This window comes from Argiope bruennichi, chromosome X2 (genome assembly GCF_947563725.1).
Source record: "Argiope bruennichi chromosome X2, qqArgBrue1.1, whole genome shotgun sequence".
NCBI classification, from domain to species: Eukaryota; Metazoa; Arthropoda; class Arachnida; order Araneae; family Araneidae; genus Argiope; species Argiope bruennichi.
Genome location: NC_079163.1, coordinates 124775696 through 125015595, shown reverse-complemented (window position 1 = coordinate 125015595; position 239900 = coordinate 124775696). Strand labels below are relative to the sequence as shown.

At 29.6% G+C, this 239900-nt stretch overlaps 4 protein-coding genes across 11 annotated transcripts; 1 reads left to right on the top strand and 3 right to left on the bottom strand.

Annotated features, from left to right (window-relative positions):
* Positions 1 to 14064: 14064 nt before the first annotated feature.
* LOC129961050 (uncharacterized) lies at positions 14065 to 53099 on the bottom strand. 3 transcript variants are annotated; one of them, XM_056074851.1, is made up of 7 exons: positions 53003 to 53083; positions 49007 to 49101; positions 31755 to 32037; positions 25115 to 25225; positions 21557 to 21616; positions 17143 to 17352; positions 14065 to 14484 (listed from the first exon to the last, which is right to left on the bottom strand). In XM_056074851.1, the coding sequence occupies exons 3-7, from the start codon at positions 32026 to 32028 to the stop codon at positions 14270 to 14272; spliced, it is 870 nt and encodes a 289-aa protein (XP_055930826.1). In that variant the 5' UTR covers positions 32029 to 32037; positions 49007 to 49101; positions 53003 to 53083; the 3' UTR covers positions 14065 to 14269. The 3 variants fall into 3 exon arrangements, with proteins under 3 accessions (XP_055930826.1, XP_055930827.1, XP_055930828.1); XM_056074852.1 differs by lacking the exon at positions 49007 to 49101 and having other exon boundaries at positions 53003 to 53099; XM_056074853.1 differs by lacking the exons at positions 49007 to 49101; positions 53003 to 53083 and adding an exon at positions 36775 to 36794.
* A 7346-nt stretch (positions 53100 to 60445) lies between these two features.
* Positions 60446 to 118078, bottom strand: LOC129960600 (glucose-6-phosphate 1-dehydrogenase-like). The gene is made up of 11 exons (XM_056074105.1): positions 117782 to 118078; positions 90193 to 90230; positions 84333 to 84441; positions 82573 to 82790; positions 81575 to 81733; positions 79537 to 79662; positions 75748 to 75841; positions 71339 to 71555; positions 70361 to 70572; positions 63118 to 63287; positions 60446 to 62314 (listed from the first exon to the last, which is right to left on the bottom strand). The coding sequence occupies exons 1-11, from the start codon at positions 117893 to 117895 to the stop codon at positions 62224 to 62226; spliced, it is 1548 nt and encodes a 515-aa protein (XP_055930080.1). The 5' UTR covers positions 117896 to 118078; the 3' UTR covers positions 60446 to 62223.
* Positions 118079 to 125327: 7249 nt separating this feature from the next.
* LOC129959630 (magnesium transporter NIPA2-like) lies at positions 125328 to 165313 on the top strand. The gene is made up of 6 exons (XM_056072503.1): positions 125328 to 125526; positions 137843 to 138030; positions 139772 to 139828; positions 142652 to 142742; positions 156423 to 156583; positions 161913 to 165313. Exons 2-6 carry the CDS (start codon positions 137874 to 137876, stop codon positions 162614 to 162616), a joined length of 1170 nt encoding a protein of 389 aa, XP_055928478.1. The 5' UTR covers positions 125328 to 125526; positions 137843 to 137873; the 3' UTR covers positions 162617 to 165313.
* A 1105-nt stretch (positions 165314 to 166418) lies between these two features.
* Positions 166419 to 235545, bottom strand: LOC129959629 (transcription factor AP-4-like). 6 transcript variants are annotated; one of them, XM_056072499.1, is made up of 6 exons: positions 221021 to 222741; positions 219751 to 219834; positions 203325 to 203490; positions 188723 to 188900; positions 175620 to 175852; positions 166420 to 172556 (listed from the first exon to the last, which is right to left on the bottom strand). In XM_056072499.1, exons 3-6 carry the CDS (start codon positions 203397 to 203399, stop codon positions 171978 to 171980), a joined length of 1065 nt encoding a protein of 354 aa, XP_055928474.1. In that variant the 5' UTR covers positions 203400 to 203490; positions 219751 to 219834; positions 221021 to 222741; the 3' UTR covers positions 166420 to 171977. The 6 variants fall into 6 exon arrangements, 5 of the variants coding, with proteins under 5 accessions (XP_055928472.1, XP_055928474.1, XP_055928476.1 ...); XM_056072497.1 differs by lacking the exons at positions 219751 to 219834; positions 221021 to 222741 and adding an exon at positions 235022 to 235345 and having other exon boundaries at positions 166419 to 172556; XM_056072501.1 differs by lacking the exons at positions 219751 to 219834; positions 221021 to 222741 and adding an exon at positions 235414 to 235545.
* Between the last annotated feature and the right edge of the window lie 4355 nt (positions 235546 to 239900).

The following is a 239900-nucleotide window of genomic DNA, read 5'->3' as shown; positions in this document are numbered from 1 at the left end:
AAACTTGCTAAGTAAAGCATCTTGATTTAGAATTTTCTGAAGTGAATAATAATATTTGTGCGTTTATTCCATTGCTTTCATTAATATTTCATTTTTAAATAAAAAGATGTTTATTGTGGATGAATTTAATAGCTTTGAGAGGCCACTTGGACTATCACTCCTCTGTCCAAGCTCTAGTTAATTTAGTATAAGGATGGTCAATTCACTCTTGGTGGAATTTGTTCTCAAATTTTAGCCCGTCCCTTTCAGTTCCAATATAGATGCATGCGCGCGTGTGTATGTGTGTGTGTGCGTGTGTGTGTGTGCGTATGTGTGTGTGTGTGTGCGTGCGTTTGTGTGATTTCTGCAGCGTTCATTTCGTCTAGTATGTGTTTTTACTTTTTTCATATGTTTTTAAGCATTATTTCTTCTTTACTATTTACTTACTTCTATAGGGAGATATAGATAGATAGAAAATTTTCAACATTTTTGAAAACTGGCAAAAGATTCTACAAAATTCACACAATGAAAAAAAATTTATTTCTATAAAGGATTCTATGATTTCTATAAAGAGTTGTAAAATATTTTAAGAATATATTTTTTATTTATTCGAAAATGCATCTGTGAAAAATTTAGAAATTAGAAATCCAACAGCCTTTTTCGCTGAAGCTGTTCTTTGATAAGCTATTTTATACTTCAAAACACATTTCAGTAAGAAACTTTTTCGAAAACATGCCATATCACAAAACATAAACTAAAAATAAGTTGCAAATGACAGGAAATCAATTATTAATACAGGTTTCATTAGAATTTTTTGCCTATAAAACATTTTAACTTCAAAAATCTGAATGCTAAACTTGTGAATGAAATTAATTCGTCGAATACCTATAGAAAATAAATTCTTTTAAAGACACCGCTAGAAATAAATGGTCCTCTTTCTTGGATATTAGATCATACAGCTTCTGCCTGTTTTACTATTGAATTTTATCATTTCTGAGAGCTTCCATTATCCTTAGGGAATATTCCCTAACCTACCCCACATTTCCTATGTCCGATTAGTTCTCTCCAATCTTACTCCTTTTTTTTTTTTTTTTTTTTTTTCAGACGCATCCGTTATCGTAATGGTGCGCCATTCATTATTTATTATACGCCAACCTTTGTTCTTCCGATTAACTGATTTTTTAAAAAAAGTTTTCGTCTTGGTTTGTTTGTCTATTTTCTTTTTCTTTTGTTAGTACGAACTGGCCGAATAAAAAGTTGTGTGGAGTTTTAATATATTGAAGATCGTATTCTATTGTTATCTGCAATACGTTAAAGTTTTGCATAGTTTAATTACAGATGTTAAACTACAAACATTAAAATGATGCTTCCCTTTATTTGTTGAAAGCCACAACTCATAAATGTTGATTATACATATTTCTAAAGGGGTAAATTATCAAATGATTTTTTTGTCAAAAAATAGATTTCAAAACCAGAGTTCAAAACCAGGTCGTTTTTACATTTTTTCTGTTATTGATTTTCAGAAAAAAAACCTTGTATTAACGAACATTATTTTAAGTTATCGTATGCTTAAAAACTTTAAAACTTTCAGCAAATGCATTAATAAGTTTCTTTGTCGTTTTTTTTTAAAAAGAAATGTGATTCGTTTTTGATACCCTTTTAATGATGTCTATTTGTTTCATGTTTGTAAAAAAGGAATTTTGTAATTAAATCTCCCTTCCTGATTTGCTACAATTTTGAAATTTTGTACATTTGAGTATTCATTCATTTAAGTAATGGAATTTAAAAAAAATAATTCAAGGAAAATGCATTTATTTAATATTTTCAGAATTTGTTCATCAGTTGTTCGATTCATTTACGATTCCGTACATGTGGCGTCACCTGATAGTAAATTTCAGAGAGAAAAAAAGTGAAGCGAAGGACATTCCTTCACCAGCGGCGGGCAAGTTAACACCACTATTATTGGATTCTATGGAGACACAAGATTCCATAATACTTAAAATGAAAGACTAAATAGTAGGAAATCATTCAAAGCAACAAACGCACTTTTTAGTACACTGATAAAAGTATACTAAAAAGTACAAATGTACTAAAAGTGAAAATTTCAAAAGAATATTTTTATTAATTGTATTGTGTTTTAGATTTATAGTTTTTTAATCCTCCCTAAAATGATTTACTTTATCTATAACTTTCAACGGTCTAAGTTTTCTCAAGTGTAGTAAGCTCATAACTTAGCATTGATATTTTTACAATTAGTAATAAATGTTAGCATAATTTTAATTTAACTTCGAAAATTCCTTTTTCAGTTTATAAAAATTCAGTTTGAATAAACAATTTTCTCGTATTCTAGTATCAGTAGAGACAAAATATTTTTATCTAAAAAAAGTATTATAAATTTTTTAAGGGGCACCGAAATGAACATGCGACTATGATTCTAGTGGTGTCATTCCAAATAGTAAAACTTCTCTAGTATATGTCTTTGTATATCAGAAGAAATATGCAGTAAATCAATCAGTGACAGTGTGTTGTTGAGTGGAACAGAAATGAGGAAGCAAGTAATTTCGAGTAATTTCCCTTCAATTACTAAGCAGGCTTCAGAATTTTTCTCTGCAGAAAATGTTTGTGGAGGATGTGGACTCAAAGGTTGTGGTTGTGACTTATCGGCGTTATTTTACATGTTTAAATATTTTATATAGGAAGAAATCTGGTATAAAGCCATCAGTGACAGTGTCCCATTGAGAGAAACGGAAGCGATGAAACCAGTCACTTCGAGCTATGGATTCCCCCAAACAGGCTCAGAGAGCAATAACCGAATTTTTATCAAAAGATAGTATTAATGGAACGCCTTAGAGGGAACGAACCGTACGGGGCTGAGTGTATGTCACGAAAAACGTTTTTAAATGTTACAGTGGTTTTTATACTGGTTATTAAGCACGTCTTACGTAGTATGCCAGAAAAAATAAAATATAAAACAATTAGTGATAGTGTTTCATTCATTAAGTGAAAGCGAAGTGATGAAACAGGTAGTATTGGGACAGATGCGTACGGGTCATAAAAGGCCAATAAATCATGCCTAGCTCTTTGAAAAAAAGGGAATAGGGAGTGATTAGTCCAGGTTTGCTAAAACGTATGTTATCTGTTGGCAAGAGTATTTGGCGAGAAAATGTATTGGTATTTTAACTAAATTTTGATGCTTAAGTACAAGGAAAAAACTTTTGTCTCTATGTGTATATGCTGGCTCTGTACACACTCGGCCGTCTGCCTATAAAATTTAGCAGATATATACTTTGGAGGGTAGGAAAGTGATCTACGCAAAAGTCATACAACCCTTTTTAAGTTAAGAAATATATATATAAAAAAAAGAGAAAAAAGAAAGTTCGTTCTCTAAAAAAAACCTATTTTAGAGTTAACAGCTCCATCTGAAAGTTTATTTGCAAACTCTTTCGAACAAACAAATTAGATTCACGTAATTTTCTAGCGTAGATTTAGTATAGCAACTATACGTGAGTTTTCTATGTGCAATAAAATTTTCTCTGCATTGTAGAAAGCTTATAAAATCAATAAAAGGTTATTCAAAAGCAATGAACTTTCTGTCAAATATTGTAAAATTAGAATTAATTAAGCCTTTTTTTTTCAAATATGTTTTCTTTAATGTTCAAATATGTTTAAAATACGTGATTGTTAGGAACAAACTTTTAAAAGTCTTAAATGTATATCTTAGTGAAAATAATATTTTATATACAAAAGTGAAAATATTTATATACAAATTAAAATGATTTCTCTAGAATATATTATGAAAATTAAAACTCGCTGATATACCATATGTTTCATGAACTATCAACATTAAATAAAAGGTTATTCTATGTTAAAAGAAATACATTAAATACTAAATAACCTTTAGCTATTACACGTGTTACAAATTGGGTTTATTTTGCTTTTCTTCATTTCGTATCCCTTATCTTCAAATTGTTTTTTTGTTGTTGTTGTTTTATTATTTGCATTAGGAGAAAAAGGGAAGCATTTCTTTGCATAAATGATATTTAATATTAGCCATGTATAAATTTCATAATAAATGAATGCTGAACAATGGTAAGAATATTTTTATGCTTTAACTATTTAGAACATTTCATGTGAGAAGCTATTTTGGTAATAATTTTTAAATATAAAAGTGATCTAAGAAATAATTTAAATTATTTTTTTGTGGATAGTAGCATTAAAGAATCAATGCTCAGTTAAATATTCCTTCAAATCCAATACAAAATCACCAAACTTTTAGCCTATGTTGAGAAAAAAATTATAAATTCTACATAAATATTATAATGCAATTTTTTTTATTTAGCAATATATTAATAGGAAATTATTCATTTCATTTTAATAATACGATTACAAATTTCTATAATGGAAATATACTGAAGATTTCATCACAGTTTCATGTATTATGAATGAAAGTAAATTACAGAAATCGAAGTGAATGTTCACTTATATAGATACGAAGAAATAAAACATCTCTTTAAAAACTTCTTTAATGTTACAGCAAGAGTTTCTCCTGCAATGCAATAACAGAAGTCTGACTTTATTTCTTTTAATAAAGAAACTAATGTTCTAAATTCATTTGCTCTTGAAATCTCATATTGATTTCTGAAAACTATGGGCTCATTGTGAGATAACCAGACTTTTTCCATAGCAAAATATCTGCAACTTGTGCATTGTTTTCACGAAAAAAAATCGCTTAAGAACATCCGAATCAATGGGCACATCGAAACACGCCCTTGAAGCCATTTCTATTAAATATAATTAAATTCCCAAGAGATTTGAATCTACTATACAGGAGCTGTAATGTCAACAGTTCAAAAAATTATTTAAGTAATTTTAATCAAGGCGGGGGGGGGCAAGATTTTTAAATAGGTAAAGTTGGCAATGGTCAAGGAGCTCCTCAGCTCTTGATAATTTTTAGCAGTTGTAGAAAGGTATTTAGTTTTATACTTTCATTTAATGACAGAGGGCCCTCCAGTCAAATTTTATTCAAGTCATAATCAAGTATAGATTAAATTAATTTTGGAACTTTATTCAAGTAATATTCCTAGTTACCATTTGCAAGTTATTCGTTATGCTATTTTATAATTCTAAAAAATTTGGAGCTTTACAGTTTTAAAAAATGTATTCCCTCCTTTTACAATATTGTTTAGAGTGTTATAGAAAGTTGTCTTTTATTTTCGATATTTTGCTTAAAATTAATTTTACGTTTTGACTGTGTACTTTTTTTATTTGCACAATATTGAAATGGACTTTTTAGAAAGGGACTTGCGACTTCAATTTTCAAAATTTACTACTTAAAATTGCTGAATAAAAATTAAATTAAAATCAATAAAAAATTTGGAGGGAAAAAGGGATTTCGAGGTTTGCATTATTTCAGAGACCCTGGAAAGTTTAAAACAGCCATTAATTCTTCGGAAATTAGAAATAATTACATTGTTTAAAATATGGAAAAAAAGCATAGCTAAACAGTAAGCATTTCAATAAAGGTGTAGATGTATATTGTTGAAGAGTGTATTACCAGAACTTCATTCAACACTATTTTTAATGACTTTTTGTACATATAAGAACGTTCTTTAATAAAATTAAAGTTTCCGAAGAACATATATTACACATATTAATGTAAAAATCATTTTTCTTAATTCTGTTTTTATTTTTTAACAGTAGATTTGGATTATGGTTTAATAAATAGTGCGACTAGAAGAAAATTAAATTTGAATTCAGCTAATACCTCCTACAAATTTTCGCAGATAGAAATGATCAGTTAGCAAAATATTAATATACTTCTGATTTAGTAAGCTGCTTATTTTAAGCACCGTACAGTATACAAAATGCAAAGTCATATAATGAACAAATAATTTATCTTTATCAGATAAATTATTTTTAATTAATTTTAATTATTTATAAATTATTTTACAGATTTTTTTTAAAATGTAACAACATGTAAATTAAATCAACGATGATAAACAGAAAAGTTTATATTTGTAATGACGTTCTACTCTGGAAACTGATTTTTTTAAAAACTGATATAGCATGGAAACTTAACATTCGTAGTTGGAAGCTTTTCTTACTACTTACGGCATTTCAAAAATTGCTTTTGCAACTTTTCCCTCCTAACAAATCATTCCTATACCACTCACCTCATTTAACTGTACTTTAAATTTAAGAAACAACTTTTTTTTAAGTGCTTATATTTAAATAACATATATTTTAATGTTCGAACTTATTGAATTAAATAAACGAATCAAGAAGAAATAAAGCAAAAACTAATGAAACGCAAACTCTTTCGTTTAATGCAAAACATTATATTTATGTAAAGTAATGCATTTATATCTAAAATCTAGAAAAAATGATTATTATTTCTTAGTGGATACACTATTTATATGAGAAGAAATATCATTCTTCAATGATTTTTATCATACATTTTTCAATAAATACATTGAAAAGCAATTCATCTTTCATAAAAAGCAAAGCGGAAATTATTAATGTAGTATTAAAATGCATGAAACTGTTTTAATGAACGTGTCGTTAAGTATTCGAAATTCTGTCAAACATCATGCAAACTCTTTCCAAATATGACACTGGATTCCCCCGAATAGGCCCAGAGCGCAATATTCGAAATTTAATTTTGTTGGCAGAAAGTATTTTTAAAACATCATTGGTGGAATTGCATTATAAAGGATTGGGCTTATACAATGAAGTGTAGTTTTCAAATGATGCAGGGATATTTAAGTTAATGATTAAATGAGTTAACCTATTCGGGACATCTCATCCATACTCACATCTCTATCATAAAAATCACAGCACCATCTGGAAAAGGCACTGCGTGACATAAACTCAATCTTATCATTATTCTTCTTGCGAATAACGGTAAATGTGCTTCTAATTAGACATGCAATGACACTTGTGATTCACTTTCGAAGATTTGTTTAACCCAAACTTGAAATATTTTTAACTTAACTGAGTCATCCCTAATCCAATACATTTATATTTTCTAATTGTTTTTCAGAAGAAGTAAAAATTCCTTTTCCTGATGACTTGTATAATTTCATAAAGTTTGAAACAAATGTATGAAATGCAAAAATTTCTACAATATTCGATTTATATAAGAAAAATCATAAAAAATACATTGATCTGATGCTTTTGTTATGTTTAGAATTACCTTATTTATATTGAAATATTTCCACACATTAATAGACCCGTCTTCCCTAACATGAACACCAGTGAAGTCCGATGTTCAGGTCGGTCCGTGTAGGTCTTTATGATGTCTTACATTTCCGCTCATTGCACAACAAAATGATTTTTTGACTGCGCATCAACAAATGTGTCCTTGAAATGCGCACAATTGAGTTTTCATTTCACTTATCTGTATTACACGTGTTTCAGACTCTCTGTACTTTCTGACAACTTCTCACAATCTTATCTGGGAGACAAATGAATATCAATGTATGATAACCTGTTTACGATCACAAGGTCAGCTAATAAATGTTGAAAAACTTGATTTAATAACAGAGATGTAATTGAATTGCTGTTCGATGAAATGCAGTATCGATTTCTTTTATATCACAGTATTGTGGAACCTGATTGTAATCGATATTGTTGGCTCAAACCTTACCAATTACCTTGAACTAACAGGCTTTGAGAAAAAGTAAAGTAGAATCAATCCGCAACAGACGTATTACAATCCTTGCTATAATAATTGTTTCTGTGCGTAAATCGTCCTTAATCCTGTAATATTATAAAAATTAATAATGCGATGATTTAATAAATTCTTCTTACATTTTTACAGAAAACGTCTGGCAAGCTTCAGAAAAAAAAAAGAAAGAAAAAAACAGGCGCATATAATTTTTTAATGAAAAATGAGGGCAGGTGGTTTTTTGATAAAGTCTCGTCTTCAACTTCTGTACCAAGAATAAATAGTTTTTATTTAAGCTCTGAAAAAATGATGCCCAGTTTTGAATATTTCTTAAGATTCTGGTGAGAGAACGCGTAATTTTAAAAAAATTTCAGATGGCAAAAGCTTACTTTAGTTGTCTAATTAAGTTAAATTAAGGGCATTAGTTCTTCGTCTTAATGTAAAAAAAAAAAATCGTTAAATAACGTATATATTATAATTTCAGTAAATTTCAGATGTATTTTGGTTTGTCCATTGCTTTCGAAGAAAAGTTGTAAAACCCAAACATTTCACATTTAAAAGAACCTACTATAAAGGCACCATTTTGTATTAACATAATTGCGGAAATAATGGTAAAATATTTGCGTATATCCCGATGCAAATCTTTCCAAAATCGTTAGCGATCATCTTTGAGTATCGCTGAGGGATTAATTTAATGATATAAATTCTGAATAGCATGTAATTATCGATAATGGAACCCCGTTGTGTGTAAATTAGTGACCGATTACTATAATCCGAAATAACACTATTTTAATCCTATTAAGACAAATATAGATATTAATTAAGCCCTAATACCTTGATACAGAAATGTTGACAGGAATTTTTAATCAACTTAGAAATTGTTTTTTGAAATTATTTAGATAGAACAGATAGTAAAATGGTCTTATAGAATTTATAACCGTTCAAAAAGATGGAAATGTCGAATTTAAGTGTCAATATACAGGATAATTTAAAAATATTTCAATTTTACTAAGGATACAATAATAGGAAGAAAAATCTGAAGGAAGTTGGGTTTGATTATATTATAATTGCTTATGAGACAATACTTGGTCACGTGGGCAATATTCAAGCTGTAGTTCATTTCATATTATGTGATCTAAGTGTTCCGTTCAAATCGTTGATCGTTCAAATCGTTGAATGGACTAGTCAATGGAGTAGTCAAAAAGCTTTAAGACAGATGTTTCGGCATATTACCAAGAAAGTGGTATAAAAGAAGTAATCTCGGATGGTCTTATGCAAAATCATATATTTCGAACATTTTACGCATTTAAATTTATTTTCTTATTACCTCTAGATACTGCATATGCGTCCCATAGTCTAATAACAATAAAAAAAGTTGAAAGTACACGGAAAATGCATTGGCATTGGTGAGTATGAACATGCTACAAAATGACAATGTCGGCCTAAATGGACATTCATATAGTCGTTGTTAATGTAACCAAGGACAATCACAACGGGCATTTATTACATCTATACTTATAATAAAGCTCAATGTGTGTGTGTGTGTGTGTGTGTGTGTGTGTGTGTGTGTGTGTGTGTGTGTGTGTGTGTGTGTGTGTGTGTGTGTGTTGGCGCTCTACAGGCCAGACCGTTTGACACACAGCTACCAAATTTGGTACATGTATACCTTGGAGGTTGGGAATGTGCACCTGGGGTTTCTTTTTTCGAATTTTTAATTAGAATTTTAATTATTAATTAAAAACTAACTTTCCCGCCAAAAAAATCTTCCATTTTCCCCACCGCCAACTTTTCCGCCAAAACAAATCTTCCATTTCCCCCACCGCCAAATTAGTAAGGCTTCAGTTGTTGTTTTTTCTCCCAACAGTAATGAGGCTAGGGTTAATATTTTTCGGCGGATTGTTTTAAACGATTCTGTTTATTTTCTTAATGTTTTATGCATTTAAAATTAAACATTGTTAATTAATCCATGTTTCAGATTCATTCTGAAGTACTTTTGAATTAAAATAACACAGAATAAAGGAAATTAAAAATGTAATCTGCATAGCGTTACCCCAACTGGCGTAGAAAAATTTACGCATTTGCGTTAACGTAACTGGGTTAAGAAAATCCACGCATGCGCATTGTTCTGAATGTTGGCATGACAACCAACGGACGAATTAAATTATTTTTAGGTTAGTTGCATGCTTTTGTAAGTAAAATGTATTTATGTTAGATATATATTTTTTGTATATGCTTATAGTTTTAAGTACATCGTTTTTTAAGTAGTTTTTTTTAAACCTGTTTCCGACCGATTATTTTAAATGATTCATTTTATTTTCTTAGTGTTTGATGCATTTAAAATGAAACATTGTTAATGAATCGATCTGTTTATGATGAATCTGAGAAATTTTTGTTGACAAATTCTTGAGATATTACATAAATTAAGAAAGATATTCTTTAGTGACCATAAAGTTTAAACGCTCAGTGACTCTATTATCAGTAATTATATTATTAAAAAAATGCTTTGTTTCAGTAAAAAATATTATTATATTAATTGAAGATAAATTCTTTCCACTTTAATTTAAAGCATAAATTCTACCGTTTTCAACCGTTTATTTTAAACGATTCGTTTTATTTTCTTAGTGTTTGATGCATTTAAATTTAAACATTGTTAATTAATCGATCTGCTCATAATGAATCTAAGAAAATTTTGTTGACCAACTCTTGAGATATTACATAAATTTAAAAAGATATTCTTTAGTGCCCATAAAGTTTAAACGCTGAGTGACTCTATTTTCAGTAATCAGATTATAAAAAAATGCTTTGTTCCAGTAAAAAATATTATTATATTAATTGAAGATAAATTCTTTCCACTTTAATTTAAAGCATAAATTCTACGGGTGCTAACAGAAAATGAGAGAGATACATATTACGTTATGACTGAAGGCCTTTATAATATTATGAATGAATTATATGATAATCAAAATTTGAAGTTTTAAAATATTTTGATGAAGAAGCTATTAAAGTAGAAATTGCATAAAATATTTAATTATTAAAATTTTAACGAACATTAAGATTGGCGAACCGGCTGGTCGCCAAAGGCGGCTAGTATGAAAATAAAACTTAAAATTTCCTATTCCATTGCGTTTAATTTTTTTTCCTTTCTATTATTGTTCATAAAGAAGTTTTAGTCAATTTGAATTTTTTCAGTCATTTTGAATTACTTTATACCTTTATTCAAATTAAAGGAATCTGTTAATCGCCTTTAAAATGTTGTAATTTATTAGTTGAATCTTCGTTTATTTTATTTCAGAAGTGGGTGAATTTTATATCATAGTATAAAGAATAATCTCCAAAAAAATTGGTTGATTTATTTGATTGAATTGACTAAACATCCAGTTTTGAAGACAGGTAGGGGTTATTTAGGGGTGGGCTTCCTAATTCTGAAGATTATCAGGGACAAGGATGATACTTAAGCCCGCACTTCACAAACCTGAAAAACCGCGTAAATTCATTGGACATGATAATTATATAGAAAGACTTTCTCAATAATATTTTTATTTAAATTGTACTATTGAGAAGCATTCCCCTATTTTTTTTAATTTAATAACAAACAGAACATACAAATTTATAGAAATTTATAAACTAACTATTTTGAAACCAAAACATTTTGTCTTTGAAAATTGTTTTTGGGTATTTTTATTATGTTTGTTCATCAAGCAATATAAATTATTTTTAGCATGATGAATGTGTTTATGTAACACAAGTTATTTTTAGCATGATGAGTGTATTTATGTAACATAAATTAGTTTTAGCATGACGAATGATTTTATGAATTCGAGTTATACATTTATACAAAATCATAAAAAAAACTAAATGTTCGAGAAAGAAATTTTTCTCTTAGAAAACTGATTTTATCTACTGTTATTTGCCTGATTTGTTTATCCTATAACAGAAATACATTTAATAAATATTTTTTCTGTATTTTATCCATCTATCTTTTAAACAATTTTTGAAGCGTAAAGGTCAACACAATGTATAGAAAATTGAATTACAGTTAATGGGTTTATTTATAAGAAAAATTAATTGTACTATGAACAAATTGTTCATAGTCTGTAGTTTCTTCTGAAAAATTGTTAAAAATGAACAAAAACAAGACGCCTGTTCCTAAAAAAAATCAGTTAAAATATCAAGATAAAAATATAGAACATTATGTTTTTGTTTTTTTTTTATGGATTTAAGCTGTAAAAAAATAACAACATAGGCTTACATTGAAAATTGAAGGTGACGCAGTTTTCTAAAGCATTAAAAGCTTTTTGTTGACATTTTTTTTTTATTTCAATACTTCCCCGGCCTTTTCCTGCCATCTGCCGTATGGAAAAAAACTATCTTCAATAAAGATTGCTTTAAAAAAAACACTTAGGAATATAAAATAATCTTCGAAAAATCATATGCGTTGACACTTAATCAATGTTACGATTTTTACTGGTTGAACACTTTTTTCCTGGTGAGTAAGGATAAAGTGATGCAACATTTTTTTATTGTGAATTTTTTAAATCATTTATTCGATAATCTTAAATGAACCAGTCGGAATAGTTGCTCATAACAGGGATCCTGAATTTTAGGTTTAAATTTACGGAATATAATATCTTTTAAAATAATTTATTCAAGTAGCGAAGCACAAACATCATAACTTCCAACATTTTTTTTAAACTCTATGTTTACTCATATTATTTGATGATTTTCTTTACCTTCTTTTTTGTAGTTTTCACTTTTTTGTATACGATGTATAAAGAAAATATTGCAATCGTCAAAAAAAAATGCAAACTCGAGATTTGGATGAATCTCCACGTTTCAGATTTCCTTGAGCTCGAAAAACACATTTTTAGTATTATGTCTGTCTGTCTGTTTGTTTGTAAACACAATTATCTCGAAAATGTTTTGAGTAGGTCGGATGAAATTTGACATATGTATTTGAAACTTAATTTGTAGATTTGTAACATATTTTGAAGAAAGAAAAAAGAAGTAATCACTCAGAAGAAGTCTGTCTGTCTGGCTGTCCGCATACAAAAGAATTTGATATTAAAGCAATAACTATAACTTCAAACAGTACTATACATATAAAATTAATCTTAATCAGACTTAAACCAATGAAATTCTGTATGTGATCCTGTGGCTACAACTGTCATTCGGCTTTCAGTCGGTTGGTAAAAAGGCGTCCAAAATACATATTCGCCTGACAGATTCTGTAAAAATGTTCGATTCAAGTCAACTATCTCTATTTCATAACTAATGTTCGCCAATGCCATGCAAGGCATTTGCATCCTTACCCAAAGTCCACAATTTTATACGGGGGAGAGGGATAAGACCTTTGTTGGTGAGTATGCGAGAACGTTTCGAAGAGACCACTCCCTCTGGTTTGTCATGAAATAGTCTTACCAGACCTCCTAGATGAGATGGCACATTCCCGATTTTCGACTGTTTCTCCCAGATGGATAAAATGTCTCGGATATGTTTCATTTTTAAACACTTTTGTTTCAGTTGACTTGTTCCATGTTTGTAGAGGCAGAACTTTGTTACTCATTTTTTTCACTTGCCGAAATGAGAGTCATTTGAAATTTTATACAATTATGAAATCTCGATGGCAATGGACTATCATAATATTTTCAGAACTTAACTGTCTGTTAATAATTTATTAAATTAAATACAGATTTCGTATTAGGGACGCCACCTGGTAAAGAGTGGGAAAAATAGATCTCATGATTATGAAGTTGAAGGTAATTAAAATAAAAATGTTTCAGCTGTATAATAGTATTAAAAAGTGCGTTTTCGAAATGGGATTTTACTTAGAAGTAAATATTTCATATTCAAAGAAATATATTTATTTAAACAAACTCTCACTTTCAATAATTATTATGCATATAATATAATTACTTTAATTTGACTAATGTGTGCAAGTTAAGTAGAAGGGGAAAATAACAAAAGTAATAAAAAAATATTGTTTCAGCTTTTTTATTACTTCTGCTTTTTTTTAAGTAATGAAATATTCATTGTTTCTGTTTTTTAAACCTTTTTTTTTTCTTTTCATTTTTACCGCATTCGAACACTAAGCTCTCCCCCCCCAATAGCCTCCCGGATTGAAATTGAAGAAATTTAGCTATTTTATATAAAATCACGTGTTTCCCTTTTTGACTTATAAACCTCTAAAAGTCTTACTTTTTAACCCTTATCTTCAACGCAAAACATTAAACAACATTCAAGCATTCAAGTTTTCGTAAAGCTGTCGAATACATTATCCGAATAATTTGTTGAGATTTCTTGAGTTCCCTTTGTCGCTTCAAAAAAGCAAACGTGTTTTACTTAATGGCTTCTTACAAACAAATAACATTTATCGAATCATTTGACTTCTAGAATTCGAATGCAAGAACAATTGAAAATCTTCTTATAAAAACATTTTTATTCTTAAAAAAATTAAAATTTGTTTATGGCACAAAAGCAAATGATATACATCTGAAAAAGTAATATAAATTTTTATGGCGCAGAAACTTGATAAGATATTTTCCGTTCATATTTTGACTTGATGAGTCGCTTTCTAAGAAAAAGTTTCTAATGCATTTTTTAAATCTTCCTTGTGTTTGTATCTTATGCAATCGATTCAGTTTCTCTGTTTCTGTTCTTTGGAGAAACCATGACACAAACAATGCAACTCAAAGCGATGACAGCAAGAAGAGCAAGTATCATGAAAGAGAAGTTGAGAATCCAGAATGCGAAAAGGTATAGTGTTTGGTTACAGTACTCATTCCTCTCGGTATCTCGGTACTCAACCTCGTTGTACACACCATACACCCAAATGCAACCTAAAAAAATATTGAATTTCAAATTAAAAATTTTAGGCTTCCATAGAGAGAATAAAATGAAATAAAAGTTCTCTAGCTTGCTACCGAAATTCAGTTTCAAATGGTTTTTCATTTTGCTATTTATAACCTCATTTTAATTTGTATTATCGCTTGTATTTCATTTTGCTATGTATTATCTCATTTTACCATGTACTGTTATCCCTCTTGAGCAGTACGGAAAATAGGAAGATGAGAAATGAACTCTTTACTTTGCCTTCTTTAAGCAATCTTTTAATGATGGAAATTAATGTTTTTACATCGAGACATTTTGTGTAGAAAATAAATTTCAAAAGCAGAAATAATGAATCAAAAAAGAAATATAATAAAAAACAGCTGAAGTGCATTAATAAAAATTATCATGAAAAATAAAAAACAATAAAATGAATGCAAGGAGGTTATTTTTTTTAAAAAATAAGGCTACCACGTACTAAAAAGATGTCAAAGTAAACTTATTAAAAAGCATGGCAGAAATAATCACTGCACTTTTTTTTAGGATTATTCACTACATACACAAAAATTAGCTCAGAAAGTCACCAGCATTTAATCGAAACTGGCGACTAGTTATTTAAAAAAATATTCGCTTTGATTATAATCAAATGATTTTCTTTTAAATTTGATTTAATTGTGTTTAATTAATTAAATTTTGGAACAAAGATGAAATGGTAATATTCTTTTAACTCGGGAAGAGAGTAACAAGGAAAAAAAAAGGTTCAAGAAGCTATATTATAAAGCATTTAGTTATGAAAGAAAAAATATTTTTAAAATTTATATAATTGTGAGTTTAACTGACAAGGATACTGATGAACGAAATCGGTACAAAAAAAAAGTTTATATTTCACCTAAAAATAACGAAAGAAAAAAAATAGAAAACCGAATAAAAGGCGATATAAAAACAGGTGTTTGTATAATTTAATTTCTGCACATGCACTTAAGAGTTTTCCTACAAATAGAAAATATCCCAGAAGACTCCTCTTATGCGTTTGAAAAGCAAGATGAATTTTTACATTTAATTAAACAAGTAATTCCGTCAATTATTGTTACTTGATTCATCGTTGCGTTTAATAAAACAGATAATTCCTTAGATTATTTCTACAAGATTCATCGTTGCGTTTAATAAAACAGATAATTCCTTAGATTATTTCTACAAGATTCATCGTTGCGTTTAATAAAACAGATAATTCCTTAGATTATTTCTACAAGATTCATCGTTGCGTTTAATAAAACAGATAATTCCTTAGATTAATTTCTACAAGATTCATTTTTAAATTTTTTAATAAAACCGGTTTTTCTTTAGACTATCAGTTATTTGATAATCAGATTATATTGAATGACAGTGCATTCAAGAACATTCGACAGAATATCCGCTGAAGAGTGACTGAACTTCTTCCCTTCGGATATCCTGAAAAATATCAGTTTTGCAATTCTTTATATAATGTAATGTAAATAAGCCTATATATATATATATATATATATATATATATATATATATATATATATATATATATATATATATTGAAAAGGTGGAAACTGGTACAGTAGTCTGTCTGTACGAAAACTTGAATGCAGAAGTCTGCATTAACATTTTTCAGCAAAAACTGTCTCTGTATGTAATAGAATCAGTGAAGATTTTTTCCAAGTGATTTTAAACAGATATTTAAAAGAAATAAATTATTTTCTTACAATGTTCATTGTTACTTTTTAACGGGTACCCATTTTTTATATTCACAAATTCCTTTCACAATGATACAGGCTGAAACAACAAAAATATAATTTCCGAGTGGCACAATTTGTACAGAGAAAAAAAAGCGATAAGAGATACGTCAGTCTACATCGCGACACAAGAACAAAAGAAATAGAAATTTTTTTCCTTCAGTGATTTTACTATGAGATTTTGATTGGAATTTCTTTTACACGTGTTGACTTAAAGAAAAAAATCGCGGTGTCTGTAAAGTGATGCTGTAAGCATTTGTGATTTTTATCCTTTCACTCAGATACTGAAGTCATCGGTTTTAAAGAGTATATTATATATATATATATATATATATATATATATATATATATATATATATATATATATATATATATATATATATATAACCTAATTTTGACAGGCTCGTGACTAAAATCAAGAGACTTTTGGTATAAACACACGGAGGAATTTGGAATTTGCACACGAGGACGGACGAAAGGCGAAACACGTCTGTTCGCATCAGAACAAAAGAGAAAAAAAAACGAGATTTTTCTTTTTAGAGATTTTACGAAGAGAATCTGATTAGGATTTCTTTGAAACGTGTCGACTCAGGAAAGGAAATCTTGGGTACTTAAAAGAATGCGAAAATGTGAGGGATTTTTATCCCTTCGTTCTGAACATGAGCTTTCCCGACTCGACCATTTTTTAGAAGCCATGTTAGCAATAATTAAATAAAGAAATGGGAATTGGATGATAAAATAAGAAAAAGAATTGAAATAAAATAACATAGGTTTATTTAAGATGAAAATTAGGAAATGAATTAGAATTTAAATTAAATTAAGAAATATCATAGGATGTGTTCCGAGGATGTGTAAGGAAATCACAACCTCAAGGTCAGAAGTACTATATAACAAAAAAAATTATCATACCTAGCACAAACCATATAGTGAGGAAAAGCTGTATAACGCAATCAACTATTTTACAATAATTTCGGTATTCCTTTATTCGCCCTAAGGAATCTTTAGGCACATATTTCGTCCAAATTGCAATGAAATGCTGAATGGTTCCCAAAACACCAGACACTATCAAATACAATGGAATGTTGGGTTGGATTTTGCAGTCATCGATGTAGATGCAACCTATAAATATGAGAAACATTTAAGTATGTGCTTCATATAGACAAATAACAAACATTACAGAGTGTGGCAAAAAAAAATCGAACAAAGTTATTACATCATATTGGTGCTAGTGACGAATATATTTAGGTGAATTAAAGTGAAATAGAAATTAGAATGAAAAACAAAAATTAAAGAATTATTTTATATGCCTACGCTCATGAGAAAAATAAAAATTATGAAAATCCGAAAGTCTACTAGGTATTCTAGGTGTTAATACAATATTTAATACTTGTTCTAACTCAGGAAAAGCATATACTCCACTTATATTAATAAACGATATTACAGAACTATTGACACAACTCTAGACATGAGATTATATCTACCGTCATTTAAACTCAATTTCATAACATTTCAACACCAAGAAACAATTCAAGGATTGCATGAGAATCGTCTTCCATTTAAATAGTTCATTATCACGACGAATAATTGTTAGCTTTCATCTTAAGTCAATGTGAAATTATTTCAGAGCTGTTTTTACTTGTAAGGATGTGGAACTAGTATTATTGAAAGTTAAAATAAAATATAAAGATCAAGTCAAAAATATACACTAAAAAATATTATTATGCTCACCTAAGCTTTGAACGTTATTGACAAAAATTTCTTTGCGTGAAGGGAGGGCGGAAAGAGGGGAGTAGAAATAAAAAGAATAATCAAAGGATACGGGAGGAAATAAAAATTGGGTTTTTGGTTTGGTTTTGTGGTGCTTTATGGCGCAAAAGCCATATCTGGCCATACTGCGCCAGATAAAAATTGGGAATCGCCACTGAAAGGAAATGATATTAGCACAAGAATATCAATCGCGCTCGTGTCCTTTTCGAACAGTGAGGAGGCAAATGCTAAAAGACATTTCCTCGCATATGCATAATTCAGTTGTTGCTGTTCAGTTGGAATTGCGATCTGTATTAATTAAGAATTATTCATAAGTGCTAAGAATGCAACAGATATTAATAATGGAATCAATTCATGAGGCAAAATAGTTGCAAGACGTGTTTAATTAGGCAACTGTTTCGCTGTACGACACAACGTGCATCTATCTGTCATTAAAATTTTATGCTGTTTACATTTTACATAACTTTTCTGAGTTGACAAAAATGCATTACTGAAAGACATTTTGGCTATAATAATGTGGAAAAGAAAGATTACTTTTTTATACGAAAGAGTTATTCAAATTTTCACGTACTAAAATTATTAAACCCATGAGCATAAAAAGGATATTTTAAACCTGCATGATATTGAGCATTTTGTTCCTGTAAGTATTAAATATCTTTGAACATATCCGTGCACATAAATAATAAATAGCATGTAAGAAATTAATTGTAATCTAATTACAAATTTTAACAAAATAAACAAAACATAAATTCAAAATGGAAATACTATTTTGTTTTGACATTCTCTAATAATATTAAATAACAAGCCTTTTTCGAATTGTTCAAAAAATCAATTAAATAAATTTAAAGATCTAACAAAATAAAACGAAAAATCGTGTAATAAAAGATTTAATGTAAGACCTAAAATTATGCTAACAAATAGTTATGATGCAAAAAAATTATTTTGAACAATCCAAGCAAGCATTGTGGCTTCCTGATATAAAGGGAGGCACTTCAAACATGATGAAGAGAAGTCACGTGAGAAGTAAGCAAGTTTTTGTTTTCTTTGAGGGTGCATCAATAATGATTGGTTGTATTTATTGGCCACATCCCGACAATTCATACCTCCTACGGGACGGTTCAGCGCATGTGCCGGTGAAAGCTGCTTTGTAAATGACCTTAATACACATAATAATATTCGCGGCGGCCAATCATTCAGATGTATCAGATGGCCAAGGGAACTGGAAGGCTCGTTTCATTAGAATTGCCTTGATTCATTTTGGTAAACATAGAATTTTCCAATCAGCTTTTCATTCATTTCCTAATGTGGTAGCATTTTCAAATTTTTAAAAGTAAGCATTGTCGATGACAGTAAATTATTCCTATATTTTTAGGAACAGTTTATCGGTTAATTTAACCAAATTTTGACTCCATACCGGCAGAAAATTTGAAAGGAAACTGTTTTCAAGCTTCCATATTGTTTATAATAATGTGTCAAATTAAAAAGTAGTAAATAATTAAAATAAAAAATTTACTTTTTAATGCATTTCTAAAAGCTGCTTTTATTAAATTTATTACCAAATTTGAAATTTATTTTAGCATTTTTACTTTGTTCTTTTTCCCATTACCTCAGTAGATGACACCTTTTCATGATTAATGGTTTCTTTCTTTCCATTGACATAAAAGCAGATTTTCTAATTCTAACTATCCTGCATATAAGAGATCAACATCATAAAAATAAAAGCTTTTCAAGTATTTATGTTAATCAAAATAAAAAGTACTGAAAATTGCTTTGCCGATAACTTGAATTTATACAACCAAGAACTGCTACAAAGACTCCGCAAAATGTCGATTTCAATAAGTTATTGCTCGTAAAATCATCTATGCCTTTTAAAATTTAATTTATCTTGGGATAATATTAATTTCAGAAAGTATGGAACTATATGAACGGACTAAAATCACAGTGGTGTTAATCACTTTAAAAACGAAAGGTTAAGTTTAAATTGTAACCAATGCACAAACTGGATTCATTTCAAATCCTATGTTAAATTTGGATACAAGAGACCACTAAAGTAATAATTTTATAACATTTCCGAATACGGCACTTTAATTTCTGGAAAATGAAACTTATGTTAAATGTGACTTACTCCATTGTAAATTTAATCCTTCAATATAAGCATTTTGCAATTTAGTTAAACAAGAATAGATCAAATTCCTTGCAAATTATTTTACTAAACTTAATTTTTTTAAGATAATAGTTGAATAACTCATAATAGTTAACTTAAAATCGCATATCTATAACATCAATACAATCATTAAGATTTTATCTGCCAACATTTGAGCTTGAATTAAACTATCGCTTTAGATAAATTTTAAGATAATTCTTACACAGAGAAAGAGTGATTCCATTGACATTTCTATTTCTAAATCATAGTTTTTTTTCTGTATAGACTGAAATGAAAATGTCTGCATAATCTAATTTACATGTTGTTTCACAAGGTGCTATATTTACACTTTCTTATTTCTCATGTCCTGTTGTTTCCAACATTAAACTGATGTGGCAAATTTGATGTGTATTATGTGATGATGGCTAAAAGCATGTTAATTATATTGAAGCATGCTGATAAAAAATAACGAATAGAAAGTTCAAACATTTAGTATACTGATGAAGATATACTAAATATCTTAGTGTATAAGTTTAAAGATTCTAAAAAAATGGATAAAATAAAAAATAAAAAGCAAAAGCTCGTCACTAAATTGCCAAATAGTAAGAAAATATAAACAAAATTTTCATTCCTTAGTTTTTAACAATGGGGGGGGGGGGGTAAATACGCCATTGAATATTTCATAAAACAGTAGAAAATATTGTGACAAATTATTCACAATATTATTTTAAATATCAAAATTAGGGAGGGGGGGATTTAACGGCAGATAAATTTAATATCAATAAAAAGTTGCTTTTTTGCATTTTAAAAAAGTGAAAAACCATTTTTGTGCCATAACGTTTTCAAAATCGATTGTCTAATTCTTATTAATTTCTTATTTCTTATTAATTAAAATTGTAGTTAAAATTTCCAAAAAAAAAATGTTCCAAGGTTCAAACATTTTCCTTCTCAAAAATACGTTTGTGCAAATTTCGGTACTTGATGGTCTAGCGGTCTGCTCTATAGAGCGCCAATAGACACACATGTGCATACTTTTTTATTAGCAGTAGAAATATATAGAGATCTTGGCAATATTCTTTATTATCTAAAAAAATTGAACAGCGAGAAGAACAGTACTAGTTTAAAATACTCAATTCGATATAATCAAGTCTTGAGTCTAAGCAGATACTAGGTAGATGTTCTATATTTATTATAATTTAAAACATGCTTGGATGTAAAGCAGGAGAACATATTGTGGTAAGTAAAATGAAGGAAGGTTTGCATAGTGCTGATCTTATCATCAATGTTCAGATTATCATCAATGTTAGCTGATTTGTAAAGAGAAAAGAAAACGACGGAATTTGAACTTGTTCTGTTCCTTTTTTAATAATTCAATTAAATAAGGGAATTGCAATGAAAGTTATTATTCTTTACCTATTATCAGCAGAGCAAGCGAGATAAAAGGAAAGCCACCAACACAGAACATCCATCCTACTGTGAAAATAAAACACAAAATTAATTATAATTGCACTATCCATTATATTGATTATATCAATGCTGCTCTAAAGTATTAATACAATTCTAAAATATAAATATAAATGTTGCAAATATCAATTAATTGTCTAACATCTGCTACAACCAACCTATATAATTATAAACGAATTTCTGCTATGAAAGAAAAGTTATTTACCACTCGACTTAAAGTGACATCTAGATTTGCATATTTGAAATAATAATAAGTTACATAGTTGAATTTTATAGTGCAATTTCATTTAATTTTTTTAATAAATATATAAGAAAAATAATACCATCAATTGAATTTTTAATTGTGTATAAATAATAAAATTTGATGGCATTCTTGATATTTTCGGCTTAGTATGTATAGAATAAACTATTTCAGTAAGCTTTGAATTTTTTAAATTCTTTTTCACCAATAAGTCTTTTTCTTCTTTTTCATATTTTGAGTTAAGACATTAAATAAGCAAATTGTTTATTATTATTGCAATTGCTAATTATTCTACTTATACCGGGAGTTTAAGGTTTTGCTTCTGTCTTTTTGAAGAGGATGAATTCTATGAACTAGAGCTGCTCTATAAAAGCACTTAATCCATCAATTAAGCACTTTTAAACTTTATAACTTAAGTGCTTCATAACTTTGGCTGCCCTGTTTGTCTTTTTTCTCCACATATAAAGATGGACAAATACAAATTTGAAAAGTTCCTTGCGTATTTTAACATAAGTATGTGATGTAAAGAAATTCATTTGTGCAGTAGAAATTTTTCTAGAGAAGCTACAATCATTGATGAGTATGGAATAATTTAGAAGTATAATTATAAAAGAAAGAGGCAGTTGGAAAAGCTTTTCAAAAAACTAAGCTAATAAACTAAAATATGTATTTCCCTTCAGTTGAAAAGTGAAACGAAAGAATTATTAAATGAGCGTTCAGGACAAAATTAAGATAATTACATTTTGAGAGACTTGGGGGGAAAAAAAGGGCTGAGTGCCTCAGAAGTAAAAGTAAGATTGCTTTTATTTATAAATTTAATACTATGAAGAAGAAGATTTATTTTTAAAAGAGAGGAAAAGTTGAACTGATTACATGTGGGCTTGTTGAAATTGATGAAAATAAACGTTTTCATTTCCCTAAATGGCAAAAGAAAGTTTGAAAAGACTTATTGACTTTCTTTAACAATATTTTATAATTTGAACTTGGCGTCTAAAAAATTTATTTATGTAGTTTAGCAACAATTTATTACTGGAACTAACATCAAAGAAAGTCATTTAATTAGTTCAGAAATAGTTAATGAATTGAAACTGTAGCCAATCAAAATCACATTATGATTTGGAATTTACTTTTAAAAAAAGAGTAACTTAATTAGTAGGTGCAATGTGTAACACAAGATCAATGAGTTTATTTTCGTATATTTTTACACATTTCAAATTAATAAATTCCTTGATTGGTTTGAGCATCTCATTTCCGATTTTGGGAAGGAAAAACAGCAAATCGGGCAGCTGCATTGAGCGGGGTAAATAGCTTATTTCATTAAATTTTGACTTCATTTCATTATTTTGCATATACATTTTTTTGAACCTATGAATGTCGATCTATTCAAAAATTTAAATCATTCATTGAAATTATTTATAATTATTTTCATAATGTTTTATAAATACTTTCAAAAACCACCAGTTTATGAAAGAAAACGCTAAGTCTTTATTTTAAATCATAAGAAACCATTATTAATAAGTTAATTAGCTTTTAGTAAAAAAATTGAAACAGTGAGCCTAATATTACTTTAGTACTGCTTATTCCAAGTTAATTGTGCGAGAAATCGTATAGCTCAAATAGATTGAACATAAAATGCTATAACGCCCGAATATTTAAACATATGTATGCATAAAAGCGAATCCCAATTGAATTAGTAATCCGAATTAAAGTTAATTAGTAATCCGATTAAAAGTTATCTTTTATTAAATATTTTGCCTTACTTTTGTTTTTGTTTTTCCAAATATTCTCGCAAAAAATTGTGATCTAAAGAAATGCATTCGTTAAACTATGGATCAATACATTGTAAATATATATGTTGTTGATAACACAACTACATGCATTACAAACTGGTTGATTCCCAAACAAATACAGTAAAATAAATATTAATTACATTTTGCAGCTAGTGAAAAAATTTTGACATTCATAAAGCATGAATCCATTCCGTATACTTCATGAAACTCCTCATGTTTCTGGTATCAATCTAGAAACGAGTAGGAGACATCTTACAGGAAATGATTGCTTCACAGTTGAAATCCGTATAGACATTACTTTGATTTAGTCTCACAGTTTGAGTTGTCTTGTATATATGCAGAAGTCCTCGAATGTGGAGTCATAATTAGAATGAGAATTCGAGGCACGGGAAGTACACTTAAACAACGGATATTACTACAGTCGAATTGGTTAAAACAGGGAACTAATAGCTCTGCAAATAGCTTTGGTCACATTCTCAAGAATTTGCATCAACTTTAATTTTATATTCAGTTATAAACATGCTTTTTCATTACACCATGGTAAACCATTGATTTGTTTCATACATGAGAATTTCTTATTTTTTAAAAATGGAATTGTTTAGCTTGAATTTTCAATAACTTTACGACTTGCTAAAGAAATGACATTTTGTCCAATTGTACGATCTCAAAGGAATTAAAATATTTTATTGTCGTCATAGCTTGATTATCGGTTAATCGTTTCATTTTTATTATATTTTTATTTCATGTCAGAGATATCATTTATTGGAGAATTTGAGAAAAAAACTGATTTTGAAATTTCATATTTATAATTATAAATTAAGAAATATATTGAAGACTTAAAAGTAAAAAATAAGAAAATTATAAAGTTTTTAGTATCATGATTTAATATATGTTGAAAAGGATAATTTGTTAATAAAAATAGATAAACCAAAACCAAAACTATAAAAACGTGAGATTATGAAAACTATAATATAAACAATGAGTGAACATAAGATAGAAAATTTCTCAGCATTATTAAAAAACTAAAACTATATTTCACATGTAATTCAAATTCTAATTAAAGTATTTTAATGAACATTTCATGCTTTTACGACTTTGTTTTGATCTATGTTTTTTTCGATTTCAAATTTTTTGTTGTTGTTGTTGTTGTTGTTTATTACTTTTCAAATTCATTAATGAAATATTTTTTAAACTTTTTTGCTTTTATTATTTTGCTGCAGTTCCTATTTATTAAACAAAAAAATTAAATTCTGACTCAGAGATGGATTTTATACTCATATTATGGTTATGAAATAAATCCATCTTTAGCAGGAAGAATGCAATGTCATAAATTCAACTGCATTCCCCTCATATTAAATGTGAAGAAAACAATATTCACTAAATGTGCTCTTAACTGATAATACTCTAATGGTAAAATGAAATATTAGCACGCAAGAGCCTTTATTATATTGTATGAAAGAATGGATGCAAACTCACAGGTCGAAAATATAATCAAGACAGCCTTGAAAAAAAACTCGCAGACATTGGACGAACTCGACCACGCAATTTTCAATCTGGTGAGGGGAAATAGATACATGGACGGTTTATCTGTAAGAAACGAAGTTTCAGTTGATGACAAATATTCTGAAGTGACAAAAATAAAATAGATATCATAGTTGATAAAGATCTTTTAAATAACAAGAATAATACAGATGTCACAAACAATAAAGATTAAGTAATAAGAATAATACAGATATCGCAAATAATAAAGATTTTTAAGTAGTAAGAATGAAATAGGTGTCACACTGAATAAATATTTATATGTAACGAGAATAAAATAGAAATCATAAAGTGTAAAAACCATAATATTATTTCATTAAATTTTTCTTTTATGTAAATTTATTCTTTAACTTTTTCCCGCCCGACAATGTTGAATGGCATCACCGGAGTTATCTGCTTTTAATAATCAAAAAATGACATCATTTACACTCAAATTTCACTTACCTATTCATGGACAGCAACAGGCCTGGAAAAAAATTAATATTAAATAACTAGCCTAATTGAAATTAATAATTATAAACATGAAGTGTTTCCAAATTATATTTGTCAATATTATATCTTTTCTATCAACAAATAATGACTTGGAGAGGATTAATAGCTCATATTATACCATAAATCTTTGATATACTATTATCGATGCATTATCAAAGTAATTTCTTCTCAATATCAAACAAAAATAACTCATTAAATAATAAAGATTTTTAAGTAGTAAGAATGAAATAGGTGTCACACTGAATAAATATTTATATGTAACGAGAATAAAATAGAAATCATAAAGTGTAAAAACCATAATATTATTTCATTAAATTTTTCTTTTATGTAAATTTATTCTTTAACACGTTCCCGCCCGACAATGTTGAATGGCATCACCGGAGTTATCTGCTTTTAATAATCAAAAAATGACATCATTTACACTCAAATTTCACTTACCTATTCATGGACAGCAACAGGCCTGGAAAAAAATTAATATTAAATAACTAGCCTAATTGAAATTAATAATTATAAACATGAAGTGTTTCCAAATTATATTTGTCAATATTATATCTTTTCTATCAACAAATAATGACTTGGAGAGGATTAATAGCTCATATTATACCATAAATCTTTGATATACTATTATCGATGCATTATCAAAGTAATTTCTTCTCAATATCAAACAAAAATAACTCATTAAATCAACTGGCATTAAGTGAACGAAAGCAAATAAAGCAATTAATCTTAAGGTTAATTTTGAATCTAGATAAAATACTTTTAAATCCTCAATTGTCCCCCTCGATAAAAATACAGAAATGCAATGAAAACGTTTCTTTCCCTCTGAATAGTTCTTAAACGTGCATAATAGACTTCTTTTAACACTTATCTGATACATTTATATAAATGGTAGGCTTAAATAAATTATTATGAGTAAATATGAAACCAATCTGCCATTTTAATGATTTCTGTTTTATCTATACAACTTAATTTCACAATAAAGTCTTAGTTTATATAAAACTTTTCAGAAAAAAAATAGTAAAGAATGGAGAGAATTCTCCTCTAAATGCAAAACCATCAATATGTTTCATCAGAAAACAAGTACATTTTTTTATTTAAATTTTTAAAAAAATGGTTTGTGTCAAAATTTTTAGTAACAATAATCAACAGTTGATTCCATAAGAAAGAAGAGAAAAAAACTTTTTCACCTTTTCAAAGACAAGTTCTTTTTCAGGGATAAAAAGATGTAATTTTTTTATTTCATCATACTATTTTTTTAAATCAACAGCAAATAATTCAGTGAGGTAGAAAAATTCAATTTATTCATCTGGATTCTGACCCAACGGATTTCCTTTTCTTCAAGTAAAATAATTTTAATTGAATTTAACGAAGCGAGCAATACTGGCATAAAATTCTCAATTCCAAAAAAAAAATCGAGTTTTACGCTTGAATTAGTATTGTTCTTTTATTCTCATTTAAATTTAAAATATCTCTGGAATTAATGAAAAGAGGCTAGTAGAGTACTGAATTCAATATTTAAATGTACATTTATTGAACCGAATCATAAAAATTTCGCAATTTGCACTAGTGTTGCTCTTTTTCTAGCCAATTCTATTTAAAGAAAAACTAAAGGCACACATATATCCGTGACGAGTTATAGTGATTTTCATCAGTTATTTTCCAGTGAAATTTATCCCCAAAAATAAATGAAATTTCAAATAAAAAACAATAAAAATTGTTTAAATCAAAATTTGGAGAAAAAAAACTATCCTATTTCTTATAGTTTAATAAATTTTTATTATTAGAGAATAAACACTCTCTTAATATTTTCAAGAAAACTGTGTTTTACTAAATAGATAAGAGTTCTGTTAATGAAGGAAATATTTTCAAAAATAGAAAATGATTAATTTCACATATATAATGACCTAATAATTGAAACTAAAAGCTCTGTAAGTTTTGAAAATACACAACAAAAATACTAAATATTTTTTTGCAATAAACATACAAGTTTATTGCAAATTTAAGAGTTATCCAAAAATTATGTATTCTTCAGAGCAACAAAAAAAATGAATCAAAATTGAAAACAAGAAATAGAACCATTTTATTGAATTAATATGAAGCAACAAAGAGAGAGAGAGAGAGAGAGTCCAGACAGCTCAACCGGAGACAAAACAGACAGCTTAATGTGTTTTTCATGTTAATCGCAGAGGCGTTTTCTAATTCTTTTAGCAGAGCAACCCCTGAATTGTAGAAAATATTTATATTTTGGAAAAGTATTACCACAGTTCAGCTGCTTTGTGAAGTAAGCAGATTTTGTGCAGACATTCTCTTAAATGAAATACAACTGCAGAAGTCTATTCAATTAAGAATTTCTCCAAATTCTCTTTTCTTCTCTATTATTTCTTTATAAATAAAATAAGCAGATGTTCCGGGTTGGTTGAGAGGGTCCCAGCTTGAAAAATCTCCAGGAATTTTCTTGATCCGAATATAATATTCCAGGTTGTCCTTTTTTCAATTTTAATCAAATAAGCCAGATTAAAAAATGACAAGATTTCATTAGCAAGATTAATTTCATTTACAAACAGAAGAAAAATAAGATTTCATTAGCTTCTGAAGAATTTTCCAAACTACCCTTACATATGGAATATGATTACCTTAAATGAGATCTCTGTATATTTTGAAATAAAGGACTGGGTGTGTTTTTTTTCTAGATTTTAAAAATATTAAAATTCTTTTTATAATTTACATGAAACTCATGCATTTTATCTAAAATATGTTTCCTCATTGAACAAAACATGCAGAGATGAAAAAATTTACCTAGATGTGAAAACAGTAAAGACATTATTAACAAGATAGATATGTTTAAAGTTCTCCTGAATTCTAAAATTTCTTTTTGATGAGAAAAGATGCCATGAAACGAATTCATAGCTAAAAAAAATTCACTCTAAACATTATCAATCAGTGAATCTGTCGGAAAATAGTAATGAAATATATATTAATTATATTTATTGAACTCTTCCTGAATTTTTGATAATTTTTTCTAATTTAATTTTATATTGCTTATATTTTGTTTCCCATTTTTTGGTGAAAAAATTTTTTGTTGAAATTCCTCCAACTTTCTCTCCCCTCTCCTATACTCAGTCCAGTATTTAAAGCATTCCTGGTTGAAATTTAGAATAACTGGTAATTCTGGTTATCCTAGTTTTTTTTTTTTTTTTTTTTTTTTTCGAAACACTAAAATGGGTAGATTTTCAGCGTTTTTTATTTATTTTAGCTTATTTTGTATCGTTTTATTTCAAGTTTGTAATGACAGAATTTTGTAATCGATATTTTGTTCATTTTCTGATATGTTCTGAAATTTTCTGCAATTTTGCTTCCCGATGACAATACACTATTTAAATGTTTTCATAAATGAACAGTCAACTAAATAATTTCAATTAAATTCTGATTCCACGTGAGAAACGGCATCTGTTTGTAAATTTTATGGAAACTAGATCACAAAATTGTATAATAACTTTAATAATGAATTATAAAATTTATGAAGTCTAAAAAGTAGGAAATAATTAAAATGTAAATTTAAACACACACTGATTATTATACTATAAAAAAGAAAAAATTTTAAAAATGGAGGTCAAAACATAAATCATCGTCGCCGCGTTATAGATTTTTATATTAGTGGGCCAGAAGCATGGCTTTTTCATGAGCTTTATATATAATATAAATACTTCTTAATATTTTACAAATGGTACAATTAAAAGACATATATAAATCTTGCCTTTAGTAAACTTCCATAGAGTATGAATCAAAGCTCTTATTTTATTGAAAAAGTTCGATGAATCCTGTCATTTCCAGCTTCTTTTATCTCAAGAGCAGGAAATTTTGCATGGGGAAAAAGTCAACACCCAAACTATGAAATGACAGTCTTTCAAAATATTTCAGTAGTTATTAAATCTCATTATAAGAGTATTAGGTATCTCTGTCATCTGTTATTACATTTGTCAGAATGTATAGTTAATATATCCAGATTCCTCCTCATTTGATAAGTAACTTTTACAATTTGGCATAATTTAAAATCCTTTAAGTATAATAATTTTGTTCGTTTCTCTTATACACATAATGCTTAGCAAGTTTGTATGCATTCAGAAAGTTACTAAAAAAGGAATGGATAAGACTTATTAATCAATTATGTCCTAATTGCTCAGCCATTATGAAAATTTGTGATTTAATTACATTCGTATAATTGGGTATTTCGAGCGTACTGTCGATAAAGAGAGACCGTTGAAAAAAACACTTAGGAAAAGACCACTCCTCAGGAAATGACACAAAATGTATTGTTGGTTTTTATTTTTCTACTGTGTTGAGTTAAAAATTACGTATATCGAAAGAAAATGTAAGAAATTAATTACATAAAATGAAATACCTCTTAAAAATTGATTTAAAAAGTTTATTTTTCATTATGAATCCATTCTACTGTGAACATAATTATAAATCATGCATCATCTTCTGTGTTTCGTGCAATTCATGGTGCCCATATAAAAGAGCATTAAAGAAGAAAAAAACTTCAATGCCTACTTTTCATGTATAATAATTTCAGCAGAATCTTCTATTTATTTATTTTTTCATAAAATTTTGAATTCGTAAAGAGACTTTGTGGACTCCCTATACATACTTCATTATCTAAAGATAAGAATGTATATGAATATAATTTATAATTTAAAAATGAAGAAATAAACTTTAATATGAAAGAAGTTGATGGTTAATTTAAAATGAAATATGTATATTTCCCGTTATATAAAGAGAGAAGTATTATAGAAAGTTATGCATAAAAGAAAGATGAATATGAATTGCAAATAATGCATGATCTTTTATTGCTGCTTACTATGTTCTTTCACTGTAAATAGAAGAAATTGCTTCGGTACGAATTTCAAGTTTTGTTCATTTGATTCGAAACATCTGCCTATCCTGTATGACCTTCATGAATAAAACATGATTCCATTCCATTTACTTTTCCAACTTATTTTCTTTCTATTTCTTTTAAACTTGCTTAGCTTATTTCAGATCAGCAGCACTTTTATAAACAGCTTAGAAAGAGTAAGAGCAAAATTGAGCCTCTCAACTGGCTTTACTGAAAGAGCAATGAAAGAGATAGAGAACTGTTTCAAAATCATTTTAGCTTTTTATTTTTCATTCCGAAAGTCTGAGATGAAATTTTTTCTTTATCGATTTTCCTTTTTCTTTCTCACCTTTTCATATTGAATGCTCATTTTGAATAAACATTTTTTTAAATTACATTTCCATATATTTATACACTGGGATCATGAGAGATATAATTCCTGAAGCTATATATTCCAATTGCTTTAAAATCAAATATGAAGCAAAGTAAAGCATTATTTTTACATATTATTTAATTTATTTATATATATCACCTTTATTTTAATACTGCCTTCTGTACGAAAATCTTCTTGTGAGTTGAAAATTCATTTCAAATTTTTCATGGCAAATATTTTATCAAAAATTGTAGAATTATAACAGTACTTTAAGAAGAGTCTTTAGAAAAGTGTTTAGTGTAATTTAAAATTTTTATAGTGTTAAGCGCTTTATTTGTATGCATTTTGCGCAAATGTATAAAGATAGCAATTTTCGCTTATGTGTCTAGTAATAATCTTCTTTAGCGAGATATAATCATAGGAATATTATAGATACATTTATCTCTTGTATTTAAACTGTGTAATAATTATTAAATGCATTTAGTTTAACATGCCGGGTAAAGATTAAGTACAATTTAATTCCCAAAAATCACAATATAGATAGGATGGCAATAAAAAACAGTCATTCTTCCAAATTTGTATGATATGAAACGCCACTGTTATATCCAAACGACTAAAACCGCATATAGCAAAACGTACTAAATATTGATATAACAAGCTACAAGTGACATACAATATATTGTGTGACAGCATTCAATAATTGCTTATCACATACAACAATTTGAAATCAAATGTAACTGACCTATTGTTTCAATAAAATGTCTTGGGAAATAACATTTTGATGCAGCAAAGACCATATATCATAAGAAATTAAAAAATACTTGTAGAGAAATATTTACTTTTGGACTTCTCTTTGGCCTCGTCACCTTTCTTCTTACGCAGTGGTAAAGTGGCTGTGTCATCTCCTTCTGTCTGGATATCTAATTGTATTGATTCTTTATCTTTTTTCAGGAGATTATCGTCAACCTTCTCCTTTTCAGAGTCCTCCTTTGATTCTTTGTTTTCCTCGTCAGGTTCCTCCCTGGAATCATCATTTTCCTCCTCTCTGGAATCTTCGTTCTCTTCTTTTCTATAATCCTCCGGTGCTGTTGGTGAAGATTGCTGGTCTTCCATCTCGAATCACTGAAGAACAAAGAAAAAGAAATTAAGCCTTATGCAGTTATTTTCATTTTGAAGACGAGATAACAGAATTTTGCTTGGAAAAGATCTTTTTCCGATCGAGATATTTTTTTTCTATATTGGCAGCAACTCAAACTTTTAATTCAGACAGTAAAAATATAAGTGAACACTAAAAAGTCCTGAAGTTTTATATTGTTCGTTTATTTGTCATATTCAAGTATTCATTCTATTTTAAAACACAAATGAATAAAAAAAAATGATAAGATGTGTTGCGGAAATCAGTATACTTGTGCGTAGGTATGTACACTAAATTTAACGATGAGAACACTTGTCAATGACTGCATGCAAATTATTGTTTCATCTTAAAAATGTTTGTTATCAGAGCCAATTTCAATTAATATTTCTTAAAGAAATATTTTATTCCCTTGGTCTGCGAATTTATTTAACCTTCTATTAGATGACGCATCATATTTAGAACATTTATTGTAAATGGCATCAATATAATCCACTATGTAAAGAACACTAGAGAACACTTGGGATATTTAAAACCTGTTAGAATGAGTTGAATTTTTGAACTTTTAAATTAATTTTTTTTTAAATAAACCGCCGATTTTAATAACAAAAACTGTAGTTCGATGCATTTAGGTGATGACATTTTAGGTGAAGGTGTTAAAATTGATAATAGTTAAATAGACTGGTTTATTTTGTAGGTTCCGCAGTATACTTGTTAAGAAAGCGTTTTATCAGATCTATTTTAATACATATTTTTACGGGATTTATTTGCTGTTAAATATTACACGATGAAGTTAGAAAAGCACATAGTGATCGTGAACTGTGGTCAGTCCACCGTCAAATTAAACATGATATATCAGTAATCGTATTGCGGTGTTCGTAGGGTTTTATAATGAGACTTCGATCCTCCCTTATCAGACAATAGCGGCTTCCAAACCCATTGTCACCGAAAATTCTCTGTACATGCAAACCTGGGACATTAACTATGTCATCGAGGATGAAAGAATCTCCTATGCCCTTCATTAATCTACTGGGTTAAGACTCAAGAATATAATCAGAAAAAGAAGGTTATGGATGTTATCTTTTGAATTTGTTCTTAAACAGCATTCTTCAAAAACTGGTGCATAGACATGTACTTTAGCAATGAATTTCTCACTGCTATTAGACTGGCTGCTACGGGATTCTCTTGATTTCTTCTAAACGGAATACAAATATTTTCTTTGATTCCTTCAAGAACGCAATCTACTCCCATATATTGGAATTAAAAGTAGAAATCTAAGTCAGGTCTACCTTGTTGCTTCAAGGTCGCTTTGATCACGGACTTTACTATCATTATGAGTTCTTGACTAATAGACATGGATAGATACACTAGACCAAGAACTGCTACCAGGAAAATGTTGAGTGAAATTGGTGTATTTGTGACTCAGGTTTCGTGCTTATTCTCTGACAAAGATTCTAAATTACAAAATTCATCTCAAAATAACCCCCAAATAGCTTCAAATTGGGTCTAAATGTAATTAAGCTCACTAATTCTCATGTTTATGCAAAAATCATTTTTTTCGTTACAAAGTAATTATTCTTGTATTCCAAAAGGTTAACTAATTTGGTGTTGCATTAAAACTATGTTTTTCATCGTCTCTAACTTCACAAAATTTAAATGAAAATGTGATATCATTAGCGGCGATTAAATATGCCCTAAGTGTAGTAACCGACTCCATCAGATGGAAAAATGAATTACGCTGAATTATGATGTAAATCCCGTTTGATTATTGTCTCATTTGCCAGGTGAGATAGCTCAGTTAATTAAAATCTTTAATTAAGACATTTTTCCTTCCTTCATTGCAAGTGCACGTTTTAAAAATTAAGATCCAAAGTTAATTATTTTATTTAGTTCAAGATTTAAAATTACTTGCTGAGCATTAGAAATGAAATGTATGGGTGTTCCTTAAAAATTGTTTCACCTAGGAATTAATACGCTTTTGCACGTTGATTTTACATGGCAAGAATAATTAACTATTCAAGCTATAAATTATTAGAGTAGTTAACCCTTTAAAAGACCATTTTTTTCTGGTAATGGTATACATTAATATATTGTGGGATTGAGATTTATAAAAGGAGAGTGAGGTTTATGAAAGGAGATTTATGTGACATTTATGAAAGGATATTTATGTGAGATTTATAAAAGGATAGTTATTTAGCTTTATTTTTAATGGTTAAAATTAATTAAATTTGTTAATTAGTTTTATTTATCAACAAATCAAGACACTTCGTTACGGTTTGAAAGCAGAAACTGAAGTATGTAATTTTTGATTCATTGAAAAATTTGACGAGAACTAACTGATGGCATATTACTAACTCAAAATAATAATTTTTAATTAATTTATTAATGATTAATGTAAGTAATTATTAATTAATTGATCAATATGAATGTTAAAACTGCATTATATAGTCAAAGTTGTATATTAAAATTTTATAGAAAAAGTTAAACTGCGTTTTCTTTTTTGAGAGGTTTTTAATTTTCTATTTTTTAAAAGTTTATAAAAAATGAAATAAAAGAAAGATATATAAAAGAAAAAATTAATATCATCTTTAACAAAACATAAACTTTTTCGAAACATTCACGTTTTTTGCTACTAGTAAAACAACACTTGCTTATATTAATTATGAAATAAAACTCCATTGTATAAGAACTGTGGATACTCAACTTTTCAAAAAGCTTGTTTTGATTTGGTTTAGTTATATTAACGTCCCATTTGAAAGTAAATTAAGGCTATTTTGGAGCTGATCTCATAATTTTAAATCGCGCTTAGATGACAGGGACGTAGTCACCTGAGCTGGCATCTGCTCTCCAAACTTCCACACCGCAGCGTTTTGACACACGACGTTAAATTTAGCTTTTACTAAGCCCTCATTTTGTCATCATGGGCACTGTTTAGATTCTCTAAAACTTTAACTTAATAGTTTCCGATAAAACACGAAAGGAAATCAGAATGTAGTCAATTACCGATGAAACTGGTAAAACATGGCCTTTTTGCATTAAATAATATAATAACCTCTATCAGTGAAGAATTCCCCACTTTTCCCATTTTCGGAGGCTTCACGCTTTCTAATAAAACACGAAAGAAAATAAGAATGCAACCAATCAATGGTAATACGAGGAAAAACAAATTTTTACTTTAACTGTACTGTAAAACTGTTTTTGTTAGTCTGAACTGAACATTTTCATTCTTCATCTTTACCCTAAGAGTAAGAATTGTAATCGTCTATCTGTGGATATGATAACTTAAAACTGAAAAAGGTCGACAAAAGAAACTTGATATGTGATCTTTGCACCAAACTTTAGGCATCTATCAAAATTTGAATTAAGATTTGACGAGAGGAAATCATTTGGTTTGCCTATCCTTGGACATTTGTGCACACAATAGCTCAACTCTGCTGGGAACTAGATGGATGAAATTTGGTATGGGTCTCTTTAATCTTTTGGGTCTTCAATATCAAATTGAAGACCCAAAAGATTAAAAGTACGAGATTCCAAATTCATACTTGATGTGCTTTGTTACACGAAGATGCTAAGCACTAAACGTGCCATATTTTAGAACTACAACAGGTACCATTTAATGTGATCACTTCGAGACTTAAGAATACCGATAAGATTAATAGATTGATAAAAAAAATAACCGAATTTAGTTCAATCAACTATATTTTTATCATATCAAGGAGTAAAAACTCTTATCTCCGAACTTTCTATAATTATTTTTTTTAAAAATACCAAAAATATTTATTAATCTTTGCTTATCGACAGACACTGCTTAACGGTTCACTTATAATTTTTTTATAATTGTACAGAATTTTTTAATTTTTTGAACGATGTTGCAAGCTGGATTTCAAAATATCAAATCCTTGACTCATTCCGGCATTCGTTGGAGAGTTTTCTGTAATACATTCGACCCATCGAAATCATCAATGTTTATTATTTGATCTTGCTCTCAAAATGCTCGTGATTTTTCAACTGCTCTGCAACATTGTGTAAATGATATGCTTATTAAGAACTTTATTCGTGTTTTTAAAACTAAATCAGTTTTTTTTAAATCTATTTTGCTATTGTTATTTAGTCATTTACGACTGTATTATGATTGTTCAACAGATTTCAAACCAGATCTAGCAGCTTAACTGTCCGTTTAAACCAATCTAGACCGCTTTAATCCAGACAAAAGAATTTGAATCCCACCCAATAAAGAAGATGGCTCCAAAATTACAAGTAGAGCAAGAAATTTCACGAATGTCAATCGTTAACGCTGGATGTAAATGAAGAATCGGTAAATTCTCTACTTCAAAACTGATATCATTAAACGGAATAGTTATCAGACTAAGTAAATATATTTGTGTGTCTTTGAATACATCGGTTCGGGACCAGAGGATTTTGTTAATATATAGCGAATGATATCATTGTCCGCAATCACATTAAGCGGCGTCCAGTGTATACCAGAAAGTTGAGAGAACAACATTTCCATTGGTTAGGTAACATAAATACGTAAAATAAAAATGAAATTCCCATGTCCCTGCTAAACACTTATACAAACGTCTACACTTATATATACGTCTCACGGATATAAATATCTAAAAATTTTGATGTAATGAATTTTTTCTCAATTAATTTTTTTTAAAATTAAGGTAACCAGAATTGATAACCCAAGTCACCTAAAGATCATTACCGGCCTTGGTACTGACCTCTTCCTTAGGAAGTAAGCTTCATCACCAATAATAGAACAAACATAACGCCATCCTATTACTATATTTCCAGAAGAATCTGGAGCATTCCTTGATTCGATTACCTTTCATTTACATATCCGTGGGCTCTTCTACAGAAAGAATAAATAAAAGTAAAGGTGGAATTTAAAAAATGGTTTTAAACAAAATTTATACCTGTAAATTACTTTCCTATTCCTATTAAATTCCCATTAAACTAATTTCCTATTCCTTTTAACTTCTAATTGTATTAGATATTTTTTAATTCAATATTTTTTTTCTTTTTGTTTTGTGAAGACCTCCCTTCAAAATTTTATATTTTGAAAATATGTATAAGTATATTCATGTCTAAAAATTGTTGCGCTTTGAAATTTCGTATAAACTTCTTCCATTTTTCAAAACTTTTCCTGCTTTGAAATTTGGCATAAAGATTTTCATTTTTCAAAGATTTCTGTTTAAGAATTCTTTAAAAACTTCTTCATTTACTTCCATTATATATTATAAGGTTTCAGAATATAAGTTTATCTAAACAACAATTCACTTGTTTTAATAGCGAATAGTTAACTGCAAAAACACAAAATGTATTTAAAAAATCGAATTAAAACCTTCAGTATTCTTGCAATGTTTTCCAGATTATCTTTGGTTCAACAGTTGGGATCAATAAATCAAGGAAGGTACAAAACAACAAAAAATCCATTTTGGCGGTTTCGAAATTCATAAATCTCTTAAAAAAATAAACGCCGCGCTTTCAAACTCCGGCACTTATAACTACCCACGATATTGCTTCGGTTGGTTGGTTGGTTGGTTGGTTGGTTTGGGTTTTTTGGCACAAGGGCCATTCTTGGCCATACTGCGCCATGCGTATGGTGAAAAGTAGAGCCCTGTTGATGATTGGAATTTAGTATAAAATTAAGTATGCTTATGTGTAAACTAATATAAAATAGCTAAAACAGATTAAGCGAAATATGACATTTTTTTAAAATAATAAAAATAGAAATTGTTGAAGTCAAATACATGGTAAAAGGTGTATAGCAATTAAAAATTTAAAAATATTTGGATGATAATTCTCTCCCAGCAATTCTGGGAGAGTAGCATTTGATAGATGAAAAAAATGGTGGCGATGAGATTCAAAAGCTGGGCATTCAATCAAAATATGACCAACTGTCAATTCGGTGTGACATGAGGAGCACACAGGTGCCCTTTCTCCGAAAAGCAAGTGTTTGTGTGTAATCCGAGTATGTCCAATACGTAGGCGAGACAATTTTACATCAGCCCTACGCATCGGTAAAACGGGCCATGTGTCAATAACAGGTTTAACAGAATGCAATTTATTCTGTGTCTGCATATTCCATGTCTCTTGCCACAGAGTAAAAATCCCATTGGTAATAGATTTCTTTACATCACTGTATGGTATTTTGTGATGTAAGAGAAAAGACGCAGTTTTTGCAGCATGATCTGCCTGCTCATTGCCAGCAATTCCCATATGACTGGGAATCCAGGAAAATAAAATATTAAAACCTCTATTTTGAAGAGTTTTTAAAAGTCCCAAGATTTCTATTACAACTGGATGTGTATGAGGATTAAATTGAGAGAGGATTTCCAGAGAACTCATGCTATCTGTATATATACAAAACTGTCTCTCAGATGAGGATGATATATTCATCAGAGCATGAGAAATTGCCACTAATTCGGCTGACAAAACTGAAAAGGATGTATTGAGACGGAAACTGTTTATGTCGGAATCAAAAACAATTCCGCAACCAACATGCTCGGCTGACTTTGAACCGTCAGTGAAGACAGGCACAAAAGAAGGATACTGACTGCGATGAGCACAAAAAATTTGTTGAAAAATCACTGGAGCAGTTGTATCTTTTATGAAACCGCTAAAAGGATTTAAAAAGGAAAATTTGGGAATATCCCAAGGTGGAAAAGTTTGGAAATCAACAGTCTGGATTTCAGGAAACTGCAAATCCAAATTTTGAAGTGTGCTTTTCACTCTCTCAGAAAAGGGACAAACGTAAGAGGGACGAGCATTATAAATTCTGCGGAGAGTAGCAGGAAGAGTTGTATTTGCCACAGGATGTTGTGGAAAAGACAGCGTTCGAAAATGATACTGCATGGAAAGTTTTTTCCTTCGCAGCTCCAAAGGCAACTGATGACAAATGACATAAAGACTCTCCACTGGCGATGTGCGGAAAGCTCCCGAACAAATCTGCAGAGCAGAGTGATGCACGGTATCTAGTCGACGCAGAACAGTAGATCTGGCTGAGCCATATACGAAACACCCGTAGTCAATCCGAGATAGAATGACAGCCTGGTATATACGAAGTAAAGAGGTACGATCGGCACCCCAGGAAGTGCGAGAAAGTACCTTGAGGATATTGAGTGATCTCTCACACTTCTTCCGAAGGTATAAAATATGCGGAAGGAAAGTGAGCTTTTTATCAAAATATACACCCAAAAACCGCACTTCATCAACAACTGGAATCAGGCCATTACGTATATAGATTGAAGGATCAGGGTGAAGGTTTCGTTTTCTGCAAAAATGCATACATTTACTCTTTTCGGCAGAAAGAGTGTGTCCATTTTTCTCGCACCACTTGTTCAATTTATTAACTGCATTTTGCAGTTGAAGTTCAATTAAACGCATATCACTACCCTCACAAGAGATATGCAGATCGTCAACGTATAAATTTCCCTGCACAGATGGTGGTAAATGATTAAGTATGTCACTAAAATGGATGATAAAAAGCGTAACACTGAGGACGCTCCCTTGTGGAACACCCTCCTCTTGAATAAAATAATTGGAGTAAAAATTGCCGACACGAACTCGGAAAGTTCGAGAAGTTAAAAAATTTCGAATAAAAATTGGAAGATTTCCCCTAAAACCCAAGTTAAAAAGTTTCTGAAGAATTCCATATCGCCATGTACGGTCATACGCCTTTTCTATATCAAAGAAAATGGAGACAAGATGGTTTCTACGTACAAAAGCATTGCGGATGTAGGTTTCCAGTTGGACGATATTATCAATTGGGGAGCGCCCCTTACGGAAACCACTCTGCAAGAGCGGAATACATGTCACTTTCTCCAATTCAAAGATTAAACGGGCGTTGACCATACGTTCAAGTGTCTTGCAAAGAACACTCGTTAAAGCGATAGGCCTGTAGTGCAGAGGATTTTCTGGGTCCTTTCCCGGTTTCAGGAAAGGATATTGCTTCGGAAAACCCAGAGATACGGCGAATTTTTTGGCAGTCATTCATAGCTGGCAGACGATTTTTCAATTCCTTGCTTAGAATTTTGAAACTTCTTAGAAGCTTCAATACCTTGTGACTAAACATTAAGGGGGAGCAGTTTTTATCGCAGAAAAGAGCGTGATTAATAAAGATTGATAATGATTCTGAATCATCTATTTTTACTCGATCACTGAGGCAGAAATTGGAAAGAATATCGATAGGTATTCTTTTTACTTTCTCGTGTACGAAGTATACAAAGAAAAAGTATTGTAATCATCAAAAAATTTGAACTCGAGATTTTGATAAATGTACGCTCTCTGAGTTTAAAGAACTCATTACTGGCATTATGTCTGGCTGTCTGTGAACATGTTCATTCAAAAACGCTTTAAGCTAGGCAGATGAAATTCAGTATATCTATTTACACCATGTTGTAGATTTCTCTAAAATTCTGAACAAAATCTTTCAGAGAAAAACTCTCTATGCGACTGTCTGAATATAAGTTAACACGATAATTACAAAATAAAGAAAACTAGATGGATAAAATGTGATACATAGATTTAACAACCGAAAAGTAGACACCTTTCAAGTTTAGAACCATATCCTTCAAAGAATTCATCATTTGTCGGTCTGTACTTTCACAAGCATGTAAACGTGATAACTCAAAAACACACTCACTTGAATAGGTATCATTTGGTATGTCATTTGATGACTAGAGTTGTTTTCTGTGTCAAATTTTGGTTTCAATAGGTCGGAAGGAAGGCGTCCAAAATACACATTCGGTATTCTGGCGTTATGTATTAACCGCGTCCGAACGATTCATTGCCTAAAGAAACGTCAACGATTTTAAGCTAATAGACTGTTTTATAATTATTATTCGTCAATGGAATGCGGTTAATATGCAAGAACATTTATTAGAAACGGAGCGAGAAAGTTTTGATGAGACCATTCCCGTTAGCTGCAGACAAAAATTGAATGGTATTCAGTAAGTCTGGAGTGAATTTCTTGTAGTAAGCAGAATCTTTTTTTTATAGCAAGGTAAGTGTAAAATCTATCAAAAATGAATGTCAAATGTTGCTTTTAATGAACGATAAAGGCCTGTGTAATATAGATTGTTGCTCATTTCTAAAAGAATTTACAGAATCTACATTTTTATACAGTCTTAGTACATTATCAGTCATATTACATACTTAGTACATATCAGTCATTATCAGTCATATTACATACTTAGTACATATCAGTCATTATCAGTCATATTACATACTTAGTACTTGTCAGTCATTATCAGTCATATCAATCAATTTCCACACATCTACGATTAAAACTGACCGCGTTGTAAAACTTTGAACTTAATATTTTAGGCCAATAAACAAACGCCTCAAGGAAGCGGAGGATTTTTTATAGAAAATCATGTTTGAAGCATTCGTTGAAATACTTCAAAAATTGTTTAAAACATTGATATTCAATGCTTCAAGTTTTGATCACAGAAGAGCGGAATGTTCTTTTTTTATTTCCTTTATAAATGGTAATATCTCAAAAAATTTTGCTAAATTTGACTAATAAAAATTTAGATATCTTAATTTTTTCAAAATATTATTTATTGACTTAAATAGCACAAAAAATAAATCTTCAATCAAATAAACCATTTTCCCAACTGGAACTATATGTCTGTGACTAATGGTTTGGAAATTAGCTACTGGAGCACGATTTGAATAGATACCCGATATATTCAGCTTGGGACAGATTGGAAATGGGTGCAATCCGCTTTTTTCATAGTAACAGATACATGAGAAATAATATACTAGTAACATTTATCCATTTTTTTTATTTGAGAAAAGTAATAAAAATAAAGATTATTATTTCTTTTTGATTAATTGAAAATTATTTTACATTTTTAAATTGAAAATAAAATTAAAACCAATAACTAAACATGCACTTATATCGATGCTCTAAAAAGCAGAGTTCTAAAATTTTATTTTAATTATTTTATACCTGTTAGGTTTTCATTTATAATTCATTAATAAACCTCTTAATCAGTTTTTCTTCAACTCCCTTACCAGGATTCGTATGGATTTAAAATTTAATTATATTAATCGTAATTAATATAATTAAACTTAATAATTAATATTTTAGAACTTTAGAATTAAGTTCTAAAATATTAAATAAATCCTCGAGACACACAGATGTACCAGCACATTAGAAAGTGAGTGAAAAAGATTGATTATAAAATTCCATAGTTACAATACCACAAGTTAAATAAACATTTACAAAAATGATTTCATTTTAAGATTCGGAACGATAATGGTAGAAAATATAAAAGAAATTGCTAGCTCAACGCAACCCGGACACATATAAGAAAGGTTTCAGCTATGCAGGTTATTTATAGTTAAAAATGCTATTCGGTTCGAAGTTTCAGAAGTTCAATATATCTTCAGTTTTGAGTGCCTGTCATAGTATTCAGTATTCCACGTAAGCAAGTTACATGCTATTCTTTATAAGCATAGTATATGTTGTTCTTCATATGCACGTTACGTGTTTCTATCAAAAATTCTAAAAGTACATAAAGAAAGTTTTGATTATCTCTCTACTATCAGCACTTATGTGTTATTACTTCAGAAGGAAGTTTTATTTCTATATATTAAACAATTCTATTTAGATCTTAATACTTGTAATATAAAATTACCACACCAAACTGAATCGATACATAAGTGTTAACTTGGATTACATTTTGAAACATGTTTCTTAATGACATGTCAAGCTTCTCCTATGTTGGCTTTAAAACTAGAATTTCACAAATAGCTAAGACTAAAACACATTTTTAAAAAACTAAATAGAAAAAAATTACTTTTAAGACTCTCATACCCCACAATACGAGCTATTCAGTGATCTGAGAAGTGGGAGCATTAAACATTATTCTGGTAGAATTATGTAATTATTAGATTCAGGAATTATTTTAAGACTGCAAAACATTACAAAAAAATTTACCGGAGATTCGAACCTGAAGACAAAAAAAAAATCGTAAAATGATGATATTTTTAATTCGATCATTGATCTTTCTCTCATTTTTAAAATTTGCCCTTAATTATATAGTAGCAACAATATGCACATAAAAAATGAATTTAATATCATCGCACTGCGTGTGATTATAAATCCAATAATTAAAACAATGGAACTATTATTGTAAAATATATTTAATTAATCTCATAAAATTATTAAAACCATCGAAAAATTTTATGGAAATATAACTGATATCATTGAAAAGCTTATTTTAGGAATTTTAAAGTGATGTAAAAATACTATGCGCCGACATTGTTGAAGAAAAAAGTTAAAATTTCGATTCATTTTTAATCAAAAATCGAATAATTAAAATTTGTAAAAACTCTCTAAACTAAATGGTATGTTATTTAAGCATTTTAAATTATTTTCCATCATACCTGACGCTATTTACAAATAGTATGTCAGCCTATATTTAAAATTATATTAACCAAACATTCAATAGTTATCATGGATCTTCAACTAGGATAAAAAGATATGAAATACTGAAACATATTTCAGATTAATTATGCATGTAAAGGGGGCTTTGTAACAAAGATAAGTGCTTTTCAAGAATAAGTACCTTTCATTAACTACGCCATTGAAGACTGGTAACGACCTGGAATCAATTCCCAAGGAAAAGCATTAAAAGCATAAAAAGGCATCAACATTGATGCCATAAAAGCTTTTGTTGTTTGATACGGGAAGGACATCTTTTTTATCTCTTGAAAACGCAAGGATCAAAGCTTTTATATTCTTTATGATGCGAGCAAGAAATCCTATTTTTATACATTTGATTTAAATGAAAAAAAATATCTAAAAATTCACATTCATTAGCATATTACTAGTTATTTCTATTAGATTATATAAATAGATAATTATGAATAAATTTTTATTTCTCTAAAATTGGAATATTTTAGTTATTACTATTTATCTTCATTTATTTTTATTATTTTTGTATCAGTTTTGATATGAAATCCTTCATCTGAATTTTATATTTCAATTTTATTTATGTAGCATTTGTTTCAAAAGCGGGAAGAACAGCGTCACTTGTGGTGGAAATGTGCCGAGTAATTTAGTTAAAGCTGCTACGCAAAGATGTGCCCGTTCCCCAAATGAGGTAATCGTGTCATATTTGGCTTCGGTGTCACATATTTATGTTTTGAAAATACATAAGCAAATGAAATTAATGAGTCCATGGAACTTTCCTAGTAAAGGGTTAAAAAATTAAAATTAAATTTTTTTTAATGCGTTATCTTAAAATATCATCGACCAATAATGTTAATTCTATAGTCTGAAACATACGTCATACGTCGGTCATTTTATTTTTCTCTAACATATTTACGTTTACTACGGCTTAGGAATTGGAGGGTTTCAGGTTCGAGACCCGCTTCCACCGAAGAACCGTCATGTAAGTGGGTCTTGTGCACGCCAAATCCGTCGGGACCTAAGGTCCCTCCTGGTGCGGTATGGAAGCGTGGAGAGAGGCCTTTCAGTTCGGGTGTCGTCCTTGTCATCTGACCGCGGTTCGAAATTGCGAGATCCGTCCCAAAATAGCCCTACGGTTGTTTTAAAATGGGGCGTTAATATAACTAAACTACTTTCTGATTGCAGTCTGTCTTCAAAAAGTGATATTATAGATTTAAGCAGAACAGCTGATCAGGACCTCAACTGTAAACCTGTCATTTATTATCGTTCCGCTTCACGCCAGTGTTATCGCAAGCTCCACACTATTCCATTTTTATAGTCCATCTATTTAGGCCGGTTATTCATAAAAGTAGCATGCCTTTAGGATGCTGATTCATTAAATATTAAAGAGCAATAGCCAGCGAAATTCGAGAAAATGGCCCTCAAACTTTCAGCATAGCTTATATACTAATAATGTATCACCACAGCAGATCGTATGTACGGTATAGTCGGTAAGGCGCTGGCATAGCATTCAGGAGACCCGAGTTCGGTCCTGGGCTGTTATATTTTGTTTTGTTTTTATTTGTTTCTTTCTAAATTATTTCAAATTAATTTAACAATTTCCAAACAGTTTTGATTAATATGTTTTCATTTTTATGCAAAAATAAATATTTATTCTCCTAATTCTCGTATTATAATTTAGTTTTTAGAAAAAAAATAATTAAAAATAGGAATGCGGTTTTTTTTAATATTCAAGATTACTTAAATTAAATTAACAATTTAAAGATGGTTTCAATTAATATAATACTCATTCGTGTAAGGAAAAATAAATGTATTCTCTCTTAATATCTAAGTTAGAACTTATTTTTAAAAATAAAATATGCTCTTTCATACGGTTCTTGAATTATACTCATAATTTAATCTTTAAGTGTTAAAGTAATTATAAATATAATTTTAACGATAAAAATATTTTTAAAAATTATTTTTATCTTAAAAGTTTAAAATTTTTAAATTTTAATAATGACGAATTATTTGATATAACTAATGAAGCTGTATTTATATCGGTAATTAAAGAGAGCAGCTGAAAGTAATAAAATTATATCGCAAACATTCTCAGTATTAATAATCGAGAAGAAAAAGTAGAAAGTAGGTATTAATTACGGAATGCATAGACAGATAGATGATTCAAAATTTTTAAAACATTTTACGGTATTCTTCGTACTCTGCCCGATTTTCTGAAGAAGGACAAATAATTTTGAAGATGAATGAAATTTGTTTTCCAATCGATTCCTTTAAGGTTTCTTTTGTGGACAATCATTATTTATCAATTATGCAAGATTTCAAAATATATCTATTTTGTTTACCATGTTTTTTATGATAATTACCATTCTGGTTCTTGTATGTAATAGAAAATTAATGAAATATTTTTATGAGGTCAGTAATAATAATTAATATTTATCATCATATAAGTTATGTTTGAAATTATTTTTCTGCTTAAAAATAAAATTATGATTCAAGTATTAGGTGAATGAACACTTATTTTTGTGAGAGATTAATTTTAAGAACATTTATTTTTTATTGATAAAAGGATTACATATTAATTGAAACTGTCTGCAATTTTATTTGAATATTTTTTTAGAAAAACACGTTTATTCTTTAACATTTTTAAATAAAATTATAATTCAGGTATTAACAGAAAATAAATTTATTTTTCCATTCAAAAATGAGAATTATATTAATCGAAATAACCTTTAAATTGTTAATTTGATGTAAGTAATTTTAATATTTAAAGAAACGCATTCATATGTTTAATTATTTTTCTTTTAAAAATTAAATTATAATGCGTGTGTTCTTATGAAAATATAAATTACAGCAGAGATATACTTTCGGAAAATTTGCATTAGGGTTAGGTGAAAGAAAATTTAAGCGCCTGAGCAAAAAAAAAAAAAAAAAAAACCGTTAAAGGAAGGAAAAAAACTGCTGAATTATTTGCAGGAGAAAAAGAATGAATAGTTTTAAGTAATGAAATAAAGACCAAATTGCATTGAATATTCTCTTGTACAAATTATAGACCTTCTTACTTTTATACATTGTGTTTCAAAAGATAATTTGAAAAATTTACGTTCTTGTCTGTCAAACAAAGACAGATAAGTTTTACATTAGGAGTTTTACACAATAGAAAAAACATAGGTTCTGCAGCACCATGACCAACACCCAGAGTAATGGAGTTGACAGCATCATTAACATGACTTTATAAGTAAAAAGAAATATTAATACGCATATGAAGGGAAAAAATTCATGATTCTATCATAGAAGCTAAAATTCCTTCTGTCTTCTACAACTCGGACTTCATAACCTTGTCGCATAGATTGTCGGGCCTTCTAAAATTCTGCATGTAATTTGTAGAACAAATTTCGCAAGTTTATTATATTTGTGACGACATTTCTGCTCGATTTGATAGGTGTATCGTATGTCCTCTGGAATGTATTACCACTGGAAAAATCCATGATACGTTAAGTCAAAAGATCGTGAAGACCACCCGGTTCTGCTCATTCATGATGAGAATAGCTCTTATTGAGGTAACCAAAAATACTATTGATGAAATTTGCAGATATCCAGCCTCGCTGAAACCACGTGTTGCGTAAATCTCCTTCTGGCAGTCGCAGGTCGCATTTCTGGAAGCAACTTCCCATGTAAAAGTTCTCCCTCTTTATCTGACAAACGAGTGAGAAAAGAATGTAAACGACATTTTCCGTCATCCCCCATAGAATATTAACTGAACAGTTCGGAACAATGATCAGCAAAGTGAAATTTAAAAAAAATCATTTCTTGTTGTAAATATTTAAAAATCAAATTTTAATTCGTCATAAAATCAAATTGTTTGACAAAATATCTGAATTCAGGGTCATGACTCAAAAATTCTTTTGATGTAACTTCGGTTTCAGCCACGAAAAATAGCAGTTGAATGTGCAACTCTTAATAATATCCGAAAATATTCGAGGAATTTAATTTCTAAACGATAATACAAGAATTCTTGTCAAGGATCATGGGATAAAAATGTTTAAAGTTAGATATTATTACTGATAAGAGATTGTCTTTGATATTAAAACTGTTGATTTATGACACTGTATGCTGTTTATTGCGATATGTGAATATTAGTTTTTCCAGCGCTTGGAACTATAAAAAATGGTATTTAAATGAATCTTCGGAACCCTCTTTATTGAATTTCAGTAAAAATTACAAATGAATTAAGAAGAAATGATACGCTTGTATTAATTATTCTGTCAGAGAAAACTGAAAACTTCTTGATAAAATTACTAAGCTTATTATCTTAATTAAAGAATTAGCGTCAAATTTCGCTGTCATCGGGCCCAAATTGATCAGTCTGGAAAACTTTGAAGTTAATTAATTAGGAAAATAAATATTTTCAGTTGTTGATTGTTTACGAAAATTGATAATAAAAAACACATAAAGAGAGAAAGTTTGATGAAAAATGAGTTTATATATTGAATGTACAAATTAATTTTGCCCTAATTTCATTCATACATAAACATCCAGAAGATATTATTCGTTAATTTTTAATGGAAGATTTAACATTAATACCCAGAAGATATTTTTCGTTAATTTTTAATGGAAGATTTAACATTAATACCCAGAAGATATTTTTCTTTAATTTTTAATGGAGAATAGGAATTAAAGAAACAAAAAAAAATGGGTGGAAATCCCCACATTCAAAGTAACTGGGTGTGACAAAAGTTTAAACACAACAATCAATTTAATACGTTGACAGCCACAATACAAAATACTGTATGGATGTGCTAGGCCACGGAAAATAGCTGACTCATTTTACATACAAGTACGTGAAATATATGGGATTCATACGGCCCGAACAAATGCATCGTTTGTGAGACACTTGTTTCGCATGGCGATTACTGTGATACAATAAAACTTTAAATATTTTTCCAATATCACGTTATATGTATTTAAAACAGCAACTTTATAACCATGAAAAACATAACTCTCTTTTAAACTTTATTTCTTGCCCTCAGTTTTTAGAATATAGTGAAAAGTATCGTGTCAAAAGTTTTAGTAGGAAAATACAGGATAACCATTATATAAATTTCCTTTTGGTGTGTGTGGGGGGGGAGGTTATGCAGGTAAAATTATCGAACGGAATGAAACCAAATTTCATATGCAGACTGTGTGCAGAAAGAAAGAAGAATTCCACAAAAGAAAAAAAACATGACAGTCTAAGTATAAAATTTGATTTAGTACATTCGCTTTAGTTGGAGCTACAACGCTTCTCAATTTCTACGTGAAAAAGTATCCAACAATCGAAGGACGCCTTCGGTTTCCCAAAAAACAAATGGATTCAGTCATCTAACGTTTAGATGATAAAACAGCATTTTATTAACGTCTATAGTGTTACATCATTTATTAACGTGATAGAAAAAAAAATGATAGAATTAAACTTTCAAATATGTTATTATTGTATACAGTCCTCTGATTTTTAAATTTCAAGGCATATCATAATTATTACTCACATTTCTCTGAGATAACACTGTTTTATTAAAGACAGATGGTCAATATTGACTTCCTTCCTACTTATTCTTCCTTTGATGAAACTCCGTTGGAATGCCTGAATGTAAATATTTTGATTTAAAACCTTTGTGGATAAGAAATGAACTGATTAGAAAATATCCAATTTTATAATATTTTAAATCAAACAGGAATTTTCTGTTTACTTCGAAACTTTAGTTTCATCTTAATAAAAGTAATATCAAATGAATATTAAACTATAATAAGTAAATATAAAAAATTCATATTTCAGTAACTAAATAATAGACAAATCAGAAATAATTAAAAAATATTCATTTCTCTAATTTTCATAAAACTAATTAAACTATTCATTTCTCCCTTGATCACCTTTTGATCGTAATTCATTTTTCTGTGTTATTTTTGTACACTCTTCTATGCGTGAAATTGTAACTTTAAATAGCACTAGTTTCACAGTGATGTACTAGTACTACACAGCACTAGCTCACTAGATCTACATGACACTGGGCACGAAAAACGAATTGAGACTCATGATTCATATTTGACAAATGCTTTGATTGTATCATATACTTTTGAACACTCGTCAGAAAATATAATAATTTGTGGATAAAATGCTTACTTAATGACAAAAGCATCATAACATCTTCTGAAAATGAGATACTTATCTTACTTTTCAAGTATGTTCTGTAGTTTTTCATGTAATAGGCGTATCGAAAATTGAAAAAAATTAATAATAAATCTCTGTCAAATTCCAAAATTTTCTATTTTTTAATATTTATCATTTAAAAATATATATTTTTATAGCATATGTTATAGTATCAAATTTGACAATGTAGAATTGGAATACGTTTTTAGATAGAGATATGAATCAACTAATCCAGATAAAAATAATTGTACCATTTAAATTCCGAAAATAGAGAAATAATTCTTACTTTAAAATGATTCATTTTTTTAACAATTCGTCATTGGTTTCCACGATTATAATCATAATTGTAACGACAGTAACCATGGAACCATGTATAATAAGTATAAAAACTTTTTTTCTTTCTACAAAAAAAAAAAATGATGGAATTTTTACGATATTATGCAAAAAGATCCATAGGTTGGATTTTAATAAATACTATGAAATAGTGAAAAAAATTTTTAAAAATGTTTCTTTTTAACCTTTGCAAAGCCTCTTAAAGAATCCATGAAATTTTATGATTGTATCAAAATATTTTGAAAGAATTACTATTCTTTATTCATTTAACATTAAATAATAAATCAAGCATGAATCTTGCTAAAATTTTAGTTATAAGATTGAGAATTTAGCAGAATTGATTCTTATCAAAATAATTTTGTAACCACTTCGGAATTCCAGGATTTAGGACGAGGTCTATATTCGCTTCCGATAAAACTTGAGAGGAATTATCATTTTTAAAGCTTTATCATTTACTTCAGAGATACTTCTAGTCAAAGTCTTGCTATTTCTGTGCAAAATTGTTTCAGTATATCCGCTCTCGATTTTCTGAAATATTTTGATCTTGCTCTCGACTTAAATTGTTTTCTGTATTCAAACTTATGTGTGGTTTATAATTCACACATGGCTTGCCTTATTGGACAAGAATATTAAAATTATCTTTTCAGTAAGAAAAATCTCACACAAAAGAAATTAATAGATATATATGTGCCTCGCACATGTAAACTTATTTCAACGGATACATTTTTGAAAATCCGTTTATTTCACGGTTCTTTAACAATTATAATTATTTCTCAGACTGTTGTCATTGCTTCCACCTAAACCACAGAAGTATATTAAAAGCCTTTATTCATAAAAAAGAGTCAAAGGCTTGAAGCTTTTATAAATAACTGATTAATAAATTTGTTTCAAGTGCGAATTCGAAAAATCAAATCAAGAAAACATTAAAATCAACATGAATGTGAAATTAATATATTTGTGGGTATTTTGCCTTTTTGAAAGAATTAAATCAGTTATGTTTTGTTTAAATATAGTAATTTCCAATTTTGAAACACCACGGGTCTGTTGAACGAATTTTGAATCTCGGTCAGATGAGGGCACTTCCTCCGATACCTATTCTCCAATCTTCTGGGACACACCAACAGAAAGTTGTTTGGTTTCGAATGATTTAACGTGCGCAGCCCCAGATACATAATGGATTTATGTGGAAACGAATCTCGAATCTACCGATCTCAAAGCCAAACTTTCACAACAGTTTTAGACGAGAGGTTGCAGAATTAAATGAAAAGTGAAGCTGAATTCTAATCTTCTGAATCATTCATCTCCGATGTTCTAACCTCGAACAGAAAATCATAAACCTTTCTTTTAATAGCAAATCCCGAATTGTTTTAATGTTACAAATATTCAATTGGCATTGTTTTCAATAAAATTACGATTCAATTGAGAAATCTGTAATTAAAATGTTCAAGTAGGCATAAAAATAAAATTTCGCTTAGCAACTGCCTGAAATTAATTTTATAGGAAGTGCAAATTTTACCAACATAATAAATACAAGGATAATTGTATAAGTGCCCAATCAATACATTCATTTAGAGATTCATTTTCTTTACCAAAAATAATTTTTTAGGGTAATTGTATGAGTACCCAATCAATATATTTATTTAGATTCATTTTTATTTGGTGAAAATATTTTTTTAGATAGTTGCATGATTGCTCCATCAATACATTCATGTACAGATAATGAGGAACTAGAATTCATTTGGCGCTTACATAAGATAGACAGCGCTCGCATTTCTTTTATCTTGTTTATTTGCAAACTAAAGCATCAATAAATACTTAACTTTTTCCTTAACTAAACGAACTATATTACGTTTTCTAAAAAAAAAGATCATTCAAAGTAGTTTAGAAAAGGAAGGTTGATTGAAAAAAAATGGGAATAAACTATTTTACTTTCAAACAGAATTTTTTCCTATCAGGCTAAAAATGATTTGATCTAGGATTCACTTGATTTCGACACAACACTTATGGAATTAAACTGGATTCGAATATGAAATATGAGTATTCGTTGAAATTGTTTTTCTCATTTCACTTTTTAATTACATGTTTCTAAACATCAGTGTAAATACCATAAATCATTAGGTAGGAAATTTCGAATACTAGATATACAGTTTTTATGTATTTTACTTTCTGTTAAAATTCTTTTTCGTACATTGAATAAATTTTTCACTGATAATAATTAGACTGCTATTTTTATTCTGGAAAAGGAAATTAACTTTTTCAATATAAACACATGATATATATATTCATAACACAAAGTATTCATATATAAAGCTTAACACATAAGGTAAGGTTCATGACATAAAATATACGTATATAAAGTTTATCACATAAGGTATATATTCAGAATTCAATTGAATGCTATCCTTTTTAGCATAAGATATATTAGAATATCTCCACTATGTTCTATATTCTGAATATCGTACAATATTGTGAAGATTACAAAACAATATTGTTCAGCATCTTGCGTTATTTGGATAACCATCTTCCTTTACATTTATAACTGATATTATAAAAATAGTACTCAGTACATATTGTAGAAATCGCGAAAAAATTGAAGTGATTAGAATGAAAACAGCACTCCATACCAATCACTCATAATTACATATAAATTTGGGACCAGTTACAAAATAGGCAACTTTTTCAATCTTCGGTAATTAAGAATGACATATTCGAAATTACCTCTCATATCACTTTATATTTTAAAAGTCGGCGATGATATTTTGCAAGAAATAGGCGAAGTATAAAGAAAATTACACATTTTATCTGACTCGAATCACTCAATAAAGATTGAACACGAGCTCGAGTCACTCATAATAAAGATTGAACACGAACTCCAGTCACTCATTATAAGACTCAAGCTCGAGCTCAAGCCAAAACTGGGTGAGGAAGAGCTTCTTCGAACCAAGCAGATATGTCTGCCCTAAGCCTTTAAAAAGATTAACTTCTGTAAGAGATTTGTACTCACCGTGCAGCAGCTTCGTCTTCTGAAGAGCGCCTGAAACCGTTATCTTTCCCAGAAGCTGATACCTTTGCGTATCGAGAGGTTTCAAAGGTCACTTATCACAGGTAATATTTCCATAAGTAGTGCTCGCATACTTCAACATCAGCAAAATCCCGGTGCTCTTTGAGACTCCAGCTCAGCTATGTCTCATTCAAAGATATTATCTGCCCTCTAGCTATGAGGAACCCTACTTAATAATATTTCAAAGATGCGCTAAGTTTTATAAAATATTTAAATAAGGGATAAATTTGTTGTACAAGTGTGTATTAACGGTTTGTGCATCTTTAATTAATTATAATAATGGAGTTTAATCATAAATATGTTAGAACTACTTAAAAATAAATAAAATGAGAGAAAAGTCTGGTAACTTAATTCGGTAGAATAAAATCTATTAATAATGGTCCAATGAAATATTTTAGCATACAGGCCCATATCTACTACCGGAGCGCAGAATAGGGAGCTATGAGTGTGGAATTTCGATTTTTCTATTCATATCTATTTTTTCTATTGAAAATTTTGTTTTCAAAATTGAAAAATTAGACTTTTTAAATGATAATTATATTTCCACTCTGCATCCGAGAATTTATTTATCAAATTACAAATAAGATAGATTTCTAATTAAATAAAAAATGTAAAAATCCAAAAAATTAATTTTGATAAAATAATTACTGAGTTTGTTTCCTTGACAGATATAATTAAACTTCGTCGCTTAAATAATATATATATATATATATATATATATATATATATCATATTCTTTTTGACTTAACATAATGCAACAAGAATTAAAATAGCATTAATAGCACGCATTAAAGAATTTTTTTTAAAAATGTATTCCATTTAAGAGCACAAAGCTACTTTAAGTGTTCAGAAAATGATAAATTAAAGCTAAAAAAGTAATTACTTTTGTAAGAAACAATATATAAGTGGTCCCATTGTCATCTGTTATCCAGGGACCCCAAGATCTCTAGTTACAGGCCCAATATCTTAAGCATATATTTGGAAAATTCAAGATTTATTGACATTTGGAATTCGAATTCTATTAAAAATTTAATGTGTGCGCTAAGAAATAAAATAGAAGATATAAAAAAAAACACAAACCAATTACTGACGCCAGAATAATAAAAGATAATACAAAAATAAAATATTATTTATGTAATAGTAAATGTATCATATTAGCATAACAGATATTTTAATTTCAATTATTCCAAAATTCGCTGCGATCAAAATTTTTTAAGGAATTTGGATGCCAAGTACTAGGAGATAAAAAATCGCTCTGGATAATACATTTTAAAATTTTTCAGGAGATTTTATAAATACAAATCGACTCAACCAAATTTCGCTTAAAATATTTTTATCAACTAACTTGAACAGAAAGTTTTTCAATATTTTATTTATATATATACATATTCAATTTCCTGCATCAAGGATTGGCAAATACGCTTAAGATGGTGCAAAAAATAATACAATCTCACTTATTTAAAATTCCTAAACTCACTGAAATGAGACATGATCGAAATTGATGTGTAAGTTCGATTGCCGACAACTAGGAGGCACACAATCGCTGCGTTGAATGCTACTTTTTAAAATTTCAAGGATCTTTTTATATCAGTAAGTCAATTACCTATAATTTTCCTTCTCAAATTATATTTGATATTTTTGTATAAACTGCAACGTCTCATTTAGATTTTATAACCATTTTATAAAGTTTTTGTATTGTGATGTAACATTTTCTATCCAGCTTTTCCTTTTACAATAAAATTTTTCCCAAGTAAAAGGGAACTATTATACTGTTGCATTCAGGAATAAACTGCCATGAAACGAAAAGAGGATTTTATAAAATATTGCTGACAAATGAAAACTTTCTTTCTTTCTCGTATACGAAAGATACAAAGAAAAGGCATTATAATGGACCAAAAAAAAAAAAAAATTGGCCATGAGATTTTGAGGAATCTTTACTTTTAAATCTCCCTTAGGCCAAAAAAACCATTTTTGAATTTAGTTCTTATTTCAACAAAATAACTCTAAAACGTAAAAGACTAGAAATTTCTTATATGTTGTTTTATCATAAGGATCGTGAATTTGTTTTCGATTAAATCCGTCAAAGAATTTGCCTTCTGCCATTCTATCTGTTTTTGTGCCTATAAGCGAAAATACAAAAAATACATATAACATATATCATCTTTAATATAGTATATGATTTTACATCGGAGCTGTAGATATAGATCGATCGAATTTTACACTAACTAATTTGCTTGCCTGTATTATTATAATTAATAATATAATTATAATTAGCCCACGATGTACTATAATTTAAAAAGCACAACAAGTTAAAATAAATGAAATCTGAAATGTGTTTTTGTAGATAGATTAACTTTCGGACCTAACTGGTCAACGGGAAGAAGTATAAATTTATATTTGGTTATATTCACTCTACTACGAAACTAAACACAAAACAGATCATATTGCTTAAGTATACGAAAAAATTAGCGCTTCATGTAAACAACAATTCACTTCGTTTTGAAGTCTTTTTGTCTCATTTTCATAATTTGCATATAAATGTAGATTAAAAATGATTCGTTATTTTAAGCATGAAATAAAGTAGCAGTGGTTAGAGGATAAATTAAAAAGGTTAAAGTAATTCGCGAATAGTTTCTTTTCTCTGCAGGAGTACATTATAATTCTCTGGAGCTATTTTTTAAATCTATGTTTAATTTAGCCGTGATATGAATGAATTGTGTATGTTTAAATTTAGGTTTGTTATATTAATTAAAAAACATTTTTCTTCATCTGTGTGGTGTAATAGGACTGATTTTATAAAGATTAGTAGTTATATTAAATGATACAAAAATGAAATAATCAGTAGAAACAATAACTATTATTTAGTGAACAAAAATTAATTTTAAAACTTTTTCAGTTATCAAATTTATGTCCTTGATCATTTCAATGATATTTTGCCCATTTTTAATAAAAACAAAACTTTGCATTTTGTACTGATGTGCCAAAGTTATGTATGATAACTATAAAACTATCCCCCCCCCGCCAAAAAAAAACAAAACAGCATGAGCAGAAATTTTGCATCTTTTAACAGGTAAGTAAAACTTGAAGAACAAAATTATCTCAATCATTTTAAATAAGTAACATTTAATGAAGAAATAATAAAAAAATTCACTAAACATTTCCGCAAAATAAAAAGAATCGATCAAAATAAAAAAGATCGATCAGTGATTGAATGAAGAGAAGCTCTGCTACATTAATTATTATGAACTGGCACAATCATATCTGAAATGAGTTGCATTCCCTTAGTTGAGTAATCTAACTAACTAGAAAATAAAAAACTATTGTCTTTCTACCCGTACTTAATTGAAATTTTGATAAACTGTTTGAACCCATTTGGATGTTTCCGATTTCAAACCTTTTTTCACCCAGCTTGGAGAAATAAACAAATATCTGCGACGTTCTTAAATAGGAGCCACAGTCTAGTGCCAATTCAAAAAACACATTCTAGCATTTCATATTTGTAACTTTTTTTCAACAAAATCATACTTCCAAAAAAATCAATTCTTTTAAAAATAACTCCAAACATAAAATGAAAGAATCAAAGCAGTGCCTTACATCGTAAAACGAGTATGGAAGAGAAATAGGATCTACTATGTCCAATTTCTCTCCAAATACTTAAATAATGAAATTCAATCTGTGGAATACTAACAAGCAAAAATTATTAAAAAGTGTTGTCAAAAAAAAAGGTATCATTTTTTTTTTTTTTTTTTTTTGTCAAACCATATTCTTCGAAGTATTCTCATCCGATTGCAATGCACTTCTGCAAACGTTTTTTCCAATCATCATAGCATACACTTTTGTGAAACCCCTTCAGAGTCCGTAGAGATCAGATTAATGGACTCAAAATGATGGCCATGAAGAAGTAATTTCAACTGTGGAGATAAGAAAAAGCCACACGGTGCCATATGATGTGAATACGGAGAATGTAGAATCGCATTTCATAATTATTTTTTTTTTGCCAAAATTTCACAAATAATTAATGGCATTGTGAAAAAACATTAACATGGGGCTAAACGCCTAACACATTATTCCACCATTTTTGACATCTTCCATATCAGAACTAGTTCAATAATGCCAATAATTGTTAAGCGACGATCACTAAACGCCAATTTTCTGTTCTGATCGACATTCTGATGAGTAGATGAATTGGGTGGTCTTCCAGAGGGTGATTTATCCATGACAGATTCTCTACTTTCTATACGTGTTTTATTCCACTCACTACTGTTTTTGATAAGCATTTGTCTTTAAAAGTTTTTCGCGACATTTCAAATATTTTTGACGAGAAAATTGCTTTGTGCTATAAATTGAAATTATAAGAAATAACGAAAAATGAAATTGATTCCTGGCTGTTATCAGACGTTTATAGAAGTCGCAAATTTCATATTGTCGTTTGATAAAAGTTTGTAAACGATATGTACTTACGGATGCATTTAAAATGAAGCATTTTGGATACTTTTTGATCACAGGAATAAATCTTAATTCATCTAAGAATGCCACATAATTCTATCATACTGTTCTCTAAATTTATATTTTCAACTTCGTCGTAGATGGCCTGTCTTGTGAAAATGAGTTAACAAAATTTAAACAAGGAACATTTCATATGCAAATTAGATTCTTTGAATTTTGTGTAAACATTTTCACGAAAAGCTCTGTTTTCTGCAAACCAATCTCATTTGAGTCATTTATTTTGATTTAAAATAAAGCTTTGTGAAAGCTATATTTTTTTGCTGGGAATCTTCTTATAATTTATACCATATTTTTTTCAGCACCTTCTAAATTAAAACGACTTTTTTATTAAATAGTAGGGTTTTTTTTATTCAAAAACGTTCATATTAATAATTCATAAATACAAAAAAGGGGCAAATCACAAATATTGATGCCCTTCAAGAAGTATATTTAACAATTTCATTGTCATCAAAATTTTTTAATCACAATCATTACTGGATTTTAATGCAATCGTCTATTAAATGCATTTGGTATATTAATAAGCTTACTTCTCTCAGAAGAAAAGCTTATGGCAGCATTAATTTATTTTTAAATGTAATATAATATAATTTCGCAGTCAATACTTTTTTTTCACTGTAATATTTTTAACAAGTCACCCACAGAGAATCATATTGCCGAAATCTTCCCTCCGCCTAAAAAAAATCAATTTTCGATTTAAGATCACTCAATTGCATTTAAATTAACCCTTTTCACGTGCAAAAGAGGTAAAAGGATATATCGGCTCCTTCCCTCCAGAGAGAGACGTACGCTGTATGAAAAAAAAAAAAAATTGACATTTGAAACTATTTTTTAGAAATGACGAATTTCAGACGTTTGACTCTATGGTTCTCAATAGCCGATATATTACGTAACCTTCTCTTTAAGATGAAAAAGAGTGTCGGAAAGCATCTTCAGTCTTTGTAACAAGAACCGCTTTCGTGGAGATAGGTTTACTTTTGAAATGCTGGCACTTCGTTTCTATTCTGACAGTTCGGTTTGAAACTTCTCTGAGAAACTATTGGAAATCGATCTTTGAATTTTGAACGTAGAGTTAGTTACATGAGGGGAAAAAAAATACCCATACTAACATATTTTTAGAACAAGAACTCTTCGTGTATCTATCTCTGTATAAATGTCAGGTAAAGAAAAAAAATCTGATTTCTTTTCTATGCATATTATAATCTGATATAGTTTTATATCCTTTCTAACAATATATCTGTTCACATCCAGCATTTTAAATTCATTTTGCTCAAAATCAATGCGTCTTTTAACTCTAAATAGATTTTTCTTTTCTCATAAATCCCAAAATAATAATATTTTTCATTTTGGAAAAAATAATAATATGCCATGAGCACCGTTTACTCCCGCAACGCCTCTGATAACAATTGTGGATGAAAAACCATATTTTGCTCCGGGCACTACTTACCCTTTCTACGCTACTGGATCTGACATCATCTGCTCGTAAGTGGAACTACCGAAAATTCTGCGTCATTAGAGCTCATGTATTCTCAGTGGACTTAAAATAAAACAGGTGAAAAGTTAAAATCGAATCAAAATTAATTTAAACATTAAACAGCTGTGCTTGAATAAGTTTGTATCACAGTTTTAATATCTATCATATAAATAACTATAGATTTAGATGTAGAAGCAAATAAAATAAATTGATAGAATGAATCTACTAAATCAAAACTTTGAAATGCGGGACAGAAAGATATATTCAAAAGCAAATACACATGTAATATTAAGTCACAGAACTTGATCAGTAAAGATTTTCTAAGAATATTCGTTTCTACCATTATTACACAAATAGTAATTTAACATCCCCTAATTGGAAAAATCCTTTATTGCAAGAATTCATTTGAAAGTTTCAGTTTTATTAAAACTAAGATTACCTAAAGAATGAGATGTAAAATATAGCTCTCCAAATAACAAGCAATTACAAAAAGATTTATTTGTGTTGGACTAAAAGTGATGGAATACTGAGGGACAGAATTCATTCATGAAAAAAGTGATGTATGATAATGCAGATAAATGAAGCATTTTCCAAATTTTCTGAAACACGTTTCCATTAAAAGAGGAATGTTCATACTTATATCTAGCTTCTCCTACCTCTGAATAGTATGAAAATGAAGTGCTGCTAATCAATAAAAGTTAACAAAATCTCTGCAAATTAATATTGTAATCAAAAGGAAATTAATCTCAACCTCCATTAAATTCTAATGAACCTGAATTCTAGCAAATTCCCGTTATCAATTAATTTCATATAATAACTGAATTTAATCTCGAAGAGATTAATAACTACACCTTCAATTCTTTTTGATTGAAACATTTTAGAAATGTGTCACTGTTTATCTTATTTATTTTTTATATCTTTCAATATGAGTCAACATTTTATTAATTTATCAACATTTTATTTATAAAATTACGCGCAAAATATCGAACCTTAGCTTCACCGGTTTAATTAAAATAATAATTTAATTACTTTCTTTTAATGGTCTATGAATAATAGGAGATAAAAATAAAAAGAAGTGCATGTTATCTTAATATGCCACTCCACTATATGCTCATATATTCTAATTTTCCTTGTTCAGTTGAAAATAAAACTTGATGTATTTTAAAATTTATGAAACTACTTATCAATAAATTTATTATTATTACTAGGCAACTAACTTTTTATGCTTTTGATAGTATTTTTAAAATTCTCCAAACAACATCGTGATGGCCTGTTTTAGCGTAGATGTATTTTTGTAAAAGAAAATACATACTGAAATATTTAACATGCTTTATTTTCAACAAATACAATACAAAATGTCAATGAAAATTGAAAGTACAAAATATTACATTTGATCTTTAAAAAAAAAATAAAACTTAAAATTTATCTGCACAGATAGAGATATCAAATATTTTCTGTGATATACTAAACAAATGAAATTTGCTCCTTCAAAAGTTTGCAATTTTTATGTACATATTTTCAGAATATAAATTCAATGCTATTTCAAAAGTAATTACGGAAGTTAAAATAACAAATTATCGTTAAGTTTTCAAGGTATGCATGTATGAATAAACCTGAGCAGTTATAAGTGATAGCAGCGAAATTACAATATTTAAAGAATGATACTTTAAGCTTTTCTCTAAAAGCAGCAATTAGTGTCGAAATAACAAATTTTTACATTTTTAAATTAGTAATACTAGTAACACCAATATACAGGTTCAGGAAAATATAACACGTGCAAAATGTATTTTACAAGGTGCAAAAATTTAATACAAAATTTAAATAATGTTCTTTTTTATCTAAATTCTCAAATACAAAATTAGAATTCATAACAAAAAATATTTTATATTTGAAAATTAAAATTAAATGAATCTTAATTTAATAACAGTTAGTTTAAACTTTGATATATTTTTGAGCTGAAGAGTTATTTTCTATGAAATTTGAAACAGATATTCCTACAATTTTGAATATGAAACGTTCTATAAATAAAAAGAATATATGTTGCTTTAAAACAAGACGAATTCGACAATCACAAATGAGTGACACCCTATTAAACTGTATACAAAACCTTAAAACTTTCCATGCTAGAAGCATGATACTCTAAATGTAAAAAAAAAAAAAAAAAAAAAAGCTACTTAAACCCAGAGAATTCTTCAATGACAACAAAATAAGATATTATGAACGTTAAAAAAAGCCAGTCCAGCACAGATAATTCTTCAATAACGTAAAGTAAAAATATATGCTTTCTAGCTATTATTATTGAACGTTTCGAATAGAGATTCTTTTTGAAAGTTTCTGAGAAAAGTATTAAAAGTAATAAAATACTGTATAATTATTTTGAGTTTCAAATTATATATTAATTCAGGTTAAAAGCTCAAAAAGGATTTTCATATAAAAAGTACAAAATAAATGGTGCTTTTTTTAGAAGATCTGAAGACAGCTACTTATAACATACATAACAAGAGCACCCGCATTAAAGTCAGTTGGTGTAAGGCGAAAATTGTAAAATGTATAATACTCGTATTATGCAATGTATATTATCAGACATCTATCACTTTGATTATAACAAAATCATCAAATAAGATCTATAGATGGAATTTTTCAAAGGAAAATTCCAATATAATATAAGCAGAACAATAAAGTTTTCAGCAGGAACTCGACATTCATTATCACTTACAACAGCATTAACAGAGCAAATGCTTTAAAAAGACTGTTTTCCATACAACCATCTTATCACTTAAACATCAATTACAAATTTATTACCAGTTCTGAAACAGCAAACATGAATAAATGAAACAAACGGATTAAAGTTATAACACAAATAATGCAAACAAAGAAATATTTCCTAAAAATTAATAATAAAAGAGAAATTATTAGACCATTTAATAACAAATAGAAAAAATCGGATTAATTTTATATTTTGGTGTAAAAAGTAACAAAGTCATAAAATTGTATTTTTCAAGCGTAAAATATGCATACGAAAGCTATGTAAGCTTTAATATTTTTTTTATATAAATCAATCATCATGTGTTTGCAAATAAGCTAAAATAGGCATACTCAAATATACAACCTTTATCAGTTAACACTACATATTGCAGTATTTGGTAAACAAAAGGATTGATTGTTCACATTGACAATATTTTGTGCATTACATGTGTGAGGGTTTGGTCCATTTGTAAGTTCCATAAAACTTGAATCCATATCGTTGACAAAGTTCATCTGCTTCAATTGGACCACGGCTAAAAAATTTAATAAATTCATTAACAATATAAAATGAATAATTAGTAATTAATAATTAAATAGAATTAATAATTTAAAATGGAAATATTATGAAGTTTAGAAAATACAGTTTCAGAAAATATTTTAAATCTAATGTAAAAAGAAAGAAATATTTCATAATGTACTCAATACAAAATTTATACCCTATTCTACAGCTTTAATATAGGCATTTTTTTATATATCATTGCCTTTTCATGTATTTAATGCCCTTTTGGAGGACTGAAAATGTTGCACAAATGTACATTTATAGAATAAATATAAGGCCATCCTTTCTTTTACTATTCGATTGTCAAGAATAATAGCAAAATAAAGAGAAGAGTTAATAGCACTCCAGATGCTTATTTTGGTTTTCAATTTATAATTTTCAAGATTTTCTTTTAAGAATTTTCCAATAAATACAACAAATATTTAAAATGCCTGTCTATTATGAATCACAATTTTAAAAAGAAATTTATTATATCATGAGAACCAAGAATGCTGTATATAATCTTGCAGTTAAAAGCAATAACGATACTTTAAAAAATGCAAACAACTTTTACCTCTTTTTCAGTTACTGGTTCCTTTTATGCTTATAATTTGCATCATATTTAGAATTCTATTAAACATTTATTAGCATTTTTCAAATTCACATGAAATTCTAACTTTTTTATCTGTTATTTTTGAATAATCAAATGCATATTAAGTATAAAATAGAATGCCTGTAATTTCTTTACAAAGGTATTAATATTACCAATTAATATTTTTAAGAAAGAATTAAACTTACCTTCCATACTCATAAGGAACTGGCTTAACTTTCTCCTTTTCAATTTTATGCAATAAAGGGGTGAAAATTCTCCATGCTTCAGACAATTCATCACTTCTAACAAAATGCATTTGACTTCCACAAAATACATCTAATATCAAACGTTCATAAGCATCTGGCATAACCAAATCCTATAAAAAAGTTATTATAACTTATTTCTTTGATGACAGAATAAAATAAAATCAAGAAAAATTTCCGAAGTAATACAACATATATATTTAACAGAACTGCTACACATGTATGAACTTGCCATCAACAAATCAAATATGCTAATAAATGCATTGAAGAAATAGATTTTCCATTCATAATTTTTATCCCAACAATCTTGGAAGTTTAATGTTATTTTCACTTCTGGTTATTAATTAATAAATTAGCTTTAAATTCTACAATTTGATATTAGCATCCAATAAATCAAATTTCACATGAAAGTATATCCTTTTATACCCAAACATAAGAGATATTAATGTAGTAATGGATATAATCATCTTTATCATGCGAGAAGAATATTGATTCATCAAAATAATCCTTATCTGGAAAATCTACAAACTAATCTGAATGAATTTTATTTATCTATTACATTTGAAGGGATAATCATATTAGCTCAAGTGTTTAATCAATTTTGTGAATTAAAATGTTAATTATATATTAATTTTGCAATTTAATTTTATAACAAAGTAAAAAATATTTTGTCTAATATCAGCAACCTCAAAATAGCTTTTAATATATAGCATCTGACTTAATTTTCAAATGTAGGGTTTCTTAATCAATAGAAGGGTAATGATATTGTACTATGTCAACCACAAACGAATTCAAATGGATAAAAGCAGAAACCTACAAGGAATCAGATAATTATTAAAGAAATCCTAATAACAATGAATTTTTGCCCAGTCTTTCAAACTAAAAAATAAAAATTTAATCTTGATGCTCATAAATAAATTTATTTTAAAACGATTAGATACTCAATAATAATTTTTTTAAACTACATACACTAAATTAAATAAAGATTATCTTTGTTTAATCTTAATGATTGCCTACATGTTAATCAGGTATCCCAACAAATTATATACTATAAGGCATACAAAATTCCCATATACAAAAATTGAGTCACAATTGAAAAAGGTTTCAAGAGTCTCATCTGGTACTTGAGATCACTTGTGCTAAACACTGGAAAATATAATTTAATAATGAAATAATTCACAGCGTCATGAATTTTTTTGTCATGATCTCAGTCATACTGGAGACAATAATAAGTATTATTTACAAGAGAAGCTGAATTCGCCACTTAATGCGTGAAAGTTGGAAGTCTTAAGCCCTTTTATTAAAAATAAAAGCAACATTAAAAAAATGCCAGTTTAAAAAATGAATATGAAAGAAAGAAAGAAGTGATATGAAAAAAAATTAGTTTAAAGCAAATATCTCAATTAAAATTATTTATGTTTATGAAAATCAGATTTAATCACCATAAAAATAATATGTTACAACTATAGCGAAATGTAGCAAACAAGCAGGTTACTTAATTTAAATAATGTATTATGTAACCAAAACATCCAAATTCTTCTTATAATCAAATATCAACTTACCAATTCTTAAATGAAACGAAATACGTAATTTGATTATTAAATGATATATTTTCCTTTATATGTACGTGAAATCCATTCGCAAATAGGGAAATTTTTAGATTTTCCAATAGCAACCCATGTTCCTCACCATCTTTTTATAAAACGATTCAATACATGAGGATTGTACCAGAATTTATTTTCATTTTTCCAACAGTAAAAAAGGTTAATTATTTTTATCAATTTTACGAAGGATAATTTTTCTTTAGAAATTATTATCGTTTTTAAAAATATATACATCGGAAGGAGTTATTTATGCATACCTTAAAATAATAACTCAAAATTATATATTTTCTGAGCATGATTACTAATTGAAATATAGTAATTTTTTCATTAAATACGGTATGAATGTCTACATATGATTAAAATGCATAACATTCATTAATTAATATTTAATAATTTAAAAAGGTCCATAAACAATTCTTCTATCTAATATTTTTATATGACATTAATTTAATCAAACTGCAAAAATGTGCCTAAACATTTTGATTCTTGGTATTAAACTCCATACTACAAAGCGGATCTTAATAAATGGTCTTTAAATCGAATATTTTTCTAAATCAGTTCATGTTAAAATTCCTTGAATATTTCTAATGGAAATCAAGTCTTCAGCATTCCTGAACATTATAATATAGTAATAGTTATATTTTATCTGTTTCCTGATGATAATAGTTTTGTGGGTAAAAGAGTTGGTTCTCATTAATATTTAATTAGATATATAAATTCAATCACAAAACATATTCATTTGTATCATATAAGCCAGAGGTGGCGAACCTTTATGGATGAGCGTGTCATTTTTTCTAAAGAAATGTTCAATGAGGTATAGACGTGCCTCAAATAATTTTGACTTGTGATTATTGGGAAAATAATAAAATAAAATACTAACAACTCAAAACTTCAGCTTCAAATTAAAGTAACATTAGTGTGACTTCTATTGTTGCAGATTAGATGGCAAATATCTTATATTAGGATTGTAAAGTGTTACTTTTAGCCGAATGCATGCTGAATTGGGTGTCATCTGCCAAACGGTTTCTAAGCAAGTCTTTAATGTTATTCATTTCTGTAAATAATGACTCGCAGGCAGAAGCAGATAAAAATATGGTTAAAATAGCATGAACCAGCTTCTTCAAACAAACAGTTAAACGTGTCTGGAATCGAATTCCATGTTTCCAAAATTTCGTTACTGTCATTTTTGCTTATATTGCTTGTTAATCTTTCTGTTTCTATCTCTTCCAACTTTTCTCCTCTTTCAATAAATTTTTAAATTCATATTCAACTAGACTGGAAATCAATCAGTTGTATTTCAAATTCTCCAATTTCCAACCAATAGAATTGGGACAAATTCAGTTTATCAAATGAAATCACATCAGGGTACATAATAAACTTCCGCTAATTCTTTGAACTGAGAAAATCTCGCTGAAAATTCCTTGATTGAAGAATCAATTACAGAAATAAATTCTTCAATAACTTTTTCTTCGTCTGGTTTCTCATATACATATAAATTTGATATATAATATTGATATTTTTTCAAGTTTGGAAAGTGATATTTTTGATATTTTTTTTCCAAGTTTATAGTTTTTTGTAATAATATTGTTTCTGAAAACACGCAATTTAGCGACAAAAGTGCGAATGAGATCCCTCATGGTGACAATTTTTTTTATTTGTGCCTTGAAGTTTTACGTTCAATTGTTTGAAATGTTGGCATATGTCTGTAAAAAACATCAATTTTGAAAGCCACATAATATCTAACAACTGTAGGTATTGTTCAATTTCCCCCTCATTTTGCAGAAACAGTCTGATTTCTTTCAAACAGTCAACAGACCTTTGAAGTATGTTCCCGCAGCTCAACCAGCGGACATCATTATACATTAGTAAGCCATTATACACTGAGTTGATTTCATCCAACAAAGCATCAAACTTTCGTTCATTTAAAACCTGCAACGATATGAGGTTGACTATTTTTGTGACTAACGCCATTACATTATCAAAAGATGTTAAACCACTCTTAGCACACAAGGCTTGTTAGTGAATAATGCAGTGAAATTCCAGAATTGAATGTCCTACGTCTGTTTGAAAAAAAAAAAAAAATAATAATAATTAAACCTTTTTTTTTTTTTTTTGCCCACCATATTTGGAGCACCATCAGTTGTTACTGAAACATTTATTTTCAAATCAATTTCTTTCTCAGCATGCGACTTTTTAACATCCTTACTAATCTCTGTACCCTTTGTAGTTGTTAGCAACGATTGTTATTGCAATTAATTCTTTCGTAATGACGTTTTCCGACAAAATATCGAGCAAAAGTAGCTAAACGTGCAGATTTAGTGACGTCAGTACTTTCGTTAAGACATAGCGATATAAAAAGAGCGGAGTTAATGTCATCTGTTACATTTCCGGCCAGTTTTAAGATTCTTTCTTTTATTGTGTTTCTTGATAGAGGAATATCTTTGATGCGCTGAATTATCTTACCTTTCTTATCAAAATCCTCAAAAAGTGAGGACACGTATTCTAACCAGACTTCCTTCGAAAATTCGACCTCCTGAAAAGGCTTACTATGCCGATCAATGGCATTTGCAGCCAAGTAACTTGCCGCGCTCATATAACAATTTTTGCTAACATATTTACTCATAGACGTCGAGTGTTTATTTCTGTCTTTTATTGCACTTGCAGGGAATGGAAATATGCACTTCGCGCACCGCGACCGATCACTTGCATTTGTTCTAATTACTTCATAGTGAAGTTTGTTATTTTGAACTAAAAGCCAAACCGTTTGGATTGGGGACGTGCCCAAAATATTGTGTCGCGTGCCACTGGCTCGCCATTCGAGATATAAGCTGTGTGGAAAATTAATCTATATTATATATATGTAAGCATTATTTTATGTGAAGCAGAATGCAGTTTTGAAGACAGTGAAAAGACTTTTTACATTTTTAAATTAATTTTAATATCCGTTTCGTGAAAGCATAATTATTTACAAGCAAAGACGCGGGCATTACGCGTCCGCCACAGCACAGTACAAAAAGTAGAAGTGGGGAAGAAGAGAGAAATAAATTATCCCTTGTCTTATATAACCAGAAAAATTGATAGGAAAAATATTTCTTCATAGTGCCAATATATTATTAAGATTCTGATAGGGATTTCTGACGCATGTCAATCACATGTAAAGGAAACGCAGGGATCTTTTAAAAATAATGTGCTTACTGGACAGTTTTCTATTCCTTCGCGCTGAGCGTGTGAATGTGTCGACGTTTAGCCGATTCAGCAATTTTATAAAGCTTCTCTTGAATTAATTAAGTAGAGAAAGTGGAATTGGATCATGATATAAGAGAATATTTTCGAATTAAGTTACTATGGGTTAAATTAAAACAAAACCTTGGAATTTAATTAATTGCAATTAGAATTAAAATATCATTACACACATACATAATCATTAAAAGGTCAGAAATACACAATCAAAAATAAGAAAAATGAATCGCATGACTACAAAAATTTGAAATTGAAAAGACAAAATTCGAATTATAAGTATATGCATTTTGGATGAAAAACAATAGATTAATATAGAATATTAGATTTGGATAAATATTAATATAATCAATCTAAAAACTTAACTTTTTATATGGATTTAATGGCAAATTAAATGGTAAGCAATATGGAGACCTAGATAATATTTACATTTATAAAAAATTAAATTTTTAAAAAAGTTTTTTTAATAGAGAAGATTGTAACAAAGAGAAGCAAGGGAAGAAGCAAAATTATGATATTTGTTTCGAAGAATTTCAGGAATATTGAAATCTGGGATATCACTGGAAATATAAAATATATTTGTTTTGACTAAGAATAAATTTTAATAAATATTTTTAAATCAAATATAATTATTCAATAAATATAATTTTTATTAATAAAAAATTTCTGAAGACTTGAAAGTTTAAAAATTTCTTCAATAGATTTATAATTTTGAATTTATTAAGCTTAAATTCAATATAGATAAAAAAAAATGGGTTACCATTTAAAGACAGAAATAATTGATTTTTTTAATTGTTACATTTGTGAATATCATTTTCGACAAGCTGAAACTACCAAAAATTGCGTACAGCCATAAAGAATTTTTTTAAAGTATAGTACAGATATTAAGATAGCCATTAATTTTACTAAAACTTAAAATAATATAAATAAAATACAATAGTAAAAATTTATTCAAGACAAACAAAACACATTCTTTCTATTACAACGGAAATTTTAAAGAATTTATAGATACAGAATAGGGGTATGTTATGATTGGAAATTTAAAAATTATTGAATCATGCAGAAAAATTATTGAATCACGCAGTTTTAAGAGAGCTAATGGAAAGGAGAACAAACCTGAGATTGAGAGAAAGTTAAATATTTAAAAAACAATTTCTATTGGTCAGGATTTGTAAATTTACATTTCAAAAATGACTAAAAGTTATTAATGGCCATACCATGAGTTTGGAGAGCTAAAGGTAAGAATAGCAGAGATGATTATTAACACTAGAATTAAATATAGTTAGAGTAGATTTGAGAAAAGGGAAATTTTTATTAAATTATTAATGAAAGAAAGTTAAAAGTTTATTACTAATGTAATCAACAAAGTAGTAAATATTTTCTGTTTAATTTAATTCTTACTATAAAGAATTAAAAAAGAAAAGTTAATGAATTAAGCTTTTGATTATATTTTAATTATATTAAGCTTTTGATTCTGAAAATGTATACACTAGTTTACCATTGTCATTGTATATATTATGTGCTGCAAAAGTGGTCGTCACTGAATTAAAATGTAAAAAAAATTGATTTTTTTTTTTTTTTTTTTTGTCATATTGAAACATAATGTGATTTTTTTAAAATGACATGCATTCGAAGCTGTTTCAGTAAGATTATAGTAAAAAAATCAAATAATTTAAAATACTTAAACGTATTTGTTAAAAAAAAATAGAGATTACCACCTTTGTAACTAACTACATACATAATTTTTTTATGTATATATATTACATAGATACATTTTTTATATAAAGTAAAAACTGTAGGAATTCATTGACTACTTCTACAGACACACCGAAAAAGTTAGAATTTTTAGGCAAAATTAGAAGATTCCAGTAAAACGATAAATCAACTGCTTTCATGAAATGTCAAAAACTTATAACGGTTGTCATTTCAAATCGATAGAGATTTACGCTTTAACATGCAATTTCTGAATAATGAACAGTGTTTAAATTCCATTTTGATCAACTATACCCAAATCTCTAAAATGCGAAAACAAAGTAATACAACTAACGATAAGCAAATAGCAAAAAAAAATTTAATTTCAATAACATTCATTGAAGCAACAAAACAAAAAATAATTACAGCATTCTTCATGGCTCATATATTTGCTATTTGTTTTAAATGGGGGTAAATGCCATTAAAAAAATGTTAACGTAGAATGAGATAGGCTGCTTAGTATCTGTCATTTTTAAAAGCGAAATAAGCTTTTGTCAAACAAATTAACCTCTAGATGTAAAAAAGAAATTACGTGGATTATATTGAAAGGAGGCATATTTTATAATGAAATATAAAACTAATCGAGTTCATACCTTGTATCTACTATTATAGCTCAAATCCAATTCCGTTTCTTCCAAAGCGAAGGATGTAATGTTACCTGGTCTTTTATTCATAAACTTCAAATACACCGCTTCTCCAGGTTGAACTCTAATAACTAATTCATTTCGTTTACACTGTTTATTGAATATATCACCAGGGACATCTCTAAATTGAATGCGCACCTCGGCTTTCCTTTCATTCAAAGCTAAAAAAAATATGATTCTTTTATCATTTCGGAAATTAATGCTATAAAAGAACACACAAAGAAGTATATAGCAAAACATTGCTTTAAAACAGAATAAAAATATCCAGGAAAAAAACGTTTTGATGAATAATCTTCCTTTTCTACAAAAGCTTGAACAATTATTTTTTTAAATACATGTATATATATATATATATATATATATATATATATATATATATATATATATATATATATATATATATATATATATATATATATATATATTACTATAGAAGATGCATATATTACTTTACATTTTGCAATCAATAAAACATTGAGCTGAAGTACGAAAGAAGGTTGAATAGCTTTTCAAGACTTCCTCAAAAGAAACTTTTTTAATTATTAATACACAAAGTTTATTAAATATCATAGATTATCATGTCTAAAAAAAATCTACAAGATACGGTATCAAAAGTTAGCATTTTTTTCAAAGATTTACTTCAACCTCACTAATTGAAAAAAAATGACTTATTTTAATCCCTCTCTTACTAATTTAATTTTTTTAAATGAAATACCATTTTCGAAGAGGAGACTTTTTATTCAATCCAATGGACAAAGGAGCAGAGAGGGATTGAAAAATAGTTTACTTAAAATGTATTATTTCATCTCCCCAAGTATTATGCAAAATAATTTGAATCAATAAAAAATTTCAAGATTTTCCAAAAGTAAATTATTTTTTTTATCTAGAACGAGTACTGCTTACAGAATTGAATATTAAAATACTTGCCTTTGCCGCATCTCAGAAAGAATGGAATGCCATCCCAGCGCTCATTATTTATAAAACAAGTAGCCATTGCATAAGTAGGTGTCACAGAATCTTTAGGTACAGTAGGATCCTCTAAGTAACCTTCTTTACCCTCTCCTTCTAGATTTGGGTTTCCAACATACTGACCTAATACAACATCATCTAACTGAAGTTCACTCATTGATCTCAGCACTTTTACCTAACGATAAAAGAAAAAGTAGCTTGTGAAACAAAATATAATTAATGCTGCAAAACTTTTTTTAATTCATCGCTAGTTCTAGATGCCATCATAAAGAACAACTTTCTCTAAGTGGACATCTTTACACAACTTTTAGCCCAGTAAATTAGAGCCACAAAATACTAAATTGTGGGAATAGTGTAAAACCGAATTTTTCCCATTTACTAGAAGAGAATTTTTACAAGTCCCTTAAAATACTCCCTCCTGCGAGGTTCAAGATGTCACTATTTACTGGAAAGTTGTGTATCCTCTATATCATCGACTCGCCTAAGTCCCAGCCTAGGATTCATCTCAGCTGAAGAATTTATAGCGATTGAGGCTTTGCGAAAAGTAAATGTTTATTTGCCTCACAGTGCGATTTATTTTTGCAATTTTTAGGAATATTTTTATATAATATGGTATATAGCAATTTTGGTATTGGAAAAACCAAAAATTTGAAAGATAAAAATACTTTTACATATACTCTAAATTTATAAAAATCTTTTTTTTTTTTGTTTAATAGTTCTTTTGCGAATGTTATGTGCTTCCGTGTCATCTAGTATTTTTTCTTTCGATCAAAGTCAGGTTTCAAACTCAGGACGTAAATTTCGTTATCCACTTTCATTTCCATACTCTGCACTTCCTATGTTGCATCAGATAGGCATCGACTTATTTTGTAACAGAAAAGTAGAGTCTAAAAAGCTATTCAAAGAAAATAAAGTTCAACTTTTCGTATTGGAGTAAGGATCCAAACTAAGACGCAAACAATTTATAGTCCATTCAATAAAGACTCCATTGATAAAACACTACTAGAAGAAGAATTTTACAAAAATTCCCAAAATTCCCTCTGTGGCCTTTCCCATCAGCCCCCTACTCATAAGTCCAAAATGCCACTACTTACGGCACAGCCATTGTTTTTGTAACTAAAGCCCGGTTCAAGCCAATTTTTTCATTTTGGTTGTTATTAAATGGACTACAAAATTATTCCCTTCATACTCACATTAAACCAAATAGTTTATATATATATATATATAAATTTAGAATATACAATATATACGGAAAATTTTTTAACTTTTGATTTTTTGTTATATTTTTATAAGCCATATCATGAAAAAATCATTCATATAAAAGTTAAAGTTTACACTTTTTTTAATGTACTAACATACATTTTTATTTATTTATTTATGTGCGATGCTAATGGTGAGAAGGGTGGGAGAGGTAAGAAAGATCTTTCGACGTACGCCGCGGTTGCTTCTGTAGCGTATGCATGTAATACGGGAAACAGCACGCTCAGCTAAATATTTATGCTGGACTAGATATTTATTACATATTCAAAGATTTTTGCATTGCCCAGAAAGAGAGAGAGAGATTTACAATTCTCTGGAAAGAATTCAATATATTTTGAGATTATTAGACATTAGAAATCTTGTAGCAAAGTTGGATTTTTTTTTTACAGTCAAGAAAGTGACAAGAGGGAATTTTTTTTTTTTTTTTGTCAGACAAAAAGGGGTATATTGTTTCAAAACATGGACTGATGTGTATAAAACAAGGTTTCATGTGTTCTATGAAATCGATTAGAGGTCTAGTACGGGGATGAAGCATAAGAACTCTCGAAATGAGTCCTTGGAATTCTTTCTTACCTCAAAGTATGTGAAATCATTGAAGATTTTCTTGTAACATCAATACAATACAATGAGAAACATGATATACTATGAGAATCAAGAAAACAAATAAATTTTCATGACTTAATAAAGTTTACCACGTAATTATGAAAACATAACCCGCTAACTAAACTCTCAGGGAAACTAGTCTCTTTGGAATCCGGATTTGTATGTGATGGTTAAGCATAATGTATTAGTAGTTATGAGATTGGGCTTAAAGCTATAGAGAAAATAAAAGGAAAAATTTTGCAGAACTCACACTTAATAGAAAAACTATATTAAAAAAAAACAGCAAAATTAAGTGAAAGTTAGATCAAAAGAAGTCATACTTGATTCCCAAAAGCTCTTCCATGGCATGTTATGCGTATGCGACAGTCCCAGACAATTGAGATTTTATCTGGAATATAACGTTGTAGTAGATGTGGGTTCAGATACAGGCGTATTAAAATTACTAATTTCATGCCCTTTCCAATGAAAGGGGAGATATTTTTCATAAAGAGAAATTTGCTGCACTTGCTTCAACAATAATATATAAAAAGAGAAATATTAATTAAAAAGTACAAAAATTCTTGACATCTTTTACTATTTTCCAATGAATCAATCGATTATGGTATCCACCTCTTGTTTTTATGGCACAGGAAAAATAAAAGCAATGGAAATGCTAAAATCACCAGATTCGCAGCCGGATGGAAATCTTTCTGTATTTTACGACATCGAAAGAGGAAGATATTCAATGTTGAAGAAGGCCCAATATTATAAATTTGTGACTTCAATAAAATGAAGTATGCAAGATCTAACTTTGATCTGGCAAAACTACAGTCTCTTTCAGAAGCATGCCATTCACACTTAGTTTTCTCTTCTTAACAAATTCAGCGATGGATAAGCAACTAATTTCAAGCCACAGAAAAGCGATAGAAGATAAAAAAAAACGCATTGGAGTTCATTGAATTCAATCACAACATCCAAACCATTTGCTCCAGAATAATCTGTAACATTAGTTTAAAAAAAATGGAGGGAAGGGATGTGGCAGTAGGTGCAAATAAGTTAACTTGATCAGTTGTCCAATGTATTAGTATTGTAGTGGATTGTTTCACTTAAACTCACCAATTTATGCCAAAGGGAATTAGTGTGTCTCAATCAACTGTAAAATAAAACTGTAGAAAATGTAAATAGAGCGACTGGTTATATTATAGAATAAACTAATACAAATAAAATATAAATATAAAAACAGCTGATTTATAGGAGAGAATACATTATAAAGTGAATAAGTAACAGTATATTAGAAGTGGTGGGTGGATATCCATGATGCTATAAAAGAACTAATCACTGTGTGATATTTCCTTTAAGAAGATGGAAAATTTGCCAGTCAGGGACATGGAGTGTCCATAGAGAGCGGATAACGGAATGAGCCTTGTGCAAAGTTTCAGGGGCAATGGCATAGCAACCAGGAACAAGAAGAGGAATGTATAGATGACCCGGGCATCAGTCTTAGGAGGCGCCATTGGAACATTTAATGTGTTAATCTCATTCTTTTAAAGATAAATATGAAAAATAGGTGAAAAAATAATGTCGTTTACTCTTGGAACATTTGTACCCCAAGCGTTATTTATCTTCGTTACGCTATTATTCAGAGAAAATTTTCTAAATAAAAACTGGCAAATCGTATGAAAATTATTCATTAATTTATGTCATGTAGTAATTTCCACAGTAAACACAGTTTCAAGACGGAGATTTAATCATCTTAATTCCACTCGGTTACTTTATATCCTGTAGCAGATGCAATCCCATTACATCTAATTCATTCACAAATTATATAATCAATTACTCAAGCCTTAGTATAATTAGCCTCACTGCTTGCGATGAATGGGCAGCTGTGTCGCATGCTTAAGCTTCTTACTTTCTCCAACTACCACAATTAGCATTAGACATAAATAAATAAAATTGTATATAAGTGGTATTCCTCTTTACCTTTCTTTTTAAAGTACAAAGAAAAATTCTCAGCGTTTCACGTTTTCTTATCCCGCTTTTGTACATATAATAAATAGAATTTAATTAAAATTTTGACTTTGAAATAACTAAAATACATTACATCATCAGTTCAGATCATATAGGAGATCAATACAAAGTGCTGCGATATTGACATAAATTATCATTTTAGTTTATCACTAAGTGCAATTTCTTCAAAGAAAAAACAGCACAAATTACAACATATTTCATAAAACAAATATTTTCGGAGCGTGAATAAAAACATGTTATTTAATTTTCTTCGTTGTTTCATCAAAATCAATATCAGTAAAAGAAAAAAAATTAACCTTAAACCAAAAGAAGAAAAAAAAAGTAAATATAGGAAAGTAAATTAAAAAATGAAGCAAAATAAAAATAAAAACAGTAAAGTACTGAAAAATAATTAAATCATATATAGAAGGTAAAAGCTGCACAATACATATTTGCACATGTTAAAATTCAATAAAAAAAATAATTTAAATTGCAATTATAATATATATATGCTGCACCTTTTCATCTCGAATATCTTCAGCAGACGTGGTAACAGGTTTTTCCATGGCAACCAAGCACAGAATTTGCAAAAGATGATTTTGCATGACATCCCTAAAGCACAGAAATATATATTTTTAATAATGCAGATAATAAAATACATTTCTCCCACATACTTTAAGGCAAAGCTAAATAAAATGTAAAAGTTCATTTCATTCAAAATGTTTCATTGCAATAGCTACCTACCTGAGTTGAGCATCTACAACCCCCCTCCCCCCACACCAAACTGAAATTTAAAATGTATATATATGGATCCACTGATTTCTAATGTGACAAAGTAAAATTACTTTTATGAAAAATATTTTAAAAATAGTTTTTTAAAGTAATAACAGCTTTCATGGAAAGTGATACCACACAATTTTGATTTCAAATCACTTCACTAACAGCTTGTACAAACAATTCAAAGCAATCATAAAATAAATTCTTAAATTTATGACAATATTAGGAAAAAGGTTTTTTAACCTATAAGTTGAAAGAATTGTAACATTTCAATGGGGTCGTTTTTCTATGCATCCATTCGGTCTTCTGCAAACGGATAGGAAAAAAAAAAAAAAAAAAAAAAAAAAAAATGAGATTGCTTTGCATCAATGTCACCACCATTACGTAATTCACGCACATACAGTACATGCAATACATTTGGAGGGAAGTAAAAAACAAATATTGTGAGAATATATAGTTCCAGTTCTACCGGACATACAAAGCATGCATATAAAAAGTAGCCGAACACAGAGGACTGAGACCCACAACCCTCCCCCCCCGTATTCTTGGTGGCGTCATTCCCTATTGAATGTCAGTAACTTTTGTTAAAGCAAAATGGGTAGATCAAAACACGTGAATTTAGGAAATTCAGATTAGTAGCATAACAAACGTTTTTACAGTGTTCTGAAATTGTTTCTTTAGTCTTTATTAATGTTAAAAGCTCCAACACGAAAGAAATCCTTCTACATATTTTTTCTGTGAATTTTAGATTAATGTTACCAATTCGTTAAAGAAATAGTTCAAGTTTCCTTTTGTCAATGGTGATATTTTATTTATTTATTCATCTAATCAACATTACGCAATTGTGAATATTTTTAATTTGAAATACAATTTTTTTAGAAAATAAGTGAAGATATAATAGCAGAGTTTCTCAAACAATGGAAAATTACATTATTTTTTGGACTACGTCATTAGATTTACTTTCAGTATACCTTAAAGTTAATATTTTTTTTAAAATCATTCTTTATAATCGCATAAGGTTTGATCTAAAATGAAATATCAAATAATAACTTCAAAATATGCATTGTTTTATTGTTGGCGTTTTATTAGTTTGTAATTTCAATACCTATATAAAATAATTACATTTTAAACGTTGCGTAAAAAAAGGTCAAAAATGTTATGAAATCGATTCAAATTTTCAGGGGATTAAACTTTAAAAAATACAAAATTTAAATTTTTATACGGACAGTGTACAAAATTCCAAGTGAGGAAAATGTGCCCCTTCCTTTAATAAGGTCATGTAAAAAATTTCAGAATTTTATCATGAAAAATTTTAAAGATATGTTAAAACAAAGTTGGTGAAGGGTCATTCGCAAATTAAAATGCAAATGTCTATAGCTTCAGTGCAGATGACACGACATATCTTTAGTTTTAAATGCGAATTTTAAAATCTATGCTTCCTGAAAAATACTTGAATCTTTATATCATATTACTTTATATCATGAATTACAGAATATAACTTAAAAACAGCATTGTAAAAGCATAATAAAAACAGTCAATGAATTTGTAAAAAAACTTAGAAATGTTTGCATATGCAAATATATGCCTCTGATTGGTGCGTCCCATAATCTCAACAGACATGTCATTTTATTATGTTATTTGTACTCTGTCATTGATCAATAGCATAGCTTAAGTAAGAATAACTCGCACATAAATAATTCACATTTCTGCTACATTTTGAGAAAGCAATTAGACTGTACAAACAGTAGGTCACAATACAGCAGTGAAGAACTTTTTGAAATCCTAATGCTTTACAATTTATGCAATCGCAATGCTATCGAAACTGCACAGGAATTTCGGAGTAAAGTGCAACGAATGTGAGAAAGAGGAAGCGTATATCCTGTAGGTGGACCAGGTAGGCCCATACTTCACTCAACTGATGAAGAAATTGATATTTTGCTTTACTTTTGCAGTCATCCACATAGTAGTATTCGTACTGCTGCTTCAAATATGAACCTATCACGCACAGCAGTGTGGAGAATACTGAGACGGAATAGATGGCATCCTTTTAGCATTTATGGTGTGGAGGGACAGGAGCCAATAGATTATCAGCGTTGTCTAGATTTTTGTAATTTGGCTCTTAATCAGGAAGATGCTAATCTCTCTTTCCTGAAAAACATAATTTGGACAGACGAATGCTGTTTTAAACAAGATGGATGTATAAATCCTAAAAATGAGCACTTTTGGTCAGACGCAAATTCATTCGTGGTATGTGCTATTCATCATCAGAAGCAATTTTCTGTGAATGCATGGTGTGGTATTTACAAAAAACCGCTTGCTTTGACCCATACTTATGATGGTACGTTAACAGGAGACAGATATGTTAATGAGATTCTGAATGTGGTTATACCTGATTTTATGGAGGAACTTCCTCTAACAGTACTTCCACATGTTTGGTTCCAACATGATGGATCTCCAGCTCATCATACTGCAGTTGTGAAACACAGGTTAAATAACGAGTTTCCAGATAAGAGGATTTGGCTTGAATGGTCCAGTCGAATTTCCCTCTAGATCACCTGATTGAACACCCATGGTGTTTTGTTTTTTTTTGTTTGTTTGTTTGTTTTGTTTTTTTGTGGGCTCGTTTATGTACAGCGGTTTATTTGTCACCTCCCTTAAATAAAGCCGAATTGCAACAACGCATTTTAGAGGGTTGTCGTGACATCACCGAACAAAAACTTGATAGAATGTACAGAAGTGTCATCAGACGAATGCAGCTCTGTATTGGTATGGATGGAAAACATTTTGAACAAGTTATGTAATCTTTCCTTTAAGTTAGTATTTCTAAAAATGTTTAATACTTTTGAACTAATAAATAGCAAAACTATTATTTATTTATTCAATCATTACTTTCTTTATCAATCTGTGTACGACCCCTAAAAACGAACATCCGACATGATTTTTCCTCTTTGCGAACACATATCCAGGCATCGAAAAGTGGTTTAAGTCAGCATTTATGTAGTTTCATATCTTTGAGACTTTTTGTGATAAAATGCTGAAATTTTGTACATGACCTTATTAGTCTATGAAGAACATTTTACTCTTTTGTGTGTGTGTGTGTGTGTGTGTGTGTGTGTGTGTGTGTGTGTGTGTGTGTGTGTGTGTGTGTGTGTGTGTGTGTGTGTGTGTGTGTGTGTGTGTGTGTGTGTGTGTGCGTTCGGGGGCAGTATAAAAATTAAAAATTTGTATTTTTTAAGTTTAATACCCTGAAAATTTTAATCGATTTCATAACATTTGGCACCTTTTTTAGACAACTTTGTAATCGACAGTATATGTCTATAATCATTTAACAAATAAAAGCCTCGGTACGGTTTTTGAGACATCCTGTGTATATATATGTATGATGATGATGATGAAGTGATACCCTGCTTAATTTCTTTATCAATCACTCCACTCCATCCTTCATCCCACCCTCCTACAATGTTTCATTTTTAATTTACAGAACACAATTGGCACTAAAATGTAAAATCAGTAAAGCAGTGCATACAAACCTTATAATACCGAAATTATCAAAATATCCTCCTCTTCCTTGAGTCCCAAATGGCTCCTTGAAGGAAATCATGATACTAGCAATATTGTCTCGATTCCAGATAGGACCAAATATACGATTTCCAAACCTATATAAATATATACTCAAACATTTCAAACAGGAATGAAAAATAACTACGTTTCTGTAGCTGGTTTTTACTTTTTAAAAGCAAATACATCAGTGATTCAAAATGTGTTTCCATTGTTTACATTTTCTCTTTCAAATAGCTTAAACATGATGATAAATTTATTATATTGGATTTCTTTGATAGATGACACAAGTAAATACTCAAAACAACCAATGATGGTTTTATTATGTGTAGGGGTGAATTGGGAGGTATTTGATCGACCTTAGGTTCTTAGCTTGCACCAAGGTCTGTGGAATCGAATATTTTATAGATTTAATTTATCTTCATAAGAATAGAAAAAATAAAAATGTAGCATTTGAAATATGTATATGCAAATTAATATATCAAACTGTTATGAACTGCATTAATATAAAATTGCATACATATATATATGTAAAAGGAACTAACAAAATTTGCTTATCATCTCTGAAAATTACATACTTGTCTTAGTGGATTTTTAAAAAAACATTTAAAAAACAACAACTAAATTAAAAATTTAGCTCCATAAATTGCAAACAAGTCACAATATTGCCTTTTACTGTCAGAAGATTAATTCCCTTGGGTTTTTCATAGCAAAGTCTTAGGATACTGTCAATGTTTACATTCTTCTAATTTCAGATTCAATGGACATAACTGATAAACTATTCAAAAGTCCTGATTGAAATGAAGATTGCAAATTAGTTTTAATCAATTTTAGCTTCGCAAAACTATTTTTCCAAAAGCTATAGTTAAATAGCACTGTAGAGGAAATTCGCTGAGCAATAAAGGAAGTAACCTATTGTCGAAATTAAAAGTGTAAGCATTTCCAAGGGATTTCAAATTTCTACTGGCAAAAATGGCTATATTGCCAGTGATGTAAGTATTCGGAGAAGGCAAGGGGGTATGCATGCCCATGGCGCTATCTTATGAGTTGCAAAGGAGACAAACACTATACCACTTTTTAAAGACGATGCGGAGGTGCAAAAATAACATCATGCTCTGGAAACCATAAACCATTGCTAGATTAAATGGTTCGGGTGAAATAGCCCTATTTTGCATTCTACTAAACGCATGCCACTTATATTCGCTACCCTCACTGTTTAGTGCTTCCATTTACTCATAAATTATGTATCTATATCAGAACCATTTTTGCTTATCTTTTTCTAGTGCTCACTTTGTCTGTGATACTTCTAGAGTAACTGCGTATTTTCTTAGTGTATCCTTCCATAGGGACAAATATTGCATAAGATTCTGAATAAATTTTGTACTTTTTCTGTTGTTCAAACACAATCCAAGTATTTACTCTGCTTAATTTATCAGTTAATTCAAACACAGTTCTCTGAAAGCTGCTGTGAATCTGGCAAAAATTAACTCACAGATTCATAATCTGTGAGCATGTGTGCAATTTTAATGCTTATGCCGAGTCTTAAATGCACATTTAACAATTAGGATTAAAGAATTCACAAACACTAGTCAAAGAATTTATATTTTGAATACTGTAGATTGATGTGTTCTGCTGTAAAGCTCGGCTTTCTTAATCGCACGCCATTCTACAAACTAAAATTTAGAGAAAAGTATGGTGTAAAATTTGCAAGTATATTTTTTTCATATCAATTCAAGGTAAATATAAAGAAAGTATGATAAATTTTACTTTCTGCATGAAGTACAATGAAGAAAAGTAAAATTAATGAACTCAATATAAAGCAGCAATTCTATCAAATATATTAAATTTATCTTAATTTCTTTTTCCGAATGAAATCATTTCTATAAATTTATGAATAACAATAAGCAACACCTCAATTAAATATTATACAAAAACTTATAATAGAGAACTAATCTAATTTAAATTTTAGTACTTTATAGGAGAAAGTTTCAGACGAGAACAAAAATATACCTAAGAGCCATCAAATTTTGAACCATTTCTTTCCCAAGATAATGATCAATTCGGTAAATTTCTTCTTCTTTAAACAACGACGAAAGATGGCGAGATAATTCAGCTGAGCTTTCACTGTCCCTGCCAAATGGCTTTTCGATGATAACACGAGTCCATCCCCTAAAATTAAGAAATACGACCCTTAATAACACAAAGGCGATCAAAATATAAATAGAATATTCATCAAATTATTAGAAAAGTCGTTTTAAGAAAATCTTTAAAACAGCTCAAATAATAAATTCATGTTTCCGCACGCTTCGCTTTAATAGTAGAAGAAATCATGAGGCATCAGTTTAGAATAAATAATAGCAAAGAATTTTTGTTTTGAAAAATATTTCATGAATTTAAATTTTATTAAAGGTTAATAAATAATACAGAAGAATGGTTTTATTCTAATAAATGAAATTTAAGATTAAGGAAAAAGGTCGAACTACACATGCTTCTTAGTTACATTTTGATAAAGCCATTCAACAATTTTAACTGGATTTTTAAGCATTGCAATTTCGTAATCTTGATTTAAAGTTTAATGAACACTACAGATGCTATAAAATATAGTAAAACGTATTAAACAGTTTTTCATCAATGAAGTAACAATATACACGAAGTTGAATAGCAGCATAATAAATCTAATCTATTGACAATGAAAAAATGCGGGAGAAATACAGAGAAAAATAAAGTCTAAACTATCCGAAAGTAGCTTTGGCAAACTGGTGATCTTGTTTACTCAGCACATATTTTATGATCTCAACCAATAGGGTGGTTTGCACATACAGATTTTTTATACTCAAACGATCATACCTTAAATACAAAACTGCAAATTTCACCTTAGTCAAAATATTTACTTTAAGTTAAAATCGCTCAAAAAATTGCATTAGCACATGTTTAAGCGAACAGGAAAAAGTGTCTCAGCATAATTTTCAGAAATATATAAAAGAGTAAAGCTCTAAAGGCCTACTTACTTGGGTGCCATGCACTTCAATTTCAAGTTTTTTGTGACAATGGAAAACACAGTAGGAGGAAGAGCCAAATAAAACAGTCTGTTTGATAATGATGAATTTTCCAATTTATCTAGTTGCTCATTAAGTTTTCCAAAGTCATCAGGATTTTCATATGTGCCACTAACATAGTAGTTTAATTTGAAAAATTCGTCCAGTTTTTGCTCTTGTTCGTTTTTAACCTAAAAAAAATTCATACACATTGCACTGAAACCATGAAACTACAAATACAAAAAGTATCTTTTCTCACTAAATTCATACAACGCTATTTCTATTTGATATAACATATTTAAAATAACCAAAAGATAGATTAAATGTTCATATTGTCTTGCCTTATATGTATATAAACCTTACCTCAGAATTGATTAGTATGGTTTTTGGTAATGAATTTTCATGATAACCACAGCAATTTAAAATTTATTTTGTCTTTGCTTCAAATGTAAACAAGATATGCGCTGGCCACTTTGAACAGAAAAAATTTTTTTAACTTTCTGAATAAAATGCCATTTGTGCAACTCATCCCATAAAATCACTTCCCCAATATTTCTGAGAACTGACTTGGTATCAAACGAATTTAAATAATTCAAAATATAATTTTGTAAAATACAAACTCTATCGACAGTAGTTAAGAGACTGGATGGATAAATGTCTTTCTTTTAGGTAGACAGATTGGCAAAATACTTTTACTTAAAAAATGGTTCTTTTTCAACCTGGAAGGCAATTGAAATACAACATAATTTGTAATGAATTTGTATGTAAATAAATATATATATTTTAACTCTTTATTTTAAAGCTTCAACTTCAATATTATCTTACATCCAACAACTTGTCAAACAACTGATTTAAACAATTTGAAAACACTGAAAAAATCGTTGTAGAGTAGAACCAATAAATAACCAAAAGAAAAAGAAATTCAATTTCTATGCATTTACATAGTGTTTAACTATAAATTAATGATATTCTATAGTTTTAAAGAGATAGTGAAATAATATTTCATTAATGAGAATGCTCAAATAGTACATAAAAGTAAGCAAAAATTATATTTCTGTATCATAATTATTAAGTCAAAAGTCTTCCACAAAAAAGTAAGCTATTTTAATTTTTTATTACTTGAAAACAGAAAAATGTACTTCATAGAAAGTTTTTTAAAGAAAACAGTGTAAATGACCATGCACAATTTGTTTGTGTAATGAGCACACACAATGTTAATTATTTTTTATCGCAACCTTTCTCTTTCTATATAGTCAAAATTATGAGGTACAATATGTAGTCTTCTACTCAGAAGCAATAAATCTGTCTAAGTTAAATTATAAAGTTTTCTTGGTCTCCAAGAAAATATTATAATTAATAGAAGTGGTATGCTACCCATATATACTAGTTAAGAATGCGAGTTATCCATATATGTCAATTGTACATATGTGAGCGACGAAATTGTTTACAATTGAATATTTCCTAGCAAGTTAATCTCGGATTCGGTGCAAAATTACAGCTAATAAAAAAAGAACTTAAAATATTTTTGAAAAGAGGTTTAAATTTATCAGCATACAAAAAATAAAAATTTAAGAAAAACCAATTCTTGCAATGTAAAGTAAGAAAAAATATTTTATTCTACAGCTTAAATATAAGAATGGGAATGACTTGGTTATTTCAAAAGAATATATGAAAATTTCAGGGAAATTAATCAGAAATTTTGATTTCTAAAAAATGACTTGATAAATATTTACCTGCATGTACTGAGTTGCTCTATTTCTGATATCATCGACTGTCAAGTTACTTCTTGCATAGCCCACAAATTTTGTTTTTGGAGGCAACAATCCATCACGATATAGGAACCTAAAATTAAGAAAACGTTCTTACAAAAATATCACGAGATTTTCTCAAGGCACATTGAATGCTTGTTCATTATAAAATAAAAATAATTAAATCAGAAATTATATGTAGCGCGATACTATGCAATGTTTAGATCAGCTGAATTTTGTTTTTGCAAGGATTTTTAAACTGGCCAAATCTTCAGTTCCACCGTTAATGTCGGTAAATTCAATCTAGAAAGTGTCATAATAGTTTTCAATGATCAGTTTTAAAAAGTAATTATAAAAACTAAAATAAAACCTATAGTGCATTTAAAATTAAATAAACAAAAAAATTGAAAGGGAAAATATTACTTTAAGTGCATGTATTTTTTTATTACAATGAATGTATGCAAATAGTTTGTTTTATATTTTTAAACTTATACTTAAATAACTTAAATAACACGGAATTTATTTATGGACAGTAAATTTCAGAGTTAAATAAATGACATTACTTTACACAATCTCCAAATACTGCTATATAGTGAAATATCAAAAAGATGGCAGTCAGAAATATAGATACATAAAAAATAACCATTTTAAACAAAATTGCTGAAGGTTGAATAGAACACGAATTAATTTTGAAGCTTTCCATTAACAGCACGATATTTTTGCCTAAAACAATATTCATAACTAAGATTCTTTATTCTTCTTTCAGTCTGAATTGTTATAATCAGCATCCATTTTACATATTTATTGTATTGTTGTCTGCAATGACTACATTGTATATAGATTATAAAGTTCTATTTTACGACTTTCATCATTAATTCTCTAGCGCTTTTTGCAATTTAATGATTACATCTAGTCCAGCGAACACATTTACAAATTGAAGAAGTAGCTTAGCTTAGTTAATGCAAATGTAAAGGATTAAATATTGTTTTTTTTTTATATACAAAGTAAAATCCGATTCAAATGCGCAAATTTCCTATTAATGTAGAGGGTATTATAGCGAATTTACACAGACAAAAAAAAAACGGGATCGGACGAAATATTCGAAGGTCACAAAGAAGACAAAAAGAAACAGATGAAGCAAAACTATATAAAGTACAATAAACTTACTTATTATAACTTAATATTTAAACGCTTAACAGTTTCACATAATTTAATGAAAATATGCCATTGAAGCAGGCATAAACAGAGAAACATTGATGACTAGTTCATCAACTGATATCGCACATAACCAACATCCTACAATCTGCAAAAAGATTAAAATAAAATCTTAAAATTCAGTATTCAGAATGAGTATGTGAAAAATATTCCACCCAAAAATAACCGATGAATAACGCTTTGTTGTTACTAGAACTACAATAATACTGACAAAAATAACAACTACGGCAATTTTTAAAGAATCGTACTTTACACTTTTAAAGCGACATTTTTGAAATTTCTTTTAATCTTTCTTTCTTTCCTAATTCTTCTTCTCAAAACTTAAAGTGAGCTTGATAGAGATATCAACGGCAACCAGAAAAGATGCCACACTACACCGAGGAATGCTTGTATATAGTACTCAGTCCTTTACATATAATTTTGCTTCCAAACGTAGAAAATGAGTAAAACCATTTTATTCCTTACGTCACAGAGACAACAATTTTAAATGTAGTGTGTTCGCCCGTTCATTGCATAAGTCTAATAATTTCGGAGCTTTCATTTTCAATGCTTGCAAATTATTTATTCTAACTCATTCTTTGATATTCCTAGATAGTTGAACTCGGAAGTATAAGAAACATTTTCAGCAGCTTTACCTCCATCCTTCCGTTCGTAAAACTGATTTATTATGAAACCCATGGCTTCCTCTCGAGTATTGCAGAAAACATTTGCCTCTTAAACTGTCTTTTCGGGAAACTTTACAATTTTATTAATTTACTAGCCGGAATTGGAGACCAGCTTGTTGGCCGAGAATATTTGTTACATACAATTCAGATTAAAATACATGTATATCGTGATATTCATGGTTTCTTCTATAAAATGATATAAATTTCAATCTGAGTTAGACAATTAAGCCACCTTATTTTCGTAGCTCTACAACTGTTTTGTTTATTAGGTGCATCAGGGGCAGCGGCAGAGGTTTGCCGACGAGGGCCAGGACAAATCTGACAGGGAAGCAAGCCCAATTCCTCTAATTTGACCTCAAAATAACTCATATAATTAATTTTTATATTTAATTAAAGAAACTTAAATATTATTTAGCTTCTTTTTTTATTCAGATACTGACTCTTTCCTTCATTGTTAAAAATTTACAAAGATATTTGCAAAAAAATGTTCTCAGTTTCTTTTACTAAACATCAAAGTAGTTCCCAACCTGAAATAATTTTTTATGAATTGCAACACGAAGCAGGAATTCGGATGTATTCATTTTTTAATTATCTTTGTCACATACAGACGGGCATTTTCCAGAAATGTGCTTTTCGAAGAGAAGTCTAAAGCGTGGAGATTCGTCAAAATCTTTGACGATTACTATACTTTCTCTGTATTACGTATACGAGAAAGTAAAAATCAATACATTTTATTATAAAAAATTAGATCTTGAATATGAATCTTCTATCTTCATTTTTAGGCACATGGTCTTGTAATTAAATACTCTTTTCCCTCGAAGCTATAGCAAGCTAATGTTTTTCCCAAAAGATGAATTTTATCCCCTCAGTTGCATGTATTGATTTTTCTTTTTCTCTTTCGTATAAACAGTCTGAATCGCGCATCGAATCACTTAATTTTTAATCTGCATTAAGTGAAAATATTAAATAATTTAAAATGAAAAAAAATCACTTGAAAACGCATCATTACCTCGAATGTCTTTATATTATTCTAGGGACTGAAATAAAAATAATTGAACCAAATAAGATGTGCCATCTGATTAGGAGGTTAAGTAAATTCGTATGTCAAGGGTTTAATGTGTTATATATATTCTATGAATAACTACTTTAATCGTGATTGTATTAAAACATCTTTATTCAAAGTCTATTAAAAATTTAAAAGCCCCTGAAATTATATAATTTTTGCCATGAATAGTAATTGAAAGAAAAAAATAAAAACGATATCCGCGATTGTATAGTCATAATATTAAATGCAGAGTCTGAAGAATTTAGGTAGTAATTTATTTTAAAAAGTGCATACTTTGATAAACTTTTTGAATATAGATAAAAAGTTACCATACCACAAATTTTTTTGTCGTCAATTACAGTTGGTAATATTTCTTTAGTGTAATTATTGTAGCCTGCTAAAAATTGCAAAAGAAAACAGATATTTTACAGTTAAATAAACTTAATTTACAATTATACAATTTACTTACTCCAGTGATTTAAAATGAATTCACATAATTTGGCTACAGCAAAGAAACTCTTCTTAGAATGCACACAGGAGTGTCGGAAGAAAAGAGCATTTTATTAAATTTAGTTTAACCATTTAGTTTAACCATTAACTAGATTTTAATCAAACAATTCTCATAGTGAAATGAATAAAATAAATTTCCTAATTCGTTACCGAGGAAGTAACAATTAGATGAAAAAAATGACGATTAATCTTAGAACTATTATTCATTGAATTCTGAATTAGGAAAAACAACTTTATCGCCCTATTCATGTATAATATAAAAGCATATTTCCCCAATAACTCTGGTTGCCGACAGGTAGGCAATTGCCCCCCCCCCTGCCAACGCCGCCTTTGGAGTGCATGAACATTCCTCATGTATTCAAGCTATATGATGTCACAGACACGCAAAAAATTTAACTGTTCGTGTAATTAACTCCGTGTTTTCTTACACGGTGACTTTCTTTCCACGACTTTCTTTTCTTTTTAAAGGCACAAAATGTGAAGTAGATTCTAACATCAAGTATTTTATTTGTAATATTTATTTTATTTAAAGCATTTTATTTGTAACATTTATTTTATTTAAAGCATCTTATTTGTAATAAATGAGCAAGTTCAATAGCATGCTAGCTGGCTGAATTCAAAAAGTATTAAACAATAGCAGGTTGAAGTAGTTATTCAGGATACTAGATGTAATATTTAATGTTTGTTTTTTTTTTTGGGGGGGGGCGTTTTTGTTCAATTATACACAAAAAAAAATAGAATTTTCATTCCGCAGCGTTCAACAATGGAAGAAACACATGCTATTAAATATTTACAGAAACAATGAAAACCATTTAAATTGCACTGCAACAAGAGAAAGTATTGTAAACTGAAATATAAAGCATTTAAAAAAAATGCCATATTTCAGGAAAAAACTTTAAGACAGCTAAATTAGTATCATTAAAAAGATTATTCTTTTCAGACAGCGCAAAATTCTTCTTTGTACAATAATATTTCCATAAGTTATCAACGAAAACTGCTAAATTTTCAACTGATTAAAATTTCAAAAACAATTGCTCCGAGGTGCTCCATTGTACCAAATTTGGTAACTGTAGACCAAATCAGTCTGCCCTATAAAGCACCATCAGACAGACATACACACAAAGTTTTTCATTATTAATAGATTACTGAGAATTTCAGTTCATTATACTTTATCTATGGAGCAGTCATAACTTTCTCTATTTGGAGGCATCTGCAACAAAAACTAATGAATGAAATTCCATATATAGCCTATGGAAGACATGGAGAAGTGAATGACGGGGGGGGGGGATGCCAGAGCAATATCTTATACTCAAATAAAAGATCAGCGTACTCAAAATGTAACTTTAATGTTGATTAAAAAAGAACATTTTCGGACAGTTTCATTCTGTTCATTTCTATTCGCACACTTTTTTTTTTATGCCACTCGAGCATTAATGAAATTTTGAACTATACATTTTTTGTGCAACTGCTATAATTATTGATTTCAGTGTTTTCATGAAACAAATGACAGCACGAAATGTCTTTTTTTCAGTGACATCGGTTACTATTTTTTAGCAATTTTTTTAATTCTTTTTTGTCTCTCCTAGAATTCGTCTCACTGCGCCTTCAACAGTTTGTATATGAAATTTGACTTCATTCTTTTTCTTAGTTTAGTTACAAAGAAGGAAAATCATTTTATAGCCACCCTGCACTTCATTAATTTATAATTTTTATGCCCAGTTTAACGGAATTTACACAATCTTTGTATGCAAGTTTAAAATGATACAAACAGATAAGCGATAAAGGAAAGATTCGTAAAGAAAATAGATATTCTAGTAAGAATCGCAACTTTTGTATTTCCTTTATGTATTACTTTAAATTTGTATAATATTTCCTTAGCATTTTAATTTGCATCTAGTAATCGAGTGTAATACATACAAAAATTATTTAAAAAAAGAAAAAAGAAAGAAAAAGTAGATCAGCTATTCATTAAAGCGTTTTATACAAAAGCATTTTTAAAAATTTTATTTAAAAGTATAATTTTTAGCAATTTCTGAAATAAAATATACGCATTGAAGTTTCACTTTTTTTTTTTTTTTTTTTTTTTTTATTCCTCCTGACGTGACTGCTGGTTACATGATGATTGAATTACGAAAGATGAAACTATCGCCTGCGGTTGTATCATAAAACTAAGTACCTTTGAAGCGGAACTTTCGGTAGGAAATGAAAGGGCTACATAGTAACAGAAGAAAATGTACGTAATATTAACGCGCATGCTTTTAAGAGGAAAATTGTTAGAAATATCTAATGACTTCATGTTTTTTCTCTTTCTCTCTCGTCTAGCCTTCAAGGAAGTTGGGAATACTTTCAAAGACTTAGAATAGCAGAAAGTAGCGTGCGTTACTCCGCCCAGATAATGTATTTAACTTACCATAATGTAGGATAAATCTTCTTCTTCGCCAGATCTCCCTAAAATGCAAAAATAACTATTAGAAATTCTAAAAATAAAAAATAAAAAATACAATGCTGTATGTGTTACAGGATTAAAAGAGAATTTTTGTCGTAGCGATTAAAGATCAACATCTATTTAACAGGAACAGAATAACTTCTACTGAGAAAAAAAAATGTTTATTATAAAATATATCAGTTCTGCATAACTGATATACTTTAATAATAAATTAAGACATATCAGTTAAATTAAAATAATTAAAACATATTAGCTCTGTAAAACTTCCAAACTTGAAATAAAAAAGCTTTTTTTTTTTTTTAATTCTGGTTTTGCGACCTTTTGTGGTTGCCTGGAAAAAGATTGGGGCAAAGAAATTAGATTTTATTTCTTCAGCATTCATAAGTAAAATTAGTTATAAAAATCATTTTGACAAACAAATTCCATTAAAATTTGCCAAAAAAAGTATTTTTAGTAGAGTTTTATTTTAGTTATCACTAATAGTTCATTTTCTTATTTCTATATTCGTTTTTTTATTTAGTTTCAGAAATTTGTTTCTAGCTTAAAACATAGCTTAAATTAATATATATGGCTAGAAAAAATTTACAAAGTCAATTTAAGAAGAATTCGGTCACAATGCATAATAGAGCAACTTATGAGCTCCCAATGACTGGCTTTTACAAATGTCGAAATTTAAAAAAAAAAAAAAAATGAGGGGATATGCAATTAAAAATAAGCACTTCAATTCATTTCTGACATTATGTCTGAAACTCCTTATGATATGACTATTCATAGAATTAATACCTTTACTATAGCATTTAATACTGTTTCTGAACAATGAGGAAAAAACAGATTCTGCAAAAGATAAAGAAAACATTTCTTTCTTTCTTTTTTTTTTCCCCATTTTATCAGCAAGTAATCAAAACATAAAGGATGATTAGAGATTTGAAGAAACAATGCCGAATAATGACAAGAAAAAAATTCTATACCCAAACTCCTTATACAACGAGTGAAACCGTGCTTCCTGAATAGGAACACGACTTTCCATTCATATTAAATTACATATAATCCAATAGTCATCGCAGTGAACTTGAGAAATCGATTTTCTTTTTTAATGAAGTACATGTCGACATTACGGCTATACATAATAATAACTATTTTTATAAATTTTATTTTACTTTCTGTTTTGCAGCTCATGAAGGTCGACAAATATTGAATAAATTAATAAATTCACGCCCAACTATATTACTTATCAGTAATTTAAGTACTTTTTCAGTTCAATTAAAAAGTATATATTTAATCAGTATTAAAACTTTTTCAAGTGAAAACTTTATCTATAAAAAAAGGGCTTCCAATTTTTAATATGCAAAAATTTTATTAATTTTTTAAACAATTTAACTATTAAGCTATCTATTGATTAGAAGTTTTATAAGGAGCTGAGGAATGTAAATTAATTAATTAGAAGTAAGGAAACATATAAGAGCAAACAAAAATGTTAAATATTCTTCGAAATATCAGTTATAAAAATTAAATGATGAAATTCTTAAAAGTCGATAAATCAATATTTATAAGACAATTAAAAGCAATACCGATATTAAGAAACCACTTTGGTTAATTTTATGTCAGAATTTCATAAATCGGTGTCCCCGAAATATGCCAAATTCAATTATTCGAAAACAATTTTAAAGTAATTTTTCAAAAGCAATGAAGTTCTAGAAAATATTCGAATCTAAGAAAGATCCGATATGTAGGCAGAGAACTGTCATATAGGAAATTGGGGGGGGGGGGACTAAGGCCTAATTTACTTTTGAGTTGCATGTCCGCAGATCTTGATTGATATATATTGAATTGTATTGGCCATTGAATAAAATGTAAAGGATAACAGAAGTTAAAAGCGATAAAAGCTATACTGTCAACAGGTATTAATAATGTGCATACCATTAAGGCGAATGATGAAAGCTGGAGTTGAGGAAGTAACATAAAGTCAAGTGACCATGCTCTACTATCTTAGACAGATCACGGCACGACATTCTGGATCAGAATATCATGATATTCTGGATTATGGAAATTTTTATCTCAAACATTAAGACAGATGTACAAAGAAAGTCTCTTGTATCTCTTGTAAAAGTGCACAGCGTCGTCATTTAAGCGTACAACTACTTTCCCCACACACACCAATGATTTAATTAAAAGTCCTAAAATTTCTGCCAATAAGCATAAAGCAAACATTATTGAATTATTTCATGTCTTTAATAACAAGAACATTATTCCATGTTTTTCTACTACATACTATGATGCTGTTGTACAAATTTCTAGTTAAAATGTTAGTTTTATCCAAATACATTCATCTAAAAATATCAAACTTCTCAACTCGTTTCATGTAATGCATTGTAACTTCACTCTTATGCTCCAGCGATCTGAAACATAGTGCAAGGTTATCAGAGCTTCTAATTAAATAATCGTTGAATTTAGAGGGTTGTATTATATTAAATCGGTCTTTCTCTACACTTTTGAAACTGACATCTTTAATTATCTGTCATAATTTCAGAAATGAATTTGGAGTTGGGTTTTAATGGCACAAATGCCACACATGGCCATGCTGCGCCAAACATATGGTGAATATATGAACATATGATAATGTAAAATTACTATGAAAAAAGATCTAAATTACGACTAATTCATTTAAAAAAATTGTTAAGTATTTAAAAGCAAGTGGTACACGCTAAAAACAATCATATATGATGTTACAAGCCAATCGACGGCAAAAAAGGAAGACGTTAGAGTGAGGATTTTCTCCCACTAGATCGTTAACATAAAATCCTTGTACTAAAAAATGATCGATATTGGAAGTTAAAAACTGGGCATTCGGTTAAAATGTGTACAAATGAATAGAGAGTTTGGCACGTACTACAAATAGGTGCGGTTTCATCAAAAAGTAAATAATTATGCGTAAAACGTCTATGCCCTAAAACGAAGACGAGTCATTATAATGTCCTTTCTCCTAACTAAGGCACTAGACCATTTGATAAGTGTGGATTTTAAGGAATGTAGTTATATTTCTGCAAATCCTATTGTTACTGCCACATTTTGTAAACATGCTTCTTTATGTAGCATTTAACATCAGCCAAAACGAACTAATCTGTTAAGAAGGGGTGATGCAGATTTAGCGACAGAATCTGCTAACTCAATACCTTTAATACCCACGTGACTGGAAAACCAACAAAACATTATGATACCCCTTTGCTTTTTAGATCCCCCCCCCAAAAGAAGAAAAATATCACAAATAATCGGATTATTACAGGAATCAATTTGTTGTAACTGCTGCAATAAACTCATGCTATCAGTATACATGCAGAAGTAACTTGTGCTTTTGTACGATATGCGCTGTAAAGCACAGAAGATTGCCATAGTCTCAGAAGTAAATATAGAGAATGCATCATTAAGCTTATAAGCAAACACGGTATCTCAAAAAGTAATACCACATCTTCAGAGTTAGTTGACTTCGAGCCATCTGTAAATACAGGAGCATATCGCGAGTACAGACTTCGATGAAACTTAAAAATTTGATGATAAACAATTGGCGCAGCGAAAGTTTTATGAAACAATGAAAATGGATTAATATATTTAACTGGTGGAATATTCCAAGGTGAAAAATTTAAAAAGTTACATTTTTCTACTTGCAGACTAATTATTGCTGATTCTTTGACAAATGATTTTGTGCATAAATGAACGCAAATTACATGGGCAAGCAAGATAAAGTTTATCAAGGTAAGAACTCAGAAATGCATTCAGCAGAGGATGATTTTTTAAAAACATAACTTTGAAATAGTAATTAGCAGATAACTGCTTACTTCGCAAGTCAAGAGAGATTTGGTAGCAATCAACATATAAACTCTAAACAGGTGAGGTCTGGAATGCGCCAGAACAAATGCGTAGAGCAGAGTGGTGAACAGGGTCAAGTTTCCATAAAGTAGAATCACCAGCAGATCCGTGCACCACACATCAGTAGTCAAGACGAGATAAGATGATTGCCTGATACACTCGGATGAAACAAGTTCGATCAGCTCCCCAAGCGGTACTAGACAAAATCTTCAGGATATTTAAAGCTTTCTCACACTTCTTCCTTAAATATAAAATGTGCGGAAGGAAAGTGAACTTTTTTTTTTAATCAAAAATGACTCCGAGGAATCTAACCATTTACTACAGATATAATTTGATTGTTAATGTAAATGATGGATTAGGGTGAAGGCTTCGCTTCCGACATAAATGAACACAATTACTTTTACAAGCTGAGATAGAATGACTGTTCTGTTCACACCAAACCATAATATTATCAATCGCTGATTGACGTTGTCGTTGTATATAATACATATCGCAACCCTGGCAAGAAATCTGTCAGTCATCAATATAAAGGGTACCAGCGATCGATCGGTGGTTGAAGTGACGTAAGAATGCTAGAAATGTGAGCAATAAATAAATACACATTGAATATACTTCCTTGGGGAACTCCTTCGGATTAAATAAATGTGTCAGAGAGAGTCGTGACCAGACCGAGAACAACGGGAGCATGTAAATGTCCTGCGGCATGCAGTTTTCGAATGGCCATATCTCTGACATTGAAAGCATCTGAGAGGATTGAGAATATAGTGGACACCTAATATAATAACTGAACACCTAATATAACCCGCCATTATAATTTAGGGGAGTGAAATGTTAATACGAAATGTTTCGTGTCAAGGAGCTGCCCTTCTCTTCGTATTTAAATCTGACGAACATGAGTCACTTCTTGACTTTTTCATTCCGGCGTTATATGTTCTATGGTGTCGTTAAACAGTTCTCCACATGTTATAACCCCTTTTAAAAAGTTAAGAGTAGTGTGAGGACTGATAGTTATAGGAATGGTACCGAGTGACTTTATTTCCAAAATCTGTTGAGATCGCTTTGGATTTGAAACCTCTCCTAACAAATCTCCAGAGCGAAGTTTTCGAATTGAAGTTACTTCTCCAAGGATTGCAGAAAATGCTTTTTGTACTAAGAATGGTTTCATTTTGTGTTCATTAAAAGTTTCATTTTGTGCAGAAATGCGTTTCATGATAAAAAAAAAATAATGTGTCAAAACATTGATTAAGGTTATTTGGAACAAAATTATGCCCACTGAAGGGAGATTTCTTTTTAGGGCCCATATGATATTGAAGGTAGTTCAGGCCCGACGGCACCGCCAACCATGGAGCCCAGCGAGGGAAAGCAATTACCGGTTCTGGCCATTCCCAGCCTCGGCATTCACTTAATACTAGCCGGAACCTACACGGTGGGAGTCACTCCCGAGGACAGTGATCACCCTTAACATCAAGTCCAAGAATTGACCCCTTTGATTTATACTTAGTAGACTAACTACTCAGGTAGCTAGTAACCAGCCGATTGATACACCAGGGACCACAGTGCACCACCCGTCTAATGGGTTGCCAAGCACGGCCAACACATGGGGTTTTCGGAGGTCATGAGAAGCAAATACAGCGGCGACAGTTTCTCATAGAGAGCTCCCTCGCTTGCCGTCGAGGAAAGGAAGAAATAAAGCTCAAAGCAGCAGATTGAGGAAAGGGGAATCTGGAAGGCAGACCAGATCACTAGGATACCTACTGTTTGTTGTAGTGTGCTGCTGTGTATTGCTTGTGATCTGATCGTCAGAGACATTTTGAAATTTATTATTCTGCTGTTAGTTACTACAGAATTAAGCTGTACTCAAGTGCGAAATTGTAATATTTGGTTCGTGTAAAGTCCTGAATTTGCTGGAATTTTCTGGAATAAATATTTTAGACTTTTAAAGGACTGTTTTTTCATCGACTAACAAATCGAAAGAACTCCGAATTCATAACAATACTTTCGTACAGGAGAAAATAAAAAAGCTTCATCGACTAACAAATCGAAAGAACACCGAATTCATAACAATACTTTCGTACACGAGAAAAGAAAAAAGCTGTGTGTGTGTGTGTGTGTGTGTGTGTGTGTGTGTGTGTGTGTGTGTGTGTGTGTGTGTGTGTGTGTGTGTGTGTGTGTGTGTGTGTGTGTGTGTGTGTGTGTGTGTGTGTGTGTGTGTGTGTGTGTGTGTGTGTGTGTGTGTGTGTGTGTGTTTGCCTTCTATAGACCAGACCGTTTGATCTACAGTACCAAATTTGGCACATATGAGCCTTGGAGCGTAGAAATGTGTACCTCGTAGTGCGATTTTTGAAATTCTAATTAAGTAAAAATTAAACGGAATCTTGGCGTTGGAATTTTAGAAGGTACACTTTTTTAAAATTAAAAAAATATATATATTCTCTAATAATATCAGTTTTTGGTATTATTATTACACAAAAAATTTCTTGAATGTTTGGCAATTTTGTAAAATATTTTTTGCTTGATTTCTTACATTATTCCTCTTCAATTTCAAGCCGTTTTCATTATTTCATCAATATTTGATGTTTCTTACGTTGTTTAAAGTTAAAAAAATAAGTATTTTATTTATTGTCCGTGTAGTTTATGAGACTGATAAATAAATGAATTCACGATTGCAATTATTTGCAAGTTATTGTTTACTAAATATCACATTTTGAATTTCTCATTGCTAATTTCAAAATCGATTCTCCGCAGTTATGGTAACACATTTCCAAACACAATTATCGTTTCAAGGACGAAAAGGCTTCTTCTTCTTCGTTTCCGAAAGAAATTAAAAGTAGAATCTATGCTGGTTCCATATATTTCCACATTAAAATATAATATTATACATCGATAATCAAGCACGCAAAATCAAAGGGCACTTCAGAATTTATTTAAATTAAAACCAAACGCGAAGTGAATCTGCACAATATGTACGGTATGGTAATCGGATCAAAATCCTTCTGCATCGAGCAACGTAGAATTCGTGTCTCAGTTATCCCGATCAACGTTATTATACACTGATTCACATTAATTATATTATACCATAATATTAAAAGGTGCATATAAATAAGAAATTGACATCGTTGCAAGTCTTTGGATCTATTAATAAGTGCTGAATCTGAATAGCGATTAAAAATAGCTCCATGCTGGAGGGTGCATTAAAAAGTTTTAAACAGGGTTAGAAGTTCCGAGAAGAAATTATGATTACCTACTAAATGAATTTTACTCGAAACAACGACATAAAATATAGCAGCATATCAAAACAATATCTATTTTAGGCAGTTATGTACAGTTTAAGTTAAGAAATTTAATCTTTAATCGTGAAAAGCCTATTAAAAAGTTCTTATGTGTTATCAAGTAAAATTTGTAGTTAACCAGCCAGAAGATAAGGCCTTCCAATTAGTTGGCATATTTTATTTAAATAATTTTTATGTCTTTTCTAATCACACTCATGTATTGTAATGAAATAACGGTATATTAATGGATAACACATACGTTTGTATCTTTTTTTTTTAAGGGAAAAGCTTTCAAGAACACAAAATAAATAGACTTCAATAGCTAGTCATTTTTCTATCATCTATTCATTATTTCCAGGCTTAAATTAGTTTTAAAATTTTAATTTAAAGTACTAGTTTTTATCCACCTACCCATGAGATCTGATACTCACTTTGGCAATTTTTTTCTTTCACACGCTCCCTTGTTACCTACAAATTTTAGGTCTGAAAATAAAAGCCATTTAATTTTTACTCAGAGGAAAGCTAAACCATGCTTTCAAAAGTAAAAACAAATCTTTTCAAGGTCAAAATTTAGTCAGGCGGCCGTCTGATCAAGTCGCCACAAATGGGTTTTGTTAAATTAGGGAGGGAAGGGGAAAAAAAAAAAAAAAGAGGAAAAACAGGATGCTTTACTATTTGCACAATGATTACTTTTTTGTATTCTATCAACCTTGAAAGACTCGCGAAATTTTTGCACAGAAAAGTATACGTTTAATTTCTCTAATTCAGTTCTGTTCAATTAATTTATCTGTAACATTTCACATAGAAAATCTTTTTTAAACGAACTTTTAATAACGCACGTTTTAGCAAGTATGATTTAACATTTGGAATTAAAATTTAACGTGTAATCTTCTTGTCTTTAGATTATTTAGAGTAATCGCACAAAATACAAGCAAATGTTCTTCAGTACAGCTTCGCGATATAGTGAAAAATAGATTTATCGCAGTTTTCAGCAACTGAGAACGGATAAAAGATAAAATTTTTGCGATAAAATAATAAAAGTTTTTTTTAAAAAAATTACAAAGATAAACTGACACTTTTATTAAAAGCAAAAGAAAAATTAACAACAAAGATAAAAAGGGAAAAAACAACAAAAAATGAATTAATAAAGGCGAGTCCTCGAGTAAACGAAAAACTGGCATACATCAATCAATGAAAAATTGATTGTCTCCTAGAGTAAGATAAAGTCACATTGAATTGTTTTCAAACTGACGGATGGTCGCACCTCATTTCCCTCCATTAAATGCAAAATTATCACGAACTTGTCTAAGATTGACAACTCTAAAAAATAACAAAGCAAACTTTAAAAGTCAGCTTCCAGGTATACTCAACAATGTAACACTTATCAGGCAAGGCAATATCGTACATTTTATCATTTTCCGAATTCAAAATTTATATCAAGTGAAATTCCACTTGCAAAGTGCATGAATAACAACAATAGGGAACGCCGCCTACAGGAAATTCATTTTTCAACTAATTAGTATCGGTTGATCGATAGAAAGTGCTGACCCAGTTGCAACGGGAAGACAAGCATTCAAATGGAAAGGACTACTACGTGCCAAGTAGGTGAAAGTCTCGCAAGCAAACTGTGTAGCCCGCTTAACCCAGTTTGATTGAGTATAGAAATAATCGTGCTACTGACCACTAGCAACCATAAATATAAACAACAGATCACTCGATTCTTATCATGCGGTCAGATCCATATATCAAATTATAATGATTGGTACAGCACTTGAGTAGAAAATGGTGTCTCCAGTCCCATTAACCACGAAGAAACGGAATCAAAACATACATACGGGGGGGGGAGTAAATAAACGAAAGGTCAAGATGTCACAGGGGGGAAAAAGTCAAAAACAATACCCTATCATTTATATAACAAAGGATGCCGATCTGATTTTTGTAAAGTCTTTGTTCTTTACAGACCAACATTCTTAACTTGCACAATTATTACTATCAAACAGAAAATCTTTGTCTTCCCAATTACGAAACTACTTTGAAAACAGCTTTTGTAGAACCATCACAGACGTGATGCAAGAACCCGCGAATTAAAACAAAAACCCACAGGAAGAATTTTCAATGAGATAAAATCACAAAAGAGGGACAGAATGATAAATTGAATTCGGTTGTTTCTATTTTTAACTACATATTAAATGCGCCAAAGTAAACAATAAAACACCAGAAGCTAAATATTTTGAAAGAAAGAGAATTATAAACAAAGAAAAAAAGCAGATTAAAGTAACCTAAGGTAGGCATAATCTTAGTGTACAATGATTCAAAAAAGTGTGAAGAATAATAACAACATTGTGAATCCAGCAATACTATAAACAAATATCTTAGAAAGGAATAAAATTTAAAGATTTCACTTCCTTTATTATAATTAAGATAAAAATATTATAAGCAAATAAAACCTTCAAGGATTTGCCTTTTGAATTCCATTTTAAGATTTAGCCAAAGCGCAGAAGTAGAAATACTCGTGATCCAAAACCAGATAATTCAATTTTCGTTTCGAAGCAGGTCGAACGCAAGCAAAAAAATGAATAAAAGTTAGCTATTCGATTTTGGCTAAGAGTTTGACAAGTTGTGTAAATTGTTATTTTATTTATTTATTTTATTCAAAAATTAGGGGGGCAGTAGTTAAAGGAATGAAAATAGATTATGAAAATTCTTAAACTTCGGTATAAATCATGGAAACTTTTGAAAAACAAAATACTCCGAAATTTTTGTAGTACCAAAACCTATCGTTTAATATCATTATAATTAAAAATGTATTTGATATAACTATAGACCTGACTGAAGCCCCAAATACTAAAAGTTGTAGGGCACGCCAATCATACCCAGGACATTTGGCAAAAAGATCTGTGCAAGTTTCTATACACGCTTTTGACTGTAATCCAATAATCTTAGATTACGGCACAGATTTAGCGATTCTGTACAGCTTTCTACTTGCAAAATCTTCAGGGTTGAATGGGTTTCAATTTTTTTTTAAATTCATTCTACACAAGCAATTTACATATGCTTAAATCTTATTTTTTCACACTTCATCACAATTCGGAAATTGTAATCCTAAATTTCAATCCTGATAACAATGACAAGCAGACATCATCACACTATAACTTAACGCATTTAGTTGATTTACTTTCATATGGGTCTTGATAAAAATATTAAAATTGATTCTGTTGTGATAATAATTCATAAATTAAATATCCAAAGACATCCGTTAAATTAGAGGTCTATTCTGTCGGTTGAAATATTTCAAAAATGAGGATAAAATCTTCCGAAAATAAACGGATTCAGATATAGATCTCACGCAGAAAATTAGATAAACTAAAAACTATTCCATCAAAGTGGTTGCACGGCAAAATTCTATACGTTTCACTATCAAAATACGATTTCTTCTATTAAAAGTCGCACCAAAATTAAAACAAGACTTCAGAATTAAAAAAAAAAAAAAAAAAAAAAAAAAAAAAAGCTATCCGAAAAATTGTGTGTGTGTGTGCGTGTGTGACGATTTTTTAATTTTTTTAATTTATTTATTTGGCTATCTCTCAGCAGGTGAGATATGAAGTTATAGTCTTTCAATATATTTAATGGTCGACAAAATATTTTTTCTCCTACTTTTTGTCTTTCATTTTTAGACTTGAAACCAATTAAGTTCAATTACGATATTATTACTGAAAAACCAAACAGAGCGAAAAGTATTTTAGTTCAAAAGATACCTAACTGATAAGGCAAATTTCTGGACACTAATGCAGCTTCTGGAATATGTTACATATAATATCAAAAACCATTTTTCAGTAAAAATAGAAAAGAAAAAAAGGCTACATACATAACATACAATTCAAATTGACAACTAGAACGTTTCTTGAGACAATTATTATTTATCAGACCACAAGCATAGTCTGAAAATTAAAAGGAAGGTTGTTTCTTGCTTTCTCTTTCTTATTTGCTTTATCTTCAGTAAATGCAATATGTCAAAAACTTGCATTTTAATGCAAAAAGACCAATAACAAACATAAATGTTCGCTAATATAAATATAGAAATTATATATAAAAGAAATGTAATACCAAGAAAGGAAGTCATTTGTTTTATAAACATTGCTTTCATTTCACGTATGTACAACAAAGCGATGAACATTGCTTTGTCGCACATATAAGAAATGCAGAGGGCGATTAATGCTCTAATCGGAACAACTTTTGAGTGCCTATTTACTCAACAAAACAGTCAAAATAACGGATATTCCAGTTAACAATCTAAAAAAAGAAATTGCACGCACAGAAGCTTTTGAAGATATAAATTAAATTCCGAAATGTGAATGAGATCTAACATAAAGGATATCATGGACATCTAAACAAGCAATGTTCAAAGCTAACATGTCGAATAGGGAATTTCATAGTTTTAAAACATGTTTAATGCCCACATTCGATATACGGTGAAGGTGAGTGGTAATGAAATGGATTCAGTTAGATTAACGTCCCAGTAAGGAGGGCGGGTGCTCTGGGAAAACATAGACTGGCACATGGCCATGAACTGTGGAGAATTCTCAATGGATGGTAAAGTAGAAAAAACATGTCTGAATGAAGAGGAGGCGCTGTCTTGGATATATGTATATAGGTAATCCTGTTCCCGCCATACTCTCTCTTTAGCAATAATAATCAAACAGACACTGGAAAAGGAGAAAGGTTACGAGGAATACGAATAAAAAAAATGATATGAAAGGAAGTTGACGAAGAATTGCCGATTTTCACAAGATATATGTAGTGTTCATCTAATTTGACTCCTCCCATCGATGACGGGACGTACTTCCTTAGGGAAGGGTTGTACCGTGGCCGGGGATGGCCTTTAGGATTCAACCACAGTTTCCGCCAGTGTTGTTGAAGCGACGGTCTGGTCATTCAAGTTTTTCCATGTGCTTTCCGGCATGTCGGAGTAGTCAGTTTGTGATTAGCATGTATATGTTAAATGACACCCATTATTCCATCTTTATACACTGTAATAATTACACCTCATTCTCTACTCATCATATATCATTTTCCACTCATAAATTTCCAATCTTTCGAAAAGGGAAATGATTTTAATGCAATTAACGAAAATGTCATTAGGCGAAGGAAAGAAACGATTCATGCATGCGTTTTACTATGACATTTTATCATTACATTTTTCGCTTAATGATAATTCTTAATGACTTAGTGTATAGCAATTGAATTTCCTTAAAATTTCCTTGTTTCTCTCTCTCTTTAGAAACGAAAATTAATCTTTGTTTCTAAAGAGAAAAAAATTATATCACTAAAGAAGAAGAATCTATGTCACTAGAAAAGAGCATTTTGTACTGTATAAAATGCATAGCACCTTAAAGAACAGCGGCATCTGTAGACAGAAGGTGTTAATTGCAAGTAATTCAGTCAGTCAGAGATACTCTAGCGAGACAAACATAATTCAAGGCTTTTTAACAACAAAGCCTGATAATAATTACAAATAATTGTAAATGTGTATGTTGTGTAATTGTGTGTAATTGTTGTGTAATTGTGTTGTGTAATTGTGTGTGTATGTTGGCTTTTTGTTTCACAAAAAGCAAACATAATTTAAATGTGTTTTTTTTTAAAAGCTACCCTAGTGTCAGTGTATCATTTTACATGATGTCGCAGAATTAGAAGTAAAATGACAGTTATTATAATGCCAGTTATTACGGAAGATGTTGAAGGAAAAAATACACTTTCATCTACTTAAGTATGACTATGAGCAAAAATATCTGTAAATAACGTGTCAATAATAAGACAACAGAAAACTAATATTTTTCCTTCGTTTTTAGTATAATGAAAATAGCTACATGAGTAGTATTGCCGTTATTTTAATGAAAATGTAATTACAGGAATTCAGAGACAAGCTATATCAAATCATTTTTCAAATTGAATAAATTGATCAGTTCAGGTTAGTGGGTAAAGTTTATTTTAAAAAAATAAATATGGCTATTTTTCTGTTCAACATGAAAAATGATTGGTTTCAGAACTAAATTTCATTTAAATTAGTTTTAAATCTTCACATCCAAGTTGTAATAGAATATTGTAATTTTTTTTTTAATTTAATGCCGGTATTTACTGAATTTTCAAAATATAATTTATATCTCCGAAAAAACGTTTCATAAAATACTAGATTACAGTACGAAACTTTTAAGATCTTAGAAGAAAAATTTAATGTTCTTGTGCGTAAAAAAGAAAAAAAATTGAGTTAAGCAACATATATTTTGTTTTGACTTGTCTTACAAATGGAATTTAAAGATCAGCATTAACACTTTGAAAATAAAAATTAATTTTTCAATAAAATCAAAGGATCTTTTTATATTGTGCTATCCCAATGATAATATTCGATAAATTAATTAAATAAAGTCACACATTTTTCCCATATATCCCAAAATTTTCTACCCAAAACAACCCTCTAATAATCGTTTTTCTTCAACCAAAGGGATTTAACACGAAATATTATGCAGAAATCATTAGAAATCCATGTAAAACAAAGCAGGAAAAAAGTATTAAAAATACTTCAAACATTTTTTATAGGAAAAAAGGCAAATAACTTGAATCACTGAGCACAAAACTTTTAAATAAATGAAAAAATTATACTTTTTTTTTTATCAACACGGATCTTTTACCACGTTTTGCAATTGTCAATATACATCTGCGAACACATTTTAATTTCCTTTTAATTGCGAAAATCACGTTTTGTAAGTCTGTTGAGGGAGAAGTAATATTTTCCAACATTTCACAATGAGGCCAACAGGAAACTCGTTCTCAGCTGGAGTGACCTGCATTATTCTCCAAATTTATTTATCCACCCAGAAAATGAACTTCTTCAAACTTTAGCTGCCGAAGAATTGGTCAAGACAGTCTTACTCAATAATTTTTTTTTTCTTTTTTTACCAAACAGTAATATATTAAACACTTTCATCAGAAAAGATAACAGAATGAACCTGAACAAAATGCGATGTCGACAATGAAGCACATAACCTGATTTTATCGAGAACTGTTAAGAAATTTAATAAATTCCGTTCGCAGCTCAATAAACATAGCAAGTCCACCTATCAAATTTCATTGGTCAGAAATAGCAGAAAACAAATTCGCAATTCTTTCCCTCTAACAAAAGAACCGAGGAAAAAAAGTTAAACTTCGAAAGTATTAGACATCAATTATTAGCAAAACTAAGAGCCTTCAGGTACAGATAGTTAATGGAATTTCTAATATTATTCATGGTACTGGTTTAGTACGTGTCAAAATTTAACATGATTTTTGCTAAATATAAAATGTATTATTATAATTATCCCTTTCGCATTTAATTACGTGTCTGATTCGTGCATAAAAATACAGAATTTCCACCATTTAAAACTGTAATTAATAATTTCAAAGATATCCTTGAGTACCTCAGAGATGTCCTTATTACATTCTCATTTTAGATATACAAAAATTATCACAAATGGAATGAGTCATCCAATCAGGAGATTTCATTAATTCGAAAGTCAAAGTGTCGTTCAAATGTTTTTATATGAAAGATTGAACAAACTAAGGTACATAAATGCTTTTAGCATCCGTTAAATGAGAAGTACTTTGAGTTATCAAAGTACATGCCACTGAGCAAATTCATCGTTATATTATATTATATTATATTATATTATATTATATTATATAACTTTCAGTGTAGGGATACAAACTGCCTTATATGTACGAATGATTACAGCAAACTTTGTAAAACATTCTTAAATTAACGAATCTTGTAATAATGGAAATAAAGGGTTGAGTAACGTGGACGCCACTACTTCGAAAGAAAATTGTTTCCAAAAACAAAGTTTCCTGGAAAAAGAGTTAAAACTGATACATATAAGAAAGAAAGTAACTGGCCCCAGAACCAAAAGTTTTCTAGCGTTGCTATTGGGGCCTGACACCAACTAGGGATTTTCGAACATCTGGAAAATCTGACAGTATTTTCGCGAGCTTTGATAACATAATTCAGTCAGATTCCTTAATGGTAGAAAAAACTGTAAAGATAACTCACAGTGACAGATCATTAAACTTTAATCGACAATGCAAAATTATCGGACGATCTGCTCAAGCGACTCATCGCTGCCAGATCGAGAAAAAAACGAAATTCTCAGCTAAAAAAAAAAAAAAAAATCTTTTTTAACGAAACTTCCTACCTCGACGTTTTCGTGTATTTCCAGAATATGATACATCTCGTAACCTGTAGTCAAACATAATTTTATGCAGATGTAAGAACTAAATATTTCGGGTTGACATAAGAAAAATCTTAACATAAAAAATAACCATTACCGATCAAGAGTTGCCTATCACTGATTTTTTTTTTTTTTTTTTTTCATTTTATGCTGCTTCCAATGATAACTTTGGTAACAATACCCCCCCCCCAAAAAAAATTATTTTTACGGGATCTTATAATTCAAAAGTTTATTTATTCAATAACGATACCAATTACTGCCAGTTGCCAAGCTATTTCTTTTCCAAGATTTTCATAAAATTTCCAAAATTAATTTTTAATTATAGCCACATATAAGCAAGCAAATTTATAAGTAATAAGCAAGTATTTAAAATTATTTCAAGACGAAGTCGCAAAGAGGAAGTAAATAAATAAAATAATTAAGAATATATAAAATATTTTTATTCAATGTGAATATAAGCGTACTGAAATTTTTTTTTCTTTTATATACGATTTTTCATAGCATATTTTGTTGATTTACGGAGTAAAATAAGCAAAATATATAGAAAGTCGAGTACTGAAAAACATAAAAATTGTGTGCGGAAAGGTTATCTAAAATTTAAATCATTTCAGTGTGAAAAGCATATATCAAATTTCAATTACATCGGTTGTTCCGTTTCTATGTTAATCTTATTCACATTCAGACAGACATGCATCTTTTTTTTTTTTATTTCGCGAGCGAGGGGGAGGATATAAATGCAGAAATTCATAAAGTTTATCATTCTTCATGCTGAAGTTTCCGTCCACTGCAATACTTTTCCATGTACACTTGATATACAAGAAAGTAAAAATAAAGTTCAGTTTACTTTAGTTATATTAAAGTCCCATTTTGAAAGAACACTGGAACTATATTAGAACGAAACATAATTTTGAATCGCAGTCAGAAGAAGAGTATGACACCTGAACTCGTATCCCACGTTTCCGCTGTTTTTTCTGATTTTTGACCTCGACAGCTGCAACGTGCATTACACACACTAGCAAGACAGTTCTTCGGTGGAAATGGAAACTACTAGGCCTCCAAAGGGGGGGGGGAGGACATTTTCAAACTCAAAACACTCGAGTTAATATCTCTCATACAAAATATGATTGTAGCAAGGGACTGCAGATTTCTTCTATTAAAAAGAAGGTATGGGGGTGGAGCCATGGTAATATGGTGGTGAGGTCTCGGTTTCAGGGCCGAAGAGTTAGAGATTCGAAACTCAATATTACCAAAGTGCTGCTGTATATGTGAGACTTAACTCTGCATCTGACGACGAAGGTCAAACGTTCTCTCACTGGTGTGGTACAAAAATTTTGAATGAGGATTGCCGACTTAGTCGTCATCCTCGTCATCTGAATACGAAATTTCCAGGTCCATCCGAAAATAACCCTCTCTGAACTCCAAAAGCGGGAAAAGCTTATGCAACTAAAATTAATACAGCAAGTATACTTTTGTGTAAATATATGAAATAAAATAAATTTGTAATCTTTTCTTTTTGATAAAAGAAAAAGAATTTCAGTAACATTCAGTAATACATATATATATATATATATATATATATATATATAACTGAAAGGAAAAGTTTCTTTAAAGCTGCGAAAAAAAGTTGCGAATTGAAAAAGTTTAAGAATCTTTTGAACTTTTTTAAACTCTAATTAAATGTGCCAAAGTTTGAAATACATTTTTAAAACTTTTGGATTTCGAAAATATAGCAAACAAACGTCAGGTAAATAAAACCTTCTGCACTTTATTTATTCAAAAGCATATGTACATTTTTTTAGACTTCACAAGGACCTAAAAAGAGAAATCAATATCAATTGTCTCATAATAATCCCCTCCCTAAAAAAACTTGTTTGCATTATTAATCACTTGCAAATTATTTGATATATCAGATCAAAGCATCTAATTACCAAATTCTCAAGTGAAACTAACAAAATACAATTTCGAAGCAAAAAAAAAAAAAAAAAAACCATTCAAATCTTATTTAGATTGCGGGAAAAAATAACCGCCTAATTAGATAGAGATCATTCGTACGGGAAAGGATTAACGCAAAGTCAAAGATTTACCGTTTGAATTTGATTCGTTAAATTAATGTCAAACTTTAACCTTTTGGCCCTAATGAGCATGTTCGTTACACTTCTTTCCCTATTAGGTAAATAATCCCCACGTTTTACAAAGTGCTTAAAATTTTAATCATGCAGAAGTTGGGCGTGAAGTTAAAGGTATACACGGGCTAACGTACAACGAACTTTGCAGTAGTTTGATGGATTAAATCATGAGCGGTAGATCTGGTTGTAATCTAGAGTCCTGTACTTAAATGTTATATTAACTAATTGGTATTAATTAATATAACATTACCAATTAGTTATACTAACTAATTGGTAATTTATTATTAACTAATAGCCATTTAGATGCAATATTAACTAATTGGTCAACTTACTTTTGAAATAAAGCAAATTTGTATATAAATGCAACAAAATAATTCGAGGTAACAGACTAGCCTACGTCAATCGAACGTTAATTCTTTGAAATCCAAATAACTGGATGCAATCGAGTTCACTCCAGTGCTTACCTTCATAAGTAAAGCAATCTAATTTTTGAAATGAAAATACAATATATATTTCTCTGAAACGTAAATGATAATCGACCAAATATAATACTTATCATTTTTCACACTCTTACATACATATTGCCAAATTTTGCATTCGTTTCGTTTATTTTGAATTCTTTTTTGCTCAATGGCCGATCAAAAAAAAGTACAATAAACCTCATTGGAATAGGAGTTTTATTATTATTAAATACCAACTAGTTCTACACATTTATTTGCAAAAATAATTCGCTTAAAAACTACATAAAACGATGTGAATTTTATTCCTACGATTTCATTTGACAAAAAGAATATCATCTCCCTGCGACGTTTATCATTATTGCTGCCTTGCGACGAGTATGGGAAGCTACCTTAAAATAACTGCTAGTAGGCTAGATATTTTTCCCTCCAAAAGATGCATCCATTTTCCTTCAAGTCCTAATGCTGAGTTAAGCAGTTTGGGACGGAGGCGAGAAAAAAAAGGACAAAATTCGCACTCAGTAATGCAAATCCTTTCAATGACCTGCGAAATTACCCATTACTTACATGCACTGATGTAAGCAGAATTTTAAAGCTAGATTGTCTAATCAGCTTAATAAGAATGTAAAAAACTTGATTTATTCGCTAAAAATAATAAGTTTTGAAAGAATTAATAAAAAAAAACTTCGCCTGGCTATTTATTAAAGAAACATTGATTCACTGTTTTTTTTCCTCTCCCCTTCAGCACGTTTAGAAAGCCGATTTAAAACCCTGCTTAAGCCAAAATTTCCCACGAAACATTTTCACAGATAACTTACTTAAATTAAAACAAATCGCACTCGGTTTTAATTAAAATATATATAAATAACTGTCTTACAAAAAAAGCAAATCCCATTCAGTTGTATGCATATTTCAAACGGTTCTATCAATTTCAAACTTAAAAAAAATGTTTGATTTCAGAGAAAGCTATTTATGATCTTGTTCACTATGTAATGATTATTAATTACTTGAACTGCACTTTTGATTATGACGTAACTTTGAATATGATTATTCTAAAAGCATTAATACCAAATATTGCATGAACTTTTTCTTTTGTCTCAAAATCTAAAATAAATCCTTTTTTTTTATTTCTAAATTATTATTCTATATGTCATAAAAATAAGGTAAATAATATGTACTAAATTTTTTTAAAAAAATCACTTCCTTTACTGTAATATTCTTTTCAATTCATTGTGGCGAAAAAAAGAAAAAATTTAAATAATTTGCTTCTCATTTTCAGAATAACTAAGATTACAGTGATTTTTTTAAGCAGCGATTTTTTTTTTCTTTTTATAGCATAAAAATTATTGCATTGAAATCATGAAACAATGCAATGCATTACAAAACTCTGCACTCTGATATAATACAATTTACCACAAATATAGTTAAAGAACAGTGTTAGATTGATTGTACAACATTTCCCAAATATTTTGCACGTTTGATCATAATATCATATTTCTTATAATTGAAATACAGTGAGAGTCAAAAGAAAGTAATTACGACTGATTTAGAGAAAGTGTTATTACAAATATATTACTGACTTATAATATAAAGTCGATATATACAATTATTAACTTATTTAAACAGAATCGAATAACTTATAAACATTCAATTAAAATAAAATACATAAAGAAATAACTCAATTTGAGCATAAGAACATCCAGTTTTATGCGTCAAAAAAAGTAAACACTCATAACTCTTTCTCTTTCAAATGTTTTAATTTTATAGGTATCGCCACTTTTCTCTTAGAGGATCTTAATATAAGTTAAAGTCTTATATTCTGCCTGAATTTATGTAAATTTCTAGAAAAATCTCAGAGATTTTGCGATGGGGAAGCAAACAACAGTAGAAAAGGGAAAACTGATAATAAACTTAAAGGAAAATAATAAATCCTTACATGAAATAGAAAAAAAAAATGTTTAAAGTAGCCATTGCACAGTCAAGAAAACTCTTGACAAATATTCCAAATATAAACTGATTAAAGATTTTCAGAAAATAGGGAGACCAAGACGACTTACGAATACAGAAGTGAGAGCAGTCGTACAAGAGATCAAAGCTAATCCAGCTAAAAGTGCTGTTAAAATATCTCAAAGGATTTCACAAAGATCAGCGAAGACAGTAAGTGCAAACACTGTAAGGAGGACTCTTGATGAACATGGCAGGATTCCATGTAAGAAATCACGAAATCGCGTAAAAAAAAGAAACGCCTGCTGTTTGTCTAAAAATACCTTAATAAGGATTTAGATTTTTGTGATATGTTATTTAGTGATGAGAAAAGAAACTGAATTATTTGGCACACAGAAGCTCGCAAAAATATGGAAACCAAAAAATGAAGAATCCAATTATAAGTATTCAGTTAAGACAATTAAACATGAGGGGGTATGGTGGCAGCAGAGGTCTGTAATATAGTATTTGCCGAATGTACAAAGAACAAAATGGAAAAACTTAAATATTTTAAAAGATAATGTTGCCCCTAGTGTTGTGAATTTAGAATTGTTACAAAGCTAGATCTTCCAACATCAAAGATTTTGAAAAAAATAGTAATTCTATCGTGTTGCAAAGACTTTGGACCATCTTCCACAGTCATCTGATCTATATCCCATTTAAAATTTATGGACATTTCTTTAAAAAAAATGTAAGCCAAAGAATCATTTCTAATAAGGAAGAGTTGAAATTAATTGTCATAGAAAAATGGCAAAAAATCCCTCACGAACTGACAAAAAACTTGTCACAGCTATGCCTAGACAATTAAAGGCAGCGATAAAATCTAAAAGATTGCAGACAAAATATTAATATTGCAGCTTTCACTGTTTTTGTCGGTGTCAGTGTTTCCTGTTTACTTTTTTTTTTTTTTTTTTTTTTTGACGCTTGAAATCTGATGGTTTTTTTTAGTTGAATTATTTCTTTTTGCATTTTGAATTGAATTGAATTGAATGTTTACTAGTTTTTACATCCTTCATGAATAAATTGACAAATGTATACAACTACTTTATATTATAAGTCAATAATATATTTGAAATAAAACATTTTCTATATCAATCATGGGTGCTTATTTTCTTTTGACTCTCACTGTACATTTAAGTATTGTTATTGAGCAGTTTACAGTTTATTCTACAACACATAAAGTTTATTCTAATTGTCAAATGCATTATATATTGAAACTTCTGCATAGCACTACAAATGAAATTGGGCTTCTTTTAAAAGAAACCTCCAAAAATTAGATTACCATATGTCAGTTTTCGAAACAGAATTGAGAGGGTACGAAAATCATTTTCTTTATGGCTTGATCCGAAATATTTTTCACCTGATTGTGCCAGATTGAAAGAGAATTTCATTTTCTATCTTAACTTCTTTTTTTACATATATATGCATTAACAATTTTTAAAGGATTAAGTCAAATATGCCCATTTTATTGTACGAGGTTATGGTCATTTCCTGAAATTATACTTTCTTTTTGCAATGATTTTGTATGCTTTAATTGGGGGAATGGGGATCAATTTCACTGCTCATTTCGCATTAACCTTTTGAAAATTGAAGCGCCCACAACCCAATAGAATAAAAGAGAGTAAGACAGAAATAAAAGTTTGAAACCAAACAGGTCCAAGAGGATATTCATAATAAATGTACCTCTTTCTAAACAAGTATTCTTAATCTATGCTCTCAAATAAAGATTTAGTAGCATGTGCTTCCAAACATTAATAAGCTAAAAATTAAATAGAATATGACTGAGTTAAAAAATTTCATTGTTAGTTAATATCAAAATAGTATATTTGATTTTCCTTTTTAAATATTTGTTTGTTTTTTTAAACTGAAAGTGGTGTCTTTTTTCCAAATGTCTGAAGTGGATTATTTTAATAACCTTTGAGTTACAACATTCTTATAACTATCACATATTCGTTGTACCACCAATATAAATAATGAATAAATCCATAATTAATACATTATATTATGTATGCAACTAACAGAAGAAATTTTTGTTGTGTAATACAGTTTATCGTTTAGTTATTTGCATGTCTAATTAACGACTATTAAGAAATAGTCATTCTTGCAATAAATATAATGCAAAATGAACTTCCAGTCTTCTATTCAAAGAAATCAAATTATTAAATTTTTGTCAAGCATTAATATTGCTTAGCGAAAGCTTGTCTCTCAATAACGATAGTCTAAAGTGCAAAGATCAACTAACTACCTATTGAGTAATTTAGCTCTTCATAAGAATATGAAGCAATAGCTTGATATTAACTTGTAGGCCTTTTTTTTTATGTTAGTCATATGATATAGCAAAATAACTGATAACTGTCAACCTTAAAAAACTATCTTTTATTACAGTAGTAAAAATAAATGACAGCAACCATTATTTTGATAAATTTTTGCATTGCTCTTTCTCAAATTCTTTAAATATTTATTTTCCTAGTTTTTTTTAAATTATTTTTTGCGATTTTTGGTGCAAACTATTACACTAATGACTATTTGCAGTAACATATACAAGATGTGAAAACAGTGGAAACCTTTTGGGAAAAGTATAATTCTGATGTTTGATGCTTCATAACACAACTTGCTCCAGCAGAGAAACGGTATGATTGCTTTGAAAACACCTGTATGTATTTCTAATAATAAATGTACTATCTTATTCCTGATGGAGTATTGCCACTAGTGTATGAAAAAATTTTACAACAATCTTCATTTATGCATCTAATAAGTTAATATTCTATAAAACATCTATAGGGTTTTACATGTTTTCATTTAAGAAAAATATATATATATATATTAATTCCAATTCAGATACCTTAAAAGTTTTTTGTAAAACAGAATGAAAATATTACCTTCGGTGAATTTATGCTAACGAAAAAGGTTTTTCGCACAAATGACCATTTTTATTAATTAACATATAATTTAAAAGAGTGAGTCATTTACAACAGTCAAAAATGAAGACATTTTCATTTGCAAATTCACCTCAAAAATTCACATCAAATTTTGATGCAATAGATTTTCATATATTAAAGATAAGATGTTTGACATTAAAAACGCAAAGCATTATCAACCCATCTGACAGCTGGCAGAAACATTCTTTTGAATTATCAGTATGGTTCGATCAAAAATAAAACACGTGAATGGTCGAAAAAAATCGTGATGTATCAAAAATGTAACACTTTATAGAGCAACATGCGTCAGATAAATGATTAAAGGAGTAGAAGGAAAAACCCTTCACGTGAATGCAGCGAGGAAGGATAAACAAAAGTCACCGATAGTGACTTCCTGCTACCAAGGTCTTCCGAGTGATTAGACTACACAGAATAGGTTCGTTAGTACGTCTGCACCCCTGGCAGACCATTGTTCTTTGCATTTATAAAATTACTTGTGGGGCCTATTTTCTGCCTACTTAAATGTCTGTAATTGTATGGAAGAGAAAAAAAAAAAAAAAAAAACGCCGAGTGCACGACTCAATTGTATTCTAGCAAAACAGAATTATTCATAGTTTATTAATGAACATTGTGCATTGAATAACATAAATAATCGCATGCTGCATGAAAGAAAATAAAAACTATCTTTTAATTTTAGTTATGAAATCATGATACTTTTCAATCACACTTCTAAAAATAAACACCTCTTATAGATGGAAATATATGAGACATCTAAGTTTGAAGTTTCCATCTCTAAGGATGTTCAGTATGGTTTCTAATATGGTTTGGTTTCACCTCAAAATGCCTAAGGTCCACATCTTCTAAATATAATTTATTGAATGAATGCATAAACAAAACAAAAGTGAAAAAAAAGCATCACAAAAAAATTAAAAATACATAGGCTGCCAACTAATCAAGAAATAATAAATTCTTCCTGTCATTTATTTACAATTCTTATATAAGTTCTGAAGAAAGCATGCTTCTTTGAAAGTTAGCACTGTCTGACACAGTCCCTAGATATAACATCATTTTACTTTTAACACTTAAGAAATTGCTTTAGAGTCTTCCTTCATTTAGGCAGCTTTCAGGACTTACCTTTAAGACAGCTGCAAACAAAACAAATTCTGATCACCAGGACATGTTGAATTATTAGAAAAGACTTAAAGATGCTATATTCTGAGGTTGATACACTTAAATGTCAATTACAAATATAGCTCTATACTTCCCTTTAACAAGACACCTTAAAGTAATTATTTTCTCCAATTTTATAGAAATTAAATTTTGCCATTATGAAGATTTCTGTAGAGAAATTTATTGGAATACAGAGATTAATAAGAACTTTTAAACAGATATTTCATCAAAATGCAGAAATTTAACATGACAATGTTCTTTCGACAGAGTCATCCAATTCATATCTTCAAATATAAATCTGCATTTGTCAAATGAATTTTTTAACAAGGAAGTATTGAAATAGAAATAAGCTAAACCGATAACAAATTGTCATCAAAAGTTAAATTTAATCTGGCTATTCAGATTTCATTTTTCTATTGCAAGATCCTCTAATTGGTAAGATGTGCCAAAAATTAAGAATATGCTTTAGAATTAAATCCCTGAATAGTTAACACCAAAGAAAAGAAATAAAAATAAATTGCTAGCAAGACATAAATTTGATAAAGCCCACAGCAAATAAAAACTAAATAATATGAAAAATGCCATACCCTCTGGTTATTCAAATTATCCATTATGCAAATCTAAAAGCAAAGTGTTTGATAATCAATCATTACCAAGAATAAGTAACATGCTCCAAATCACTATGAAGAATTTGCTTACTGGATCTCAGTTAAGCAATGACTTTCAAGTTAAAGCCAATATGCAATCAATATAATAAATATCAAAGAACTTATATAATAAATAATAAAAATAGTATGAGATAAATGCTAAGATCTACTGACAAACAAATTTTAGTATAATATTTTTATCTTCAAACCAATTTTTATGATTTCATGCTGTAAGTGAAATGTTTGGGAACAAAGAATATATAAAAGAAAATTATACAAAAATAAACCATTTGAAAAAACTTTATTAAAAAAACTCCAATAATTAAAAAAAAAAGACTTTTAGTTCATTAACTGAATTTCTAAAAAGGTCTGAAGAATCAAATTTAATAAAAAAGTAAAATAATATGTTCACAGCAATGGCATACTTAATAAAATCCAGAGGCTTCTGCAAATACATGCATTCGTAAATATCAGTAAAAAAACCAGTATGATTAACCATTCTTCATATATTTCAAGTCAGCATCTTTTCTGATCAATTATTTCAACCTCTATTAAAAGAGTCAAATCAAAATCTCCATTTGACTTCACTTAATGTAAATTATATATATATAAAATAATCAATATTTTTCTTTTCTCTGAAGTAATTTTCAATACAAGAAAATTCATAAATAATACATATCGTAACAAAATATATAGGGACAGGTCATAATAAAATCGCATTACCCACAACTTTTTAAAATGTAGAATCAATAATTTATTTAATTTTGAAATAATACTTAAAATTCCTCAACAATCTAACATCATTCCTTTGACAGCTTAATACTCATGGAAAATATCTCACTTTATAGAGAGATAATTTAAAACAGCTCAACAATTTAATCTAGTTTTGATATTTGACGTCAAGAATACTCACAATAACAATGAATATCTGTTCTACCACATGGTTTCGAGAGAAGAAGTTGCTGCAGAATTGCAGATCTTTCTCTTTAAAAAAAAAGGTAGATGTAGGGTTTAAAACATTTTTTTTAAAAAAAGGAATAATTATCAAAATTAAAAAAAAAAAAAGACTAATCACCAATAAATAAAAATTAATTAAAAATATTGTTCTGTTAATTTTTTGTAAATAAATGTGACAATATGATCTCCTGCCTGTGTAATTATTTTTATATAACACTTTTATAACTTTTTATCATTCATCCCCATTTGAATAAATTTTTATAAATGAGAGTAAGGAATGCAAAAAAAAAAAATATCTGAAATCATTTACTTTGAAGTTTAATTTTTTTATTACAATTAATTAAAAATTGACATTACTTTATTACAATTCTATTGTTAAACCCCACCTATATCAAGTAGAACGTCCAATTTATATTAACTAACAACTGAATGTTTCAAAATTATCTAGAAAAGGAAATTTTGTAAAAAATATTATTTGTTGTTTAAATGCAAATTGTAACAAAAGGCATCACAGTGCAATGTAATACAAGCTATAATATCTGCACACACATACTAATATAGATAAAATGCACAAAACCATCAATGCAAATGAATTAAGGTACATAAAATAAATAATTTTTTGTACCTTGACCATTATATCTCTAAATAAACTAGCATACTAAATAAAATTCAAATAAATATATATCTGGGATCTCGCACTAAATTTACAATTAATAATTCCTTAATAATATTAATGATTTTAGTAATATGATTGTTACACATAGAAAGAAAAAAACCTAAATACTATATAATTTTCTAAATCAGTAAAAAATAAAAGAGTCTTTGTTTCCAATTCTTTTCTTTCTACTTAATGCTTCTGTATCCCTACAAAGTTAATTATTTCATTAACAGACACTATATGTTGAACAAAAATATCATTCAACTAATTTGTATCTTTGTTTCCACAAAAAATTACACTGTCAATTTTATATGTGAAATATTCTTTTAAAAAGAAAAAAGTCTGCAAGAAATATCCTTGTACTTTTAGACATTAAACATAAAAGATAATAATAAAAAATCTTTGTCAACATGCTCCTTAATTCTTATATGTTTATTTTAAAAGCTATATAAATTTTATAATTTAAGTTGAAATTGTTCATTTAAGAAACTACTTTTAGTGAATAGTCAGGGTCATTGCTTTTATTATTTAGTAATTAAATAAACTAATAACTGAATTTAAACTAAAATAACTATGGATCATTTAATTATATACCTTTAGATATTTAACATTATGTGAATAGCATCTCACCTAGCATGTAAATGACTTTACAAATAAGAAGTTAATGCAAATGGATAAAGTAATGCTTTCTTTCACTCTCAACACATAGTAATGAATTGTAATGTCATAACATCACTAATAATAAGAAAAATGAAATTTTTTTTTATTTTAACAATAGCAGTGAAAATTCAGTTGCATTTCCATGCATGAAATATAATTTGAAACGAAGAACAAAATATATTTGCAGCAAAACATTCCAACTAAGGAAAAACATAATGAATTCTTTTCCTAATATAAATTTCTAAAACTCGCATTTATTGAATAAAATTAAAATTCGAATGTTTTCCGTGATGTTAATTTTCCTGCTGTATATTTTTTTCAGTTTTTTCGAAAAACTTATCAGAAATATAACAGATTAAATACCAGCTTCTATTAGTTGATCTGATGGAAAGAAAGAACTTTCTTTACAAATTTTATTTGTTTGTAACTTTACAAATTTTAATAAATCTTTAAACCAGCAGAAAATAATATTTTAGATGCTATAATTTTTTTATATTTACCACAATACATTCTTATAAAAGTTATTGAACAAAATATTTAAAAAACTGAAAGTATACTTTCGGTTTTAAAAAACAAAAACTAAACACTTACTGACGCACCAAGAACAACAAACACATAATTTGATTTTTCTATAAGTGGATGGTCTAAATGCAAAATAGCTTCCTTAAGTAAAGCAATACTTTGTGGAGATGCTTCAGGATCCATTTTTTCCAAAGTATTTGATCGAAATTGGTAATAACTTCGTGAATCTCGCGCTTCGCTTACCGATACAGACCCTTTCTCTACACGAAAGGAGCGCGAGGAAGAGATGCTTTGAACACAACCCAGGTTGACGGTTCGTCCCAATCTAAAATCAAAACAATACCGTCTCTATCCAATGCAATGTGTTTGACATTTGCGCATAACCGAACGGATCCGAAACTGAAGAACAGTCGATCGGCTAGGCCTTTGCAGAATTGGCTCTCCTATTGGCTGTTAGAATCAGAAAACTAGGACGATACGAAACGAAACAGATTTCGAAATTTCAGATATTTTTGTTGTAATACCACTCTCATTCAGCAATTTTGTAAAAAACGGTAAAGCCCAAAGTCGAAAAATAAATAATTATTTAAACTCGAAAAAGAACAATGTTTCGAAGAATTTTTTACTGATTCTTAAATCAATTTTTATCGAAAAGAATTAATCCAAGTAATTTGGGAACCATTCTGGTTTTCTAGGGGAAAGAAAAAAAAATGTAAAACATGATGTTATATAAGCAACCATGAAATCTGTCTGAACTCGAGTAAGTGGAGTGCTATTTCTTTATATACGTCGTAACATGAAAGTTTAAAAAAAACTGTGAAATCTAATGGCATAAAAGCCTTAAGGATTTAGACATGAAAGTAGATTCAAACTTTTTTTAATGACTTCTTAATAACTAAGAAAAGAGTATCATCGAATATTTCATACGGAAAATTCATTGCATCAAAACTAATGTGGTATAATTTGAATTATTATTATCCTCAAGTTCTTTTATAAAGTCCGAAGATAAATAGATACTTACGATGGCGAGTTTCCGACATGGAAGTTGTCTACTGTATGGTATACAATGCCCAACAAATCTGTTTCCCTATTTTCCAATGTAGTTTGACATTCAGAATATCGAACGATATTGCGGAAGTATCGTACAATATCTTGTGTAATAAACGCTATTAGCAAAATAGATATTATACGATATCTCTATGATGTTGTCTGTCATGCTGAATGGCGGCCAACAACGTGTAGACTTCATAACAGTGTTGCTGGATACTTTAAGTTAACAGGTAAGTAAGACTGGTACTAGAAGAGTGGCAGGCAAATTTCTTTAAAAATGTCATTAGACAAGTTGCCAAATTAATAAATTTGTAGAAAATACAAATTCTATAAATTATTAATTACTAAGATTATATTAAAATTTTGTGAACTTAATAATTGACTAGTCAGAATCCTGCTTTTTCCATTACAAATTTTCAGTTGTTACACTGTTCATAAACACAAATCATCTTCTTTAATAATTAGATGCGCAGAATGTTGATACAGCGATTCCCTTTTACAAGAATAGTGTGCATCCCAAGCTTTCTTTATAGTATAGTAACTGACAATACAGAAAAAGCTGACACCACTTCAGATTAGTAATCAAAAAATACCCAAAAACATTGTTATGATATCTTCACGATATTATCCGACATTCGAAATACAGCACAATAGCTTGTTCTACTAGCGAATAAACGCATCTATAGTATAAGAAATGGATGTAGGTGTCCGGATACTTTTAATTATATAGTGCTGATCACGTTACATAATTCTGCAATGTTAATGTTTGTGCTAATAATAAAGATACTGTAATAAATTTATAATAGTTATTCATGATGCTTAATTTACTGCATTTTCAAATATGTACTTACTTTATAAACATTAGAAGTACTTAGCATATTTGAACCTTTTTACAATTCTATAGAACTATTAACTTATAGTATATAGTATATAGACACGCCATTGAACAAATAATAAAACATTTATTATCTTATTCAAAAACTTTGAATTGTTTGAGATCGTTACTTAACCCAAGTAGCATACAATATTGTAAAATTTGAGAAACCAATATTGTATGTAAAATGTAAGACTTTTGTTATATTGATCAATAAAGGGTTCCGATACTGTATAATATAATTTTCCCGGTATTCACCAAATTAGTTTAATATTAATGTTAAAAATAACATTTACATTAAAATTAGTTATTCGAGTATGAAAAAATTCCTTTTTTTTAGAAGCAACTTTCGTTTATTTTTAAACCCGAATTTTCATATTCCTGTTTTACACTTACCTTCAGATTCAAGTCCGGAACCATTTGGTTTGCAAGCAGTGTCTTATCTACTAAACCAGCGACGTGTTGCAAAGGGAACGTCGATTAGGATAATTGGGTGTTTGGCTCGATAAGAATATGAGCTTTTAGTTAATTTTTTCTTACCCTTTTAGTTTAATAATTATTTTAAATTTCAAATAAAGAACGCGATTTCAAGTCAAAGAGGAAGCGATTTTTCTTGTAACTAAGGTCTACTATTAGAAGAGATTATGGAAGCTAGATTCAAATATAATTTTCAAATACATGGGAAATAAAAGAATATTACTGCGAAACCATTTACCCCTTTTTAATGCATGTATATTAAAATTTCAAAAATAAGAAAAATAAAAAATAAAGTTATTTGTAAAACAAGGCTATTCATCAAAACTCTTGATAGTTTGCTTAAACATAACAATTTTACTTGTTTTATTTTTATTAAGTGCTGGAGGAAAAAATATATTTAATACGTAATTAATTATTTTTCTTTTAGTATTCTTTATTTGATTTTCTTTCATTTTATAACATTAATTTATTTTAGGTAAAATAAATAAAATACAAAATGTCAAAAATTTATCCATTCTGTCTGATAACATCAGGTAAGATATATAAAATAAATAATAAACTGCTATATAGTATTTTTAAATGCATAATTTGCAGAAGTATCATCACATTTTTGACCAAGGTAGATGTATGTAGAATTTACAAAGTAGTCTTCAAAATATTGTTTATCGTTGTTCAAGCTAGGATTTTCAATAATGTTTTTACAACACTGTATAATATTATACAATACTTGTCTTTTAAAGGGAAATTATTTTAGCTAATATTTTGGACTAAAATCTCAAATTAAATTAATTATTAAGCAATAACTAACATTTTCATGCCAGAAGTTTATATCAAGGCATTGCATTAAAAAATTTTAGTGCCTTTTGAAGTTTCTTGCATATTGTATAGTCGTCAACAAAACAAAAAAAAATGGAACGCCTTTGTAACTTTGTTATTTATTATCGCATCTTCAATAAATGTTGCCGATGGAAAGGGCTTAAGCTTTTATCACGCGGGCAAATACCGCTTACACTTTCATTGACAGTTTTCTGTTTATGCCTGTAGGCAACCGGTCAAGCAAGATTTTCGTCTTCATGAGCTGTTTTCAACCAGCTTTAAAATGTAGACAATAGTGAGAGAAAGATCGTTTGCAAATGAAATTCAACCAATCATGTGAGACTTTGACAGTGACGTAGTTTGCTAAGAATGGCACGATTGACGCAAATGAATTTATAAAAAGTAGTTTGTATATTTCCGACTCACTCCTATTCTGTTTCTTCAAAAAATGGCAGTTAAGAACATTGTATCGTCGTGTGATTTCCAATTTTTTCATGAGAAGCCGGCTCTTTGGAATCCACTAGATACTCATTATTCCAAAAAGCGTACAAAAAATGTTGTTTGAGAATTAGGGATGACGAATATTTTCAGAGCAGTTATTACGTAACCAATATCAAAAAATCACAAATACAAGTGATCAATACTTTTCAAAAAGGGGTGTGATTCAAATCCTTGATACGATCTTACTGATGATATTTCGATTACAGGTTTTATATCACGATAGAGAGTAACAATCGATACGATATCACTGAAATTTGCCGGAGCGGTGACTTCACTGCAAAGTAACAATCGATACGATCTGTCCAATAGAAGCTGTCGAAAGAAATCTGTGATTGGATTGAAAAGTGAACGGACCGGTTATTGGAATTATCGTATCGTATCATTGAATTGCATATCACTGAAATTTATCGGAGCAGTGATTTCACCGGAAAGTGCGAGGCTTCACTGGAAAGTGCGAAGTCACCGCTCCACTTTACGGGAGTGACCGATATCCGTATTTGATGATGCAATATTCCATACAGATCATTTTTAATTGCTCGCGACATGATTGACTTTGATTACATGTACTCTGTTTATTGCTGGCGCCATCTATTGGTAGAATATAGGACTAAAGTAAACATTTTAAAGAAATGACATATATTTTTAACTCATCTTTTCCAGAAAATGGTTCACTCTAATTAATAAATTAAATAAATAGTTTTGAGAAAAAAAATAAAATTTAAGAAGTAAGCTGAAACAGATAAATTAATTCAATCACACGTTACTTAAATTAGTAAATTAAGTATTAATTACAATTAATAAATTTTATATTTAATATTAAGTAATATTTTTTAATTAATAATATGATTGAAATAACCGATATTTAGAACGCATATTTAAAAATAACAATAGCAATATTATTTGTTATTCAAAAAATCGTGGATTATGCATCTCTAAGAACTAATAGAAAATATTGGAAAAAGGTTTTTAATTCTTATATCATGCTTTTATTATTTAGTTAAGGAATAACTTGTATCCTAAGAATATATCTATATTTAGTTACAATAATGCTTAATCATTTACCTAAAATTTTTCAAATTGAATGATAAAAAAATATGGTTAAGAAAATGGATATAGAAGTTAATTGGAATAAAATGTAAACTTATAACTAAATAACACTTTATATGGCTGCATTTTATTTAACACATCATTAGTGACCATAATACCATTAATTGATATATATTATTAATTGACCATATATTATTAATAAATTAATATTAGAGAAGGGTTCAGTCACAAAGGAAAGAATGTATCTTGTCTATTGAAGGAGTTGAAGAGTACCCTTTTTCTTAGCATGGGCATTTTTGTGTCTATTTAAATATATCCCTCGATTAATAAATAATATTTCATTATATAGTGAATTTATAATTATTTTTAGATTACTGTGCAAGAAAATGACATTTTGAAGCCGGAGTCTTCGAGAAATTTCGATCCAGAGCCTTCAGCAAGTTTCAAAGCTGGTTATCTGTTAAAAGACCCGTGGCGCACCAAGTGGCGGATTTCCACATAGGCGTTGGAGGTAGTCGCCTCGTGAATTGAAACCTGGGAAACCTGGTTCGAAATCTATATCTTAGTGCTAAAACGGCAATAATTTTTTTTTCATAGTAGGCTTGCATATAATTTTTTTCCTCCGTTAATCAGAAAAAAAAAAAAAAAAAAAACTCAATGAAAGTGAAGAGGTAAACGAAACATAGGGGAAAATAACTATGTATGGAAAAACTAAATATAAATAATTTCAAAAGTAGTAATATTCTCAAAATTTCTACGATATAAAAAAACTATAAAATATTGAAAAAAAAAATTCACCTCGAAATATCTAAATCATTTGTTCTAAATAAATTGCAATATGATTAGAAAAATCAAATGATTTGAATATTATTAACAACCGAGGGAGATATGACATACCGGCACTATCTAATTGCTATTGTTTTCGGGAACAAATCAGCAATTTCGGGAACAAATAAAGGAAAGTGTACTCGAATGCATTATAATTAAAATGAACTTTCTGTCAATTTTCAGAATATTTCTCTCCGAATTTATTCATTTCAAATTTGTTTGAAGATCTCTAAGATCCGTTTTTTTTTTTTTTTTTTCATTCTTTTTATTGGTTAACTGACACACAAGTCAACGATTCTCAACTAACATAAAAGAAGAAAAAGGGGGAAAGAGAACCATCTTTTACAAGAAACGTCAATGCCATTCCCTGCACCAATAAAAGGGATTACATTGTTTTGTAGAGATTTCTGTGCATTTTTGTTTCCTGTCGTGCATTTCTATTAAAGCATTTTATTGTCACGAGATTTTCTTTTTGCTAAATTTTTGAAGATGCCAACTTCGAAGTACGCGAACATTTTTAAAGTGTAGAGACTAACAAATGCAGCTTTTAAAAATTAAAAATACTTTTCTCAGCTATAATATATTTATTCACTGCCATTTTTAAAAGATTCAAGGAGAATAAATTCTATAGTTTTCTGTATGTGTTAATTTTTTTAAAAAAATAATAAATTTATAAAAATAATAAATAAAATATAAAACGATAATTTTAATTTTGTGGCCTGCTATTTTTCTTATTATTATGCTATTTTTAATTGAAACAAAACATTTATGAATTCTGACTTAAAAAATTTTCGTAGTAAATAAGGGATATATAACTATTTGAGTTCTTCAAGTTAAAATTTTCTGAAAACATACTTAACAACAACAACAAAAAAAAATCCTGAGACATTATTCTTATGATTTATTTCCAACATAGAAAAAAAAAAAAGCGATGAAAAAATACACTTCGTGCAATAGCTTTTATCAAAATATATATTGCGAAAATTTTATTATTTTGAAACAAAAATCACATGAATGGTTTTATTATTCATTAGAGGAAGAATTTGTCAGCTAAATGGTGGAGTTTTTATTAAAGTGAATTCATTCATGGGAATAATAACATCTATTAAAGCCAAAGAGTTGACAATTAAAGCCACTGATTTAACCTTTTCTCTGCTGTACTTTTTTTTTTTTTTTTTCATTTCGTTAGGTTCTCCCCCCCCCCCATACTAAGATTATGAAATTTTTAGCTTCCTCTTTCTTTTTCTGCAAATAGTATTTTGATTCGAAGGGGGACTTGAAAAATGCTTAATCTAGTGGATTACATTTAAATGATGAATATCTTCATTCTAGAAATTTTAAAGTGTTAGTCTCGTTAAATGTAGATATGCGTTATAATCAATGTATGTTGTGTGTAACGATTGATTGAATGAAGGGGTTAAGGGATTTTTAGCAACAAAGACTGTCATCCCAGAGTTCGACAATATCTCCAATTAATAAATGTTATGTGTAACAAGTTTGTGTTTTGCATGACGTGTTTATATTTACAATATTCAAATCGTAGATTGTTTCGAGAAATTTAAGAACTGTCACAGTCTTATGATTTAATGCGAACAGTTTATCCCCACCTCCAAAAAAAAAAGCTTGGGAATTTTTTGCCTCCACATCTGTGAAAAAGGGGATTAAAGTAGGTTGAACGTCATAAATTTACGTGTTAGAAAGTTGGTCCCATTGGTCAATTATCCCTGACTGGTACCAATGGTTGAAGACGAGGGTAAGAACAAAATGAATCCACATTTATGGGAGACGTTGAAAATTACTGCAACTTTTGAAACTCCTTTAAAAAAGTTGAATACTGTCTTAAAAGAGGTGAGGAAAATTCTTATTTTATTATATTACCAATTCTTATTTTATTATTACTCAATAAAATTTCCAGAAAATCAGTGCAAAATAATAGAGAAAGAAAAAAAAAAAAATCTAATGGAAATGTGAGCGAGAAGTAGCGCTCATACGAGACCAACGATTACCTCGAGTGAACGCAGTTTGAGACAGTACTCTTTGATTCCTTCATGCGAATGTTTGAATCGATATGCATATTTCTTGCTTGATCTAACTGTTTACAGATTTAGAATTCATATGTAAACAGAAAGCATGACAATCTTATTAGTAGGAAGGTGCGAAGCTGGGGGAAAAAAACTAAGACACAGGCATAAATAAATAAACCTGCTATTTTAATTGCTAGGTAAGTTATTTATCAAGAAAATAAATGAAGAATTATCTTTATTACAATTTCACAATGAGAAATTTTTGTTCAAAATTTCTAGATAAAAGGGGTGGTGTATAAAATTGAAAGTAAGAATTTAATAAATGCTATAATTGATGCGGGTACGTTTTTTATGTATATCAAGCAAATCTTATTTTTTATGCATTAATTGCCTTAAAAATATTATGAATAATAACATTACTATATTCAAATATCTCTGCATTAAACCTCTTTACATGATTAAATGAAATTATTTCACATTATATATATATATATATATATATATATATATATATATGCTGCTTAGGCATAAACATCATCATACATATTTTTGTGGTGAAATTATGCCTTTTTCATTGTTTTGTGGCATTTCATCGTTGCTGCTTTAACATATTAACTGTTGCACGAAGAATTGAATGTAGCATACATCTTCCTGTTGTTATAATGTATAAAATAATATATTATAACAATTACTTATAATAATTTATTTGGAATCTAGGATTGAAGAAAATTTATGTATATATAACAGCCATTATAGTGCTGGCTCATCAATAAGAATTGCAGAGCTGCGGCACTTTGTTGAATTAATTTTAAAACTTGCATTTTCATTTTTAAAAATCTAATTTGATTAGTTTTTTATTCTGAAAGTTTGATCAATGAAAAGAAGCATAAAAGCAGGGAAATAAGACAAACTGAAAAAAAGAAACAAGAGGAATGTAGCCAGGGACTGTTTGGCAAGTCATCTGTAAAGGCATACAACTCACTTGCTACTCACACAGCTGAATGATTAATATGCAGCTCAAAAGAAACTTTTTCTCATTTGAATTTAGAGATACTACAGCTGCAATCAAGCGAGACTTGGTTTAGAAACAGTCAACTCATTCCATTTTTATATTTCTTCATTCTGATTCAAAATTCACTTTTGTTTTCTAAATATGCTTTTTTTAACTTTTTGCCTTTTATTTTTAACCTGGGTACTGCAACTGCTTCTTCAGATTTTTTTTTATCTGTTCTTATAGGCGATAACAACTATTGTACCTGTAATAAATTCAAATTTCATTCCCTTATGTGAACTCTCCCACATTACCTTAAATGACCCATAAAGTATCTTCCCTATTGCTTTGTTCCTCATAGGATCAGAAGTTTTTGGTCGGTAAATGTTATAATCAGTGTTTGCTGCTAATAAGTTTTATCATCCGAAAGAAAAAATCTTAAGATGTATGGAATGAGTAATTTTAAATTCATTCAATGAGTTATACTCTACTGATTGAATTGCTTTTTACCCATTCTTTAATTCTGTGATATCGGTTTTCTCGTATCGATAATACTATCTTTAATGGTGAATGTTGACCTATATCGAGAATGTCATATAAAGAAAATGATATATGATGATATTTTTAGAAAACAATTGAAAGCCTTTTAATAACAAAGCAAATTACTTTTCAATGTAATGTTATTGCGACAATAATTACTATGCTGAAAAGAAGTAGTTAAAAATAAGTTATCCATTCTATTGACTTATAAGCATGAATTAACATATAAGCAATTATTAACACCTATTTACTGAATTCTTGGCAAATCATGCTCAATTTATTTTGTTGGATTACAATTTTTAAATCATAGTTATTTGCATTTAAAAAAATTTTGAGTAGAAAAATAAATTTTTAAAATTATAATTCAGTTACTGATTATAAATAAAACAAATCATTTATTATTTTTTTTTTTTCAAAACTGTGAAACATGTAATGAATAATTGAAATTCTCAGTAAAATATTAAATTTTCAACATACATACGAAGCATTAAAAATAAAGGGAGAAATGCAACTACTTCTTTATATTAAAAATGCTGTTCTGTTCAGGTCTATATGACCCGAAATAAAATTTATACCTTTGTAAAAATATATAGTACAGGGATATTTTCATGAATCTTCTTGACATCTTTGGAATGTATCATTCAGGTCAGTATGACCCAATGCAAAAAAAAAAAAAATTATTTTTACTTATACATGTTCACTTTTGTTTGGGATAATTCAAAAGAAAAGAATAACAATAGTTTCTGTAAATTATCCGTTTTCGAAACCTGTTTCGTTGATGTATGTGTTTGGTCACATGACAAGAGAGCGCATGCAATGTCCAAAAGTTGGTACGATTTACAGGGGGGGGGCAAACTCTTTGCTCTTATTGCAACATTTCTTTTTTCAGCTGTATTTCACTTTTTGATATACTGAGTTGTGCATATGAATGTGAGAGAAAAAATGGCGATTAGTAGAAATTTGAGTCACGCTGATATAGCTAACTAATAGAAGTTTCTGACAGCGAAGAAGTATCCGAGTATGAAGATCATACAAATGATGAAATTGAGAGTGAAAGTTCTGCCAGCAATTTTGATACCGATATTCAAGAAATGAACTATGTAGAGAGTATTCAGTCCAAGAATTGTGAAATAAAGGGGAAGTTGGATCTGCTACCACATTCTTCTCAATCAACAGCTGCTAATATTATAATAATTACTCCAGGGGTCACAAGATATGCAACGGCAAAAGTATCAGGCATAAAAAGCGCATTTGAAGTAGTATTCAATTCTACAATTGGAAACGAAATCATAAATAATACTAATATTGAAGAAAAGATATATGGAAAAAAGTGGACAAATATCAAAAGTAAAACTTTTCAAGCATATATGGGATTAGTTTTGTTAGTTGGTGTTTATAAATCATATGGAGAATCAACAAAAAGTTTATGGGATAAAGAAACTGGCAGAAATATGTTTCGTGCGATATATTCCCTCGAAACATTTTGCATCATATCAAGAGTTATTCATTTTGATAATAAATCCACTCATCAAAAAAGAAAAAAATTGGATAAATTAGCTGCAGTGCCTGATATCTGGGAAAAGTGGATAGACATTCTTCCAAAATTACATTATCCGAATGAAAATGTTCTGTAGATGAGCAATTAGTAGGATTTCGTGGTCAATGTCCTTTCAAACAGTATATAAAACAAGTAAACCATCTAAATATGAGATTACAATATGTACTTAATGTGACAGTAAAACTTTGTATGTACTGAATACACAAATTTACACTGGAAAAGAACAAGGGCCAAAGCCAGAGAAAAATCAGGGAATGCGAGTAGTATGTGATCTTATTTAAGGGTATTTGAGGCACGATATTACATGTGATAATTTTTTCACATCTTACAACTTAGGACAACTTCTTCTAAAACAGAAAATGACTATGCTTGGCACTATTAGAAAAACTAAATCAGAACTTCCTGAAGAAATGCCAAACAAAGAAGTTCACAGCTCATTACTTTATTTTATAGAAGACGCAACAGTTGGAAACTATATCCCAAAAAAGAACAAGAATGTTGTTTTTATGAGCATTTTGCATCATGACAAAGAAGTTAGCAACAGACTTGGCAAAAAACCATTAATAATCTTAGATTATAATTCAACTAAAGGGACTGGGGATACTCTTAAATTTTACACTTGTAAAAACAAATAGCTGGCCCGTAATAGTATTCTATAACATGCTTGATATTTCTGCATACAATGCATTTGTTCTAAGGACTTCAATATATAGTGAATGGAGTAAAAAAAAAAAAAAAAAAAAAAAAATTATTATTAAACGAAGGCTATTTCTGGAAGAACTGGGAAAATCACTCATTTTCTCACACATTGAAGCAAGGCCACACCTACCAAGAAGTGAAGATTCAATAAAAATAGTGAAACTAATAAAGAGAAAAAAGGAAAATGCACCATCGGGATCTGCTGAGAATACTCTGTTCTATGTCAAACATATAAGGTGCAAGCTCTGTCCATTAAGCAATGACAGTAAAACTAATATGTTATGCTGCAATTGTAAGAATCACATTTGCAAATCTCATGTAAAATATTATTGTTTAAATTATAAATGAAAGTAAGTTTCAATTTTGAATATTTTTCTGTTATTTTTATACATGCTTTATATTATTGTAAGTTTCTATTTCAAATATTTTTTTTTTTTGTTATTTCTGTAGATGCTTTATATTATTAGATCTATTTTTAAACTTATATTACTATTGTTTAAGCCATTTCTTAAATGGCCCCTATCAATTACTGCAAGAAAGATTAGTTTTCTGAGTCAGGTCATATTGACCCAAACGCTACATACGTGAAGTAAGTACGAACACAACAGCAGGGTTAAAAAAGTTTTGATTCATATTAATTATAAAAATATAATCAATTTTTATGCAGTATATTAATATTGAAACATTCAGTTATGCTTTTTGTCTAGAGAATAACTGAAGAGTCTAACCTATGTGATACACAAAGAAAGAAATGAACTTTTTTAAAATGGAAAGTACAAGTAACTAGTATCTTAAATTTTATACAATAATCACTACTTTATTTATAAAAAAATTGGTTTACAAATAAATATAAAAATAAAATGAGGTTCACACTACAATGTCTAAGCTTTAAAAGAAGGAAACTCATAGTTTCATTAATTTTTGAGAAATTTATTAAATTCCAATTAATTTTCCCACTCCAAAATAATCACAGTGCAGGTTTATATTCATATTATTTATATAAATGGTTATAAGTTGGTGAAGTTTTGTTTAACGTACCAAATAACTGTACAGCTAAAGATTTCATAAATTTACTCAGTATCATAATGCTTGATTTAATAGTTTGGCCTGCAAGTTTTGTGAATTACCATTTCCGGGTGAATGATCTAAAATAGTGGTACAAAGCCACTTATAGGGTTCAGTTAAGATCAAAACTACAAAAGAGCATTTGGAGGAGACAGATGAGCCATTAATGTTGTAGGCAGTCTAAATCAAAGAGGTTATTTTCTACAGACATGGTTAAAAGAAGGCTAAAGCATCTTTGAGGGCTCATATTTAGAGAAATTTTCATAGTCAGGTTCCTGAAACATAAAGTTTAATTTTATTTCCTCTCATTGGCGTTTATGAGTTTCAGTTTGGCTTCTTGATACTTTAACTGAAACATATTTGATTTCTTGAATTTTCATTTGCATTTACTAGAAATCATTCTTCTAAGAAAAAAAAAGTATGTGGTCAATTTTCTAAAATATTATTCAAATGAAGATTTTTATAAACAGGGATCAATTGTTATTAATTATTATATAGGAAAACAGTGAATATTTCAGAACATTTATTACACATTTTACTTAATATTCATTTTTGGATTAATAGACTAGATGAAGATGGAAATGTGAGAGCAGGGGTGGAATGGTCAGGCTGTCAGCTTGCCCAGTGGCAAGTGGGCCACTTATACTTAAGACAATGTAGGTTCCTAGGATGTGTATATTTGCTCAAAACCTCTCCTCATTTAATCATTAGAAATTAATATTATAGAGATTGAACCTTGGTGAATGGGGACAAAATAAAAATCTACTGACTGATTATTTTTATGAGATTGCCCACGAATATGAAGGGTAATAAAAATTCTAACCTCGTATTCTTATATCTAAAGGATTTCTAAATTGTTGCATGAGAAATTTATTTCATTTTGGATGCATTTTCCCCAGATGTTGGAGGGATTATTTGCCCAATGATTATTTTTAACAATTAGTAATAAACATTTAGTTATCTGATGTGTAATAACACCTCTCATCATATTGACATAAATTTTATTAGTCCTAATTATGTTTGAGACATTTTCTTTATATAATTCTCAATTTCCCATTTTTGTATATCTTAAGACCTGGGTTGATTGAGAATTTCAAAATTCAAAATGGAAAAATAAATTATTAAAAAAAATTGAAATCCATTTTTAAGATATAATAACTGAATGAATAAACTTTAAAAAAAATTATGGCATCCTATTAAATATTGAATTTCAGATTCTTTCTCTTCAAACTCTTGTTTTTTGTATATATTATGCAATTTAGTGTTTGTTTATGATTTAATATTATGATTAGTTTATGTTTAGTTTGAATTTCTTTATATAGTGGGTTGTATATTTTTATATTTTTGAACTGTTTATATTTGGCTAAGAAATATTCTTTATAGATATAAAATATTAAAGAAATTTGAAAGTTTGATTAAAAGCCCTCTGAATAACAGAATACAATATCAAAACAGTCATGTTATACAAGCATCAAAAACTTACTGCAGCTTCAATCATAAAAATCATGCTCATACATGTTTTTGTCTGCTTCCCATAATATATGTTGTATATATTGTAATTAACAATATATATACCAGATTTTCAGATTATATTAGCTTCAACTTTTTGGTGTTTATTTTTTGTATTTACTTACTAATTGATACATCTGATTTTAATCAGGATGAACATGTTTCTATGCTTTGTATTGATAAAATATAAACTATGTAACTGTCGTGAAACATTCACTTAAACGTTTCTTATTCTTCAGTATTGGTAAGTTAAATTTTAAGAACTTATAGCATGATGAAGCTAGAATTATCATATTAGAGCAGTTGTTGTTGGATATGATGTGTAAACATTGTTTGAAAGAAAGTAAAAATATATGAAATAATAGCACTTGATAGAATATCATTGCAACCTCAAATAAATGTAAATTAAAAAACACACATATATTATTATGTAAAAAATGTTGATTTACAAAATAATAGCAGTTTAATATTGCAGAAATTATATTTACATTGTTTGATTTAAATTTATGCATTTTTGAAAATTCTATTATATTTATTATAAAAATCGGATGATAGCATTATAGATGTAAGTGGGCCTCTGTTGGCAATCAATTTTTTCAGACCCAATCTGCCACTGTATGGGGGAGGATCTCATACATTTATTTACAGAATAATAATTTCAACATTCACATCATTTTATTGACAAAACTTCAATGAATTCATATCATATATTATTTATTTAATATATTTTAAATGCAACAAATTGGATAACAATTGTTTGAAATACAATAACATATTTGGAAATTAAAAATTTTAGCCTACTTTTTTGGTTTAAATAATTTCTTTTTTTTTTAAATTTACAATCTATTGGTTTATATTTTTTGCAGCATTGCTAATTTCTGAGCTAATAAGGCACCAATGAGTCAATATTCATTGTTTTTATCAATGTGTCACTTAGCAGTTAATGCATTAAAGTTAAGGTTGTATAGTAAACATGTCTAACTCATATGTGTAACAATTAAGATCTGAGTCTATGTGAGCCGAAGGAAAAAAACACCTTCAGATTTATTTATTTTGTAAAGTACAATATAAGTAGGAGAAGTATAATCATAACATTAGTGTTTTCTTCTTGTCATTTTGTATCGTTTCATCACTGCCATCTCCTGTTTTCAGGTAAATATTTTTACAGTGATTATTTTTTAATTAACCAGGTATTTTTGATGTGACAAGTGCTTATTTCCTTTCATAATTGTAATTTTTCAAATTTTGCCATGATAAGCCATTGAAAATTATATCATAGGTGAATTCTTAATTTTTCTACTCTTGAATTTTAAATACTTGTAAGTTTCAATCACTCTCAACCACATTGAATTTTGTCTTCAAATCTGAATCACTATGAATTTTAATAAATTGCTATTATCATTTAATTTAATTTTCTTTAATTATTTAATTAGTTACCTTTATTTATTTATTTTAAAAATTAAAGGCTTCTTTGAATGATTTAAAATTAGCAAATCTTGTAAAGAATTTAATTTAAAGATCTAAAACCTATTTTTTATATATCTGTTTGATATGAGGTATTATCACCAAAACTTAACTATGCATAACTAGCGAGTCTTAAACCCAGGCTTAAGGTATAAAATTATTATTAAATCTTTGTTCCATATTCTTATATTGGGTAATCTGAAAAATATGCATTTTAGCTCACAAGTTACAATTTTCATTACTAGCAATAGGAAAAGAAATGGAAATTCTTAATCTGAATATTTCTTGACATACTTCCAGAAAAAAGAAAAAGGAAAGAAGGTAAAAAACAGAAGAAAGATAAGAATTGTTACTATTTCACTTCATTCTTTTCTGCATATAAACAATATATTTATTGGCCAATGATAAATAATATTCTAATTTTCCATTTGTTACGTTTAATCAAAGTCCTTACATCATCTACTTCCCATTTACCATGGAATGAGGCAAAAAAAAATCATAGTCTGTTATACCATAAGTGATGTTACTTAAAGTATAATTTTGTTTGAAATGCTGACCAGTGCCATCAGAAAAAATGTTAAATTTTTCCAACTTCAGAAATTCCTATTTCAGATCATTAAATAATTTGCTGTTAAATACATATAGATGAGTGCATGCACAAACTTTTCATTCAGCCTTGTCATGTTAACATTAAATATTTTGCTGTACAGTATATTTGTTAGCTGTTTAATCAGAAACCAGAGTATGTAATATTGTATCAGATATTATATATGTCATGGCAGTATATATTGATATTTTATCATTGTTTCAATGTGTACTTTGTGCATTTTGCTAAATTTCTAAATTCTCACTAAAGTTTATTTGAAGAGAGTATACATATATATTTTTTCCTTTTCACAATTTTTAATTTTTTGAAATACTTATTCCATTTGCACTTTACAAAGCAGTGCTTTAAAAATTAATGTATCTTTTGTTTTAAAAATGAAAATGTATCTTCCAGTGTTTCTTCTTCAGTTGTTTTAATGGCTCATTCCTCAGAATTTTAATCCAACAAAAGCCATGATATTTGAAGAAACTGATCTTCAAATATGAAAATATAATATATCTTCAAATATAAATATATCTTCAATTAGACAATGACACTTTTAAACTGTTCTGACACTGATTGCACTTTCCATACATGCATAATTCTAAGTCATTATTGCATACCAGCTTATCTAATAATTCAGTTGTTGTGTTGGGGAAATGTGGTACTAGTTTGTTGATGGAATATAAAGAAGCTGGACATTTGCATGATAAATGCAGACTCAGGCATTTTCTGGAGTAACTGATTCAAATAAAATGTGTTCAGCCTCAGACGAGCAAACGTAAAACCAATTTTTCTTCCTATGTTTTCTTTTTCCTAGTTTAATTTTAAGTCGTGCTCCTAGCTATAGTAGGACCAGAAGATGTTCTGAATTAAAAACCAATAATATTCTGTGCCGGATTCAGGTATTTTGTAGCAATAGGCAATGTGCATAATGGGGTTCCTCTCTTAATAATATGATCAGTTTAGTTTTACAATTCAACATATTTTTAAGGTAATCAACATGTTAATTCATTTTTTTTAAAAAAAATTAGCAGTTTTGTGCAAATGCATATGTTTTTATTCAATTCATTTACTATGATATATTTGCACGCAATATTATTCAGACACTCAGTGTTTATAAATACTGTAATAACAAAGTAATAAAAACAAATAAGCATAATGAAAGAGATAGAAAAATAACAAATTTTTTCGGACTAAGTGTTAATATAATTCTAATATTTTATTATTCTTAAAATATGCTCTCTCTTTCTCTCTCCCTCTCTCTCTTTATTATTATTATTATTATTTTTTTGTTGTTGTTGTTGCAAATTTATGTAGTTGGTAGCTAGAACTAATATATATTTTTTAAATCTGCCTTCGACCCGTCTCAGCCTCAGTCGGAAATCCATCACTAGTAATATTCAGTAAGAAATGATGTACGAAGTGCCTTTTAACTTTTTAATTACATTTAATAGAAGATAGCATAACATATTAAAACTAAAAAAATTGTCAATTAAGAAAAAATGTTGATAGTAATTTTGGATTACGATTTTAGAAGTAATTACTGTCAATTATGTTTGTTGAAGTCTTTTTGGTTTCTGCAGGTGGGGGGGGGGTCAAACTTAGAACAGTGTAGAGTACGCATGCGTCAAAGAGTTTACATTTATTCGAGAAGCTTTGTGGTTGCTTGGATCTTTGAAGAAATACTGAAAAAAGTTCGATATCTTGTTGGTTTTTGTTTTTTATTTTGAGAATTATATATAATCATGTTCAAATCTTATATATAATTCTGATTATTTGCATGAGACAGATATGATAATGAAAATTTTGGAGAACAAAGAATAAACGATACTATATATTAAGTTTTATAGAATTGCAATTTGCCTGTTTTGCGGATTAATAGATTTCTATGTTATGAGAATTGAAATTCATTCAGGATGGCATGAATAAATTCCAATACCCACAAATATGACATCATTGTCACATATTTGTGGCCATTACAGCATTAATTCATACTTTCGCGGTCGTAAGATTTCTGTAATTGCGAGAATTGAATTTCATTCATGGCATCATGGTAATGAATGAATTGCAGTCTTCATGAAGAAAAAAAGGGAAGGTTATGGTAAACTAAGTTAAACATTCTTATTAGCACTTTTTTTTTATCTATTGTAAATTATCTAATAGAGAGTTTTATTTTAATTATTTCTCCTCAATTTATTATCATTCCTACTTTCTGGTATGTGGTTAAAAGTATGTAACATTTCTTTTAAATTAACATCCAGTTAGTTTATTTTTTAAAAAAGGAACTATTAATGATCAATGGTGTGAATAGGCAAAAGATAAAATTATTTATCATACAGGATTAACTCGTATTTCTTTTGTCAAAGGAAATAATATTAAATTATTGTTGAATAATACAATTTGTAAGAAATTATATGATTTAGATATAATTAATAAAGATACTATAATGAAATTAAGCCAATGTAGATAGTACTCCAACTTCTGCCTAACAGGATTAAAACATGGTCAAAAGCAGAATTAGAAGGGGGGTGAATCAATTTATGGCTGTCAATTTCTATTAGTGTTTGGAGGAAGTGGAAGGAGTTATATGGAGAAATTGTTTACAGCTTTTCTTTCTTTTTTTTTAAATTTTTATATTATTTAGGATGATTTAGAATTAAATATTGAATATTTTTTATGTGATATTCATTTCTGTTATGCATGGCTAATTATTTGTGTAAGTAGTATATAGTTATATGAGTTGAATATAAATATTTGTGTGTTTGAATGAAGAGATCCAGTACATGGAAAGATATAAAATAGTTCTTTGTGCTCTTCAATAAACAAAATTGTTGTCACATATTGGAGCGGAGGTAGCTTCCTTATTTTATGCATAAGCAAGTAGAGATATTCTAATATGTCAATAATAATAATAATAATAATAATTTTTCAAAAATTGCTATATTTCCTGTTTTGCTCTTCCAGATGCCTAATATAGTTATTGTTATTCCTATCTGTAATAATAGTACTGAATTTTTTTAAAGTTAAAAAGGCTGCTGTTTTAAGTATTGGATATTGCATGTACATGGTGTCAAATGACTGTCACAAATGTCAAACTAATCACTATAAAAAATTTTCATCCGTTTTCTACACTGTCTTTACATGCAAGCTAATCATTAAATATCTTTAAAATGTTCTGTTTTGTTGGAGGAAATGAATGCTATCTTTGAGGCAGCAAAGAAACTATTTTTACAATAACTTTTATTATAATTCCCTGCATCTTTCTACTGTGGCATCCATGTTAATCATTTTCTGTTCTGCTAAACACAAAAATAGGTGTTGCTTGGTGACATACTTTTTACACTATGCCAAAGGTGAAATAAAATAAATTTTGTTTTATCCTTAAACTATTTATGCATTAATAATGTTGTTTTAATACAGTTTTTTTTCATATTTTTTCTTTAATTATTAAAGAATTTTATTATATAATATTTTTATATAATTACTATAATAATATTTTATTATATTAATATTTTCTTAATTATAAAAAAAGCATAAAATATACCCTGCAGAAAATATTCATCTTGCTTTGCTGGCATTATTATTTGTTGCACAATTTTTGGATAATTGTTTTTTTTTTTATCAAACTTAAATTAAAGAGCAAATTGAAAAAAAAAATACTTCTTAGCAGTCAGAAAGTAGATATAGAATTTGAAACTATTAAATATGCATGGTATTAGATAAAATCATGAAATAAAAAAAATACTTTTAAACCAGCAAAATATTTTTGGAATTCAGAATGTAATAGCTATATTACCTAGTCCATCTTATATTAGTTATATGTCTCTATAACAAAAAAGCAAAAGCATCCATTTGTATATTTTTATCTGTTAGTGAAATCAGCAGTTTCATTCTTTTCATTTTTGATTCATGAGTTTAATTTCATTACAAGTAATAAAAAAAATTTTTTGAAAAAAAAATTAAAAAGGAAAGAAACATGCCTATTTATATTATGAGGTTTTCCAGCTTTATGTTTCATTTGTTAATAAAGTTGATAAGTCCATACTGTAATATTTTTTTGTACTAGGCTCATTCTTTAAAGTAAAATGTTTTTTGTAGGTGAATTCTGTCATTCATATACTATTAAAACATGAGTGATACTACTGACACTGATGTCCCCCATGTGATATATGATTTCTATTATGGATTGAGTTTGGCAGTCTCTTCAAGTCTCTTTATTGGTGCAAGTTTTGTAATAAAAAAGAAAGGATTGTTAAAACTTGGCGTTCAAGGTCAGACTAGAGCAGGTAAGAAAATTAACATATTTGTGGCTTTCTTTTATTTGAGATTTATTCCTTAATGTGAGTTGGTATGAGCAGGTAAAATTTTTATATCAGAATATGTAATTTTAATTATTATTTTTTATTATTGTATAAAAAGGAGAATTTAACAGTGTTGAAAAGTTTTTTTAAAGTTTTCAATTTGCTGGAAAATTTACTGATTAGTGAAAATTTACTGACATAGTTTCTGAAAATGTAAGTTTTAACTGTACATGCAAGTTTAAATTTATAGAAATGTTCATGGAAAAATCTTATTTCAGACTATAATATTCTTAGATATTTTAAAATTTGTGTTGTTGTGGCTTATCCTCCATCTGTCTGATGAAGTCAGATAATGTCCATTAGACCATTGACCCAGAGAAAGTTGAGGACCAGAAGGGGGGAGGAGTATATGTCCTCTCTGGAAAGTCCCAAACAGTCCAGGATGTGCTCAGCAGAGGCTTGCTGAGCTAGATATTTTAAAATAAATATCATAAGTTCATTAAATTTTTCTTGGGTAATCAATCTTCTTGTACTTTCTAACTTGCTTTTTATCTAATATGGGTGCATCAGACAAGAAGTAAGCACGACTTTGAGATCTCTCTTTTTTGCAGGTTATTTATCAGCCTAGGAATATTGTTAAAGCAATTTTTTTCCAGATTTTTCAAATCTTAGTAAAACAATACATAATAATATTATTGATAAATTGTGTTTATTGCTTTATCAAAAAAATTCCAATTTATGCCTCTGATTTTATGACAGATGAACAAGGATTGTTATCTTTCCTTCTATGCATTTAATACCTTACAGTGCGAGAAAATGGAGTGTATTTAATTTATTTTTTTTATTTTGTACATACTTTATTTAGTGTACCAATTGATGGTATACAAAGACATATTTTATCTTTTTTTTTCCCGCAAATAGTTTTCAGGATCCAAGAACTTGAAATTGAATCTACAAATTAAGAAATAAATTGTGCAATCAATGAAGAGAAATAGGAGTGTTAGTTTCATGACATAATAAATTGCATTCACATGAGATTATAAATAAAAAATGCTACCTTTATTGGCTTTATGCCTCACTTTAAAACACAATCAAAATGAATTGCAGTCATCTATTAGTCTTCCATGTTAAAAGAATGTATTTGAATGTTTTGAATTCTGAATCAAAATTTTCTTCAGGACATACACTTTTTATGTTTATTACTATCTTATCGTTATTGGTATATATACATTTTTCCTTGATAAAAATATTGAGAAACATGATGAGGTAAATATTTATTAGTTTTTTTTTACTTTAATTTTTGTAAAAATTAACTCTAAAACCTTTTCCAAGCCATGAAATCTTTGTTGGAAACAGGAATTTATTTCCTTTAAAGAAGACAGAGAAAGCTAATTAATTGGTGTCTTTTAAATGCTAGTTTTTCAATTGCAGAATTTAAAAACTATGTGAAATATTACTATAATTTTTAAAATTGCTAGATATATTTTAAATTATGTGACATTTATTATATTGTATACAGCATATTCAGTTCAAAACATTGTCTTATTTTATTTACTTGATTAAATTGCTTTATGTACAATCATAATAGTTTTATCTTAACTTTTAATGCAAAAAATGATTGAAATGAAATTAACCAAATCAATTTCAAGTACTCTGAAGTTTGCTTATTATCAAAAGATGCTAGCTACTTTCATCCTGTAACTAAACGTATATCCTCCTTTTTTAGGTTTAGGGGGTTATGGCTATTTAAAGGAATGGATTTGGTGGGCTGGGCTTCTTTCTAGTAAGTAGTGTGGAATTATGTTTTTGATATTCAATAATCATTATGTGTAATATTTATAAACTTAAAGAAATAATATATTCACTTGTAAGATAGCTGCGAAATTTGATTGATTCTGTTTGAAATTTTGGAAGGAAGCTAAATATTTGCATATTTGATTTTTTTTTAATGTTATATCTTATGTTCATTATATTAGTTCTAGCAGTCTTGAGGGGTCGCTTGATTTACTCATTTGTTTTTAATTCTGTTGAATTTTTAAAAAAATGGAAAATGTGCTAACTGTTTAAAATAATGAATATTATATTTTATTGTAGTTATTTTAAGCTAAAGCTATTCACTGAAATAATTTGAAATAAAAATTATTAAACTCAACAAAATAATTATTTTTGAAAGCAGTCCATGTCTGGAAAGTAAATAAAGTTTTATTTTCATTTCAAGAAAAAGTAACATTAGAAAGAAAAAAAAGTGTTATATAAAAAAGAGAGGTAATTAATTCATTTAATTCTAGCCTAGATTTGAGAAAGGTATTTAAAAAATAATTTTATACGATGCAGAAATGTTTGATCTTATACAGATTTATGAAAGTAAACAATCAGTTGACCAAAGACATAGTATAGTCCACCTCACGATTGTTGGCGTTCGACTTCAGACGAGTCCACTTCAAAACGGGTTGGAAACAAGACGAGCCAAGGTTGCTATAATCATGCGTTGGCGAAAGAAGTTTCCTTCGTGAAGCGTCATTATTTGTTTACGATTGGCTTTGCGAGTGCCTTGCGTTTATTGGTGCTTTTCCGACTTCTTATATTTCTAATCTAAATCCATCTAAATATCAGTGCCATAATGCCTGGGAATCGCATTGTTTCCAAAGAAAGAAAAATAATTATGAATGTTTTGAGGTATTTTGAAAATGAATGTTCTTAAAACGAATTAAGTATCCCACTTTGTCAAAGGATCAAAAGAGCTGCAGAAGCGACCGATGTTTCGACTAGAACACCGTAAAATTGAACATTCATCAGCTTTGTGGCTTTTTTTTTTTTTTTTTTTTGCATGATTTGCATCCTGGTTTTTTAGTATATATAACTTTCTCTATTGACGGTTCTTATGATGCTTAAATATTATAGATTGTTAATATTCAAATTAGAAATTCTTTGTTTTTGATAGAATTAAGACAAAAATATCTCTGAAAAAATGATTTGGTTTGAAAGCTAATGCATAATAACATGAAATTTCATCTGGCTAATGTAAAACTTGATTAAATAATATTGAATTTTATTATATAAGGCAATAAAGATTTTTCTAAAAATCAGAGAAGCAACAGCTTTTTCTTTCGATTAAATTATTTCAATAAAGTTGCAACACATTTTTTTTTTAAACCTTGAATTACTTTTCGGGAGGAAGTAGTTGAGTATTTCACGGAATACTCGAGTATTTTACTGTTTTCTCTTAACAATGTAATCGTATTTATCTAGATGTCATCGATATTGCAGAATAAAATATCACGTTCGAGTTCCGTATAATACGCGTTCGAGTTCAGAATAAAATATCACGTTCAAGTTAAAATATCACGTTCAAGTTAAAATATCACGTTCGAATTATTACCGATTTGAAGCCAAATCTAGGAGGAGCGGTGTCACCCCTCATCCCCTCCTCTCACTAAGTTCCTGGGAATCTATATAAAGTCTGAAACTGCATATGCAAATACCAGCTATCTTGATTGATTATAGTAATGCTGAATTAATCATATAATAATTAATTAATTAAATCATAAGATAAATGATTGATTCAGCCATATAACTGTAGTATTATTTCATTCGCCACGACTTTTTATTTTCACAAATATCGTATCATAGAAGCTGAAAAAAAAAAAAAAAAATTAACTGAATACTTGAGACAAATCCCCCCGCTAATGCGCCAACTATGGAAACCTTGATTTGCGGCTTGCTTTTATGGCCCTCCCCATTTCCTGCTAATTCGATGTTTTCGACTCAACCGTCGAGCGCCAACAATACTGAGGTGGACTATAACTTTTAAAATGTAATATTGATTCCATCTACTTTTAATTTACTGATTTCGTTGAAAGATTGTTTTGAAATCTAATCGGAATGGAATTAAAAAATTGATAAAATCAAATAGAAGTCAAGGATTTCAAACTAGTATAATTGGAATGATGTTTGTGTATTCTGTAATGTGTGAAAGTAGCATTGCTTGATATTCAAAAAAGAAAATTTTCATGAAGAAATACAAAATATATCAAAATTTTATTAAATTATAAATATTAAATATAGGATATTTTTCTTCTCATATGTGAATTATTTATTAATAAGTAATAAATGGAACAGTTTGGGATAAAGAATAAAAAATTGGTGTCATTAGGCTAATCCTGGATACTTGGTCATGCTACATTGGCTTATACTTTCTATTCTTGCTATGAGAAGGGAACAAAATATGCTGACCGCGTGTATCTCTGATTTAGATCGTTAGGCATTTAAAATTTTATAGTATGCAAATAACATTAAAAAAAAATTTTTCACTTTTTTTTCCCTTCATATCTTTTTATATGATCATTCTTTCTGGAATTATTGTGAAAAAGAATTCCAAAATCAAATTTAATTTTATATAAAATTTGAAAATAAAAGGGCTGCAAAGTGTTCGATTTCAGTATCTAAAGAATACTTGTACCAAATTTGGTAGCTGTAAGTCTGTCTTTCTACAAAGTCCCAACAGATGGATTAATTTTTCATTTTTATAATTATTAGCAATGGACAATTTTACAATTAATAGCAAAGTATGACTTGTGTTTTAAATGCTATTCTATTTACCCTACAGTGGGTATTGGTGAAGCTGCTAATTTTGCTGCGTATGCATTTGCACCAGCTAGTCTCGTAACTCCTCTTGGATGTCTAAGTGTTCTTGTAAGGTAAGTCATAATATTTTTTTATGTTTTGTCTTTTTGGATTTTTTTATACATCGTCTGTTAAACTTTAAGGTGTATGACATCATTTCATATCAGCTGCTTAAATTTAATGTACTGTAGCAAACCATAACACAAGCCTGCGAAATTGAAGTTTTTGAAAAATACAAGAGAAGTTTTCGTTGATTTTTATGTTATTTCGTGTGCTGATTTCGAAAATGGCCTCCATTTTTTCCCATCAAGTCAGGATTATTTTTTGTAAAATCGATATCGATATTTTTGCTAAAATCCTATTTTAAAAAGAATTCTCTCGAACAATTTTGCATGTGCTATCTCGTAACAATGGCTTTCTATTCATTTAAATCTATGTAAAACCGATTCTTGTTGAAGCAAATTGATTTTCGAGCAATCGGTTAATTTTTTTTATATGTTTAAGTGAATGAAAACCACTATTGCAAAATCGTACGAGTGGCCTCTGGTCGAGAGAAAAAAATAAGTTCTCTTGAGTTTAAACTTTTTGCATCAAATTATGGTGTATTTTTTAGAAAAAAAAATCACAAAAATGCTATTTTAATTTGTTTTTATTAAGGTTATTTACATAAAATAGACAACTGACCAAGAGAAGCAAATATTATGCGTGTGTACATGAAAGTTTGAAATAAATTTTAAACTGAACAAAAGTTTCTATTTAAATAGTACTCTTTTTCTTTTAAAACTTCTTTTCGACATTCTTTTATGTTCAATCTTAAGCCTATCTCGTATTAACATCCAATAGTAATCGATATTGTGTAGGTTTCACCGCAGTAAAATGGTGGACAGAAAGGGAGGGATGAAATTCTATGCCGAAAAAAATTTTTATGGTAAAAATCCAAGTAATCCATAAAAATCCAAGTAAAATTAAATTTTTCAAAAAAAAAAAAAAAAAAAATGTGACACAATAGAAATTTTTCATTATCTTTTTTTTTTTTTTTCAGTACAAAAAATATATATGAAGTTCAGCTATCAATTCCCTTGTATTTTTTTCATCGCAGGCCTGTGTAATAAATATGTAAATAATTAAGAAGTGTGCTGAAATCGATGAAAATGGTAATTAATGAAGATTGCTGTGTCCTCTTCTAGTATTAAAAATTTAGGACATGCTTAATGAAAGATATTTAATAAGTATTCATATGTAATTTTTCAGTAATACCTTAGAAAGGCATGCATACTTTATAAAATAAACTAAGATAATTAGTTCTTCAGAAAATGATGAAAAAAAATGCCCATTATGTATGGACTATATATACTTGTCATTTACATTTTCAGAATTGATTGTTACCTAGTAAAGATTAATTCTTAATTTTAACAGGTCACTTATTGTAAAGTTTACTTATTATGAATTACATGCATTAAAATATTTTCAGCTAGGTAAATACAAAAAAATAAAGGATATTTCTTTTGTATATTTTTGTTTGTTTAGAGTATTCTGTGGAACTATAATTATAATATTTTAAAATAAGTCCTAAAAGCTTTTGAAATTCTATCATTTGCATAGGAATGCAATGAAATACACCTATTTATCTTCTGATAACTGTTGACAGTATTCATATATTTCTTTTGTTTATTCAGGGATATTTTCTTTGTTTGTGTACATGATTTTTAAAAAATACAAATAACCAATTGATGTATATATTTTTAGTATATTCACCCATAGTGAAAATGATGATAATTTATGTTGTGTTATTGTTGACTGCCTTTTCTTGCAGTCGTTTCCATATTATTGTCTTATTGCACTAAAATTCTCTCTGTTGTAAAAATTAGCCTATTGAAAAAAAAATTATTCAGTTAAACTAGTTTGAATGAATTGCTGGTTATGTTTGCATTTGATTACCTATCCTCGCCCCACCCTCATAATTTTTCTATTTGTTAAATAATTAAGTCTTTTTTTATGGTACTGAACAGTGTAAGGTTGCATTGTTTGGGTTGGCAATAACTAGAAATTGATTTGAAAATGAAGCTATTAAATTTTGAAATGCACCTTTATTTATGCAACTGGTACACCTACCTTTGTCAGTAGATGGAAATGTTGTAGATAATGTCAGTAACAAAAGCGAACCATAAAAATGTTTTCGACTATCAATATAAATGAGAGACAAAATTTCAAAAAAATGGCGTTTAACTGTATTTTATGACTTTTCTATTCTGTGAAAAATTTCAACTTTAGATCTTATTGCTTCTGATCGATATCGTCCATAAATACAAGTTTATGCCCACATTGCCTTATATTATAACAAATTGTAGAAACTTACAGTCTTCGAAATACATAAATTTGTATAACAGTATAATCTCTCAGCAATGTGCTTTCGCCGATACTGGAAAGAGGTTTTTCGGATAATTGAATAAATACCATTAGAGTTATTTGTTTTTGTTTTGTAATGTCATGAGTAGATTGCAGCATACGAAATTAGCCTGTCATAATTTTCGATCTGATGTTCGAGATAGAATAAATATCATCAAATACTGAACAAATTATTTGAAAATAAAACACACATACTCTTTATTTTAAGGAAACAAAATTAAACCATATTTTAAAATTGCAGTGCTTACTATCTCTTGAAAGTTATTCATTTCTTAGTCTGATGATATACAATTTCTAATATTTGTTAGTTTACAAGATAGCCTCTAGAATTTCAAAAATTGGTTGTTTGTACAGTTATACTTCATAACACCATATACACAGCAAATGTTATAAATGTCTGCCATCTTTTATTTCTTACCACCTAACTTTCTTGGCCTGCAAGTTCTATTCTTTCATTTCTCCATCTATGTTATCCTACTCCTTTCCCAGTACATGTTCGATTATTTCTTTGTCATCAAGTGAGAATGTGATGAGAATAGAATTGTCTATAACCATTCTAACATGCACTTTTTCTTCACTCAATCAATACAAATTTATTTTATCTCATAAGCCTGAATTTCATATTTGTGTCTCTTAAAATACTTTATTTTGATATTGCCAGCTAGTTTGATAAAGAGATTTTACTACACTTGAAGAAAATTATTTATTATATTCCTTCTCTTCCCTCTCCTCCTTATAAAAAAAATTCTTATACATAGCAAATAAATGTAAAGCACTTTATAAAATTTAATTTTATGTTTTAAAACCATGTTTGTATATTATCATACATTTAAAAATCATTTGATAGGCATTTCTTTATTTTTACTTTTATATTATTCTGTTTGTTTCTTTTTTTATATATGAAATTTCTGATTAATTTGTCCTTTTAGTAATAAATATTCATGGTTTATTTATTTATTTTTTACTATTTACAATAAAACCATGCGAAACAATAATGCAACAATTTACTATAAAACCATGCAAATGTCTTTTGGAACTGAGAAACACTGTTTTGAATAGGAAATAGCAGGGAAAGCAGCCTAATAGGAAAAGGGAAAAGGATTATAATAGGAATAGGGAAAGCAGCTTTTTCTTAATAATGCTTAACTATTTCTTCTTTTCTTTTTTTTTTTAACAGGCTTCATTCTCTATTTGATTTTCATATGTAAAGATACATTTTAGGTTGGAAATAAAATCAGATGAATTTGGGGTTCACTATGGAAGACAATTAAGAAACACTTTTCTATGACTAAATTTTTTTTAACTAAATGATTAATTATAAAAATGTATTTTAGAGAGGAATATATAGTATTACCGGCTTTCAAGTAATTATAATTACCACAGAAAGTTCGCACTTTATATGCAAATTTTACTCATATCATACAAACATTATGTTTTAAATACTACCAAATGTAATTTTATATTAAATTTCTATATTACTAATCTTATGTTCAACGAAAGTCTTTTCCTGTTAGAAAGGACAAAATTTTAGAAATGACAGTTCTTTTATGTAAATATATTCTTAGTTTTAGTGAAATAACCATAATGAACAACATATAAAATCATAAGCATAAAATTGATATTTCTGTTCTTGGATATGATGACTTTAAAACTGCCAGTTGATTCTCTCTCTGGAATTTTTGATCAGGGCGAATTGTTTAGTTGTTTTATACTGAGCGCTACTACTATTTTTTAAAATTTAAAGATTTAATATGTTGATCTGCTTGTTTTGATAGTTTTTGCGCTGTTCTCTATGTACATCTTAGCTTTGTTTTTGTTACCTGTGTTCAAAGTTTTCGAGAATATTCGGGAAATGAATCATCGTTTTCCATTATCTGTTGTGTCGGACTTCTGTCATCTTACAGCAACCGGAGATTTCCATAACATTGGTGTTAGAAGTGAGATTTGTATAATGTTGACGAGATCTCAAACGGAGATACCCAAGTACATCAATATAATTACTTTGTTAGCTGAGTTAAAGAAATCTGCGGAAACTGGATATTAAGAAATGTGAAATGAACCAGACGAAGTGAAAAATAGAATGAAGCAAAGGCACGAAGAAATGCAAGAGAAAATGGAAAATAGAATGGAGCAAGGGTAAGAAGAAATATCTTATCCTATTTGGAAAAGAAGAGATGAGAGCTGAAGTCAAGGGAATTAAAGGTAATATTGATATGCATGCATAAGAAGAATGAAGATGTTGTCCACGATATGAAAAGAGAGGTTAAAGAAGCTTAGGGTGAAGACCAATGGAAGAACAGCAACATTAAGATGCGACTGAACCCCTTGGTGTTTAGGACTTGTATATTCTAGACCGGCTATCTAGCCCTTGACAATCGGTGGACAAACATCATGGCTTGTTTTCAAGACGCAGTTTAATTTTATGAGTTCTACAAATGGATGGACTGATTTTACGAAAGCCAATCAATTTGTGGCCTTCCTCTGAGGATCAGAGGCGGAAAGTCTGCAGGAAATACCTGCTGGTAAATTGCCTGATACAATGACTATCGAGAAAACTCTACAATCTCGATTTGCAGGCAACCATTTTACCCATTTTACAAAATTGAGATAGAGACTTGTTGACTGAAGCCAAGAGAGAGCCTTTATTTATTAGCTACCGATGGGTATGGACTAGTTAGCCTGACCTATGCCAACTGCTCTCTGTTTAATAAAGCCTGGCTGCCCTATGAAATCCCTTCCGATGTTGGTGCTTCCAGAGCCCAAAAAGGACCTAAAGCAAGAACTAAAGGTAGCTTGTAGAACTAAAATGTGAGTGCACCATTCTAAAGAATAGTTTTAGATATTTTAAGATCTTTCCCTGTAACTTCTGTGGAAAATCGATTTGTCCAAATTTTGATGGACCGTTTCACCAAGTAGCCCTGAAGGAATTTCCATTTCGAATCAGGAAGCCTCAACTGTGACCGAGGAATTCATTCCAGGCTAGCTTTTGCATTACAGCGTATTTATGATGCTTCATTCGGAGCAAGGTATAAACTTTGAATCCGCGCTTTCTATTGATATGCAATAATTTGGGGAATTCTGAAAACTTGAACGATTTTAAATCATTTTTATTTATTTCCAAGAATCACAAAGATCGGAACACACATTTGCCTCTTCTGATCTACAGAAGGGTGGTCCATGGAAGTAACTGGATGGATACCATATTGAGTTTTTTGGTCAAACATTAAAATTGCTCTGTAATATCCTTTTTGGATTATCCGTTCTACCTCACCGAATGAATATATGAATAATTTAGAGATACGTTTAAAAAATGTACGTGCGTTTTCCAGAGAACATATTAATCTGTCCAATAAACGAATGAAGATTCGTTACGATTTCAGAGTGACAGACCACCATTTTAAGAAGGGTCGATATGTGTAGCTCGAAGCGACGGAGAGGTATTTAAGTACCTACTCTGACCCGAAATACACAAATAGGATTTAAGGCCTTAAGTTAGATCAGAAGGGAAAACCATCCTCATTGTACCCCGGAGAACTGCAGCACCGTGTGGATGGTCTTCGGTCATACCCAGTCTACAGGGAAAAATGTATTGAGTCTTAAATAGGAACGTTGTCCTTAACAATCCCGGTAGTTAAAACGATTGGTCTAGAAAGCAGTACGTTTCATTTTGTTTCGATTTGTTCCGTGACTCAACTCACTTTGGTGGTAAGAGATTCCGACATGTTTGAGCTTACTTATTCATATTGTCTCACGGAATGGCATGAATTGATTCAGCACCACTCCGAAAGAGAAAAAATTCTCGTAGCTCCATGCAGGGTCCAGACTTATATAAATTTAATTTTTTAAAAAAAACTTATTTTTTAATGCAAAATCACCATAAAACCAATGGGTCAGGAGGATGGCGGAGCGCCTCCCACGTGTGACCAATATTAATATAATTAAGTTTTATTTATTTACTTTTAGAGTAACATTATTTGCGCAACTCGGGCATTGTTTATTACCTCTCCAGGGCTTAGGCAAAAAGAGTTTAAACTAAATAAGTAACACCAGGGCCGAACTCAGGCGCAAGACGGGGAGATTCATTCTTTATTTTCAATCAATTATAAGTAGTACTAGGCCAGTAGGGGGCATTTATGCACATGGAAAAAATTGAATAACGTAAAAATCTGTATTTTATAGTATGCTAGATAAAAAATAATCCACTATCCTCCAGGAAATACCACAAATACACTGCACACAGAAATAAACTAGAAATATCAAACACTTGACTCACAGAAATAGAAAATTATAAATACCAAATTTCGTAACTACAAACACACACAAAAAGAAAATAATTGATATATACTATACTCAGAGGCACACACAAGTCTAAAAATAAAAAAGATATATATTTAAAAAAAATTTTGAGTTAAAATTGAAAACTGAACTGGGAAAGAAGGAGTAAAGATTTAAAAAAGAAAAAGAAAAATAAAGGAACCCAACGCCTCCAATTAAATTTCAAGAGATCTAGACAGTTGTATAAAACGCCTTACTAAAAACAACAGATATCACATCCGTTAAATCTGGAGAGGGGGGGACGAACTAGAAATTGCACAAACTATCAGTAAGGACAACTCTTAATCGCCACATCGATGTAAGAAACTTCGGTCGTTGAGTGACCGACTTGTTTCAAATTGATAAAATAAGAGACCAAAAGCGGAGAGTGGTTAAAAAGTCAAATACAAAATGTAATAAAATTGCAAATTTAAGAAATTACTAAATAAGTTGATAAATATGAATAAAGGTTTTTAAAATATCCGTTCAATCAAAATAATCATAAAATATTTGTCATGTAATCTCCGTAAAACTTCCAAAACGTATCAATCGCATTTCTGCACTTAAATAAAAACCATATAAGCATTTAAAAATTTAGTCAGTGACTAAACGGTATTTATGTACATCTTTTATTTGTAATGTCTTGATTAAAGTAGTATTCTTTATATAGTTATGCACAGCGAAGTATTAAATGCATTGTCATTATAGTTCTCGACATCCTCTTTCCTCAGTGTCAGTAGCGTCCTGGGATCTGCCGTCCTCCTTCACCGTGGCCGTCGGCCACGCCTTCACCCCGTTTCCTTTCGTCTTCTCCCCACTTTCCTCCACTTGTTCTTCATTAAAAAGTCTTACACTGGGGATGGGAGAAAGTTCTTTGAACTGAACTCCTGTCGGGGTACGTCGCAGAGGGAGGGCTGAGAATATTCTGCAAAAGATACCCACGGGTATAATAAATTAAAACAACGTGCAGTGAAGTTGTTATATTATGAAAAGTCCAAATGAAATCAATAAAACCAAAGTTTAGGAGTCTGTAGTCTTGGTCTGTGATCAGCAGATGTTTGAGCTGATCTTAGCCTCACACATTTAAGCCTAAAACCTTCTTATTTTTATGAGGTTTGAAAACCATGTAATTTTTTTTTGCTGGATTACAGGATTATTCAATGATATTTTTTGGTATAAATGTAAATAAAAACGTAGTGGTCTGCATCTCCAATATTCCTACAAACACATAATGAAAAATTTAAAATTTTTGAGCGATTTAAATAGTGGAGGAAAAGGACCGTGTAATTTTTAAATGTAAATTAAAAATTTATTGTGCACAAGCATTTTATTATCCATCCGTTCAATATATTTCCTAACCCTCCCACTTGGAATCTTAAGCGTTCCTGTATGAAAACCATTATGATTTATTATATTGATTTGGTCTATATTTTGTATAAAAACTGAGAGCGGGAATAATAGATCTTCACCTGAAAAGCGCTATTTTTGCTTGCTGGTCGATTCTTTCATTCCCTGGATTGCTTTACATACACATTAATCCGGAAGAGATCAACCAAGTTCCTTGATTCATATAATAAAAACAAACTGCAAATTTCAATACAGGCATCGTTTATTTGTTATAGACTGTTTAGCGATATAAAGCATATTGCTCAATGTGAGTTCCGTCATTAAGGTGTAACGTGAACGATGTGTTCAACAGCTCATCGCCTGTCCTTCATCGCCTTCAGGTCAGCCGAAGTTGCAACATTCCCCCGATAAACAAAGCTGTTTAAATGGCTTTATAACCAAAAATCACACGAAGTTAGATCGGGAGAACGGACTGGCTAAGTAGTGGGAAAGGACTGACTAATCACCCTGTCATCGAAAAAATGTTGGCGCAAAAACCTCAGCACACAAAATCATTATGTGGAGGGGGACCATCCTGCATAAAAGTAGTAAATGCAAGCCATTGTCACTGTTGAAATCGATGTATGACAAAACTGTTGATCATATCTTGATATCGGAAGTCCATTACTGAAGATAAGCGATACAGCCGTTGCAAAAGATAAGCTATGGTCAGTGTCGGTATCAAACAGTTGCTGTGGCTGATCTTATACAGAAAAATGTGCATTTTTTTCCACAATTACCACACTATTCTATACGATACGACGAATTCATGTGACACTGCACGTGCTCTACTGATTCCATGAACACTCTTCAGTGACTGATCGACAACGGCCGTTGCTACCTCTGAAACGACTTCTGCACTGATAGGCTTTCGCCCTCTGCCATGTTGAACGCATAACGAAATGACTGGTTTTTTCAAATCGAGATATCATGTCTCCCGCACCTTGTGGGGACATTGGTCCCTGTCGCAACTTCTTTCGATGTCAATATTCATGGAGATTGCTATTGCACCTACCTAGTTTTCTTAAAACAGTTTCATGATTAATGTTTTTTCTTGTAAACCAATAGCCGTTGTGACTGAAAGAATGCTACTCACTCAATCTCCTCTTTTTCTTATAACCAGAATTTACTCAAAATCCATCTGCTTATTCAAATCAATTTCTTTTTCACTGGCAATACCTTAATTTTTATTCCTTGCGCGACTATCACAATGCTTCAGTTGTAAAAATAAGAGTTTTAAAACTCTTATTTTAAATGCCATAATGCTTGAAAATGTTTAAATAGGTCACAGTTATTTACTGCATGTCTTTCAAGCATTTTGGCTATAAAGCACCTCCTAGCGAATTTTTTAACTATTATTTTGTCGGAATCTTTTATCGCATCCTTTCTATCTGTCTACAAATTTTCGAATCAATCCGTATTTTAATTACAGCTACAGAGTGCTCTGAATAGGGCGATCTTGTAAAATTGCTTTGTTTTTCGTTGATGTAAAAGTTTTACAACTGAAGTTGATTGATAGAGACTCCCCTTGAGCTAAATAAGGATCCTGATAGTAATAAAATAAACTCGAGATTCCTGGCGGTCATGAATGCCCAAAGTGCGCAATCTCACAGTAATTGGTTTTTAATCTTTATCCCCCTTAAAATTTTAACAGCCATAGTCTGCCCTCGAGTCCATGATATTCCTTTGTGTGAGATAGGAATGGCATCTTTGATCGAAGGAAGACTGCTTAGTGCCACTATCGGTTGTTGGATTTGAAACAGTTAATACACCTAATGTCCTTCTATTTATGTTGCTCCTCCTCCCCCCTGACCTCGCCACACTTCACCATTTTTTTTCTCGCTATCACTCTTACAGATCCGAAGCGTAAACAGTCCTACACTGTTTGACACCTATAAATGTGGCTATTTTCTACTTTAAAAATTGGAAGTGAAATCTTATTTAAAAAATGTTGCAAAATTTGGAAGACCTGGCTAATAATACCCATTAACAAAAAAAAAAAAAAAAAAAAAAAAAAAAAAAACCTCCCCGTCTGAAATTTTAATTTTAGGTTTAATGTTAGGTTCGTTATTGAATCCCCCAGCGAGATATATTTAGACAATAAGTGAGAGACACTCCAATAAGTTTTCTCCGTTTCCTTATACATGTTGTGGACAATAATCTGGTGTTTTCCCTGTGTGGGAATGATCAATTCATATTATCTGCCGATGACATCGTCTTCCGCTAGAAAATCTCTAAAAGTTTGAATGACATCAGCGTTAGCTGCTACATTTCTGACACCCTCTTCATGCAGTCTTGTCATACATCGGATTCCAATAACTGAGTTCTCCCTTTCGATTTATTCAACAACGATGGCTTTGTTAGACTCAAATTTGTTGCACTTCTTTATTTTTGATTTAATTAGTAGAACTCCCTCTTGGTGTTTACTTATGCGAAGGTGTTTAAATGCAATAACAGGAAGATAGCGAGTCACTTCTGCATATTATCTAATCTCTTTCCTCTTCTTCTCTCGGTGTTTCTTACACTGTTCCTCAATCAGAGAAGGAATAGTTTCTCTATCACCATATGTATGTTGCGTTGTTAGCCACCGGAATTTGACAATCCGTAATTCTAAACTCAAGCGTGACACCCATACTGTACCTTAAAGCATCCTACAAATCAGAAATATGAGCCTATTGTTCATTAATTTTTAAGTACAAGTCCTTAACGAAAGTAATAAAAAATGCAATCTTTTATCAATTCGTTTCTCGCGTGTTTTCCAGTTTTAACATTTTATTTTATGAAGGCATCGGCACTGATCCCCAACTCCACTAATTTATGGAATGCCATCTCACCAACCCCCATCAGTGTAATCCTCATTTTTAATATCTCTCACAAATTTCGCGAAGGCATCTAAAAAATATCCTGAATCTGGAGCCATCTCCAATACATCGCAACTGTGTTTGTCCTACTCCTTGTTGATCCAATCATTCCAAAAATCCCAAAAAAATAATTTAAAAAAATCCCAGAATATAAGAATCAAAATCTAATCCACTTAGAAATTCAACCAAAACCCACATTAAAAATTTAAAAAAAAAGTTGATCAATAAGAACCTCTTAAGAGCATTAAAATATACATAAAAATTTCAATTAATAAAAAAACAGTTAAAACCTCTTTATTATTTTTAAAATTTATTTGAAAAACACACTAATGTTTACAATCAACACTAAGACACAAGAAAAATATGTTAAAAATGTCAACTACACTAAATTGCACACATCAGTATAAAAATAAATCAATTAGGGCAAAATCACACTTCAAAATAATCCAGTCTCAGAAAGAAAAAAAAAAAAAAAACCTAAATCCTCTCAAAGATGATGAACCTGTGAAAAACACTCCCGAAATTGGCACAAAGTCCTAAAAATCAGCATACTGAAAAACTCCCAAAGTATTGAGAAAACATTTACAAAGACTAAATGGCAGGGGAACAGTTTCAAATGAGTCCAAAGCCAACTCAAATATCACCGCAAAAAGTGCCGACACAAACTGTTTATAAACTATAGTCTTTAAAACAACTAGGATTCCTCTGAAGAAGCACATACAGGACGAAATGGGGCTCGAATCACTGACTGCAGATGTAGCTCATTCCCAAGCCAAAAGTTATTCACATTAATCGACTACTCTATACCAGGTTACTGATTAGTTATGAGATTGTCGAGATGTGCTGTCCGAAACGGGAAACAATTTTGAGAATCTGTAATATCGTTTCCCTGCCATGTTAGTGTCATAGTTGGAAGGAGATTTACAGCAATTCCTAATTGACACTAAGTCAATGATTCCCGACTTTGATGAGAAGTGAAGATTCTGGAAGGTGCAAGAACTCGATTTCTGGAAATGTTTCTGGAAAATTCTATGCTCTTTCGGAAAACTTAAAACAAACGCGAGAAACTGAAGCTATTCAGTTAATTCTCTTTGGAGTGTTGATTGCAGAGCGGGTTCTCTATTTGCTAACGCTACTACAGCTTTCTATATAATGCTTGCTTATGCTGTCGAATGTCCAAAGTGTCCTAGTTTCTTCAAATGCTGTTTATTGTGTATGTTTTGGCTATGTTTTGTTACAGGTGCTTCTTGTTTTAGAGAGTATTCGTGAAATAGATCGCCATTTTCTGTTATCTAGCATATCGGACTTCTTTCACCCTACGATTTCCGTTACAATATTATTTGATTTGAAAATTCATGAGCAGCAATATTAAGCTAATTGCAAATGACGCAAGTTAAAAAAATTTTCTCGTATACGGATATCTTGCTCAAAAATGATATACTGCTTGATAGTTTTTTTGTTCTGTATAACACAAAACAATTTGAATGCTGTTTTGGACAACCAAGATGTAAAGCCTTTGTCTGTTTCTTTAAAAATCGCGGTGATATTCTTAGCCGTAGATTTTAGAGAATGTCACTTGCCTGTGGGAATGCCATATATGAGGAGGCATATCAATGCCGTATTTTGCCTATGGGAATGAAATCTGTTACTCAATTAGCAGTTTTAGTGATCTATGATATTAAAAATATGCATTTCTAATTGCCACATCTATTTTTATTACTGAGATTAATTTGTCTTCTCAAAAGATTATAAAATATTCAGCCATAACTTAGTCTTGTATTGTTAGATTAAGGAAATGTCGATAAGAGAAATTCCTTGTATTTCTTTTAATTTAATTTTGAACTTTTAAAAGAACATCAAAGAATGCGAGCTTTTTACGGTATTTCCCTCTCCACCCTATTCACGGTTATTTATGTAGTGGAGATAAAATATACAAGATAGGAACAGTTATAACGAGGGTGAATGGAGAATCCTCGCCCTTTATGAGAAAGGCTAAATTATGATTTTGGTCGTGCTTTTTTCATGTTTTACTATTGAATCCTAATAGATTCCAAAATTTTCTGGTAGATTTCTATAGGAAGACATCTATTGCAATGGTTCTCAAGACAAGACTTCGGGAAAATTTCTCTAGTTCTTCACCGATCATTGTCCCTAGAACCCAAAATACCCTTCGTTCAAAAGTTATATGTAATTTAACGCTTTGCACATGTTATCTTGTGAACAGGATAACTAGAGTAATTTTGTTTGGATTTTAACTGGCTTGGAATATGTTATTAGAAATATAAAAATCTCGGGCGAGTTCGTAAGTGGCCTATCTAGCTCAAAGGGAATGTAAATGGTTGAGGATTGAAATTTTCATTTCGCTATAACTTTTTTAATATTGAAGATGGAAAAATAAATTCACTTAGACAAATTAGCGCCTCATTAAGACAAATAACTTTTACACCTAAAGTTTTTCGATAACTGCAATATCTTGGATGTTCAGGGGCTGAAAAGTGATTTTCAAGTCTTAATTTTGACTGTTTCTAACATAAACAATTTATTTTGCCAGATAGTAACTCAGATGCAAAGGAATCTGCCTTTGGCTTCCAGCTTGCCAAGAGGATTTTTTTTAAAGTTTTAATTATTTTGTTAAACTTTATTTTATACCGCTAAACTGTATATTAAAATTAAGCCCGACTTTGAGAGTTCCATCGAAGTAACTTGGATATCATTATGTTATTAATTATATAAAATATATATTAATTATTAAATTTTTAAAAATTAATTCTAAATATATCTTTTTAGTGCTATATTTTCTTCAAAGTTTCTGGGAGAAAGACTTAATTTGTTGGGTAAAATTGGTTGCTTTCTGTGTATCATTGGTTCTACCATTATTGTTTTGCATTCACCTAAAGAGGGTACTGTAGACAGTATAGAAAGACTTGGAGAGCTGCTTCTAGAACCAGGTATGTATGTAGCAAGTATAATGCAATAGAACAGATGTGGAGAGAAAAACCTTTTAATAGTTTTTTTTATATATATTGCATATAGTGAGTAGTTATTCTTTATTTAATAATTAATAATATTGGATCCATAATATTTATTTGTATGACAATTATGTTTTATATAAAAAATAATATAAATGAATTTCCATATTTATTTGAATAAATTACTATGAAAATTTAGGACAGTTATATAATCGATTTAACGCAGAAAACTCAACTAACTTCATATTTCCTTGAACTGAAATCGGAACTTTATAGACCGAATGGACAATATTAACTGTTTCAATTTTTAAACAGTTTCATTACTTTTTGCTCTTTGGCGTTAACAAATTGTTATACGTTTAATATTGATGTAGGATTCGATATATATATATATTTTAATTTGGCTACAGGGCCGTGTCCCCCCCCCCTCCACACACACACTCGATGAACTTTTTATGTGTTACGGTTTCAAACATGACGCATTTCCGCGGAAACACGAATTTTAGTGTTTTCGGCATCTAATGTTATCATTCTTTAGATCAATTAATTTTCTTTTATATAATAATTCTATAATATTTTGAATATCTCAGTTACGTTCATTTATTTTATTGTCCAATTATTCGTACTTATTTTACTTCTCAGTGTTTATGTCTGCCGCAATTCATTATTTTATGTATTCAGTTTTTTGTTCCAGACTTGTCCTGTCTGGTGATTACTTTCAGGGCCGTCTCCGGGGTGGTGCAACCTGTGTCATGCTATAAGACATCGACTGTATAGGTCATGATTATTTTTTTGAAAATTCGCGCTCGTTCTTCGGCCGCCGGCTGGAGCACAATAGAATGGAAAGCTAGCTAAAAATACTCCCTCATAAGGGGAGGGCGCGGATTGAAAAAGTGAGTTGGAGATGAGATTTAGTATGCTTTTAGGATGCACATTCATAAAAATATTGAAGCTTAATAGCTAGTCAATTTTGAGAAACAGCCTTGGGATTTGTGGTATAGCTTATATACTAATAAGTAGTCTGTCAGCACGGTAGTCAACATCCTTGCTTCATATCCGTGAGGCAGTGTTCGATTCTTGATGTGTTTTTAAATTAAATTAACGATTTGCAAATAGTTTTAATTCATGTGTTACTCATTTTTATGGAAAAATAAATATTTATTCTCTTAATTGAATTATAATCTAACCTTTAATCAGAAAAATCATTTTAAATTTGAAGGCATTTTTCCTGAAAAGTATTTGTTAAATTAACCATTCACAAATAGTTTTAATTTATATGTTGTTTATTACTAAGCGCAGACATTTGGAAGTCAGAATATTTTAACCATCTACATTATGTTGAATTAATTAATTAAAGGACGATATGCGACATTCTAATTGTATAGCAAAACCCTAGCAGAATCGGCACATTTGTTCTGAATTTCTAGAAGAACAGGAATTATAGGACTGAAGGATTTTAAAATGTAATTGATATGGCATACCTACTTAATTTTTTTTTCTTCAGTTCTTAGAATGGTAGGGCATTCTAATAATAGTTCTTCGTTTGGATTCTTGCTCTTATTGTTTTTTGGTGTTCGTTGTAACGTTTCCCCTTTTTCCTCGCGCGATGATTGGCATTCCGGCCAGATGTAATGTCACCCGTTTTCCCACACATACACTGCTTGACAATTGCTAAGGAAGGAACAGTTATGTTTTTCGGAATAATTAAGTACAGACAATGATTGAAGAAATGAAACTAGGTACATATTTAGTAGGGAGGATGTGCATTTATTATAGTGCAAAATGGTGCAGATATCGACACATCGAATAATTAAAAACTTAAAAATTAAAAAGATGCTCCTTGGATATTTCCAAACAGCCCCACAAAAATTGATCTTCAGGTCAGAATGATGCAGACATGAGTACCTTATTAAGATGTGTAATGACCACGGACACTAATGCAGATTTTGCATCTGTTCTCCATGCTCTCCACTAAATTATCGAGGAGTTCTTGGGGGATATTGTCCCACTCCTCTCTCAAGGCTATTTTGAGCTCTTGCACTGTTCGGGGAGGGATGGTTCTTTGTGAAACACGTCTGCCAAGAGCATCCCAGGCATGTTCAATGGGATTTAGGTCGGGAGAGTAAGCAGGCCATTGCATACGGACAATATTTTCACTTTGCAGTGTGTCCGATACCTCAACGCTTCTATGTGCCCACGCATTATCGTCCGTAAACAAAATGTCTGGACCTACAGCACCCCTAAAAAGGCGAACATGATCCAGAGTGACTTCTCTGCAATACCGTTGCTATATAACGCTTCCTCGCTCAAAGATGTGAAGCGGTGTTCTGCCATTGTGCATGATGCCTGCCCACACCATGACGTCTGAGCCGTACCGATCACGTTCATTAACAAACTGTTGTGCATAACGTGTTCCACGCTCTCTCCACAGTAATTGATGGCCATAATCACTTGTCATACTGAAACGAGATTCGTCTGAGAACATCACTCTAGACCAATTTTGGATATCCCAACATGTTCTTTACACCACCGTAATCTCTCACGACGATGGTGTGATTGAAGCGGGATGCAACGAACAGGCTTCCGTGCATACAAATCAACTTGATTTAATCGTCGTGAGATAGTTCTTGAAGAAAAATGCTTACCGGTAGCGGTTGCAAGGTTTGCAGCTATCTGGCCAGGAGTTAAATATCTTTCCTTTTTGCCACGAGGGCTACATAGCGATCCTCTAAAGGTGTGGTGCTCCTACCACGAACCCCGGGCGTGCTTTTGCAAAACATTTCCATCTTCAGCGGCCTTCTTTAATCGCTAGATGACACTCTGATACACCATTGTAGCAGCTACAGTGGTGACACTTTGACCTGATTCCAGTCGTCCAACTACTCGCCCACGATCGTAGGCACTCAAATGATATCTTGCTGACATTTTGCTCTTTGAACATGAATTTTCGTATGAACCATGAGCTTGTATGCAATGTCTTTTATACCGATAACGAGTCCTGGTCTACCACGCCCTCTCAACTTGAATTGTCTTTTATTGGTCAGCTGTCTGAGATGCAATTTTGCATAAATCACTTGTTCCTTAGCAGTTGTCAAGCAGTGTAGTTAAGTGCCTACAGACCACCAGATGTGGATCCTTTTTACTAATAGAGTCATTGTGTCTGGTCATTTTTTGTATCCAGGTGAAAAGCCACAGATGTGTGTCGTCGTTTCAAATAGATTCACCATGTCTTCAAGGGAGAAGGTCAAAACATCCAGATGTTAACTTTTTTCCTTTATGAAGGGACTCCTCAAATCTTCAAGAGACGATCAATCACCAGCAACCATTGTCATGAAATGTCGAAATCAGGTGGACTTTAGCTGGTGTTAGCTGTGAATTTATTATAATTAACATGTGTTTGGGAAGGGTCACCTACAAAGATGAATCCTGAACAAACATTCCCACGATCGACTGAAGACCATTGAGGAAGCATTTCTAAGCAGCTATTTGGTCATAAGGAACTCAAGTTCACCAATGACAAAATCAAAGGCGGAGATCTGACGGAAATGAAATGCGGTATTTTTGAGAGGGAGAGAAAAGAGATGAGAACAGTAAGAAGAGTTGAAGGAGAATTCGGAGAGACGTCCGCGTTCGAAGAAGTTGTTCCTGATTTTGTGAGAACCTCCGTGTGGTGTGGGTTTCTATTAGGATTCACCCAACAAAGATCAGTGGATTTCTGGAGCATCCCCTGGAGTAGCGTTTTGAGTAAACAGCCTATTAATGTGTGTGTGTGTGTGTGTGTGTGTGTGTGTGTGTGTGTGTGTGTGTGTGTGTGTGTGTGTGTGTGTGTGTGTGTGTGTGTGTGTGTGTGTGTGTGTGTGTGTGTGTGTGTGTGTGTGTGTGTGTGTGTGTGTGTGTGTGTGTGTGTGTGTGTGTGTGTGTGTGTGTGTGTGTGTGTGTGTGTGTGTGTGTGTGTGTGTGTGTGTGTGTTTTCCGATTTCGAAGAACTATTCGAACTTCATCGAAGAACTATTTCATGTTTACATTTTCAACTGTTGTGTTAATTTTGTAAATAATATTAACCTAGATGAGAGCAAGTTGTTTTTGTATAAATAAGGCTGTTCATAAAAGAATTGTTTGTTTACGCTACTCTCTTATTTGATCAGTCAGGATCAAGATATTACATCGTAAAACGTAAGAGCATCATCTAGACCGATGTCATTTAGATGATAAAATAAATCCTTGTAAAAAAAAAAGCTTTATTTCCTTTGCCTTCGATCGAATTCAAACATTTATTAAAATTTTCGGCCATCTACCGGCGAATTCGACAGCTTGACACCTGCTTTCTATTATTTAAGTCAGAAATGTCTGCTTATGTATTTAATAAATTACCAGCTTTACTTTCCTAGAGAAATTCGGTTTGGTAGATTAAAACAAACAATTTGTTATTCTTAAAATCCAAATAATGAAATCTTTTAAGGATTTTAAGATGGTAACAGCATTTTAGAAGATTTTATCACCATTAGAGTTATATTTATTACTATTATGCTGTTTAAAAGTTAAATTCTCATTATAATTCAAGTATTAGGTGAACGAACATCTATTTTTGCATAAAAAATGAATAACGTATTAATTAGAATTATTTGTAAATCGTTAATTTAATTAAAATAATTTTGGAAAAAAAATTAATGAAAACATACATTGTGGATCCAACATTGATCTTGGTGGGTACGAAGCGAAGGAGTTTTCGGGCTTCCTGATTGACTATTAAACGGTGGCCACAACTTATTAGTGTTTCAGTTATGCCAAAAATTTGAAAGCTATTTTCTCTGAATCAGCTGGAGTATATTTATGAATGAACATCTTAATATTATACTAAATCTCATCCCAAACTCAATTTTCGAGTCCTGCCCTCCGTTCCCCTTGTGAGTGCGAGAGAGCTAGTCTCTTTTCTTTACATTGAATTTTGTCTAATTTCGTAAATGATGGGACAGTCCCATCGTCATCATTTGTGGAAAGTCAATTAAATATATATTATATTGAAAAATGTGCCTGTGGACTTTGTTCCTATTGAGGATAACATATGTACCAGCACACGATATATATACGGAGGAGGTCACAATTATTTCGCGCTGGGTGCCGATTACCCTGGAGCTAGCCCTGACTATTTCTTTTTTTTTTTTTTTTCAAAGTTAAACACTATTATCTTTTGTTTGTAATTTGTGTTATTCTTTAATAACGTAATTATCTATAATGCACATATCGTATTTTTATTTTTATGTATTATTTTATAAGTTTTAAATTATAGTATTTTCTTCCTTTTTTCTAGGATTTGTTGTTTATGTGATTATAATCGTCATTTCATCCTGTTTATTAGTTATATTTTGCGTTCCAAGGTATGGATCTAGTAATGTTGTGGTGTATGTTTTAATATGCTCTATGATTGGATCATTATCAGTGATGGAATGCAAAGGCTTGGGTTTAGCTTTACGAGAGACTTTTGGTGGTTCTCGAAACGAATTTAGCAACTGGTTGACTTGGTTTCTCTTACTGTCTTTGATTTTGTGCATTACAGTACAGATAAATTATTTAAACAAAGCCTTAGACACGTTTAATACGTCAGTTGTTACTCCGGTTTATTATGTATTTTTTACAACATTTGTAATTAGTGCTTCTTCAATTTTATTTAAAGAATGGGGTAACATGGCCGCTTCAGATGTTATGGGTAATTTATGTGGATTTTTCTCTGTTATATGTGGGATATTTTTACTAAATGCGTTTAGAGAATGGGATATATCCCTTAGTAACTTGAATACTTTGTTACAAAAGAAAGAAGATTCAAAATTTGATGAGATTGAAGATGATGTTGATACTTCTGTATTAATAGATTGTCATTCTCATAGAAATGGTGAAACGTCAAACTTATTAGAAAGACATTCTAGACAAAATAGTCTTGAGTCTAGAACATTTGCAGCTCTAACGAGTACTTCAGAGACTGCATATAATTCTTTATTACCATTTACTACTAAGTAAAAAAACATCTATTTCAAAGTATTATTCAGATCCGTTACTTGCAGTTCAGTGATTATTTTCATGAGAGTATTATTATTTTTTAATAACAAACATCGATTTTAATGAATAAGATATTTCAATATATTAGAATTTTTTTCAAGTTAGCATGCAGAAAGGATAATGCTTTAATAACATAAAGAAAAACCTAGTCTGAACAATAAATAATTGAAAAATTTTCATGCACCAAAAATGTGAATGTTTCTATATAGTTAGATTTCATTGAAAATTGCAGTCTATGCCGTGCAATGTGATATAGTTAAGGTACCAATCATTCAATAATTTTTTTTTTCAAAAATAAATACTTCTGATGTTATTTTTGGGAAATAAAATGTATTTAATGTGTTAAAGTTCAATTCTTTATTTGTTTGCAATGAAAAACAAATGTTCTGTAACTCCCATTAACTTATGGTTTAATAAAATTTACACCAATTATTTGTATATTGAATAAAATTTATTCATGAAATAGGAAAAAGGTTCAGTTTTTTAAAAAATCCTTTGGTATCATTGTTGTCCCTTTTATATATTTTTTTTTTGAACTATGAAGTTTATTATTATTATATTCAAAGGACAGCAGGTTTTGCCTTTAATGCCTTCTTTTCCTTAACAAATATTTTACTTCTTTTTGGAAAACTGCTATTCATTTGTACTGATTTTTATCTGTAGATTTAGTACTGTCTGGTTGTAAATTATTTTGATTGGAGAGGGGGATTTGGATACGCCTCTGTGTCTTTTGAAATTGTGGTCCTGCTTAGAATTAATACTATGTTAATACTAAAATAGCCATTTTTAGTTGCCAATCGAGAAATTTTTAAGGTTTTTTTAATTGGGGCATTTAAGTGTGAAATTTTTGTTTTATGGCCTGATTGAAGTGAATAGCTGTTGGAAGCAAATAAGGGGGTTTGTTAATTTTAATTTATTTGCCTTTTGTTCACAACGAAAACATCAAAAGCATAACTTCTCAGCGAATAAATTTTGTGTAGAGATGCATTTTGAATGAAAACAAATCTAAGAATAAAAGTGGATTGTCGAGTTATTTTTAAGTACTCTATATTTTTTCGAAAATTTTGTTATCTATATCTTTATTTATCCATATCAGAATTACTCTTGTTCTTTTAATTTCATTATATATATATTTACCTTTCATTATATATGTTTATGTAAACGAAACTTTCAAAATTACTGCACACAACTCATGAAAACTTTTCCCTTATGGTTACCAAATTTTCTTTAAAAAATTGTTTTTACCGGGACTTTGAATGACATAAAAATTCCATTATGAAAATATGATCAAACCCCTTTAAATTAATTAGAATTTAATATGTATTGGCTTTCATTTTATCAGTTCTTTGTATTATAATATGTAGTATTCCTTAATCAAATGAAGCGTAGTTATTTATTCATATATGGGGCCAAATATAAATGCTGTTCATTTCTAGTTAAATATAATTACATTTTATTTCAATATTTCTTGAAGCAAGACTTGATTTTGATTTTCAAATTTTGTCTTAGATTTGGTGGTTTCCTAATATTTGCTTTAATATTTTGTAATTCTTTTATTTTGGTTCACTACGGCATTTAACTACTTATATTATTACCCAAGAGAACGTTCGTTTCAGGAACCCGAAATTATAACTTTTGGATTATTTTAGCCTGTAGAGGGGTGATACGCGGTGTAAGATGAACTTCTCTTTGGCAAGTCTTCTCCATTGTTCCGGGGCCGCGGTGGCAAGGTCTCGGCTTGCGAGTCGTAGGGTTTCAGGTTCGAGGCCTGATTCCACTGACGAACCGTCGTGTAAGGGTGTCTGTTGCACGTTAAATCCGCCATGCCAAACGTCCTCCCGCTGGTGTGGTGTGGCGTGGAGTGCCAGCTCAGTGTCGTCCTCGTTATCTGACCGCGGTTCAATATTACGAGGTCCGTCCCAAAATAGCCCTAGTGCTGCTTTACAACGGGATGTTAATATAATTAAACTAAAAAAATCCCCTTTATTCCGTTTGATGCACCCCCCCCCTATCGTTTTGAATCGTACTATTTTAATTCAAAATTTGGATATTTGCTTTTCAAATGGCTACTTCATCTTTGCTGATTACCCGCGGCGGCTATGCCGTCTTGTTAATGTCATGGTTTACTGTATTCTTAAATAAATGCAAACATTTCCATCTTACTAGTTTCAATGAAATGAATACTTCCAGACGTATGCGCGAGTACGCAGAAGGCTTCCATGTCAGAGAATAGATAATATACTGCTTATATTGTTTTTTAGTATGATCAAAATGTCAACCTATTTTTACAACTAACGGTAAAATTGAACTTTCTTTTATTGCAATATATTTATCTAAACATGCTATTCACATGCCTTTTTAAAAGTGTAAGGAATTTTCCACTGTGTAATTTATTGTTTTCATTTAATGACAATAAGATGTGTTTAATTTATACATGCATTAAATTTTAAATTTACACTATTATTTTTTAAATTATTATTTTATTCAATTCAGTTCTTTTTATTACATCTTTTTCCAGCATTTATATTTTCAGTTTCCAAGAATGTAGTAATTTGCTGTAAATGTATTTGGACCTCAACACATTTTTAAAAAGCAATATTTTAAAAAAATCAATTAATGATTTTGAAAATAAATTGGGATGAAAAAAAAAAAAAAAAACTAGGGCAGGATTTCAAGGCTAAGATTTTTAGTCCTGGAAACTAAAAGAAATATGTATTTATTTAAATGCTAAATTAGGGAGTGTGAAATTTATAACGAAGCCGAGCACTTTAGCATAAATAATTTAGGTTTTTAGAAGTAATACACAGAGGATGACACTTTTTTAATGAAGTATCATGAAAGATTTTTTATTTTCACCTAAAATGATTGAATCCACCTGTTTAACATATATTTTGCCCAAAATATTTCCAGCTTCTAGTAATTTATTTATTTTTTCCTTACCAAGGGTTTATATGGAAATGTTTCGTGTGCATTCTAATAAGTTTTATATGCATTTGTTTTGTGTTTAATTGAGATGTATTTTCTATCAATTAATTTATATCATTTGAAGTAGAATTAGTATAAGATTACATTCCTAATCCTGCTGATTTATGTCTGAAACATGTACTTCAAGTTGTTCCTACTTAATCAAAAGAAATTATTATGACTAATATGCAAGTTGAATGTTAGTCATTGTGAAAAAAATTTGAAATATCTTCTGTATATATGTAATAAACATTTAGTATACCTCTAGTGTTTTATTTTCAATAAAAAAATTCTAAGAAATTTTGTTCTCAGTGAATGTCAGATGTTGAATACATTAGTTCTTAGAGATTTGATATCAGTAGGCAATTAGAGATTAGATAAAACAAACTGGCTTCTTTTAATTCTTGGTCAATGCACTAATTATTTCATGGTACATATGCCATGAACCAATTATAATACATAGTAATATGCAAAATAAATAAATATATATTGTGATGTATCTCAAAATAAACGATCTCATTGAGTTATATAACCAAGGCAACATTTAATCAAGATAAACTTTAAAATTACAACTTGCATATTAGAAAATGTAAGTATAATTGAAACACTGAATCACCCTCTGTATCATTACTTAATACTGCTAGCACAATATCTCACATCATGATAAAAATGCCCCCCCCCCTCCCATATGTGTAAAGAGAATCCCTAAACCTTACATTTTCAGAAAAATCTATTTTCTCCCCAAATATGCATGAAATTAATTTCAAATAAAGAAATCAAGGAAATACTTAAACACTGCAATGTGTTTTTAAACCTCCAGTTTAAATTTTTTAATTTCAAGTAATGATTTGTACATTTTTATTTTATTGAAAACAAATACAAACAAAAAATAAACAGATAAAACATTAAATCTTGCTTATGTACAAAAAATGGCGAATTAAATATATATAAAAAGAACGTGAATGTTCCCAGTCAACAATATTTAACTTTATTGACTTGCTTTTTGCCAGTTTCATTGTAAGAATTATTGGCCAAGTGCAATGAAAAATTCATCAATGCTATTAGTAAAAACACTCACACAGACAACCAATTTTAATGGAAGAACCAGATATTTTAAAGACATGTTAATTACATGTACGAAAAGTTAATTGATTTAGTCTGTAAATAATAACTGGCAAGTTGCTTACAGGACAATCCATTAATTTATCACAGAATCTTCAAATGTACATTTTTTTTCTTTCTAAAAGTCAACATGTAAATGTTTTTTAAAGCAATCACTGTACATAACAGAAGTCATAAATTATTATACACTGTCGTTTAATATTAAAAATAAACATTAATACACAAAAGCTTTGTCACAAAAATTAATGTATCATGTACATTTTCTTGCATAGTACAATACAAGGTGATTTTCAAACATTCATACTGTTACATATAGGGATTGCAATCCTAAGACTGGCTCTCAAGCACATGAATATAAATTGGCCTACAGAGTTTCACCAACTTATTTCCACTAGAAGTGCTTTTGAAAATTTCTGTAAATTTATTGTTGACATCTGTAATCCTTCATAACTGTTAAATTTTCTTCTTTTTCTTTTTGTAATGTGTTACATACTTACTTCTGTAAGCCCCGTGTGATACTTTGTGGTGCACGGGGAATTTATAAATGATTTTCAAACATTCATACTGTTACATATAAGGATTGCAATCCTAAGACTGGCTCTCAAGCACATGAATATAAATTGGCCTACAGAGTTTCACAAACTTATTTCCACTAGAATGACATCTGTAATCCTTCATAACTGTTAAATTTTCTTCTTTTTCTTTTTGTAATGTGTTACATACTTACTTCTGTAAGCTCCGTGTGATACTTTGTGGTGCACGGGGAATTTATAAATGATTTTCAAACATTCATACTGTTACATATAGGGATTGCAATCCTAAGACTGGCTCTCAAGCACATGAATATAAATTGGCCTACAGAGTTTCACAAACTTATTTCCACTAGAATGACATCTGTAATCCTTCATAACTGTTAAATTTTCTTCTTTTTCTTTTTGTAATGTGTTACATACTTACTTCTGTAAGCTCCGTGTGATACTTTGTGGTGCACGGGGAATTTATAAATGATTTTCAAACATTCATACTGTTACATATAGGGATTGCAATCCTAAGACTGGCTCTCAAGCACATGAATATAAATTGGCCTACAGAGTTTCACCAACTTATTTCCACTAGAATGACATCTGTAATCCTTCATAACTGTTAAATTTTCTTCTTTTTCTTTTTGTAATGTGTTACATACTTACTTCTGTAAGCTCCGTGTGATACTTTGTGGTGCACAGGGAATTTATAAATGATTTTCAAACATTCATACTGTTACATATAGGGATTGCAATCCTAAGACTGGCTCTCAAGCACATGAATATAAATTGGCCTACAGAGTTTCACCAACTTATTTCCACTAGAATGACATCTGTAATCCTTCATAACTGTTAAATTTTCTTCTTTTTCTTTTTGTAATGTGTTACATACTTACTTCTGTAAGCTCCGTGTGATACTTTGTGGTGCACGGGGAATTTATAAATGATTTTCAAACATTCATACTGTTACATATAGGGATTGCAATCCTAAGACTGGCTCTCAAGCACATGAATATAAATTGGCCTACAGAGTTTCACCAACTTATTTCCACTAGAATGACATCTGTAATCCTTCATAACTGTTAAATTTTCTTCTTTTTCTTTTTGTAATGTGTTACATACTTACTTCTGTAAGCTCCGTGTGATACTTTGTGGTGCACGGGGAATTTATAAATGATTTTCAAACATTCATACTGTTACATATAGGGATTGCAATCCTAAGACTGGCTCTCAAGCACATGAATATAAATTGGCCTACAGAGTTTCACAAACTTATTTCCACTAGAATGACATCTGTAATCCTTCATAACTGTTAAATTTTCTTCTTTTTCTTTTTGTAATGTGTTACATACTTACTTCTGTAAGCTCCGTGTGATACTTTGTGGTGCACGGGGAATTTATAAATGATTTTCAAACATTCATACTGTTACATATAGGGATTGCAATCCTAAGACTGGCTCTCAAGCACATGAATATAAATTGGCCTACAGAGTTTCACCAACTTATTTCCACTAGAAGTGCTTTTGAAAATTTCTGTAAATTTATTGTTGACATCTGTAATCCTTCATAACTGTTAAATTTTCTTCTTTTTCTTTTTGTAATGTGTTACATACTTACTTCTGTAAGCCCCGTGTGATACTTTGTGGTGCACAGGGAATTTATAAATGTTCAATAAAAAATAAAAAAATACCGGAAATTTACCGGTATTCGGTATTTCTTAAATCTTGATACCGGTGCCTTTCTTCTGTGTGATTTTTCAATGCAATATATAATTCTTTAGATAGTGATGTGTGCTGTTCTTTCAGTGACTGCAACATGAAATTCATTGTTCCATTATCTGTTATTAAATTAGAATCTCTCCGACATAATGCCTCAATAGTCAGTTTTATTGGAAGTAGAGCTGATATAGTTCTGTATATTAAGTCGAATTCACTATCTGAAAAAATAATTTACAGGTTTAAGTCGATTATTGCTTTTTAGATTGGATTTCTCAGTTTCAAAAATCGTTCCATCATTAGGAGCAAACTGTTCCAACGTGTTTTAGAATCTAATATTAACATAATTTTGTTTTATTTTCAGTTAGTATATATTTTAGTAATATATCCTTTTTTATAGGGATCTTAACAATTTTTCGAACTTTATAAATTATAGAAAGCAATTCTTGATAGGTTAATGTTTCATCCTCAGTAGCAATATCTTCTTCAACAATTACATTGTCATTATCTTCATTGTCAATATCACTCTCACTCTCTTCAAAGTTGGAATCAGAAGTTTCTATATCCACAGTATTTGGATTCTTCTGTTTTTTATTTTTTTGGTATAATACATCTATTACTCCTAATTGAATTTCATGTGCATAGCACAATGGCTGATTTATCAATCAACTTTCCAACTTTTTTCATAATTGTTGCTCCATCAGTCGTTATGGATACAATATTTTCCTTCAGGGATGATCCATGTTTCGCTAGTTTAGATTTAAGCAATTAATTAAGCCATTAATTAGCTAATTAATTTTGTCCGTTAGGGATACATAAAAACAAAAACGTATACTATTTTGCTATGTTCGCGATCCCTGAACATATAGTGGAGACAATTTTAAAAATTTCTAGTAAATACCGAAAAACCGGTATTCGGTATTGCAATCCCTAGTTACATATCTCTTGCTCTTAAAAACTGTTTCAGTCAGTAACATGAATGAAGGAAGAAACAGTTCAAGTAGTAAGTGATACCAAAGTCCCAGAAGCGATACCAAAAATAAAATTGGTATTTGAAGAAATTCTTATCGTTTAAAATTGTTAATTTTCAAACACTCAAAAGTTAGGATAACAATAACATAAGATTAACAACTACAATGCAATAATGAAAGTAATTCAGTAACAGTTTATGAGTATTTGTTCAAATGAGTATTTCTTTTTGCAAATGGCAATGAAAAGAATTCAAATCCATCTTCCACATACTATAAAATGACCAAATTCATTCATGAAAGTTTGAAAATCACGATTTATCTGTTATATACAAAACATTTAGTTTATGCAACACAACATCGCTAGGTCCTTTCTTCACCAACAGTACATAACACTTAAAAGAAAAAGAGGGGGGACAACACATAAAACCTGAGAACATCATCAAGATGCTTTAAATAATTCTAAAAATTCTGAGTCACAGTAAATACAATAGGCACAGCACCAGTCACAAAAGTTTTCTTTCTTTTTTTAAGAATACCTTTTAAAAAGTCCGATATGGCATACTGTGTGATTAAATAAAAACAAGCACCAATATTAGTGCTCTAAAACACAAAACGCTCACTGTAAATACAGTCTTAACAGTTAAGATTCTGTAATTGCAAAATTTTACAGTAGTTCACGGAAAAAAAATTGCAAAATTCTTTTTGCAAGTTTGCATGATCAATAAAAATTCACCGGTATTACAGTAGATTATTAGTATAAAAAAGTACCTGCATTTCTTTTTTAGTTCACTGCTAGTTTTACGAACTCAAAATGTTCAAACTTTTAAAGTTAACATTTTATTTCTTCCATTGTCAAGATAGAAAAACTAACATGAAAAGCGAATATTTTCAGCTATAATGCCTCAGATTGAGTTTCGCAAATTGCTCTCCAAGTCTGATTAGAAGTAAGTTAATATACATCATTTTTTTATAGACACACATAAAGGCAGAAATAAAAAATAAAAACTAATAATTCTTATTATTGCTTGTTCAGGGCACTCAGAATACTGAAACAAAGCTATCACTTGCTAGTGGTTGAACATGAGCTGTTCAATCACGATTGTCAATTGCTAGTTATTAACCGAGGGCATCTATTCTAATTTTCCAAAGGAAAACATTTCATTTAACAACTCTAATCTATTTAAGAGGAAGCTTATCAACAGTAAATTTGTATGTATACAAACTTTTTATAGAGAATAGGCCACTTAGTATTGCATAGTTATACTTAAATGTGGACGCATTTGCAGCAGACTAACATTAAATTTTCACTATTTAGTAGAAAGGCCATCTTAAATAGTATGTTGTAAATGCATCCACACTTACCATTAATAATAATTTTTCACTATTATTAATATTGATAAGGCATCTCAATATTGCATAGTCATATTGGATATTGCAAATGCATCTTCATTTAATACAGCTGCCTTCAATGAAATTAAAAATATTTTGAGAAGGAAACCAATAAAAAAACTCTTAACATGCAGACCATTTCTTTTCGATCACAGAACTAATACAAAAACATATAACCATTCTTTGGTTTAATCCTAGCTTATAATGCATTAATGAATTATATGTTTCTCCACACAGTTTGCCACAAAATGAATAACAACAAAAAAAATAACCCATTTGTATAAATTAAATATTCAGTAAAACCTGTCTTAAAAGAAAACACAACAAAATGACATGTTATATAACATTCCAAGTCAAGCTGATAATGATTTTCGTAATTTTTTTTTTCAGAATAACAAAAAATTATCGGCACTTATTTTGAAAAATCAATGGCACCAAATGCATTACACAATAAGAGAATCAATATAACAAATTATCAAAATCATTAATCTGAAGTCGAAAATAAAAACAATGTGTAAGCACTCAGGAACTGAAATCACTTTTTTCAAAAAGAAATGTGATGGTATTTTACACTAGTCGCAGATTTTCATAAATGATAATGATGGAATGATAACACCACAAAAAAGTGGGCTGAATATGATTATGAAAGATTAGAAACTATGACTCCAGGTCGGGATTGTGTAAGAGGTGCATTTCTAATTATTTGGTGTTGAAACGAGAAGTCTCGATTTGTAAGGAGTAATGACTCCTCTATTTGTTCTGCATATTGTTGCTCTCGGATAGATAGTTTATTTTCTTTCATTGACCTAATTTCATCAGATTCTGTTGCATCATCTCGAAACATATGGTCACCTTCTACATGTCTTATTGCTTCAACAATAGTTTCAAGATTTTGTCTGGATGTACTAACTTTATAAGCTGATTGTGGAGTAATATTGATATCAACAGGAAATGAAGATGACCCATTTATATGATTTGGAGACATTAACAATTCCGGAATTACAGTCACATCAGATAATGACAAGTCATCTACACACTGAAGTAACATAGAATTGTTTTTCCCAGAAAGATCTTCGGGAATTTCATTACCAGAAAGTTCAGGAGTTGACTCCCTTAAGGATATTTCTTGTGAACTTTCAATGTCTTGGATAGAAATTTGGGATTGGGGGCTTCCAAGACCACTTTCATGACCCATATTTATAGAAACTTTCATATTTTCCTGAAAAATTAATAAATATATAAAAATTAAATATATTATTCATGAAATTACATACATTTTTATTTTCTAATGCAAACAACTAATTATATCAGCATTTGAAGCTTTCTGAAAATTACTGTCTGTCCACGACGAGAACACTGCTAGACAATCTTCTATGTTTACGGCGGGCGTTATAAAAACAGGTTTCGGTAGGGACGATCCATTTTGAATGTTTGGAATCGGACAGAAGTCCGAGGGGGGGGGGTATTCTTTTTCTTGGCGTCGCAGTTGCACGTATCCTTATATTCGATTAGCTTACTTCTATATTTTATTAATCTTTTCTTTGGTTAATATTAACTGCATTTCATTATTTAATATTTTTTTTTGTCTCTTAAATTTTGACATCCTTTTAAAAAAATATTATTCAACTATATAATGGTATGAAGAAAATATTATATTATAGATAGCGCATTACTTTTTTTTTTTCAATAACATAAATATAGTCATTTATTCAAGCTTGTTTTCTCGCATCCCTGTTGTTTCAATAGCTTTCCTTCTTAACTATAATTCCAAGAATCTAAAAATTTATGTACGTTAATGTGAGTTAGAAGGATTAAAGTATTTAACGAGATTCCTTTCTACTCAGGTGCACTGATTGTGATAATAAAACGGTAGCAGATAAGTATTCTCAAATGGCATTGATGGCTTTGAATAGAAATGTGAAGAACATTGGGAGTGAAGAATTTTCAACCCCGAAATGATAAAATGCATGCAGGAATTTTGGATCCTTTATTGCTTCGAGATCATGACTACTGATATACATTGAAAGGGAAAGCTCATTTATCACTCTATTATTTGAATTGACAGTTCGTGAGAAAAAATTTTCTTTGAAATAACTGTATTTCTTTTTCAAGCCGGGGAAAATGAATAAATGATAATCTGGAATACCAAAACAAACTTTTACCGCGTTTTTTGTAGAATAATGTAAAGCGATGTTGGGCTTATTTAGTTGGGTTCCTTTAAGCCTGGGACATCTGGCACGTGCATGAATGAACACTTGAATTATCTTCAAATTCAGAATACTTTTACATATAAACTTTGCGAAATTAATTATACTGTAAAAAGCTTGTGCTTATTGAAAATAAGTTACAAATCAAAGTTTGATTTTTTTTAAATCTGAAAATTGATAGTATGGTAATCGTTAATTTTGTGTTTCGGGAAATAGTATATACATCAGAAAAATAAATAAATATAAATTTGGAAAGGTTTCAAGCATATTTAACAATAAACATTTTACTTTATAACAGAATAAAAGCAACCTTTTATAAAAATTATGAAATAATTACGATTAATTATGTTTTTATGTTAAATTAGACAGATTACCTCGCGTTTGCTGCGGAGAATTTGATATTAATAACTTATATAAATTTAAAGCAAATGAAATGAAGACTATTAATGTTTTGTCATGCATGATTTTACTTCTAAATTATTTTTTCTTCTTCTTGTGCAATCGTTAGACTTACAAATAATTATTCAGCTTTTATATTTGGTTTGTTTTGTTCTTTGTATACATACATATGACAGGAATATCAGATATTTTCAATATTCCGAGTATGCAAATGATTTTCAGTTTAGTGAATTATTTTTTAAATTTTGTTTTCAAGAATTAAATGTAATAATACCAAATATTGCCAATTTGGCGCTAACCGTGCCAACGTAAGAAACCTGAATTAATTTCTACCTCTGCGAAATGAACTCTTCCAACAGTAACCTGTTTCTATAACGCCCGCCGTAAACATAGACGATTGTCTAGCAGTGTTCTTGTCGTGGACAGACAGTAGTGCACAATTTGCATAAAATCATAATGGTTCATTTGAAATATCAGATCCAATTCCACTCAACTGCTTATGATAAGAAATTCTGAAATTATGATAAGAAATTACTCCAATACATAATAATAATTATTTCAATAATAAATTTACGCTTTCTCAATTTAAAAATTATTAACTATAAGTTTGTTACTAACACATAAATACTGGATATAGAAATATAGGTCAAACTGCCTTTTAGGACATTTTCTTTATTTGTGCAGAAATGAAATATGAAGTTTTGAGCTGATTTCTCCTTACTTTACAAAAAACAAACTTTGTTCATTCATTGAAAATTAATAACAAATGTTAAATATCTTTAAACCCATTCCCCTTAACCAGATTATATAAGACTGATATGAATAAGTAATTATCAATCATGTTACTCAGATTTCCAAAACATATATAAAATTCTCAATTATCTAACTACGAAAAATACAACTGACAAGATTATACTTAATTTCATTATTTAATTTCTTTAGTATTAAAGAGATTTCTTGAATTTTATCATATTTAGTTAGAAACAATTTCAAACTATTGAGTATCTTGTGTGACATTTCAAACTACTTTGATTACTATTATAGCATATTTATTATTAAATATATTTCAGATTGTTTTTTACAAGCAGACAGAAACCTGCCTTCATATCAATATGGGGGGGGGGGGAATCCACATCATAAGCGAACATTATTAGAGAAGTACACAAGAACATTATAAAGATATCTACAGCAATCTTGAAGTTCCTTAAAGAGAAAAATTTAAGAAATATTTCTCTTTCAGCTTAATCTAGTTAATATTATATGTGAACACATTACAGAAAATATTTTGTACCTCTTCCCATTTCTCTTAAGCAGATTAGAAAGAAGTCGCATTTCATAGACCTGTTTTCCCCCTTAACTACGCAGATCAAGTTTCCATTTCTTAGGAAGTCTTCTATATTTAAATATAAATGAAAAATGAAAATTTTCTCTCCTTACATTTCAAAAAATTAATTTATTCACTGATTATTCACAGCAAATGTCACAAATATTTTAAAAATCTCTTTCCTTTTTATTAGACATTATTTGCTGTCTGCAATTAGAATTATGCCTGTAGAACAAACTGAAAATAACCAACTAGCATCAAAAATAAAGTTAAACTCACATTTTCATTTAGTACAATAAGAGAATAAAATTCAACAAATGTAGCTGCTGATGAATCGAAAGTGATATCTTACTTCTAATTTACGGCGGAACTGTTCGTGGATCTGTCCAATTAAATCGGGCGTCTCACCATCAGGATACAATCGACATAACAATTCTTTCATATGTGCTTCCATAACTTCGCGCAAAGATCTTTCATGATCTAGATGCATTCTCATTTCTAATATTTCTCGTCTGGCTTCTTCAATACTTTCACTTTCACTTCTGGATGGACTGGAACTGCCTATTCCTTCATCCACACAATCAGCTAAAGGTTTTGGAAAAGGGGGGAAAGTTAAAGTTACACATATAACCACATTACCATAATTTTACATTTAAAATGCATATAACATCGAAGTGGGGGCATTTTAATCATTTTTTATTGTACCTCTAACAATGTAACCAGTAAAATTATTTACAAACTGTTTTCCTAAATTTTTGTATAAAAAGCTGCTTCGATATATTACATACGTACATTAATATATTATAAAACTTATTTGTAAGAAAATAATTCTGCTGAAAATCCAGAAACTAAAACTTTCTTCCTCTTTAGAGCTAATCTTTGTTTCCAAAACAGTGACAACTTCAACCCACAATAGTAATGGCTTTTCGTAAGACTATAAAATGAATTATATCAGGATTAATTACTGTATTAGCGACGTTATGAATATTTGTTTCTGCTTTTACTAAGGTTAGATCCTCACCCACCCCTAAAAAACATTTGGCAGAATTGCATACAATATTGTAGACAAAAATTAAGCAGTACTAGTATCACTCGGAAGGAGGGGAGGGGAGAGGAGAGAATTGACATTTCACATTAAAACATATTCTTGCATTAATTTGCGCAATTATTTGTAAAATTCGTGAAATAATAAAATATTAACAATAAATATTTTCAAGTTATTATTTTTGAAGAAACCTTAACATAATGCTATTGCTGCTCAAAAAGAATAATATTCAAAAGAATAAAAATTTGTACTAATTGCAATATAAAATCATGTACAGATAAATAAAGAAAATATAATTTCATAATCAAAACATATAAATGTATTTTATGTTTGTAACCTCTTCCCACCCTTAAAGGTATAAAAGCTGCTATTTTTATTAGTTTAAAATACAGTCATATTACAAGAATCAAACAATGATCGAGCTGTTATAAGAAAGTATGTTACAATTTATTTTCGCATTTCTTTATTGTTAAAAATTAAAAGTTGTATAAGATGATGTTGAACTGCATTCTAACTTCGCTGCATTCCTCACCAATTGCGAAGGATATCATTTTTGCTAGATGTCAAAAGTCTATTCAGGAAGTCTTCCCACTTACTCAACACAGTCTATATACTTCCTGATAATTCTTTTCAGAAAAACTTAAGAGTTTGAATATTTTATTGATGAAATTTTTTAATAAACAATTGAAATATTAATTTAATAAAGACAAGTTCGTAAGATAATATTCATTCAAACTGCCCTGAAATGTTGTTCGGTTTAAGGGCATCTATAGGGCAGAGGCGACTTACTAAGGGGGCAATTTTCACCTCCCCCGTCGACCAAAAACTGCGAGTTTTGTCGGCAAAAGTCTTCACTGATTCAGAATGGTTGTGGAGAGCTGGGCCTTAACATATATAATTTAAAAATTCATCTTAAAGTTAATAATCGAAATATCAAAGTAAAAGTTTAAGCCGACAGAATGACTTCATTTGAGAAAATAGTCGACAGGATGACAAATCAATAAGATGCTGATAATTTTTGGTTGGTCGATTAAGAAATCAATGCAATGGATGTCGATGAAGTTAAGCCTGCAGATTATCAGACATTTCATTTAAATGTCTTTCATTCAGCTTATAATTTGCTCTACTTTTGGCATTATAACCGACAATGTGACAAATGCATAAAATGGTGTATGTTGCTGACAATTTTTCATCGGACAATTAAGAACTCAATGCAACGGTAATTGTCGATGTTAAGTTCACAGCTTCAGACATCTAACTCAAATGCCGTTCATTCAGTTCATAATCTCCAGTATTTTTGGCAAAGCCGACAAGGTGGCAAATGTATAAGATGTCACTTTTTTACTAACTGTTTTCTGAGTGTGTGTGTTTCAGCTAAGATATCATCAGGGTTTATGAAAAATTGCTTTTATTTTCATCCATTATTTCGATCACTTGCTGGTAGAATTAAAAGGAAAATTGAAGCATTTGTATTATACATGAATAGAGAGATAAGGTTGTTTTCTCTTATCCAGAATTCAATGAACAGTTCGGAAAAGAATCATCGTTTTATTCATCCAATTGTTACTTCTCCGGTAATGAATTCAAAAATTTTTGCTAACTATTATGCTTATTTCATTATAATTGTTAGATTAAAATCTGGTTAATGTGTGGAGTACATTTAATAAAACATAGGCAACTACTCTTAATACTCTGTTACAATATGCATGCTAACATTCTAAGAAAAAATGTTATATGTAATGTAAATTAGATTTATTTGACAGTAAAATATCTGTATTTTGCAATCTAATTTACTAAGCTGCAATTATTTCATTTATGAAATATTACCGATTGCAATGAACAATAAAAAATGAATATACATGTGATATGGTAACTTTTTAGCTTAATTAAAAGAACTTTTCTAAGTATGCATTAAACTTATTAAATAAATTAGTAGCTAAATTTTTAAAATTCTATATTCATTATTAAAATTATGCAGTAGGGGAATGCATTTTTTCTTTCTTTCAATGACTCTTCATGACAAACGCTTTATAATTAAAAGTTCCTTTTAATTTTGAATTTGATATCTTAATAAAAGAATGATTTAAATAGTTATTTATATATAACATATTAAGGAAAATCAATGCATGCAAATGAAAGGATTTTTTTTTGGGGGGGGGGTTGTAATAGCTCCGGGGAAAAAAATACCTAAAGATAAAAAGGTGTGCCTTAAAGACAGGGAAATCCAAGATCTTCAGCAGTTGGCAAAAGTTTTAAGACGATATGTTTTTCAGTCCTAACATTTTCTGTATGCAAAATTTCTTAATGATGCATCTCTTTAAATCAATTTTTTTTCCGTCCCTTTTAAAACTCAATAAAATGCAACATTAGAACAATAGAAACATATGCACAAATGAAAAATAATTCATAAATCTCTAAAAAATATGCAAGCAATAGTTTGAGATGGTTCAATTTTTCTCAGCTTTTATTGAAAATAAATGTCTAAATGTAAAGAAATACAACAATATTTAAATGCGTGTCCTTTTGTTTTGAGGAGTTTGGTACACCGTCTGGTCGTGGAATCAATAAGGCTTTCTAAGATGGAATACGAATTTTCGCCTATTCTGACTAAGATCCTGAAACGGTTCCTGCTTTGAAGAACGCTTTCGTGTACTTACTTTCCTTCCGATGTGTTCCTAATGGTGTTCAATTGGATAACTGGATTATATATGAACACCAAGCGGCATATCCGCTCAAGCGATAGAACCAAAATTTCAGACATTGTTGTTTTTAAACAACGCACAGCATATGATTACAGTGAACTAATTTCGAAATTTTCAAATGGCAACGCCCACTTTTTCCTTGCACAGATTGATCAGCGTCATCATAAATAGTTTTGGGGCGATACGCATATGACGAAAACATTTGCAAAGAACCAATGACAACACATGAGAGAAAAGGGGGAAAAAAGGGAGGGGGCTTTATTGGGATTAAATATTTTCAACATGTCCGCCTTCACAGGCAACAACGCATTGCATACAGGAAATTGTTGACAACAATGACGAACCTACCATAATAGGAGGAATCTGCAAAGCTTAATTTTTTATGGCATCTTTCCTTTCAATTCTGACACATATCGTGAATTAAACGCGTAAACCTTAGATTTCAAATAACATCAGAACCAGAAATCCATAAGAGTGAAGTCGGAGGTGGGGGTTGTTGTGTCCATGAAACTGCTAGTTAAGGGAGATGATTCGCCTAAGCGTTATACAAGCGTGTGGAGTAGCCCCATCCTGCATCCATACAATATCACCAGTGACATTTTATTGTTACAATTCTGGTATAACGTATTTCTTAAATACTCATTTATACGAAGTACTTGTGACAGAGCAAGATTTCACATTTATAGCAGTGACCAACTCGAAGAAATACGGACCTAGAACAAATGTGTTGGCGATGCTGCATCACACAGTCGCTTTGGCTTCGTGTAAGCGCACTGATGCCTCATTGTGAAGGGTTTCATCAGCCCAGTAAACGCAGTTCTTGGTGTTAACGTCTCCTAAAGTGAAATGTGTCCATACTATTCTCAGCGGTCATCATTTATCTTCATTATATCAGATGAAAAAATTTGCGAAGTCTACACGGGTTCATCTCCAGGCTGCAACATGTGGACGCGCTGAAACCGATAAGGAAACATCCGTAGAACGGAGCGCAGGAACCTGAGAATTGTTGTTTTATGTACATCCAAACTGCGAGCAACACTTCTTGCAGTATGCAATGAACCTGCAGTGATTGTACTATGTATTTACGCAATTTCAACTGGAACAGTTGGTCTCCCGGATCGATGTTGATCGCCAGAGTATCCAGTTTCTTCAAATTTTCTTACCAAATAGTGTATACTTCTTGTACATGGGCCTTGTCTCAGCTTGTGATTTCGCCTATAAACTCGCTTTGCTTCGGCAGCATTTTCCCCGTTAAGATAAAGCTGTTTTATCAATTCCCCTCGTTGTTTCATTGTAAGTATCATCTTGTTGACCCATTCGAACACCTGACTAAAAATTAGTACAGGAAGAATGTTTTCTTCAGAGGTTTTCCCACAAGCAATGTTTTGCATGTGGAAAAATGATTGAATGATTGGTGCTGCTACGTTTAATCCTTGTGAATTATATAAATGAGTTAATGAACTTCCACTTTCTGTTGTCAATGTTCCTTCACAACGTTCATCTTTGCAAATGCTTTACACCAGTAACTTTCGACATATGTGTATCGTCCCAACGCTATTCGTAGTTTTCCAATCCGCTGGTCAACCTACGCAAGGAAAACGTGAGCGTTACCATACAAAATTTTCGAAATTCTTTCACTGTAACGTAACCTTGAGCTCTGCGTTGTTTAAAATCATCACAATCTTGAGCGCATATCTTGAAATAACAATGTTTGAAATTTTAGTTCGATTGGTTGGGCGGATAGGCATCTAGAGTTTCATATATTGGGAAGTTTTTTTTTTTTTTTTTTTTTTGACCATTTTGTATTTTTTTGAAGCATTGTTCACTTTCATATTTATACTTTCATAACATATTAATAATTGGGAGTGCTTTTTTTTAAAGCAAAGCTAACATCTCATAAAATACACACTTAAATACATATGTTGTTGTTGTTTCTTATCGCACTTGCCATGGACAAGCCCGCTGTTCGAAGACAGCCGATTTAAGCTTGAGGGGGAGGTCCTCTTGTTTCTATAGTAGCGCCATCTAGGGCCAAGAGAACGACTTTAGCTACACACAGATCACAACCCTTTTTACGGGGCGGACTTCATTCACGCATTTCATTCACTCATCCACAGATCGTAATTTAGACCTGAATCAGAGAACGATCACCTCTGATCCAGTACCCTCAGTGGTATTACCCTCTCGACATGGAGAAGTTTGTGACCACGACAGATTTATACGCGCGTCAGCCACCAAGCACGTAGGGAATCTTCGGCCGGCGGGGTTCGAACTCGCAACCTAAGGGGCGCGAATCCAGCGCTCTACTAACCAGGCTATCCCGGCCTTTAAATACATATAAATATATGAAAAGTGCCATGTTAGACATTTAAATTACTTGTCTACATAAAAAAATATATGTCAAATATTGATAATATGTCAAATATTGATTAACAATGATTCTGAAATATAAATTATTCTATGAACGTTATAAAATGCACAGGAGAAGATCCACTATAACCAGAAATTATATAATATTTAAAAAAAGTTAAATTTTGGCAAATGAATAAATATGACATGCATAACAAGTTATTTTAAGTCATAGGTTATTCTAATGGTTATTACAATAATTTTATTTATTAGGTTCTTAGAAATTAAATATTTAATTATATCACATAAATAAATTAATTAATAGATACAGATGTCTGAACTCTTATAATTAAGAAGAATAATGACGTTCTTGAAAATCTTATACAGGGTGATTCAAATTAAAGTATCCTTGTTTGGGACGCCCTGGCAAGAGAACTAGTCGACGTAATACCTTCATATTTGGGGCATATACATTTTAAGGAATGGGAAATTAATTGGTGCAATAAAAAGTGAAATGTGATCGGTTAAGATAATGAATATGAAACATGACACCAACAATAAAGGACAGAATATGAGGTATACGTAATAAACTAAATTGTTGCATTACTAATGCACAAATTTCGCTATCTAGATGAGCATTCGAATATTCGACATTGCGAGCTGCATTGGAGAACAAAATTTTCATAATAGACGAACAAACGGTCGTTTGTAACAGATAAAAGGCCGGCGTAAAGATTCCAAACGTTCTTGGACCACAACGATGGTTCTCTTCTTTTGCCGAAGTATGCGTTGCTACTAAAGTTATTTTACTAAAACAGCAATAACAGTGTCAGAGCACTTCGCTTATACCGAGAGTACAGATCTTTGCGCACGGATCCAATAATTCCTTGCGCTCTGCGGCGAATGGTCAAACGTTTCGAGGAAATTGGCAGCTTGCTGTTAAAGCAGGTCATGGACGTAAAACACGGATACCGCAGGTGATCGAAGACGTCGCAACCACTGTCGTTGAGTTGAGTAAGCCAATTCGAACACAGCAGGGACATCTACTGTTCGCGCCGTATAAAGACAACTCATTGCGGTACACTACAATTTGGGGTGTATGCGGATAGCACTCTAAGCCTGTCCGTATAAGATCCATCGCTTGCAAGAGTTAAAACCAACCGATAATAACGATGTCCGTGAAATGTTCGCTTTAAATTTCTTGATCAGAATTGGTCGTGGAACAAACACCCTATGCATCGATGAGACTCATTCTCATATACGAGCAGAGAACACCAAAAACTGCCGTATCTCGGTCCACTGCGAATCCTCACTAAGTTCAACAGACCACATGTTACTGTTTGGATCGGCTTCACTGCAACCTTTTTGATAGGGCCATTTTTCTTTGATGAAATCACTCTACGGGGCCAACAAACTGTTCCGAAACCGCAACACGTTATCAGGATACGTTGCAAACTTTCGTTAATCCAGAACGCCAGCAGCGTGGATGCCTCACTACAACAATATTCCAAGAAGATGGTGCTCCTCCTCACATAGCACGTATGGTTCAACAATTGCTGCGGAGTCATTTTGCTGAGGATCGAATTATCAGTCGTGTATATCCTACAGGATGGCCACCACGTTCATCTGACCTAACCCCTGGTGATTTTTGGTTTTGGGATTACCTCAAAGATAAAATTTTCGAGGAAACATAGGAAATCTGGCGGATCTGAAGAACCAGATCTTCATACAGCACGCAACATCGAACCCGATCTGTTGCATTTCGCCTTGAATAATGTTATAACACAGTGTAACATGTTAGCCCTGAAGCAAGGTGGGCACATTGAAAACCATCTGTGAAACTTTTGTTTGCTGTCTTTCGTGTATTACTATCATTGAAATTCTTGTAATAACGAAAGTTTTTGTTGTGTAGTAAAGTTTATTACATTTGTAACTCGTATTCTGTCTATTGTTGGTGTCATGTTTCATATTCATTAACAAACCGATCGCAGTGTCACAATTCACCTAAGCGGCCTTTTTCGAACTAATATTTTTTATTGCACCAATTTCCTAAAATGTATATCCTCCAAAAATGAAGGCGGTACGTCGACTGGTTCTCTCTAATTTGAATCACCTTGTATTTGCAAGTTAGAAATATTATAACTACCTTTTCATAGTTTAAAAGCAAACTAAAAGTCTTGCTTAAAAAATTATTTGAAACATTCATCCGGTCATGAGCATTCATCCGTAATCATTGAAATTGGACCCATGATTAGGGCTAAGCAGCTGGTTCATTGGTTTTTCTAACTATTTTAAATACATATATAGAAAGACATGCTTCGAAATTACGAAAATGGGGGGAGGGCTCTTTTTTATCTTATGAAAATCAGCAAAATGTAGAAGATATGAATGCCGCCATGTTCTCAAAGAATTTATTCTACTATGGATTTATTATATGTCAATTAATATTCAAGAAACTCCAAATTCAGCTCAATGGGGACTCGATACCTTTATGTTAGCACCATTTATCATTAAATCTAGTAACTAAAAATAATTAATTTGGTGTTGTCTTTAAACATTTAAGATAGGAATTTTTCTCACGAACTGAAAGCTGTGAATTGATGAAATAAATGTGATAAATAAGATTTTCCACATTTGTAAAAATCCTTTTTCTAACTACTTAAATTCATGTTGTTACTTTTCAATAAATCTCAGCATGGTTCTTGAAGACAGCACATTTATTAGACATAGAAAACGAAAAGAAAAGAACACAGGTATTGACAACTAAGCACACAGCATCATGTTAAGTAGTTCGCGGAAGGAATGGTGCCGGAACGAAGCGAAAGCGTATTCATACGGATATTCCTACGCGAGAAAAATAGTCCGCTTACTTCATCCCAACACACTCCTCCTGCGAGTGACATTTTTCGAGCATTTATAATACACATAAAAATTAAATAACACAATGTAAAAAATTATATGTACATACAAAAATTAAAAAATTAACGAAATATTTTTCAAAAAATATTTTGGTTCTTCTTCACTTACAGCTTTTGTAAGAAAATTTGCCATTAAACATTCTGTTTGAACATATTCTAATTTAATTACATTATCTTCCAACAAATCTTTCACAAAATGAAAACGTAAATTCATATGTCTTGATTTATTTGAAGACCTGGTGCACTTAATCCATTGAATTGCTGCTTGACTATCCGAGTTTAAGGTTACAGCATTATTTATAAACTGTTTACAGTTTAACTCAGTTAATAAGTTTACAGTCCAAATAATGTCTTTACATATTTCAGAAATAGCAAATAACTCAGCTTCATATGTTGACAGACTGAGACGTCTTTGTTTAAGACATTTCCATGAAATTAATGAATTACCTAATTTAATTACACCACCAGAAAATGATTTGCCATTTTCTGCATCCCCCCAACTAGCATCAGAACTTCCATTAAGAAAACCAAACTTAAGGTCATAAAACAATCTTTTTTTATCTTTTGAACCCATTAAATATCTTAGTACTCTTTTAGCCAAAATATAGTGCCTTTTTTCTGGTTTAAGATTAAATTATGACAAATATGTTGTTACAAATGATAAATTAGGCCACGTTCTATTAGCTAAATATAAAAGTTCACCAATTAATTCTTGATACATCATGATGTCAATCAGTTCATATGTGGAAGGGAAACTCTTTATCTTCTCCTTTTACAATTGGAGTTTTAACACTTTTACATTTTCTTGGATTATTTTTAACCAATAATGATTCAATATATTCAGATTGACACAGACAAATACCATTTTCATGTTTAACAATTTCTATACCTAAAAATTTACCAGTTTTGTTCTCATGTAATTCAAATATGCTTTTGGCGCTATTTACAATCTCTTGATACATTTCATCATTATTAGAAAAAATTGCTAAATCATCTACATATATACATAATATAAAAATATTTTTACCAACAGTTTTAATGAACACACAATTGTCAGAGGCCAGTTGCTAATTGGCCTAATTGTCAGAGGCCAGTTTTGCCAGAGGCTAATTTTTCTAATTCACCTTTTATTGTCATATACCAATTTCTACCAGATTGTGGTAAGCCATAGATACTCTTTTGCAACTTACAAATTTTTTCATCTCCAATTAATTTTTCATAACCAGGTGGAGGTAACATATAAATAGTTTCTTCAATATCACTATATAAATGTGCAGTTTTAACATGAAAGAACTTAAAAAATAAATTTAATTTAGATGCAAGTGCCATTAACATTCTGAAAGAATCGATGTTCATAACGGGTGAATAAGACTCGGAATAATCTTTATTATTTGATTAAAACCTGCTGCTACAAGTCTCGCTTTATATTTTGTTTCACCAGAGTTATCTTGTTTTAAAGAATATACCCATTTGCTTTTTATTAATTTTGTTTTAGCAGGCTTATTTACTATTTCCCAAACTTCGTGTTTATTTAGCGAATCCAATTCATTTTTCATTGCTTTTTCCCAGTTCTTCCAATCAGCACTATTTTTTGCCTCTAAGTATGTATTCGGAATGTTACAAACTACATTAGCTAACATTTGTTTAGATTTGAGACTTTCCGAACGTCTGACTGGAATCTGATTTACGATAGATATTATTACTACTTGATTCAACATCTGGTGTTTCGTTTTTATACCCCATAGCGGCGTCTGTCTGACGTGAAGTTGTACTATGGTATAGAATTGATAAATCACTATTCTCATCCTCTGTCGATTCGTCAGGAATTTCTAAACTAGATATTTCACTTTTTGTTTTTTGATTTATCTAGCATGCCGTTGGAGAAGTTTCAAGCAGTGGATTAATATCCGAAGTTTCAGCTTTCGTTTTCCCTGAATAAGTACTACCTTCTAAAGATTCATTGAATTTAACTGATCCCTCTTCTATTATTTTTCGGCTTTTGATGTCATAAATTCGATAACCCTTTCTTTCTCCAGAGTATCCTAGCATTATACCACGTCTTTCTGGAACTTCAAATTTATTTCTCATTACTTTCGGAACGTGAAAATAAGTGACACAGCCGAATTTTTTAAGATAATTTAATTTTGGTTTTCTACCTGTCGAAATTTCAAGGGGTGAATTTTCTTTTCCTTTACGTGGGGTTACATTAGACACTTGGGTGCTACAATTAATGGCTTCGGACCAAAAGTTTAATGGAAGCTGACTTTCATATAACAAAGATCTAGCCCTTTCCAAAAGAATGCGGTTCGCTCTTTCAGCTTTACCGTTACTTTCACTGTTGTATGGAATAGTTTTTTTTTCTCCATGAAATATTTCTGAATTAGCAAAATAAGTATCAAGTTGTTCATTTACAAATTCTAATCCATTGTCAGTTCTTAATTTTTTAATTCCTTTATCAGTTAAATTTTCATATTTGGCTTTAAATTGCGAAAATATATTAAACACTTAGTTTTTATCTTTTAAGAAATAAGTAAAATACATGCCAGAAAAATCATCCACCAATATCATGAAATATTTTGTGCCACCAAATGATTCAGGTTGAATAGGACCATACAGATCAGCATGAATCAACTCAAGAATTTCAGAACTTTGATTTACGTCGATATTAGGATGAGTTTTTCTGGTTATCTTATATCACAAGTTTCACATCTAAAATCATTTATATCATTAATATCAATATAATCTTTCATTTTAAGCATATACTTAAGAAGTTGCTTAGAAAAATAACACTCTGAATTATACAGTGGTTCCAAATATAATTCTAATCTATTGTTATTTTTAGCAAGAAGCTCCACTGCCCAGCAACCATATTTTATCACATGGGCTTGATGAGAAGTAGTAAACACATTAACACTTCGTCGTTTTATTGACTGGTTGGCACGGTGTTGTGCATTTCGCCTTTGATTATTTTCATTACATAGAGCACTTCGACTAGTATTTTTATTCCCGTAAAAACAGTCTTTGGCGATATGATTTGGACGTCTGCAGATGTAACAGAGCCTTACACCCGAATTTCTGTTTTTTTTTTTTTTTTAGAATAAAACACTTTCGCATTGATTCCTTCTGCGCGAGTACACGTCGGCGAATAACAAGTATTTTCTTCTTCAAGTAAAATTTCTAATATTTCGTCCATTGACTTGTCACGTTGGGTTTTGAGAATTTCTCGTACTTTAGAGAATTTTCCTTGTATAATAAACGAGCTCCCTAGGTGTGACATCTAGTCCTAAAGAATGACACTGCGTAGCAATTCCTCTTGCTCTGGCAACATAATCGTTTGCCGATTCATTACTTTTCATTTGAAGATTTTTCAATTCATTGCCGGCATCTATTTTGCGGTCTTCTGCTTGAATGTTGGCTTTATTTTATCCCAAAGAATTTTTACATTTTCCTCTGCTGCGAACTGTAGGGCCTGTTCGTCTAACAATGATAACTTAATATAAGCAACGGCATCAGAATTTTTCTGGTTCCATTCTGCTGCATCTTTTTCACTTAGATTATCTGGTTTCACCGCGGATATCACAGAGTCTAATTTTTTGAAACTCAGTGCTGCCTGAAATTTTCAATGACCAAATAAAATAATTAGTTCCATTTAGCTCAGGAACATTTAATTTATCCATGCTGGAAATTTCGTTTTTGACAGTTTCGTTTTAGTCACACAGTTCACTTAGAAATTTCAACGAAACATAACTACGTTTAGTTTACCACGAACCAGAACCACGCTCTGCTACCAATTTATTGTTACTTTTCAATAAATCTCAGTATGGTTCTTGAAGACAGCACAATTATTAGACATAGAAAAAGAAAAGAACACAGGTATTGACAACTAAGCACACAGCATCATGTTAAGCAGTTCGCGGGAGGAATGGTGCCGGAACGAAGCAAAAGCGTAATCACACAGATATTCCTACGCGAGAAAAATAGTCCGTTCGCTTCATCCCAACAATTCAAACATAAAAACAATGTTATTTTAATATCCGAATTGCATGGCTTTTCTAGGGAGTGAGGATTTCATGCCTCTAAGATTCTAATTAATACAACTTATAACCGTCTATTGTTCTGATGTATTATGAAAGAACCTCAAGTCTCAAAGAAATACCAGATCAGCTCTTTTCCTAGCAAAAATTCCATTTTCAGTGCAAAAAGATTAGAATGCATTCCGAGGGTCACCCTCTTTTACCTCTCATTTTTGGCATCAGTGCTGTGAACAGCTCCACAGTTTTGTGGTCATGATAAACCAAAATAATTTCAAGACTGCTATTAAAATTAAATCTTTAGCATGGATATGAAAAAATGAAAGATGTGCTTCAACTGATAATCCTCTGCACATTTAATAACAAATATATATTATGCATGCACACAGAAATATTATATAAATACATACCAGGTTCACGCTTCTTTCTTTTAGGTAATGGAGATTCTGAACCGCTTCCATCACTATCATGATTAATATGAGGAAAATTTAGCATCCTTCTGGAGAGCTGACTATTTTGTTCTAGAAGTCGTGTCTTCTCTTGTTCTAATTGGTAAACATAGTCAGCTGTGTTTTGCAGAATGGCAGCCTATATTTAATAAAAAATAGAACATACAATCTATTGAACAATAAAAAGTAAAAATAATACTACATTTGTACTTCAGAAACAACAAGTATATATGAATTCAAAAGCAAATTAAAACAATTAACTGAAATCGTCATCTTCACTGATACAACAGCCTTGGACAGGCCCTGGCCTTCCTCAGTATTCCAATCTATGCTGTCCGATTCTTGGATAAGGTCTTTCGATTTGTCATTTTTATAGCTTTCAAATCTTTTTGAGGGCAGTCAATCCCAAGGAAATTTTGGCCTCCTCTTTTTTCGGTACAAAATGGTTTAACGAAAGAGATATTTCTAGTAGCTTGATTGTCATCTACTTTTATTAAGTGTCCTGTCCATTTAATCCCCACTATTGCTATATATTTATAATATCTTATCTTCAAATAATTTGTAAATTTCCGAGTTGGTTCTTCTCTAATAATTGTCACATTTAATCACAACATATAAACATCTCAAAATTCCTCTTTCAAATATAGCAAGAGTCTCTTCGTCTTTCTCAGTCACTATCCATATTTCAGCAGCATATATGAGAATGGGTTTAATCAAAGTTTTATAAATGAGTAATTTGGTTTTTCTGAAGGTGAAATTAGAATGTAAATATTTTTGTAATTAAAAAAAAATCCTTCCATTTGTTAGCAGATGTGACTCTGTTGTAAATGAAATTTTATCATAATTAATTATTACTCTATAATACATATTAAAATGGGTTAATTATTTTTTTATATATTTACTGCTTCCCAATGTTAAAGGTGTATTTACTTTGAGAATTCATTAAATTAGAGAAGAAGGAAAGACATAAGCATTACATTAATAAACTTTTTTTTTTTCAGGAGTTCTAAATGGCTTTATGCTTATCTACTAGCAAATGCCAAATTCTTAAATTTGACATGCCTTATTTCCCAAGTATGCACATAATTTATGAAAGGGGATATATGCTTATAAATATTCATAATAGTAAGGAACCTCAATAATACATTTTACTCAAACTCGTATTATACCATACATAGTCAAACCTCACTACATGAATAAATTTCCTGCATGCAAAACATCTCAGATGATGTACTGGGCCTTGAAATGTGAGCATGAAATTTTTTTTAAAAAAATCCAAAACCTATAACTTATTAGCGAGGGGGGTGTAAAATGCTGTAATATTTAAAGATTTTGAAATGTTGATCATTTTTTTTTTCCTTTGAAAATATCATGGCTGCATGAAAATTTTTATTTTCATTTATTTTTCATGAATATTTTCATTTTCATGAAAATATCATTCCCATATAATCAGTACAAAAGTCAAAAAATGAACATGTTCAAAGTTAATAAATTTTATTGTCATTTATACATTTTTAAATTAAGATAAAAACCAAGCACAGAAATCTTTTTATGGATAAAAGATGGGGGGAGGGGGGGGGGAGATTCTTATTAGAAATAATTTACTTTCGCTTTCTCACCATTTCCCAATGGTTCTCTATTAAAGAATTATGCAATCTTAATTCATATTGATTTCAAGTTTCCATTAATATTTGATCTGCTGTATATTTTATAACTTTTTTTGTAACATTTTTAATTGTTTCAATTGATTTTACAGTCTTGGACCAAATGCACTACTATAAAAGTTTTACTTCTCATATTCATGCTCAGGAATGGATTACTCTATTTTTAAAACTGTTTCTGTGAAGGAAACTGAATTTAATTTTTTATAAACAGGATCTGTTTATAAAAAATTAGTTATGTATAAATTAATTGTGAATTATTATTATTGACAGAATTGAATGAAGGTATATATTATATAAAATACAGCAGATTGTCTGATTGCTTGGAGTCTTTCTATGAATAAGGATTATCGTAGGACAGTTCTTGAAAGATATCTTCCTAAATCATGCAAGCAAAAGCAAATCTAATCAAATAAGCATTCAACAGGTTGTTATACCAAAATATTTAAGTTTGAATTATTTAATTTAAATGTTACACAGGAAGAAACCTCTCTTTAGAAAAAGTCTGACAGCTTTACTAAAATCTTAAAAAATATATATTAAGAATGAATCAATGGCCTATAATTCCAAATGCCTATATTATATAAAAAAAATTTAATTACAGCAAGGAGCCGATTGTAATCATCAATGACACAAAACCTTTTTTTTCCCTATTAATATTTTTTTAAATTCTAATTGGCCTAGTATAGATAGTAACAGTAAAAAAAGGCAAGAAAAATGTCAAAATTACTAAAAAGTTCAATTTAAGAGAAAAAACATTTCAGAATGCAAATTTTAAAAGAAAGATACATCAAATTAGTTGTGTCTCAAAATGATATAGTATAATAAAATTAAATCATTTCCATTTTGTTTGATTTAATTAATAACGTATCTATCACTTTTCACAGCACAGCCTTCAAAAAATATCATTATACAATTATTCTAATTTCAACCGAGAGCCGTGTTTACACTAATCTTCCTCCAATAGGTCTTTGATAGTTGGCAGTGAATCCATAACACAACACATGAAAATTCACATTAAAATGATAGAATACCAGGTGTCTTTTAAATATAATTCATATTTAAATGGAGATACTGTTTTCGATTTGTTTTTAAAGATGAACATAAAAACGTTTGATACTGTAGCAAGAGCACATATATTTAACACCAGCAAATTACCCCAGTTCAAAGGCGTATCAGCTAATTTTGTGGAATATCTCCTTAAAACTTTTTAGCAGAAGTTACATATAGTAAATATGTGAAACACATGAAAATAATTTTTTCTTACAACATAGTAAAATGAATAAATAAAATTTAAACAATTTATTCAAAGGAGAACATAAAAACGTGAGTATTGTAAATATGCACCACTAGACAGTATCGAATTAAAATTTATTCAGTGACACGACAATATTTGTTTTTTGTTTGTTTCCCATTCATATCTGGATCTAAATTTGCCTTGGTATGTGTTGCTGCTATTACAGATCTACTTTACTCCTACTATATGTTCATTTTTCTGAAGTAAACAGATTTAAAAAGTACAAATAAGCACAAAAGTTATTTCAAGTTACAGTGGAACTTGGAATTCTAGTGTCTTTGATTCTTTGCAATCTCCTATTAAAATATCATCTATAGTTCGATTAATTCGAAGTCAAAATTAGAAATTTGAAAATTTTTTTTTTAAAGTTTATTTATTAAATGTCTGACTTGCTTTTGTAAGCTGTTTGCAAAGCTACACAAAAGCTGTATTCAAAGTATTATATACGAATTATTTATGTATATTATTTATTACAAAAATATTTTTTCAAAATTATAATTACATTACCGTATTATCATTTAAGTTCTCCAATATTTTAAATAAATTTTTACTGCCATTTTTACAAAAAAAAAAAAAAAAAAAAAAAAAAAAAAACGTTATATTTTCTTTTACTATACTCACTTTTAGAGAAGCTGTTCTTAAATCGAAGGTTTGGATAGTTCAAATTTTTATTGCTGTCCCTTCAGGCACCAATTCCCCATGTTCCCCCGAATGTCAGCTGTACTGCAAAATTTATTAATTCGAATTTCAATTGCACTGAGCTTTCCAAAAATTTGAATTAATAACTTTGCGGTACGGCAGAAAATGGTCTGTGATCGATCCTTTCACAGGTCTTTGCTCTCTTTCTGGCACCTTTCCAAACAGCTGACGTTCGGGTGGAAGTCGACCAAAGCACTCATTACTCGTTAAAACTCTCTCAACAAATCACCATCGGACTTTTCCTTTGCTCATCAGTTCCGAACGGAAAGCAAGAACATATATGGGTGAAGGTATTTATTGCGAATGAACGTACTAATTGCAGGACCAGATTATTAAATAAGCTAAGTGGGCATAGCTTCAAGGGATCCCAAGTCTTCCGAGATTTTTTTTTATTATTATTTTTGTGCTTTCATTTAATTAAAAAGGCCATGCAATCAAGTTTATTAAAATTAAAATCGAATTTTATTTTAAATTAATTTTGGACCATTATTCTAATAACTTCTTAATTGACATTAGAAAGTTTTACGTTATTTTACAGTTCTAAAAAAAACGAGGTGTTTTATAGTTTTAAAAAATACCGATCTTATTAAATATCATTTAGATTATGGTAGCTTTTTTTTTTTTAACAATTGTGTTTAAAATTACTTTCAAATTTCAGTTGTGGATTTTTTGCACACAATACATTGAAACCCACTTTTTTAAAAAGTGATGTGCAATTAAAATGTTTTGCTCTTACAGCCTACCAAAATCCGAAACTTACAAATACCTAAATAAAAATTAAATTAAAAATCGATGAAAAATGTGTTTTTAAAAATTTGGAAGGGAAAAGGGGCCCAAAATTTGCAATGTCTGAAGGCCCATTGAAAGCTTAATCTAGCTCTGACTAATGAATAAGTTCACAGAATTAATTATCCATGCAAAATAGGCCGAACAATCTTGGATTGCCGTAAGTTTCTAAAATGGCATAATCTGCTGATAATAATAAAATTCCTTTTTGTTTTTATATAATTATTTTACTAGCACTAGAATATCAGTGAAAGAAAAATGCATTTTCTGAAAGAATGTGATCAACTTCTCAAACTAAGTCGGCAGGAGGATGCGGGCAATATTGAATAATCCCAAATGTTGCTTAATACATTGCTAAAATGTAGGAGTGATACAGAATTTGTAGTAGTGAAGAATGACAACTCGACGCGTAAAAGAAAGCGATGTGGGGAGGAGGTTGACGTGGAATACGTGTTGAAGGAATTATTTATCAAAGTGAGAGAAAAGTACATGGGCCATTGCTTTGTAAGAAGACCGAAGACTTAAAAAATCATTTCAATAGAATGCTGAATCTTTTGATGCATATTGCTTATATGAACGGTTTACCCAATGAATACTTTATAACACAATATTATATATTAGTCTCGATAAAATAATGCTTACAAAATTTGATATATATGAATTTTTTTTTTCTAAATTCCGTAAACTGTGTAGATTTTTCTAATAAACACGAGTGAATAATTGGAATAAAATTGCTTTATCTGTTATTATTGACGTCCTTATGTTCCTACAGACAGTTGAACAATTTTTAAGGCATTTAGGTAATGTAATGATCACTTTGGGTCAAAGCCAAAGTGATCACCACAAGTCAGGTTCTCTGTACTTTCAACAGCCATTTTTAAAACTGAAACCACTTTAAGCCATTGCTTGGTGCTGTACAAAATGAACCTCTTAACTTTATTTAAAATTAATTTCTTACAATGTAATTTATATGGGCCCGCCGGTCACCGGTGACCCCCACAGCAGTCAAGGTGTTGAAATGCGGTTCTGTCCCTTAAAAAAAAAAAAAACGGAACGACTATTTCAAGAACGAATGAAAGTAAACATTATAAAGCTCCTGAGATATAAAAAAAATTAGGTGCACTTAAAAAAATTAATATACCCCCCTCCCCTTTTGCAAATACTTTCCAAAATCATTCGAAATAAGATGCATAAATATTTGGAACCTGAAAAATGTAATCAAAACGTTACAATTTTATAACATGGAAATTCACTCTCAGAGTTAAAATAATAAATATTAATTAACATTCCAGCAGAAAATAACTGCTAAAATGCCAAAACAAAGCAATGCATGAAAAATAACTAGGGCATCAATCTCTGTATAAACAGTTAAGTGAAAGGAGGAAGAAATATACAAAATAAATTTCTGCTGGCTGTTTGCAATAAAATGTTTATAAAGAATGCAAATATTTTTTTTAATGAATGCTGAATTAGTCAGAAAAATGCCATAAAAATTACAAAGTCAGAAACAAAAGAAAAATAGAAAAGAAATCTACGGTGCCATCAGGTGCATAAAAATTAAAGTGCACTTTCAAAATCATAAAAAAGCATTTACACGAACACTATAAAACTGCTATTTCAACGAGTACCTACCAACACTCTTTCCGAAACTCTATAAACTACTGGCACTATAAGAGATAACGAACTAATAGACACCATGGTTTAAAGTGAAAGGTTTAAAGATTCCAGTTTCATTTTCTGAGAAGTACAGGAAGTCGAATAAAAATAAAAGACAAAGAAAAATATTTCGGTTTCCATTTTATCAGAAAATAAGTTATTCCCAGACGAGCACGAGTACTCGGAGATTGTTATCGTGAACCAAGAGTATTATGACACAATATTATTTTACGGAATTGGATGTTTAATACGCGACATGAAATCCATGTCGCCTATTAAAGTGGGGGCAAAAAATGGTTAAGTTTGATTCAAATGAATTACATTGGAATGCGGCGACTTCTTACGATTTGTAACAAATAATATAATAAAGAATTAAAACACGACAAATGCTTAAAAAAAAAAAAAGATAATAAATTCGAACTTGATTATATAATAAAATATTTCACACGTTTAACAACGTTGAAGGGACTATTTTTTCCTCGCATGTTAACTTTATTCTCGCAGCTTAAGTGACCTAACATGCAAGATTAGAAAGGACAATCTTGATTTTAGATAATTGGGCCTTGGATTAAAAAAGTGAGTAGAATTTGTTTTTTTTAAACCAATTTTTACATAACATAGAAAATGAAATTTTCATATGTGACCAATGTAGATGAGTCAGTCAAGTACAAATGGTTAAAAATACAAGCAAAATATATATGCATCTTGATCTATTCTTACATATTTGAAATTGTTTTAATCATTTACTGTCTCATGGTTACTTATATATTTTGGACATAATTGAGTATCACCTCCCCAACTAGCGTCCAGGATCAGAAAATCTGCGCAATTTACTAGTTAGCCTACAGTAAATAGCGAGTAGGTCTGAAAAAAGCGAATTTGAAAGGGACTGTTTTACTCAAATGTCTTTATTTACTGAATATTTGAATATTTTTATTTTAGTCAATCGTAATATAAAACTTTTGAAGGAAAATTCAATAACATTAATACGGAATAATTCCTTTAAGACGAGAATTAATTGGCAACTCCAAAGAGTACTAAAATGATCTCTTTCATCAGAAGAAATTCGATTACTTATTCCGAATTACATTTTTGGTGTGTCCACAGAACTGGAATAACATGACAACAAGGAAAACATAAACGGATAGAATATTTATAAATCCTGTTCATAATCAGAAATTCTCTATTTGAAATAATTTATATTTCAAATAAATGCATAACACTTACTTCCAGATAAATAATTTCTTCGTTACGTTCTAAGATTTCCATTAAAAAAATTCCGATTACTGATACGGATTAAAAATAAATTTCAATATTAGGAAAGCAATTTCATGATAAGAAACTGCTTACCAAAATAATAATTCTTTCAATCAGTAGCTAAACAATTTCGTAATATTGCGAAATATAAATACGATCTGTTGCACTTAATACTGCCATAGTTTGTCTGCGAGTTGTTTTTAACCGATTTCAAAATCAAATCTTAACCCATTTCTTGAAATACTCTAATATGCGGAAAAAAAGAAAAAAAAAAGAAAAATCCGACCTTGAGCAGAACAGCGCATAGCGAATCTAACGCCGAGCTTCAATTGAGGAAAACCGGATCGAGAAACAAAAGGAAAGTTTGCCGAGAATCGATCGCGAAAAAGGCGCCAAATGGGAGACACGTGGAAGGTGACCTTGAACGGCCCTTGAACCGAGCAACAGCTGCAAATACGATCTCCAAGCAAGAGCGATTTCTTTTCAGTTCACTTTCCTTTGTCGCACCCGTAAATTGGAGATGTTCGAAGAATTCATATTCCCACGATGTTTACAATTTATCTCGCGAGGAAAAAATATAGTACGGTAACTTTTTCAGAAGGATGAAGCGATACTACACAGAAACGCAATTATTCCATTAATACTGGGCGGATTATTCATTTATTTATCCATTATATATTTCACATAAATAGTGACAATTTATATCTTTTCCCAATGAGCACGGATTCGAGCTGAGAAAAGATGGTTTTACTTAGATTTGTTATTACCATAGATTCCATTATTTTTGATTATCAATAAATATTTATGTATATTAAAATAAGAGCTAAAAATTAGGGTTTAAATACGGCTTTTAGAAAAGGAAAATATTTTTTATCGTATTCATACCTGACGACCGTTAAATGGCATAATCTTGCCCATTAAGTCAGAAGATCATGTGTTCATATTCCGATTTCCTGAAATGTAGCTGTGTATGCGACACGCAGCAAGAAAAAAAAATTTAGCGGACAAATTTTTTTTCCTACAATTATTAAAAATATCTCATTTAAATATCTGTTCGAACACAAGGGCGACATTTTTCTTTGGAATAATTAACGCTTAAATAGGTATTCAGGCTTAGATTGCTAAAACTTTACATATAATAGTAAAATTTACATATAGTTTCTCTTCTTTCGCCCCTTTACGAGAAACAAGTGAATGAAATAAAAAGAGTTTTTAATATTGTATTGAAATTAACATCACCACTTTGAAGGGAAGTTCCCTTCTGCACCTCTGGCATTATTTCTCCTGAAAAGACGGTCCCTGCCGTTTATCCCTCAAGGATTACTTGCATCCCGCCCCCTTCAATATTCCTTCGTTGTTTTCCAGATTTTTTTAAATTTTATACAAGAAAAAGTTTCAAATAAGGCCTATAAATCTTGACAAGAATACACTATATTTTAAAGCAAATAATCTTGCTTTTATTAAATCCACACACCATTTCAAAGCAACAAGAGCTGAGGCAGGCTTTGTAATTCAGAAAGATAGTCAGATGAAGAGGATGACACCCTAGCCGGCTTCTCCTCCTATATTTTAGTACCTTATCAATAGGATGTCGATTCACATAGGAAGATTTAATGTGCACCAGGCCAGTGAACACAAAATATTAGGAGCCAAACTCGCAATTCATCGGTCCCGACAACAAGATTATACCACCAAACCTGACCCGTCTCAATTTCTCTTTTAATAGTAATAAAAACGTAAGATTTTCAAAGCTGTAAAAAGATTTTTATGGAGATTTTCTTGAGAAATTAATATCCTGTTTGCGAATTCTTCTAGTTTATCAGAATCTTAGGTTGATTCACGTAAGTAATATTAAAAGCTGCTAGTCCGAATACACGATAATGAGGCAGTAACATGACAATACGTTTGGACTCTCTATTAATAACACAGCCCACGCAGTCTTTTTTTTTTTTTTTTAATTAACGGATTTTAAGCAGCTTATTTCAAAAACACTACTCAGCTCAAATTTATACATTTCCATTGAAAGAAATTTATATTTTATTCAGTTAAAGTATATTAAGTATAAAATACTGTATAATATATGCAGTGAATATCGATTTTAAAAAAATATAAAATCAAATGTTGGTTGATATTACTCTCATAGATTCTGTTTTTAATAACACATTAATTCTACTTCAGCTCCCCACCTCACCCACGCTAACTAAAGAGAAAAAAAAAAAAAAAAAAAAAGGAAGGGATCGGATTTAATTTAATCGAATTTCATTACAAAGGAAATGCGAAGCGAAACTGAAGTATTTCACGAACTTCGTCCTTCCGATTATGTCAGCGGAGGAATGCAAGACATCTGCAGTGAATTTCGGAGATTAATCCAAGTATATTCAAACATACAATTATGCACAGCACGTTTCAAGGCGCACGAAAATAGAGTATTAATGCCGCCCCATTACGTACTACGATCTTAACTAGTAACTTTTTCCATATTGTTTCTTTCAGATCAATAGTTTAGGATGGAGCCCATCACGGCGGCAGACGTGTTCCAGACACTGAATCGATCCCAATGATTGCCATGGTAACGCGAACACGTGCTTCCTTAACCATCGATTACGCTCCACAATTTCATTCCAATATCGAATAAGATTACAAACTACTTCAATTGTATAATTCGCGCGATATTCGGTTAAAAAGGTCTCATACATAGCAAACATATAAGAAGTATCGGCTTTCAATGCGTGCGTCATTCATAATGGTTTTTTTTTTTTTTTTGTTTCATAATTAAGATAATCCACTGATGCTTTACATATGAGCAAGAAACCTTAAAAAAAAATAAGCTTATCTATTATTCATCTGCATAGTTTTAATTAAAAAAATAAATAAAGAGAAATTAAAAACAATCTGAAATTTTACAAAATACATGAATTAACCTCTATGACATGGTTCCAAATTATCTGGAGGGGGGATTAGCACGACTACTATCAAAACCTTCTCTTTAAACATTTATCAACTGTGCATAGGTATAAAAACAATGCACAGTAATAAAAAAATGGTTGTAAACATTCATTTTGAATTTTGTTCAAAGTAATAACTAATTCCTATATTAATCTGAATAAGCTCAACCGAGGGGGAAAAGGGGGGGGTACTTTTATGTACTATAATGTTTCATCTTGAAATAATTTAATATTGATAAATTAAAAAGTAGAAATTCATCTTGAAATAATTTAATATTGATAAATTAAAAAGTCCTGATAAATACATATTATACACATGATATTACACCTCTTTTATGTTTTGCAAGGGACTACAAGTATACTGGTGCTGACAGGGTAAAGTTTAAATGATGTGAAACCTCTTACATAAGTAAAAGTACTCTGAAAAACCAAGGGAACCAATAAAAAGTGTTATTGTTATAAAGTGTTGTTGTTATTTATATTCCAAAAATTACAGGAATATAAATTTGGAACAATACATATCCTTTTGAAAATATTTTAAATACTTATGCTAAATGATTTTTAAAAAAGCAGTATTTAGGTCATATTTTATAGTTATTTTTTAACATAAACTAAATATTGAATATATTTAGTTGAGGATTCCAAAACTTTACTTCATTTTTAATAGCTTACAAAGAAATTCATTGCAAGAGTTCTTTGAAAAATGTTTTCCATGTGATGATTTAAATATATTTCCAGTCTTACATTGCTAAAGTTAGTTGATACAAAGGGAAAATATATTAAACTGAATACTTATAAACTCAAATATCAGCATATATTGAGTGAAGAAAATTTACTTATTACACATTTTTAAAAAATGCAGACATGCATATGCAATATTTTTGCATACCATGCATAACAGAAATCATTTAAATTTTATAATATTTTCAATAATTAAATAAACACAAGAGAGTTACCCAGAGAGAGACACTTGCCATGCCATAGTGTCTAGATAAATCTGAATAGCTGGTTTTCCTGACAAATAAAAATTCGGTAAATAAAAGACCTCCCAAGATCCCAATAAAGACCCAAATAATATCAGTGACATAATAATAAGTCATTAATGGCACGCATGTCAATATTGTTGAACTGGGAGTTGATTTTTTTGTATGAATTCAATATATGCAAGAAAGGTTATAAAATTAACTAACATCAACATATATCTAACATATTAGCTAACAGTTCATAAAATATAAGAAGACTTAAATTTTCAGGGTGGCCAACACTTCTGTTTGAATTTTCCCAGACATTTCCAGCTTTTTTTAAAAAATTTTCTAGACATTTTTTGAATGTTTCAAATATCTGCAGAACGATGTCACCTTATTTTATTCACTTTAATCATTGCACAACATGTTTCTAACGTCATTTGAAAAATTATTTTACTATTTTAACTAAAATCAATATAATAAAATCTAATTCTCAGAGAAAAAAAAACAAAAACAATTTCACTTATTGGATTTCAGATAAGATTCAATTATGTTGAACTCTTCCTTTTTTTTTTTGCAAACATATTAGCCAACACTAGAAGATGCATGCTTATCTAGATCAATTTTTAGCAAAACAGTAATATCTCAGAATCATTTGTCAAATTTATAAAAAAAAAGCATTAATTGTATAATTGTATGCATTTACTGTATAAAAAGGAAAATGTTTTAGAGGTATAAATTTCAAAAAAGAAAGTATGAATGAATTTTGTAAATTTTTGCACAAACAGTTTCATATACATCAAACCATATAAAAAAAATGCTGCCCCCCCTTTTTTTTTGAAAAAATTACAAGAGGCATGCGCAAATATAATACATCAAACAAATTAATTTCTCATGTTTAATATTATTTTTAAATTACGGAGAATTTTGTTGAATGTATGAGGAATTTTAAACAAACACAAAATAGAAAAAAATGTCAAAAGAAAATACTAACAATAATGGCCATTTTATGTCGTCCATAGCATAGTTATCTGTGTTCATAGTGTTTAAAAATAAACAGAAAAAATGTTTTACGGAAATGATAGCATCTGAAAATTCATAATTCAACAAAAAGTTCTCTGAGAAGTGGGGGAAAATAATTATTGTAAAATACTAATTTAATTAAAATAAATTCTTTTGGAATTATAATAATGGGTCAATATTTTATAACCAATTTTGAATATTAATACCCAAATTTCATACTTTCGGTTTCGTACCATCTGATATGATAGATTTGGCATTCAAAGGAAGAAGAAAAAAAAAGGGGGGGGGGGGAGGTGATAGCTCCACATATTCTTTTTAAAGAAAAGAGACCCATCAAAGTTTAAAATCATAACAGCAAGAGGAACTGGGCTTTAGTTAGGTGCTTTTTCCCATAGCACACAAAATCGTTTTTCCCTAATTATGTCAATAACTTGTTGTTCTGAAAAAAGTAAACAAAAAATTGTAGCATATTATATATATATATATATGCAATAAATTAGATATGTTGGTTAATCTTTCTCTTTTTCTCTTCCATAGTCTGTTTTAGAATATCAGTAAAGTTTTATTTTCATTAGTTGCCAACGATATTTCATTCTACTTATGAAAAAATACAAGCAAATTATCATGTTTGATAAAAATACAGACCTATAAAAAATCTCCAGTTTTATAATAAATTTCCTTGATTTCTCCTGATCACTCAGAATTCCCTGACAATTCCGGGTCAGCTAGCCACCCTGTTTTTATATCAATCAATAATCCCTGTATTTTTAAAATGAGTTTAGACAAAAATAATAATTTAAGAGTATTAACTGCTTTGCAATTCAAATCATTCCAAACTTTCAGTACAAACAATCTCTATTTCTTATTACTTTCATTTCAGAAAAAAGAAGAAAGGCTGTCCACTACAGAAATAATTCCTTTTACTATAATGTTTTTTTTTTTTATTTTTATTATTATCATTAAATTCAGTTCAATGGTAAGTCTTTTCTTTGAATATTAAAATAAAATAAAAACCTAAAATATAATACACATCAATGAAAAAATGGTATATATAATGTTCAATGTTTATGTAATTGCATATATTATATTCTGACTGAAAGCTTAGAGGGGGGGGGGGAGGAATCATGGTAAACTGGTTATTAGTATGCTGTTGTCTTGAATGCACATTTATGCCATAAATTTTTGTTGATAGGTAAGTAATTACATTTTATCAACCATGAATAAGTATATACACATTCTTTCTCTTATGCCAGAACAGCCCCAATTTAAAATGATTGCCTTGCATAAAACTCATAGAGAATTGGGGATTTCTTTCAGTTCTCCCCCCCCCCCCTCATTGTTCAGTGGTCTTTCAAAGCATACACAGCATTGAAATTAATATACATATGCAAGAGGTAAAATTTCTTCAGATTCAAGGACAGAAATCTATAAATAGAACCAAGCAAATTAATTTGTCAAGTTGTAAAACACTGTAGCATCAGAATATGAGTCTTAATTAAATGCTATACAGAGAGACTGAATTGAAGATAAAAATCAAGCACAATTAAGCACAAAATGAATCAAGAAAGTATACAAGCAAGAAGAAATTTGCATACATATCTAAGGTTCAAACAGACAAACTAATGTTTTTACAACCAGCCAAGGAAAAAGTTCATTTGATTAAAACAACTACATTAAGCAAAATATGTGCTTAATATAAAAATTTCTTTTGCAAATGAAACCCTAATAGTCTGTGATATTGCAAATTCAAATTCCACATACTCATATAAAATGCATGCTCAAATTATGATGGTAAATTTTTACCTTCTTGAACATTTAAAATAATATACAATCCCAAAAAAGTTTCTGCATGCTTTAAAATTTAAAATAAAAACTTTAGATATTTAATGAAAGTTATGTGATTAATGTTTATTTGCAAGTGCTTCCCTAATCATATTTTCTTTCGCAGCATTATAGAAGTAAAGAAATTTATAAATGCAATTCATTTTAGTTAATAAATATAGTAGCAATTCATGCAATATTTTTATGAATCTTTAATGAGAATTATTTTACTAATATAATGTATTTTTATTATTGATCATGATTAACCAAATTGCTAGATGGGTGCATAAGGTATAAATATTTTAACTACAAGAAACAGTATAAACTTATCCTAGTAACTTAGAGGAATGAAGAACTTCATCTAACTTAAAATGACAGTTTCACTATTCTCATTCAGGAGAAATTACTGCATGCAGTAAGCTAACAAGCTAAAAAGCAAAAATGGAATCTTACCTTGCTTAGCTTCTCGCCTTCTCGATGTGGTAAGAGGGCTCGGAGAGATTGAAAACCAGCATTTATGCTTTGCATTCGCCGCCTTTCGTTACTATTCGCAATTTCTCGGCGAATTCGTTTTTCCTGTTCTAGTAGACTTTTAGGAGAAACTGGACGACTACCTAACCTGTAAGAAGTAACCAGAATGAATCTATTACTATTAAAAAAAACATATTCACAACAAAAATTCAGTTTTTTTATGTAGATCTATTTTTCTGTATTTTTACACATAAATTGAAAATGATACACATTCAATTGAAAATAATAAAAAAGCAAGCATTTTCACAGACCAAAAACTTGTATAGAAAACTGAAGAAGTTTCAAAGATCTATCATTTTTTTTTTTTTTTATGTACAGCCTGTGAAAATATATGTATTTTCTTGCACAGTAGCAAATCACTATTGCCTAAACATTTAGAAGTATTACACACCGTTTTTACAATGTATGCATTAAAGAAAAACTCTGAACTAGAAAAAACAATATGACAATTCTGCCTCAAATCACCTTCCACTTGAATTTTTTTAATAAGAGGAAATTCTATATTAATGCTGTAGGGTGTAAAATTTTAAATTTTGCATACCAGTAACTGCTTTATAGCATATTGTACAGATAATAGTTTTCATCTTGTAAATTAACTCATTTCATTTTACATGTTTTATTTCATTGCAGTATGTACAAATAGGATCAATAAACATAATAACAAATATCAATTCATACACAAACTGCTCAACAACAATCAGTAGAAATCACAAGAGAAATTACACCATCTACACACCAAAATAAATCGTGTGTGCCACTTTCAGAAGACCAAAATCTCCTGCATGGCATTTTCATTCGACTGAAAAATCTACAACAGTTTCTTTAAAAAATATTTGACAAATCGTTTTCAGTTATTGGAGAAAAAAGAAAAAGATCTCGTATATGGTCAAAAATATTTTTGTGATGTTCAGAATGTCTATATGCTTAAATATAAAATATAGTCAAAGTAGCATTTATTGAAGATAAATAAAATAAATTTACATATTTTTATTTGGAGTATTTCCGTGAAATGTCTGAAATAATACCAATAAATAAAAAGTAAAAACTAATTGAATTTTGCCTTAGAAAATTAGGCTTCATTAGATTTTTCAATCCAATACCCTATAATTTAGGCAAATGACGACGTTCAACTGTATACTTTACAATCGTTTGTAACTTTTAAGACAAGAATTATAGATTCAAAACTTGGAAATAGATACTAATTCTGAATGTCTTTTTACAAATTAGCTAAAATATAATTAAAATATATCTTACAATAAAACTTACATACAGTGCTCAGATTTTGCTTAGTTAAATTAATGTCACGCTTTGAAGCTACAAGTGAAAAAGTGGTAACCAAGTAATTCTGAAACATGGTCAGATTAAGAGGAACTCAGCAAACATTATTACTTATTGCATTTAGTGTACAAAAATTAAAAATTATTTAACACCCATAACATTCAATGATTCTTTCTTTTTTTTTTTTTTTTTCCCTTCCAAAAAATCCATTCACAGGTTTATTTTTCTTATATCCATTGAAAAATAAGGAAAATTAGTAAGGTATTTATTTTATTTGATAACCCAGCAATAGATTAATGAGACTTGGAAAGACTGAAAATTTCGATTCTGAATATTAGATTAATTAACATTCAATCAATAGTATCAAGAACATCGGTTAACGAATATATCAGAAATAAGAATTCTAATTCAGTGCAAAGATTAAATATAAAAATAATCCCACTAAGTTGCTTAAAAAAATATTATATATAGAGGGTTTTTTATCTTTTTCTTTTTTTTTGTTCTTTATTTAAAGTGAAGGAAATTTACTAGAGGATTTATTTTACTTGATAGAGCAGGAATAGATTCATATATTTCAGAAGCGAGGGAAGAATGGCTAAAAGCTCCAAATCCAAGTTCTAGTTGGTTTAATATTCGACTGAAATGATCCAAGAATACCACTTAACGAATATATGAAAAATAAGAATTCATTTACAACGCAATGACTGAAAATAATTAAAAACTCATATCATTCAACAGATATTATTTTTATTCATCTTTCTTTTTTGTTTTCATTCACAGGGTTTTTTTTAAAATTTCCTTTCAAAAAGAAGGCTAATTAGTAGCATATTTACGTCACAGCACTATGACGGATTTATGGATTTAAGAAAGACGGAAAACTCCCAATTCTCAATATCAAAAGAATTAGCATTCCCCCGGAAAGATCCAAAATATCAATAATTGAATATATCGGAAATAAGAATTCAATTCTGCGCAAAGATTAAAAACAATTCGCAAGACATATCAATTTATATGTTTCCTTTTTTTAATTTCCATCATTCACAGGAGGTTTTTTATTTCAAAATGAAAAGGAATTGGCAAGGCTTTTATTTTATTTGATAGCGCGGTGAAAGATTAATGAATTAAAGAATGACTGATAATGCAATTCTGAAAACCGGATTAATTAATACTCGATCAAAAAGATCAAGAAAATTAATTAACAAATTATTTATTTAACCCTTCACCCTCGAAAGGTGACTCACACTCACCACATGATTTGATAACACAACTCGAGAGGCGATTCCCGCTGAACTTTGTTTGGTGCGGAAATTCGATGCGCGGCGATAACTATTGCTTCTTTTTAATCCTTTCAAGAGCTATGGGAAGTATTCTTCCCATCAAATTTATCAATCTTCGAATGAAGTTATATAGATTGGGATAAGTTCTGACGCATTTTTCAATGTTTCAGTTCCTTATCTCACACAAAATGCCATGTTTTGATTTGTTGCTTAATAATTAATTAACCAAACTAATTAATAAAATTAAATTTATCTAATAAGTTAAATTAATCACTTTTCTTAAGCCAATCGTAAAATTATTTTAATATACCACGACTAGAAAAAAATTGCCTTTTAAAGGGTTAAATATACTCAGCAAATATTTGAAATATCGCGTGTAGGTTTCAAGATTCATAAAGTGTGTAAATATACAAGCTTTATACGCTAAATTGTGTGCGTAATCATTTTAATTTAAAGGTAAGAAATGCAAAGCGCTACAAAACGTCTCGAGTTGCTCGAGTTTCATCAGCTCCAAAACGGCCTCGAGGGCAAAGGGTGGATTTATGAGCGACTATTAAATAGAGTACTTACTTTATTTGATAGCACAATGTCAGATTTCTGAGTACGCTTAGGTATGACTAAAATCTAATTGGGGATCACGGAAGAATTAATACTAGGTCGAAAAGATGAAAAAAACTAATAACACGAGTAAATCAAAAATAAAAACACAATTTTGCGTAAAACCTGAAAATAACTCACAGCTCACATCATTCGATATGAATTTCTTTTTACTCTGATGCCTTCCTTTTTTTAATATTGACCATTCACATGTTTTCATTCATTTCCTATCAAAATGAGGGAAATAAACGGACTATTTATTTTAGTTAATAGCGCAATGATAGTTATATGAGCTTCAAAATGACTGAAAACACGAATTCCGAAAAGCAAATAAATTCCACCTAAAGGATCAAGAAAACCATTTATCGAATATATCAGAAATAAGAATCCAATTCTATGCAAAGATTAAAAATAATTTAACATCCATATCGTGTGATGAATACATTTTTTTCAATCCGTAACATATTTACTTTCTTGTATACGAAGTATAGAGGCAGTACTGTAATCATTAAAGCATTCGGATTCTTGAGATTTTGACAAATCTCCGCATTTTAGACCTCTATGTGTTCGAAATGCACTGAAAAGGGGGGAGGGGAAATATTGATCAACATTTTTATAATTTCAGGTGCAATTCAAGTTAAAACTTAATAATTCATTAAAAAAATTACATTTAATAAATATTTTTCAATATAAATTGTGACAATTTGGCAATTTTTTACTCAATTAACACTTTTTCAAACACATTCCATCAAAAACAATTAGAATGCTATATCCTTTTGTAAACATCACCATACATGTCTTAGCTAGGGACTGAAGCAAAAGTTTTCTATTATCTCAAATAATTTCCAAATTATATGAATTTCAGTATGATTTTTTTCATTTTTGGTGTATTTTTCAATAATACACTTAAAAGACATAATTTAACAATGGATCATAATTTTGCAAATATTTTGCTTCATTCCCTAGAAAACATTATCAAATATACTAAATTTCATAGAGATATATGAAAAAGATATTTAGTTACTGTGTTTGAAAATTACAATTTTATTAAAAAATATCAATTAGAGAAAAATGCAAATAAAGATTTAATTTCTATTTACACATGTAAAATATATTTACATTTCCTTCAAACTCTCCAGTTTTGTACATTATGCTTTCTTTTTCTTCAGCATAACTCAATTTTTTTCCCTCCTAATTGCTCTTAATTTTTTTCTGCGCAGTTTCATGGAGCTTAATAAATATCTGTTACGATCTGCTGTTAGAGAGTTGTCGATAATTGAAATGATTTCTCAGTTGTATGTCCTGGAGAAATAAGCAGTTCATTTAAAACAGTAACCCAGAAACGCCCATATTTAATTCAATCACTGCTATGTATATATCCAATCTAAGTGTGGTCAACTCAACAAATATCTCTTTTGGTATTATTGACCAAACAACTCTACTGAAAGATTTGAGTTTTTCCATGTAGACATTTTTCAAATTAGTTTTTGATCACAGAACTCCATGTACACTGTTTTCACACTATTTATGACAGCTTTAGGTAAGCCAGCTGAACTTTCTTTATAATGTTTACCAGGAGATGTAGCTAGATGACATTAATATTTGCACCAACTCTCTTTACCTTTTGGGCATTGTCCATGCATTGGTTGTTGAGAATTGGAGCAACAATGGTAAAATGCAGATATAACAGCTGACTGCATATCTTTCAAATTCCCAACATTACTATGGATAGCTATCCCATAATAGCTTTGCAATCTATCGATAAATTTGTACGCCATAAATTGTTAAATTTGCCCTTGCCTCAAATAAATGGACTTTTACCCTTCAGTTTCCAAAGTCAAGTGCCAATTCTCTTTTGAATGTGCCAAATACAATCTAATTTGTTGATAGTAATACCACTGCATATATTCTTTATAATATCATATGCCTGATAACTATAGAGTCCCCATCTCCATAGTAATCAGTATACATGAGTTGATGTGAACTCTATGACCTTTCACAAATTCTGCATGCCCAAACAGATTCCATACTTGCAGCTGAACCCTGATATTTGGAACAAATGTGTTCATATTTTATATTGGGCATTTCGAAAAACTTCTCAATACCTTGAAAATTTTTGAAAGCTCTGCAATACTGTGACATTATCTCCATTTCAAGAATATTACCTGTGTCAACTGATAATACACTTAACTGGCAATTTAGAGAACTATCCACTAAGTTGCCATGTACAATCTACAGATGCATCACAACATGCCACATTTCCTCCAAAATTCTTCAGACTTAACTTCATTTACAGTCCTTTGCAACTTTAGTAACAGCTGAATGAATTCTTTTTTCATGACATCTGTAAGTCATTTCTGAGAAAACTGGAAGAATCAGTGTTGAACATACAAGTTTCAAACCACAGACAATTCTAATATTGTATTCTTTCATTTTATCATACTTTTTAGATGTTGAAAAGCCTTCCACAAACTCACAGTTAGAAGAACTACATTTGAGAGTTAAATTTAAGAATAACTCCAACTGTGAATCTTCATGCTCATATAAATTATTCTTCAAGCACACAGGACAACAAAAAATACAAAAAACATTCAACAGAATTACCATGTTTATAATCATATTTCCTGTTGTCTTTTTAGCCGCAAACATTTGTTTACTTCATTTTTTTTTTGTTCTTTCTTGCAGTAGATATGAGACAGCGAGAAATTCTCTCCGTGATAAGTTGGGTTGTGTTCCACTCTCTTTTGACTGGATTTGTGATTTCTCCGTTCAGGGTCGTGATAAAGTGAAGGCTATGTTGGCTTTCTTTGTGGCTTCTGACAGATTCTAAAAAAAAATTTGTGATATTCGAGTTTTGATTTTTGTGAACCCGGCACAAGCTAAGAATCCGTTCAGGAGCATACGCCGGAAAACAAACCTCATTCCTTCCTTTACTTCATTTGCCAATGAGCATCCACAAAAGCCACAACACTACTTGTGTTGCTTTTTGACTTCACAGCATTATAGGTTTCAAAACTTCCTCTTGTGAGATCGTTTGTTCTTGCAACTTCCCATTTTCATAAACATTTAAAAGTCAAAAATTATTTTCAAGCTTCAAAACTAAGGAAAAAATAGAAGGAAATAAAAAATAAAACAGAAGCAAATTTAAAACACGAACCAAAACAACAAACAAATGAGCGAAGTAGTTGCCAGTTTAATGGAAAGAAACTCTTGATGGAAATATTTCAGAATAATGAAGGAATCAAAAGCAACCATAATACACTAAAAAATTACATAGAATATTAAATATGATGAATAAAAATACAGAAAATTTCTCCCAAACTCTCTACATCCGGTTAATTTCAGGGAACTCTCTGTTTCGTCTTGTTTTATCCCTGTTCGTCGTTTCACTCAAATTGCTCTAGTTTTCTTTCTAGTTGTCGTAGAAATTAAATGAAAACAGATTTGGAAACTTCAGAGTATGGACTTTTCAATAAAACAATAAAATGTGATTTTTGGCCGAAAATAGATTTTTAAAGTATGCAAATACCTTAAATGTATGAAAATTGATGTGCTATTTTGTAACTGAAATAATAGATTGATAGCGCAATAATAGATATATGAATATCGGAATCACTGAATATTCAATCGCGAATAACGGAAGAATTAATATTCAACCGAAAGGATGAAGCACACTATTATACGAATCTATCAAAAATTGGAATAGAATTTTTACGCGAAAATAAATTATTTATAACCCACATTATTCAAAAGTTATTACTTTTTACTCGGATGCCCTTTCTTTTTTCTTTTATAACGTGGATCAATACTTTTTTGAATATGAATCATTACTTTATAGCACATGGATGATTCACAGCTTTTCATTTCCTTTCAAAATAAAGAGAAATTGTTACCCACTTATTTCATTTGATAGCACAATACCAGACACATGAATTTTAGAAAGAAAAATTCAATCCATAATAATGGAAGAATTAATACTCGGCTGAAAAGATGAAGAACACTAACAATAACACTATTCCAAAATAAAGATTACACTTTTGTGCACAGATTAAAAGTAATTTACAGCCTATATCACTCGACAGTTATTTCTTTTTCCTCCGTTGCGTTTCCTTTTTTAATATTTATAATTTTTAGGATTTTTTTTATTTCCTTTCAAATACAATGGAAATTAACATAATATTTTATTTGAAAGTGCGGTGAAAGATTTATGAATTCAAGAATGAATGAAAAAGTGAAATTCGCATTTTGGGATTAATTAATACTCGACCAAAAAGAATAAAAAACATTACTGAACAAGTATTTATTTTATTTTATAACGAGTATTCATTTTATTTGATTTAGATACATATATATCAGACGGAAGGAAAGGAAGGCTAAATCTCCATTTCCGAGTTATGGCAAGATTAATAAATACACAACCGAAATGATCACGAATATACCGAATAAGAATGCATTTATCTTCCAAGGATTAAAAACTAATGCAATACTCATATTGTTCTACAGCTATTTTTTTTTTTAACATTATTCAAAAGCTGTTTATATTTTAGTTGAAAATGAAGGGATATTAGCAAGGCATTTAATTTCTGGATAGCGCAATGAAAAATTTATTTGTGAGCTTAAGGATGTCTAAAAATTCCATTTCCGAATAGAGGAAAATTTAACATTCGACCGGAAAGAAGAACACTAATATATGAATCTATCAAAAATTAAAGTAAAATTGTTAGGCGAAGATGAATAATTATTTAAAACCCATCTTATTCGAAAGTTATTTCTTTTTACTCCGATGCGTTTCCTTTTTTGAATATTGATCATTCACAGGTTTTCATTTATTTTTATTTTTATAAACAAGTGAAATCAATGGCTGTTTATTTATCAGCACAATAACAGACGTCTGAAAATTTTAAATCCGAGCAAAAGAATTAATATTCGATCAAAAGGATGAAAAACACTGATATAAAAATCTATCAAAAATAAGAATTTCGCTTTTTTTTTTTTAATACGGATCAATTATAGGTTTACATTTATATATTATAAAAACATTTTTGCTAACATTGCGGTTTGTTTACTTTGTGATTGGTAGATAACGTGTCACTTGACCCAAAAACATTTCAGGTTTGTTTTACCAGTATTGTTTGAAATATTTAATAAAAATTATTATTACATCATAGTATGCCTTTTTATTGTACTTGATGGTGAAATGGTGAGAAAAAAAAGTAAAGGTTTAATTAACACGAAATGTATTTAAAACAATATTATTTGTTAATTCTACGTTTGGACACACCAAACGAATAACTCTCTGGTTTAACTTTTTCGAGAAACGGAAATTTTTCATCTCTTTGCTAGCAATCATCTGAATATCTGTTGACCCTACATTGTTTTTATAAACATAAATGAAGTGTCCAGAGATACCAGATGAAGAAAAAAAATAGAGACCGAGTAACAATCTGTCAAAATGAAACGAAAAGCGGATCGTAAAGCTGCTAAGTTGGCGGCAAAATTTGAAAAATTGATTCAGTGTTAAGATGTCGGTAATATAAGCTAAGAATGTTCTCATTCTGGGACTTTTGAGTTTTGAATCGTAAGTCGGCCGATCGGAAAATGTAAGTTCTCATTATGAAAAGATTAAGCTTCTAGCATTCAACGAATTCATCGGGGTTGTAGAATACAGCGAGTAGGGGGCGAAGTCCTTTAATTCCTTAAAAAAAAGGGGGGGAACACAAGTAGGCAATTTATTTTACTTTTACTCCGATGCTTTTCCTTTTTTGAATATGGATCATTCACAGCTTTTCACTAATTTCCTTTCAAACAAAAGGGAAATTAATTATTTCTTTTATAAGATAGTGCAATAGCAGACATATGAATTTCAGAATTGAAAAATTCAATCCCGAATATTGGAAGTATTAATATTCGATTGACAAGGATTACAAACACTAATAATATATACGAATTTATCAAAAATTACAATATAATTTTGCGCGAATATTAAAATTAACTTGCTATCAAATGATATGGGTTGAAATATTATTTGATAGTTACTTTTTTTATACTCAGTGTCTTTTCTTTTCTGAATACTGACCATTCACCGATTTTCTTTATTTCCTTTCAAAATGAAGGAAAATTAGTTGCCAACTATTTTATTTGAAAGCGCAAAGGCTCATACATGAATTTCAGAGTGGTCAAAAATCCATTCGCAAATAACGGAAAAATATTTGACCAAAGGATGAAGAAACTAATAATAAACGAATGTATTAAAAACAAAAATACAATTTGGGGCAAGGATTAAAAATAGCCCGTATCATTCAGTAGTTATTTGATTCTTCTATTATGCGTTTCATTTTTTTTAATATCCATCATTCATCCAAATTGTTTAAAAATAAATTTCCGTTTAAAAAAAGGGGGATTAACAAGATACGTCTTTTACTTGATAGCGCAATGGCAGTTATATGAATTTCGGAATGATTGAAAACTCCAGTACCGAATATCGGATAATTCGAACAAAAGGATTTAAAAAACACTCATCGAATACATTAGAAATAGGAATTCAATTCTGCGCAAAGATTATATTTAACATCTAAATCATACAATGATTACTTTTCCTATCCGTTTTTTTTTTTTTTAAATATCTATTACTTAAAGGCGTTTTATTTCATTTCAAAACTGAGAAATATTAGCAGGATCTATTATTTTATTTGATAGGGCAATGACCAATTTGTAAATTTCAGAAGCGAGGGAAGAATGGGAAAACGCTCCAATCGCGAATTATGGATGGATTTTTATTCGAAAATGATGTTCGTAAATACTAATTTACGATTAAACCAGAAATAAGAAACCAATAAATGTGCAAAGATTAACTTAATACCCATATCAAGTGGAAGTTATTATATTTTACTCCAATGTCTCTACTTTTTTAAAAAAAATTAATATGGATCATTCACAAGTTTTCATTTCTTTCGTTTCAAAAAGAAAGGAAATTAGTAGCTATTATTCAATTTGACAAGGCATAAGAGACACATTAATATCAGAATGATTGAAAAATCTAATCACGAATAACGGAAGAATTAATATTCAGCCGAAAGGATGAAGCATACTAACATAAAAATCTATCAAAAATTAGAATAAAATTTTTCCATGAAGATGAAAAAGTTATTTACAAACCACATTATTCAAAAGCTATTACTTTTTTGGATATGGATCGTTACTTTTTTTTTTTTTTTATTATGGATCGTTATTTTTCTTTCTTTTTTTTTAATTACGGATTGTTACTGTTACTTTTCTTTCTTTTTTGAATATGGATCATTCACAGATTTTCACTTATTTCTTTTTAAAAAAGAAGGGAAATTATTAATTATTCCTTTTATTAGTGTGTATTATTTATTATTTTACAGACATAGGAATTTCAGAAACATAGAAAAATGCAATCGCGGATTAGGGATGGATTTATACTCGAACGAAATGATCCAGAATACTAATTTACGATTAAATGAGAAATAAGAATCCAATAAATGTGCAAAAATGTTTTTTTTTTTTAATTATTTCCCATATTATTCGAAAGTTATTTTTTCCTCCGATGTCTCTTCTTTTTTTAATATTGATCATTCATAGGTTTTTATTCCTTTCCTTTCAAAAAGTAAGGAAATTAATATTTACTTATTTTATTTGATAGCACAAAAGCTGATATATGAATTCCAGAGTAATTAAAAACTCCAATCCCAAGAAATGGAAGAATATTCGACTGAAAGGACGAAACTAATAATGCATGTATATAGTAAAAAACATAATACAATTTTGCGCAAAGATTAAAAAATAATTTACAGCCCATATCAATCGGTAGTTATCTTTTTCCACTCTTTTGTGTTTCGTTTTTTTTCTTCCAAAACGAAGAGAAATTAACAAGGTATTTATTTTACTTGAAAGCGTGGTGAAAGATTTCGGAATCCATGAATGATAAAGACCAATTCGGAATATGGAATAAATTAATACTCGACTAAAGAAAATTAATTAACAAGTATTTATTTGATTTTTTTTTATTTGACTGAGGAGAAAGATTTTTATATTTCAGAAGTGAGGGGAGAAAATCTAAAAGCTCCAGTTCGAGTTACGGATGGATGATTATTCGATCGAAATGATCCCCATATAACAAGTATTCATTTATTTGCAAGTATTTAAATACCCATATAATTCGACAACTGCTTCTTTGCCCCCCCCCCATCATTTTCTTTTAAATTATCATTCATATGGTTTTATATCTCTGTTCAAAAAGAAGAAAAAAATTGGCGAGGTAATTAATTTTCCGATAGGGTAATGACAGTTTTATGAGTGAGCTTAGGAATGACTAAAAATATCAATTCCGAATAAAGGAAAAATTAATATTCGACCGAAAGGATGAAAGAACGCTAGTATACCAATATATCAGAAAAAAACCTTTTTTAGCGAAGATGAAAAAAGTATTTATAACCCACATAATTAGACAGGTTTTTTTGTTTGTTTGTTTTGTAACTCAGATACGTTTTCTTTAAAAAAAAAATATGGATCATTACTATTTCTGAATATGGATCATTCACAGATTTTCATTTTTTCCCTTTCAAACAGAAGGGAAATTGTAGCTATACATTTTATTTGAGAGACTTACACTGACAGACTTACGAAGTTGAGAATGAATGAAAATTCCCATACCAAATTAAATAATATTCGACTGAAAGGTGCAAGAACACTACTAAAGGAATATGTCAAAAATAAGAATTCAATTTTGGGCTAAGTTTTTAAATATTTTAACACTCATATCATTTAATGGCTTTCTCTTCACTCCGTTGCTTTGATATATATTATTCATAGCATTTTTTTTTTTGTTTCAAAAGTTTTTGCTTGTTTTTATTAGGGCATCTATTTTATTTGATAAAGGAGTGACCGCTTCAGAGGCGAGGGAATAGTGGTTAAAAGCTCCAACTCCCAGTATTGGGTGAATTTATATTTGACTGAAATGATCAAGACTATTAATTAAGAATTTTCAGAAATATGAAACCTTTCCTGTGCAAAGGTTAAAAATAATTTAATATTATCATTCGCCCTTACTTTTTCCTTCGTTTCCATTTTTTTTTTTAATATCTATTATTTACAGTTGTTTTTTATATTTATTTCCTTTCAAAAAGTTAGAAAATTAGCTCTGTATTTATTATATTTAACACTTTCAACGCTATCGACGAGATATCTCGTCTCTCGGATACTTCCATTTACAGGTTTCTGTGGGCTAAAATTCGTTTCTTATGCCAGTTTAGATAGGTTGAACTTTCTAATACATATGTGAATACCTTTACTTTTTTCATTTTTGTATAAAAAATGTCAACAGCCGGAATAATTGATATGTCTTTTCATGGAGTTTTAATCTCGTTGGCAACGCTGAAAGTGTTAAAAATGCAGTGGAAGATTTATGAATTTCAGATACGAAGACAAAATCAAAAACTTTAATTTTCAGTATAGAATGAATCTATTTTCAACAGAGTAGATAAAAAATATTAACTTATAAGCGATTTAGATATGAATCCAACTGCTGTGATTAGCTTTTTTAAAAATTGATTACGTAAATTATCGATCATTTAACTGCTTTTACTTTCGGTGATTTTCTTTTTATCTATTATTATACCTAATATCTACTATTTATAAGGTTGTGTTTTGATTTTTGCGTTTCAGAAAGCAGAAAATGAGCTATGTATTTATTTGCCACAACTGGTAGAGGAATAACTGCCTTTGAACTACATTCAATTGCACATTTGATAATACAATATTCTTTTCTCATCTCTCTATGTTACTTTTTGTATTCTAGTGTCTCATTCGATGGTTTTTATTGAATGTCTTGTTTCAGAGTGTTTGGGTTTCAATTTCTTCGTTCCAAATATAAAGAAAAAAAAGTAGAAATTATTTGGTAATGCTGCCAGGGATCATCTCTGACAGAAATGAACCACCGCGGCCTCAGAGTATTGGAAGAATTCACCTTCCACAGAAACGATTAAAAACATCTATTTATGAGTATATCCAGATTAAACTCGTGCTAAGTTAAACTTAAACATATTTGATAGCAAGCTTTCACATAATCCACTTGTTCTTTCTTTAGAAGATATTTTTTTAATAAATGCATATAAGTATAGCATTGAAGTTTTTTTTTTTAAGTAGAAAGAAGGAAAATTAGCAGGGAACTCATTAAATAGCGCAATGACAGATCGAGTTTCAACAACTTATAGAGACTTGTAGTCGATGTACTCATAAATTTAATCTTTCAGAGAAAGGATTCAAAACACTGATTTGTGCACGGATCAGTGCGTCGATACCAATTAATTTATTATATGCATAGTTCTAGCTTCATTCGACGTTACTTTTCTTTTTAAATATATTTATACAGGTTTTGTGCACCTTCTTTTCAGAAAACAGGAAAATTAGTGAAGTATTTATTTGGTAGCGTAGTGACAAAGGTTTCAGTTCAGTTTTAGGATTAAGATTGGTTGAAAACAGATAAACTCGTCTTCAGCAGGAAAAACTAAACAATGATTTATAAAATGGCTTACTTTGGTCATAACAACGTCCCGTCTTAAAACAAAGCAGCAATTTTAAGAAGGACTTCATAATTTGGAACTGTGAACAAATAATACTACAGCTAGCACTCAGATTAAGCGTGCCTCAAACCTATACACATGGTTTGGCGTCAAGTTTCGAAATTCGCAACCTCTGGCTCAAAGCCGAGAACCTACCACTAAGTACCAAGGTGCCTAAATTATGAATGGTTCTGTTATAAATCGAATAACGGACATCTAACTTAAAATCAATTTATCGCATGAATCAACTCTCGTATCATTCGATTATTTTTATTAAATGTCTATAATTTCGAATTAAAAAAAATTCCTTTGTTTTAGAAAGAAAAAAATAATAGGATAATTATTTGACAGAGCAGTGAAGGATTAGCAAATGAAACGCCCAATCGGATCATCCCATATATTTTATTTGACAAGAATTAAAACCGATGGATTTGGGAATGATCAGACTGCGTTTCACTATTAACTTATCATATACATATTTCTCACGTCCATTGATCTCTTTTTTCCTCCCTACAATGCTTTTCTTTTTAAATATTCAATACTCATAGGGGATTTCTGTTTGACGAATGAATGAAAGCATCAGAAATAAAAATATACCTTAAAACCTGTAGCAGTAAATCGTTATATTTTCCTTACGATATTTCTTCTCTCCAAATCTATTGAGCGCACGAGGTTTTATCGAGCCTAGTCATGAGGTGTAAAAAAATTGCCACATTCTGTTTATTATAATTTTGGTTTCAATTTCATGTTCAACCCACGACTGGAGAGATTCTTAGGATAGAAATTAACAAGTGATTCGATATTCTAACCAGCAACTGCAATGTTTTAATTCCCGTTACCGAAATATAGTGACATCGTGAAGATTTTGTATGGTATTTAATAAAAGCTTTATAAATATTTTACATGGTATGTTATCCGTGTCATATCTGAAAATTAAATTTCCGTTTAAGACGCGTTTTTTTCCTCCTAACTGATTGAAATAAAAATTACAATCATAAAATCACGTAATAAATTTGATATATTTAAAACGTTGCGTTTTTGAGTTCGAAAAAAAATACATATATTCTTGCATATTGTTATGATTATCAGAGTAAATTTTGGCATGTTTCATATTGAAATAAATAAAAGAATTATAAAACATAAAAATATCTCATTTAAATTTTCTTTACTTAACTTAATCGTCGTTTCCGCTGAAACTGCTTTCACCGTCAATTGATTCAAATCCTTTCGATTGCATCGTCTCTAATACAAGAATTAACTAAGTCCTCTTCTTATATTTTCTCCGCATGTTTTACACATTTTTTCCAATCATCCACTGTTACGTTTAATAGCGCTTTATTGAGCAATTCCCAAACATCTGTAATTTTAAAAGTTTTATTTTTTTTCGCAATTTCACCAGCGCCCAGATAAATTCTATAGCGTTGTACTGGCAGTGATAGGGTGGGAATCTCACTACTTCATGTACCATTTCGTATGCTACCTGATTAAACTCATTTGCTTTATATTTTTCTTTGTGCTCCTTTACAATGCTCAATAATTCTGGTCTGGTTTTTGGTAGCTTTGTGAGGAATATTTTTTCTCAGTAACCATGACACTATGTCACTTTTTTTATTTTTTTGTCTTTGTGGAGGGAATTCTTTCAGCATAAACCAAATGATAGCTCGCATTATCAATGACAATGACAAACGGTTCCTCCAATCCTCTTAGTAAATCGAGAAACCACGCTTTGAAAACTTCACCGTTCATCTCAATTGTACTTTCGGATTAAAATATAAGTTTTGACGATGGAATAAAGGCTAGATCAGCAGATCTTACAAGGCGAATAATCAATCTTGACCTTTTCCCCAACGGTACTTTTAAGTCTCCTTGGGAAGTGGAACTTTGCCAAACATATTTAGGTGAGTGGTTAGCGTTTACCCAAGTTTCATCAAGGTATATCACAGGCCTGGATAAAGAATCAATTCTAACTGTGCATTTTTCTCAAAAATTTCAGTCGAGAAACAATGATGACGTTTCTTTCCATTAAAAACCTGCGACCATCATTGCACTTTTTGTACGAAAATCCAAAATTTTTCAAAATTGTCCATGCTTTACGGCATCCAGAAAAATTAATTTTTCTACTAAGCAAGCTCTTAATTTTTCCACTGTTGTATACCCGCTTCTTTCACAAAATTCTTGCACAGTCTGACACACGACACTTTTGTCAAAATCATCCAAATCTGTGACAGGCTTTGTTCGTGGATCTCTTTTCTTGGGCGATCCGAAAACTGGAAAGCCGTTCAGAGATTCAGCAGCTGCAGTCTTATCAGCCTCTGCACAAATTCGTTGTACCGTTCTGTAAGAAATATCACGTTTCGGTGGTTACATTCTGGGTCTGCAAAAACAATTCTCTTACGTAGCATTCGGTTTCGATGAGACTAAGTCTTTTAAGTAATTGTACACATTGTAGACAAACATCTTTGGTTGTCTCTGGACATCAGGCTTATTCATGATAGCAGATCTTAAAAAAGACACTTCAGCGTTATTTTGTGAAAAACAAATTGATTTATAATTGAGAACAAAATAGAGAAAAAATGTCGAAAGAACAAACTATAAAGTAGAAAGCTATCGGAATACCTTAACAGCTGTGTAAAAGAGTGGCATTGCTGTCTGCCGCACCGTTGCCAAGTCAACGAGGTAGAAAATTTGGCCTTGACGCGTCTACAGAAAATACACAGACTATAGAACAATAGGACGAGTTTTAAAAAATTATTACATTGATAATTATTCCTTAAGATAGTTTTCTTTAGCACCACATTAAATAAGTATTTCCTGTGATAATAGTTTTAGATAATAATTTTACGATTCTAGATGAATCAGAATGTACGATCTGAAGGGACTTTTTTTTCAATTTCAGTTCGTATCATAGATTTAAAATACCAATTGAAAATTACATTCAACGTATTAATAAAATATCATCATTCTCTGTATGTCACAAAAATCATACATAAAATCTGTTAATAACATTCATTTCTTTTCTCTTCTGATTTCTGTCATTTTATTATACCTGTGCAGATAAGAATAAATTGTAGAATAATGATTAAAAATAATTTTCTTAGGAATTGCTTATTCCACTGATCTATCCATTTGTTCCAGAAATGCATAAATCTGCATGCAAGATTCATTCATTCCTTTGTCTTTCTATTATAACTGATAATTAAATAAATACGAATGATGTCATTTTGCAATGAATCATGTAAAAGTATTGTTTGTCTATAGTACATAAAGATGAAGCAAAAATTAAATAATCTTGATATGTAACTATGATTTGTAGGATTTCCGAAAGCAAAATCAACCACTTGAAATGCCTTCAACAAAGCAAAAACACGGTGGGCAGAAACTTTTAACCAATATGAAAAATGAGTTTGCATTAAGTCTATATTGTCACCTTCAATAAAATGCACAAACAGAACAGGCAAAGTCAAATATTTGTTAAGACGGGACAACTATATGACATGGTTCAATCTTTACCTCGAATATGTAATCGTTCAAAGTGAACCTACCATGATGGAGAAAAATTCCTTCCGCATGTTTTGTTTGAATGTTTTGGTTGATTTTTGTGATTAAATTTATAAAATTTCAAATTGCCACTGGTTTTTGTTCAAATGGCATGTCTTTACAACCATCTAACAAGGTATCTTGCGAGCGCTGTTACGCCTTGTCTCTTCTAAGTCCCAACTTTGATATCCTTCCGAATTAGCCTCTCAAGACTTCTTTGAATTCTTCATCATATAACCCAAGTCAGCAACCACATCTGTACCGAAACTGACAAAGAAATTAAGCATGCAATTGCATACGGATACCAAATGCATTTATTTATCTATTAAGTAAAAAAAGTTGTACTTACCATTAAACGCTTTTCAAGATCTACAGCAAGCCATTAAATTGGAGAATGAATAACTGTCATTGAACTTCACTGTATGCTTCATAGCGTACACTGTTATTGCCAAATAAGAGTCAATTTAAAAGGAAATAAGTTTTTTGTTTATGGGCATTTCTAACATGTCATAAGAATATAAAATATTCTGAATCCAATTCTTTAGCACATAAAGGCCATTAATGAAGCACATTCTATATTTGAATTTCCATTTTAATGAGTATTTTCGAAGACTATTCTTCTCGGTGCTTAGGCACTATCAATGTTAGACATGCTTTCTTTGGAACTTATTTTAACTGAGTTTTTTTAATTGGAAATTTAACTAAACAATTTAATTAAAATTTAACTATAATCCCAGAATTATAATTAAATTCAAAATTAATTAAGCCCCTTCCCTCAGCAACTTTTGCAATCTGTATGATATGATTTAGAAGTCAACAAATGAAAAAATAAAGTTTTTCATTTTTTAAAGCTATTGAAAAATATGTTTAGATTTAATGGGGGTAAAATTTAAAAACTATACTGGTTTATTGAAACGAGGCTGCGAGAACAATGTTTCAAATTAAAATCTAGGAATTAAAATTGTTTTGAATTCATTATAAGTTTCTGCACTGTTAGACGAAAAAATAATTAACAGCTATTCTTGCTTTGGTTGATTCCTCTAAAAATTTACTGGCTATTTCATAGTTTAGGTTGACTTTTTATATTTTAAATGAGAGATTAAGAATTTACGAAAAAAAAAAAATATTTTTAAGAGATAAGGTAAAAAGAAACAAATTTTTTTTATTAAACTGTTGCTTAAATTTAAAAGTTTTTAGTGACAAAAAATGTTTGCCTATATGTATATTGTCTCGCATTATGCTGCTATGTATTATATTTTTAACATCAAATCTATCTACATTTTAGCATTTTTAAACTGAATAATGTAAAAATGCATTCCTTTAGGCTTACCTTTCCTGTAAAAGCATTTGGTGCTTCTTAAGATTTTGTAAAACACCTACCTTTCATTGTAATTTTAATGACTCCTCATTACTAATTTGAAAGAGACTTTTTTTGGGGGGGGGAAGTAATATAATTTATCCAATTCATGGATATTCCCCAGTTTCAATTCTTTCTTTACCCCATTTGTTTTAATTGTCCTTAAGTTGAGAAATCTCAAAAGACCTCCTAAAGTGCATGTAGCTTTGTATGTCAAAAACTAAATTTGGTGAACTACTTTATATACTATATAAAGGTATCTTTATAAAAAGAAATATTTGAGAAACTTGCATCAAGCTGAAACAATTCCTAAAATGCATCTAATTTTATTCGAAGTTGAATTTTTACCTTAACAGGAAAATATCAATTGAACATCTAGCTAAGCATTACTTTTTTCATGAAAAATAAGTATATAAGCATTTTTCCTTAATGTTTAAGTTACGTCTGAGTTAACTGAGTCTGTCTTCTCCCCACCCCCAATACAATTATCTTTGCATTACACTGAACAAGTTTCGAAATACGGTGAAAAAATGAAAATAGGCAATGCTAATTCAATCTGTATCTCTCAGTGCTAAAGATAAATATGTATTGCCCTGAAATTAAACCATTAATACCTAACTTAATTTAAATTAGATTTCAATACAATGTAAAAAAGACTACAATTAATCTAACTGAAGTCAAGTTCTGAATTTTTTTAAAGAAAAATTATCGAACAATTTGTGAAAAATAATTAATAAATAAACTTTTAAAATAAAGATTGCATTCAAATTCCCTGCATTAAACTCAAAAAATAAATCAAAAGAAGACTCCAAAATTTGGCCTATGAGTGGTATATCTAAGTTGAACATTGTTTGAGAGTTTTAATGATGTGAATGCATAATGACTTGTTAGACAAAGCTAATAAGAAATAATTGAAAGCTCTTGGTTTAACTAAAGTGGAATGCAGCTTCTAAAAATAAGACATTAATGGATTAAGAAGAAAGACTTGCTGTTAATTTTACAATGAATAGTAAATTTAATTTTAATTCAATTACAAACTAAGCTACACCTAAATTATTTAGAAGAATGTTCAAATTAAAGATGCTAATCAGTTATTTCTATCCTACCCATGATAATATCTATCAGAGAATATAAGGCAGCATCAATTTTTTTTCCTTCAATGTATGGATTATTTCAAGTTTTAACTTTATTTAGAAAATAAAAAATTCAAATATGTCAAATGTTGACAACTTTTCAAAAATGCTAATAAAAAAGATTTGAGATGAAAGATTACAAATCTACGTAACATTTTCATAAGTTTTAAAAACATCGTTCATCTTAAAATGTGTTAATTCTCTCTATATATTTTTTTCTTTCATGATAAAAATAACATTCATTGCAATTTGAAGTTGTAAAGTTGTTTGATGTTGATCTTTGCATATTATATATGTACAAATAAGCAATTAGCAACAAAGTTTTAGAGTAGGTATTTATTTACCAATATTAATAATTTTATTGCATTTTTCCAGGATGCAGTTTAAAAGGAATCCTACATTGTAATTGTAGAGCTATTTTCCTAAGTCATTAAAAAAAATAATATTTTATATGTGATGTTTGCATTTGAAGCTTTCCCATGAAATAAAGACGAAGTATATATCAATACATACCCTCCAACAATGGTTACCAAATCATCAATAGCATTTTTTAATGGCATATTACATATAATGTAACATCAACAAATTATCAAAGAATAAATATTGTCGAAGAATTTTAATTAGTTCAAACAAACATTTCCAAACACTATTCAAAATTATTTAAGATATTTATTACCAACTAAATATATGACATTTTTTAAATCGCAGAATACGATTTTGTAGATCAAATAAATTAACAATATTTGTTACACATTTACAATTACGTTTCGTCAATAAACAAGCACTTTTGCATTTCTCAAATCATCATGGCTAAATTATCATGAACTCATCATAAATTCCTATATTCATTTTTGTTACGAGGAGTTACTCCAGAGTTTTTATATTTATGCTGGAACAAGTTCTCATTTTTTCCCCTAACCATATTAAAGATGCTTCCACTGAGTGAAGATTTGGAAAAAGTTCATTTTCAGTATATTTCGTAGTTTTCCATTTCCTAATTAACAATTTTCACCTAATTTCCGTAGTAACTACGGAAATTCTGTAGTTGTTGGAGGGTATGGCATATTACATATAATGTAATATCAAAAAATTATCAAAGAATAAATATTGTGAAAGAATTTTAATTAGTTCAAACAAGCATTTTCAAACACTATTCAAAATTATTTAAGATATTTATTACCAACTACATATATAAGTAAAATATTTTTTAAATCACATAATATGATTTTGTAGATAAAATAAATTAACAATATTTGTTACACATTTACAATTACGTTTCATCAATAAACAAGCACTTTTGCATTTCTCAAGTCATCATGGCTAAATTATCATGAACTCATCATAAACTCCTATATTCATTTTTGTTACGAGGAGTTACTCCAGAGTTTTTATATTTATGCTGGAACAAGTTCCAATTTTTTCCTCTAACCATATTAAAGATGCTTTCACTGAGTGAAGATTTTTAAAAAGTTCATTTTCAGTATATTTCATAGTTTTCCATTTCATAATTAACAATTTTCACCTAATTTCCGTAGTGATTATGGAAATTCTGTAGTTATTGGAGGGTATGCCAAAAGCAAGAGATCTCCAAGAATTTCCTTGCTCAATTAATAATAAACACATACTCTATCCGTTTTATTTATTTTTCCCGTCAGAGTACTTAGGCAACTAATAAGCAACATGTGCTTTACATAGCATGTTGTGGAGAGCAGTTGTTTGTTTTGATCTATGTCTAAGAAGAAATTCCTCAGTTTCTTTCAAACTTGAAATGATTTTTCATGGCTGAATTTTAAGCAAGTTTCTTGAAGCTGGAAAGCATTTTTTGATATTTATTCAGGTACCTGTTGGAATATTTTCATTTTTAACCATTTGGCCAGGTTAATAATACTCCACAAAACAAGTGTTGTTGCAAAAGGTATTTCTGGCAAAGACTGAAACACATAAAAAATTAGCTTTACCTTTATTATTAATCCAAAATACTTACTCTTAATACTAGACATAAAGTATGCTTTTTATATGAATTAAATAACTACAACTTGATAAATAAATGCATTCTCATAATATTTTCAAAAAATTGCTAGAAATTATTTATTGGTTTATCCTACAGATACAAGTTGCTGGCCTCCTCCTCATACAGTCAGCAGTTACACAGCTTATTCATCACTATCATAGGAGGAGGACAGTAACACAGTAAATATTTGAAATAGAAATTGTCATATTCATTAAGATGAAGATTTTTTGGTATTAGTAATATATATATATATATATTCATGTAATTGAAAATATTATTTACTATTATTTAACAAAACCTGGTTTTTGTAAATGAAATGAGAATTAGCTCTTTTCAATTTAGAAAATAAAATTTCCTAAAATGGAAAAATTCTACGAGCTCAATAAGGAAGCTAAGGGGTTGCAACAAGAGTAAATAGTAACATGCTCACAACACAGAATTCCGAAATTTTTTTTACTAACACAATTCTTATAATGTGCTAGAACATCAGCACAATCAATGCCCTGCTAAAACATATAATTAGAGGTTATGAGCAAACACTCTATTTGAGCTAGTTAAAAAATTTGTGAAATATATATATTCTTTTTACATTCAGTAAGTTGATTCTTTAAAAAAATTTCTTTCCAGATTTTGAATACGTATTAAGTTTTAAAATACTTTTTTTTTTTTTTTTTTTTTTTTTGCAATCTCAATATTGCTTTTATAAATAAAAAAAATGCACAAAACTAAATAGGAAAAGATGCAACATGTTACAATTCACCCTTTGTGTCTTTATTCATGTAGAATTTCTGCTCTAAATATTAATATGCACCCACCCTAAGAGTTCACCTTAGAAAGAATTTTAACAGATGCTGATGTTAAAGAAAATCTGCCATCATAATTAACACATAAAAATGAAGCAATGGTTAAAGAATATGACAATGTAATAAAAAAAAAGAAGAGGAAAGAAAGAATAATGCAAAAGGAAAGATTAATGAAAATTTTAAAATGGAAAAAGAGAAAATGGTAGAGTATTTTAATTTCAGTTATAGATTCTGAAACAGAAGAGTAAATTTTGCTGAGTTTATAGAGATACATACAGTAACTGATGAAGAATGAGTGCAATGCTTCATTTACAAAATGTATAATACACATAAAAATACACAAGAGAAAAGAACCTTATCATTCGTGTTTATTGCAGTTCTGATGCAGAATTAAACTTAAAAATGTACTGAATGTTCTTCTGGTACATATAATGACTATATAACTATAAAAAAAATGCAGTTACAATCAAGGAATTGTAAATACATTTAAATGCATAAGCCCCTAGCTTCCCTATCCTTTCTCAATTCTCAGAGAAAAGATTTTATTCTCTTTAAAGCTGAAAAGCAAAATTTAAGTTCTCATGCAATCATAATATTCATCAAAACAGCTTTAAAACAAATTTCACAAAAAACAAATCTAATTCATATTCTCATGCAAGTTTCTCTAAAGTTCAGTTCAGTTATATTAAACATCCCATTTTAAAGCAACACAAGGGCTATTTTAGTACGGACCTCGTAATTTTGAACCGCGGTCAGATGACGAGGATGACATCTGAGCTGGCATGTCCCTCTCCAAACTTTCACACCACACCTGTGGGAGGATGTTTGGCCCAGACGGATTCAAAGTACACCAGACCCATTTACACAAAGGTTCTACAGTGGAATCAGGTTTACAGCCTGAAACCCTTTGGTTCCAAAGCCAAGACCTCACCACCAGGCCACTGCAACCCTCTCTTACATATCAAACAAGATTAACTTGCAATATGTTTGCAGATCACACTAAGAAATTTTTTGAAACTCAGTAAGTACTATATAATAAAACATATAAACTGATACTTCCTTTAAATTTTAAAATGCAAATCCTCTAAGCTTGTTGCTGAATGTAGCACATGTTCAACATCAGGGAACAATGTGACGTAATGTAATGTACAATGCATTGCAACAGGAATTCTCCACTTTCCTAATAGAGTATCAAAGTTTTTTAGTAGTTTTTCTATAAAAAAGGAGCATTATGCAATATATAACAATTTTAAATATTCATCGAACAACTATATAGAACTAATCCCAAGAATGTATATCCAACAATACATACATACATACATACATACATATATATATATAGGAATATTTAATTTTATACTAATACATCAAATAAAATATTTTATCTTTAATATCTCAAAAGATTTTCATTTACCTTTATCTCTAACTCTTCGTTATTTCTAATAATCAAATATATATGCAAACTGCATCCATTAGCTGTTTTTAATGCAAAGCAATTAGAATTTTTTATACACAAAACTCATTTACATTTTTCAAAGTACTAATCATAATTAGAAAGGAAAAACATCAAGAAAATGTAATAAATTTATCCATGAGATATATACTGTGATCACTTAAGAATGAAAATGACTGCTACTGATGGAAGGTTAATTTTCAGAAAAGTAATGGTATAGACTGAATGATTTACTATAATCTAACTATAAGATATTGGAATTGGCAAAATACTAGAACATCCATCTTAAGATATGCAATTGTACATAAGTATTGCTGGTGTTCTACTCTCCCAGAAAGAAAAATTGGTTTCAAAATACTAAGGACAAAACAAGGTCTATTTTGCAACAAAATATTGCAGGCTATTTGAACCAAAACACCATATAAAATACTCAAAGTATTGCAACAACATATGCATTGATAGTGTCATACTCTTTAAGAATGAAAACATTAACCTCTATCAAAACATTTGATGAAATCTTACATAACCTTTAACATTACATGTATCCTGGTGATACATAATATAAAAAAAGTAAATGTGCAAAATGATAAATTAAAATGATTTCCTTTAGAAGACTATGAAAGCAAAATGGCTAAAAATAATGCAAAACAGAAATTGGGAAGAGAAAAGAACATATATAGTACAAAATTAACTGCACAACTCTGAAAGTATATTTCAAGGAATATAAACATTTTCTGACCTCTAATATCTTTCTTCACTAAGAGTATCTAAAGATTAAAGTTATAAGATGTAAATAAAAAATTTTAAAAATTCAAATACTTTTAAATATTTAAGTGCCAAATGAGCACTGCTTTATAACGCAGAAAACATGAAAAATGCTTGGTGCTTTCCTAAGTAATTCAAAAAGGAAAAGATAAACATGAAAAGTCCTTGATACCCTAGGTAACTAATGAGATTTGTTTTAACGTAATTTCTCAAATTTTCAGTTTTAGCAATTACAATGTTTACCTGTTTCTCTCCTCATCTAATGACATGACTAATAATACCTTTCAGTCTGTTTTTAAATTCAATTCTAATTAATGTATTTCTTATAATTGCATCATTTCATCACACTAATTTATTCTTTCATTCCTATGGAACTTCTTTTTCCCATATGGGAATAAAATAATGCTACATAAAATTGATTTTTATTTATCCATCTGTCAAAAATGCAGATATATATTATTCTAAATATGTTAGTTTAAAGCTATAACAGATCAGACAGGAACCTATTCCATTATTTAAAATTACGATAAAGGATGACAATCAGATGATGATACACTAAATTTACATCATACTCATCTTTCCTTACAGGTCAATAAACTTTTTCAATTTAATTTCTAGCACTGAAGTTTCTTTTTGATTAACACTTTCAATAACATACCCAGTGCGATTTATATTTGCCATGCAGGAATATCTTTATGATTTAGAAAAGACGAATATAGTTTCAGTAAAAACTGAGACATTTAAAAAGATTAGACCTAAAACATAAATGAAATTATATCTATAATTATCCAATCTTGAAATGAAAAATTAAGATGCTTCATGATGACCACGAGTTCAATTTTTTTTAAGAAAAATTTTATTGTACCAATTTAGCCCATTTGACTTGATCAGAATTGAACTCGGTAAATTCAAGACATAATCAGCTCATTAAATAACTAGAACTAATCCAATTCATTAAATCACCAATAAATAACTTATCCATATAAAAATACACACAATTTAATAACAAACAGAACAATCAGTACTACTATATATATGCATCCAAAATGCAAATATTTACATTATATTTTTGATATTTCTTAATTAAAGTTACACAAGCAACTATATGAAGACATTCCAACAGGCTAAAACTGGAACAAGAATGCAAATTCACATTTCAACATTTTTCGAAAAGAGAAACATTTAAATTTTGAAAACAAGCTGAAAATTTCTTATGAAGATGAATGAAATTTTAATAAAATTTAATACCTTTATTATAAACACATAAAATTCCTCCTTTGGAGGAATAATGTACAACCTAAAAGCATTTTATGGAACTTGTAATTTTCTACCCATTATTATTGACATCATTGTAATTTAATAATGCATAAATTAGAGAACAATCAAATTAATTGATTTTAAATTCAATTCTCATTGTTTTATATTTCTTATCCCATCATTATATGTCAGTTTCTTTAATATTTTCTATGTCAGCCATCAATGAATATAGAACACTGCTATATAACAAGGGGAAGAAGGGGGGGATTTATGATGACTACCATTCATGATTAATGAAATGAGTACATAGTTGCTTCAGTTTATTCTTGGAAATTCAAATACAAAAGATACAACCCCATAATATGGATTTCAACTTAAAACCCACATCTGAGTCATTTTTAAAAAGTTAGGTATCATCTACACTATTTAAAGACTTTAATATTCTTTTAATAAATGCAATTAAGTTGTCTATCAACTTCATCCGTCAATAATCTAATCTAAGTCATTATTAATAAGTACAGAATTATTTCCTCGCAACGTAAAATGTATATTCATTGAAATATATGACTTATTACATTGCCTTATATTGGTAGAAATTTGTACCCGGAATTATAACACTACTCAAATATTTAATAGGCATAAAAATACAAAAATTACGAATTAAAATATGAGCTCTGAATAGTACGCACGATCATAATACATTTGAAAGCAAAACTTTACCCAAATAATTAAATGACGTAGTCTACATCTGCTACCGAGAACTTCATTCGCGGAACTTAGGAAATGCAATTATTGTTCTTATCACACGAATGAATTGATGAGGAAAGGGAATAGTTTATGTATCAAAAAAGATTCTAAACACCACTAAAAAGCTCAATTATAACCTTACACCTATCGTTTGGAAACATCAAGCTCTCAACAACGACGGGCTACATTTGAGATGAAATATTTCGCCAAGCAATGGCAACCCTCTCGGATGTTTTGGCACAAAGCCAAGTCTGTCGGCGCCATGACACATTCATATGCGTATGCATCTGACTGAGAGGGGAATGTAGGAATTCGTACACTAAAAAAAAGTACAAAATGTCTGGGCACGTGGGGAAAGAACTAGGAGTGGAAAAGTTGCCGAGTACAATACAGAACGTTTGCTTCAACTTCGTAGGATCAAAATTATTTCTTGCTAACTGTGTAATGAATCGCTTTAGTGTAAGAATTGTTCATTTTTCTGCAGATAACTGGACAGCACATTTTTGGTAATCTGTTATACATTCAATAGTTTGTTTTTCAAGATGAGTTGAAAAAACTTATCGAAATAACTATAATCGGAGCTTGTTTACAAATTATATGAAATATTTAAAAAGACTGCATTATTAAGAAATATCAAAAATTCATAATTTTTAAATTCTAATATGTAAATGATGCACTTTTTAAATTTCCTATGTCTAAACAAAACTTTAAAATTTTTTTTAAAGCAGTTAATTGTTTAATAAAAATAATTTAAGGTTACCAGAATATAGTATGTTATGAAATAAAGAATTAGCAAAGAGTTTACTGACTTTGCATTTCATAAAGAAAATTTATTCTACAATGAAAAACTAAATTGTTTTCCCATCAGGAAATTTATTAAAAGGCTTGAATCTTGCAAAAATATACGGCATACAATGTAATTAAATTTCTTACATAGCCTTAAAACTATTAATTGCATATTTCCCAAACATGAAAAGATCATAAGTTTATTTTAAAAATTCTAACTAATTTATTTTATTATAAATTTTAATATAACTGCATAAAGATATTTAATGATTCCTAAAACTAAGTTATAAAACAATATTTTCTGCAGTACTTCAGCATTTAAACTACTGGGTTTACATGGGTAATTATTACTAGGATCTAGTGAAGGTTTGTTAGAAGACAATTTAATGATGCAGTTGGAAAATTAACATACCAAAAACTATGTTACATCAGTCAGATAATTGAAAATGAATGACAATGGTGAGTTCCCCTAAAGTCAAAAATCACAGCTGGATAGCATTAATACAGACTTTGCCTTCTAACAGGTAAAATGCTAACCATTACATAAATACCATTAGCACTGTAAAATCCATACTTTACAACATAGAAAATTAGAGATCATATTCCTTAAAAATGGCTTAAACATTAGAGAAATCATAATTAAATAAGACTTGATTAACTAATATTATACTAGTTCATTCACAATTTCAATCATCTATTTTCAATTATGCATGACAATATGTAGTTTTGTGATATAAAATGGAATTCAATTACATATCAGAGTTAACAGTGCAATAGTTTCAAAGCAACAGAGCATTTGAGTTTCCTTCACAATGTTCTAGTTTTCTCAATATATGCATATTGCAGTATGATTTCTGCAAGAATGTGTTAACATGAACAGTACTCTGTTTTTAATACCATTATAAATATATGCAGATTCTTAAATTTATAGAAATTCAAATAATGACATGACTACTTATATGTAAGTACAACTACCTACAAAGCATTTCATTTACTTTAGACTCTATATCAAATTTTTGAATGACTTGACATCTAGAAGAAAGTAAAACGAATCTGAATCTGTTTAAATATTAGCTTTTATGTACTACTCTAAAATAAACAGCTTGAATGTAACATGGTTTTCAGAGAAAGGTTTTTTCTTATGTATGCCATATTAAAAAAGAAAACAGCATGTTTTTTCAAAATCACATTTTCCCATTATTTTTCATTTTTGTACATTTTCTACTTGGTATGTTCCATTATTTTTCACTTTCATACATTTTCGACTTGGTATGTTCCATTATTTTTCACTTTCATACATTTTCTACTTGGTATGCCAGTTAAAAGCCATTTCAATTCTTCCTCCCCCCCAATTTTGAAAGGAACTTGTTGTTAGAACAGTACTTAAATGTTAGTAGTTTCTGTTAATTTCACTGAAAAAAAAAAAAATGTTTGCTACAAGAAAGAAATTACAATATGGAACAAAATCTTATTTTCTAAGATGGAAAAAATGACAAAGCAAATAATAATGGTGCCCAGCATAAAATATTTTTCACATCTTGTGATAATCAGTTTTGAAAAGTGAAATTAAGGCATTAATATTTCATTTTCTACCTCAGGCCATTCTCCATCTAGTGCCAAGGGCATTAATATTCTATATTGCTATATCATTTTACAGATATCTGATGAAATTCACCAAAGAAAAATACAGTACTAAACAAATATAAAATATTTCACAATTATCACCTACCAAACAGTAAGCTACCAACTTTTGTTTAGAGTAATTCAAAATAAATTTTTTACCTTACATATAGTGATTGCTATAATTATTCATTAACCCTTATCGTGGCAAAATTCCTTTTTTAAAGAAAAGCAAAAAAAAAAAATTATAAATATTTTTATAATATAAATATTTAATATAATAATAATAATATAATATTAATATAATAATAATATAAATATTTTTATAAAGTTGTATGTATGGTATACTATACAAAATGAACATAAGGGTTAAAGACAAGTATTTCAAGCATAAAATATCAGTGAAAAGTAACATGATTGATCATGCAGAAAATTTCTTACACTATTTCACAAAAAGTAGTTTTCAAACCATTCATTTAAGAACTAAGGGTAGAATAGTTATTTTTACACATTCGCAAAAGAAAATATCATTTATGAGAAAAGCAATATGGCTTTTAATTTTGAACTTGGTAAAATAAACTGCTAATTTCAAATGGGTAAAAGTTGCACTATATTTTTGTTACTTATACAAACAGATTCTGATGAAACATACTCAAACCTTTCCCAAGATAATTTTATATCAATTGGATAGTAAGGCAATTCTACTAAAGAAGCATAAAAATTATATATTTTAAATTCTGAATAACTAAGCAAAATATTTGTAAACAAACTAATTTAGCTTAAATATATATTTTAAAAAGAAAGATGATATGGAAAAGTTTACTTTTTATTTACAAAAACATCCTAGTTTGAAAAAATATGTCATGCAATTTAATGGAATCTGTCTACATCACAAAACTTTGTTTCTAACAGCACTTTCTCTAAAACTTAATGTACACAGAAGACTCCAAAATTAGATGTGTGGTTCATTTGCTAATATCTTATAAACATGAGATTAGATTGGGGTAACCAAGAAATTGTGTGCACTGAAACATATTATTACACATGCAGAAACTTTTTTTAAAAAATCTACTGCTTAACATGTTTAAACAATTTTTCGAAAATCACATTTCATAATTTAAACTATAATCTTTTTTTGTAATGTCCCAATAGTTAAACAAAAATTACAATTTATTTTTTTAATGTAATACTTAATTTTAGATTTAAGTAACCTGTTTGGTTACTTAAATTATTATAGAATAAAGAAGAGAATAATGTTTAAGAATACCAACCCAAAGAATAATGGTTAAATTAAATTTGTTTAATTTAGAAGTACTAATTGTAAAATATATTGTATAATAAAAAAGTAAATATCATCAATGAACAATTATAAATCAGAAATTAACACTAAACTATTGAATTTTCAACATCTTAAGTAATAACATGACTAAAAATTAAAATGTCAAATTACGTCCGCTCCATTATGGCGGAAGAGATTTAATATAAAAGTTTAAGAAAATCGGTGAAAGATAGTTTTATCTGGCAATTTGCAACATCGGAATTTGGTTAATACAAAATAAATACAAATAAAAAAAGTTACTAATAACTAAGCAAATAATATAAATAATTGATTGCTTATAATTAAAGTCTTAAACTATTAATACAACACAGTATTAGACATAATAGAATGCTCAAACAATAACAGTAATGAATCTTACGGAACAATTTGATCAAATGAAGAAACTGCGCAATACAAAATATTTTCAATATGTTTATTTTCAGTAAGTTAAATTCATTTGAATCTTAAACAGAAAAAATAAGTAAATCATAACCTAAATAATTCTTTAAGAAATTTTTAGTCTCGGAATTTTTACGTAGGAAATTATGCTGCGTCGACACTGATTTATTCAAAATAAAACTTCCATCCGTTTGAACTTCTCTAGCGAGAATTTGTATCTCATATCCGTTTGTTGATGAACTCATTTATAAATCGACGTAAAAATCCCGCGGTAAAAATTTCTTTTAAAAACAACACAAAAAAATTATATCATATTAACACTAATACTATGAATACAACACTAATACTATGAATACACTAATACAACAAACCGTATTAGTTCATTTGGAGATCATATTTTTCACGCATCTTATTCGAATGCGGCGCGCTTCCAACGTCTAGAGCCGCCAAATTAATAATTTGGGACACACCTCCAACATTTCCACAGACAGAAATTTCAAAAATAATCTTTAATATTACCAAAATGAATCTTCAACAACATTTCAGCAGTCGTCGGACATCATTCCATTAAGAGATGCTGACACACACCTGCATTCTAAGTGACATGCCGCCCAGCTGATAGTAGAAGCCGGCGACGGTTTACTACACTATTACTACGAGTGAAGAAAAAGGCTCAGTTGCCATTGTGACAAAAACCCTACCTGCACAGACTGCCGACAACTTCCTCTTCTTGCCGCCGATAGTCATGACCAATTCGTTTTCTTTCACTATTTCTGTGATAAAATGCCATATTCCATGAAAAGAGAAACTTTTTCCTAAGTGATTCTTCAGAGGCGATTTTTTTTTTTTTTTCTGACTAAAATACTACTCGGATTGATATCCCACAAACGCCCGATCACACCTTTATTCACGGCCTGCCTCTAAAGCGCGGGAAACCTTCGCTGGCGGATAACTCATCTTCTTCCGCGCACGTGTTTCTTTATTAAGCACTTTCGACACAGGAATATTAATGACGGATGTCTTCAAAAGACATGTTAAAATCATCTAAATCAATGCGGTATAGTATTTTAACTAAAATTTTAAACAAACTCACCCAGACGGGTAGAACTACTTTTTTCGTCGTAGTACAACTCTCCCAGCTGCTCAATCAGCTGTCAGGGCTAAGCTTTGTTTCTTCCGCCGCGCCGGAATTGAGTTGGAGGCGATGTTATCGTCAGCTGAGATCGAAATGGTTGGCCCGCTGTTTGATTCAAGTAACTGCATGCCAGTGCGATTTTAGCAGTAGGGGAAAAGTGTGTTTCGTGCTTTCTCTTTCATATCATAGATCGCAGAAGGATGTTATGATTGACGTAACGTTGAAAATATTACTAAGTACAAGGGAATGACATTAATTATTTCAAAATGACTAGTGTGTGTTCGTGCCAGTTTGTTTCTCTTATGGTGTTCTAGAAATTTCGGTGTGACGAAAACGGGTCTTTTCAGCAATTTTATAACATGGTTCTGTTTATTTAATTTGTTCTTTTAATATATTCCTAAAATCAATCATCCTTTTTCTATTTTGTTAGTTAAAATAATAAACACTTTTCTAGTATTTGCTTGAAATGTTAAGCACTGGATTCGCTGCCAATATTGGGTGTGTGCGAATTTCACACACACGTGCTTTTATTTTCTGTGAGGTGCAAAAAATAAAGCAGATAACATCTTGCCGTTCCTAAATTTTAAATTTATATTTTCTCTAATCTGTATTGTAAAAGAAGTGTGAATCACTGTTATTAGTTGTGATATTTTAATAAGTAACTTAATTCCACACTTGCACATTAGTGGAAATTTAAAATCATAAGAGTAATTTGAAAATGATTTATATCTAGTAAAAATTGAAATGTCATTAAGAAATGAAATGAAATATAAGTTGATTTTTAAATTAAAAAAATAATTAAATTTTTACTTAATTTTTAAAATCATGCTTTACAGACTTTCGCAATTGCATAAAATTTTAAAATTCCTCCTCCCCCTTTTCCATGAATGCGGATAAGTCTTACGAAGTAGTTGATTCTGGACAAGAAATTTATCCTGTTCATTTCAAAAAAAAAAAAAAAAATTAAAGCTACAAATTAGACAATAAAGTGTTATTATATTTATTTTTTTAACATAGATTTTAATTCTATTTCAGTAATTTTATTTGATGAAATATTTTTAAATTTATGTGAAATGTTCACTTTTGTGTCTGTGTAAGATTTCATGAGATGCGCGAATAAGCATGAATCGGCAAATGCAATAGTTTTTGAAAGTTTTCTCTCTCTGTAGAGAAAGATTCTTGTATTATGTGCTGAAAATAAAAGCACCAACTTCGAACTTTATCATGTAGCTATAACATTACTTGCTCGAAAAAAAAATGTTTAAATTAAGTAGAAGAAAGATATTTCTTGTATCATGGAGACTTGGTAATTATAGTTTTCTGGGGAATTTCGTTTATACAAATAAGTTATAAGCCATAAGATGTCTCAGTAAAAGGTTTCAGATTCAAGTCAAAATTCTGTGTATAATAAATGAATGACAAAGGACCACTCAGAACAGTGGAAAACTACACCGGGAACAGAATTGTGTGTTTTTGCTTTTCAATTGTTACTTTCCTTTCTCAGCCACTGAGGATCTCCAAATGTCAACTGCTGAAAAAAACTGAAGTGTTACAAACAACATTTATGCGGATTTCGCCAGAAATAATTTCATTCGTTAATATAAATGGACACTTTTTAGGTAAAAATACAAGAGTTAATTGCTTTTATTTTATAAAATTCTAGCAAATGCTGAAATAAATTGAACAAAGTAACATCTTGGCTGAATTAAAAATTATATACGAATAATTCCAGAATGTATACCTTACGTTTAATTAGTAATGGAGAACCCTTGATCAATATATTTTATTATTCAACTTTATTTTACTTATTCAACTTTTTTTTGAAAATAGATTGTTGAAATTATAATTTTTTTTAAAGACTGGTTGTTTCTAATTCATATATTATTAAACTGTGCTAGTATTTTTACAAACTCATGTACATTTTTTTAAAAAAATTCTTAAATAAGAATATTATTAAATTTAATTTTCACTTAAGTCTATAAAATATCTTATTATATACTCTGCACTGATTCATTACTTTGATATGTTACAAATTATAAAGATATAATGGTTATTGCACGCTTGCATATTGTGTCTTTCCATTTTTCTTTTCTTTACCCCGAGCCCTCTCTAAACTTGATTCTCATGCACATTATGAAGAAAGTTTAAAGGAACTGATTTCTTGAAATATCTTAAAATTCTGTAGGATAGAATATAGTATTTACGGATATTGCTTGAAAGATTTGAGCGTAAAAAATTCATATACCTTCTAGGTCAAAGTTTATTAAAATATGAATCATGAAAATTTATTTGCCGCTTTTTTTTTTTTTTTTTTTTTTTTTGTAACATTCTTTAGTATTTATAAGCAAAAGTACTCACAACGGTATTTCATTATATATTTGTAAACAGGCATTTTATTAGTGAATATTTCGTTTTCTATTTATCTTTACAATTTGGGTGTGCAAAATATTTTTATAAAGGAAAAGCGATCGCAAGTGAAATAAAAAAAAAAAGTTTCATGATCTTATTCACTTCTCAAGCAAGAGAAAGAAGTTTCACAAGCCCATTCTAGGTTAAAAGATCGGGTACCATTCTCAATCTCTCTCCCTCCTTTTCTCGTTTGTGTGGGGGGAGGGGGGGGTTACGACTGACTAATCCGCCCATTCAGCACTTGCAGTGAGTAACGGGAAAGGGATTCAAAGAATTTGATTCCAAATATTTTCCCGCCATTGGCGACAGGTGCGATCTGGGGTTTATTATGTTGCGACTCGCGTGAATCTACAATAAAATCAACGAAGATAAGGATCCATTTACCCTGAAGCATTTTTTTTTTAGCCCTGAGTTTAAAAAAATAGAGAGTTGTTTTATTTTATTTCCGTCCGAAATTATTCTTGACCAGTATTCCAGAATTAAAGATGTTTGCATGGAATCCAGTGGATGAAAGATTTTTTGATATAATTTTTTCTTACATTCTAAGCAAGTAAAACTTTTGTTACCTTAAATACTATAAAGTCATACACAATCTTGTGTCATTTAGATAGATTATATGAAAGCTGATACCCATCTTAAAGGAATGCATCGAATTGTGCGAACAATGTCTTGCACATTTTTCTATCGCTAGTATTGTAAGTGATTGCTAACTGAAAAGCAATAAAAAAGCTTTTTTACTTCTAGATTTAATATATAATTATTTAGCATATGAAACATGACAAAAGTTCTGAGAAGGAAAGCTAGAAAAACTGATCGATGTTGTAATTTTTAAATCAACTCTTTACAGTGCTTAGATTGAACAAAAGCTACTTTTAGCTGATGATTTGAATATTTATACATACCTGTTTCTTTCACTATAAAATTGAAATTGAAAATAGCAGAAGTAAGAAATTAAAGATTAAAAGAAATTGAGATCATTATTTTTTTAAAATGTTTTCACTTTAATAAAAAAAAACTTCTCATATAAATTGTAGACTCGTTGTGGAAACTTAGATATTATTTTGATTTATGTTGTTAATTCATCAAAGAATTTTTTTAATTGAATGGCATAATACTTTTGCCGATAATTTTTTCTAAAAGCCTATTTTAGGAAAGAATATAAAAATTCATTTATAATGATAAAGTTGATGTAAAGTGCATATAAATTTCATAATAATATAAATTTGAGAAAACCATTTGTAACTGTTGTCAGTTAAATCTCAATTTTCAAGAGCGCATCTGAGTAACTTTTCTGACTTTATGTTTAAACATTAATTACTTTTTTAATGCTTTTTTATTTAAATATGTTTATTTAGTTTTTATTCAGTCATTACCATTATTTCACATTTGTAATTTTTCTTTATAATTCAAATTGCGAATCCTGAAACTCAGTTTGTGTAGTATATCAAAATTTCGTTCTAATATCATTAAGTGTAAAACATATATTTTAATTTATTATGACATCAGAAAAAAAATGCCGATTAATTTAAAAATGCAATATTGAACTTTCAAAAGAACTGTTTTAAGAAATTTTCATTTCATATAAAAAATATTAAAAGATACAAATTCGTGCGTCTAATCCATCACTGAAACTTTTCTTCACTGGTATTTCTTATTTGCAAACTTACTGAAAAAGATAAGCACTAGAATGTAATTATTAAAGTCATACTGAAATGGGAGGCAAATGTGATTAAAATTAACTTTCACACGGTAAATAATGAAATTCTTTTCTGTGTTTTACAAAATGATTAATTCAGGTATCTACTTTTCTTTTTAAATCATGACAATAATTCAAACGGTAATACAGTAACGCAAATCATTTGACAATTTGCCTAAAAGAAACATAAACAACATGCATAAAATTTTAAATGAATAATTTGGAAAATTAAAATTCTGCTTCATGACAAAGAATAAATGTTTAAAATAATTCAATTTGTTGATTATATAAAATGAACGAATTTATTTACTAAGGCGTTATTAATTCCCCTCAAATTCGG

Coding starts and splice junctions, on each gene's coding strand:
- LOC129961050 (XM_056074852.1), bottom strand. CDS start 32,028: ATGGAAGACCAGCAATCTTCACCAACAGCACCGGAGGATTATAGAAAA. Junction 21,617..25,114: donor CTTGATTATATTTTCGACCT/GTGAGTTTGCAT, acceptor TTATTTTCACAG/TAGGATGGATGTTCTGTGTT. Junction 17,353..21,556: donor GCTTGCTCTGCTGATAATAG/GTAAAGAATAAT, acceptor TCATATTTATAG/GTTGCATCTACATCGATGAC.
- LOC129960600 (XM_056074105.1), bottom strand. CDS start 117,895: ATGGATCCTGAAGCATCTCCACAAAGTATTGCTTTACTTAAGGAAGCT. Junction 90,231..117,781: donor TTGTTGTTCTTGGTGCGTCA/GTAAGTGTTTAG, acceptor TTTGCATTTTAG/GGAGATCTGGCGAAGAAGAA. Junction 71,556..75,747: donor AAGATATTCGAGATGAAAAG/GTGCAGCATATA, acceptor TTTTATCGTTAG/GTAAAAGTGCTGAGATCAAT.
- LOC129959630 (XM_056072503.1), top strand. CDS start 137,874: ATGAGTGATACTACTGACACTGATGTCCCCCATGTGATATATGATTTC. Junction 139,829..142,651: donor GTGGGCTGGGCTTCTTTCTA/GTAAGTAGTGTG, acceptor TTTACCCTACAG/TGGGTATTGGTGAAGCTGCT. Junction 156,584..161,912: donor AGAGCTGCTTCTAGAACCAG/GTATGTATGTAG, acceptor CCTTTTTTCTAG/GATTTGTTGTTTATGTGATT.
- LOC129959629 (XM_056072497.1), bottom strand. CDS start 235,110: ATGGCATTTTATCACAGAAATAGTGAAAGAAAACGAATTGGTCATGAC. Junction 203,491..235,021: donor GTTGTCGGCAGTCTGTGCAG/GTAGGGTTTTTG, acceptor TACTTCTTACAG/GTTAGGTAGTCGTCCAGTTT. Junction 188,901..203,324: donor AAGGCGAGAAGCTAAGCAAG/GTAAGATTCCAT, acceptor TATTAAATATAG/GCTGCCATTCTGCAAAACAC.